Source organism: Mauremys mutica, chromosome 9, assembly GCF_020497125.1.
Source record: "Mauremys mutica isolate MM-2020 ecotype Southern chromosome 9, ASM2049712v1, whole genome shotgun sequence".
Taxonomy (NCBI): domain Eukaryota; kingdom Metazoa; phylum Chordata; order Testudines; family Geoemydidae; genus Mauremys; species Mauremys mutica.
Window position 1 is genome coordinate 50731089 of NC_059080.1, and position 288358 is coordinate 51019446.

General features: G+C 47.0%; 2 protein-coding genes and 1 long non-coding RNA gene across 6 annotated transcripts; all 3 read right to left on the reverse strand.

The window, feature by feature from the left end:
• Positions 1-205: 205 nt before the first annotated feature.
• RYK (receptor like tyrosine kinase) lies at positions 206-125751 on the reverse strand. 3 transcript variants are annotated; one of them, XM_045030133.1, is made up of 15 exons: positions 125458-125750; positions 84025-84146; positions 81557-81656; positions 79717-79851; positions 78245-78301; positions 72816-72960; positions 67239-67339; positions 60659-60784; positions 51953-52039; positions 23438-23507; positions 19596-19728; positions 13597-13706; positions 9738-9897; positions 2832-2968; positions 206-2209 (listed from the first exon to the last, which is right to left on the reverse strand). In XM_045030133.1, exons 1-15 carry the CDS (start codon positions 125717-125719, stop codon positions 2098-2100), a joined length of 1857 nt encoding a protein of 618 aa, XP_044886068.1. In that variant the 5' UTR covers positions 125720-125750; the 3' UTR covers positions 206-2097. The 3 variants fall into 3 exon arrangements, with proteins under 3 accessions (XP_044886068.1, XP_044886067.1, XP_044886069.1); XM_045030132.1 differs by having other exon boundaries at positions 60659-60793; positions 125458-125749; XM_045030134.1 differs by lacking the exons at positions 67239-67339; positions 72816-72960 and having other exon boundaries at positions 125458-125751.
• A 79622-nt stretch (positions 125752-205373) lies between these two features.
• On the reverse strand, positions 205374-206872 carry LOC123377960. The gene is made up of 3 exons (XR_006582397.1): positions 206757-206872; positions 205986-206227; positions 205374-205443 (listed from the first exon to the last, which is right to left on the reverse strand). It is a non-coding gene; the product is annotated as an uncharacterized LOC123377960 (long non-coding RNA).
• Positions 206873-234342: 27470 nt separating this feature from the next.
• AMOTL2 (angiomotin like 2) lies at positions 234343-250859 on the reverse strand. 2 transcript variants are annotated; one of them, XM_045030702.1, is made up of 10 exons: positions 250706-250859; positions 246926-247758; positions 243419-243683; positions 240989-241133; positions 240410-240502; positions 239228-239523; positions 238579-238871; positions 238071-238282; positions 237542-237721; positions 234343-236415 (listed from the first exon to the last, which is right to left on the reverse strand). In XM_045030702.1, exons 2-10 carry the CDS (start codon positions 247672-247674, stop codon positions 236357-236359), a joined length of 2292 nt encoding a protein of 763 aa, XP_044886637.1. In that variant the 5' UTR covers positions 247675-247758; positions 250706-250859; the 3' UTR covers positions 234343-236356. The 2 variants fall into 2 exon arrangements, with proteins under 2 accessions (XP_044886637.1, XP_044886638.1); XM_045030703.1 differs by lacking the exon at positions 250706-250859 and adding an exon at positions 249471-249488.
• Positions 250860-288358: the final 37499 nt, after the last annotated feature.

Below are 288358 nucleotides of genomic sequence, written 5' to 3' on the forward strand. Positions count from 1 at the left end.
TAATTTTACCAAGTGAGTCAGCATAAAACAAATATTGATTTTTAAAAAAAATCTCAGATATTGAAAGCGCCAAAAGTGTCTGGATGGCAAAGTTTTTAAAGCCACCCCCCAGCATTTAAATATATGACTGCAAAATCAGTCGTATGAAATGCGTTCCAACCAATTCAAACCCACACACCTTTTACAGCATCTCTTGGACAGAATGCTCAATGGGTGTGTCAGCATTTATTATTACAGCTCATTACAATGATCAGGAAAAGTTGTTTGGAATGAAACATGACTTGTTTCTCCAATCACAGGTTGAGGACCTCTCCATGTAAGGATAAAGACAGCTTTTCTATTTGAGGGACTTAACATTTTCTAGTTCTGTTTCCCAAATTACAGGGTACGTGCTATAGAAAGTATGAAGGCACAGCTCGGGGAGGAAAGGGGTATACATACAGTGGCATCACAAACTCTTCCCAGATACTGCCTTAATGTGGCTGGGGAGAGACTGGTTTTATTTTCCTGAAAGGGGGCTCAGATTTCTGAAGTTTGAGAAAGGCTGCTCTAATTTTTAATTTGCACATATCATAGCCAAGTCTAATGTCTTGTCCTTGTAAGTCAGATTTCTAAACCTTGGTGTCAATAACCATCAGGTACAGGGCCTGTTCTGACAACAATGGCCACACAGCTGCAGGGAGCTTCAGGGTATGGGGCTCTCATCCTAAAGATTGAGTGAAACTAGTGGGATGCTTGCTGGTTGTGCTTATGTGCCGTATGATCTGAAGTATAGGCTGCTCCATGCTGCCTGAGAGCTCTAATGGAGGCAGCTTGAATCTCATGAAAAAGTGAAAATTCTCCTCTTAGCCTCAAGCTGAATCAATGGAAACCTCCATCCTCCATTTCCCTACAAGCCAGACCTATACTCTGGATGTTACTTACAGCTCACCAACAGGATGGAACATCCCTATCCCCTCCCCCGGTGAGATTGCATAGAAGTCTGGGGCAGATGGGGGTGGGTAAGATAACAATACATGTTGAATCTTTGGGCTTTGCAGTTAAGGGAGGTGCAATCTAATGCCTTCACAGTGGGCTACATAACTACTTAAACTGGTCCTAATAAAGATATATTTCAGAACCTGCAAGCTTGATACACTAGCCAATGTTAGGAATTCAATTTCCACAATCATTATAAAAGAAAAACATTCTTTACTCTGCAAGTGTGTGTCTTTACAAATATATATTTATGTATTTAAGCCCATTTCAGGCCATAAAAACCCTAAAAACAACCAGTACCTTTTCAGCAAGAGAAACTGCAATCTAGAAATCTGAGGTGAAAGGCACCCAAATAAGGGCTATTTTGATGCTTCTCTGAAGGCCTCTACTTAGCATTTTGAACTATCTTAAATCATGTCAACCTTTCATTTGCAAGAACAGGCTCCATTCAGTCCAATCCTTACCACTCTGTATGAGGTAAACTGGAATCTCTTTTACATAATTGCTTATCGTCTTAGAAAGGTGATATTGCATCTTGAAGACCAGCTTTTCCAAGAACCGTTGATGAAGAATGGGTTAAAAAATAAGATGCCACTTATGGACCCAATGTTTTTGTGCCATCGTCTCAAAAGAAAAGCAGTTGATACTAAAAAGCTATTCCAGATACATACAAGATCAAGCACTAGAGCCGGTCAGAAAATTTCAGTTTCTAAATGGGAAAAGTCTCTGCAATGTTGTTTGCATAATTTCTCCCTTTTCCTACCAGCTCTAAAATAACCTTTAAAAAACCAACTTTGTGTCTGTTGTAACAGTGCAAAAGTCCATCCAACTCTTGTGTTCAAGTTCACTATCACTATATTTTAGAAAACCAGGTGGCAAATAAAACTGTCTCAATTTAACTTAGCAAAAGTGATATCTAGAAAATACTCAACATCAAGAGGTCTTACAAAAAAGTCAGGCTACAAAAGCATTCTAAGGCACAGTGTTTTGGAAGAAGTGCTTTCTCCCATTGGCGTTGCTTTATACATGTAGTGCGTGAGTAGGTCCAAGTGATGCATGGCGCTGGACGTGTATGCACTGTCCCTTCCCAAGTAGCATATGAAATCCATGTCTGAAGCTTCAGACATAGGCTCCCAGAGCTGCATGGAATTCCGTTAGACATTGCACTAGCTGCTGGAATTTGGGTCTTTCCTCAGGATCTAGGGCCCAACAACAGGCCATCACAGCAAACCTGAAGACAAAAACAAAGGGGAGACATCAGAAGACGACAGCTAATCATGACACACACAAGTGTCAAGAACTTGAGTAAAGAGATCCAACCACAAGCAAGTTTCTTTTTTCCCTTTGACCATCAATTTTTTTTACCTTATGGCACTGTGCCAAATTGTTTTTTCAGAAGTAGCATATCTGGAGTGACCAGCAAAGGTACTACTACGGGAGGTGCTGATCTGGTTTGGCAAGAGACAGACAAGTCAAAGGCAGTCCAGTAGCAATATTAGGATAATCTGATAGTGGCAATTAAAATGTTTTAAAAACACTTAAAGAATTTCTGTAGGCGGGTACAGAGAAAGGGAATTTTGGGAAGACAGGCTGAGAAAAGGAAGGTAGAGTGGAAAAAAAATACTGGTTCCCTTTACTTATTTCACTTAAAAAATTTCTGAGTATGACCTTTAAAAAAAAAGCAATGCATGATTTACATGAACATTTAACACAACCAGGTCAGGATGACTGAATTGAGACTTCCTCTGTCTATAGAAGTAGCATTCTCTGCTTGCTCTGAATTTAAAAAAGGTTTCCTGAAAAGTAGAGTAAAAACCACTCTTCCTCCCCTCTCATAATAAGTCCACACTTACAGTTCATCAGGGCAGTTGATTGGCTGAGCTATTCTGTATCCATCCTTTAGATATGCAGCCATCTCAAAAGGGTCAATATCCACATACGGAGTCTGCCCCAAAGTCATCAGCTCCCACAGTGTTACTCCAAATGCCCACTAGGAAAAAAAACGTGTTTTATACAGCAGCAAGTTAGCAGTACAGTAGGGCTTGGGGCCTCTGTCAGCTTCAGTTCTCTCACAATATTAGTCATGCACACTAAACAACTATTTAAACTTAATGTGCGTTCCTCATATTTTTGATAAGGAAGATAAAAGAGCTTTATAAATGTGGCAACTCCTGTCCTTTCATGTTAAATGCGGTGCTGCTATAATTTTTCTCCCAAGATAGGAAAGTGACTTTTCTCATTTGCATCACTGAACATTTAAATGGGAATAACAACCTTTGAAACAAGAACTGGATCTAACTTTCAACAGTAACAGATAGCTCTGACAGCGCAAAGCTTTTAAACACACACAAATAAAATCATAAAATGCATATAGAATAATAAAACGCTGTTTTTCTATAAAGTATTTGATCTGAAGATTACACAACCCTTAAAAACACTAAGTTTAAATAACAATGTACTGTACAGTTTACTTTGTAGAGAATGTAACAAACAATTATATTTACACAGGACTTTAGATCGTCACAACACTGTGCAAATCAATCCCCACAACAGGTTTGGTGAGTTAGTTACTAACTTTGTATTTTGTTCAGCGGATGTATCCCAGGGCATGCCAGCCCTGAAGTGCCCCCTTCTGACCATACAGCACTGCAGGCACTTCCTGCCTCAATTTTCTCTAACCAGGTTGTCTCTCTCTCAGGGGTTCACACATCTCAGCCTTCAGTATCTGGGGCTCATGGGGCTGTTTCACTGACATGTAGACTTCTGGGCTGAGCCTGGAGCCTGAGCTCTGGGATCCTCCCACCTCACAGGGTCCTAGTGCCCAGGGCTCCAGCCTTAGCCCAGAAGTCTAAACAGCAATGAAACAGTTCTGCAGCTTGAGCCCCTTGAGCCCAAAAAACTGCCCAGGGATGTAAACACAGGTTTTTAAAAAATACAAAAGGGTTGATAGTCAATGGACACTGGTGAGAGTTTTGAAATAAGCAGCAAACTAAAATTTAGGAAACTGGATAAACAGATAATTCAAGTAAAACTACTTTATATAGTGACAATGTAGTTGTTTCCCATTTTATAACTATATTGTCTCAGAAAATTCACAAAGAAGGAAAAACGCCCCATCTAGCCTGGAAAGAAAACAGTATAAAAACATGGCTCCTGCCGAACTATTTTTTTTTTCCCAACACTTTGGCTGACTGCTGTGGATGGGAAAAAAACCTTGTAGGAACCATTTAAAAAATCAGCTAAGCCATATGAAAGAAAAACAGCTAAAGCAGGTTCAGCATAATGTGTTTGAACCATATTTAAACTGTTAAAGCACTGATTCCTTTTTCTCAGTGCAGACAAAACCTAAATGTGCACAACAGATACCACTATGCATAATGTATTACATGCAGTTGATACCTAACATTTGTTTTTGGAGGAGCAGACAGAAGGGTATAGATCTGTAAAACAGGACTAAGGTAAACATTAAGAGGGAAGTTAGTTAGGGTGGATAAGCCTTTCTTTTCATGTTCCTAAAATGATGAAGGAATGTTAATTTGGGCACATTACAGTATTCTAGTAGTTAGCTATGGTACTATCAATTTATTAACAATATGATCTACTATATGTTAAAAGGTAGCTGTATTTATTCCGTATAATGCAAAACATTTATGTATTGCATGTTAAAGGGGCACATTTAAATCTGTAGGATCTCTAAGAGAGATCCTACTACATTCTGACCCCCTTGCTCTATTGACACATTTTTTTGGACAGACTTCAGCCTAGAAGGCGCCGTTATAATTATTCTTCACACCCCCTGAGAATAAGCCTCTAATTCTGTCAATGCCAGGAAATTCATTAGCTACCGTGTTATTTTTCAGCAGTGATAAAAAGGAGTGTTTGTAGACTGGGGAGTTCCAGGGAAGGGGCTCAACAGAAGAAGTGGAGCTGATAAGTACAGTGTTCAAGTGGCTAGGGGTGAGTATAAACCATGCAGCTTCAATTTTATATATTAGAAACGATACACATCTACACATCCATGACACAAGAGTGGCAAGACATGCACTATTTTATGCTCACCATGGCTCATGGTATCTCCTAACCAAGAGCACTTACTTCACTGGTCCAGGGTAAAATTTCAAGAGTGCTTAAGTGATTTAAGTGCCCAAGTCCCATTGTAAGTTTAGGACACAGATGCTAAAGTCACTAACACTTGAAAATTTTACCTCTAGTCTGATCTTCACAGGACATGTTCACACTAGTGAAGGTTTAATATTGGAGATGAAATGGATACATTGTATTGATTCCACTGAATACAGCAAATCCGGCTAATGCAGGCTATTTCAGATAATAAACTACTCAATTTACAAAACAACAAGACTTTAGAAGAACAGGAAATACCTAAAACTTTTTATGCTAATACAGAAATAACCCTGAGGTAAAGCTGACCCTTTTTCAAAGTCTTGATTACTAACATAGGAACTATGGCAATATGCAAGAGAACGGGAAACTTCAGTGGAATACGAGTTATGTACACACACAGTTGGAAAATTTGAGAAGACTTCTAAAATTGAACATAAGGTTTCAAAAAATGCACAACACCTCACTGCATCAAAATTGTAAAGGTAACATCATTAAATGGAAATTACCCTATGGCAGGAAAACCAGATCACATGGCTGTGTTGTTTATCACTGGCTAGTGCTCAAACTACTGCACAATCTTAACCAAGATTCTCCACAGTCACTCTTACTATTGATTGTTGAAAACAGTTCTTTCCAATATCTCTGGTTGTTGAAAGTCTTAATGAAGGAAAAGGTGTAAGGCATTTATCCTGCAAGCTGATCAGCACACAGCGACCACTGATACCAATAGGAGTGAATGGTACTTAGCATTACACAAGAGCTTCTTTTCACTTCTCAGAACAGGGCATTCAATAAGAAACTCAGGGCAGACTGAAAAGAGCAATCTGATCTCAAACGGGAAAGGCATGGTATGGTCTATATGTCAAGGATTTACAGACTGGACAGTTGTGTTGGGGGATAAGGTCGACAATTTAATAGCTTGCTCTATATAATGAATGTATTGAAGATGCTTAGTGTAAAAAGAATACTAATATATTATACATTAAATGCCCTGTGCATTAAATTTACAAGTAATGTGTCTCAAGGAAGTGGGAATGCAAAATGTAAGGGTTTGTACAGTATATAAATTCTGAACCATTAAGATTACAAACAGCTGTATAACAAGCTGAAGGCCATCAGGGTAATTTGCTCAGGAAACCACTCTTAGTACACAGGAGCAGTACTGAAAAGTATGCCAAATTATTCTGTTGTAGCTCAGTCACACACTTCCATTCTGAGAAGACAACCCAAGAAAAGCAGTGTCACAATTACCACTGGACACTACCATCAGGGTTGGAAGGGACAGTACATCTTAGATTCACAGAAAACACAGAATACATGAAAACGCCAGTTCTTGAAATCGGGTGAACTGTTTAGAAAGTTTCAGGATTTAACCAGCAAGTCCTCTGCTCATCTGTAGGTCTCTAGATAGAAGCCAGGCTATTAAAGGGTAGCAGTGACTAAATGTCAGTAACATTTCATAATTGTTTAGTGGTATATACAGAATGTGTTCCCTCCTCTACTTTAGGGGACAAGTGTCTGCGTCAAACACACTACTACACTTGATACCTTTGCTGGCAATCTCAGAGGTGCCAAACCACAATGGGAAAGGAGTGAACAATCCTGTCGTTCAAGAGGTAATCCCTCTATGTTAGGGCTGCATACCATAGCCATGGCAGTGAGTGGGGGAAGCAGGTAAAGCTGCTGTTCTGGACAGGGCCGGATTAACTTTTTGTGGGCCCCCACTGGGGAATGATTGACAAAGGGGCCAGGGGTAAAAGCACAGTGGGGCAGGAGCTAGGGTTGGTCTCTGGAGCAAGGGAGGGGTCAAGGGTAAACTGCAAGCACAGCAGGGCTGGGGAGGGGGTAACCAGGATCCCCCCAGACCCTGCCCACACAGAGCGGGTACCTACCTGGTTCTAGCCCATTCTCTTTGTCTCTCTCTGCACTGAGCTGCCCCACCTCCCACAGCTGCAGGACAGGTTCTCTTCCAGCCCTCTAGGGTGGGTGTTGGGAGTGGGAGGAGAGGAGGCTAATGTGGTTACTCCTATAACTGGACATTTAGTTTCCAGTCAGCACTGCTAACCGGACACTCAGGTCCTGTTTTCTACTGGAGTTTTCAGTCTAAAACTGGATACCTGGCAACAGGGCTGTCAGAAAAGACTGGGGGGGGGGGGAAGCAAGCAATCATTTTTAAAAATAAGAGGGCTAAGCCTTAAGGGGAGGGGGGGTGGAGGGCAAGTGGTGGGTGGGCTACGGAGTGAGAGGAGCTAGTGGGCCAGGCCATGTCTGCTGTACTGCCCAGGTAGGTTGGAGACTGGAGGGATCAGCTGACAGTATCCAGAGCTGGTGCAAGGATATTTTTCACCCTAGGTGAAACTTCCACCTTGACCGCCCCGGAGCATCGCTTATTATAAATTTTCAAAAATGAATACAGTGGAGTCACATCTTACACGGGGGTTAGGTTCCAAGGTCAGCGCGTAAGAGGAAAATTGCGTATAGTGAAAATTACCATAAACTACAGTATACATAGTATACACTGTATACACTAGAACAGGGGTCCTCAACCTACGGCATGTGTGCCAAAAGTGGCATGTGAGCTGATTTTTTTTTTTTTTTAAATGGCAGGCTGTGGGTCCCAGCCACCGCTGAGCCTGCTGCCGGCCTGGGGTTCTGTTCACTCAGCTGCCAGCCAGGGTCCCAGCTGGCGACTCAACTCAGCCTCCTGCCATTCACACAGGGCCAGCTCCAGGGTTTTTGCTGCCCCAAGCAGCAAAAAGAAAGAAGAGGGAAAAAAAAGAGAAAAAAAAAGCCGCGATCACGATCTGCAGCTCTACTGCCACCGCTTCAGTCTTCGGCAGCAATTTGGCAGCTGGTCCTTTGCTCCGAGAGGGAGTGAGGGACCCGCCGCCGAATTGCTGCCGAAGACCCGGACATGCCGCCCCTCACCGTTGGCCACCCCAAGCAGCTGCTTGCTGGGCTGGTGCCTGGAGCCGGCCCTGTGTTCACCCAGGCTGGCAGGAGGCTGAGCGGGGCCCGTGGCTGAGACCCTGGCTGGCAAGGGGCCGGCAGCCGGAACCCCAGATTGTCAGTGTGCTGAGCAGGGCCGGCAGCCGGGACCCCGGCTGGCAGGAGCTGGCCCACTGCTGGCCCTGCTCAGGCCGCTGCCGGCTAAGTGAACAGAACCCCGGGTTGGCAGCAGGCTCAGCGGCGGCCAGGACCTGCAGCCTGCCATTAAAAAAAAAAAAAAATCAGCTTGCGTGCCGTAGGTTGAGGACCCCTGTACTTCATGGTAATTTTCACTATACACAATTTTCCTCTTACACGGTGACTTTAGAACCTAACCCCCGTGTAGGATGTGACTCCACTGTAATATAAAAAAAATTTTTGGGCACTGCTTTTGGGCACCCCCAAATCTTGGCACCCTGGGCGGTCGCCTAGTGGTTACACTGGCCCTGACAGTATCCCCAGCCCAGGTGACGTGACAGCCAGTGGTGGATTTAGAGTTAGTGGGGCCCACCAGCCCTGTGCTCAGCTTCATTTCTGGGGCTCCTCCTTGGGATCCAGCCAAGAAAAAGAACATTCTCTCTTATCTCTCCCTGCTCCCGTTTTTCATTCTTTTTCTATTCATCCTCCTCCTATAAGTAATAGTAAGTAAATGAAAATAAAGTGGGGTACCTTGATTGTTCTTGTAGTCTAACTTATTTTTCCACAGACCACTTGAAAATCACGGAGGGTCTCGACGGACTACTTAATGATCTTTCCAAATATTGTCAAAAAATGTTCGGGTGCAGGGTCTGGCCAGGAGCTAGGGTGAGGGAGGGGGCTCAGGGTTGGGGCAGGAGGTTGGGGTGTGCAGCGCTTACGTGGGGCAGCTCCGGTTTGGTTCTCAGGATGGGGGTGGGGATGTGGGGGGGGGTGCAGGAGTCAGGGCAGGGGGCTCGGGGTGTGTGAGGGAGGTGCAGGTTTCATGTCAGGGGCTGGAGGGTGTGTGGGGGGGGGATGCAGGAGTCAGGGCTGGGGAGGTGTGAGGGGAGTGCAGCGGTTAGGACAGGGGGCTGGAAGTGTGTGAGGAGGTGCAAGGGGCTGGGTGTGTCTAAGGGGGTGCAGCAGTCAGGGTGGGCAGGGGGCTGGAGGTGTGGGCTGGGGTCATGGGGGTGCTCACGCAGGAGGCTGGAGGGGGTATGCCCCAATTCCAGCCCCTTCCCCAAGGCCTCACCCCTGCCTCTTCTCTTCTCCTCCTCCTCCCTAGAGCTGCGAGCGTGCTGAGGCTCCCTCCTCCTCCCTTCCTCCTGCTGGCAAGCAGCTGATCAGCGGCAGGGAGGGGGGGGAGGGAACGTAGCACGCTGGGGAAAGAGGTGGGGGAGGAGCTGGGGAAAGAGGCGGGGGAGGAGCCAGGCTGCTGCTGGCAACATCAAGCTTCTCTGACCCCACAGGAGAGAGCGGAGGGCGGAGAAGAGCGGGCCGGGGCCCCTTTCGACCGTGGGCCCGGAGCCAGTGTAAATTCGGTATTGGTTCTGGATATACATGTTATGCATAGAGAACTTCAGTCTTCAGCACTGTCAACTCAACTCCTTTTTTCATGAATAAATTGTGTGAAAAAGATGTTTAAAAGGAAGAAATCCATATAACTATATATTGTTTTAGAAAAAACTTACCACATCACTAGCGCTGGAAAATTCATTGTTAACCAAGCTTTCAAGAGCCATCCACCGCACTGGCCTGTTTTCATTATCTCCCAGACAATGATAGTCCATGGGGAATAGGTCTCGGGATAGCGCATTGTCTGTAATCTTGACCTGAAGTGCATCATCAATGCTGATTAAAAGACAATAAGAGCATTTAGTTATGCAAAATATGAACTATTTACAGTTGTGTTACGGCATCTTTTAAAAATATTGTATATATAGGACTTCACAGATGAGCTTGATAATTTGTTACCAACGTTTTAAAGCCTAATATTTTCCCAGATCATGACACTGATATGCTACCATTACCACTAAGTACATATCAGTTAACTTCAGGATAATGCAATTTCAAAATAATTTTTGGCTATGAAAAAGATGAGCAATAGAAAGCCAGAAGTCTCAGACATAAAATAAAACCAATTGTTTTAAAATGGTGAAATGTCCAGTTAAAATATTCAAACAACTTTCTCTGTCCCTGTAACAACCAACTTTCCCAATTCCCTTCTTGTTTCCTTGCAGACCGATTTTACAGGATAGTAATTTAGGATTTCTCATATCTGATGAAACAAAGGTTCCATCTAATGGGTATTCTTCTGTATCAGATGCTTCAGAAAAAGTGCAAGAAAGCCTGAAGCAGGCAGTTATGGAATAACCTACTTACAAAGGCAACATTTTTTCACTTGCAGGGTAATTTATACTCTTCAACATGAGAGTTTGTATCCCTTCCAAACTTTTTTAAAATCCTCTGTAACTGTGGATATTCTGATAATCCACCTACGTGTCTAATCCTTTTGCAAATCCTGCTACACTCGACATCATGTGAAAATGAGAGCCACAAACTAACTATGCTTTGTTTAAATTTCCTTTTATCAATTTTAAATTTGCCTTTCAATTTAATTGAATATCCTCTGGTTCTTATGAGGAAGGGTAAGTAAAAATTCTTGATTTATCTTCTCTACACCATTTATTACTGAGCATATCTCTGTCACATAGCCTCTTATTCATCTCTGCTCTAACATAAGCAGTCCCAATTTTTTCAATCTCTCTTCATATGGGAGATATTCAATGCCTTTAATATCATGTCACATGCCGCTGAACTCCATCTATTTCTGTTTTATCCTTTTTGAGATATAGTGACCAGAATTGAACACAGCGACCTAAATTTTCAGAAGTGACTTGATTTTTGGCACCTCAATTCAAAGAACAAAAAACTAAACTTCTCACAGGTTGGAAACCTACTTTTAGAGAAAAATCAGGAATTAAATCCACTTTAGAACAAAACACTAACAATGGAGTTGCAAACAGGTGACTTCATGTTTTGTTTTATAATTCTATTTTTAATTCTTGTGTCAACCAATTATCTTGGCAATTAAGTGAGGCACTACGAGGATCACCTTTTACGCCTATCTAAAGATATTGCAACATTTGTTACCCTCCAATATAACTGATTATATCAAGGTCAAGATTGTACATATTTGTTAACATTTCAGTCGCTTTATTCTAAAGTTACTTCAGCGCCTCCTCTTTTCACATCTCACACTGATAGTACCTGAGGAGACACCTACTCTTTTCAATATCCTCTGATAGAGATCAATGCAAAGAAATGTTTTTTCTCTACAGTGTTATTTATCTTCCTTAATGACTTGCTTTACTTTATAAAACATAAGAATGGCCATACTAGGTCAGACCAATGGTCCCCAAAGCCCAGTATCCTCTCTTCTGACAGCAGATGGTGCCAGATGCTTCAAAGAGAATGAACAGAATGAAGAACTTTATCAAGTGATCCACCCCAACATCCAGTCCCAGCTTATAGCAGTCAGTTATTTAGGGACATCTAGGGCATGGGGTTGCATCCCTGACCATCTTGGCTAATAGCCATTGATGAACTTATCCTCCATGAATTTAACATTCTTTTTTTAACTCAGTTTTTAACTACTTTTGGCCTTCACAACATCTCCTGACAACAAGTTTCACACGGTGACTGTGCGTTGTGTGAAGTACTTCCTTACATTTGTTTTAAACCTGCTGCCTATTAATTTCATTGGGTGACCCCTGGTTCTTGTGTTATGTGAAGAGGTAAACAGCACTTCTCTATTCACTTTCTCCACACCATTCATGATTTTATAGACCTCTACCATATCTTCTCTTAGTTGTCTCTTTTCCAAGATGAACAATCTGTCTTTTTAATCTCTCCTCACAGGGCTGGCTCTAGGTTTTTTGCTGCCCTCAGCTCAGGTGGGGCTGGGGCTCGCAGGCGGTGCTGGAAGCGGAGAGAGTGATGTCACCTTCTCCCAGTGCCTGCAGGGGCTTTATCCCCTCCCCCGCCTGGCCGTGCAGAGAAGCCCCGATATAAGGGGTGGCACAAGGCAGCACAGCAGCCAGTGCGCAGATGAGGCGGCGCAGCTCCGGCTCCCCGGCAGGACTTGCCCTCTCCTCCCCAGGTAGCGGCTGGGCCCTGGCAGCTCAACATCCCGGGCCTGGGGCTTCCCCTTCCCGCTGCAGCTGGGGGCGTGGCGCCCTCGCCCCGTGTAAGTGGTGCAGCTCTGAGAGTGCAACTGCCCCGAAAAAAAAAAGATGGCTGGAATGCCCCCCTGGAAATGTGACGCCCCAAGCCCATGCTTGCTTTGCTGGTCCTGTCTCCTCATATTGAAACTGTTCCATACCCCTATTAATTTTGGTTGTCCTTCCCTGTATTTTTTCCAACGTTAATAGATCTTTCTGGTAGTCCAGTGTTATTCTTTCAATTTTTTTAAAGGCTTAGATATCTTGAATCTGGAAAAATACTGTATAATAGTGACCACAGGCTACCATCTTCTCCAACTTTTACTCATAAGGGCTCTTGAGATTTCTGCAGATAGATTTCAAACATTTCAAGTCTGGATATGTGTTTGTATAGCTTGTGGATAGAGTATCAAAAATGTGAACCACAAAGCATTGGTTTCATAATCACTTTCACACACATCTTTAATTCTTGGCATGGTGCTTAGTTACCACACTAACATCTTTTTACCCAAGTGATATAATTTCATAATCCACGCCTATACTAGCTCTGCGTCTAAAGCTACTTATTTACAGAAACTGGAATGTCAATAAAAGCAGCAAAGAGTCCTGTGGCATCTTATAGACTAACATCCTACGGATGCATCCGACGAAGTGGGTATTTACCCACGAAAGCTCATGCTCCAATACGTCTGTTAGTCTATAAGGTGCCACAGGACTCTTTGCTGCTTTTACAGATCCAGACTAACACGGCTACCCCTCTGATACTTGGAATTTCAATGAAGACTGAGGAATGACTGCTTTATCAGGAATTTTTGAAGTGGCTCTCTGTGAACCATGTATCGCCATAAAGAAAGTTGGAGTCAGTGCAAACACCATACAGTTAAGACCAAGGCATTAGGTTTTGTGGTCTGTAAGGGGCGAAGCTGTCAGTTATGGATGGACAAAAGTTGCCTCACTTTTTAAACGGCCCTCTCCCCCACCCCGTGTAGACCAGGCCTCAATCTGAACAGTGTACTAGATCTCACCAGGTTCTTTTAAATTTGAAGTGTAAGAAACATTTTGAGACACGATCAGGCAAAAAAAACCAACAACATTAACTAAAACTTATTTTTTTGCATCCCATCTCAAAAACAGTTCATCTGATTCACTTCATATCTGGACACAAACCTATCTGCTGGCCACAGACCACACGTGCAGCATTTGAAACATCTGAGGATATGGTTTGAGGTGGGAAAGATCAGATTTATAATGGAAAGCACATCTCAGCCATAATCATAGACAGGATATGATCTGACTCCATAATAGTCCTTTAAGACACAGTACTTACACACAGTTTCTAGCAGCCAGGTCTTTGTGAATGACCTCCCTTCTGGCTAAATAACTCATTCCACAGGCAATCTGAATAGCCATATGAACAAGATCCTGCTGGGAAATTGCCTGCAACAGCACAGAAAAATTATTATCACCACAAAATCCTACAAATAGAGAGTTCAGTGTATGCCATATTGAGTATTTTTTCTCAATTTTAATATTCTTTCATTTCCATATTTTATCTCCTCATTTATAAAAACTATCTGCAACCACTCATTCTTCAGGACATATCATTGCTCCCTAGTATTTCTTGATACTTATTTCAAATACTTAACCCTTAATTTCTGAAAATGCCTTATTTTTAGCTCTAAATTGGCTTTGAAATATTTCCTAGCTTTCATTTTTCTTGTCACCAGTTTTTCACATAAATCAAGGATGGACTGAGACAAAATCGTATCTGGATCCACCAAAATTTCAGCCACCCTGCTACACACTTCTCTGCATATTACTTACAAAAGCAGCACTCATTTTCAAGGAAAAGACCACAACCAAGTATATAAAAGGAGCAGCAGCCTCAAACTTATAATTCCTATCCACTGCTGAAGACTGCAAGTCTCAACACCTTTGCTCCATATCCCTTTTTAATTTTGTCAGTGTTAATTAATGGGGAGCTTTGTAGTGAGAGTGTTTACGTTTAAAATGTAATATATAATGTGCAAACATTATGTTACTGCATGTCGTCTGCGCTTTGAGACATTTACTACTTCCTGTAGCCTGCTTTGGGACACTGACACTGATTTAGTATTGTATCATTGCCAGGACCCTATGTATTCTGCAGAATTCACCGCTTCCCACAGATGTGTGCTTCAGGTGCTCAGTTTACAACTTCTGCAACAGTTATGCAATTTCTATACAAAGTTCTGTAGTAACATTGAAAATCTGAGGCAGAATAAAATAAATTGAATCTAATATCAAATGACATAAGCAATATTGTACTGGTCATGTTTAATTCAATAAGTCATAGATAATGATGAGAAAACAGAAGTATGCCAACTAAACTGGAGTTTGCTAAATTAACTGTTTTAAAGTATTTGAATGAGCGAAGGAGGAATGGCACTCTCAACGAAGGACTCAGGTTTTATGATGTTAAGTATTTCCCACTTTCTTAATTATACATTAAAAGAAAATATGGTCAGAGCTAGTTAATACAAGCCAGTTGTGAAAACACTGTCTGTTTGGATTAACAGGGCCTTAAAGCAATAGTACATAAACTGTTAAACTGGATTAGTGTTTTTCTGCAGACTTTCTTTGGCACATGGACAGTGAGTCCTATGTGAATATTCAGAACACAAACTCCATCAGATGGGCTAATATCTGGATGCCTGGGAAGGAGACAGTATCAGTCTGTAGATATTTGCAATTTAGAGATCAAGCCACAAAGCAAACGCAGACACAATCATAGTCCCACAGTTGCTCACAGTACAGTACCTCTGCAAATTAACAGGAAGAAAGCCCTTGACTGCTTGCTACTTAGTGTACAAAGCAGGGATGACTTATTGACCTCAGTGAGCCAGATAGCCCATAAAAATAAAGTAAGTGACAAGTCAATCATCTAGAGAAAGTCAGGCAGTGTTGTGAGAGAAAGATTAAGAGGAGCATGATGGAAAATTATCTTAACAAAATACACAGGCATGTGTCTGCTGTGGTTGATAAATCCTTTTTCATTCAGATTTTCCTCTTACAAGTGTTTTGTTCCATTTCATTTCTGTTTTAGACGATTAACATTTACTAGGGCTCTCAATTAATTGTGATAAAATTAATCGCAATTAATCACACTGTTAAACAATAACAGAATACCATTTATTTAAATATTTTGGATGTTTTCTATATTTTAAAATATATTGATTACAGTTACAACACAGAATACAAAGTGTACAGTGCTCACTTTATATTTATTTTTGATTACAAGTATTTGCACTGTAAAAAAAACAATAGTATTTTTCAATTCACCTAATACAAGTACTGTAGCACAATCTCTTTATCATGAAAGTTGAACTTACAAATGTAGAATTATATACAAAGAAAACTGCATTCAAAAATAAAACAATATAAAATTTTAGAGCCTGCAAGTCCACTCACTCCTATTTCTTGTTCAGCCACCCACTCAGACAAACAAGTTTGTTTACATTTGCAGGAGATAATGCTGCCTGCTTCTTGTTTACGTCACCTGAAAGTGAGAACAGGTGTTCTCATGGCATTGTTGTAGCCGACATCTCAAGATATTTACATGCCAGACGTGTTAGAGATTCATATGCTCCTTCATGCTTCAACCACCAGGCCAGTGGACATGCGTCCATGCTGATGACGGGTTCAGCTTGATAACAATCCCAAGTAGTATGGACCAACGCATATTCGTTTTCATTATCTGAGTCAGATGCCACCAGCAGACAGTTGATTTTCTTTTTTGGTGGTTTGGGGTCTGTGGTTTGCACACTGGAGTGTTGCTCTTTTAAGACTCCTGAAAACATGCTCCACACCTCGTCCCTCTCAGATTTTGGACAGAACTTCAGATTCTTAAATCTTGGGTCAAGTGCTGTAGCTATCTTTAAAAATCTCACATTGGTACCTTCTTTACGTTTTGTGAAATCTCCAGTGAAAGTGTTCTTAAAATGAACATGTGCTGGGTTTTCATCTGAGACTGCTATAACATGAAATATATGGCAGAGCAGGAGACATACAATTCTCCCCCAAGGAGTTCATTTATTACATTTGTGACTGCTTTTTTTGTTTTGTTTTTTTTAAAAACAAGCTTCATCAGCATGGAAGCATGTCCGCTGGAATGGTGGCCAAAGCATGAAGGGGCATACAAATGTTTAGCATATCTGGCACGTAAATACCTTGCAATGCCAGCTACAAAAGTGCCATGCAAATGCCTGTTCTCACTTTCTGGTGATACTGTAAATAAGAAGAGGGTAAAATTATCTCCCATAAACGTACACAAACTTGTTTGTCTTAGCGATGGGCTGAAAAAGAAGTAGGACTGAGTGGACTTGTAGGCACTGAAGTTTTATATTGTTTTGTTTCTGAGTGCAGTTATGTAACAACAACAAAAATCTACACTTGTAAGTTGTACTTTCACAACAAAGATTGCACTACAGTTCTTGTATGAGGTGAACTGAAAAATACTATTTCTTTTATCTTTTACACCGCAAATATTTATAACAAAAATATACACTTTGATTTCAATTACAACACAGAATACAATATACGATAACTCCTCACTTAACGTTGTAGTTATGTTCCTGAAAAATGTGACTTTAAGCGAAACGATGTTAAGCAAAGCCAATTTCCCCATAAGAATTAATGTAAATGAGGGGGTTAGGTTCCCGGGAAATTTTTTTCACCAAAAGACTATATATATATATATATATATATATATATATATATACATACATACATACATACACACACACACGCACACACACACAATAAGTTTTAAACAAACAATTTAATACTGGTACATAGTGATGATGATTGTGAAGCTTGGTTAAGGTGGAGGAGTCAGAGGGTGGGATATTTCCCTTACTGCTAAATGATGAACTAGTAATTGGCTGAGCCCTCAAGGGTAAACTCTCTCACTCTGGGAGGCAGCAGGAATGGAGGGAGATATGCGCATTTCCCTTAAGTACACTGCCTTGTTAATTAGATCAGATTGCTGAGACTACAGCTGCTGCAAGCTCCCTCTGTCCTGAGCCCTGCTCTATGGTAAGCGAGGTGCAGGAGCAGGGGGGAGGGGGACACCCTGACATTAGCCCCTCTCTTCCTTCCCTCCCCCACACCCTGGCACAGCAAGCAGGAGTCTCGGGGAGCAGCTCCAAGGCAGAGGGCAGGAGCAACACAGGGCAGTGGGGGGAGGGACACAGTTGAACTGCAGGCAGCAGCTGCACAGGGAACTTAGGGGAGCGGAGAGCTAATAGGGGGCTGCCAGTCCACCCTGGTTCCAAGCCCCCACCAGCTAGCTGCAAGGGGCTGCTCTTCCTGCAAGCAGTAGACAAAGCAGGCGGCTGCCAAACAACATTAGAAGGGAGCATTACACAACTTTAAACGATCATGTTCCCTAACTGATCAGCAACAAAACGACGTTAACTGGGACGACTTTAAGTGAGGATTTACTGTATATGAAAATGTAGAAAAACATCCAAAACATTTAATAAATTTCAATTGGTATTCTATTGTTTCACAGTGTGATTAAAACTGCGATTAATCACGATTAATTTTTTTAAGTTAACTGCGTGAGTTAACTGCAATTAATCGACAGCCTTAACATTTACTATAAATGTCATTAGCACAAATACTATTAAAATGTTCCATCTTGGACGACAGTAAGTTCTCATGTAGAAAAGGTCCCCAACCTCAAATTAACTTGTATACTTCTCATTTGCATTTCTCTTAATACAATCAGTCCTCACTGCCCAGCTCAAAAAAAAAAAAAAAAACATGACACATTTGCTAATAAATCATTATATTCAATTTAGTAACATTAAGCAAGCACTTTTGGTAAACTGTACAGTTTCCACACACTCTCCCCTCCCCCTACTCCTCCTCCCCAACTATATGATACAGGTCAAAAGAAATAGAGATAAAAAGATTAAGTCACTTCCAATTTGCTGAAGTTTCCTTAAGATTTTCTTTTAAAAACATTAACAAAGAACTTCAAAAATTAAGACTATTAATGGAAGCGTTATGATTAACTTATAACAAGTGCATTAAATATCAATAAAATATTAAGTATGCACAGTTAAGTAACCAAAATTAAAGAAATGTCAAAAGTTAAAGTTGTGCGCAACTAACTCCCCGCCTTTATGTGCACGCATTATAATTTAATTCTACGGTCTGTTTTGTTTTCTTAATTTTTTTTTAAAGTTAAGAACAATATACTTCTGTAGCATCTTGCACTGTGCAGTTCTGTGTATGTTAGACACATAGCCTATTACAGATATTAATGTATAATATATGCATGAACAAAAGTGAGATACTGAACTATGTCAGAAATAGTACACAGCTGTGTAATCAAAGATTACAGCAGTGCTCACACATTAGGAAGTGGAGTTCAGGTTGCAGTATATTCTTAACTTTGGCATTTCTGGGTGGAGTGAGAAACTGCAACATTAACATTTTCTTAACAAAGTTTCCTAGAAGTTTTTCTGAGAAAAAGGAGGAAATACCCCATACTTAAGCTATTTGGCTAGACAACCACAATGCATACAGCATGTAAGGAGTGCACTCAGGGAGGTAAAGGTTGCCTATGGAGTCACCTCACAGAGGTGAATGAGGCAAGGCTCCTACAAAGAACTGCTGCTTTCAAGACACACCTTAGGAGATGGGGTCACACTGACAGATTGAGTTACAATACAGTGCTGCCTCACTTCCAAGATGCACATGACCTACGGATACCATGTAGCCAAGAAGATGCATAAGGCAATGGAAGGAAGCTGTTTGGTGTTCAGAATTTTTGAAAACCAGACAGATATTTAACTACCGATTTAGGAACCTAATTTTAGACTCTTATATTTGAAATTCTTGTTCTCGATCTACAAATTTTAACAGCACTTCACTAACACCACAGGTCCGTAGGCAAGTAAACTATCATAACATTTTAAAAGAACCTGTGATGTTCAGCTGTAAAATATTAATCTGAAAACAGACAGAATGCGAAGTGAAACAAATGCTTAATGTAACACTCCCATTTACAGTAAAAATAGGGAGTTGCTGTAATTAATAAGACACTGGAGTCAACAACTGTCTGTGATAAATTCACAGAAAAATTACTTTTTCTTGTGAACCACAAAATATACACTTCCCATGTCTGCTTTTAAGTTTCAGCTATGTAATAGGCTTTCCAATTCATTCAACTCTTGAAAAGTCATCTCTATACTGTCTCCACAGCTGGATCTTAAAGTCTGAACAAAGTTTGACCAACTAAAACACTGAGTTTTTAAATTAGCCATTTCTTACCTGAGGATTGTTGGCCTCTACTAACTTGCACTGGCGCAGGAACAGTTTAAGGTTCCCCCAGTTCATGAAAGGCAGCAGCACCATGGGTTTCTCCCCATCTTCTATACTGACATGGGTGATAGGGAGCAGGTTCCTGAAAGAGAGATCAGATGCTCCTAAATTTTAGAAAGGTGATATCTGATCAAAGTTAGCAAGTCACCTAAACAAAAGAACCCACTATAAATGATAAATAGAAGTACAGTAGAAAAGGCAATAGATTATTTAACAAAATAAAGTAACAAGGTCTCCAAATAACTTGAAGCTACATGTTTAGGAATGTGTCCAAACATCTGAGTAATTTTTCATCAAGAAAAACTTCTGCGTGCTCCAAAACTGATTAAAGATAAAATCCCACTGAAGATTATTCTTTACACAAACTATGAGTGTATCTTCAGTTTGGAAATGTATTCATCTCTTTAAAATGCACCTATACATGTTACAGATTCCATTATATTACAGTAAGCATAGTTTATAGAACTGAGCAAAAATCTGGCATTTCCATTTGGCTGGAAAATGATAGCTTGACATTTGTCCTACACAAGGAAGGAAAGTCAACATTTGAATATTTTCATGGAACAAAAGTCTGAAAAACACTGAGTTGGAAGTGCCAAATCAAAATGTTTCATTCTGAATCAGCTTAATTTTAAACTCATCTGCCTGTGGTGCTGCAGGGATTTATGGGTGCTGAAGCTATTGTGTTATTACAGGCTGGCTGAATCTCCTAAGATGCACCACGCAAAACAGCCAGTTTAATGTTGAACTGACTTAAACAAAGCATTTTGGTTCTGTTCAACAATTTTAATCTTGGTCAAAGCTACCCACATAATATTTTATTTCAGTTTTCCCCAATTTACTATGGAAAAGTCATTAAAAAAATTCTCAACCAGCGCTAGTAATTTCTTTATGTAGTACTTTTGATGCAAATTCCAAAGCCCTCTTTTTAAAATCTGTTTCAGCATCCCAGATCTTCACTACATCAATACTTGTATTTCAGTTATGCCTACGGACTCACACACACACACACACACACAGCCCCTCCCCAGAAAAAGTTTACAATCTAAACAGAAATCAGATTGGGGGAAAGGAGAGAAGAAAGCAAATATACTTTTACACTGATACATTTGAGCATTTTCATGGGAAGCATTATTATTTTATTTCCTTTAATCCAATCTCTCTTTTTAGATGTAAACTAGAACTTTAAATTAAGCATGACTCTGCAAAGAAAAGTGACTTAAAAAGGCAGTGTGGATCTTGTTTGCGTTTCAATGATTTCCATATCAAACTCCTTCAGATTACAAGACTGCTCAATTGCCAATACATGAGACTTGAATGTCAAGCTGGGTTCCTTCCTGCACACTTGCCATTACCAGTTAAAGATTCTGAAGACCAAATGAAGCCCTCAGTGACATCTCAAATCCCAGTGAATGGAGATTGTCTTGGATGAGGTACATAACTCCCTTAAATACAGACCCCACAAAATCATGACAATAATTCATGTACACTACACCCATGCTATTAAGCATTCTTACATCCTAGATGCTTCCTATTTAGCAACACATAGTACTGCTTGGAGGCTTATCTTTTTTTTGCATCCATTCCACTCCTTGTTGATCATTGTCATAACACTATTGGCAGACTTTATCTCTTGATATGCAAGAATACTTAATAGCGTGAAGTATAGGTGGTTACAGAATGTACCCGAGTCCACACCCTATATATGCTACGGTAATAATCTTTGTATTAAGCATGTCTTCTGAGATATCATTTAAAAACTCAATTTTCTGATCAATAATATCATGGGAATATGCATGTAGCAGCATTATATGTGAAGTTATAAACATAAATTGAGATTATGACAAAGGCCACATCTACACTACCAGCAAAATTGGTACTGCTGCGATCGATGCAGTGGTGTTGATTTAACGGGTCTGGTGAAGACATGCTAAATCAATGGGAGAGCATCTCCCACTGACACTGCGCAGTGTAGACACCGGGGTAAATGGATGTAGCTATGTCGACTTTAGTTATGTTATTCACGTAACTTAGATCTATTTACTGTGGTAGTGTAGACCAACCCTAAGGTTTGGTCTACTGTACAGAGTTTGGTCAACGCAAGGCAACTTATGTTGACCTATGAAGTGTCTACACTTAATTTCACTCTCACCGATGGAACTGCCCCAATACATTGACTTAACTCCACCTCCATGAGCAGTGTAGTCAAGGTCGATGTAGTTTGGCATTGTTTACATCGACTGTTACTGGCTTTCAGGAGCTGTCCCACAAATGCACACACTGACAGTACAACTGATACAAGCGCTCCTGGTGAGGATGTGCACCATCAGTACCAGGAGCAAAGTGTAAACAATGCACAAGAAATGTAATTACTGTGGCAGCGGTACGCTGACATAAGTCAGATTGACTTAATTTTGCAGTGTAGACATGGCCAGTAAGTTTTCCGGAGATGTCTGGGAAATGGCCAAACCATTTTCTCAGAGATAAAGGGCAAGCTGATGCCTCAGACAGGTGTAAACAAGGCTGATGGGCCAACTACTCACTAGCGGCCATTCTTTGGCAGGAAAGGGGCAAAAAAAATCATCTACATCTTAGTAAAGAAACAGCATGGAAAGTCCCCTTCCAAACAGACTGCCTGTTCTCCTTGCTCCCAGCTGGAAATACTTCCCAAAGGAAGGACAGGACTATAAGAAGATGCAGACACCCCCAGACACCTCCACCTTCCCCATCGTTCATTGATACACTGCATGAGTATGGACAAAGGAAGCAGCCATTAAACAGAAATGGTCCTTGTCTAAGAAGTTTGTCCAGTGAGACTGCTGAGAGCATGTGGTAAAAAACTTTGCTTTGAATTTAACACAGTCTGTTAAGTTAGGCACTAGCTGCATTTTATCTTTATTTTTCTTATAACCATTTCTGATGTTTTAGGGCTCATTACTTGTATTCATTTAAAATCGCTCTCTCTGTAGTTAATAAACTTGTCTTATCTAACTCAGTGTGTTTGAACTCAAGTGTTTGGGAAACTCTCTTTCAGATAACAAGACGTGTGCATATAATTTCTATTAATAAAATGACAGTCTTTAAATGAGCTTGTACTGTCCAGGAGAGGGCTGGGCAGTACAGGACATACATTTCTGGCAGGAAATTAGGACTGGGGATGTGTTGGGGTCACCCCACAATATAATCAAGGCTAGCAAGAGCCAAACCATGGCTGGTTAGCTGCAGCACACATAGACATAGCTGGGATTGACCTGCATGCTGGAGGTTGTTGGTGAGCAGTACAGACTAGAGGCTGGAGTAGTAAAGCAGTGTAAAGGGCACCCCAGGTTAGAGGGCAGGGGTGATACAGATAGTCCGGAGACTACCCTGGGTATGTCACAGTGGTGTACAGGAATTATTGGCAGGGTTTTGTGATGATTGTGTTACTGGCTATGGTTGGAAGATAACTGGGGTGTGGATGGGATGCAAGTCTGACAGCACATATGCTGCCTTCTTCAGCAAGACAGATTTATATGGTCTCTGGAGCAAGTGCCTGCAGCACTTCACAGGACTGTGAGGTGGTAAAAGGTGCATGCTGAATGCTCTTTATTTTAGTGTTCATTCTTAAAGGGTCTTCTCAGCTTTTTATAACTGCCAAACTTTTGGCTGAAGTATTGTACATTTAAGTTCGGAAGTGATTTGTTTCTGAAATTTTTAGCACTGAAAAGCCACTTAAATATTATTTTCAATACACATAAATATAAATTTAATTTAAAGCCTCTTATGGTGAGAGTGAAAGTAGCAGTACTCACCTGTGATGAAGGCCTCGGAGTTTACAGCTTTCTGTCAGCATCATTGTCACTTGCACTTCTGAGGCTTGATCTAAAAAAAAGACAAGACAAGAAGGAACTGTGACTGTTATTCATTCTGGAAACAAACTAAAGTGTAATTTTTTTACAAAACTGGTTAAATAGGCACACGCGCAAGTGACTAAAACTGATTTTCAACAGGCCAGTTTAAATAAATCAAGTGAACTAACTCAAGATCCTTCTAAAGTGAATACAAAAGTAGTTATCTACATTAAATAGTCTTTAGTTTCAACTTGTAGCCAGCTGTGGATATACGAGATATTTTTCACGCTTCAACTGCACACTAAAGAATACCCGATTTATTACTAGATTTACTAATTTTAACTAAATATAAAGTAAGGTAGGTGAGTTTTGATGGCCATTTTTGTAACACTCCTCCCTTCTTTCACCACCACCCACAAAAAATAACCCACGCACTTACAGCGAGAACTTTACAACAATCACATATTACAGCGAAGAAAAAAACTGACCAATTCAAAATGAAGGTTTATTTTTTTAAGAAGTTTATACATTTCCTCTCAATTTTTTAAATGTTTTTTCAAAAACAAAACAAGGATTACACAAACATATTCAGGAAAATCCCTTATTGAAGCTTTCTTACAACTGCTCCAGAATCCTTTCTATCCTCACATATGCATAGCCAACCTATGGAATTCACTTCCACAAGATACTGAGTCCGAGCTTGATAGGATTCAAAATATCATCTTGTTCACATAGATACCTAATAGTCAGTTACATTAGATATGACAGAAATGTAAAATGCATAAATTCTTGTACCTACGAGGTAAGGCAACTGGTTGGTGTGAGCAAAGAGTTTCCTGTAAGGGCATGTTACTTTATTAATGTCCATTATGAGGGGGCCACATCTTAATCTGCAATGTCTGGTATTGATTACCTTTTGACCAGGATAGCGAACCACATGGTTTAATCTGATATGGCAATTTCATGTTAGTAGCAATCCTATGTTTGATTACTACAAACTCTCACCTGTAGCGCATCCTGCCTGGAAGTGTTAGTTTCCCCCAGTGAGGCAAGAGGGGGTGTTTCTGAGCAGGGAGACAGGTGCTTGAAGCTGTTCTGAGCTGGGATGGAGCAGTGAGAATTGGTTTGGTTAAGCGAAAGAGGGAGTAGAGTCAATTGGTGAATGTGTGTATGTAAAGAGGTGCTGGGGGCGGGTGGGCAAGAGAGGGACGGGAAGGTGCTTGGGACAAGTATCACAGGGATACATGTTGCTGTGTTGGTCCCAGGATATTAGAGAGAAAGTGGGCGAGGTAATATCTTTTCTTGGATCAACTTCTATTGGTGAAAGACAAGCTCTTGAGCTACACACAGCTCTTCTTCAGGGATATACATCATTTTCTCCCTACCTGGCACCCTTTACGGCAGGACAGTCACTGTACAAAATCCCCTAGTGGATTGTTAGCCTCTATTTGTGGTTATGCTGCTGGAAGCAACGACCTCAAGCAGCTTACTGTGCTCAGTATGATTTCTGTTAATCATCAGCCATTACTCCCCACATTAATGCTGGTACACAGGCCACACTGAACTGTTTGAACAGGAGCATTTGGAGCATTGGTAGCAGAGAGGAAATGGAGAGGCGTAAGGTGCTCCGTTCACATTTCCTACAGGGCAGAATTAAGGTTATCTTGTGGGAGAAGCTGCACCTTACCTGCATTTCGCAGAGAAATCTGTGTTGTATTTCTTACAACAGGAGGATTTTGGGGGGATATATGCTGCTGAGACCTTAACTGAGCATTTCCTGGTTTTATAAGGCTTGACGTCTCATGTTATGAAAAGGTATGGTGAATTTTCTGGTAAGCGATTTAAATATGTAGTGAAGGAGACAAAAATTCCTATGTAGTCTTGTGCACCAAATGAGAGAAACCTCAACATTTTATTAAGATGGAGATCTTGTCTACACTACGGAGTTTTGTTGACAAAAGTTAGCTTTTGTCAACAAAATAGTGGGGCTGTACACCCTAAAATGCTCCTTCTGCCGATGTAACTCCTTTGTTATGCCAGCAAACTAAAACCATGTCAACGAGCAACAGAGCTTTTTGGGACGCAGAGCGATGCAGTGTCAGTGGAGACACTGAGCTTACTTATGCCGCCCTAACTGGCCTCCAGGAGGTGTCCCACAATATCCATTATGACCGCTCTGGTCAGCAGTTTGAACTCCACTGCCCTACAGTTACACAGACATGCACCCATGGAATTTAGGCTCAAGAATTTCTGAAATTCCTCTTCCTGTTTGCTCGGCAGGGACTGTTCACACAGCATGTTCCCAGCTGACCATGCTGGCTTTCCTCAACAGACATGGTCCTGCCTGGAGTACACCAGAGCTGTTGGATCTGTGGGGAGAGGAGGCTGTACAGTTGCAGCTTCACTCAAGCCGTGGGAATTTTGATATCTATGCGCTGATTTCTCATGGCATGCAGGGCAAAGGACGCAAAAGGGACACGCAGCAGTGCCATGCTGAGATCAAGGAGCTGAGGCAGGCATACCAGAAGGCAAGGGAGGCCAACCATCGCTCTGGTGTGGCACCAAAGACATGCCACTCCTATGAGAAGCTGCAAGCCATACTCAGTGGCGACCCCACTGCCACTACCGCGAGCCCCGTGGATACTTTGGGGGACTGGAGGCAACAGCCAGCAGTCAACCCCGAAGACCAAGTGGTGGATGAGGAAATAGTTAGAGGGGGGACGTGGGACAGGTGATACGGTCATCTGGTGAGGTGGCAAGCCAGGACCTAATTTTGACTCTGGAGGGGTCTGCCAATCCCAGCACGCTGGCTCTGGTGTGCCTGAAGCAGGAAGGGCAAGCTTTGGTAAGCATGCCTTTTGCTTTGATATGCACAGTGATAGGAGACTGAGGTCTCATTTACTTTGTTATATGACAGAGGAGGGATAAGGGATAGAAATTAACAACAGAGGCTACACAGCTATGCAGTGGGGGACCAGCGGAAAAGTTTATTCCAGGAATCCTCCACAGTGATTGCTAGGAAGCTTTCCTGTAGGTACTCTGCAATCCTCTGCCTAAGGTTCCTTGGCAGAGCTGCCTTGTTTATCCTCCATGCTGTAGGAAACTTTGCCATGCTAACCGGCAATTATTTCTGCAGGAACCAAAGTGGCACACAGGTGAACATAAGGACCCGTCTGAAGCGGCACACATGCAGGAGCTGCATCCTTGTATCCTAGGTTACCCTCAGGAGTGAGATATCGGATTCAATTACCGCAGCCTAAGGAAAAGAGTGCAATAATTTAGAATTCTCTCCCTAAGCACATGTAGTGACCCTCTTCGCAAACCTCCAGACTTTTTGTCCCTTTTTGCCTCTTCCCTCTTCCCCCAACGAACTCACCATATTTGGGGCTCTCACCAAGCTGTGTGCTAGCCAAGGAACAGTGAGAGAGAGGTGTGTGTGACTTTTGTGATTCACAGCTGTGTGTGCACTCACAATACTGTTTCTGTTCATTGTTTCTTTGGTTTCTGCAGATGCGTCCTTGAGGACCAACTCCTACACAGCGGTGGAGCACCTCCATCAGATAAGGAGGTGAACCAGCAGGAGTAAGGACAATATGTTTCACAAAGTGCTGCAGTCAACAGATACAGCAGATAGCAAAACAAGAACGTGGAGGGAGACAGTTAATGACAAATTCAGTCTGGATAGCTTGGAAAGGAGACTGGAGCAGGAGAGGATGATAAAGCTACTGGAGGGCCAGACAGAGATGCTCAAGTCCCTTATAGCGCTGCAGTCTGAGCACCTGTACACAACTCCCCCTGCAGCCAATGCAGAACACCATTCCATGCCCTCCCCAAACTCCCTTAACACATTCCTCGCATGTACCCCTTGCACTCCCTCCCTAGAGACTGGTTTCATGATGAAAGCTGGAGTTACAGCTGTGAAAGCCTTAACTGAGAGACTGTTCCTCACTGGTATGTCCTGTTTGCAAACAAACAAAGCATTTTATCCTTTTAATTAAAAGTATAGTCTTTGAAACAAAGTGAGTGAGTCTGTCATGCACACAGTATTTGCTGCTAAAATTCAAACAGTGGCTATAGGCAGGAACATTAGCTCACTACAATTAAAGCTCAGGAAGAAAGCATTACGAGGGGCATTTAAGGCAGCAAGTAAACATTGCCTGGCCAAATGCATTACAAAGACACATTACTGGGATTCTGTGTTCCCTGTAAGCTGCATGCTTGGGCAGCCGTGTAGGAGAGATGTAAGTGGCACCCAGCTGGTAGCAGAGCAAGTACAGCCAGCAGCATGTGTTCAGGTGCCCTTCCCCTCATGTCACTCCATCCTGCAGCTGCTCCCGGTGCAGAGTGTGAGGGAGGGTGCTGATGGAGTACAGGGCAGAGGGGACAGCCTGGCTCAGGAGGACTAGGAGCTGCTGTGGTCTGAACGAGTGCCTTTCTTAAAGAGACAGTGCACTTTTTCTGAGATTTCCCCAGCAGCTAGCTCAGTCTCTCTCTCTCCACCACTCACAAAACACACTCACTCTCTCCCATCCCATGTACCCCATCTTCACAGAGCTGGGGGGGGGGGGGGGAAGAGAGACAACAGGACTCAGGACAGAGCAGGAGAGCTTTCAGTAAGCATTTGAGAGAGACAGTGTACAGCTTTCCCCACCAGCCAGCACACACACAGTCTCTCTCTCTCTCTCTCTCACAGTCTCTTTCACAATCACCTCCCAACACATACTTGTATTATTGTTGTTACTTGTTGTTACTTCCCGCAATGCACATATATTCTCTGTACTTTTATTCTTTCAAAGTGTTATTTTAGTGTTTTGACTGGTCTATGCATTTCATAATTTTTATTTCTCTTACACTTAAAATTTAATTCTTTGAGTAGTGAGTTCTAAAATGCCTAACCTGGCTGGAGTAATTATCCCTATGGTAACTTTTTAAAAATATATATTATATATAGGTTTTTGTTCCTACTGGTGGCGCACATAGGCACATACCTGTGTATTCTGCACATGGATGGAAAAAATAAGAGGAAACATTGCTCGGGTTCATTGTCAAAATGCTCCTTCAAAGCCTCCCTGATTTGAACAGCCCCCTGCTGAGCCCCTCTAATTGCCCTGGTATCTGGATGCTCAAAATCAGCAACCAGATGATCCACGTTAGCGCTCCACCCCAGGGAAGCTTTTCCCCTTTCACTCCACAAATATTATGCAGAGCACAGCAGGCTGCAAAAAACATCCAAATATTAGCCTCACTGAGGTCTAATCTGCCAAAAAGGCAGCACCAGTGACTTTTTAATCTGTCAAAGGCACATTCAATGGTCATTCAGCACCAGCTGAGGCTGTTGTTGAAGCACTTCTTTCCGCTGTCTAGGTTCCCAGTGTAAGGCTTTGTGAGCCAGGGGAGCAAGGGGTAGGTGAGGTCTCCCAGGATCACTATGGCATTTCCACATCCCCCACTGGAATCTCTGGTCTTGAAAGAGTCTCAGCATGCAACTTTCTATACAGTCCAGTGTTCCTAAAGATTCATGCATCATGACTCTTCCCTGACCAATCCACATTGATGTTAGTGAAACACCCCAGTGATCCACCAGTGCCTGCAAAACCATGGAGAAGTAGCTCTTATGACTGATGGCATCACAAGATGGTCTGGGGGCAAAATTGGGATATGCGTGCCATCTATCGCCCCGCTACAGTTAGGGAATCCCATTGCTGCAAAGCTATCAAGTATTTCCTGCACATTACTCAAAGTCACAGTCCTTCATAGCAGGAGGCGACTAATGGCCCTACACACTTGCATCACCACAACCCCTATGGTGGACTTTCCAACTCCAAACTGATTTGCAACTGATCGGTAGCAGGCTGGAGTTGCCAGCTTCCACACAGCAATCGTCACTCACTTTTCCACTGTGAGGGCAGCCCTCATTCTGGTGTCCTTGCGCTGCATTGCTAGGGCAAGTGGCGCACACAGTTCCAGGAAGGTGGCTTTATGTATCCAAAACTTCTGCAGCCACCGCTCGTCATCTCATACCTGCATCACAATCCAATCCCACCCCTAAGTGCTCATTTCCTGAGCCCAATATTGACAGTCCACTGTGTGTAGCTACTCTGTGAATGCCAGCAGCAATTTTGAATTATTTCTTTCCATTGCCCACAGCAGGGCAGGCACCATAGCTTCACTTTGTTCCATAGCTCATGAAACACTGCAGGACCAGCTCCGTTGTGTTCATAACACTGATCACCAGACTGGTCAGCAGTTCAGGACCCATGCTTTCAGGCAGAGATGGTGGGCATACAGTTTACAGAGGCTGTTCAAAAACAGCACAAAACAAGGTCGGAAGCCCATGGAATGATAGGACAGAACGAACTGTATCATGGGACAGTGAGCATGCCCCCATGATGCACTGCAATCTGTTCCCAGATCTCCCAGTGGCAGAAGGTGGTGAGTTGCACAGTGGGATAGCTACCCACTATGGAATGCTGTCTTTGTTGATGCAAGGGCACAGACTGTGGACACTCTGCTGACACAAGGAGTTGTGTGGACATACACAATTGATGTAATTAAAGCAGCTTAAATCGACTAAACTCTGTAGCATACACATGGCTGGAGTTACACAAGCAATAGAGCCCTCATTTACCAGACTGAGATTGTTAAAATTTGTTCTTATGAATAGCTGAACCTTTCTTTTTGCTCAAACTTTCCAGAAAAAATGCACCCTCCAGGAGACAGTAGGCTTGGAAAATTCCAGGCCAAAACATAAGTTACAAGAAGTTATAAGCTACTGGAAATGAGATCTCAGAATAATGCATAGGCAACTTTAATTACCAGTTTCACTCCCGCTACAGTTGAGCCCAGAACTACTACATTGTGAGAAAAGAGGTTATTTAATTTTATGTTTTATTTTAAAACCTGTACGCTTGGCTTGTATACCTCTCAGAAAGAGGAATTGACCCTGCACTCACGTAACTACTTTTTAGTATTTTAAATTTAGAAGTTACGTTGCAATAATCTAGTGTTCCAGGTCAGAAGGTAGTTTAAATTGGCTGTAAAGTCTACAGAACAAGTTAAGCTTGTTTAGAAAAAATTCCTACAGTGACAATGAATTCATCCATCTCTTCACAGTAATACTGTTGCAGACAGTATATTGCTTTGTCAATGCCCTTCCTCTCTCCATCATGAAATCCAACAATGGCTCACCGAAAAACTACAGTATGTTCCATTGTTTCCTTTCAGCTCAGAAAGAACATTATATTTTAGGGGCAGGGCTCCCAAAGGATGATTGACTCCCATTCAAGTATATACGGAAATCCAAATCTTATCTTGTGAAACAGTTCCAGCATCCGTATTGTGTATTCTTATCAATATTATTTCCTTGTTTTCTATAAGTCAACCTGTTTCTGCAGGAAAACAAAATTATATAAATGCAATGCATTCAGGAAAAAACAATAGGAGCACAAAGCCAAATCCTGTTCTGAGTTACACCAATGATGATGTAGAGGAACCACATGAGAGTCAATGTAATTATTCTGGATTTACACCAGTTGTAGCTCAAAAGAATCTGGCCCACTACTTCCAAAGTTTCTTTGGAAGAATGACTCATGGTGAAAAGGATAAATGAATAGAAATAATGCAATTGCCCTGTTGCAGTTGTTATAATTCATTTTAATAACTATTTTTTCATTAGTTATACTGGCCAAGACATTAAAAAATGGTGATATAATTGGGGTCATAAGTCCATATTTAAGAACCAAAATAAGTAGCCTGATTTTCAAGAATTCCAAGCACCCAGAAGCTCCCACAGCCATCCATCTTTGAATATCCTGACATTCACATAACAAGGAATGATTTTGATAGTGTCTATTTGTGCCCCTGGAAGATCTAGAATTATATATAGTGAAGTTTTACAATTGTCTTGCATCAGTTGTGCTGTACTTTGGATAGAACTCACAATCGCACACACAGAACTCTTCAGCACCTACTTCCTTTGGCAGAGGGTATTACGTCCTCATAACATTTGGCAATATACAGCCCAGCACCTGTAGTGCTAGCATTGTGGGAATCTTTGCACTGAGGCTAAACTATGGTGACTCCTTACAGTGGTCTTAACTTCCTCTACTTGGGCCATAGGGCAATTCTGTGATTGAAACCATATGACAAATCTCCTGTATCAAAACCTCTGTTTATGGGCAGTGCTACTAAGAGGCCACATTCTCCAAGACTATGACACCGAATTCATGACATTTGAGTTTAAGGGCTTGTCTACACTGGCACTTTACAGCGCTGCAACTTTCTCGCTCAGGGGTGTGAAAAAACACCCCCCGAGAGCTGCAAGTTTCAGCACTGTAACATGCCAGTATAGATAGTTCACGAGCGCTGGTAGTTGCACCCCTCGTGGAGATGGGTTTTTTTTTAGAGTGCTGCTGTGGCCCTTAACATTGCCAGTGAAAACCTAAGCCAAACACTCCAGGGTTCCCACAAAGTAACAGAGCCACAAGTCTTGACACCCTGAAGACTTTAAAGAGCTACCCTAATCACCTTTTGAGATGTTAATTTGTAAAAGCTGCTGGCCTCTAAATGCTGATAGATATGTGCCAACATCCAACACTCCACACCATTACAAACTCTAAAGCATTGAGTTGCAGTATGTGGCATGATCACTACTTCTAGGATCAAAGCACCCAACATCCCGTTTCATGAGACTGCTCTGTGTCAATATTCCACAATAGCTCAATGTCTCAACAAGCAAGAATTGAGTAATAGAGATCAAGACCAAGATTTTCAAGCGACCTATAATTCTGGATGTCCAACTTGAGACACCTTAAAGGGGTCTGGTTTACAGAAAGTGCCAAGGAACCTCTTTAAAAAGCCTTTTCAGACAAGATGGACACAAATAACGGAAGATCACTAGTTGCTTTTGAAAATCTTAGCCCAATGTCTCTTGTGTCAAGCTGTTGAGCATCAAAGACTATCATGTGGAGCAGCATAAGAACAACCTGATACTTCCAGCCACAGAACAAGGGTTATCACCTAGCTCTTAATATGTTTGTATTGGTACCTAGCATGATAAACCAGGAGCACATAGCTAGCAGCTCAAATGGGGGGCCCGTGAAGCAGGCCAGCACCAGGTTCAGGTCCCACTAGGGGATGGAGGAACTGACAATCCAATCCCTTAAGGAATCATCCAGTTATAGCATGGGAGAATACCATGTGGCCCTGCACCGGCAGGTGGAAGGCCAATATGGCCACCAAGTGCACCTTGATGGATGAGAGCACCAGGCCCGGGCTCTAAGGTGAAGGAGGTAGTCCAAAATGAGCTGGATCGGGGCAGCCACGGGGTAAACGTCCCACTCAGTCGCCCATCGGGAGAACTGAGACCACTTGCGAAGTAGGCTCAGCGCATGGAGGGTTGCCTGCTTTCCAAGAGGACACGCTGAGCCCCTTCCAAGCACGTCCTCTCCTCCCGGCCTAACCATTGAGCAGCCACGCTAGGTTGGGGTGGAGGAAGTGGCTCTGGTCCTGGGAGAGCAGGTCTGGGCGGGACGGCAATGGCCATGGCGGGGCGACTGCCAGGCCTGTGAAGGTCCTGTACCAATGCTGCCTGGGTCATCCCAGGGCACTTAGTAGGACCCGGGCCCTGCAGACTTTATCTTTTCCAGGACCTTGCCTATCAGTGGGAATCAGGGAGGGGAAGGCGGGGGCGGGGGGGAGAGGCATAGAGAAACCAGCCCAACCAGGACAGGAGGACGGCATCGGAGATAGCACCCCGCCCCAGCCCCCCCGCCGGAGCAGAACTGGGTACAGTGATTGTTCTGCCAGGTCGCAAACAGGTCCACCTGGGGAGTTCCCCGCTCTTGGAAAAAAGTCTGTACACCACCTCTGGGTGAAGAGGAGGAGTCATGCTGAGAGGAGAAGTCCCTGCTCAACCGATCCGCCTGTGAGTTCCAGGTGCCCGGTAGGTGGCAGGCCTGTTGGCAAATGTTGTGGGCTATACAGAAGTCCCACAGCCTGAGGGCTTCCTGGCAAAGGATCAGGCCCTGCCTTGCCTGTTGATGTAAAACATCGAGGCTGTGCTGTCTGTGAGAACCCTGACCACTTGGCCCTCCAGGTGCAAGCGGAAGGCCATGCATGCCTGGACGTTTATGTGGAGGGCCAGGTCCTGCGCAGACCACAGACCTTGGGTCTGAACGTTTCACACACGGGCTCTCCACCCCAGGTCCTATGCATAAGACACCAGTTTCATCGACGGGGGCCTCCCTCTGAATGGTAACCCATGGAGGATGTTCCCCAGGGAGGGCCACCATCATAGGGAGGCGACCATGGGCACAGTGAGGACTTTGTCCATCCTGTCTCTGGCCTGGGAGAACACTGAGGTCAACCAGAGCTGGAGGGGCCTCACCCTGAGTCTGACATGGCAGACCACATATGTGCACACCGACGTGACCGAAGAGCTGGAGGCACGCTCTGGCTGTTGTCACTGGAAACCTTGTGACCATGTCGATGAGCCCTTTCAGGGTCGTGAACCTGTCCTGTGGGAGGGAAGTGGTGGCCGATGTGCCGTCTAGGACCGCCCCAATAAACTCTATGTGTTGTACTGTGACTAACGTGGGCTTGGTGTCATTTACCAACAGGCCCAAAGTGGAGCACGTGGACAGAAGAAGCGCCACGTGATCCCATACCTGTGACCAGGAGTTGCCCTTGAGTAGTCAGTCATCCAGATAGGGGAAGATCTGGATCCTACAGCACCTGAGGTCGGCAGCCACCACCAACATACACTTTGTAAATACCCTGGGGGCAGTGGACAGGCCATAGGAGGACCATAAATTGGTAGTGCTCCTGCCCAACTCTGAAACGGAGGAAGCATCTGTGCCCCTCGAATATATGGATGTGGAAGTACACGGCCTGCAGATCGAGGGCAGCGTAGCAGTCCCCGGGATCTAGGGAGGGAATGATGGAGGCCAGGGAAACCATGCAAAACTTGAGCGTTATTGTGTACTGGTTTAGGTCTCGCAGGTCCAGGAATGGCCTGAGCCCCTCTTTGGCCTTCGGAATAAGGAAATAGCGGGAGTAGTACCCCTTGCGTTCATACTCCACTGGAACCACTTCCACCGCTCCTAGGCCAAGGAGATGCCCTACCTCCTGCTCAATCAGAGCCTCATAAGAGGGGTCCCCCAGGAGGGACGGGGCAGGTGGTTAGGTGGGATGGAGGTAAACTGGAGGGTGTAACCCCAGGAGATGGTGTTGAGGAGCCATTGGTCTGAGGTCAGCTCCGTGAGGAAAGCACACAACTGGTTGGAGAAGGGAAGCTTTATTGTGAGTGGGTCCCTGATGAGAACTGGCAGGGTGCCCACAGGCATCCTATCAAAACTGCCATTTCCCTGCCTGTTTGCCCTTGGAGGACCCCCCAGGCTGGGAAGCAGGCCGAGAATGCCTCTGCAGGCGTTTTATAGTCCCGCAACTTTTTATAAGTGGGCTTGTATTTAGAGTGGGCGGCCTAGGCGGAAGCCTGCTGCAGCTTAATCTTAGGTTTAGCTAGAGCCAGAACATAGAGGCCCAGAGTCTGAAGCATCATATGGAAATCTTTCAGGCCATGCAGTTTTATATCCATTTGTTCTGCAAACAGAGCTTTGCCGTCAAACAGGAGGTCCTGCAAGGAGGTCTGTGCCTCACTGGACAGCCCAGAGAGCAAGAGCCACAATGCCCTTCTCATGGACACCGCGGAGGCCATGTCTGCTGCATCTGATGCTGCCTGCAGGGTTGCCCTGGCAGTGCTGTACCCTCCTCCACCAGTGCTTTGAACTCCTTCCTGTCATGTTCCTGGAGGGAATCCTTGAACTTGGGCAAAGAGCACCACAGGTTGAACTCATACCTGCCCAGGAGAACCTGATGGTTCACCACCCGTAACTGGAAGCTCGAGGACGAATAACTTTTCCTTCCAAATGAGTCCAGCCTCAAATCTTTATTTTTTGGAGTAGGGGTTGGTTGGCACTGCCACTCCGTGGTTGACCAACTCGACCACCAGAGAGTTAGGGGCAGGGTGGGTGTATAGGTATTCATGCCCCGTAGCAGGCACAAAATATTTACGTTCCACTCTCTTAGAGATGGGGGCCAATGAGGCCAGGGTTTGCCACAGGGCATTTGAAATTTTAGCCACCCCTTCGTGGAGAGGCAAGACCACCCTGCCCAGTACAGAGGCAGACAGTATGTTAAACAGAGAGTCCGAGGGCTGCTCCACCTCCTCTGCCTGGAGGTTGAGGCTTGATGCCACCCTTTTTAATAGTTCTTGGTGGGCCTTAGAGTCCTCTCGAGGGACGGAAGGAGGAGGGGCCGCAATTGCCTCATCAGGTGAGAGGGAAGAGGCTGGTGCCGTACTTTGTGTGTCCACTAGCACCAGAGAATCCACCACCTGGTCGGTCTCTGGGCATGGTGCGGAGGATGTACGTCCCACCGACTCCTTCCTCGGAGGTCGGGAGATGGAGGTCGATGGCCTTTCTGACGCACTGGCCACCAAGCAAACCCCCACTGAGGGCTGCATCGGGGGCCACAGTGCCCACTGGTACCATTGCGCCAGCCATGGGACCGGGTGCCACTGCACCTGCTGTGGCACTGAGGGAGCGGGCTGTTTGGCCTGGCTGGCCTGACCCATCGATGGATGGCTATGAAGGGAGGCTGGGCTGATGTATGACCTACCACTGTCCCTGGACCGGGAGGAGCGGTGCCGACCCCAAGACCATGACCTCGATGTGGAGGACCGGTACCGTCGGTAACAGCTGCTCGGCGATCGGCTCCAATGGGCGGATCCGTGATGGTGACTCGCCGGTGATTGACTCCTGGGTCTGCGGGAGCAGTGCCATGGCGGGGTCCTGGAGCGGGATGACGAACGGGAATGGCGTTGACATTCGTGTCACGACCGGCTACAATAGCTCCTCTGAGATGAGGACCTTCGACAGTGTCTGCCTTGGTCCTATCGGTGTTCGCTCCTTGAGGCAGAGCGGTGCCTGGAGTCTCGGTCAGATGGAACCCAGCCAGACAACCTGGTGGGAGTCGACGGCGACCCAGGTGGACTACGCACGGAATGGTGGCTGAGTGACGAACATTATCGGGAAGGTTCCCTCGACCAAGACCGGTACCGAGTCGGGGGTGACTGCTGAAATCCCAGCAGCGGCTTGCCTCTGGAGCAAGGGGCCAACATTGGCAGTGCTCCTGGTACTGGCACTGACATAATGTCCCGGGCCGCCTCCGGCATAGAGGGCATCCGGGGAAGCCTGCTCTGCTCGACTTGAGTAGGAGGCCTAGAGGCCGATGGGGATCGAGGACTGCCCAACACGTGTCTAGTCTCTGCCCTAGATTTACTCCAGTGCCGCAGCGGAGAAGGCCTCTTCTTAGCCTTCTTGGCATGCCCTGTGGACGGGGAGTGGTGCCGACTAGTAGATGGCGGCGGGGGGTCGCCGTGCACCGACATCATGGTGCCCGGTGCCGACTCGGGATCAGGGTCAACGCCAACTCCATGAGGATAGCCTGGAGCCTAATGTCTCTCTCTCTCAGTCCGAGGCTTAAACAACTTGCAAATCTTACAGCGATCACTGAGATGAGTTTCACCCAAACAGCGTAGACAGTCCACATGTGGATCACTCACTGGCATCGGGCACCTACAAGTGTCAAAAATCCGGGGCACACCCCGGCCCAGGTGCACTACCTAAACTAAACTAAACCTAATTGAGTACTAACTACAGGTCACATACACGGAACGAACAAGCGTTCTGGGGACAAGCTATAGCAAAGCTGGAGCAGAGCAGTTCCGAAGCACCTTCAGTGGCAGCAAGAAGGAACTGAGGGTGGGGGGAGCATGCAGCACCCCTTATAACGCACCATGGAGGTACCACTCCAGGGGCCACTAGGGGTGCTCCCCTACAGATATGGCTAGGGGAAAAACTTCCCACACCCGTGCACATGGTGAGCACACACAACTATTGTTAAATACACATGAGCAATCACTCGAAGAACCTTTGACATTTCTTTCTCAGCATGGAGAGCTGACAGAGCTGCTGAAGAGGCTGTGGGAGAACTCTGAGGGAATCACAGAACCATCAATGTGGAATAAGTGGGCAGGCAGAGCCAGCTGCTGCTGCAGAGATTGGGGGGACGGGGGGGGGAGAGACTGCTGTGCTGAGCCATGGGCTGATATGGGGGGTTCTCCCTCCCTCAGGCTTGGTTGCTCAGGCTGCTGTCTGAACTTAGAGACAGCATGCCGACACACTTCTCCCAACACACACACACACACACACACACACACACACACACTTCCCCAACACAGTTTCTGCCTCTCCCTCCCATCCCCCCATCACACACACAATTCCCCTCCCCCACATACATTTGTTGAAAAGCGGCTGACAATCTACTAAGATGCCAATGGAATGATGGAACTGAGAAACCTGCATCATGTGATGCTGGACCTGTGCCATGAGGCAGGACCATCCTTAGGCATATGCAGCATAGGAGGCTGTGTAGGGCACCTGAAAATTTAGGGCACCGCTGGGTCTTAGTGTCCACCCTCCCACCTCTTCCTATCCCTGTTCTGACTCTTCCTGCAGTCTCCCACCACAGCTGGCTGCTGCAGCCTGGTGAGTCTTCCTTCTGAGGGAATTTAATAACTTATAAGTGAAAAAGCCTTCTAGCCTGCCATACCTATTAGCACAACACTGAACCTGTTAAAGAACCATTCAAGTGGTAATGAAGCCATTTAACAGGCATTTGCCAACTCTCAGGTATATACTGTCAGTTTCTAAATTTACTGACAAAAACAGTTGTGCATTACTGTAATATTATTTATTCAGAACATGTTAGTCTATTACAGGACCTTAGTTTAAAATTTGTTTTAAAAATATTTCATTAGTGAGTTGGTGAAGATTATAAAATCACATCTCTAAAATATCCTTGCATAGATTTTTAGATGCACATTCATCTTTAGCCTTAAATGCTTGGATTGTCAGAGTTTTTTAAATAAATCCTTCAAAAGACCACCCTTATCTAAAATACACATTTTAATTACTATAGTAAAAAAAACTTGCTTCCAAAGTCTTCCTGTCCTTTCTGACCATTCCTTTCTCCCTTCAGGTGCTCCACCCCTGCTGAAGGGAGCTGGCCGAAGAGTTTCCCTTTCTTTACTTTTAAAACTAGTTTATCAGATAGTTAGGAGAACCCTCCAGCAAAATCAGTATCCAGTAAAATATAAAATCCTTTGTTATGCCTAAAATCTTTGGAAACATATTTTTAAAGTTGGTGAAATTTCATAAATATGTCTATTGTTATGGAGCTCTCACAAAGTAAATTAGTCTTCCTTTTTCTAAAAGCAATGAACATTGTTATGAACACACTAAACCTCTGACTGATCAATTTAAAATAATGTCTTTGTTTCAGTGAGTTAAATATGTAGTAATCTGGAATGATTACATTATGAAGATTCAAGAGTACATTTAAATATAAAATCAGCTTAGAAATACTGATTAAGAAAATGTAAAACAGAAGAGCTGCATCATGTATTCCATAATATTTAATGTTGTATTAAGCAAGACAGCTCTCTCGCCCTTACTACAAAGTTTTTTTCAAATAAATCTCTGACAAACTTCAGGGCATATAAAAAACCCTGTGACTGACATTTTTTATTCCCAAATTTAGTGCTTTTAATTAGGTACCTTCTGCATGTCCAGTCTTCACCATCTGGCATGCAGTGGAAAACACGCTTCATTTTCTTTAGAAAGAAATTGCAGAAGAGTGGTTTTTCAAATGTCATTTGCTTCATTTGGGTTCAGGGATTTGGATGGAAGGAGGTGAGCAGGGTGAGGGAGGGAAGAGAGGAGGGAGACAGTGGGAAGAGGGCAGGGCCTGCGGCGGAGCAGGAGTGGAGTATGGGTGGGGCCACAGGCAGAAGAGGTGGGCTGGGGAGCTAGCCTACCCAAGTGGCAGTTTCACCCACTGCCCATTACAGCAGGTAAGAGTGGGTCGGCTCCCGCAAACCCAGCACAGGCTGCAGTGTCCTTTGACAGGGGCCGTATTCACAGAGCCGAATGTGCCAGCGCGCACATTCTGCATGAGGGAGAGGGTATGGGGGTCTCTGCGGGGAATTGTGACTCTCCACTGCCATGAGGTGGGCTGGGCATCTCGGTATCCTTTGCTGCCTCGTCCCTTCCTGCCCCCGGGCTGCTGTCAGGCATAGGGGCACCAGTTTAATAATACTGCGTAGGGCCCCATAAATCCTAAGGACGGCCCTGCCATGAGGCATTGCAAACCCTTTCCAAAAGGCCCTGAGGCAAGTTGCACAGTGTGATGACTACCCACAGTGCACTGCTTTGCCTCGATGCAAGAGCTGCTTCTGTGGATGCGCTGTGTCAACACAAGGAATTTAGTGTGGACATGCAACATAGCTTTAATTAAAGTGGCATAATTTTTGTTGACAAAACTCTATAGTGTAGACAAGGCTTAAGACGAATTGAAGTGCATTTTAGTAATGAAACTTAAATTTTTATATTTTCTGAATGACTTAACATCTTAGAGAACATCAAATACATTATATCGGGAATCTGTTTCTTCTGAGAAGTTCAAACATCTAATGCAGGCTGGAAGATGCATTCTTTTCCCTACTTCAAGTGTTTAATGATGTGACAGTTTAGGGAATCTGTCTGAACAATTTATGATCTCACACAGAATTCATGAACTATGTATGTATTTTTACCAAGCTGCAAACTCCATTTTCAATGTGCAGCCCCTTTGCCTTCCCCATTGTTGGCTTGCCTCCATGTTAGACTGAAATTCCAAAGGCTAGTGTCAAAGGAACAACAAGAGGTTCATTGCTTAAAGGGCTCTCCCGTTGAAAAGAAATAGCTGAGACAGTAAGATTAGTTCTTCTGAGTAGGAACTAGTTTCTCAGGGGATTGGTCGCCTTGGCAATGAAGTCAACTGGTAGGGTCTCTGGTCACCTTTCAAGGCTGTCGAGAGAGTCATCTGACAGAGGAAACTGGAAAGTTATGAAAAGGGATCAATCTGGTGTACTCTGCCATTTTTCTCCAGCTGAGGACAAAGGAGAAGCAACTGAACACGTAGCAGCCTGATGAGGCAGGGGACCTTGCATACCTACCTGAACACAGATGGTCCTCTGATGACTTCTAAGGGAAGGGTGAGCTAGTGAGGGGCACTGTGTTTAGGATGTTTGTTGTGTGCTATGTGATCTGTACTATTTTGTGCTTTATCTGTTAAATAAGAAAGCAATGGTGTTAGAATCTTGTGCTAAATGTCTGTGATTTATGCTTTGCACTTAACTCACTCAGGTAACCCAAAAGGTTCACACCTTGGGGTGGAGTTCTGGGAGAGGGGATGTTTACACTATGGGGTAGTCTGATGAGTCAGCACTGATCCCAGGGGCCAGACAGCTGGATAGCAGGTTCCAGCTCCAAAGAAGGGGTGCTAGAAAGTGGATCTGTACTTCAAGAATGTGCTTAGGATGCCCGAAACTGGGGCAAGTGGCTGAGCTCTATTCAGGTTCAAGACTTAAAAACACCTGGGGATCAGCATCTGGTTTCCTTCATAGCAGTCTAGTGAGGACACCAGAGGGGATGTTCAACTGGGACCTGTCAGATGTCATTAACAAATACTGGAGAAACAGGATCCTGGGAGGGTAAGAACACCTTTCAGTTTACTTTTTATAATGTAGCTATGTGTACTTTTAAGACTACAAAGATATTGACTTAAGCTCAAACATTTTTGCATTAAAAAAATCCATTCACTTTTGGAAGTACTACCCTATAAACTCAAATAATTTTAGTGGCACACTGGGAATTAAAGGTTGCAGAGCACCATGTGCACTGAAACCATATAACCTTTAACAAAACTGCACACAAACAAGCTCCTGCCCTCTTGCTACTTCATGTGCCACAAGTCTTTAACTCTTCTCAAGATGTTCTCCCCTCTAACAAGCCCCGCATGAATCTGAGAAGAGCCAAGACACTAGACTGCCTTCAACTGGTTTGTGACAGCTGAAATAGATGTAAATGAACACAGGTAGTACTTGCTGAAGCCAAACAGATAAGTTAAGAAGGAAGTCAGAGTCTGTATGTTTGTGAGTTGTCAGCTATCCAATATGGCCTGTCTGCATCAGGCTGGAAATCTTTCACTTATAGGTCCTCTGGATGTACCCTGGTTTCTCTGAAGGAGCCTGAAACATCTGGCAGAACACATCATGGTTCTTAAGTTCTACTTGGTCAGCAACTATGCTGATGAGACAGACTCTATGTGGAGATGCAGTTAGGTTGGACAATGATCCAGGGCCAATTCCAGCAAATAGGCCGGTCACAAACATCTGCAGCAGATTTGAGAATCCTTGACCAGTATAGAGAGGGCAACTAAGATAACCAATTTCTTTTTGGAGCTTAGCAAGGACTCTTGTTACCAGAAGCACTGGTGGATAAGACTTAAGCCTCCCTTCACAGTGGATGGAGAATGTATGTGCCTCTTGCCAGGGCTGTCCTCTTTTAGTGTTGTGAGTAGAGGACTGGCAGTTTCTTGTTCAGATAGTGGCAAAGATTCAATTCTGCAGGTCTCCACTGGAGGAAGACCTGAACACCACTTCCTGATCAGGGGCCAGTTGTGAAGACTCAGCATCAATTGGCTAAGGCTGCCTGTGAAGAGTGTTCTTCCCAGTACTAGATAAGGGGAACCTAAATTTCTTCTAGGACTCTGCCCATTTCTATATCTGTACGGCTTCTTGCTATAATTGGTACTCAGTTTGCCACCTAACAATCCTGCATCTTTCTCTAATGAACAGCACTTTCAGGGTCGGCTGTATCTGTGAATCTCATTGCTCCAAGGAATGTCTTCAGTTGAGATAAATGTTCCTATTTTTATTCACGAAGGCCACAGATCCATAGCAGTGTCCACTGGGAGAAGAGGAGGGAGAACCATATAAAGTTACCTTCTTTCGCATCTGTAGGTAACCCTTTCCTAATAGTTACGGGTACACTACAGCGTGTAGACAACCGTCTACTGAAGGCAGCATCAGATGACGACTGGATGCTCAGCTTGTAGAATTTGGATATGGTATGAACAGGTGATTGCTTTAGAGATCTGTCTTATAAAAAAGACACATGATCTTTCTGCTCATGAAGTTGGCACAGTTCTGAAGGAAGGAGCTCTCATTTTTGGAAACGGAGTTACTCATACACTTTTGACTTGTACACTTCCTGGGATACAATTTTAGCCATCTGAAAATGAGAGGTTGAGGACTTCTTTCCTTATGACACTAGGTGATAAAGCACAAAGAAAGCATTTGTCTTTTTTAACTGAGCTGTGCAGTGCATACATACCTTGAGAGCTCTGCAGACATCCAAAGTGCCACATTCCCTCTGGAGAGAAACTGAGCCGGGCAGGAGGATGAAAGGGTAATTTCCTGTGCTCTATGGAACCTGTAGTTAATCTCTGGTATTAAGACACGGTTGGTTCTGAGTACCACTTTATCTTTATAGAAGATGCAGTACACTGATGTTCTAGGGCAGAGGTGGGCAAACTATGGCCCGCGGGCCACATCCGGCCTGGGGGACCATCCTGCCCGGCCCTTGAGCTCCCGGCCAGGGAGACTAGTCCCTGACCCCTCCCCTGCTGTCCCCCCTCCCCCACAGCCTCAGCTCGCTGTTCCGCCAGCACTCTGGGAGGCGGTGCTGCAACCTCCTGCTGGGCAGCGTGGCTGCCAGTCCTGCTGCTCTGAGCGGCATGGTAATGGGGCAGGGAGAAGGGGGGTTGGATAAGGGGCAGGAGGTCCCAGAGGGCAGTCAGGGGACAGAGGTTGTGAGGGGGGAGTGGTAAGGGGACGAGGAACGGGGGGTGGGGTTGGATAGGCATGCGAGTCCCAGGGGGCTTGTCGGGGCAGGGGTGTGAATAGGGGTCAGGGGAGTCAGGGGACAGGGAGCAGAAGGGGTTGAATAGGGGGTGGAGTCCAGGGAGGGGGCAGTCAGGGGTGGGGGTTCCTGGGAGGGGGTGGTCAGGGGACAAGTAGCGGGGGGGTGTTAGTTGGGTGGGGGGTTGACGGGGGTAGTCAGGTGGCAGGGGCCAGGCTATTTGGGAAGGCACAGCCTTCCCTACCTGGCCCTCCATACAGTTTGAGAACCCGCAGGTGGCCCTCAGGCCAAAAAGTTTGCCCACCCCCGTTCTAGGGAAAGAGCTCCCAAATCAGCAATCACTTCATCTTGCAGAGAGTTTCTATCAAATAGGCCACTTTAAAGGTTAGAAAGTAATGAAATACTTTCATGAATGGGTCAAAATGGAGAGCCAGTAATGACACTGAAAACCAGAATAAGTTCCCATGGAGGAATTCTGTGCACTTCAAGAGGAAGTAGAAAATATATTGCTCTCAAAAAACGCCGTATATCTGGGTTAAGATTAAATTCACCTCTTACCTGGTGCCCCAAGGATAATAGATAAAGCAGCAATGTAACCTTTGAACCTCCAAATCACCAGGCCTAGCCTACATCCATCTTGAAGAAATTTGAGAATCTCTAACACCAATACAAATGTGAGGGGTGAGACACTTGTCCTGGAACCAGTGAGTAAGTCTCAAATAGGCCCTTGAGTATGCTGAGTAAGTAGATGTAATTCTGGGAGCTAAAAGTGTAGATTACACTACTTCTTTGGGGGGAGAGATAGCTCAGTGGTTTGCGCATTGGCCTGCTAAACCCAGGATTGTGAGTTCAATCCTTGAGGGGGCCATTTAGGGATCTGGGGCAAAAATCTGTCTGAGGATTGGTCCTGCTTTGAGCAGGGGGTTGGACCAAATGATCTCCTGAGGTCCTTTCCAACCCTGATATTCTGGATTACCTCTATTTTAACAGGCTCTCTGTTCAAGAGCACAGCAGCTCGACACAGACCATCTGGAATATAATGCATAACTGGCCCTTATCAGATCCCTTCTAGAGGAAAAGCACATGAAAGATCTGTGTGTCATGTCAAGGCCAAAGAAGCAAGAAATCCTTAGCCAGAACAGTGTTATCAGAAATACCAGGCAAGAAGGAGCACTTATCTTCAGTAGCATTCTGTTGAGAAGAGGAAGACTTACGTGTCTCTTTGGCCACCTTTGCAACAGGGCATCTTTTGCCTTGATTTTATGATCCTATTGGTGAGAGAACTCCACTGAAACCTCATAATTCACACTGGAGGCAAACAGATGCATCCCTGGGAGACCAAGTTCCTTTACCAGGAGATGAAATGCCTCTGGGTCCATTTTCCATTCTGAATGACCTCACTTTTTGCAGCTGAGCCAGTCAGTCATATTCCTGGATTGACCACAGATTCACCTCTGCCAAAGTCATCAGGAGATGAGCTCTTTAGAGTACTGTAGCCCTTGCCTGTTGAGGTATGACTTGGTTTAGGTATTATCTGTTATGATCAGCTTGAGGGGAGTCCAGATAAGGGAGCAGAACCTTGAAACCATATCACTGAGTGCCCTGAGCTCTCTCCAGTTTATATCTGGACCAGATGTGTTGGACAATCCTTGATCCCGTGAGAGTGCCACATCCCTCCATCCTGACATATGTGGTGACAACTTTCCAGACAGATTTGCTTGTTGGGAACCCAGATTTGAATCTGCTTGGACTCATCCATCATCTCAATGCCTCAGAAACCTACTGGGGAGAGAGACCTTCATTGAAGAGTGGATCAGAGCTAGTGGAGGGAAGGATAAGCTTTGTATCAACCTCATATGAGCACAGGCTCACCCAGAATATCTACATAGGAGAAAACTGATCCCAGAAGAGACTGAGGCATATAAATGGGGTAACTTCCCTTGAGAGGTTGACTGTTTTGATGTGATTCCTCAGCTTTTCTTTTCTTCCCTGTAATAAGAAAGCTGTCTGCAGAACCGTGTCTATCTCCACTCTGAGATGGGGAATCTGATGAAGTGGTGGTAACTGATTTGCCAATTTATCACAAAACTATGGCACTGCAGTATCCTTGTCATCTGGGTGTCATCATCTATGATGCTGACTCTGGATGAGATTGTCACCCAGGAAAGGAAAGATAGCCTGTCCTGTCAGAGGTACTATTTACACAAAAGCATTTTTGTAAACATTAGTGATACTGTTGCTAAATCGAAGTGCAAGGACCTGTACTCGTCTTGTACTCCAAAAGCAAAGTGAAGGAAGCATCTGAGAGACTACTGAATGGGGATAGGTATCCTTCAAGTCTCCTGATGTCATGAAGTCTCCTTTGTTGACATTTCTGGGTCACTGCAACGGTGGGCAGAGGGGCATGCTACACAATGAAGGAAGGGCTCCATACTAGGATCTCCTTGCTCTGTCTGCTCTGGATCTCTGTCAGTACTACTCTGCTATTGCAGCAGCTGTGGTCAGTCAGGGTTGCACGAGCAGAGAGTTTCCCTGGGCCTTTGAAGATTTTCTTCATTCTCGGCCAACATCCATGGCATGGTGAGGAAGCAACTGGCTGGGCCTGAAGGATTTTACTGCTCAAGTGTTGCTGCTGCCACCTCCTCCCAATAGCTCTCCTGCTTGAGGGAAGGAAGCTGCAGGAAACCCTGCTCCAGCCTGAGCAGTTGCGAGGGTCCTGGGTCACCACAGAACAGGCACAGATCTCCACCCAGGCACTAAGTCAGCAGGGAGGTGGATGAGCCAGCTTCTGGCTTTCCCTCTCTTACAGTTCTCTACCATGGTGCACTTCATTATGCGTGAGCAGGGGAGCAGAGTCGTAGTAACTAGAGGGAGGAGAGGAATCCCCCCTGCCAATAATGGCAGACCGAAGAGCCTGAAGATATTAAGCCAATTGTAGTTTATTTTATTTGCTTTTCAGCAGGGAAGAGCTGGTCTGCCTGTCTGAAGCTGAAAAGGGACATGAAAAACTACTAAGTTTCTCAGAAGGACAAGATGCATTGAGAAGAGATGAACCTCTGGACCTTGTTATGAATAAGAATATCCCTTTTCTGCGGCAGGTGGAATTTTAAGATTCCAGGACTGTGGCAATGTTAGTGTCATAAACACGTGCAGTATGGACTATCTTTGGGACAATGCTAAAACCACCTCACAGGCCTAACTACAGAGATTTCAACCAACTGTATGAGAGGCATAGGATACAGATCTACCACCCACTTCAGAAACCAGGCTTCTTTTCCCAGCAATTCCACCAGCCTCCTATTATATGTAAAACACCCCACAAAGTCCTCTTCGATTTTTCTCTATTTCAAACACAATAGTCTTCTTCCCTAAAGATTTTAAGAGGACCATTGGAGCAGGCACATGTCTACCTCTGTTTATATGGCATCTAGCACAAAAGGGCCTTGATCTTAACTGAAACCTCTGGGCACTTTCATTATTGATATCATGGCAGAATAGAACTGTTTTATGTGCCCTCTTCTTTACAAAGAAGTAAATTTTTAGGGGACCCTAGACTCTGGACAGAAAAATTTTTCCAACTATTGCAGAGAAAATCCTTTAGACTCTTGTCAATACTCTATCATTATTATTAAAGAGGTGAGGGAAACTGTGATAACTAATATAAGAAATAGCTTCAGTAGTGAAGCCCAGAACAAATGAGGGGGGAAAAAAATCCAAGAAAAGTTTCCATTAAGATGAAATTTTAAGTACCCAGAACCCAAGCCATGGCCTATTGTAATGGATACACTAGGTGTTGTTTCTGTGCTGTTAAACAATCTATGTGCATCCCCAGGACTGATTTCAAGCTGGCAGACATGTCAAGTGACATTTCTGCATCTAAGCTGCAAACCCTAAAACCACTAAAGCAACTGAAGAAACCTCAGTCACATTAAAAAAAGCAGAAAGCAAAGGGGCAGTTAACTAAGGAGACCTGCCCTTACTGGTGAACTGACTTGCCAGTCTTTTCTTCCTTCTGAAGATATACTTACATGATGCTAATCCAACTCCACTCAACAAAAAGGAGGGAACAAAGTGCCAATCACTTCCTATAGAAGACTATGCTCCTTTCCCACCTCAGTCAGCAAAACTTCCCAAGGAACCACGTTGCAAGTGGGAAAGATAACAGGGGCTAAGATGTCTAAGAGAAGAAAACTGACATAATGAATATACAAACTGTCAATAGAGAAGGTGGGTTTAAATTAAGAAGGACAGAACACTTCACTTAGCCTCACAAGTAATCAGGAATGACTGGTAATGGGAGACAATGATGACCCCCATTGTGGTTTTGCAGATGTAATCTTGAGAGAACAGCCTTCCCAACCAAAGCAGCCTGTGCTACTCTGATTGAATATCTTTGAATATTGCTGAATAGATAATGACCTGCCCTAAAGTAATCATGTATAACAATCTTGAAAACGCATATAAAATATAACGTTTGCAGCCTTTTTGCTTGCTTGACAATACTGAGTGAACCTGAAAAAGGGCAGTCAGGCCAAGATAAAACTGTGGGCGAATGATCATCCCTTGAACTAATTCTATGAACTGGGCCATCCACAGATCTGGACTTAGCCTTCATGAAGTGGGATAAATCTTCTTCCAACTGGTATCAGAGAAGCAAAGTGAGGGCTGGAACTCTTTCAGAAGGGCTGCTTGTGAGGAGGAACTGGGTCTGAAAGGGTGAAGCAGAAAGGAGCAGGATCTGGGATAAGGAGAATTGGATTCAGAAGATTCTTTTGTTTGTTGTGGAGACCCACCCCAAACAATTCCTCCCCACCCCCACCCCTTTTTAAAACAAAAAAAAAACAAACAAAAAAACCCAGGAGACCCTATAACTAGCTTAAATTCTATAGCTGGCCTCTGTTATTCCAAGAATAAAACTAGAGAAATTAGAAGTAGTCATAGCATTGGCTACTCATGTCACACAAAAAGCTGCAACCTCTGAGATCATCTCCAATTGCTGAAGAGCCATATCGTCTTTGCACAATGAACAATATTCCCCAAAATTAACTGAAAAGAGAAATGGATGGTGATAAAGGAGGACAGAGCTATGATTTTACAGTCTTTGTAGAGGGAACAATTAACTTGTCACATTCGTGACTCAATAGGTCATTGGTTCTATGGGGACGGATCCAAGCCTACCTTTGGGACAGGAAAGCCCTAGTCAACGTCTGAAAAGGTATTATGTTTAACACTGATCCATCCAGTTCCTCTCCTGGCTCACCACCTCTAGGCCTACTTAATGAAGGGGCAAAGTGGCTAGGGATTGGAACAGCATCCCTCTCAACCAGATCTGCCTTGGGTTTCTCAAAACAAGTTTCATGGGTTCCCCCTCCCCGCCTTTGGTGACAGGGCAAGTGAGATTTCTTATCTAATGGGTGTGTTTTTTTAAATAAATCACTTTTATCCATGCATGCCCTTTTAAAAAAGGTCTATTGCCAGTTTCTACTTTTGCATCAGATCGTATGTTCATTCTGAAATCTGTTTCTCTACCAAGGTATTTCCTCCACTACCACATGCACACACTAGATTGTTATTGTTGGAATACTCATGCCTGAACATAACATAAGCACGTAAGAACGGTCATACTGGGTCAGACCATTGGTCTATCTAGCTCAGTATCTTGTCTTCTAACAGGGGCCTGTGCCAGATGCTTCATGGGGAATTAACAGAACAGGGCAGCAATCAACTGATCCATCCCGTCATCTAGTCCCAGTATCTGGCAGTGAGGCATGGGGACTCCCAGAGCACAGGGTTGCATCCCTAAACAACCACTGACTGATCTATCCTCCATGAACTTATCTAGTTCTTTTTTTAAACCCAGTTACACTTTTGGCCTTCACATCATCCCCTGACAATGAGTTCCACAGCTTTACCATGCCTTGTGTGAAGTACTTCCTTTTACTTTAAACTTGCTGCCTATTAATTTTACTGGGTGACATGGGGTTCTAGTGTTATTTGAAGGGGTAAATATCACTTCTTTATTCACTTTCTTCACACCATTCACGATTTTACAGATCTCTATCATATCCCCCCTAGTCATCACGTTTCCTAGCTAAATGGTCCCTGTCCTTTTAATCTCTCCTCATATGGAAGCTGTTCCATACCTTTTTGCTGCCCTTCTCCGTTCCTTTTCCATTTCTAATATATCTTTTTTTAAGATGCGTCGACCAGAATTGCATGCAGTATTCAAGGTGTGGGCATACCATCGATTTATATAGTGGCATTATGATGTTTACTGTTTTATTAGCTATCTTTTTCCTAATGGTTCCTAACATTGTTAGTTTTGACTCTAGCTGCATATTGATGACTGGTGATGATTTCTTTTTTCAAACAAGTCCTGAAGCATTTGTTTGAAAAAAAACAAAGATTATCGTCTGACCTAATGAAAATCCATTTATGTTCTGCACCTACCAACCTTGTTAATTCCTATTTTATATTCAAAGGGAAGAAATGCACAGACTGGAAAGTTTGGCTACAGAAGTTTTAATTTTTTTAAAAAACAATCATCCTCTATAAATAGTAATATGAAAAATACAGTAACAGGCTATAAGAAAACTGGTTGCTTAAATTTTAAAACCTTGCTGGCCATCAGTCAAAAATTAATCCAGGAAAGATTTTATTTGCTATCTAAGCCAAGATGGAAAAGGAAACCTATTCACTGAAGCTCAAATTTGCAAAACGGAAAATGACAAACTATAAAAACACCAGTTAACTCAATCAAAATGATGTAAGAATGTCATAATTAAAGTAACAACGGCACAAAAGGTCAAACACACAAACCTTTACAATGTAATACTTAATTTGTCTCATTGTGCTGAGTATTTTACCAAAAAGAGCAATGATAACTAAGAGTTGTGAAGGGAAGGTCTGGATGAGGTTTTTTTTGTTTAAGATACTGACATCCTAGAGTACAGTTAGGTTATGTCTACATGGTGAGCAATGGCCACTGCCAGTGTGTGATTTCTAAAGTGCACTAATTGATTTGCTGCTGGTGAACATTAAGAGTTCCTGTAGAGAAGCAAAGACTCACCGGTGCAGCAACTCCTGCTGGTCGTCTTGGGAATTGGCTCTTGTCCAGCCCGGAGCGCCCTCTGCAGGCTGGCGTCTCGCCTGCCTTAGGGCCCCCGTGTCCCTCCTGGACCCCAATGCCCCTTTTCCTTGGGGCTCTGCACCCAGCAGTACCCCCTTAACTCTGGGTCTCCCCTCCCAGGGGAACCCCCAGCCCTCTAAACCCACCTTGCCTCAGTGGCTACTGCCAGTCATCTAGCCCCCACGCACTGGGGCAGATTGCAGTCTGTAATGGCCACTCATCATTGGTAAGAGGTTAAGACCCACTGCCTTTGCCTATTCCCAGGCTGTATCTCTGAAGTCCGAGTACCTCTGTAGGCCTTCAACAAGGCCTGCAGACTGGGATTTTACCAGGTTGGAGCTCCCCAGCTCCCTTGCCCTATTCCCCAGCACTGCTCCAGTTCAGGTACCTTCCTCTCAGGCAGCTATCCCTTCTTCCTCCATGGCCTGAGAGAAACTCCTCTGTCTCCTGGCCCCACAGCCCTTTTATCAGGGCCAGCTGGGCCCTGATTGGCATGGCCCCAGCTGTGGCTGCTTCCCCAATCAGCCTAGCTTGGCTACTTTTAACCCCTGTTCTCCAGGAGTGGGGCAGGCACCCCACTACAGTTCCCTAGTGCAATTTAGTGTCTTGTATTAATGTGTCTTAAAATGCACTAAGGAACTCGTAGTCCGCACCAGAAGGGTCTACATAGACCAACTGGTGTGCAATTCATTGTGTGCTTTAGAAATCATACCTCCATAGTGCAGCTCCATTGCTGCACTGTGGAAACATGGCCTTCACATAACTTTAGTATGCACTTAGATCTTCCTCCGCTTTCATGGTGTGCCCATCCATCAGCATCTAAAGTCTCCTTAAAATACGCTTCTACAAAAACTTATTAACCTTACAACAAAAGGGAAAATGGGTTAAACAAGTTTGCATGGTTTTAAAATGAGACCATCTAATGCTTTGTATATCTGAACCACTGTCTAATTTAGAATGGATGCATTTTGGGCAGCAGCCATCTCTTCTTCCTCTATGTTTAGTATAGACACCTGTATACTCATGTTGCTTAATAAATAAAAAAAATTGAGGATTACGGCATGTGTAATTACCCATTCTTTCTAAAACGGAGTTCATAGAGGGGGCCCAGAAAAGGTTAAAGAGTTCATATTTCAATTATTTTTCTGTAGTATCAACAGCTGAAGAACAAAAACTTTAACTTACATTCCTAACTAGCATAGGACTAAAGCCTTGGAGAACAAGGAGATTAAAGGTGCAGTAACTGGCACCTCTGGTGGAGGGTACATTCAATCTTTCTTGCACAGTAGATTTCTATTCCTGACCTTTTCTGATGGCATCATTACCAAGCTTATGCTTTTATGAAGAAGGCAGCCATTGGGAAGAGAGTGTACATATACCTGTGTACTTTACTTACCATTTTAAAAGCAAATTTGATTCAGTGAACATGCCATAGTCTACTTGAACAACATGAGGGCGAAACACTACAATAAAACTTACCTTTGACTGTTTTGACAAAAACTTGTTTCTCTTTACTGGGGTCTTTTTCCTCTATTAAAATTCCATGGAAAATGCGTCCAAAGGTGCCTATGGAAAGACCACGCAAAATTATTCTATTGTATAGTTAATATATTACGATATTAGAAAAACCTTTTAATATAAACACACTTTGATGAGTTATTATAAATTATGTTCTTGTAGGATGCAGCAGAAAGTTTGAATGCTTTTGCAGTGAGATTTGGAAGGCAAAAATATATTTAAGACAGATTCTGAATACCTCATTAGAACAAAACTGTCAATCCATGCCCACAAACTACCAGACTTAGAACTGTGTAGAAGACAACCCTACATCCCCTATGAGGGGCACTAGGACTTTTGTGTTATGATTCCCCCTCCCCTCCAAAAAAGTCATGAGACCTTTGGGACAAAGTGTAGGGATCAACCAAGACAGAGTGAAACAGTACAGTAGCTGCAGATAGCATTTAAAGCAAGGACCAACATACTCACAGCAGACTGCTTTCTGAAGTTTGCATTGTGAACATTCTCTCCTGTGCTGTTTGCTCCAATACCCCACAACACTCATCCTCCCTTCCTTTGTCTTTTAACTAGCTAATCTCCAATTCCACTTAATGTAACCCCACTGAAAGGATTTAAACAAAATTCACCGAACAGGACTTTTGTCACCATTGCATTGTTCACTCTACTGTGTTATCCCTTTCCCTACCCTTTGTCTGTCTCATCTATTTAGGCCCGGTCTACACTACAAAGTTAGGTGAACATAAGACGCATTAGGTTGATTTAATAACGTATGTGTCTACACTACCAAGTCCCTTCCACCGACCTAAGTGGCCTGTAAAGTACACTTCTGTACTCCACCTCCGCAAGAGGCGTAGCATTTGATTCGTCGTTCACGGATCGACATGGGGATAGTGTAGACATTGAGTTGTATAATTCAAATGAACTGACCTCCAGGTGGTGTCCTACAGTGCTCCGCTGTGACCGCTCTGGAGAGCGCTTTCAACGCCACTGCATGACGGCGAGGTACACGGGAAACAGCCACTCCCCTGTTAAAGCCCCAGGAACTTTTGAATTTTCATTTCCTGTTTGATCAGTTTGGAGAGCTCGCCAGCACAGCTGATCATGGAGACTCAAGGCTGCAAATGTGCTCCAGCATGGAGTACACAGGAGGAGCTGGATCTTACTGCTGTGTGGTGAGAAGAGTCTGTGCAAGCAGAGCTCCGATCCAGCAGAAGAAATGCTGACATCAGTACCAAAATCGCATGGAGCATGAGGGAGAAAGGCTACACCAGGGACATGGAGCAGTGCCACATGAAAATAAAAGAGCTTTGGCAAGCATACCAGAAGACAAGGGAGGTGAACAGTCGTTCTGGTTCTGCACCACAGACATGCCACTTCTATGAGAAGCTGCATGCGATTCTCGGTGGGGACGCCACCATTACCCCAAAATGCTCCGTGGATACCTCCTAGGAGCCCTGGTGACCTCGAGCAACAACAAGGAGAACACTGTTGACAAGGAAGAGGAGGAGGAGGAGAATGTGAGGCAGGTGAGGGGAGGATCCACTCCCTGATAGTCAAGAACTGTTTTTAACCCTGGAGCCCATCCTTTCACAGGACCAATTGTCGGTGGAGGGTGATGCCAGGGAAGGCACCTTTCCAATCACACTGTAGGGGTTACATGCTATTATTTTTCATATTTAATCTGAACAGAAAAGTAGGTGTAGTGATTATCAGTGGCCACTGCAGCTATGCAGAAGGTGCTCTCAGAAAAAGACTGTTTATGTGCATGGGGATGGCCCTGGAATCGTCCATGGAGGTCTCTAGGAAGCTTTCATTGAGGTACTCTGCAAACCTTTGCATTCCTTGCAGCTGAAACCTTGTTCGTCAGTGCATCCCTCACACCAGGACAGAGACTTTCCCAGATTAGAAGGTGGAAAAAGATATCTAGGAAGGACATGTTCAATGAGTTAATGCGTGCCTCTAAGAGTGAGAAGACGGAGCTCAGAGCATGGAGGATTACACTGTCCAACAACCTGCACAAGGATAGGGAGGACAGGAGAGCATGCAGGGAAAAAGAGCGTGCCACACAGGATGAGATGCTGCAAATTATGAAGGAGCAAACATGTTGAGGTGTCTGGTTGAGGTTTAAGAAAGGCAGCTGGATGCTAGAGTCCCTCTGCAGCCTATGCTGAACCTGCTGCCATCATCGCCAAGTTCCACATCCTCCTCTCCCAAATGTCAAAGGGGAGGGTACAAGGACCAGAAGGCGCCCATTCCCACACCTTTGATTGTTACTGCAGTGCAATTGTAAGCAAGCTTTCCTTGTGTCCCCGCACCCCCGTGAGATGAGCCCTTTTGCCCCAGGTTAACTTACTTTTCTTTGCTGTCTCTGTGTGTTCGTAAGCATAATAAAACTTAATGGACTGAGGAGAAAGGGCTCTTTATTCATTCAGCACACTCTGGTTAGTGGGGGTGGAGTTTACAGGGGAGAAAATGCAATGAAGGGGACAGGTTGGTAAGGAACAACACACAAGTGTCACATTACTGAGGGTCATTGAAAACCGGTTTTAGCAAAGCCTCACAGAGATGCAGAGCCCCTTGGTGTGCTCTTCTTATTGCCCTGGTGTCTGGCTGCTCAAAATTGGCTGCCAGGCAATCTATCTCAACCCCCACGCTGCCGGAAACTTTTCTCCCTTTGTTTCACAGATATTATGGAGCACACAGAAGGAACAACAACAATGGGGATATTGCTTTCACTGAGGTCTAACTTAGTAAGCAAACAATGCCAGTGGCCTTTTAAATGCTCAAAGGCACATTCCACCACCATTCTGCGCTTGCTCAGCCTATGGTTGAAGCAGTCCTTACTGCTGTCCAGGCTGCCTGTGTATGGCTTTATGAGCCATGGGTAGGCTGGGTCTCACAGGATCACAATTGGCATTTCAACATCACCAATGGTTATTTTGCAGTCTGGAAAGACCAGAGTTTCTAAAAATGCATGTGTCATGCACCTTTCCCGACCATCACACGTTGATGTCAGTGAAACAGCCCCTGTGATCCACAAGTACTTGCAACATCATTGAGAAGTATCCCGTTCGGTTTATGTACTCTTTGGCAAGGTTGTTTGGTGCCAAGATAGGGATATGAATTCCATCTATAGCCCTACCGCAGTTAGGGAACCCCATCGTGGCAAAAACATCCAGTTTGTCCTGCACATTGCCCAGAGTCACTACCCTTCTTAGCAGAAGTCTATTGATTGCCCTGCAAACTTGGATCACAACAGACCCCATGGTAGATTTACCCTCTCCGAATTGATTCCCCACTGACTGGTAGTCTGGCGTTGCAAGCTTGCACAGAGCTATCGCCACTTACTTCTCAACTGTCAGAGCAGCTCTCATTTTAGTACTGCACTTCAGGGCTGAGAAAAGCTCTTCACACAGTTCCATGAAAGTGGCCCTACACATTCAAAAGTTCTGCAGCCACGGCTCATCATAGAACAATGTGGTTCCACCAGTCAGTGATTGTTTCCTAGGCCCAGAAGCAGCACTCCACCATGTCGCGACTGTCACCAGCAACTGCAAATTGCTCCGCTCTGTGGCTTCCAGCAGGACTCCTTGCGTGGTATATCACTGTTCTGCGTGGCAGCACCTGCTTTGGATGAGTAAATACTGCAGGGCAAGCTATGAGGTGTTTGTAATGCTCACAACAGAGTACAGCTGAGCGGGGTCCATGCTTACCATGCTATGGCATCTGTGCAGGTAACCAAGGTTTACAAACCAAGGTGCAAAAAAGGCTTGGTTTCTTTGCCGCTGATTTCAGGCGCATCATGGGAGGCAAACACCACATTCCCATAACCACCCGCGCAAATGTTTTTGTCCCATAGAGGATTGCGAGCCCAAACCAAAATTCCACTCGGCTACATGCACTATGGGATAGCTACCCACAGTGCAGCGCTCCGTGTATTGATATAAGCCCTGCTAGTGAGGATGCACTCCAACAACACAATGAGCATAGTTGGGACACGCAAGTTTGACTTGCTTAAACTGGAGGCTCGATGTTAACTTACATAAAAATCGACTTAATTTTGTAGTGTAGACATGCCCTTAGATTGTACACTCTTCAGAATAGGAACTGTGATTGTACAGTGGCTAGCACAATGTGCTACTGTAGTAAGATGCAAATTTCTATATCCTAACTACAGGAAAAACAGATTACCTGAACAGACACGTTCTTGTAGTCCATGTAAAAAGCAGTTAGCTCTAAAGAGAGCTAACATGCTGTGATAAATGAGGGGGGGGGGGCGGGAGCAGCTCCCTTTTAAGGACCCCCGGCCAGCCAATTTGCTATAAAATCCCTGTTAGTAGCTGTTCTCTACTTGCTTTACCTGTAAAAGGTTAAAAAAGCCCACAGGTTAAAGGAAGGGAGTGGGCTACTGACCAAAAGAGCCAATGGGAGGGATAGAACTTTTTAAAATTGGGAAAAAACTTTCCCTTTGTCTGTCTGTTCTCTCCAGAGAGGGGAGACAGAGCAGCTATGCTGTAAAAAGCTGTGGGCGAGGTATGAAAGTTACCAGGTCATACCTAGAAACTACTTATTTGGAACTCCAGATATGCAAGTAGATCCGGAAATGTCTAGGAAGACGCAATTTGGTTTATCTCTTATTTCTTTATGGCTTGTGGACCCCTCTGTGCTAATCACAGGTGTTTTGTTTTGCTTGTAACCTTTAAGCTGAAGCTCAAGAGAGCTACCTTAATGCTTAATTTTTGTAATTTTTTTTAATCTAGCAAAAAGCCTAAGTTCCAAATGTATTTCCTTTCTTTTTGTTTTTAATAAAATTTACTTTTTTTAAATAAAGAACAGGATTGGATTTTTGTGCATATGTTGTTTAATTAGCTGGTGGCAACAGCTGATTTCCTTTATTTTCTTTAAAAGCAGCAAAGAGTCCTGTGGAACCTTATAGACTAACAGACGTTTTGGAGCATGAGCTTTCGTGGGTGAATACATGTGACATGCATCCGACGAAGTGGGTATTCACCCACGAAAGCTCATGCTCCAAAACGTCTGTTAGTCTATAAGGTGCCACAGGACTCTTTGCTGCTTTTACAGATCCAGACTAACACGGCTACCCCTCTGATACTTTATTTTCTTTCTCAGATCTTCCCCAGAGGGTGGGGTGAAAGGGCTTGAGGGTACGTCACAGGAAGGAATTCCAAAATGCACCTTCTTGGGGTCTCACAGGGTTTTTTAATGCACTTGAGTGGTGGCAGCATCTACCCATCCAAGGTCAGTGAAAAGCTGTAACCGTGGGAGTTTAATACCAGCCTGGAGTGGCCAATATTAATTTTTAGAATCCTTGCAGGCCCCCACCTTCAGCACTCAAAGTGCCAGAGTGGGGAATCAGCCTTGATACATGCAATCAATCATAAACACACAGCCTGGATTGTTTTAAAAAGCAAAGCAAGCCAGTCTTCCTCCCTCCATTCCAGACTTGAAAAGAGCACTGCTGAAGGTACTTTAGATCTATGCTATAATTCTACAAAGGCTTGAAGAATCCCACAAAAGCAAGGACATTTTATACTATAATATGACTTTAGCATTATTCTTTCCATCTTCAGTACTGTAGCTGGTATCTACCTACCTTGTAATCATGAACTGTTGGGATGAAGGCATTAATACAAGTTCATCTTTCATATACTCCAGTATTTAAGCACAACAGTGATATACTCTGTCTCACTTTACACACAATTTCATGTAGCATTTTTATAATACATTAGAACAGTCACAATATTAATATAAAATCCTTATGAAAATGTATAAAAACTATACAGACAGCATGCTTGTTTCCTGAAGTAACAATTACAATTGCGCCATGCTCTTTAGTCGGTGCTCCTTGAAAACTCCAAATTTGCAGTGCTCCAAAATTGAAGCTTTGGGCCATTAATCTAGCTTACCAGAAACTGGCATGTCTACCTACCATTATCATCTGTCTCATTTAAATTTAGCCAAATTAAAAGCTTTGTTAGAACCAACTTTTGGGGACTCATACCAGTTAGTTTTGCAGGATTCCTCAGAACCTAGTCATGTTGCAGTGCAGTAACCCAGCACTGTGCCAATGTTTGGGTGTCATGACACTATGCCAAAACAATGACAACTGTGCTGCTGGGCACACTCCAATGTTTTAGAACGATGGTACCTCCTCTCCTGACCTTTTCTTGCTATAATATTCCTCTCACCTCACCAACAGGAGATGGGTGGTTCAGCACATTTGAAAGTCATACCACTTATTTAGATGTGTAACGGAGAAAATGAGGCTACATCCATGATCAGGACCTCTCCTTGACTTTGTACATCCCCTGTTCCACTGGAAATAGTGTGCAGAGCACAGGGTCAAGTGGTGAGAGCTTCCGTAATACACTATTGTCCATGGTAATGCCTGTGATACAATACTGAAACAACTGAAAGTGTGTGCTGCAATAAGTTCTGGACAAGATTTTCAGATGTGGGATAACTAACTTCAGATTCCATTGACTTTTAATAGGATTTAAGCACTTCTGAAAAGTTTACTAATACTTCTACTGATGGACCTGTTTGACTGAAAATTTCTTTTTCTTGATCACTTACAGCCAAAGCACTGCTACAATTCTGAATTGAAATGGATGATTCTGGCTTAGAAGCTTGACTTGAAGTGGGGCACTCACTTGAGCCCATATGACACACTTCAAAGCTTATTTCATACTTCAAATAAAGTCAGAAAGCTTCAGGCATGCCAAATATAAATCTGAAGTGTCTCTTACAATCCAGCTACAAGGCAGTATTATTTGTGCATTTCTTGCCTTCAGAAGCACTTGGATCCTTTCCAAGGCAAGACAAGCAACCCTATTTCTCTTTGTCGTGGACATTATGAGCATACCTGGGACAGCATTTGAGGATGCTTACTGTTTCAATTCTTTACATGTCTCTCTACATTAGAGTTAATGGCTGGAAGTAGAAAATTAAAAGATTTCCCCCTACACACAAAGGAAGCAAATTAATGGTTCAAGAGACCTTAAAAACAGCTCTTTTTTGTGGAATCAACTAGTTGAGACAGAAGAACAAAGTTCACTAAGGTTTAAAAAGTTTTGGATAAGTGTAATGTGAACACTCAAGTGGCTTAGTTCACTTCAAGAAAAAGAACAGAGGCAATTAGTTTATAGCTCCTCATAAAGATTCAGCATGAGCTCTCATGAGGTGATTTAATAGCTCAGATCTCTAGCTTTGAGTGCTCTAACTCCAGTCATGTTTTGGAGAAGATACTCAAGAGCATAGATCTACTGTAATTGTACAGATTACTGAGAGAACATGAAAACAGCTATTTTTAAAATCAGTTTCTTGACTTCTACATTACCAGATACAAAACTGAGGTCAACATAAATCTACAAGTGTACTTTCAAAATGAAAAACACTGAGCTAGACAGAAAAGAATCAAGTGATCTCTCTTGTGAACTTTCACATCCACAATCTATTTATTCAGCACCAATTACTCACATTGTGGTAGTCACCTGAGTCTTCATTTAGCATCCTCTAATTTGGCTGAGTTGAAAGGGAGACTGCTAAGACAAATTTTAAAGGCTGACAATTTTTCAGTGAAGCGCTTTCTCTATCAGTGGAAAATGAATTATTTTGCCATCACTTTGAATTGCAGTTAGTCAGCTGACATTTTATGGGAGAGCCTGATCAAATGCTAAGACTTATTTAAATATAATATATTATCAAGACACACACTAATTGAAATGCCACCTTTCACAATAATTTAGTTTGAGGAATTCAGGAGACCAGAAAATAAGAGAAAAGCATTTTTAAAGAAGTAAATTGTTGGACAAATGGTATGCATATTTCAAGTTTCTAATCATTTCCTTACATCTTCAACAAAAATCACACAAGGATCGTGTGTAACATTCTTGGGGAGTGTAGCGGGGTGGACACCCGCTCCTGCCTTGAAGGGCTTAAAACAGCCAGGAACAGGGCTGTGGCAGGGAAAAGCTAAGCTGATTGGGGAAGTAGCCACAGCTGTGGCCATGCCCCAATCAGGCCCAGCTGGCCCCTATAAAAGGCTGTGAGCCAGAGGCCCAGGCAGTCTCCCTCTGCCTGTAGAGAGAGAAGGGCCTGGCTACAGGAAGCTAGAGACAGGGTACTTGAGTGGAGCAAGGCTGGGGAGCTCCAGCCTGGAAAGCCCCAGGCTGCGGCTTAGCAGAAGGCCAAGAGGTACTGGGGTTGCAGAGGGCAGCCCAGGGGTAGGCCAAGACAACAGGTCCAAACCCAACCTTGCCATTGATGAGTAGGCTGATACTGCAGTCTGCCCCAGGGCGTGGGGCTAGATGATGACTGGCAGTAGCCTTATACTGAGGTGAGGTGGGACTAGTGGGTGGGGGTTCCCCTGGGAGGAGGAGACCCAAAGAGAAAGGGGTTACTGCTCGGGGGCAGCACCCCAGCTAATAGGGCACCGGGGTCCTGGGAGGGACACGGGGGCCAGAGGACAGGCAGATCACTGGCCTGCAGAGGGTGCTCTGGAGCTGAATTGAGTTAATTCCCTGAGAGACCAGCAGGAGGCACCACAAGGGTGAGTCCACACCTCCACGGAGAAAATCATGTGAGGACAAAAGAATATATCACTCATGGTACCTAACAAGTGTTTAAGGAAAGTCTTGTAAATACCTTCTTGGAGTACATCTTTTAGAGTTATCCTCTCTCTGGAGATTGCTATGTCCTTCACTTTAGCTTTTGCCTCCATCATAGTGACGCTTTTAAGATCATTCTTCTCTATCCGTAATGTAGGATAACCTGAGGAGCCAGCAGAGCCAAACAAACCAATATAAATACCCTTATAATGAGAATCCAAGCACATCACTTCCCTCAATACCACCTACAGATGGAAAGAACACAAATTAATGCCTAGTTGTAAGTAATCGAGATTAGGTTTCAGCATAAAATACAAGCAGGAAAATATATCGAGAAAGGCAACATGAATATAAATGCCTCTGCAGTGAGCATATGCTCAGTCATTCTATATAACCAACTCATTCAGTTTTTATTTGTTTACCTTGTTATATACTTAAGCCAGTTATTGCCTTAACCAAATGCAAGATTAGCAGGCAACAAATAATCATGCTCAGAACTGTGCAGTACATGGCTATAATGAAGCCAACTTCTTACTATGGATTACAACAGCAATCTGAAAAGCATAGACACATCAGTGCCCTCTTCTGGACATCTGAGACTTCTAAAGAGGTGACTATATTCAGGAAGCTTTTAATATTGTAGTAATGGAGTCCATGGATAAACGTCTAAAGGGACAACTTGAAAGTCTTATTTATCCAAAATTTGTTATAAATTAACACTTAAGATTACTAAAACCAAAGTAGGTCAGAGAGAAAAATGATTTTTTTGTTTACTTTATACATATATTTTCTGTTTAGTCATTTCTACTGTTTCCCCATCAGTATGGGTCTCAGACAACAGGTAAAAGACCCTTAGAAATAGAAAAATGTAGGTTGAACTCCACTTAGCAAGAAGTCTCACCATGGTAATACTGATGCACAGAATTGCCCCTGTAAATCTGGTTTGATGTTTATTGTCATAAAGCACAGAAGTAAAGCTGGTTTCATACAAACAGTAGGTATACTGAGAGTAGGATCCTTTGTAAAACCTAAAGAAACCTGGATTATGTGACATCACCAGTGCAGTGCAATCATTTAATTTACACAGCATCTTTCATCCAAAGATAGCAAAACAAATGTTAAGCCTCAAACTCACCTCGTAGGAGAGTTAACTATTGCATATGTATTCACAAGTAGCACAAACCACATTCCATCCATCAAGGGAGCCTGCTGGAGTACGGCTCTGCCTAACGACGATCGTGTGAGTGTCTTTTTTTTTTTAGGCTCATTAATAGGTTTCCAGGGGCTCAAGATCTTGCCAAAGTAACTAAAGTGTAACTTAATTGAAACCCCACAGGGTTGCTCCTATATTTGATATGACATCACCAGCATAGCGTGTAAGAAGGGAGAAGAGGGCTTGGGAAAAAGGTAGATCTAAAATCACTGTATGCTAATGTCCTTTTCTGACCTCTTGTGGGCATTCATCATAATTTTGAAATAGTTTCTTAATTAAGAGCTTCTTAATTCTATTTGTAAAATCACCTTTTCAGGAGCTTTTTTGTTAGAGGGCAGTGAACTCAGACTTCAGAATTCACTTTGTTAGGGAAGACAAGTGTATGCAATTTCAAGGACTGTTACTGGAGATTATAAATGCACAACTTCCTCCAGTTGGAGGCATCAGGAAAATTTATTTGAGATTAAGTCTATTTCTGAAGGCGAAGGAGGTTCGCTGAAATTTCTCCTGATATACTGTGGTGTAAGTAACATCACAGTGAGAAGAACAGTGGAAAGTTTTTGGTTATATGAGCATTTTTTTAAAAATGAATGTTTTAATATTTTTACTTTAATACATTCACCCTATTCTAGGTAGCAGAATAGTGAAATATGATTAACCTCAACTTAACCCACTGCTAAACAAAACTCAGCCAGTATACACACAACTTTTGCCAAATGCTGAGGCAAACAGCTGAGCATTGTCAAGAAAGAACAAAAAAGTGACTTGATTTACAGTTTTACTCTTTCTAAACTTGCCACTGGAGATACATTTCTATATGCAGCTGGGGTTAACAGGAAGGTGGAGTTAGTTCCTCCTCTCTGGCTTCACTGACAGTTCACACCCTCCTTGTGAATGTGAAAGGCAGCTGCAAAGTCATATTCCTCACCTGCTAGCCCAGCCATGTCACCTCCTCTTTGGATCTCTCAAAACAGGCTCTCTGAAACACAACATCAAGTTCACATTCCTCATAATTAGCTTGGAAAGCCTTCACAGCCCTACCCTACCCTACATCTCTGACTTCATGCCTTAGCACATTATTTCCATCCCTAGAGACCCTTTCCTTCCTTTACACTCTCAATAATCCTGACTCCATGCTTTTTCTCCCACACTGCTGCATGTCTGGAACACACTGCTGATGCCCATTCTAGAGACAGTCAAATCAGTCAAAACTTCTGAGACAAAAAAATGTTTTTGAATAAAATAACTTTTTTTGTGAGACATGTGCACACTGCATGGCAAATTTTGATTTTTTTCAGCAAAAACTGAAATTTAAGCCCAAGTTTTTATGTTTTCAATTTCCACCAAAAACACATTTTCTACAGGATTTTTTTACACCATCTGTTTCCATTCAAACCACCATCCCTCCTCACTCAAGTCTCCATTTAAAACCCAACTCTGATGTCTACCATACAAGCAACAAATTAATTACAAACTAGTACATTACCACCATTCCTGAATTCTGCCTCATCCTCTTGTTTTTGTGTGTGTCTACCTCCTAGATTATGAGCTCATTGGGGGAGAGACTGTCTAATTGTGTGTACTGTAAAGCAGGGGTCCCCAACCCCCGGTCCGCGGCCCGGTACCAGTCCGTGGCCTCTTAGAAACCGGGCCGCGAACCGACCCAGTGCAGCTTCCGCAGGCATGCCTGCGGGAGGTCCAGCTGAGCCGCGGGACGAGCGCTCCCTCCGCAGTCGTGCCTGCGGGAGGTCTGCTGCTCCCGGGGCTCAGCTGGAGCTTCCGCAGGCACGCCTGCGGAAGCTCCACTGGAGCCGGTGGACCTCCCGCAGGCACGACTGCGGAGGGAGCGCTCGTCCCGCGGCTCAGCTGGACCTCCCGCAGGCACGCCTGCGGAGGGTCCAGCAAACGAAACCGGTCCCTGGACCTAAAAAGGTTGGGGACCCCTGCTGTAAAGCATCAAGCACACTGATGGCACTAAAACTTTTGAGAGAGATGTTCTAGTGGACGTAGACTTAAAGAACACAATTTTTGTTTTAAATATAGCATCAAAATATTAACTCAGTGCTTCATAGATTAGATAGAAAAAGTGAGTTAGATCAGCCATTAAAGATGTTTCTGTAAAAAAAAAAAACTATATGCAATTAAGTTGATCATTTAGGAGAAAATATTAGTCATAATTATATGATTGAGTACAAGAAGTGGAGTAGCCAGGTCTAAATTTGGATATTACAAGCCAAAGTGAAGCTATTTCTCATCTATTTATTCAATTTAAATAAAAAAGAAGCCTGCACAAAGCTCTGGACATATTACAACAAAACCCCAGCAACATTAAACTCATTTAAAAGGAACTCTGCTAGCCACTCACCTATGAGAAAAGCACCTTTCCACAGTCTAATCATGCATTTAGCCCTCTTCAAAAACCCTATCAACAGATGTCTCTTACAGCCTGCCCAGGTGGTCTCCAAATGTGGGCTCTGTATGACCAGAGGGGGAGCAAGTTCCAGAACCCTCAAGCCATGCCAGAGAATCCATTGCCAACAGAGTCCCCCTTGGACTGCTATGGCAGTATGGCATGGGGAGAAAGGCAATTCCTCCTTACTGTTGTGGTTTTATACATGAATTTCTTACTCAGGAACTCTCCTACCAGAGGTGAAGTTGATCAGTCAGTCATCTCCACTATAAAGCTCAGTCCAATTCCTTTCCCAGGTTTCTCAAGAGACTTCCAACAAAGGTGACAATAGATAAAAGAGGAAAAGAGATGGGAGAGGTTAAGGAGAAATGGAATGGGCTGATTTTTGGTACCAGAGAAAAATAGGATGGTGGAGACATATAGTCTTTCTAGAAAGTTAATGGTTTAAACACGTAATGAGCATTGATTGTGTGACAGGCTTTTACACTGTCTGCTCCTTTTCCTTTCATGGATGCTTCTCATGCACCCACCTCTGCACAATATCTACTTGCTATTCTCTCATCACAAGCATCCGGTCTCCCACATCTTCCACAGCTCAGTTAACAGAGTCATCTCTGAATCTGTGTTCTCTTTTTTTCATTCTCTTTCCTCAACCTTTCCCAATTTTCATTTAAGTATTATTTTGTTTTTGACTTTTTAAGATGTTTCCTTCCTCTCCCAAAACCTTATCTTGCAAACATTGCAAACAATGGCTAATCTCCCACTGACTTCAGTGGATATAGGATCAGGGTCTTTTTCACCAGTGGTTTCTCTTCCCCTAACCTGTATCTACAGCTCCCTCAGTACTTCCTGGTTTCCTCTCCTAATCCTTTGATGCTTCCCCATATGGTGTAGAGAAAGTGAATAAGGAAGTATTATTTACTCTTTCACATAAACACTAGAACTAGGGGGTCACCCAATGAAACGAAAACAAACAAAAGAAAGGACTTCACACAATGCACAGTTAACCTGTGGAACTCCTTGCACAGGGGATGTTGTGAAGGCCAAAACTATAACAGGGTTCAAAAAAGAATGAGATATGTTCATGTACGATAGGTCCATCAACGGCTATTAGCCAAAATCGTCAGGGATGCAGCTGCATGCTCTGGGTGTCCCGAAGCCTCTGACTGTCAGAAGCTGAGACTCAACAACAGGGTATGGATCACTCGATGATTGCCTGTTCTGTTCATTCCTTCTGAAGCACCTGGCATTGGCCACTGTCAGAAGACAGGATACTAGACTAGATGGACTATTGGTCTGACACAGCATGGCTGTTCTTATCTCTTCCCTCATATGCTTCACAATTCTATTTCCTCATCTTTACCTCCACTATGTTGTTCCAGATAAAGCAGAAGACAATTAAATGCTGAAGCATCACCACACTTGCAGAGCTTTTAAATGGATTTTCTGCTCTGCCTGGAGCAGCAACATGCAGAGAAACAGCACCCAGAAATAAGCATTAGTATTTCATACTGATGTCCAAGCCTGAGCCCTAAATGAAGATGCTTGTCCCTATCTCATCCATTTCCTGCAGATCTTTTTCTCCTACATACTGCTATTTGCTGTTTTCAAGAAATCCTAAAGCACTGAATAAGAAAGCTCCTCGGAAGAATTAGGCAAGACATCAGTGGATACACAGAGGCCTGGTCTACACTACAGAGTTAGACCGAAGTAAGCTGCCTTGCGTGGACCTAGCTATGCAAGTGTCTACACTTAAAATTATTTCCAACGAATATAAGCATCCAAATACAGCAAAGCAGTACTACCACTTTCCCGAGTGACACTGAGCCATAGTCAAGGTACTGAAGTCGATGCAGCACAAGTGTAGACACTGGGTTACTTATTTCGACACTAACAGTCCTTCAGCAGCTGTCCCACAATGCCCATCACTGACCACTCTGGTCATAATTGTGAACTCCACTGCCCAGGGGTCATGGAAACCAAGAGGCCTCCCACCCCTTTAAAGCCCTGAAAATTTCTGAAATGCCTTTTCCTGGCCATCCAGCTCAGCGAGCACACCTAGCAGCTTTCCACTGCCTCTTGTCCAGCTGACCATGCCAGCTACACATTCAGATGCACTCTGTCCTGGAACAGACAGGAAATATTGATCTCCTGGGCTTACTGGGAGAAAAGGCTTTGCAATCATAGGAACATCAACATCTGTAAGTAGATTGCACAGGGGATGCAGGAAAAGGTGTACGAAAGGGATCAGGAGTAGTGCTGCGTGAAAGCGAAGGAAAAGCATGAGGCATATCAGAAGGCTGGGGGGCCAACGGTCTCTTTTACAAAGAGCTGCATGCCATACTTGGTAGACACCTTACTGCTACCCCACAGACCACTGTGGATACCTCTGAGGAGCCCAAGTCACAGGCCCCCAGTGTGAACAGCAAGGGTGAGGAGGATGAGGGGGGCAAGCGATGCCGCAAGCCAGAATCTATTTGAGACTCCACTGCAGTCCAGTCAGTTCTGGGGTCAACTCAAGTTTGTAGCATAGACATGGCCAGAGACAGCTGTAATAGATGAGAGTAGAGAGATTTCTCCCCAAATGCAAAAATATCTAATTGAAGGATAAGCAAAACCACAGATTCATACAGATGTGATGATGCCTTGGACAGAATAGCAACATGTAGTTTGCCTAAACTGGCAAAATGACATAGCAGAGCTTATCATAGGGGGAGGGATAGCTCAGTGGTTTGAGCATTGGCCTGCTAAATCCAGGTTTGTGAGTTCAATCCTTGAATAGTAGTGGACCCAGGACTGACCCGTGCTTGTGACCTCAAAGAAAAATTTTGGCTGGCAAATTGGTATCAGAGGCCCAGGAAGCACAGGCTAAACCCAGATGTTGTTCATGCTCCTCGAATATGAATGTCATCAATAGGGCACTTCTAATCATTGGGACACTAGGCCAGCCCAGAGTCACCTGTTGTACATTTCTGTAATTAGATTAATACTTACTGGTTACTGGTGTGGCATTGTTAGGGGTGTCAGCTCTCAGGTACTGTGTCGTCTGTGTAGAGGGCTGAGATAAACCTTGTGAGCTGCTGCTGTCACTAATGCTGTTTTAACCCAAAAAAATTGACAAAACATCAAACTTGCTTCTGTAACATAAAATTCTTAAGATCCTGTCAGAGAAATTATAGCATATCAAAATTAAATTTAGAAGATTATCCACAGTACTGAGACTAAGGGAAGCAGGGTGATTTCCCATAGTACACGGTTTGATTCTCCACAACCCTATCACTACTTTCTTTTAACATTTAATGCTTTTCACTAATTGATTTGCATACTGATCTATTTTCTATTAAGTTTTCTCAATCCTCGTTGAAATATTAAGATACATGTACAGATAAGACATGACAGACAAAAAGCATTACTTATCTCCAGGAAGTTTCATATACCTTCCTTATTTTGTTGATACTAGTCATCTATTGTGGTTGAATAACGTTCAAGAAATAGACCCACAGCACCAGTCTGAGCCAAGCATACAGCCGACGGGTACAGTTCATGCTTCCATACACACACATGCACCTTGGTTCAGACCTGTAAAGATGGTTACATACCTGTTTGGTAACTTTTGTTCTTCCAGGTGTGTTGCACATATCCATTCCATTTTAGGTGTGTGCACAACAGTGCACCGAAGATGGAACTTTTTCCAAAGCAGTACCTGTATCAGATACTCCGCGTGCTCATGTTGCTAGCTAGGGTATAAAGGGGCAGAGTTGCCCTGATCCCTCAGTTCCTTCAAACTGAAAGTCATTGGAGTCGCAACTGATGTTGAAGAGGGGGAGGAGGCTGAGTCATGGAATGGACATCTCAAAGGAGTTACCAAACAGGTATGTAACAGTTTTTAATTCCTCAAGTGCTTGCACATGTCCATTCCACTTTAGGTGACTCACTAGAAATTCCAGATGGAAGAGGGTAACAGAGTCTACCTAAACAAAGACTGCAATACCACTCTCCTAAATCTACCTTTGTCGAGGCCTTGGAAAGAGCATAATGAGTAGTGAAGATATCAGCCAAGGACCAAATCTCAACCTGGCAAATGTCACTGATGGGAACATGACTGAAGAAAACAGCTGATACTGTTTTGTGCTCTCGCAGAGTGTGCTCAACTCTTTGAAGCAGTGGAATATTAGTAATATAGCACAGACATACAGGAGGAGATCCAAGAAGAAATCTTCTGCAAAGTGACAGGTTGCCCTTTCTTCCTTTCAGAGGAGAAACAACTGGAGACATTCTAAACTCTTTAATACTGTTCAGGTAAAAGGCTAGCGTCCTACCAACATACACAGTCTGAAGATTTTCCTTATCTTTGAGAGTGAGGGTTCAGAAAAAAGATTGGTGTGTATACAGTCTGAGATTAAAATCCAATACCAATTTGGTAAAAAATTTGAGGTCCATTTTTATTAAAATAACTATCTTTACATTCAGGCCACTAACACTCAGAGGATTCGGGGGAAAAGAGATGTTTCCTTCTATAGGAGGATGGAATGCAGAGAGAGCTGCCAGATGAACTCTCAGAACTGACAGACGGTCCTTTCTTTTAGGTGAAGCAGGTAATCCAGTTAAGTGAAGGGGAGCACATGAAGGAGAGAGATCTTTCTGCTGGGACCACATTGAAAATCTCTTCTGTTTCTTGAGGTATGTATTCTGGTGGAAGGTTTTCTGCTATTTAAAAGAACATTTTGAACTCCAAGTGAACAGACTGCTTCCAGAAGTGTTAATCACTGGGCATCCAAGATACCAGCATATGCCAAAATGACCAGGATGCAGAGTCCTGCAAAACTATGATCAAAACTTGAGGGAAGGTTCTAGGATACCAAACTGATTCTTAGATCTGTTGAGCTTTTCAATCTGATGGGGCCAGGCTGGCGCTATCAAAATTGAATGGGCATGATCCTGTCTGAGCTTGCTCAAAACTCTTGGAGCCATTAGGATGTGGGGGGTGGAGAATGTATAGAAATTTCCCCTTCCAGGATAGTAGGAAGGAGTCTGACACAGACTCCAGGCTGTGACCTGGCCTCAAACAGAAACGGTGACACTTCCTGTTCTGCCAGGTGGTGAACAGATCTATTTCTGGCATTCCCCAAATTTGAAAAATAGACTTCGCTATTTCGGGTCTGAGGAACCATTCATGATCTCTGTTAACAATCTGCTGAGATTACTAGACGGTTTTAAGACCTGGGAAGGTGAGATGCTTTGAACATAATCTCCTTCCTGATGCAGAAAGACCAGAGGTTCATTGCCTCTTGGCAAAGGTGGCTTTGACGTGGCACTTCCTTGCTTATTTAGATAGGATATCGCAGCTGTGTTGTCTGAGCACCTGCAACAAACAACCTTTGATGTGGGGAAGGAAAACTTGAGAAGCCAGGCAGATAGCTCAAAGCTCCCAAATATTGATATCGATGGAGAGATCCTGATCGGACAAGAGACTCTGAGCCTGGAAGTCCCCTAAATGAGCTCCCCAACCGAGAGGTTAAGCATCTGTCTCTAGGGTCACGGAACGTAGGGTTGGGGCAAAGACAGTCCCTGACCACTGCATAAACCTCAGGTATTGTCAGTTCCAAGAGCTAGGGGTGTACCACAAACGAAGTCGATGTAGAAGGTACCGGCAATGGAATCTGTCTTGATGGCACTAAAAGTGATGCCAGAGTCAACAGATATATTGCTAGATGATGAATGTGGTATCAAGGAATACCTAACTGGATTAGGCTGAGCTCTAACCTTGGTACCAGACTACTACTTATGAGTCTCCATGGAGGCCTTAGCTCTCAAAGTGGAAGAGAACGTCTTCTAGCTAGAGGAAATGAAAGCATCCAACTCCTTCTGGTGTTTGTGGTACCAGGGAAGGAGAACACCTTCCCTGTGACAAGGGGAACTGCCAAGTCTAGCAGTGCACGCCAAGATGGAGGTGCACTGAGACCAAACCGCTATGTACTGAGCAGCTGGGTTCTTACTGGAGGGGGCAAAGCTGCATCCATTAAGATATGTCGAAGTCAAACTCCCCTCAACTTCAGTCCTGGTCTTAAAACCCATACACATAGGGGACTTATGTCATACATGACCCTGTCCTAAACACTTTAAACTAGAATAAGGGTCACTGACTGGCATGGATTTTTAACAGCAGTAACAGCACTTCACTCCCACAGACCTAGACATGCCCTGCTACTGAGTTTAAAGCCCAGAGAATGTAAGAAACTAAACAGGTTACTAAAACAAGTACCACTAGCCATCAGTATAAACTACTATGTACATAATGGAAATTATTTTCTTAGAGAAAGTTAAGGGAAAGTGTGACTAGTACACGCATGCTTTGACTACCGATCACAGGCAGTAAGAAGGAACTGAGGGGTGGGGCAGCTTCACCCCTTTATATCATGGGCGGAGGTTGCATGTGCTGTCCCCACAAGTTACCTCTATGGAAAAAAGTTCTGTGGCTTCAGTGCACTGACACGCACGCACACGCACACGCACGCACATATGCATGAAAAATGCCAGTATATACAGTACAGACCCATTTACACGCAAATCCGCTTAACATGAGGTAGCGCCATGCCTCCCAGTGCTACCTATTTAACATGCAAGCCTCGTTAACACGCGGTACGGGAACTTGCTATGTACTCACTGACATAGAAATTGACAGGAAGTGCGGAGCAGAAACGTGTTGTATGTCTTTACTACCGACCGGGGGGGTCAGCTACGCTGCGGCAGCGCTTTAAGGATCCTCAAAGTGCTGCCGCGGCAAAGGACTGTCTTTAAAACACTGCTGCAGCAGCGCTTTAACGTTGCTGCCACTCCCCTCTCTCCCCCGGCTCCCCGCCATCAGCGGCCCTGCCGGTAGGGACCCTACCAGCAGGGCCGCTGACGGGGGAGGCAAAAGGAGCAGGGACCTTAAAGCGCTGCAGGGTCCTTTGCCGCGGCAGCGCTGGGCTGCCGACAGGAGTGGGGCGCAGCAACGTTAAAGCGCTGCCGCGGCAAAGGACCCTGCAGCGCTTTAAGGTCCCTGCCCCTTTTGCCCCGCCTCGGCCGTCAATGGCTATTTGAAAGGGACCAGCTATTTAAAAGGGCCTGGACCCTTTAAATCACCAGTGCGGACCAGGCAGCCTGGCTGGGGGACGCAGACCCCCTAACCCCGCCCCTTCTACCCGAGGCCCCACCCCTCCCGGGGGCCCGAGCTGCCCCTGCTTTTCCCACTGCTGTTTGCTCAGCTCACCAGCCTTCTATACCCCCCCTTACTTAGTTTAGCTAACTCCCTACCAAGACTTTAAAAAACAACTAAAGAGAAAGTGGACTTTTACAGACCACCACATTGTTCACTGTTATAACCCTTCCCGAGTCCATGCTTGTCTTATTTAGATTGTAAGATCTTCTACAAAGGAACTTGCGGTTTGTACAGAGCGTAGCACAAAGGATCTGTGATCTCAGCTGGCGTCCCAAGGCCCTAGTATAATACCAGTGACGCAGCAAATGACTGACTACAATTAAGACAATTTCTGAGCATCCAAGTTCTCTCAAAAGTAGGTAAAAGTAACTATTTTCAGTGGACTCAGATATACTAAAGCCTCTTTCTTCAGCCGTGACAGCCTGAGTAGCTCTGAATTTTTGGCTTCCCAAAGCTCCTATCCCATTGCCCCTAGTCAACTGTATTGCACAAAAGGATCTGGGATTTTGAACCATGTCTGCAGCTGCTGCCTCTGACACCGCTTTATGTTTAACCACCACACACTTTCAGCCTGAAAGTGAAATAGTAGGTGCAAAACCATCTTAAAGAGTTCACTTTGAGGCACATTCTCTTCCTTGTCCTTTTCCACCTGTTAAGAAAAAGAGTCATAAGGGGTTCTTATGAGATAAGAAACTTCCTGGCCACAATGAAGAAGTTTAGGTATTCCAATAAGGCCTGAAGGCAGGACAGAGAAAATGATCTGAATATAATCATAAGTATTAAAAGACCCTCCTATCTCAATTACTGGCTGTTTCAAGATAGTGGTGGCAGTGTATGGTCCTTTTCTTTACCAATCTCCTATACCACGTTTCATGCCCCAGAGATTCCCAGATTCTGACTAGCCCTCTAACAAATGGGTGCACTACCATTGCTGTTGAACTAGGCTGCCACTTTACATAGCTGGGCCCAGCTTTTCTGTTTTGACCATTTGGAGAAAAAACAGATAGCTTCAAATTAAACAAGTCTGAAGAGAAGTGCCAAAGCATGATTAGCTTTTGCAAAAAACACAAGCCAGAGAGGAGCTGCCACTGGATTCTGATTGACTGGAGGGCACCCAAACTGCCAGCATTCCAGGTTATTGCCTTTTTACTTATCCAGTGCTATGGACTATTGCTGCTGCACAGATCAGAGGTCAGAAGACAAAATTGTCTAAGTACAGGAAAGGAAGGAAAACATTATGACAAGCAAACAGTGACAATTAGTTTCTCAGTTTTTAAAAGTGATTCTCGGTGTCTCTTTTTACACATAACACATAGACACCTTCACAAATGTCAAACAATTGTATATGAAAAGAAGATTGTATACTTTACCTGTCATCCAACTCTATTCTTTTCATACTATGAAGATGCAAGACAGCTAATATTATTGCCACCAGGAATATAACAGCACAGCAAACCCCTACACTGATATAAAACACACGGGTAGAAGTGGTGGGAGCGGCATTTACAGGATCAACTGAAATGGAAGGGTAAAACATGTCATTGAAATGTACTTTTCTCCAAAAGAGAGAAATTACATTTATCAATTTCAAATGAGTTCATATATGATTGTACAAGGAGTATGTTGGCGTTTCTAATTCAGTCTAATACTAGTACTTGTTTTACATCAGTCTAAAATAACTGGAGCAAAGAAAGGCAGCCCTGATGTGTCTCAATGTTTAGCTTTCCATTAAGCAAAGATTTAAAGACTGTTTTCCCAGTAGGGGTCAGTACAGGACAGAGTAAGCAGACTCAGGAAAAGATCACAACATTCTAACAAGAAAAATGTCCCAGAATCCTACTGTCTTAAGCCAAGGCCAAGACAGGGGGCTTGTCTACACTGACAAATTTTGTCGCCCAAAACTGCCTTCTGGCAACAAAACAGCGATAGCGTACACACAGTAATGGGACTTTTGTCGAAAAAAACGGCCACTTTTGGGGACAAAAAACTTCCACCCCTACGAGAGACTTTTGTCTTTTCCCCTCCCTTTATTGTCGACAAACCACTAGTGTAGACACAACGCCTTCTCCCCTCACCCCACCCCTGATTTTATTTGGCCTCCAGAAAGTTTTCCACAATTCCCATGCTGCTGCTCTGGTCAGCAGTTTGAACTCTGGCTGCCCTGCAGCCAACCCACCCCTCCCCCTTGCAAGCCCCGGGAATTTTAAATCTCATTTCCTGAGCATGGCTGGCTATCGCACCAAACGCACTTCCGCTTGGACTACCGCTGAGCTGTTGGATCTGATCATTATATGGGGAGAGGAGTCTGTTCAGTCGCCGCTGCGATTGACCCATAGGAATCAGGACACATATGGGCAAATTTCTCGAGGCTTGTGTAAAAAGGGCTATGATCGGGACACGCAGCAGGCAGAGCGAAGATAAAGGAGCTGAGGCAGGCGTACCATAAGGGATGGGAGGAGGCAAACCATCGCTTCGGTGGTGCACTTAAGACCTGACACTTCTATAAGGAGCTGAGTGCTATCCTCGGTCATGACCCCATCTCCATCGCTGATAGACCCGTGGATACTTTGGAGACAGCAGAAAGAGGGGGTAACCTGGAGGCTCAAATTCTGAATGAAGAAGTGGAGCTAGAAGAGTATGTGGAGCTCCCAGCGGGGCTGCCTGGTGGGGCAGCCAGCCAGGAACTTTTCTCCACTCCAGAAGTGCTCTATGGGACCAGGAAGCAGATGAGATGCTGGGTAAGTTGCTGTGGCTTGTGTAGGGAATCGAAAAGTGGGAGGCAGGTAGTGTTTTATGCGAGCTGGACATTGCCCAGTGTAGCTAATCTGCATGGCTAAGCAGTGTGTTGATGGACATTAAGACCTGCAGGGAATCCTCCAGAGAGAGGCTCTGAAACATTCCCAAGAGGTACTTGTTAATCTTCTGCAGCAGGTTCCAAGGGATTGCAGCCTTGTTAGTTGCCCCATTATAGGAAACTGTACCATGCCATTTAGCAATCACTGGAACTGGGACTAAAGCAGCACATGGCTGAGCTGCATACAGACCGAGGTGAAAGCTGCAAACGTGTAGTAGTTGTGCCCTGGTTTCCCTGCTTACCCACACCAGTGAGATGTCAGCCAGCAGGTTGGCTGCCTGTAAAAAAGTGTGTGATAATTTTAGAATGAGTTCCCTGCAAAACTGCCCTGCAAGCCATGTCCGTTTTGTCCGTACCCACAACCACCTTCCACCCACTCCCGACACTCACCACGATTGGGGTGCTCACGGAGCTCTGTGCCTGCCTAGAGTCAGTGAGAAAATGATTGCTACTAGTTGCAAAAGGCCCTTGTTACTGAAATGTTTCAATCGTTTGCTGGAATGTAACAATCCCTCTTCTGTGCATTGTCCACAGCAGCCAAGACCTTGGGGAACACATCACGCACACCTGCCAACCAGCTTCAGCAGATAGGAAAAAGCTAAGATGCAGCAAAGACGACATGTTCAGGGAGGTGCTGCAGCGCAATGAGAGAGAGACCAGGGAACGCAAAGAGTGCTGGGAAGCCGAAAGTTAGGACAGAAAAGAGAATGCAGCATTTGCTAGGCAAGCGACAGAGCGGATGATTAAAAGTTATGGAGGATCAGACAGAGATGCTCAAGTCTTTGATACAGCTGCAGACAGAGCAGATCCATGGTTGACCTCCACTGCAGCCATGCACAATTCTTTGCCAACCCCACCCCCCTTCTATGCCCCCACATTCCTTTTACTTCACAGCACTCCTGAGTTTCCCCATCACTCCACCCCCTCTCACAGCTTGGACAATGATAGGTGGAGCTACACACAGTTTAATGGTACAGCGTTTTTATTCTGTGTTCTACAAAAGGGTATAGCAATCAATTCATTCTCAACAGGCTTCTAAAGCATTTTGTTGCATGGATCTTGGGCCCCAAAATCATTCATGAATGCACCAGGGAAGCAACTCCAAAGCAGATGTGTTATTGCCCCTCATTGTCAAAGTGGTTCCTCAAAGCCTCTCTGATGTTAAACTCTGGGCTCCTCTGACAGCCCTAGTCCAAACTGTGCAGCCAAGTGCTCCGCCTCAGTGCTCCACACCTGAGCAAACATTTCACCCTTAGATTCACACAGATTATGCAAAGTGCAGCACACGGCTATGACCATGGGAATATTATCCTCAGTAAGGTCTAGCCTGCCGTTTAAACACCTCCAGCGAGCTTTCAAATGGCCAAAGGCACATTTAACTACCATGCAGCACCTGCTCAGCCTGTTAAAATGCTCCTTGCTGCTGTCCAGGTGCCCTGTGTAAGGTTTCATGAGCCAGGGCTAGAAGGGGTAAGCTGGATCTTCCAGGATTACTATGGGCATTTCTACATCCCCCACTGTGATCCTGTGATCCGGAAAGAAAGTCTCCGCCTGCAGCTTTCTATATAGGCCACTGTTCCTGAAGATGCGTGTGTCATGCACCTTTCCAGACCAGACTGCATTGATGTCCATTAAATGCCCACGGTGAGCCACAAGCACCTGCAACACTACGGAGAAGTATCCCTTCCTATTGATGTATTCTGAGGCAAGATGGTCTCGCGCTAAAATTGAAATGTGTGCGCCATCAATCGCCCCACCACAGTTAGGGACAATCATCCACTATTTCATGCACATTTCCCAGAGTCACGGTCCTCCGCAACAGGATGAGATTTATTGCCCTGCACGCTTGGAGTAATACAGCCCCAACAGTGGACTTCCCCACTCCAAATTGATTTGCAACTGACCAGTAGCAGTGTGGATTCGCCAGCTTCCAGACAGCGATTGCAACACACTTCTCTACCGAAAGGGCAGCTCTCATTCTGGTGTCCCTGTGCCGCAAGTCGGGGGCCACCTCAGCATATAGCTTCAGAAAGGCTGCTTTATGCATCCTAAAGTTCTGTACCCACTGGTCTTCATCCCACACCTGCATGACAATGCGATCCCACCAATCAGTGCTTGTTTCCCTAGCCCAAAAGCGACGGTCTACTGTACGCAGGTGCTCTGTGAATGCCAAGAGCACTGTTGCTGCTGTCCATATCACACTCAGGTGCCTGCAATTCATCCTCTGTCAGTAACTTTGCGAATAACTCTGCTGCCATGCGCGATGTCCTCACAACAGTTAACAGCACACAGGAAAGAAGTGTGGGATCCATCCTCTCTCACTGCAGATGCTGGTGCACACTACAAAGACTGGCACTTGTAAAAATGGTATGAAAGGAAGCCAGAAACCACTGGAGGGCTGGGACACAAAGCGGTGCATGACAGGACATTTTGCATGTCCTAGGATGCGCCGTGCTCCGTTTCTGCCTTCCCACAACACCTAGCGAAAGATGGTGTCGCCAGGCACTGTGGGATACATACCCACAGTGCATTGCTCACACTGTTGACAATGATGCCCCGAATGTGGGCACGATCTGTCGACAGAGGAAGCAAATGTAGACTCATTGTGGCGATTTTGCTTTTGTCGATTTTTTCATGTCAACATTAGTTTCATCGACAAAACCTGCCAGTGTAGACAAGCCCAGGAACCAACAACCCAATTAGTGCCATCATATACTCACCAAGGACACCCTGGTTCCCTCCAGGCTAAATGTAAAGGGGACAGGGGGCCTCCAAACTGCTGGTCTTGGGAGGCTGCTTACTGGAAACTAACAATCCCTTCCCCACAAAAAATGCTATCGCTACCAAAGTACATATGAGGGAACTGGGAGAGCTGCGGTCAAACCAGCCACTTGCTTCTGACGCTCTCCACTCATTCAGCAGATTTTGGTAGAAACTGCACTAGAGAAGGGGAGTTGTAAAGAGGCAGAACTTTGCAGCAAGGAGAAATCCAATTCAGCCATATCTAGCATGGAGAATCACACTCAAGACCTCATATTGGAGGGCAGTATGGGGTTAGTGCCCAGAAGTTATGTGCTACCCCTCCAGAACTGACCTGCAGCTTAAAGGCTCCCTAGCCTGTAGCTCAAGGGTACCTCACGCTCTGCCTTTAACAAGCCTCATGGGTGGGATCCCTGGTGCCTGTCCTACTCCTCATTTAATGCAGCAGCATTTACAGGTGATTAAGCCTGCCTTTTCAACCAACCAACCTCAACTGCACTGATTCCTGGAGGCCAGCACAAATTAGCAGCCACTGGGCTACCTGTCATGCCTGCCCTCTACGGTGCTGAGAAGCTGCCATGTGTGTGCACCAAAAGGAGGCAAGACCTACTCCTATTTTAGGAAGAGAGCCCTACCCACACCCCATGATTTTTAAACACCACCTATATTAGGCAAAAAAAGTGCAAGGGATAATTAAGTAAAGAATTAGCACCACAGGAAATGGAATAAAGCTTCCCATTGAGTTCCAAACGAATTTTTACAGCAGCTTATATTTTGGGTTCCACAACAGGTGCTAGCATGCTGTGGTTGGCATTTCCAACTCGGGACATGGTTAGGAAGATAAAAAGGGTCAAAGCCACTTCACACTGCACATTTGCTTCAGCAAGTTAAATGGCACACGCAACAGATTCTAAATCTAAAGGTCAGAAACAGATTGGTTTTGAGCTATCAAAACCTCTGGAGTCATGTATCAGGCAAAAGTTGTGATTACCCCCCTTCTCATCCCCATTATGTATTGCTGACTGAACAGAAGAATTGAGTTAACAAAACTGTAAAAAGCCTAGCTCTAAAATCTGAACTTGATGGAAGTTACTGTTTTCACAGCATTCCCTTCATAAAGAAGATGCATCAAAAGGTTGCTGTTAAGGTATGCCAAGAGGAATAAGTGCCCTTAATATTACTTACAAATAGCTTTGCTGCTGTTTTTGTCAGATGTTGGAGTTTTTACTTCTTGTTCAAATTCTAAATCAATAAGAGAAAAAATGTGAAGTTCTAGTACACATTTTGTATTTTAATTCCTTTACACTGAATCACCTGGTCCAGTTCTATAAAAAAGTGTTTTCCTAACTTGCAAAACTGAATTAAAACCTGTCGTTAAGGTTAATTTCAGATTTTCATTATAACTATGTTTTCCCATGCTCCCAACTCTCAAAAATTCTCCTTCCCAACTGAATTTGCCATGTTTGGTCTCAGCTGAGTCTCCCAATCCAGTACTTAGCTACAATGGGTGGGAAAAATGACACTATATAACCTTTGTCCACAAATTCTCAAAATCTAAGGACTACTGATACACAAATGGCTATTTTTCAAACTATCCTAAGTAATCAAAACCAATTTTCACCACAAAAGCATTTTTCAGTAAGAACTACTTTCCTGCAAAATATTAGCTTTCAATCTCCTTGCACTAATTATGTTGTACAAGAAGTGGCTTAATTGCTTTTTGCTCACATTTTCTAAAAACTTTCATTTCAAAATTCAGAACCAAATGGAAGTGAAGTCAGTCTGCCCTCAGGGTAGATGGTGACTGACAGACACCACCACCACCACCAAATGCTATCAGGAGACTGAAGAATTATGAGGAGCAAGTGAACCAAAGTAGTGACCATCTTTGCTAAGAGCAGTCTATTGAGAATAAGAGAATAAAGAAAAACATTCTTTACAGTACTCCAAAACTTCTTTCAAAATGGCTGCCGACTCAAGTAAAAAAAGTGTTCAGTTATGAAAAGTGGCCAAAAAACAAAAAGAAAGCATTAATCCTCAGAAAAAAAAATATTCAAATGTAGCTTTGTTCTCCAAGTTTCAGTGTTTTAACTATATGGGGAGTTTGAAATGTCTGCATCATTTTTTTACTGCGATCATAAAGAACAAAAAAGACACTCAGGGTGCCAAGTTTAAGTGACCCATTTTAAGATCATTTTAACGTACTTTATAAGATTTACTTTTAAATTCTCAGAAAAAAGTCTTTCTATATTAAAAATGCTGTAATTTTGGGGAGACTTTTTTCCAGACATAAGTGGCGGTATCCCTGCTTTAAATGCAAAACTCAGTCATAACTATGAAGCTGCAGTCACTATCTCCATAATACAAAGCCAGTTATTCAATTAAAGCCCATCAACTGCCCTGGCCTTCCCAATTATGCGTACATTTAGAACATTTATTTGTTCCCCCATCATCTTACTTCATCCAAATTTCCCTTATTTATCTCTAAGGCAAGAGATCTTCCTCATCCCTCCCTCTACTCTCACGTTCCTGGAAAACGTTTTATTCATCTGAGAGATTCTTATTCCACACCCATCACCGTAATCTCTGTCCCCTCACTCCTTTTTCCTCTACTTTAACACTAAAAGTTGCTGAATCTTGGAAGCTTGATGTCTTACTTTTGTAGCACATTTTCCTTCGTTTGAAATTTAAGACTGTGATATTTTTTGAGGAATTTATTGTTAAGTTGAGCTGCATTAATATTGTAACCTCAGAGTCTAGTCTGCCTGTGCAGGAGAGTTCAACACGAAACACTGCAAATAAAAAACAAGAGTCAGACATTTGTTTACAATACATTTCAACAATTTTTTAAAACAATCTTCAAGTGATGCAGGATTTTGTTGCACTTTTTGTTTTAAATTCAAGCATTTTCTTAGAATTTCACTTTGGTATTCAAACGAGGTAATTTCTGGGAACACTTATGGCATTTTAGGGAGCAGCGGTCAAATACATTTAATCAAACAACTGAAATTGAAGTGTGCAGATCTCAAAAACCCAACAGTATCAGTGGGTAAACAACTGTTACCCATGCACTCTACATTGCAGTTACCAAATATTAATAAATCACATGCAGAGGCTCAGTGTGGTCCTCACTATCTTTGGAACACACACAGAAGTGCTTAATTTCCTCTTATTTTTTAAAACCATCAAGATGGCCTTTTTGACAGCACCCAAAGTGGTCTGAGCAAATTTGTCTGGGAATCTAGCTTAAATTAACATGACTAGGTTTCAAGTATCAGAGGGGTAGTCTGGATCTGTAAAAGCAGCAAAGAGTCCTGTGGCACCTTATAGACTAACAGACGTATTGGAGCATGAGCTTTCGTGGGTGAATACATGCATCCGACGAAGTGGGTATTCACCCACGAAAGCTCATGCTCCAATACATCTGTTAGTCTATAAGGTGCCACAAGACTCTTTGCTGCTATGATTAGGTTTGTTTTCAAGGCTATGTACCAGCATCACTGATATCAGCGCAACTGCAGAAATAATAGGCTTGACTCTAGCGCTTACCAGTACAAAAAGGATAAAAAGATACAAAAAGCAAAACAGCAGCATTTTACATCCATTGCGCACAGGTACAAGTAACTCAAAAGGGTACAAGACAGTGCAGAATTAAGCCCAGTAACTGTTACTTTGCTGCTGCAGCTGCAAATGAATGCATTTGTGAAAATCCCACACAATGCAGTTTTATTTCTAAAACGTTCTAGAGAGGAATGAATATACACCAAATAGTTGTTTTTATTTGATTTTTTACAATGCATCCATGTCCTTAACATGTTAAACTTATTTCTACTACTTTTCTTTAAAAAAGGCAATCATTTAATTACTTATCTATACACTAGAGAAGTGGGATTAAAATCTGCACAACTGTTGGCCAAACTAGAAGAAGAACCTTCTATATATTCTTGGAATGTGGTGCTTCCCTTCTCAGGAAAACGTGTACCCTTTTTCCCCAAAAAGGGGGAGGAGGGGATTTATTCTTGAGCACTTCAATTTATAATTGTCTTCAAACAAGGAGCCATCATCATTCACTCTGAATATTTATGCACAGCTAGACCTGTGAAGAACAATCACTGAGAAAATGTTTGTTTGATAGAAACAAACTGCTAAACTACTAGCTAATAAAAGTTAAAAAAAAAATGTATACAATCAGAAAGGCTTGGAATTCTCATTATTTGATTTTCCTTTGTTTCGCATGTTTCAGAAAGTAGAATTTGTTTATCACATATCTCAGTGCATCTAAATCAAATGAGATACAAGTGTTAAGATTTTCTATATACAGAATTATCTAGATATGTCATAATTGTTGTATCTTATATGTTACACACAACTAAAATTACACAAAATTATACTATATGCATTTCTGGGGAAACTAGGAAATGTTACTGAGTACCAGAAAAACAGTATTCATGGTAGTACTTTGCATGTGCCTTCAAAGCTGAAAGCCTGTTTACTCACCTGATAAAGCACGAGGGACTTCTCCTTGTACAGAAATATTAGTCTGAGGCATATCTATAGCCATAGCATTATCTACCTGAAATCCCAGTTTATATTCAACCTGTAACAATATGTGGGAGAAGGTTAAGCAACTCCAATGATAAAACAATTAATATTAACACCTTTTCAAGCAATTTTTATTTGAGAGATAAAATTAAAATCACTAATCAATTTTTTTGGATTTAAAAGTACCTCAAGTTCATCACCTAACCTGATTTTCACAGGGCATGCTGTTCAGGACTTTGAATATCAGGCTCTGTTAAAGTATTTGAAATTAGACATCCAAAAGCACTCTAAATCACTAGTTACATGTTTGAAAATTTAGGCCAGAGTTGTTGTTTTTTAAATAATCCTTTAAAAATGCTTAAGATAAGGCTAACTCCAGTATATTAAGTTCATTTGCTCAAAAGCAAACACTCAATCTATGGGAATTAAGAAATGAAAAAGGACATTACCACTCACCTAGTAAGTTTGAGTATAAGGTGGCTATACAGGTAAAAACTTGTTCAACTACAGTTAAGGTTCTTTTCCATTTTAAGACCCTGATTCTGCAAATGCTTGCACACAGGAGTAGGATCAAGGCCCATGCCAAATTCCAAAAGTTGTAACTAACTATAAGACAAGTAAAAATTATTTCCCTGCTTTGTTTTAAAGCAAAGGTGGTTGTTTGTTTTTTTTATTAGATAGCTAGCTCTACAGGCAAAATGCCTGAATGCAAAGTAAAATGTAGAAGGGAGAAGTCTTCATTGAGGAGTGTCTGATCCAATACAAATTGGTTTTGATTTGTCCAATCTATAAACCTTTGAAAATTACACTTTGTGCACATACCGCACAATTAGTACTTTTAAGAAGCATTTTTTGTCAAAGTTCTCACTGGACGTGGGCTGGGCTATGCATTTGCAGGGAATTAAACATGGTGTCCCAGGAGCTCAGAAAAAATCCTACTAAAAATTCATGTGTATGCACAATCCTATGACTTGGAGTATGTAAAGCAGCATTTCTCAAACTGGGGTCTGAGGACCCCTGGGGGTCCCCAAGGGTAGGGGGTCCATGGGCCCCGCTGATCAACTCCTCCCCCTCTGGAAGTGCAGTGGGGCTAAGGCAGGCTCCCTGCCTGCCCTGGCTCCCCATCACTCCCAGAAGCGGCCGGCACATCTCTGAAGCCCCTGGGGGAGGGGCGGAGCGAGGAAGAGGTCTCTGCGTGCTGCCCCCACCCTGAGGCTGACTCCGCGGCTCCCACTGGGTGGGAACTGCGGCCAATGGGAGCTGCAGAGACCGTGCCTGCAAGCAGAAGCAGCGCACGAGACCCCTGGCCCCTCTGCTAGAGAGATGCGCCAGTCGCTTTCAGGAGCCGCCTGAGGTAAGCAACAGCCAGCTGGAGTCTACACTCCCTCCCGCACCCACACTCCCTCCCAGAGCCCGCACTCTCTACCGCACCCATACTCCCACCCTGAGCCCACATCCCCTCCCGCACCCTCCTTCACCCCAACCCCTTGCCCCAGCCTGGTGAAAGTGAGTGAGGGTGGGGGAGAGCGAGTGAGCGATGGCGGTGGGGGGGGCTGGATCTGAACAGGGGGGATTGGGAGTTCCCAAAAAAATTCAAATAAAAAGAGGGGTCCTTTGGTTGCTGAAGTTTGAGAACAGCTGCTTTAGATTTTATTTATATAATGTCAAATGTTTGTATTGATTTACTCAAACCCAGCAAAATGACTGTGGTTCAAATTTTACAAAAACATTTACCCTCAGGCAGACTAGACACATAATTTCAGCTGCAAAAACTTCAGCCACAAAGTTGAAGTAATAAGTAAATCAAAATCCTTTAAAATGGAAATGCATAGACAAACTTTACCACAGGTGTTGCTGCACACTCCAATTATAATGGATATACGAAATAAAAGATGACTTCCCTTCCATCTTATTGGGACTTAATAATGATCTCTAAATACCACTCAAATAGATCCCTCTCTTCCCTCAAGCAACGCCTTTTCTAGGAATCCACAGAACATAAGATTCCAAGTTTTAAAAGGCCTTCATTCACAGCTGCCTGTTTCATGTTTAATTCACTGCCAGTATCACAACTGATAGACAGGTAACCTGTAAACGTATTTTGAAGTAAAAAAGATGATGCCTCAAAGAACACTTATTTAAAAATATTCTGAACACTTTAGAAATGTTATGCATCCTTTTCTTCTCAGTCTTTAAATTTCTTCTTGAGCACAATTAGTTGGTTCCCTCTGGCTATATAAATAAAATAAAATACAAAAAATAAAAAATCGACAGCATATCCTTTTATGCACTAGCCTATTCTAATTTGTGCAGAGGAAAGAGCAAACACATGGTCCAACTATTGACACTGACCTTTTGTTAAAAATCTAGGCAAGACATATTCATATATTACGGTATGTAATGCATATTCTGTTTATGCTTACCTTGGATTTAGCATGCCAACTGAAATGAAGACTGTTGGTCTCACTGGGTATTAACAGATTGAAGGACAATGCGTAGTGATTAATAAGATCATTCCTCACATAATATAGCTCTGCATCAAGACCTAGAAACCAGAATATTCAGAAAAAATTTAGATGAGGAAAGCAAAAGCCACTAGTAACTGAAGCACAACTACAGTCTCTCTTTTATTTGAGGTATTCTTGACTCTTTGTACTAGCAGCTTTGTTTATATATGTGGCGCGCGCACACGCACACACACAAAATTCATAAATTCTATTTTTAGATGCATAGTGGAGATATACCATTATTTTTGCCAGTGTTGAGAAGTACTGCAAATTTCTGACAAAATATTAGTTCATAAGAGGAGCTCACATCCTAAGGACAAAAAGATAGACCAGGTCAAGGAAGGGGAAAGAAACGGGATTTTCTCTACAAACTAACAAGAATCACTACAGGCAGTAATGAATGGACCCCTCATCTCATGTACCACATACTGTTTATTCCTGTGCATTAAGGGCACAATTCTGCTCACATTTACAATGACATATGAAGCGCTGGCAGATCAGGTGCCAACTCAGGCCAAGAGCCCTGGTCCTCACTGAATACTGACAAATGCATAGCTGGAAACCAGTCTTGGTCACCTGTGTGTTAGTATTGTTAAATAGATAGAGTTATGAGAATGTGTTTAGATTTTATGAAATGCGTGTAGGATGCTGCTTGTATTAATCTTACTAATATCTGTATCCCACATTACAAGGTAATATTTAAGTGTTTGCTCTCTAATGATAAAAACGTTTGCTAAGACTATAATCCCCCCTCCCCCCCCCAGTCAGGGGAAAAGCATTACCAGGTGTGAAATACTAGTTTACCACAAAAGATGTCATTTTCTCTCCAAAAAAGGTGGCCTGCAGACACCAGACAAACCACTAGAATATCAGTGGACAAAATACTTGGCTGATTGGTTCCCCCGCACCCATGAAGAGGGTACATTCATGAGCCCTCATCCCACCACAGCTTGAACACTGGGGGAAGGGAATACAAATTCCTGACCTGTATTACTATGCTGCCTGGAATTTGGAGAGGGCAATATTTCTAAGCATAAGCAAGGGATCCCCAAGCTGCTTAGCCCTAAACTACATTAAACTTTAGTTAGTTTAATACAGAATTGGCTACAAATTAGAGGATTGGGCCAAAAGAAATATGATGAGGTTCAACAAGGACAAGTGCAGAGTCCTGCACTTAGGACAGAAGAATCCCATGCACTGTTACAGACTAGGGACCGAATGGCTAGGCAGCAGTTCTGCAGAAAAGGACCTAGTGGTTACAGTGGACGAGAAGTTGGATATGAGTCAACAGTGTGCCCTTGTTGTCAAGAAGGCTAATGGCATTTTGGGCTGTATAAGTAGGGGCATTGCCAGCAGATCAAGGGACATGATTATTCCCCTCTATTCAGCATTGGCGAGGCCTCATCTGGAGTACTGTGTCCAGTTTTGGGCCCCACACTACAAGGAGGATGTGGAAAAAATGGAAAGAGTCTAGTGGAGGGCAACAAAAAATGATTAGGGGGCTGGAGCACATGACACATGAGGAGAGGCTGAGGGAACTGGGATTGTTTAGTCTGCAGAAGAGAAAATGAGGGGGGATTTGATAGCTGCTTTCAGCTACCTGAAAGGGGGTTCCAAAGAGGATGGATCTAGACTGTTCTCAGTGGTAGCAGATGACAGAACAAGGAGTAATGATCTCAAGTTGCAGTGGAGGAGTTTAGGTTGGATATCAGGAAAGACCTTTTCACTAGCAGGGTGGTGAAGCACTGGAATGGGTTACCTAGGGAGGTGGTGGAATCTCCTTCCTTAGAGGTTTTTAAGGTCAGGCTTGACAAAGCCCTGGCTGCAATGATTTAGTTGGGAATTGGTCTTGCTTTGAGCAGGGGGTTGGACTAGATGGCCTCCTGAGGTCCCTTCCAACCCTGATATTCTACGATTCTAAAAGCATTGTCTTTAGTGAGCGATCGAAGATACAAGTGACTCGGGGTAAGCGACTGGTCCTTTGGGACTGGGAGTAACCTGAATATTGTTGTGATTTTTCAAATGCAGGCTTGCCTGGGTGGCAAAACAGATGCCCGATGGGACTGTCTATGACTCCACGTTAAGGCTATTATAGTGCTTGAGGAGTTCACACTTGATATTTCATTGGTAAAATCTAATTATAGAACACAACCAGTTTGAGACTTGTGCCCTGGTTTGTAACAGTCTGCCCTGAGGTTAATACCCATGTTCATGAGCCACTCCAGACAGCTTGACAATATAAATTCAGAATTCACTGTAATGCATTTACAGTGTTGTGAATGCAAACAATTTGACCCAGGACATCTCATTTTTTTAAGCACAGTTCAAAACTGTTTAATGAGTGAGGCAAAGGCTCTGTGGAATTAAGCAGAGCTGTGTAAAATTTTAGCCAAAAATGAAGATTTCATAAACTTTTCTCCATTTCACAAAATTGTTTAATTAAAAAACAAATTTCAGAGAAAACAAACATTCCAATTTGACATTTTCAGAAGCTAATGTTTTGATTTGACATATCTTCATTTCAAACTTTCCTTTAATTTTATTTAAAAGAATTAAAAACATTTTAAAAGGACTCAATCAAAAATGTTTTGGGAAAACAAAACATTTCATTTGACCTGAACCAATGAAGTTTTATTTTAAATTTTTAATAGTATCATTTCAACCCAAACCAAATTTTTGGGGTTTTTTGGAATTCCCAGCAAACCAAAAAAACCCATCATTCTTCCAGCTCTAGTATTTAGAGCATATAATTAGACCATAGTATTGCATATGCACAAGAGGAGAGAGTTAAGATTCCACAGGCAACCTTAAGGTTAGCATTTCCTGTTTGATTCACTTCATAAACTTTTTTTTTTTTTTAAGGAAATTTCCTAGTTTTTTCTTTGAAAAAATCCGTAACATTCAAATTATTTGCTAAAGAACATCAAAATGCAGTTTCCCACCCAAGATGCATATTCTGATGCAAGGGATACTGCAGATGCCTGCCTCATGCAATACATACCTCTAAATCAGGGTTTCCCAAACTTGGTTCGCAGCTTGTTCAGGGTAAGCCCCTTACAGGCCGCAAGATGCTTTGTTTACCTGAGCATCCGCAGGTACAGCCGCTCGCAGCTCCCAGTGGCTGCAGTTCGCCGCTCCCAGCCAACAGGAGCTGCAGGGAGCCGTGGCCCAGCTTGGTATGCAAGACAAATCAGACTCCTAAAAGGGGTACAGTAGTCTGGAAAGGTTGAGAATAAGGTGCCCTAAGGAGCTCAGTCTGAGGGTTAGAAGTGTGACAGATGCCAATCTGTAGTTCACCATTCTGTATCAGCAACTCTTCTCAGGCCTGACATAATCATTACACCGCAAATACTAGTGTCATGATATTTATTTAAAAGGTGACAGCGTATTCCTGGGGGAATTCTGCACTAAAACACCCACAAATTTCTGCACCAAAAAAACCCATAAATTTCTGCATATTTTATTTGTCAAAATAATGCAATATAATCACACCAGTTTCACTTATTTTGGTAATTTATTTAAACTACCATACAGGAAAAAAAAATCACAACAACTGTTCAGCATTTCCTAAATACATGAAAGTTAAGTTACAAACACTAGGTAACCAATACCCTGCATTCCAGTTATAATCCTGGATTTTCATTTAAATTACATTACTTTTATTTTGATGTTCTATAAAGTAGAATGTTACTTTAAATTACTCAGACTTTTACACGTGAAAGTCAGGGCCGGATGAACCTTTTGCAGGCCTGGCGCCAAACGTATTTGAGGGCCCCCATAGGGGCAAAGGAGCATGGCGTCGGGAGGTCGGTCCCCATAGCAAGGGACCAGCCAGGGGCAATGGGGCATAGCATGGTGGGGCCAGCCCCACTCCACCCAGCCCAGTGCCCAGTACAAACCGGCAGTTGCCAGATGCACACTGGCCTGCCCAGCCATGTGCTGCCAGCGTGCCCCTTCCCCTCGGGGGTGGGCCCATGCCATGCCACGCCACACAGCCCTCGACTCCCTATGCCCACGTCCCCCAGACCTGCTATGCCCAGCAGACCCTCCCCCCCGACCCTCCACCACAAATGCACAGCAGCCTGCACATCACCACCCCTGCCCAGCACCCCCACACACAGCCACACCACTACTGTCCAATTCACTTCCCCACAGCCCACCACCACAACTACACAGCACCTCACTCAGACCTCCCCACTGCCAAGCATCCCAACACAGACCTCCCCCATCGCCCCCCAAGAGACTCCCCCACTGGCCAGCAGCCCCACACACACCTCCAGAGATCAACTCCCTCACACCCTGCTCCCTGGCCACACTCACCGGCCCTGTTGGAAGGTGACGGCATCTGCCAGGCTGAGCTGGCAGCACGTCCGGGGCCGGTCCAGTGCCAGGGCGGGGAAACACTCTGGCCTCTCGAGAGTGGTGTGATTACCCAGGCCAGAGTCTGCCCCCACCCTGGCCGGACTCCCTCAGGACCCACTTGCCTAGAGATAGCGTGATCATGTGTCCCTGTTTGGGCGGGATAGTTCCCTTTTTAAGCTCTGTCCTGGCCATCCTGACTTTTGTGACAAAAACGGACATTTATCCTGTTTGCTCTTGCCAACTGATCAGTTGGCAAAAGCAAATGAACAAATGCCCAGTTTACCAAAGAAGTCCAGTGCTCCTCCCTAGCAGGGCATGGAAGTGTGTGGTGGGGGGGCGCGACGTGAGGTGTCAGGCAACAGGGCTTGGGGGTCAGCCCCAGCCCAAATGGAGCTGTGGGGGGGGGACAGGAGATAGCCCCAGCCCCTGGCAGCAGCGTGGGGAGCTGGGGCAAGGGAGGGATCAGCCCCTGTCCTGGCAACAGCATGCAGAGCTCAGGGAGTGGGGTATCAGCCCCAGTGCTCAGCTTCATTTTTGGGGCCCCTCCTTGGGACTCTGCCAAGAAAAAGAACATTCTTTTATCTCCCCCCATCCCTGTTTTTCATTCTTTTTTCCTTCATCCTCCTCCTATAAGTAATAGCAAGTAAATGAAAATAAGGTGAGGTACTCTGATTGTTCTTGTAGTCTGACATTTTTCCACAGACCACTTGAAAATTGCTGGGGTCTCAGCAGATCACTTAATGATCTTTCCAAATACTGTTTGTACCATTAGCTAACTATTGTAAAGCACTTTGGATAAGGGCGCTTTATAAAAAAAATGTAAAAAAAGGTAAATAAATGTTGGGGTGTGGGATCTGGCCAGGAGTTGGGGTGAGGGAGGGGGCTCAGGGTTGGGGCAGGAGGTTGAGGTGTGGAGTGGTTACCTGGTGTGGGGAGCTCCCATTTGGTGCAAGGGGTGCAGGTAGCAATGTGGGGAGGTGGTGCAGGAACTCCCATTTGGTGCTGAGGGTGGCGGTGGGGATGTGAGGGGAGTGCAGGTGGGGGTGCTCCCAGCCCCCTGCCCTGAGTGACTCACGGCAGGGGAAGTGTGGGGACCCCGCCTTTGCTCTGCCCCGATTCCACCCCTTCCCCAAGGCCCTGCCCCTGCCTCCTCTCCGCCTCCACCTGGGCATGCTGTGGCCCCGCATCTCCCTCTCCCTCGTGCAGCAGGAGAAGCACTGGGAAGGGAGGGGGAGGGGGACGGGCAGGAACACAGCACGCTCAGGGGAAGAGGTGGGAGCTTAGCTGCCGGTTGGGGGGGGGGGGGGGGGGGGGGGGAGACAGAGCCTGCCCTGCAGCAGGAGCCCCAGGAGCTAGCAGGACCAAGCTTCTGTCCCCGCAGGAGAGAGCAGTGGGTGGAGAAGAGCAGGCCGGGCCAGGGCCCCTTTGGAGCCTGGGCCCAGCGCCATGGCACTGATGAAAGTCAGAGTTTTGCTAATCATTGTCCTGCATTTTTTTTAAATGGATAAGTAAAACAGATCCTTAGCTGTAATCTAACCCTGTCAGGGCTCCCTCCCTACTATGAACTCTGGGGTACAGAGGTGGGGACCTGCATGAAAAATCCCCTAAGCTTATTTCTACCATCTTAGGTTAAAAACTACCCCAAGGCACAAATTCTTCCTTGTCCTTGGACGGTATCGCTGCCACCACCAAGTGAGTTAGACAAAGATTCAGGAAAAGGACCACTTGGAGTTCCTGTTTCCCCAAAATATCCCCAAAGTCCCTTCACCCCCTTTCCTGGGGAGAGTTGAGAATAATATACCAACCAAATAGGTAAACAAAGTGAGCACAGACCAGACCCTTGGGTTTTTAGGACACTAAAAACCAATCAGGTTTTTAAAAACAGAACTTTATTATAAAGAAAAAAAGTAAAAGAAGCACCTCTGTAAAATCAGGATGTAAGGTAATTTTACAGGGTAATAAGATTTAAAACAGAGGATTCCCCACTAGGCAAAACATGATAGTTACCTACCTTTTCGTAACTGTTGTTCTTCGAGATGTGTTGTTCACGTCCATTCCATATTAGGTGTGCGCACAGATGTCAAAAACTTTTCCCCTTAACGGCTCCCGTCGGGTCGGCAGGGGAGCCCCCTAGAGTGGCACCTCCATGCCGGTGCATATATTCCCTTGCCAACCCGACCCCCCCCCTCAACTCCCTCTTGCCAGTGACACCGACAGAGGGGAAGGAGGGTGAGAAGTGTAATGGACGTGAACACCACATCTTGAAGAACAGTTACGAAAAGGTAGGTAACCATCTTTTCTTCGAGTGCTTGTTCACATCCATTCCACATTAGGTGACTCACAGTCATAGGAGGAGGGTAAGAGTCATGGAACAATTGATTGGAAAATAGGCCTGCCGACTGCCGCATCATCTCTGGCCTGCTGACTGACCACGTAGTGGGCTGTGAACGTGTTCACCGAGGACTAGGCGGCTGCTTTACAGATCTCCTGGATCAGGACCTGCACCAGGAAAACTGTTGAAGATGCCTGCGCCCTGGTCGAGTGGGCCGTGATCACTGGGGCGGGAACCTTGGCGAGCTCGTAGCACGCGCAAATGCAGTGCACAATCCTTTACAATATATGCTGCGCTGAGACCGGAAGACCTTTCATTCTGTCAGCTATGGCGACAAACAACTGTGTCGACTTGCGGAAAGGCCTAGTCTACTCCAAATGGAATGTCAGGGCGCTTTGGACATCCAGAGTGTGCAGGCTACGGTGACTCAGGTCCGTGTGTGGTTTAGGAAAGAACACTGGCAAACAAATGTCTTGGCCCATATGAATTGCACGACTACCTTAGGGAGGAATTATGGGTGCGGCTTGAGTTGCACCTTGTCCTTATAAAAGACTGTATAAGGCGGTTCCAAGGTGAGGGCCCTCAATTCAGACACCCTCCTTGCGGACGTAATGGCCACCATGAACACCGCCTTCCAGGAGAGATGGAGGAGAAAGCAAGAGGTGAGGGGCTCAAACGGAGGGCCCATGAGCTTGGCGAGTACCAGATTTAGGTTCCAGGATGGGACCAGTGGAAGCAAATAAGGGAACACCCTCTCAAGTCCCTTGAGGAACCGCACCACCATGGGGTTAAAAAACACCAAACACCCCGATTCCCCCACGTGGAGGCCTGTTCTAGGATCTCCTCCAGCCCTTCATCGGCCCTCAAACCACTTAGCTCAGGGCTCAACGGGCCCTGCAGCACCGGAAAGGTCAAGCAGTGTCAGGGCCTGTCCTGCTGCCTCAGTGCGGCAGGCTTACAGTGCCCCACCAGCGCCAGATCACGGACTGATGCCGGCGCCCAAGCCAGACGATCCAAGGCTGAAGGTTGCAGCGCGGACTCCATGAGCAGCTGCTTTAGGCAACAGTCCCTTTCTTTCTTAGTCCCGGGCTTGAAAGCCGTACAGATCTTGCAGCGCCCAGTCTGATACGATTCCCCGCAACAACGGAGACATGAGTCGTGGGGATCACTAACCAGCATAGGCTTGCGGCACGTGGCACAAGCCTTAAACCCCTGGGCCTGTAGCATGCCCCACAGCCCGGGGCTGGGGCTGGAAGCAACTTCCAGACACCTCTAACAAAGGAGGCTTAACTATCTAACAACTAAGAAGTGCTAACTACTGAAAACTGCTAGCTACTGGTAACTGCTACAACAGTGCTAAGGGATCCCTCGCAAGCGAGAGAGAGTTATTCCAACACCGCCATGGACAGTAAGACAGAACTGAAAGGGGGTCGGGTCAGCAGGGGTATATATGCACCAGCATGGAGGCGCCACTCTAGGGGGCTCCCCTGCCGATCCAACAGGAGCCGCTAAGGGAAAAAGTTTCCAATGTCCATGCACACGGCGCGCGCACACCTAATGTGGAATGGATGTGAAAAAGCACTCGAAGAACAATTCAAAGTTACAAAAAACAGGAATAACCCTCCCTCTTAGCATAGGGAAAATTCACAAGCTAAAACAAAAAGATAAGCTAATGCATTTCCTTGCTATTACTTACAATTTTTTTAATCTTGGACACTTATTTCAGGTAGGGTTTTAGGAGATGGTTTTTCCTACCCTGGTCCCTCTCTGTCCCGGAGAGAACACCAAAGAGAGCACAAACACCCCCCAGATTTTAAAGTATCTTCTTCCCTTATTGGTCCTTTTGGTCAAGTGCCAACCAGGTTATTTGAGCTTCTTAACCCCTTACAGGTAAAGGAGGGATTTTATGCTACCCTTAGCTGTATGTATATGACAAACCCCATTGTGCCTCTCTGGCACAGGAAAAAAAGTGGGAGAGCACAGACCTTCCTAGCTGAGGATTCCATTACTTCTCATTTACAATACGACTCCTTTACACCACTCTAGCAAGGTAAAGCAGCCTTAATTGACTAAAAATGGGAACAATTAACAATGGGAACATTAGCTGCCTGCTTACTTAGGGTATGGCTACACTTGCAGCTGTACAGCGCTGGGAGTTAAACCTGTCTTCGTACAGCTGTGTAGGGAAAGCGCAGCAGTGTGGCCACACTGACAGCTACCAGCGCTGCAGTGTGGACATATTTGCAGCATTTGCAGCACTGTTGGGAGTGGTGCATTATGGGCAGCTATCCCACAGAGCACCTCTTCCCATTCTGGCGCCGTGAGTTGTGGGAAGGGGGCGGAGCATTCTGGTTCCTGTCCCAACGCCCCATGATGTATCGCTTCACATCTCATCAATCCCTGTGTTTCTGTCCACATTTGGCACCATCTTTCCACGGTTTCTGTGCAGCACGCGGTCTGCGGGAAATCGAGCCCGAACTGCTGAGGAGTATGCTGACGAGTCTCGCCAGCACATCACATTTGGCAGTTGAGCTATTCCTTAAGATCCAAAGTGACAGTGAGGAGTCCGACAATGAAAGCGAGTCGCGTAATGCGTACGACACGAAATTGCTTGTGGCATTCACGGACATGCTCAGCACTGTGGAACGCTGCTTTTGGGCTCAGGAAACAAGCACTGAGTGGTGGGATCACATTGTCATGCAAGTCCGGGATGATGAGCAGTGGCTACAGAACTTTCGGATGAGAAAAGCCACTTTCATGGGACTGTGTGAGGAGCTCGCCCCCACCCTGCGGTGCAAGGACATGAGATTGAGAGCTGCCCTGACAGTGGAGAAGCAGGTGGCTATTGCAATCTGAAAGCTGGCAACTCCAGACAGCTACTGATCGGTTGGGAACCAGTTTGGAGTGGGAAAGTCGACCGTTGGAATCGTGTTGATGCAAGTTTGCGGGGCCATTAATCGCATCCTGCTAAGAAGAACCGTGACTCTGGGGAACGTGCAGGACATTGTGGATGGGTTTGCACAAATGGGCTTCCCTAACTGTGGAGGGGCGATAGATGGGACGCATATTCCTATTCTGGCACCACCCCACCTAGCATCCGAGTACGTTAATCGGAAGGGGTATTTCTCTATGGTTCTCCAGGCGCTTGTGGATCACCGTGGACGTTTCGTTGACATTAACGCAGGCTGGCCCAGAAAGGTGCATGATGCACGCATCTTTCGGAACACTGGCCTCTTCAGGAAGATGCAGGCCAGGACTTTTTTCCCCCAGAGCGGAAGATCACACTAGGGGACGTCGAAATACCCATTGTGATCCTTACCTAACGCTTACCCATTAATGCCGTGGCTCATGAAACCGTACACAGGGAGCCTTGACAGCAGCAAGGAACGGTTCAACTACAGGCTGAGCTGGTGCCGAATGACTCTGGAGTGTGCTTTTGGCCGTTTAAAGGGGCACTGGCGATCTCTGTATGGCAAGCTGGACTTGGGGGAAAGCAGCATCCCCGCGGTTATATCCGCGTGCTGTACCCTCCATAATATTTGGGAAGGGAAGGGTGAAAGATTCAGTCAGGCATGGACCTCCGAGGTTCAACGCCTGGAGGCTGAATATGCACAGCCAGAAAGCAGGGCTACTAGAGAGGTCCAGCACAGGGCTGCAAGGATTAGGGATGCCTTGAGGGAGGAATTTGAGGCTGAAAACCAACAGTAATGTTTGCTGCCTTGCACAGGAGTGAAGTGCAGTGGTTACAATATTAGTAGGAATCTATGTTTGCTAAGCTGATTTGCAGTTCCTGTTTCTTTCCTGAACTAAGGTATCTCTAACTTTATGCAATAATAAAGACTCTTTTCAAAGCCAAAAATTCATTTATTGAAAAGAAAATTACTTTATTAAAAGAAACACAACTTTTTTGGAATCTGAAAGGGCAAGGGGGTGGGGTGGGTAACTGTACAATCACAGATTTGCATATGTCCTGTCTGGAGTGCTGTGCAATGACTGCTGCACTTCAGGATGGCTATACTGCATGGTGATAGGGGTTGAGTGCAGAGGGTAAGGGTTGTAGTTCTCAGGGCTGGTTGGTGAACATACAGGTGTTGGAGGCAGTTGGTGGTGGTAAGAACCCGGATCTTGGGGAAGGGGGGTTGGAGCTGACATAGGGGCACAAGGGAAAGAGCTTTGGGAAAAGGGCGGCGGGGGGGCGGTGGCGGTAGTGTTCCGCCTGCATGGCTACAAGCGCCTGGAAAGAGTCCACTTGGCGCTCCAGGATGCTTATCAGCCGCTCCGCGCATTGCTTCCTTTGCGCTGCGTTTTCCTTGCGGATCCTGCTTTCCCTCTCCTTCCACTCCTGCGCTTTTTGATTCTCTGTGAGATTGGTGCATCACTTATTGCAGCATGTCCTTTTGCTTTTTCGTGGCCTCTTCCGGAGGTTTTGTAGTCTCTCAGCCGGTGATAACACGGACAGCTGAGATCTCAAGGTTGCATCTGTAAAGGCAAAATGCAACACTTAACAGAGGCAGCATTGTTTATACCAGACAGAGTATAATTCCCCCGCACTGAAGCAGGGCACATTAACAGTCTTCACAATAGCATAATTTTCCCATCCCAAAGAGAGCGCACATAACCCACGGGAGCCCTGAAATGGTGAGTAAGGGGGACTGATTGTTTCAGGGCTGTACTGGGGTTTCTGTGCGTTGGGGAAAGCAAACAGCTGCAGGGGGCACCAACAGTTTCCACAGGAGTTTATCCTGGAAGATATCTCGCTGCTGCGGGTCACCTGGGAAGCACAGAAGTTCTTCTACTGCAATGCGGATTCCGCCTGGCCCTTATGCAGCTTGCCTGTGTGCAGCAATGGTCTCCCCCACCCCTCGTGGCACAGTGGTGCGGACGTGTTAGCCTGACTGGGACAAGGACCACAGTGGCTCTCCCAATAAACCTGCGCAAGCGCATTGCCCACGCTCTGGATGAGACTTTTAAGAGATTACCGAGGCCGATTACTGCGACATGACAGACCATATCACTGCGCTATTCCGCATCTAGGCATGCATGCATGCAGCCCTAACCCTCCCTCCTCTCCTGAAAAATTTCCATCCTGAAAATAAAAGCCGCTTACCAGCTGCTGCGACTGGCTACCTTCCTTCTGGCTTGAAGAGAGCTCCTGACTGCATGCCTCCAGGGACTCCGGAGTGTCTCCCCCAGTACCCTCATTCTCGCTTTCCTCCTCCTCCCCCCGCTCTGAAGTGTCCATGGTGGTCCTCGGAGTGGAGGTGGGGTCACTCCCAAGTATCGTGTCCAGCTCTTTGTAGAAACAGCAGGTCGTGAGGGCAGCACCAGAGCGGCGGTTTCCCTTGCGGGCTTTGCAGTAGGCACTCCGCAGCTCCTTCACTTTAACCCTGCACTGCAGCACGTCCCGGTCATAGCCTCTTTCCATCATGGCCCTTGATACCTGTCCAAAGGTATCGTAATTCCTACGGCTGGAGCGCAGCTGGGACTGCACAGCTTCCTCCCCCCAAACACTGATGAGGTCCAGCAACTCGCCATTGCTCCATGCTGGGGCTTGTTTGGCGCGTGGAGGCATCGTCACCTGGAAAGGTTCACTGATTGCACTCCACACCTGGCTAAGCAAACAGGAAGGAGATTTTTCAAATTCCCGGGGAATTTAAAGGGCGGGTCTGACGGTTGGTCACCTGAGGCCAAGGCAGTAGAGTTCGAACTGATGAGCAGAGTGGCTAGAAGAGGCATTCTGGGATACTGCCGAATACTTCTGGAGGCCAATAACAGTGCTTTTGGTGGCCACATTGGCAGGGCAGCGCTGCATCAGCAGTGCTATAGTCTTTATTCCTCTTGCAGAAGTGGAGTACAACCAGCGCTGTAGCCAGGGAGATACAGCGCTGTATGTGCCATGCCAGTGTGGATGGTGAGTGAGTTGCAGTGCTGTAAAGCCACCACCAGCGCTGCAACTCTCAAGTGTAGCCAAGCCCTTAGTTGTTACATTTCTGCTCTGCCTCAGGGACAGAGCCTGCTTCACACAACCAAGTCCGGGGTGCAGCAACAGCAAGCGTGAGAAAGAGAGGCTGAGTCTCTCATTCGTTCGCATGCAGGCACGTGCCCAGTCCCCACCCCCTTAACATCTCTCCATCAATGCGCACGTGCATGCCCAGCCTCCCTCCTCCCCGGTGATCTGCTCTCTGCTGCCGGCTGCTCCCAACAGACACACCCAGGCTGACAGGGAAGGGGCGTGTGTTCCCCACAAATTTCTTTGCTCCCCCATTTTTAAGTGGAGGAGCCAAGTAATCTGTGGAAGATATGAATTCTGTACCGCTGTGGGGGCGCAGAATTCCCCCAAGAGTAATAGTGTATTGTTTGAAATCTAACACCACACTGGTCATTAGTGTTACTGTGACATGGTCATAACTCTGTAGGTGAAATTACGGATACCCTCTGATATTATGTCCCAGAGACCGTACACAGACAAAAGGTGACAAAACAGGTTTCTTTGATATCAAGGGGAAAGAAAACGTTAGCAAATGCACAGGGCAGGAAAGATGACTGATCTGCTCCCTCTGGGTCAGTCAGTGTTTAAAGCTCCTGCAGTTTTGTAAAGGGGAAGATTTGATCCCAAGCACCTCTGTGTTCCCACCCTACATTCTACTGTAATAATCTTGGTATAAAATATACTTTGTGAGGTATCATTTGGAAGCTAAGTAGTCAGATTCTTACATGATGTATGTATGTGATATGTATTAAGAGTTATGGATGCATGCTGGGATTAAAGTGTGTTTAAACCAGGCATATCAGGGGGAGTTGGTAAACAGATCTTCCCTAGACAAAGGAATGTGTATTTGCTTCTCTGACCAGCCCAATCATCACGCAGAGACAATGAAGGTCCATTTTTACATATCAGGCAAACGAAGCTATGAAACAAGTAGGGGAGGAGACTGCATAGCATCTACACCCAGCAGGAGAGAGGACTTGGTTTGTATTTTACTTTTCAAGACTACATTGCAAGGGTTTACTGTTCCATAAAGACAAGGGAGCTGAACCTATGATAAGCAACTGAACCAACTGACTGTATACAATATAACTGTATTATAAAGGTGTACAGATTAAGGTCTTTTCTGAAAGTTAATGCACACTGGTGATTAATATAATTGTGAAATATATTTTTTGTACATAGAGTTAATAATATAGATATTTAATGATATTATGCTTTAAAGTCTGTGGCCAAACAGGAAGAAACAGGTTCTATCCCAGACAGGAGAGAAGGCAACTGTCTACCGGTCTCCAATCCAATTAAGCAAGGTGTGATCAAAAGCAATAGAAGCCCAAAAATCAGAAATCAGCAGAGAGGTGGGAAAGCCCACAAGAAGGGAAAAACAGCATGAGGTCATTCTGCCAGTTGAAACAAAGAGCAGGTCTACACTGGAAGAGTTATAGCACCGGCAGTTACAGCACCGCTCAGCAAGAACTGAAGGGAAACTGCTGTTGTGTGTTCACTATCAGCTGCCTGCACAATAGCGTGTTCACACTTGCAGCGGTATTCGGAAGAGTGCACTCTGGGCAGCTATCCCACAGAGCACCTCTTTTTCTTCTGCTGCTAAGACTTGTGGGAAGACAGAGGGGGTCGTGGGGCATCCTGGGTCCTGTCCCAATGGCCAGTGATGCATTGCTTCGCATCCCAGCAATCACTGTGCTTCCATCCGCATTTGGCACCATCTTTCAATGGTTTGTATACTGCGCACCCTGACTCTCCGGGCTGCAGAAATGGATCCCAAACTGTTGACCAGTATGCTGCTCGCTCTCACCAACACATCAAGAGTGGCAATGGAGTTATTCCTTAAACTACAAAAGGCAAGAGGAGTCCGACATTGATCTCGCCACACGTAGTAGCTACGATATGAGATTGCTTGTGGTATTCACGGAGGTGGTGACCACAGTGGAACACCGCTTTTGGGCTCTGGAAATAAGCACAGAGTGGTGGGATTACATCATGATGCACATCTGGGATGACGACCAGAGGCTGCAGAACTTTCAGATGAGGAAAGCCACATTTATAGCACTGTGTGATGAGCTCGCCCCAGCCCTGCGGCACAAGGACACAAGAATCAGAGCTGTCCTGCTGTTGGAGAAGCATGTGGTGATTGCACTGTGGAAGCTGGCTACTCCAGACTGCTACCGATCGGTTGCTAATCAGTTTGGAGTGGGAAAGTCTACCATTGGACTCATATTGACAGAAGTGTGCTGGGCCATCAATTGCATCCTACTCCGAAAGACTGTGACACTGGGCAACGTGTGTGACATTGTGGATGGCTTTGCACAAATGGGCTTCCCTAACTGCAGAGGGGCGATAGATGGGATGCATATTCCAATTCTGGCACCAGACCACCTAGCCACCGAGTCTATTAATCAGAACGGGTATTTCTCAATGGTTCTCCTGGTTCTTGTGGATCACAGTGGGCGTTTCACAGACATTAACGCAGGCTGGTCCGGAAAGGTGCATGACGCACGCGTCTTTCGGAACACTGGCCTGTTCAAGAAGCTGCAAGCAGGGACTTCCTTGCCGGACCATAAGATCACCGTAGGGGAAGCCAAAATGCTCATTGTGCTCCTGGGAGACCCTGCCTACCCACTTAATGCTGTGGCTTATGAAGCCATATACAGGGCAACTAGACAGCAGTAAGAAGCGGTTCAACAACAGGCTGAGCAAGTGCTGAATGCCTGTTGAGTGTGCTTTTGGCCATTTAAAAGCCTGCTGGCGCTGCCTCTATGGGAAGCTGGATCTGGCCGATTACAATATTCCTATGCTTATAGCCATGTGCTGTACGCTACATAATATTTGTGAAGGGAAGGGTGAAAGCTTCACTCAGGGCTGGACCACACATGCTCAGCGCCTGGAGGCTGAGTTCGAACATCCAGAGACCAGGGCTATTAGAGGGGCACAGCGCAAGACCATAAGGATCAAGGATGCCTTGAGGCAGCAATTTGAAGCTGAAAGCCATTAATATTTGTTGATATGCTGAGGAGTGCAGTGCTTGTAATGCAAGAAGGTGATTGGTGCACATGAGGCAATGTGTGGGTTTAATATAATTGTATGTTGTATGGAAGTAAAAAAAGAACTGACAGGGATTTGTAGGGGGATCTTAATGCAAGACAGTCTGTGTTAGCAAAAGTTAGGCTAGCTGTAACCCTAATAACGCTAAATTTGTAAAAGCAAAAATTGCGTAAAGCAAATAAAAAAACTGTATAAAAAGTTGTTTCAACCTTGTGTAAATAATATGTAAATAATATAAAATGTAGACTAGCGTCTAAATAAAAATAAAAAAATAAAATATCAAAATGGCCTATATATAAACAAAATGCAGCTGTTGCTTATTATTGTCTGTAACAAAAGGTATAAATACTTGCTGTAATTGTTTACCTGTGGAGAGACCTGCCTAGGACTAGGGCAACCCTGTGTCCTAGGGCACTCCCTCCCTCTATACAATTGTAAAGAGAAAATAAAGTATCTGACTCTGCTGCACCCAACCAAAAAGTGAGAACTAAGTTTTTCTCCGACAGTTCCTTTGCTGGACTCTTTGCTTTCAATTAATAGAATAAAGATTGCTTTCAAATCAACACAATTCTTTTATTAAAAGACAACAACCAGAGAGAGTCAAACAAAAAAACCCAGCAGCAGTGAGGAGGAGGGGTCCCAGGACGGCTAAAGATTTGCATATGCCCAGGGATCACATCCAACCTTCTCCTTTGGAGTACAATGCAGCGGATGCTGGACTTCAGCAGGGCCAAACTGCAGAGGGATGGGTGTTGAGTGCAGTGGGTAGTGGGAGTTTGCCGTGCTGGACTGTGAGGGGGGGAGGAGTGGAATGCCACAGGTGTAGACTGGAGCCAGGAGGTTGATAAGTCTGTTGGCAGTGTCTGGGGAGCACATGGGAAAGGGTTCTGCGACAGTGGCTGCAGGGGGAGGGTGGGCACAGAGGTGCTTGGTTTGAAGAGCTGGTGTCACCTGGAGTGTGTCTGCTTGGCGCGCCATAACCTTTAAGAGCTGCTTCGTGGCTTCATTCTGGCATGCCGCATTCTCCTTTCGGTCCCCCTTCTCGCTGTCCTGCCACTCCTTCAGTTCCTGTTTCTCAGCAGCGGAGTGCATCATAACATCACGCAGAAAGTCCTCCTTAGTTCTTCTTGGCCGCTTTTTAATTCTGCACAGCCGTTCAGCCGCCGATAAAGAGGGAGGCTGTGCTCCCAAGGTCATCTCGGTGAAGTTTAAACGCAATGTTTTACAGAAGCAGTATTGTTTGCAAAACACAACACTTAATTCAGTGATTTAAAACACAGCCAGTACTCTCACACCTGTCACTAACTGGCTGAGCCCAGGCAAGCACACATGAGCCACAAGACCCTCAAACTGGCGAGTAGCCGCAGGGGCAGGGTAAATCACTATTCCCAGACCCTGCCGTACACTGGGCACATGGCTCTTGGGGAGAGCCAGCACTGTAGAGGGGGCCTGAATCATTCCTGTCCCCACACTTTCCACAGGATGTGATTATTATTGAAGATATCTCGCTGCTGAGGGTGAGCAGGGAATCAAAGGAGGGTCTTCTCCAAGACTGCAACTTCTGCCCTGGCCTCTATGTGGCTTGTCTGTGTGCACCAATGGTTCCTTCCTCCTTCCCCGGCCCTCCCTCATGACGGCACAGTGGCGCGGGAAAGTTACCATTAACAGGGCAAGAAACAAAGCAGCTCTGCCAAAGAGCCTGTGGAAGTGGACTGCTTCCACAAGAGTTTCCACAAGAGTATCTCCACAAGAGTTTCCTGGAGATCTCTGAGAGAGATTCCTGTGAAGTGAGGGAGTCAATCAACAGTCTGTTCCACCGCTCAGACTAGGTATGCAATGGGAGACAAGCCTGCTTTCTGCAACCCTCCTGCCCCCAACAACTCACCTCAGCAATTCCCAAAATGAGATCCACTTACCAGAGGCCTCCTCTCCTGTTTGTGCTTTGCCAAGATCCGACTGCTGTGACTGGCTAGCCTCCTTGGGGGTAGAAAAGAGCTCCTGGCTGCATGCATCTCTGACCTCCGAGTCATCCTCTGCCTCTGGGTTCCTCCTCCCCCTCCACATCCTCATCCAAGATTTCCTCCTCCTGACTCAGTCCACTCTCGACTGTCATGCGAGCCACTGAAGTATCCACAGCGATCTTCGCAGTGGAGGTGGGGTCACCGCTATCACATCCAGCTCTTTGTAGAACTGGCAGTTCATGGGTGCAGCACCGGAGTGGCGGTTTGCCTCCTGCACTTTGCGGTAGGCGTTCCACAACTCCTTCGCTTGGACCCTGCACTGCAATGTGTCCCAGTCATGGCCCCTTCCTGTCATGCGTCATGAAATCCATCCATAGGTATCATAATTCCTATGGCTGGAGCGCAGCTGGGACTGCACTCCTCTCTCCAAATGCTCATGAGGTCCAGCAGCTCGGCACTGCTCCAAGTGGGGGAAATCGCCTGATGTGTGGAACAGGCATGGCCACTTGGAAAGATGCACTGAGACCACTGCACACATCACGGAGCAAAGAGGAAAGGGACATTCAAAATTCCAAAGGAATTTATGGGGTGGGGCTGACGGTTGGTCACCTGAGGGCAGGGTAGTGGAGTTCAAACCGATGACCAGAGAGGTGAGAACAGGCATGGTGGGACACCTCCCAGAGGCCAATAGCAGTGCTGTAATCACAACGGTGTCTACACTGGCACCGCAGTGCTGTAGCCCGAGGGCAGACAGCTGTACAGCTCTCATTGGGATAGTTCTTTTAAAGTGCTCAAATGCACAGTTTCTGCACACTAAGTGGCTTGGCAGCATGTACACCTCAGGAGTTACAGCACAGAAAGTTGCTTTACTGCATGGAAACTTGCCAGTGTAGACAGGACCAAAGTCATTGAACTTTGAAAGATATGAACAAAGACAGAATCCATCTTTGGCATCCATCATTAGAAGACACACAAGGGAACACAGCTCTCCTAAGCTGAGGAATATGCGCTGTTCAACCAAAAGAGGGGGTGGGGGGGGGGAAGAGAGGCACTGAAGTCTCTGGCAACTAAATATAAGTGAAAACCACCTTGGGAAAAGATCTTTTGCCTAGAAAGTCAAAGGAAGCCAGCATCTTGTACTTCTGTGGAAGGTCCTGACTGAGGGAAAGTGAGTTATCGGTGTGAAGAAGAACGATTGGTGAGAGAAATCATCCTGTTAGATTAACTTTTAGACCAGTGATACTGAGATCTCAGTGGTTCAGGAGCCAAATAAGCAATCAACATTACCCAAAACAGCACAGTAGTGTGAATTCATTATTTCATTTACTTCAGTACTATACATTCATATTTAAACAGCATGGCAGGTAAAATATTTAGTTTTTAATATATACATATATTATTCTCCCAGGAAAATGACTGACAAAGTATTACTATTTTATCAGCTGCAATTGGTTAACATAGTAAAAGCACCTGGTTGGTTAATTAAATTAAAATCACACCATGTTTTAATATCATGTGCTGCAAAGAGCTGCAGGAGACGCATTAAAGAGCCACTTTGTGACTCGTGAGCCTCAGTTTGAGTATCTCTGTTACATACTTATATGCATATTTTCAATATTTTTTTTTCTTGTCACCCTTTCTAACTTTATTCCTTTTACTTGGTATCATTTAACCTATGTCATATTGTTAATTTGTTTTTGTGTTTTTACTGTAAACCAACCCAGTGTTTACATGGAAGAGTGTATTTGCATCAGGTAAGTTAATAAGCTGTGATGCACTTTCACATCCTTAGAGGAACAAACAAATCTTATTCTCTCTCTCAACCGTCCAGGAAAGGGCTGAACATTACATAGCATATGGTTCTGGGAAAATTCAGGACTGGAAGGGTGTTGGGATCACTCTGCAAGACATGATCAAAGCTGGTAGAGACCAGGGAGCATGACTGGTGTGTTGAAGGCAAGCTGCTGGGGTCAGAGTTGCTGGACCATTATACAGTTATACAGACACTCAGTGTATGCTTGTTGCTGACCGTGAACATCCCAGACAGGGAGTTACAATAGCAAAGCATGCAAGACACCCAGGGTTACAAGGCAGACGGTGCTTTAACCCCTCACTTGTCTGAAGTGCATCCTGAACCCCATGATAAGAAGGTTTACATTTTAGTTCAAATCTTTACAGTACACTAGAGAACACTCAGGATGAGGTATGCTTGTGGCTGGAAAGTGTCAAACTAGGATTATTTTAAGTTTCTAGAAAGACAGGAGGGATAGAATTTGATACATATTAGTATGAAAGTTACTCCAACAGTACAAGGAAGCATACACGGTAATATTAGTTCGTATCTTTAATTTTTCCCTCTAAAAGACTTGCCTACACAGTTTTAGTTAAACCTGTGCAAAACCAGTAGAAAACCGTATTTGGTGAAATCAACTTTTCTACTGATTTAGTTAAACCAGTGCAAAAACTGAGCATAGACCATTCTTAAGTAGGTGAATGCAGCTCTGTCATTCCAGGCATAACAGATATATGCATCTTATTCCCATACCACATGGAGGTAATGAGATTCCTCTTGATTTTTTTGTTTTGTTTTGTTTTTTTGTTGATTCTCACTAAATCCCTGCTGGCTCATTAGGATACTGCACCCAAGTTGAAACCACAAGGCATGCTGTCACTGCTGTAGAGAAAAACTGGAGACTGGATTAAATTTATGAAATGAACTAAATGAAGCATTGACTAATTCAGATTAGCCCTGATGAGAAATTCTCTTTCAAACCAGATCCCAAAGAAAAACAGCTTAACTAAATCTCTCACTATTATAGGGCACAAGCATATTTTAAATATCACAAAGGTAATCAGTGGGAAGAATCTGATGGACAGTAGTAGGCCCCCACTTAGAGAAGAAAAAATACAGTGTGATGGTACCTCCCATAAGGCTTTATGGAAATATGCTTAGAATGTGTTTTATGCTACATATGCCATGTAACATCTCAAAGGTTATGATATACTGAATCTATTAATTCTATTTGTATGCATGTATTATTTTTTTATTCGAAGTTATGAATATTGGCTGGGTGCTGGCTTGATTTCTAAATAACCTTAAGTAGAGCATTTGGTCAGTTTCTGGAAAAAGGAACGTTGAAGTTAAGTACCTAATCAAAAGGCACTTAGAGGACAATGGATCTTGGAATGCTCCAATCCACATAAGAAGTCTACTTGAGGACGTTCAAGGTAGCATGTGAACAACGGACGCTACCTGTAAAAACTGTGAATTATGCACGGACATGCGACTTGCCCAGGTGATTCCTAAACTCGATCTTGGAGCTGGACTTTGCATAGTAGTGAGGAGGGGGTCTCCACCCACAAGAGAAAGTCTATTTAAACCCCTGGGAGACCCCTCCATTTTGTTTTCAGCTGGCTAAAGAGAGAGCCTCTCCACCCTCCCAGGATACCTGAAAGAAATTGGAAGAAAGGACAGTGACTGCAAGGGGTGTGAGTGATTGCTGGACTCAAGCTAAAAGGAGATTAGTCTGTAAAAGGGAGCATTCTGGAACTGGTGAGGCTCTTATTTGTATTCAGTTTGATTAGACATAGATTTGTGCATTTTATTTTATTGTGCATGGTGATTTACTTTGTTCTGTCTGTTACTACTTGGAACCACTTAAATCCTACTTTCTGTATTTAATAAAATCACTTTTTACTTATTAATTAACTCAGAGTGTGTATTAATACCTAGGGGAGCAAACAACTGTGCATAGCTCTTTATCAGTGTTAGAGGCTGAACAATTTATGAGTTTACCCTGTATAAGCTTTATACAGGGTAAAACGGATTTATTTGGGTTTAGACCCCATTGGAAGTTGGGCATCTGAGTGTTAAAGACAGGAACACTTCTGTTAGCTGCTTTCCGGTAAATCTGCAGCTTTGGGGCAAGTAATTCAGACCCTGGGTCTGTGTTGGAGCAGACAGGAGTGTCTGGCTCAGCAAGACAGGGTGCTGGGGTCCCAAGCTGGCAGGGAAAGCAGAGGTAAAAGTAGTCTTGGCACATCAGGTGGCAGCTCCAAAGAGGGTTTCTGTGATCCAACCCGTCACATACAGATAAGAAAACTAATGAACCTTTCAGCAGCCTGGTGTCTGCTATTCCATTCTAGACATGATGGAAGTAGCAAGCAGAAGGGAGGGAAAAACAAAACAGTGATTAGAAAATTGCTTAAACCAGATTATTACTTTCAAGCCGTACATCAACAGAACACTTTCAAAATGTTCAATGCAGATTGTATGTATGAACTCTCTTTAGGATAGAGCTTAAAGACTTCACTGAAGCAGGATGAGGGAATAACTGGAGAACACTACAAATGAGAACTACATGAGATAAAGTAAAATCTGTCTATTTGATAATGTTTGGTGAAGAAAGATATGGAAGAACAGACAGTCCCTGGTAAACACTATAAGATGTGCTGTTTAGGTATCGCAGCGATGTCAAACATAAGTTCCTTTATTGGCTGATTCACAAGCTTAAAAACAAGTCAACTTTATTCACCTAATGACAGGTTTCAGAGTAGCATCCGAAGAAGTGAGCTGCAGCTCACGAAAGCTCATGCTAAAATAAATTTGTTAGTCTTTAAGGTGCCACAAATACTCCTGTTCTTTTATTCACCTAAGAATTTCTCATTTAGATCCTCTTCCAATCAGTTTTTATGTCCCTCATATTAAAAAAATAATTGAAACAGATTCTCAAAACGTGAAGTAAATTTTTTGAGCCATACCAATCTATTTAATGCAACTGTTTTCTAAACAATGTTGGTTTGAGCAGCATAAGAGTAAAGAAGTTGACTAACTGTGAAATGCTGAATTCCTCTTTGGAACAAAATTAGGAGGAGTTTGTCTGTATCCCTTTTATAGCAGATAAGACTGGTTAAAAGGAGAAAGCTTCCAGCTTGCTAACATGTCCTGCTGATAAGAAAGCAAATAGAAACAATATTGCCCCCACCAGAATTCAGAAGGAACTCAAGGTTCAAAAGAAACCTGTGGCATCAGACAGATTCCATTGCTTGAAGGGCTGTCAACTTGACAATCTTTGTAGGAATACTACTTTTAGAAACAGGGCAGAGCTAAGAAATTGACATTTGTGAAAACCATTTAAACAAAATTCCAAGATATTCTGAGTTGACAGATTCAATAAATTTGTCATCTCTCTGACACCCCTGCCTGGCTGTGCAAAGACTTCAACTTCGAAAAGGAAATCCATTAGCTCTTAGGAATACCCATGCTCTAGATGTGACCATTCAAGTATCAGGATGGTACCAAGAGCTTGCAGGCAGATATGAGCTACACTACCACTCTGCTACATTGTTTTAAGAACTGCTGGCCGACCCAATAAAGTAGCAGATTAGGCCTCCTTATTGCACATGCCGAAAGGAAAGATTACAGACCCTGTGAAGTAGCTGCAGTTCTTCAAGATGTGCATCCCAGTGGGGCTCCACTTCCAGTACCCCCAGATGGATGAGGGAACTTCAGAATAGAGTCTAGTATCATAGAATCTCAGGGTTGGAAGGGACCTCAGGAGGTCATCTAGTCCAACCCCCTGCTCAAAGCAGGACCAAACCCAACCAAATCATCCCAGCCAGGGCTTTGTCAAGCCTGACCTTAAAAACCTCTAAGGAAGGAGATTCCACTACCTCCCTAGGTAACCCATTCCAGTTCTTCACCACCCTACTAGTGAAAAAGTTTTTCCTAATGTCCAACCTAAACCTCCCCCTCTGCAACTTGAGACCATTACTCCTTGTTCTGTCATCTTCTACCACTGAGAACAGTCTAGATCCATCCTCTTTGGAACCCCCTTTCAGGTAGTTGAAAGCAGCTATCAAATCCCCCCTCATTCTTCTCTTCTGCAGGCTAAACAATCTCAGTTCCCTCAGCCTCTCCTCATAAGTCATGTGCTCCAGCCCCCTAATAATTTTTGTTGCCCTCCGCTGGACTCTCTCCAATTTATCCACATGCTTCTTGTAGTGTGGGGCCCAAAACTGGACACAGTACTCCAAATGAGGCCTCACCAGTGCTGAGTAGAGGGGAATGATCACATCCCTTGATCTGCTGGAAATGCCCCTACTTATACAACCCAAAATGCCATTAGCCTTCTTGGCAACAAGGGCACACTGTTGACTCATATTCAGCTTTTCGTCCACCGTAACCCCTAGGTCCTTTTCTGCAGAACTGCTGCCCAGCCATTCGGTCCCTAGTCTGTAACAGTGCATGGGATTCTTCCGTCCTAAGTGCAGGACTCTGCACTTGTCCTTGTTGAACCTCATCATATTTCTTTTGGCCCAATCCTCTAATTTGTCTAGGTCCCTCTGTATCCTATCCCTACCCTCCAGCGTACAGAAGACAGAACTCCACTGCCAACTGCCACATCAGATCTAGAGGCATGTATCAAGGCATTGTGTTTGGCGAATGTATGTACTGTAGTGGCTCTGCAAGATTGCAAGTACCGGAACATCCTTAAAGAGGGCCACAGACGCTGTGACCTTGACCTTGTAAAGTACATCAGAACCCTCGCAGGAAGCAGAATATTGGCAGCATTACAGCAAGCAATAACAGACCCTGAAATCCACCTTGATAGTATTGGGGTAAAAATAGTGGATCCCCTAGATCTGTCTGCAATGAAAGTGAATAGTCTATTCTAAGACAATATTTCTTCACTTTACCTGGGACCGGCTTGCTGCCTTCCTAGACTGTGTTAGAGAGATATCAGGGACCAATGCCAGTCCACAGACCAGTCATTGAGAACTGGGGATTTCCAAAATGGTTTGGTCCTATCTAGATAGAAGGCCAATGCTCTTCTGATGTCTAAGGTGCAGAAAGAAGCTTCCTGTCTTGAGCGATGTTGTTTTGTGGTTTTTGTTTTTGTTTTTTTGGGGTTTTTTTGGGGGGGGGGACAGGATGGGACCACTCGTAAATGGAGAGTCTGGTTCAGATGAAACTTTGACACCTGAGGCAGGAATTTATGGTGTGGACATAGGAAAACTTTGTCCTTCAAGAAAACTATAAGAGAAGGATCTGCGATAAAGGCCCTGATCTCTCCAACTCTTTGAGTCGATGTAATGGTCCTTAAAAAGTCATCTTTATAGACAGATTCAATAAGGAACAGATTGCCATAGATCAGGGGGCCAATCTGTGGCTCCAGAGCCACATGCAGCTCTTCAGAAGTTAATATGCGGCTCCTTGTATAGGCACCGACTCCAAGGCTGAAGCTACAGGCACCAATTTTCCAATGTGCCAGGAGGTGTTCACTGCTCAACCCCTGGCTCAGCCACAGACCCTACTCCCACTCCACCCCTTCCCACCCACCCCGAGCCTGCCATGCCCTCGCTCATACCCCCTTCCCCCCAGAGCCTCCTGCATGCCATGAAACAGCTGATAAGGAGGTCCGGGGAGGCGCTGATTGGCAGGGCTGTTGATGGGAGCAAGTGGTGGGAGCTGCTGGGAGGCTGATGACATATTACTATGGCACTTTGGCAATGTACATTGGTAAATTCTGGCTCCTTCTCAGGCTCAGGTTGGCCACCCCACCATAGATTCATAACAAATGTCTTGTGCGACTTCTGAACTAGATTAAGATTCCAAACCAGAGTGGGGGCTTTTATTTGAGGGAGAGGTTCCCCGGTCCTTTAATGAATCTTATAGTTGTAGGGTGAGAAACACTGAGAACCTTTCCAACAGAGAATGAAATCTGTTATCGCAGCCAAATGAACCTTGATCAAGCTACCTGAGATAAACCCATTTTCTTCAGCTGTAGCAGGTAATCCAGCATAAGTGAAAGTGAGGAAGATTGAGGTGTGAGTCACTGGTGTTACACCAATAGCTCATCTTTTCCATTTCTGAAGATACACACTATGGGTAGATTTTTTTCCTGCTGTTTAATAACACCTGCTATACCTCTACTGAGGTAGACTATCTCTGCCAACCATTGAGAAGCCACGCCCCTTGAGACAGTGAACTTCCAGGTTGGGATGAAGCATTCTCCCCACATCTTGGGAGAGATGAGGGGTGCACGGAAGACTGATAACTGGACAAGGAGACAAACAAGTGAGAGCACCATGCTTTTCTTGGCCACATTGGGACTATTAGGATAGCCCTGGTTTTGTTCTACCTGATCCTGTTCATCACCGTTAGAATTAGAGGCACTGGGGAAAATGAATAATATAGGCCCTTTGTCCAAGATAGGAGGAAGGCATCTCCCAGGAAATGGGTGCCTAGACACCCTCTTGAACAGAAAAGATACTTGTTTGTGGCAGTTGAGAAGAGGTCTACTTCCAGACATCTCCACATTCAAAATATGTCATTTAGGATTCGTGGGTCCAATTTCCATTTATAGTCCTGGGGAAAGTGCCTGATGCTGACATCAGTCATGGTGTTTTGAATACCAGGAAGGTACACTGCCCAAATGCGAATGTGATGGACTATGCACCAATTCCATAACTGTATTGCTTCAGCATGCAGAGAGGTGGATCTTGCACTCCACTGTTTGGTTGATATAAAACATGCAGGCTACACTGTCGGTCATGACCTTGGTACACTGTCCTTTGCCGAGAGGTAGAAAATGGAGACAAGCATTCCTGATTGCCCTTAGTTCAAGTAGGCTGATGAAGAGACTGGTCTCAAGATGATCATCTGCCCTGGATTATATGAACATCAAGATGTACCTCCATCCGAACAGTGATGCATCTGTCACTGTGGTGACCGTTGGCACTGGTCAGAAAAATGGAACACCTGCGCCGATGTTGTGGTGATCTTTCCACCGGCCTAGGGACTCTTTCACCATAATCAGCAGAGACTCTGATTCCTCTGACACAGTTAAGTCTTAAGTATCTGAATTCTTGAAGTACTAAGTGCAGTGTTGGCACCATCACGGTCTTTCTAGAAGTGGACAGAACCAAGGATTTGGAATGCTCCAATGGGGCACGAACAGAGGCGGATGCTTAGATTTGTTACTGAGGGACCTGCCAAGGTTGGTACCAGTGATAGAGATTTGTCTAACAGTACCAGTTTGGGGCTGTTCAGCTTGGAAAAGAGACGACTAAGAGGGTATATGACAGAGGTCTATAATATCATGACAGGTGTGGAGAAAATGAATAAGGAAGGGCTACATACGCCTTCACATAACACGAAAACCAGGGATCCCCCAAAGAAATTAATAGGCAGCAGGTTTAAAACAAATAAAAGGAATTAATACCTCACACAATTCACAGTCAACCTGTGGACTCATTGCCAGGGGATGTTGTGAAGGCCAAAACTATAACGTGGGTTCAAAAAGAATTAGATAAGTTCATGAAAGATAGGTTCATCAATGGCTATTGGCCAAGATCATCAGGGATGCAACCCCATGACCTAGATTTGCCCAATCTCTGATTGCCAGAAGCTGGGAGTGGGTGACAAGGGATGGATCACTTAATGATTGCCCCTTCTGTTCATGCCCTCTGAAACACCTGGCATTGGCCACTGTCAAAAGACAGGATACAGGGCTAAATGGACCATTGGTTTGACCCCAGCATGGCAGTTATATTCTTGCGTTCTTACAAGCCCCAAAATTGAGGAAATTATTCCCCAAAAAGGAATACAGACAATTCGATTTATATGAATTTTTACATCTATCCTAGGAGGGGCTGGTGAATATTAAAGATTCAACAAAACCATTAAAAACAAATCCAAGCCACGAAATGTCCAAACCAAACACACAAGTTACATTTTACGCTTGATTTAAGGATGAGTAGCATACCACAGCATCAAAAAACTGGGAAACTAGCAAGTAAGGCCAACCTCACCCTTCACCTATGGAAACCAGGCATACAAAATATATTGTGTACACAGTGGACCCTGTTCACTCTTTACTCAAATGATGTACCTGCCATATCACATATGGACTTCACATTACATATCTCTTATACTTAATGTGAGAAGGCACTTATTCTGAAATTCAAAGGACTGCTTATTTTTCTGCACAAGTATACTAATGTTACTACTGTTAGTCCTGTGCTCTTTTGCCTGCATTAACTAGTATTACAGTATTGTTTTAGCATCTAAAATACTTTTTAAAAGGAAACTAATTATTTTCCAGGTATGTAGAAGATTTTTAAAAGCACATTTAAAGGCTCTTCCCTTTAATCAGTTAAGCTTTCAGAAGTATATTTTTAATATTTTGCCTCTGGCATGTCTGACAATGATCTGCTTACTAGTTATCTCCTCTCAACAATGTAAAGAGGATCTTTACACAATTCAGTCTCTCCCATTTTCTTCCAAATCCATTGTTGTGAACTCAGCACTGGCATATTTAATGAGAAGTCAAAATACAGAGCTACATCTAACAGATCAGACTGCCGAAATCATGATAGCTTGAACGGTTGGTCAGTTTGCCTCTTTCTCCTCTCCATTTCAAGGACAGGATTCAGCAACACCTTAGCATTTGTAACTTGTGTTAACTACCCATATAAAGCTACATGACAGCCAATTTCTAATTTATTTTGTAGATATGAATTTGAATTATGGAAAAAATTAAACATAATTTGAGGCACTTAAAAAAAATAAAAATCAGTCGCAAAATAAAATGTAAGACGATAATTATGCCCCAAATATTTTAAAGGACACAGTCGGCAAAATACCTCTGAAAATTTTTTTCTGGATATAATCATTTGCAACACTTAAGTGTTAAGAGAAAAAAATAGATTTTTCCATTTACTTTGCATATTTAGCACAATTTGCATATTGTCAATTTCAATGTTTTGTCTACGTAGGCTCTCATCACCACAGCATCTGCTTTCCTCTTCTGTGGGTGTTTCATTTAAAAGAAAATTGTGAATGACTATGCCCACAAAAATTGGTAGGGGAACACTGGAGCAAACGACATACCCTGAAGTTACTTTTAACTCTTCTTTATAAATTGACCAATTTCCCGTTGACCATAATCCTTTAATGCAACGTTATACTGCTTTAACGATGTAAGTTTTTTCGAGGCTGCCACTGGATCATTATGGCCAAGTGATATTTTAGCTATACATTATTACACATTTGCAATTTGCTTAAAATAATTTTCTATTATATAGGGTAGAAAATAAGCCACGAACAACAAAGAGCACGCTTCATCCCCCATTTGTTAGGTCCATCCTCCAGAAGACATCTGTGTTTAATACAATACAACCAGCATCAGGAAAAGAAATTGAAAGTTGTATACTGAATGATCTTACTGTTTCTACATCGGTTGATCAAGTTATAATTTCAAACAGGGATGAAACTGGAAAAAAAAGAGGTGGTACTCTCCCAAGCTCCACCCATAACCCAATCTTTGTGACAGCAACAGGAAATACACAGTGATTTGTGCAGATTTTAACATAACTGCCCTTCTTTTCCTGTGAGCTTTGACAGACAATGAGGTTAACAATTCTTGAGGTTTAATGTGTCATTTGGCTTCAGTGTTAATAGCTAACTGAATGGGAACAGTTCATGTCTCAGATACTTTTTGGAGTTGTATGTAGACACAGAGCTTATGTAAACACACCAATATAACTACCTCAGTTTCCAAAGTGATTTTGTTACTTCAGTAACTCCCTCTATTGTGAGCACGAATTGGTTTAAACGAATTTAGAAAACAATTTAGTCAAATCAGTACAATTTCTATGTGGAGACTAGGCCTCAAGTAGATGCAGCTTCCAGTTTAAGCAAACCACAGCAAACTTCCTCAATCTATCCTCTGAATCTCAAATTACAGAATTTCTTAAATTTACAGATCTTTGTTCAAACATAACTCCAGCAACGGTAATAAACCAATCAAGCAAAGTAGATTGAGGGAATAACAGGAAACAAGCATTAAGCTTTTTCAATAATACTAACAGGCATAACCAAGTTTTAACTTAAATATGGTTTTATTCAATTTTCAATCCATAAACTTACCAAATAAGCACTGCTACAATAGGTGATGTTAACCAACATTACAAAAGTCATTTGGAAACCTGTTTCTACAAGGTGCCACGTTCCTCCTAATATGCTGAGCACTGAACCTCACCTTTAAGTCAAGGGAATGTGAGGATGCTTAGAACTTCAATAATCAGGCCCTAAGTTAGTAAACAACAGTGTATATTATATGTGGAATGAAGAAAAGAAAGGAAACAGATGGTTTTAGGTGAGGCAGGTGGACAGAGCAGCATTTAAAAATAACATGGGAAAATGAGAAGTCCAACACTGAATTCTGTATGCAAGGCAGCAAAACCTAAGTGCAATATCCAGAAAATGTTATAGTGCACAAACGTCAGATGAGCAAATGCAAGAAGGGTTGTGGGAATGTTTCAATTGTTTTAAACAGTATATTAGATATCAACTAAAACAAATGAATTCTAAAAATTAAGCTGTAGTTTTGCTTTGGTAAGGATCCTTAAACAGGTCCATATGCAGAGAGTGCTTAAGGCTGCAGGATCTAGTTTCTCATTACTTGGACCTGACTAATCTAAACCGACCCACACAAACAATAAGGCCTACTTTTTTGCTTTTCATTTTAAGCAAAAGAAACCTCTCCCTTGCCCAGGCAACCCCTAAATCACATTAACAACGTACATATCTTTGTGCCCCACTGTTGGACGTACGCCAGTAAGAATAAATTAAATCAAGAGCAAATAAAAAGGTAAATTTAGGCAGCACCATAGAAACAAGATCATTCTTCAAAGTTTTTAACATAACAAAACATTCTGAAGAAGCTCCAACAAGAAGGGGAGGCAAGGTTTTCATTCCCAATCACAGAGGATGCTGGAGAGCCTTGTGTTCACTACAAAACTGGATCATGTTACTCTACAAGTCTAACAAAACACCTCTTTTCAAGTGCCTCTTGTGTAAATGCAGTCTAGCTTCAACCCCTTAAAAAGTTTTTTAAAAACTATAAAAAACGCTTCAGTTAGCATGAGAAAATGAGACTTTTTTAGTCATTAAAAAAGTCGCTCTGCTCTGCAACATGAATAAAAAAATCTGCTCTAAAAGAAAAATTGACAAACAGGTGAATTTCATTCCCTAAACAAACAACAGGCTTCAAATCATGGCAATTATCAGACGATGCTATTTTTACCTTTAAATTTAAGTAAATTTAAATAGAATGTATCAGTTCAGATGAGGGTCTCATGTTCCTGTTATAGAAACTATTTATATTGCAATAATTAAAGTATGGTTTCAATATTCACTTTCAAAGCAATCTGGTAATACTTCAAAATCAGGAATATAATACAGTTTGCACATTCAGATAATGTACATTCAGCTTTAAAACTTCACCTTACTCATTTCAACACAACATCGATTCTGACCCTACAAGATATTCTTATGAATTCTTGTTCATATATTGTCTTGAGGGGGCAGAGTTAAGGCTGTCTGTGAAATGTGTAAGATGAAATTTTACATCTCAGTGAGAATACCAACTATAAAGATTACAATAGTGACTAACAAATATGCTGCCCTTTGTCAGTGTTTTACCTGGTCAAGAGAATCATGTCACAGTTTCCCTGCTGGCCATACCTCAGCTTCCCTTCAACAGTTGGGTAGGTAGTTTGGGTTGGCACTGTGGCCAAATCTTAAAGTACCTTCTCCAGCATAAACAAATGTTCAAGTGAAAAAAATTCCCTGGACCACAATCTTTTCCCCAGCTCTATGCAATCTCCTCCCTTAGATGCAAAGGACTCCGGGGGGGGGGGGGGCAACACTTCTTATCCTCCATGGAAGACCTAGTTTTGGACAAAGTAAACAATAAGCCAGGCTTCAAGCCCACACTTTCATTTTTACTAGGCAACTTTTTGAACTGCTTTCACCAAATCAGTTCAAGGTCTTCCCTCCTCAGTGGAAATCTCCCACACTGACAATCGCCATCAACTCCAGGGCCCAAACAGTCCTTTACCCAAAATGTAAGGAATCTTACACACACCTTCCTGAAGTTTCTTATTCCCCATCTGCCTATATCAGCAGTTCTCAAACTTCATTGACCATGACCCATTTCTGACAACAAAAATTACTACATGGCCCCGGGACAGGGGACCAAAGCCTGAGCCCCACCGCCCTGGGTGGGGAGACCAAAGCCGAAGCCCAAGGCTTCAGCCCCAGGCAGGGGGCTTGTAACCTCAGCCCCGTCACCCAGGGCTGACGCCCTCAAAAGGCTCCAGCTTTGGCCCCAGGTCCCAGCAAGTCTAAGCCAGCCCTCGCGACCCCATTAGAACAGGGTTGAGACCCACTCTGAGGTCCTGACCCGCAGTTTGAGAACCACTAGCCTATATGCTTCATCCCCAGCTCTTTCCACCAAGCCTCTTCCCTAGCCTTGCCAAAGAGAGGGGTGGGTCTGAAGAATCTCAGCCAAATAGTAACAATTCTCCCAGTCAGATAAGGAAACAGCATCAGATAAGAATGGGAACAGAGTGCCAGGTACTGCTTTACATATCACCAAACTAGAGTTATTAAAACATGCAAGGATGCTGCCACAGATTTGGTGGAATGTGCCCTAATGCCAGTGGTGAAGAGATTCGTAATAAGTTTGGTGTTAAAAGCCTAAGTGTTTCATCCTATATAAGTAATACTGAGAGCCTCTGTAGAAGATCTGCTATACATCTAAAAAGAATGTTTACTGTGGACAATGTGCAAGACATTTAAATTAAGACTATAATCATTAACATCAACATCAGGACAAAGGAATGCAAATGTGCAAGTTGCTGGCTTTATGCTTTTAGCTTCTGGATTAACTGTTGGATAAATTTTCATTTCCTATGGAACACAGCCTCAAAGATCAAATAATATGCTCTGGTAGGAAACCCAGCTTCCTAGCAGCTTGGGAAGGGGATTCTCAGCAGGGAGCTGGTCGTGAATTCTCACTAATAGGCTCCCCTTCATCAACAGTGTCTCTACTAGACAGAGCTCGAAAGTTCCACTCACCACTGGAAATGGGATTTTCCACACTGGCGAGTGTTTGCTGCAGTCACAGAGCAGAGCTCTGCCACTCCACAGGCGGCCCTCTCTGTGGAGGAACAGACTGCAGGGATCCAAAAGGCCTCGTGACCCTCACAGAAATGAAGACTAGTTGTTCACCAGTTTCCAATTGCTTCCCCTGTTTCTTGGCTCTATAATAAATGTGAGTGAACAGCCCCTTCCCCTGCCTACTTGCTAATTCTCCTTCCCTGGGTCTGCAGGGAGAGTGAAGATCTTTCAAGTTAGGAAGGTGCATGGCTGGCTGAGGAGATGGTGAGAAAATAATTCCCATTTAGAAAATGTAAGGAATCTTTTGTCTCACTGTAAGATGCAAGTAAACTCTGCTCCTAAGAACAATTTTCAAATTAAAATATTTTATTTAAGATTAAAATATAAATTTAATAGGATTCCACAAAAAAGAGAAGGGCTAACAATGCCTCGGGCTACTTTGCTGCTTTACTCTACAAGTGGCATGGTTCCTGCCCCTTACTTTCCTGCCTCAGGACCAAGAAATAGATACACCATCTTCTTCAACGCTTAGCCAAAAGGTCAGTCGTAGCGATTGTTCGGCATTTGGTCCGCTTCTGTATGGCTGCAAGGGCTTCACAGGCCAAGAGTCCAACAGCGGAACAGACTAGATGCACCCATGTGTGGTGGTCTGCCTCTGGGCCACCTCCATCCCTTGGTTGGTGTAATTTTATTCCAGATGTTACAAGCCACCCAGAGAATGGCATTCACCGGAACATCTTGCAGCATTCTGGTGACATATCTGAAAAGCATAAGACGCTGTCTGCAGGCAACGGCCCCAGTAGTCTATAGTCCAAAGCACCCATAAACATCTGCGTTACAAATAATGTCTTTTCACTTTATGCTCAAAATATAAGGTTGGCATTTTGCGTGGAAAGCCTCCAGCTTTGCCCAGTCTGAGCGGCGTTGTGTCCATCTTTCACAACTGTACAGCAGTAGAGAGAGAATACAGCTCAAATAGAGCCAGAACTCAGTTGTCATGCCAAGATGATGCTGATTCCATATTCGCTGTAAACGACCCATGGCAGACACTGTGATGTCAATCTGGTGAAGAACCCCCATATGAGAGCTGGAGAAACTGGTGAGTATAGAACCCAAATACACCTCTATCTCGATATAACGTGGTCCTCGGGAGCCAAAACATCTCACCGCCTTATAGGTGAGACCGCGTTATATTAGGTTTGGTCCAGTGCGACGTGCCAGACTGGACCGGCTTCCCTGACGGTGATTTAAAGGGCCCGGTGCTCCAGTGGCTGCAGGGAGCCCCAGGCCCTTTAAATCATCGCTGGAGCTCCAGCAGCGGGGCTGGAGCGGGGATTTAAAGGGCCCGGGGCTCCCCGCAGAGGCCAGAGCCCCGGGCCCTTGAAATCACCGCCCAAGCCCGGCTGCCAGAGCCCTGGCAGGGATTTAAAGGGCCCGGTGCTCCAGCTGCTGTGGGGAGCCCCGGGCCCTTTAAATCACCACCGGAGCTCTGGCAGCTGGGCTCGGGTGGGGATTTAAAGGGCCTGGGCTCCCCACTGTTTTACCGTGTTATATCCAAATTAATGTTATATCGGGTCGCATTCTATTGGGGCAGAGGTGTAGCAAGAGCAGGAGACTGCTTAGACAGTTTCATTATTCAAAGAGATTGGAGTCGTGGGTGCAGGGGCAGCGCTAGCCATTTCGCTGCCCCAAGCACGGCGGCACGCTGCAGGGGGCGCTCTGCTGGTCGCCGGGAGGGTGGCAGGCCACTCCGGTGGACCTCCCGCAGACGTGCCTGCGGAGGGTCCACTGGTCCCGCGGCTCTGGTGGATCTCCCGGCAGAGCGTCCCCCGCGGCATGCCGCCCCAAGCACGCGCTTGGCGTGCTGGGGCCTGGAGTCGCCCCTGCATGGGTGGACCTGATTCTAGGTTTGGCAGCTTTGTCTTTGATCACAAAACATGGAGACCAACCTTGACTGACTCCTCCATTTGGGGGAGTGCCTCGCAAAACCTGTTGTGGCTCCGTACTAGAACAACGTCATCAGCATAGTCAAGATCTGAGTGTGCAAGATCACTGACTTTAATACTTATGAACCTGACAGAATACTGCATTATGAAATCATTGTCCAACAAAAGAGTGCAGAGGCCAAGACACAGTTCTGGCTGACACTAGACTCTGATTTGAAAGGTGCCGACATCCAATTCTCAAGATGTACACGGGCAGTGGTTCCATAATGCAGCTCACTAATAGAGTCCAACACAGTGGTTGGGACCTACGCCCTTTAAGGCCTTCCATAGCGTGACTTGATCAATTGACTCAAACGCTGCCTTAAGATACACCGCAAGTTCAAGAAGCCCCTATATGTAATGTATGTGTATCTCCAACAACAAGCAAAGATCCAAAATGGCGTCTAATCAGGACCTGTTCCTTGTAACGCCTGACTGTTAGAGGCGATGCTTCTGATGTAGCAGGGGCTCCAAACGCACCAGGAGAACATACGCAAACACCTTCCCTGGCACAAACAACAAGGAGATTGACCTGTAGCTCTTACATTCACTGCGCGGTCCCTTACCCTTATAAAGTGAGACCACAATACCATTCTTGGTTTGCAAGGTTCCAGTTCTCCACACCAGGCAAAAAAAGGGCCAGAAGTGATTCCACTACAGGGTCAATAGTGCATTTCAGCAGCTCCAGCAGTATATCATCAGTGCTGGCTGCACATCCATTTATCAATTGCAAATAGCTCACGTCACTTAATCCAATGTTGGTGTGTCAGTACAAGTGCCTTATTGCACATCTTAAACATCGGCACGGTCACCTCACTGTCATAATAGTCCACCGGGAGCCTCACTGATCAACTCCTCCCCCTTCCCCCCAGAGCTTCCTGCACACCGTGAAACAGCTGAACACAGCAGGCAGGAGGTGCTGGGAGGGAGGGTAAGGAGTAGATCAGCAGGGCCCCCAGCGGACGGGAGGTGCTGTGGGGAGGGAGCTGGCTAGTTTTTGACAGCAGTAGCCTCTTCTGTAGGTAAAGAGAATATTTTCTTCATTTCACTTTATTCAACTAGTTCAAAGTTAAGAAACCAATTGGGAGTTGAAAAAGCAAGGAAGTTTGTTTTCTTCTTCCAATCCATGAATAAGAACTAGAACAGGGGTCGGCAACCTTTCAGAAGTGGTGTGCCAAGTCTTCATTTATTCACTCTAATTAATTTAAGGTTTCACGTGCCAGTAATACATTTTAACGTTTTTAGAAGGTCTCTTTCTATAAGTCTATAATATATAACTAAACTATTGTTGTATGTAAAATAAAAAAAGTTTTTAAAATGTTTAAGAAGCTTCATTTAAAATTAAATTAAAATGCAGGGCCCCCCGGACCAGTGGCCAGGACCCGGGCAGTGTGAGTGCCACTGAAAATCAGCTTGTGTGCCGCCTTTGGCATGCGTGCCATAGGTTGCCTACCCCTGAACTAGAAGAGGAGATCAACTAGTTCTAAAATCTTAAAGGACAAGGTCACACACTACAGACAATATTTCCAATAAAAGATATTACCTCACTCACTGCATCTGCGTTAAATAAATCAGTTTTAAATACAAAACATGTTTTGATAAAATATTGATAAACTTTTGTATGTATCCATCACATTTAAGGGAATTTTATTTAACAGAAATAATTTTTAAATGCTGTTTTTATGCAATTAAGCTTTATTTGGATTGAATTCAATTGACACAAACAGCACGTAAAAAACTAATCTAGCAAATAAGAAATGCATCATTCACCTTTTCTAACATAATAAAAATGTAAAAATCAATAACCTGAATAAATGTAAGATTTACAATTGCTCAAATAAATGTGTATGTATATAAACACATACATGCACAATGTAGCCTCTCGATTAGCAAAAATCAGCACCAGTTTAGTGTAAATGCTATATTTAGTTGCAAATCAACAGGTTCTAATGGTTACCAACCAATGAGAACCACATTTTCTTTCAGATTTTTTTTTTTTGCATGTGTACTTTTTAGTTAAAGTTGATTATTTAAATCAATGCACCCTGTGCTCTGGGGATGAATCAGGGTTCACTGAATTCATTGTATTGTAGTGAGGTATTGTCTGCAGGACCCCTGCTTCATTTGTTGCAGAAACTGGAGAGTGTGGAGTGAATGAGGCAAGGGATTGCATGAAGAGAAAGGATGGTCTGGTAGTTAATGCAATTAAATGCGGCCCTGGGAATTTGGATTCTATCCCTGCCTCTGCCACAGAGTTCCTATATGCTGGGCAAGTCACTTGAACCAAACTTTTCGTAGGTGGTCATTAATTGTGTGTTTTTCGTTTTTTTGGGTGCTTGATTTCAGACCTGCATCTGATTTGCAGAAATGCCAAGCACACTCACATCTGCAATTGAAGTCAATGGGAGCTGTGCTTTGAACATATAGTGTTTTATAATGCTAAGTACTCTGAAAAAATCAGATCCTAGGCATCTCAGTTCGGGTACTCCAAATCAGTGGCTTTTTTGCCCTAATCGCTCTATGTCTCGGTTTCCCATGTGTAAAAGAGGAGTGATAATATCCCATCTCCTTGCCTAGCCCATCTCATTTCTCCCTTCATCCAATCTTTCTCTGGAGCATGGTTTTATAATGGGATGGGTCAAGCAAATTTAAGAGGTGGTGCTACTAGCCCCCACCTAGCATATAGTCAGAGAATTTAGATAGACGCAAAGTGACCCTGGACAAGTCACTTCACTTCTATGCCTCACTTTTCCCACTTTTTAAATTGGGAATAATGATACTTGCCTTCCTCTGTAAATAACTTTGAAATCGATGAAAACTCAGTCTGAAAGAGCCATGTATTATATCTGAGACTAGTAACATTTCCCTAAAGTCCTTCAAGTTATCAGGAGAAACATCTATTCATAGCAAGATAGTTTCTAAAAACAATTCAGTAATAAGGCTAATGGTAAAATAAGACAGCGTTCCTTGGTTATAATGGCAGATTCATCAATACAGCAATATTTGGCAAATCTACTTACCCTAGCAAATGAGTTAATTTTCCTAGCTACACTGAATGACAGTTCTAACAGTCAACTGAATAATTTTTTCCACATATAGAAACTAAAAGAAATGTAAGGAGCCTGGAGTGCTTTTTTTTTTTTTAAACTGCTTTATGCACACCACCAGTCATGTAAAAATCTTGTATCGACCAACATTTATAGTTAAAATGACAATTCAGGCACTGCAACACTGAACAGCTAAGTCGTCACTAGTTTTGTTCACATTCTTTACATTCCTTCCAATATTCTTTTGTAGGAAAGATATGACTAAGGCTATGTCTACACTGTACACCTTACAACGGCGTGGCTGTGCTCCTGCAGCTGCACTGTTGTAAGGTAAGCAGTGTAACCACTCTGTCCCAGCGACAAAATAAAACCTCCTCCAACGAGGAGTGGTAGCTTCGTCACCAGGAGCGTGGCTCTCGCTGATGAAGCGCTGTCCACGCTGGCACTTTTCATTGTTAAAACGTCTGTCATTCAGGGGGGGTGTTTTTTCACACTCGGGGGCAACAAAAGTTTTAACAAAAGTGCCAGTGTAGTCAAAGTCTTAGTATGCCAGGTTTAGGTATGTCTATATAATTTTCTCACATCTTAGCTCAAATCTCAGCTGTACATGCCATAATTTCATTTTGGAAGTAAGCAACATCAAAAGAAATAAATACATCACATAGTAACCTTCTTTAAAATCACAAACTGTTTACACAATATCTAACTCCAAACACACAAAATAAGCTTTCTGGAACTGGAGGAAACTCTACCAAAGAGAACTGTCAGCATGTCTCCAGGTTAACTGACTCGCAATTATCCGAACACATGGTGTCACTGAAGCTTTTCAGATCTTTTGGATTCATCAAAGTTACAGAAGCAAAACAGCTAGAGATACTGTCTTCAGCAGCGGTTTTCAAACTGTGGGTCGGGACTCCAACGTGGGTCACGACCCCATTTAAATGGGGTCACTAGGACTGGCTTAGGCTTGCTGAGGCCCAGGCTGAAGACAGAGCCTCACCGCTCAGGGCCAAAGCTCAAGAGCTTCATCCCCAGGTGGCGGGGCTCAGGTTACAGGCCCCATGCTTGGGCTTCAGCTTTGCGCACCACCACCACCACCACCCCCCGCCTGGAATGGTGGGGCTTGGGCTTTGCCCCCCACCCGGGGCAGTGGGACTCGGGTGGGTTCAGGCTTTGGTCCCCACTCCTGGGGTTACATAGTAATTTTTGTTGTCAGAAGAGGGTCGCAGTGCAATGAAGTTTGAGAACCCCTGGCCTTACTTAGCCATACTGGCAAAACATCACTGATAATAGATACACTTCCAATTCTGATTTACCTACTGAGTACACCTGCATGTAGTTTCATTGGGGGTGGGGGAAGAATTGTGTTTAGTCCATGACAGTTTAAGCAGGTTTCTAAGGGCTAGTCTACACTGGCAATGCTAGAGCACCAAAAAACCACCTCCACACAGGGCACAGCTCCCAACACTGGTACACTGTCTACACCGGCATTTTACAGCACTGAAAATTGCTGCGTTCAGGGGGGGTATTTTTTCACACCCCCGAGAGATAAAGTTGCAGCGCTGTAAAATACCAGTGTAGACAAGCCCTAATACACATTTCAAATGCTTGACCAGAGGTGGGCAAACTTTTTGGACAAAGGGGCCACATCTAGATATGGAAATTGTATGGCGGGTCGTGAATACTCACGAAATTGGGGTTGGGGTGCGGGCTCTGGGGTGGGGCCAGAAATGAGGAGTTCAGGGTGCAGGAGGGGGCTCTGGGTTGGGGTACGGGGCAAATGGTGAGGGCTCTGGCTGGGGGTGTGGGCTCTGGGCTGGGGATGAGGCATTGGGGGTGCAGGAGGTTGCTCTGGGCTGGGACAGAGGGGTTCAGAGAGCAGGAGGGGGGGATCAGGGCTGGGGCAGGGGGTGGCGGTTACTTCAAACAGCTCCCAGAAGCAGTGGCATGTCCCCCCTCTGGTTCCTACGTGGAGGTGCAGCCAGTCGGCTCTGCACACTGCCCTGTCCGCAGGGGCTGCCCCTGCAGCTCCCAGTGGCCACGGCTGCCGGCCAATGGGAGCAGTGTGCAGAGCCCCCTGCTGCCCCTTCGTGTAGGAGCCAGAAGGGGGACATGCCGCTGCTTCTGGGAGCCACATGGAGCGGGGCAAATCCCCGATCCTGCTCCCTGTCAGGAGTGGGGCAAGCCCCGGACCCCGCTCCCCAGCAGGAGCTCGAGGGCTGGATTAAAACATCAGGAGAGCCAGATGCGGCCCCCGGGGCTGTGGTTTGCCCACCCCTGCAGTGCTAGACTCACATGTCCATGATTAGTAGGGCTTATAAGCAAGAAAAATTATACAAGGAGGCTGACAAAATATACAAGAGTCATCTGACCCTTTTAATTCTGTATATTTAATAAAGCAGCCATACAGTAATAAGTACAACCAATGTAAAAATGTTAAAACAACAAAAAAAACTGACTGCGGAGCAAGCCGCAGGGGAAAAAATGTTTACATAGCTATTCACCCTCAGGGCTCATCAGCTCCAAAATTAACTATGCACTCCCAGTGCTTAATTAGTTGGAGTCATTTCTATTTTATACCTTCTATGCAAATAATGTTTTAAAGCAGCAGTTCTCAAACTGGGAGTCAGGACCCCTCAGGGAGTTGTGAGGTTATTGTGGGGGGGGAGGTCACAAGCTGTCATCCTCCACCCCAAACCTCGCTTGGCTGCCAGCATTTATAATGGTGTTAAATATATTTAAAAGTGTTTTTAATTTATAAGGGGGGGGTCACACTCAGAGACTTTCTATCTGAAAGGGGTCACCAGTACAAAAGTTTGAGAATCACTTTTTTAAAGCCTGCACTGTAAAAAAAATTTTCCACTAAGCCACAGGCCAGCCACCTCCTAAAAAACCCAAACCATTTTAGCAGCTTATACATTTCTTTTGTTAGGCTCCAACCACAAAAATCAATCAAACCAAGGTCTGAAATGACAAAATTTACGAGGAGCCCTTACTAAAACCAAACCTCTACTTCACATAGAGGAACGGCAAGCACAAAAATGTGGTAAAATAATTTGAGATATGCCCTATCAGAGGAAAGCAAGTTGTATCATGGTGCAGAAATCCTCCTACTTATTTGTGCAGTGATTATGAAACTGCCTGGAAGTTGAGATTCCTTTCACACACTTTCCCAATTACTGTCAGGTCTCTTCAGTGCCCTCTGAATGCCGCTCATCCCACTAATAAAACCTTGGGCCTCAACTCGCTGTTTTTGGTTTTACCCTGCTCCGGCAACATTACACGCTGCACCGCTGAAACTGGGAACCTTCCACCACCACAATGGGCCCTGTGCCCTCCCGACAGACCCTGGGCAGCTAAGCCTACGGCAACCCCCCTCTCCTGACTCCCCACACAGAGGGGCCCGGGAGCCCCCCGCCCTCCCTACACACCCGCGCGCGCACACAGCGGGGCCCCGCCGCCCCCCCACAGCAAGACCCTACCTCTGCGCGCACCTACCCACACACAGCGCGGGGGCCGGGGGAGCCCCCCGACCGCTAACCTCGACACCTGCCTCCTCCTCGACGTCCAGCCACCCCCCCCCACTCGCCCTCCCCGCGACCGGGGCCTCCCGGCCCGGCCCGGCCGCCCCGGCGCACTTACCGATCAGCCGGCGCACCTCCTCTTCGCTCATGTAGACGCTGAGGCCGGGGCCTGCGGGGGAGCCCGCGCCGAGCGGGTCGGAGCTGGGGCCCGCCTGGCTCTCGGCCCCCGCGGCCAACAGCAGCAATAGCAGCGGCAGGAGATGGCGACGCGGGGCCCTCCGCCGAGCCGCGGGGCCGCCGGGCAGTGCACGGCCCCCGCCGCTCCAGGGCCGCCCCGCCACCTCTGCCCCGCGGCCCCTGCCCCGACTGTCCGGCCCCATCGCTCCTCGGGGAGCGGACCCCGCCCGGCCCCTCACACGCCGCAGCCCGCCCCGCCGCTCATGCTCGAGCTCCCGCCGGGCCGCTCGCTCCGCTCCCGCCGCAGGCCCCGCCCCCCGGGCCGGGCTCTGACCGACCGACGCACCGCCCACCAGCTCGCGCAGCCTAGCGCGCGCGCGCCACGCCTCCACTCCCGAGGGCCCGCGCGCAACGCCCACCCGAATCCCGCGCGCAACGCCCACCCGAATCCCGCGCATGCGTCACACCGGGCCGGGCATGCGCATTAGCCACGCCCATCCCTTGCCTCTATTATCACAGGCCACGCCCCTTCTATCACCTCTTGGCCCCGCCCCCTGGACCCTCCTCAAATGACCCCCCCCATTATCCATCAATGTGTCCTACCACATCCCAGCATGGTGTCCCAGTCCATATTCACCCCATTTAGGGTGATCAGATATGTTGATTTTATAGGGAATTTATCTTATAAGGGGGCTACTCCCCCACCCATCCTGATTTTTCACACTTGCTATCTCAGGGGTTCTCAAACTGGAGGTTGGGACCCCTCAGGGGGTCACGAGGTTATTACATGGGGGGTTGTGAGCTGTCAACCTCCACCCCAAACCCTGCTTTGCCTCCAGCATTTATAATGGTGTTAAATATATTATTAATTTATAAGGGAGGGGGGGTTGCACTCAGAGACTTGCTATATGAAAGGGGTCACCAATAAAAAAGTTTGAGAGCCACTGTGCTATCTGGTCACCCTACCCCCATTAGCCCATACTCCCTCCCCTCCCCCTCTTCTCCACACAATTTCCTTCATAATACTCCTTTCTATCTTTCCTCTTGGCATACCCTCTTCCCTTCCTGCTCAATTCCCTTTATCTTTTCCCAGAGCCCCACTCAGGCATAGGCACTATAGGCCCATGGCTAGGGTCCCAGCTCTTGGAGTCATATAGTCATACCAGAATCTCAGCTTTCATGGGATTCATGATGTGACGGAGAGACTGCCAAGACTCATCAAGCCCTCAGATCGCTACCGCTTCCTGCTTCTCCACGTGGGCACCAATGATACTGCCAAGAATGACTTTGAGCGTATCACTGCAGACTACGTGGCTCTGGGAAGAAGGATAAAGGAGTTTGAGGCACAAGTGGTGTTCTCGTCTATCCTCCCTGTGGCAGGAAAAGGCCAGGGTAGAGACCGTCGAATCGTGGAAATCAACGAATGGCTACGCAGATGGTGTCGGAGAGAAGGGTTTGGATTCTTTGACCATGGGATCATAGAATCATAGAACTTAAGATCAGAAGGGACCATTATGATCATCTAGTCTGACCTCCCGCAAGATGCAGGCCACAAAAGCTGACCCACCCACTCCTGAAATAATTCTCTCCCTTGACTCAGCTGTTGAAGTCCCCAAATCCTGATTTAAAGACTTCAAGTAGCAGATAATCCTCCAGCAAGCGACCCCTGCCCCATGCTGCGGAGGAAGGGCCACTGCCAATCTACCCTGGAGGAAAATTCCTTCCCGACCCCAAATATGGCGATCAGCTGAACCCCGAGCATGCGGGCAAGACTCTCCAGCCAGACACTCAGGAAAAAGACTTTCAATATCCCAGCATTGACCCTCGGTACTAATTACCAGTGGCCGCACGTTATTGACCTATTGACCAAATCACGTTATCCTATCAAACCATTCCCTCCATAAATTTATCAAGCTTAATCTTAAAGCCAGAGAGGTCCTTCACTGTTTCCCTCGGTAGGCTGTTCCAGAATTTCACTCCCCTGATGGTTAGAAACCTTCGTCTAATTTTCAAGCCTAAACTTCCCGACTGCCAATTTATATCCATTTGTTCTTGTGTCCACATTAGTACTGAACTGAAATAATTCCTCTCCCTCCCTGGTATTTATCCCTCTGATATATTTAAAGAGAGCAATCATATCTCCTCTCAACCTTCTTTTGGTTAAGGAAAACAAACCGAGCTCCTCAAGTCTCCTTTCATACGACAGGCTTTCCATTCCTCGGATCATTCTAGTGGCCCTTCTTTGTACCCGTTCCAGTTTGAATTCATCCTTCTTAAACATGGGAGACCAAAACTGCACACAGTACTCCAAATGAGGTCTCACCAATGCCTTGTATAACGGGACTAGCACCTCCTTATCTCTACTAGAAATACCTCGCCTAATGCATCCCAAGACCGCATTAGCTTTTTTAACGGCCACATCACATTGCCGACTCATAGTCATCCTGCGATCAACCAGGACTCCGAGGTCCTTCTCCTCTTCCGTTACTTCCAACTGGTGCGTCCCCAGCTTATAACTAAAATTCCTGTTAGTCATCCCTAAATGCATAACCTTACACTTCTCACTATTGAATTTCATCCTATTACTAATACTCCAGTTTACAAGGTCATCCAAATCTCCTTGGAGGATATCCCGATCCTTCTCCGAATTGGCAATACCTCCCAACTTTGTGTCATCCGCAAACTTTATCAGCCCACTCCTACTTTTGGTTCCAAGGTCAGTGATAAATAGATTGAATAAGATCAGACCCAAAACCGAACCTTGAGGAACTCCACTGGTAACCTCCCTCCAACCCGACAGATCACCTTTCAATACGACCTGCTGCAGTCTCCCCTTTAACCAGTTCCTTATCCACCTCTGGATTTTCATTTCGATCCCCATCTTTTCCAATTTAACCAGTAATTCTTCATGCGGTACCGTATCAAACGCCTTACTGAAATCAAGATATATTAGATCCACCGAATTTCCCTGGTCTAAAAAATCTGTTACTTTCTCAAAGAAGGAGATCAGGTTGGTTTGGCACGATCTACCTTTTGTAAAACCATGTTGTAATTTGTCCCAATTGCCATTGACCTCAAGGTTCGTAACTACTCTCTCCTTTAATATTTTTTCCATGACTTTACATACTACAGATGTTAAACTAACAGGCCTGTAGTTACCCGGGTCACTTTTTTTCCCCTTCTTGAAAATAGGAACTATATTAGCTAATCTCCAGTCAAACGGTACAACCCCCGAGTTTAGAGATTCGTTAAAAATTATCGCTAATGGGCTTGCAATTTCACTCGCCAATTCCTTTAATATTCTAGGATGAAGATTATCCGGGCCGCCTGATTTACTACCGTTAAGCTGTTCAAGTTTGGCTTCTACCTCGGATACTGTAATTTCCAACCCCGCACCTTCATTCCCATCAGTCACTCTGCCACTATTCCTAAGCTCTTCATTAGCCTCGTTAAAGACCGAGGCAAAATATTCGTTTAGATATTGTGCCATGCCTAGCTTATCCTTAATCTCCACTCCGTTTACAGTTTTAAGCGGTCCCACTTCTTCTTTCTTGGTTTTCTTCCTATTTATATGGCTAAAAAACCTTTTACTATTGGTTTTAATTCCCTTCACAAGGTCCATCTCTACCCGGCTTTTGGCCTTTCTCACTGCATCCCTACACCCTCTGACCTCAATAAGGTAGGTTTCTTTGCTGATCCGTCCCATCTTCCACTCCTTGTACGCTTTCTGTTTTTTCTTAATCACCCCTCTGAGACGCTTGCTCATCCAGCTCGGTCTAAAACTGCTACCTAAGGACCGTTTTCCCTTTCTCGGGATACAGGCCTCTGACAGCTCCTGCAACTTCAACCTGAAATAATCCCAGGCGTCTTCCGCCTTTAGATCCCTAAATATGTTAGTCCAATCCACTTCCCTAACTAGTCGCCTTAATTTAGTAAAGTTAGCCCTTTTGAAATCGTAAACCTTAGTCTCAGGTGCAATTTTGTTTATCCTTCCATTTATTTTGGATGGTCTTCCAAGAAGAAGGATTGCTAGGCAGAGACGGGCTCCACCTCACGAAGAGAGGGAAGAGCATCTTTGCAAGCAGGCTGGCTAACCTAGTGAGGAGGGCTTTAAACTAGGTTCACCGGGTGAAGGAGACCAAAGCCCCGAGGTAAGTGGGGAAGTGGGATATCGGGAGAAAGCACAAGTAGGTGAGTGCAAGAGGGGAGGGCTCCAGCCCCATACTGGGACACCAGGACGATCAGTGAGTTATCTTACATGCCTATACACAAATGCAAGAAGCCTGGGGAACAAACAGGGAGAACGAGAAGTCCTGGCACAGTCAAGGAATTATGATGTAATTGGAATAACAGAGACTTGGTGGGATAACTCACATGATTGGAGTACTATCATGGATGGATATAAACTGTTCAGGAAGGATAGGCAGGGCAGAAAAGGTGGGGGAGTTGCGTTGTATGTAAGAGAGCAGTATGACTGCTCAGAGCTCCAGTATGAAACTGCAGAAAAACCTGAGAGTCTCTGGATTAAATTTAGAAGTATGAACAACAAGGGTAATGTCGTGGTGGGAGTATGCTACAGACCACCAGACCAGGGGGATGAGGTGGACGAGGCTTTCTTCCAGCAACTAACAGAAGTTGCTAGATCATAGGCCCTGGTTCTCATGGGTGACTTTAATCACCCCGATATCTGCTGGGAGAGCAATACAGCAGTGCACAGACAATCCAGGAAGTTTCTGGAAAGTGTAGGGGACAACTTCCTGGTGCAAGTGCTGGAGGAACCAACTAGGGGAAAAGCTCTTCTTGACCTGCTGCTCACAAACAGGGAAGAAATAGTAGAGGAAGCAATAGTGGATGGGAACCTGGGAGGCAGTGACCACGAGATGGTCGAGTTCAGGATCCTGACACAAGGAAGAAAGGAGAGCAGTAGAACAGAGACCCTGGACTTCAGAAAAGCAGACTTCGACTCCCTCAGGGAAGTGATGGGCAAGGTCCCCTGGGAGAATAACATGACGGGGAAAGGAGTCGCGGAAAGCTGGCTGTATTTTAAAGAATCCTTATTGAGGTTGCAGGAACAAACCATCCCGATGTGTAGGAAGAAAAGTAAATATGGCAGGAGACCAGCTTGGCTTAACAGTGAAATCCTTGCTCGTCTTAAACACAAAAAAACCACTTACAAGAAGTGGAAGATTGGACAAATAACCAGGGAGGAGTATAAAAGTATTGCTCAGGCATGCAGGAGTGAAATTAGGAAGGCCAAATCACACTTGGAGTTGCAGCTAGCCGGAGATGTTAGGAGTAACAAGAAGGGTTTCTTCAGGTATGTTAGCAACAAGAAAAAAGTCAAGGAAAGTGTGGGCCCCTTGCTGAATGAGGGAGGGAACCTAGTGACAGAGGATGTGGAGAAAGCTAGTGTACTCAATGCTTTTTTTGCCTCTGTCTTCACAGACAAGGTCAGCTCCCAGACAGCTGCACTCTGCAGCACGGTATGGGGAGGAGGTGACCAGCTCTCTGTGGAGAAAGAAGTAGTTCGAGACTATTTAGAAAAGCTGGACGAGCACAAGTCCATGGGGCCGGATGTACTGCATCCGAGGGTGCTAAAGGAGTTGGCCAATGAGATTGCAGAGCCATTGGCCATTATCTTTGAAAAATCATGGCGATCGGGGGAGGTCCCGGATGACTGGAAAAAAGCAAATGTAGTGCCCATCTTTAAAAAAGGGAAGAAGGAAGATCCAGGGAACTACAGGCCAGTCAGTCTCACCTCAGTCCCTGGAAAAATCATGGAGCAGGTCCTCAAGGAATCAATTCTGAACCACTTAAAGGAGGGGAAAGTGATCAGGAACAGTCAGCATGGATTCACCAAGGGCAAGTCATGCCTGACTAACCTAATTGCCTTCTATGATGAGATAACCAGCTCTGTGGATGAGGGGAAACCAGTGGATGTGCTATTTCTGGACTTTAGCAAAGCTTTTGATACAGTCTCCCACAGTATTCTTGCCAACAAGTTAAAGAAGTATGGGCTGGATGAATGGACGGTAAGGTGGATAGAAAACTGGCTAGATGGTCGGGCTCAACGGGTAGTGATCAATGGTTCCATGTCTAGTTGGCAGCCGGTATCAAGTGGAGTGCCCCAAGGGTCGGTGCTGGGGCCGGTTTTGTTCAATATCTTCATTAACGATCTGGAGGATGGTGTGGACTGCACCCTTAGCAAGTTTGCAGATGACACTAAACTGGGAGGAGTGGTTGATATGCTGGAGGGTAGGGATGGGATACAGAGGGACCTAGACAAATTAGAGGATTGGGCCAAAAGAAATATGATGAGGTTCAACAAGGACAAGTGCAGAGTCCTGCACTTGGGACGGAAGAATCCCATGCACTGCTACAGACTAGGGACCAAATGGCTGGGCAGCAGTTCTGCAGAAAAGGACCTAGGGGTTACGGTGGACGAAAAGCTGAATATGAGTCAATAGTGTGCCCTTGTTGCCAAGAAGGCTAATGGCATTTTGGGTTGTATAAGTAGGGGCATTTCCAGCAGATCGAGGGATGTGATCATTCTCCTCTATTCAGCACTGGTGAGGCCTCATTTGGAGTACTGTGTCCAGTTTTGGGCCCCACACTACAAGAAGGATGTGGATAAATTGGAGAGAGTCCAGCGGAGGACAACAAAAATGATTAGGGGGCTGGAGCACATGACTTATGAGGAGAGGCTGAGGGAACTGAGATTGTTTAGCCTGCAGAAGAGAAGAATGAGGGGGGATTTGATAGCTGCTTTCAACTACCTGAAAGGGGGTTCCAAAGAGGATGGATCTAGACTGTTCTCAGTGGTAGAAGATGACAGAACAAGGAGTAATGGTCTCAAGTTGCAGAGGGGGAGGTTTAGGTTGGACATTAGGAAAAACTTTTTCACTAGTAGGGTGGTGAAGAACTGGAATGGGTTACCTAGGGAGGTGGTGGAATCTCCTTCCTTAGAGGTTTTTAAGGTCAGGCTTGACAAAGCCCTGGCTGGGATGATTTAGTTGGGTTTGGTCCTGCTTTGAGCAGGGGGTTGGACTAGATGACCTCCTGAGGTCCCTTCCAACCCTGAGATTCTATGATTCTATGTAAAAAAAAAGTTTTTAGGCTTCGTGGGTGGATAAAAAAGCTTGAAAATGGGACCAAAGTGTAACTGATACAGTCATACATATCTGCTTGATTCTGCAAAGAGAGTAGAACAATAACTCAGAGAGAGGAACTGCCCCATGCATAATCCACTTAGGGTGTTAACTCCAGGGCCCACTGTTCTAGGGGTGCCTGGCAGGTAACTCAGTATGGTATGGGAGAGGAAGGATGCAGCAGGCCCAGCTCATCCCACCCATGTGGATTACACTGGCTGCTGGAGTAAGTACTGGGGGGATTCCTTTTCTACCAGCTCTGAAGCGGGGAAGGGACCTCTGCTGTTCCTGAAAGAAGGGGGGCCTTCCCATCATTGTCACTCTATATGCAGATGAGACCACAGGACCAGGCCCATGGGTTCCTACTTGCCTTAAGTCAACTTTGCCTCTTCCTTTCTTTTCCTTGGGCACTGCTGTTGGCACAGTCCTGCTCTACCTATAGCCTCCGTGAAATGGTTGGTACATCCTATTCTTGGGACACTTGTACCAACCTTTCTCTTAAGAGCTTATGTCCCCTGCACATGAGTCCTATATAGATTCTTACAATACATTCACCACCCTTGTTTCTGAGCACCTGCCTATCATACATTAAGCAAGATGACTAACATCTGTCATGGGGTGTTTGTTCTCTCATCCTCACCCCAGGGGAGAAGTGTACACAGTGGAGTCTTTTGGTTGATAGGGTTGTTGGTTTCCTTTCATACATCCCGACCCACAGGGGTCTCAAACCCAGACACACAAGGTTTATGGGAGCAGGCACGTTCCAAGTCTCCATTTAGCAGCCTGCTGGCAATAGCATATCTGAAACCCACAAAGCCCTGCCCCAGTGTGACACTCTGCCCTTGAGGTCTGATTGGTGGAGTCCCAGAGCAACTGATTGGCTTGCTAGCCCTACTAAAGCTGGCAGCAGGAGACTGTCTGAACAACTGGGCTCTACCCTGCTCCAGCCTGTGTGCCTTGTGCTACCTGCTACACACTCTTGCTTTCCCGGCTTGATCGCCTGGCATTCCGACCTGGCGTGACTCCAACATCTGACTCATGGCTCCTAATCTCCAGTTTGTCTCCTGACCCTGACCCCCTGGTACCTGACCCAGTCTCACTCTTGTTCCTGCCTCGTGGGTCTGATCTCCTGCTTCTGCCATGCCGGTATCCCGACCCATTTGACTTTTGACTCCCATCTCATGCCTGCAGACTTTGCCCATGTATTTATGTTAGAGAAAGCAAGGTCAAAGCAGTTGGAAGAGAAGGTGGTGAGCTTTGTGATGGCTCTTAGGCCCTGAGTGACTTCATTCCATAGTCTCAGACCAGCCCCCATGGAAGTTCTGGCTTCAGCACACATGAGCTTTACCCTTATCATACAAAGTTTCAGTCAGCTAAAGGAGAGAAGTTGTCAACCATGGTCTTCAGCCTATGGACTGAATTGACCAATTGTGACGGTGTACTTCCAACCAAAGGAGTCTACACTATGGCTTCAAACTCTTTCAACATGCTTTCTGCTGCCCACCAGCATCGCCTCTGTGTTGCTCAGCTCAGTTTCAACCAGCTCTTCCTCATTCAGGAGCTGATCTCGTCCAAGCACTGGGCCATCATGGTAGTAGCATTATGAATATAGAATATATGAAGATATATCTATCTCATAGAACTGGAAGGGACCCCAAAAGGTCATAAAGTCCCACCCCCTGCCTTCACTAGCAGGACCAAGTATTGATTTTGCCCCAGATCCCCTTCAAGGATTGAACTCACAACCCTGGGTTTAGGAGGCCAATGTGCAAACCATTGAGCTATGGTGAAAGATTAGTAGAGTTTTGTGTCATCTGCATATTGATGGCACTTGCATCCATGTCATCTGACTAGTGGTTGCATGTAGATGTTAAAAAGGGCTGGTGAGAGAATTGATCATTGTGGAACCCCCCAAAGGAGGGCTCTGATGGTGGAGGTTCAGTTTCCCATCACTACCTGCTGGGTGCATCATTGAGGAAGGAAGGATCTGTCACCTCTCTTAGGCACCATAGCAGTAACTCATTATCAACAGTGTGAAATGCTACAGAGAGGTCCAGGAAAATGAGAATGGAGGTCTGCCCTCTCTTCATTGACAGGAGATCATCCACCAGTGCCACTAATGCAGTTTCAGTTCCATATTCTGGCCTGAATCCAGACTGCACACAGGTGTAGAATACTTAGAAGATTTGATTTCTGCCTTCAGGCCATTTCTCTGTTCTTTCTGAGAAACCTCCAGATCCTGTTTTAGTTCCTTCTGGGCTGCTTTAATGGCATCTTAGGCAACTTTGATTTCTTCAGGTGCCTCGGCTATTTGTTATATCTTGGTTCAAAAGGAATAAATTGCAAATTCTGTCCTTAGAAACTTGCTTCTACTGCTGACACCAGCATTGAATCATGTCTGTGTGGTGGTCAGTTTTTGGAAAATGACCTGCTGTGGGGCCCCATTAGATGTCTCGGAGTCAGGTGTAAAGTACACCCTCACGAGGCTCTGGAGTGTTGTGGTACACCAGTCTTTGTCTTGGAATAATCCCAGGGATCAACTCTGATTACCAAATCCAAGACAAACATTATAAGCACTTCAGCTGCTGAGGCTCTGTGGGCCCTAACGCTGGCTAGGTTCCAATACATATTCCCTCACAGTCTTTAACACTACACTCCTCCCTGAGCCCGAGACACCCTGCCTCTGTGACCCCTCCTCCCAAGTGCCACAAAGGCCCACTGACCTCTCACCCTTGCCAGCTGGAGAGAAAGAACAACACGTTCACCATGCTGCCCTCTGCTCATTGATTGGTCACACAGGTCTTGTGTAATTTGTTGTTAGAGAATGTACATGGGTCCTGTTATTCTTAAACCAAGATTGACCCAAGCACACACAGGCAGCTCTGGAAAACCCTGCTTAATCACTCAGGGCAACCACCAGACACTGTCCACCCAACTGCCTTGGAACTTGGCTGCCTTACCACCATCACTCTGGATCCAGAGATTCACCCCTCGCAGATCCACCACGCTGCCCACTGCTGATTTATGCCCACTGAGCCAATTTACCACAGCATTCATTTATCATTAAGTTACATCAATCTACTACATTGCAGTTAAAATAGTAATGCATTTTCTGCTTATTTCTGACCTGCCAAGAAGCATTCCATAGCTTTCTCTCAGTTATGCACCATGGCAAACCAAGAGAGCTTCATACTGATGTGTAATGTGGATACTGACTGACTAGTAAGGATTTATAACAGTACAAGACAGTGTGGCAAATCTTTTCAACCCCTGAACATATCTATGTACAGAATATAGCAAATTCTGCTCTTGTAATTGCTATAGTGAAGAAGGCCTTGCCCACATCCCTCCCCACAACATCATTTATTTAACAGCTTGAGGTATAGGGGAAAACAAAACAGATGAACACTGGAAATGGAATGGAAAATTACATGTAACGCTTCACTTTTGTGGATATGGAGAGGACTGAGCAATGGTGGTTGCTGATGCATTCAGACACAGCACACAGCCAGTCTGCAAAAGAGCCCTCTATACCACAGGTTCACCCACAGGGACAATTGTCTCACCCTTCTAAACAAAGACTTGGGTGTATATCTATATTTTCAGCTCAGACGTGCAAAAAAGGAATTGTGGATTCCAGGAATTTTCTACTGCACCTCTGTGGAGACCTATGGACAGATAGGTTATTTGCAAGTCTAGAACTATCCAGGATGACACTGAGACTCAGTTTCAAGACTTCTGAAAAACTGTCCAAAAAGGCATTTGTAAAGCTAATGCACAAAATGATCATGAATTGCACTGGGTTCCAACTGAACATGAAACTGTGCAATCCCCCATTACCTGCAAGTTAGATAATGCAAAAATCAACATGCCATTACTTATTCTCCTAAACCATAGAATCATTTTACAGTAGCAAAATTGCAACAGACCATTCTTCAGGCTGCTGTAAGTAAAAGGTTTTCACTGCCTCATCATTCTGTTGTGCAAGAGATCACTATAAAATGGATGAAATTATCTCTCTTGAAGTTCTGCCACTTTCTCTAATGGAATACAGGTCCTTTCAACTTCTGCTTCAATTCCTGGAATCTTATAATTTCATCACGGACAGCTTCTGTTGGTCCTGTTGTACTATCTCTTCATAGGGTAGCAAAGAAGAGATTATTGGCCAAGCAAAATATAGCAAAGCCTTGTGTGTGATTTGCTTCACCAAGCTATTTGGATCAGCACCAGTGCAAAACATGCCTCTATGTATCTTCGATAGCACATTGGACACAGATGGAACTAGATTTCAGAGTGATAGCTATGTTAGTCTGTATCAGCAAAACCAAGGAGGAGTCCTTGCGGCACCTTAGAGACTAACAAATTTATTTGGGCATAAGCTTTCGTGGGCTAAAACCCACGTATTTTCCACTGTATGCTTCTGATGAAGTGGGTTTTAGCCCACAAAACCTTATGCCCAAATAAATTTGTTAGTCTCTAAGGTGCCACAAGGACTTCTTGTTGATTTTTTTTAAAGATGGAACTAGGTGGTGAGAACAGTGTGTTATGCTTATAAGAAGCACACAGGATCTTTTTCAGGGGAAAAGGCAATATGCTGCGTTTATTGAAGATACAACAATTAGCATATGCATTCAATCACACACACACACACACACACACACACACTCCTGCCAGTCAATGTTATAGCTACCACTATGGAGTCCAGATCAATCTAGTGGCCAGCTAGGTAGGTAGAAGCCAGGTTCAGTCTGTCGCAACACGATGCTCCGGGAAAGTCTTGGCAGGACGAATCCCAAAGTTTCATGGCAAGGTACGCTGTAATCCAGGGGTGGCCAACCTGCGGCTCTTCAGAGGTTAATATGTGGCTCCTTGCATAGGCACCAACTCTGGGGCTGGAGCTACAGGTGCCAATTTTCCAGTGTGCTACAGGGTGCTCACTGCTCAACCCCTGGTTCTGCCCCAGGCCCTGGCCCCACTCCACTGCTTCCCCCAAGGCACCCACCCCTTCCCAGAGTCTGCCACGCCCTTGCTCCTCCTCCTCCCCACTCCCATCCCGAAGCCTCCTGTACACCACAAAACAGCTGATTGCAGCGGGCGGGAGGCGCAGGGATGGAGAGTTAGGTGCTGATCAGTGGTGCTGCTGGTAGGTGGGAGACACTGGGGGTTGGGGGGAGGAAGCTGACAGGGGACTGCTGACATGTTACTGTGGCAGTTTGGCAATGCACATTGGTAAATTCTGGCTCCTTCTCAGGTTCAGGTTGGCCACTCCTGATGTAATCAATTGTTGTTTGATGAATGCTTGTTTTCTTAAATTGTCCTTCTCATCCTTTATCTCGTTCTTTCATCAAGTCTCTCAGGGAGTTACCTCATGATGGTTTTGATCACAGCTATCTTGTCCCCATTGATAGGTGCCTGTCTCATCTTTAGAGTCGTCAATCTGCCATCCTGACATTTCAATAGGGGCATGTTGCAGCCTCCTGATGCCCTTGCGTCTGTCTCTGGTGCTCCCTAGAACATCTGGTTCAGCGATGGCCTTCACGCTTATCTCTTAACACCCATTCCGCATTCACACACAAAACAGAATTAATGTACACAGAACATTTTGAACAGGAACATCAAATTGCAATGCAGAAGAAAAACAGTCATGGCATTCTTTTACTTATTTTAAAATGCTACGCCTATAACACAGTGGTGACCACCTCAAAGGTCTGTCACTGCCTTGAAATCAGTCCAGACCCAAAGAGATTCTGGCTGATGCATCTCTACCAATAGTCCATTCCTTTCTGCTATTCAAAAAGGGTGACTGGCAGGATATGGTAAAATCATACATTAAATACATGCTACATTATTATCTTATTATTCTTTATCCTTCATTCTAAATTATAAAAAATACAAACATAAATCCTACTACAACAAATGAGTGTGGCAGGTTTTGTACCTTGTCACCCCTTTGATTCAACGTTAACCCCACCTCCTCAGCTCCCTCCTGTAAGTGTTGCAACTGCTTCTGGGCTGGAGCTTCTGCTGGGCATCCTCCTTCCCCAGCCACCAGCTCTGATTGAGCAGTTCTGCAGGCTTTTATGTTTGACTCCCGGTTGGAGCATGCCTAGCAGAGCCTCAGGGGCGTGGCTTCCTCTGCCAGCAGGGAAGGGTTAACTCTCTCAGTCTCAGTGCGGGGCCAGTCCGCCCCATCACAATGGGCCAGTACAATTGGGGCAGTCTTACATGATTGATGGCTTTTGCTCATATCTTTTATTTATCACCAACTTCTCTTGGTGAAAGAGACAGGCTTTCGAGCTAAACAGAGGTACAGAAGAGCTCCGTGTAGCTCTAAAGATTGTCTCTTTCACCAATGGCAGTTGGTCCAATAAAAAGTATTATCTCACCCACCTTATCTCACTAATATCCTGGAACAAGCATGACTACAACACTGCAAACAACAAATGTTCACCAGCAGCACCAGATTCTGGATTATGAATCCTCCCACAGTATGGGGAGGAGGTGAGCAACCCTCAGTAGTGAAAGAACAGGTTAAGGACTATTTAGAAAAGCTGAACATGCACAAGTCCATGGGTCCAGATCTAATGTATCCAAGGCTGCTGAGGGAGTTGGCTTATGTGATTGCAGAGCCATTGGCCATTATCTTTGAAAATTCATGGTGATTGGAGGAGGTCCCAGACAATTAGAAAAAGGCAAATATAGTGCTCATATTTTAAAAAGAGAAGAAAGAAAACCTGGGGAACTACAGACCAGTCAGCCTCACTTCAGTCCCCAGCAAAATCATGGAGTAGGTCCTCAAGGAATCCATTTTGAAGCACTTGGAGGAGAGGAGGTTGATCAGGAACAGTCAACATGGATTCCGCAAAGGCAAGTCATGTCTGACCAACCTGATTTCCTTTTATGATGAGATAACCGGCAATGTGGATATGGGGAAAGCAGTGGATGTGATATATCTTGACTTTAGCAAAGCTTTTGATATACAGTCTCCCACAGTATTCTTGCTAACAAGTTAAAGAAGTATGGATTGGATGATTGGATGAATGGACTATAAGGTGGATAGAAAGCTGGCTAGATTGTCAGGCTCAACGAGTAGTGATCAATGTCTCAATGTCTAGTTGGCAGCTGGTATCAAGCGGAGTGCCCCAGGGGTCAGTCCTGGGACTGGTTTTGTTCAACATCTTTATTAATGATCTGGATAATGGGATGAATTGCACTCTGAGCAATTTAGCAGATGACACTAAGCTGAGGGGAGAGGTAGATATGCTGGAGGGTAGGGATAGGGTCCAGAGTGACCTAGACAAATTGGAGGATAGGGCCAAAAGAAATCTGATGAGGTTCAACAAGAACAAGTGCAGAGTCCTGCACTTAGGACAGAAGAATCCCATGTACTGCTACAGGCTGTGGACCGACTGGCTAAGCAGCAGTTCTGCAGAAAAGGACCTGAGGATTACAGTGAACAAGAAGCTGGATATGAGTCAGCAGTGTGGCCTTGTTGCCAAGAAGGCCAATGGCATATTGGACTGTATTAGTAGGAGCATTGACAGCAAATTGAGGGAAGTGATTATTCCCCTCTATTCAGCACTGGTGAGGCCACACCTGGAGTACTGTGTCCAGTTTTGGTCCTCCCACTACAAAAGGGATGTGAACAAATTGGAGAGAGTCCAGCAGAGGGCAACAAAAATTATTAGGGGGCTGGGGCACATGATTTACAAGGAGAGGCTGAGGGAACTGGGGTTATTTATTCTGCAGAAGAGAAATGTGAGGGGGGATTTGATAGTAGCCTTCAACTACCTGAAGGGGGGTTCCAAAGAGGATGGAGCGAGGCTGTTCTCAGTGGGGGCAGACATAGGCACTGACTGCTCCCTCCAGCGGACCTCCTACAGGCGTGCCACCGAATCCGCGGGACCAGGGACCTCCCGCAGACAAGCCGCCGAAGGCAGCCTTCCTGCCATGCTTGGGGCGGCAAAATACCTAGAGCCGCCCTTGACTGCACACAGTGCACAGCAGTGGAGAATGAGACCCTTAGTGCTAGATATTCAGCAGATGTCACTCAGGTATCTCACAACCATTCTTCAGACATTTCTGGTGTGTCTAACAACAGTTTGCTTTTCTCGCATAGGAGCACAACACAGCTGGAATGCACCTATGAATCTGACCCACTATCTTCATTGGGGATTGGTGAGTCCCTTAATATTGATCATTCAAATGGCACAAATATCAGCAAACAGTGTGGAACTGCTGATATGGCCCAAGGGATCAGATTCTGTTCTATATCTCCAAAGGACAGCACTTCTAGCAGCACATTGCTCCTTAACACCAGGCTGGGACGTAGGTTCAATACAGACTCAAAGGGAAGAGTGTTACTTACTGTATCATGAACACCACATCCTGTATTATCTGAGAGTTCTCTGAAAACTTCCTCTTTTCAGCTTCTGACCCAGCCTACATCTGCTTAAGCTGTGAGAACTGACAAGAGAATGCTTGAAGGTGGTTGGCTATAGGCCTTGAGAGGCAATCTCTATGCTTTAATAAAATTCCAGGGGATTTTTAATTTACACCTGGACAGTCACCAGAAATGGTCAGAAGAGCCTGCAAATTAGAGAGACCCGGTAAAAGATGCTACCTCTCCAAGGCAGTGTCTACACCAGACCCTTTCAGGAAATCTCCTGCTGTTACACTTCTCCTAGTGAAGCTCCTACATGGCAGCAATGATGGCTGACCCTCACAGCAGGTGTAGATGACATTGTAGTACCAGTGCTGAATGCCTGAGCCCTGTCTACCATAGTGCTCCCACCAAGTTCAATGGTGGGGGATTTCCCCCCAAAAGCCTACTGTATATAGCACAAGGAGAAGGAAGGCACATGCTCTATGGGGTAGGATGCTGCACTTGGAAGATGTGCCTTGGGACAGCATGGCATGCCTGGAGCAGCTGGAGAGAGAACTAATTTAGAAGTTGAGTAGGGAAACAGCGTAGTTTGTACAACCAGAGCAACTTTGCTCTGGGTATTCCTGTATTGCAGATGGAGATCCCTGGCATCTCCAAGAAACTAGCTCTAGAACAACTTGATGTTCCCAGCACACATTCATTTGTATGTATGTGGCAATGGAAACTGAAGAAGACCCATTCACGATACAGGAGAAGGGATCAAAAGATCAGTGGAACAGGTTGCAGTAGCAACATAGCGTCCTTCATTTTAATATGAAGGTTCCACCGACTGTACTAAACTAGCTCAACAAGCTGCTTAGGCTGACCTCTGTAAAGTCACACAAACTGAGGATGAGCTCACACATTGCCATGACACCTAATAGAACCTTCAGTGTCATTTGACTCCCAGCAGCAGCTCATGTGAGTCTGTGTGATCTGCTCAGTGCTCCATAAGCTGTGATTTTGGGAGATACAAACTGAGAACTGGAGAGGAACCAGTCACTTTTCACCAGCCAGATGCTTGGATCACCCCACACATGCTGAGACAGAGAATGCAGAAGGTTTGGACGACTGTGACAAACCTTGTCTCAGTCCCAGATCAGAGATCTCCAGGGTTTCCTGCTGAAGGTTCAGATGTTGTAAAGTCTGCCAGGAGCACAGGAGTCTGTACGGGAGACTTCAAGTGAGCTCTGGGAATGTGCCCTATCCATAGTCATGTAAGGGGATGGCTTGGCGATCAAGGGACCTGAGCTAAGGGAGGAGCTTGGTTTCCTAATCCCCATGCTTCAATCCAGTGGGGAGTGGCACGCTTGGATGTCCTCCTTTGGCTGCTATGGGATGTTCCTAGGCCTTCTGCTTCACCTCCACAGCACTTACTACCATGCAGCGCTACCTTTTCTCTTTGCATCTGCAAATGTGGGGCCTGATTCTTCATTGCCCTGCAGATTGTGCAATCACTTACGCCAATACAGAGCGAGTTTAAAATGCTACCAGATCAGCCTGCTAGCAGTTCACACACACTCGAGAGACCCTGGCCCCAAGAAGGCTGCCTGGTGCCACTTTGAACCTGGTTTAGGTCTAGTCTACCCTACAAAGTTTTGCTGGCTAGGTGTGTGTGTGGGGGGGAAGTCACACCCCTTAGAAAACACCTCACCCCTCACCCGCCGGTGTAGAGTGCGTCTGTTGACATAGCTAATGTAATCCGGGGAGGTGCTGTAGCTATGCCGGCAGAATAACCCCTTCTGCTGTCTTATATTGCATCTACACTGTACATGGCTAGCATAGCTATCCCAGCCAGACAAGCCCTCAGCCAGTACATAAGGATTGCCCTGCTGATGGGATAGCCCCAGCTGGTATGGGGCTAGCTCTAGTCCCTAATGTAGAGGGTCCACCAGTGGAAGGCATGTGGACAGAGTGCTCAGCAATCCACAGCTCTCCTTGGGTAGCCAATGCAGCCAGGTGTAAGTAAGAGCAGCTTGGAGGTTGCTCTAAATTATACTGTGAGTTGGAGGATGCAAAGGTGACTTAGAGCTCCCGAAAGCAGAGCTCTGGTGCAGCTGAGGATCTGGCACGCTTTGTCCAAGCGTAAATGACATCACAAGGAGCAAGGCAGGGGAAATAGGTCCATAATGTTCAAAAACAAAACAAAAAACCCTCCACAAAGCCTCTCCAGATGCCATAGTCAATACGTGTTAGGACATTTCAGGTCCCAGGGATGTTATTTTATTTGTATTCGTTGTCCACCAGTGCACAGGTGGGTCACGGAACAGCCACCAGGACCTCCATGCTCTAGTAGGGCTCCAAACGTAGCTTTTCTGACAGGAAAAAATAATGCAATGAATGCACCTGCGCACCCATATTGGACTGAAGTCTGAGCAGGCCAGGTCTGGAGTGGGGCTGGGGAAAGAGTGGAGCTTTTGGCAAGCAGGGGGACTCAAGCTGCAGGATGTACCTCCTCCTTCTCCAGCAGGCAGCTATTTGCTCTACAAACCCAATGCAGTGCATGTGATTTGAGCGTTGTTTAGACTACAGTTTTTCCCACCTCTGGTTTGCAGCTTGCTGTCAGGGGATTCCTTAGCGGAAGGAAGGGATCTAGTGATGGGGCTGATGATACTTCATGGGGTATTTCAGTCCAGACAACGTAGCACCAGTCCAAAAGTAGAGTCACTAGCTATAGCTTAGTGGTTTTTCGAGAGGGGTTAACACACAGCACCAAAAATATTTCTAGCACCACAGTGATAGAGGCATCTGGCTGACACTGCCACAGATCCAAGGGCACCCCGCCTGCAAGATACGTATTTCCACAGAAAGGGGTGATCTACTTCAACATGAGCATCAGGCTGTGTAAAGGCTGGGGGCTGTATAAGCCTCCAGAAGGTGGGATGCTTAGCCAGATCTCTGGAGCGCACCTCCCCTCCACCCCCTGCACATGCCCACAATCTTCTGTCCCCAAGCAATCCCTCTCTCCCAGTAGATGCACCACACATGCCTGCTTGGCAGTCGCAAAACCCACCTGACAAGCACTCCTCTCACTTCCTTCTCTGTGCTGTTTTCTTGCTTCTCTCGTTCAAGCACATGGGAGGGAGGGGCACAGAAAATTGGTCAAAGCCCCAAATCATTTCCACTCTAATCAGAGGAAGGGGGAGAATCCCCGTGGCCCGTATCTTAGTTTTACCTCATCCCTAAGAGGGAATCCAGGGTAGCTGCGAGAACAGACTTCGTGCTTACACATACAGGCAGATACACACCAGCAGCAGTAAACAGGATCTGCAAAGGGCAAAGAACAACTGGGTTTGTGCCCTGTTTTGCTCCTGTAGGCTGTTGAAATACAGCCTGAAAATGATTATGCCCCCAAAATAACAAACCCTAGAAGTATCAGGAATATCAAATTTTGTCTTCCCTTTATGGCTGAGAGGGCTCAATCCAAAGACCCAGAGAAGTGGGTTGAGAGCTTTCTCAGCCTTTAACTAAGGAGCAGAAGCACTGAATCTTTAACAAAAAAACAAATTTTATCCTGTTTCCCAGGGGTTTTAGTTAAATGGGTGTCAACCAAAACTAACTGGGGGGAAAATACAACAGCATTCCTTCTCAGATCATTCGGTTCTACTTCCTTGGGACCTTTGATGCCGTACATTTACTAGATCTCCAGTCATCCATAGAGTCTGCCAGTGAGACACAGGGTAGAGAAGACCTGAATTTCTAAAGTTAAAAACAAGCAGGAAAAAACAAACAAACTGTTTTTCCTCCCTCAGAAACAGAAACCAGCCTCCCTCCCAGGACTTCTGTATTCATTGGGAAGAGGCACAGGAACAGGTCCAATTTATTCCCTTTCCATGTCCACTTTAAGAGGCTGGGCCAAGCACAGCCAAGGCAAGGAAAGAGGATGCCAGGCAGCCTCAGGCCGCCTTCCTGCACTAGTGACAGGAGAGCACAGTTTTAGATTTATTTTTAATTGAACCCTAAAATTTTGGCTGCCGGAGTGAGAGGAGCATGAGACTTTAAAAAAAGCCAGGGGAGTCCCAGCAAAACCACGGCAGTTGGCAAATACTGCAGAATCCTGGCCATGGAGAGAGGGAAACATAACATACCAAAGGGAAAGGGAAATTCTTGTATGCTAGTTATTGTAGATGTAGCATCAAACGCAAAAGCATTCCGAGAACATGAACCTAATAAGCTAACTATAGCTATGAGAACATTAAACAAGCTGAGGTTGGAGTGGAGCAGAGCATCTGAATATTATTATAGCCTGTGGTCTGTAGGATACATACCATTCTTTTGTTTGCCTTATAAGGGGAGTGGCATCTGGTGTAATAATGCTGAACATGAAAGAAATTGCTCAGGTCTGGAGGCTAACCATCACCTCTCTTTCCTTTTCTATGCACTCATGGAATGCTGGCCAGACTGTGATAGGGTCTGGCTATTAATTGGTTCTACATTTCAGAAGCATTTACATGGTCAATGTATGCCAGAATCTTTGACCATTCTGTGACAGAGAGAAGACAGTACGTTTCCAATTACAGGCGGTTACATTTTGCTTTGCATTCAGACAATTAGAGCATAACTCTGCTGTTATAGGGAGATGCCAAAAAGAAACACGTTGGGGACAAAGATGAGAGGTAATAAATTTGCTCAGCTTTCTAACCTTCTTCCAAAATTTCTAAACAACTGGGCAGTGCCTGCGTTACCCCATGGCTCTCTATTTCTTATAGAAATAGTCAATGGGAGTCTTACCATTGACTTCAGTGGACCTTAGATTAGACCCAAACAGCATTAAAATTCACTATAAAATACTGATATGAAAGGAGTAGTTTATTAGCATTGGCTTCTCCAACTGAGTCAGATCCAACTCATTACTATGGCAAAACTAGAGTCTCCACCTCTTTCTCCACCATATGAGAATTTTGCTACACCCTTCATAGACCATTCAACTAGGCACTTTTAATTGAGAAAAAGTGCATTACCGCACGGGCATGGCAGACATGTTCCTATTATATAGGGGGAAATGCAGTCAAGTCCCATTCCTCAGTCACACAGTTCAATTTTAATCATGCTTTCATTGGAGATCCTGTAAGTTTACTGTTTCAATAGCTTTCTCTTGGGCTCTGAACATCCTCAATACCAGTACAGCTATAGACTTAACAGGATGTTTCACTTCATTAAAGTGATTTGTGTCTTGGGTCTTATTCTATTCTCCTTAGGCTAATGTGTCTTCACAGAGTCTGACATTTAAAATAAGACTGTGGTCTGAGAAGTGATTATGGCAAGAGAGCCCCCTCTCGCTCCCCAGAGCAGCTGGCTGTGCATAGTCAGAATTTACTAACAGAATTGGGAGGTTAATTCTCCACTGCTTTCCTCCATGCACACTTATTCTCACCTGTGCCAGATGAGGGGGAAGTGGGTGTGTTGAGGAGTGGGCTCACCACTGACAGGCCTCCTCCTGGCTGGCAGTTGCATAGCAGACTCTCTTTCTCCAGCACCTCCTTTTGAAAACTAGGCTGGCCCCGGAGCAGTCTGCCTCCTCTCGAGGCTCAGCCCTCCTGGTGGGTCACATTTAGCCCTCATCCCCCTTCCAAAGTAAATATAAGTCAGTGTCCCTGCCCAGGCTAACTCCCACACAGACTTTCTTCTCCTTCCCGGGCTCTGCACGTTGTCCTCCTGCTCTTGTGCAGAGCGATGCCTCCCAGAGCTTTCTGGAGGCCCGGCTCCAGACTCAATAGTCCTTCTCCCTGTTATGTCCAGGGGGTTCTACTCCACTTTTTCTGGTGAGTGATAGAGGAACCCAGGGCCCCCACTCCTCTGGGCAGGGGCGGCTCTAGAAATCAGGCTGCCCCAAGCAGCGCGGTGCGCTGCGCCGCCCTTCCCCGGTCCTGCGGCGGGTCCCCTCTTCCCGCGGCTCCGGTTAAGCTCCCGCAGGCATGACTGCGGCAGGTCAACCGGAGCCCGGGACGAGCCGTGGTCCCGCGGCTCCGGTTGACCTGCCGCAGGCATGCCTGCGGGAGCTCAACCGGAGCCGCGGGAAGAGGGGACCCGCCGCAGTCATGCCTGCGGCAGGTCCGCTCGTCCCGGGCTCCGGTGGACCTGCCGCAGTCATGCCTGCGGGAGGTCCAGCCGAGCCGCGGGACGAGCGCCCCCTCCGCAGTCATGCCTGCGGCAGGTCCACTCGTCCCGGGGCTCCGGTGGACCTCCCGCAGGCATGACTGCGGCAGGTCCGCCAGCCCAGCCTCCCGCCCTCCCCGGTGGCAGGGGACGCCCCCTACATTTTGCCGCCCTAGGCACCAGCTTGTTTTGCTGGTGCCTAGAGCCGCCCCTGCCTCTGGGCTCCAGTCCAGGGCCCATGTGGCAGGTAGCTAACCTCTGCTCTCTCAGACCCCTTGGTGCCTCCCTGGGCTTCATACCTTAGCCTTCCTACAGACCCTCCCTGGGCTCACTGTGCACTCACCACTCCCTAGCCACCAGGGAAGGACTGCAGAGCTCTTCCTTCTTTGCCTGCAGTTCCCTTCTCAGCTAGGCTGCCTCATCCTCCCTCCACCTGGGCTTCATATTCACTTGGGCCTGGCAGGTGCAACCAGGTGCAGTAATTGAGCTCTCCAGCTCCAGTTAACCCTTTAATGCCAGTTATACCAGGGTATATACCCCATCACGGTATAAAATACTACTATGCTGCTTTGACAGCAGCTTACAGTCACTGTGCAGGGGTAAATGACCACACAAAGTATGGGGCAGCTGTGATTTGAGGTTTACTACTTTTTACTCCTTTATTATTTTTACAGTTGGTTTTTATTCCTGCTAGCGCTGCAGAAGAAATTCAGCCAGGCTGCACACCCAGCGGTGTAAGCCATACCACCTTTGAGCCACGTGTCACTGTGCTACATGAATGGGAGCGCATTGTAGGGCGGGTAAGGATTCCCAGATGCCTTGCATTGCTCACAGGCTCGCAGCATTCTGGGGGATTTTTGCAGGTGATCAGGGTATACCTCCTAGAGGCCAGAGGAATTGTGGGAGGGGGAGTTAAACTCCACTGACCACCCTGCCATATCCTAGAATCTACACGGTGCCTGCCCCACTTTCAGTCTACACTCTGCCTCCACCACTGAGGGAATGCTATGCTCCAGTCCATTACTGAGGCAGAAAAGCAGACCCTGTTGTATTTAACAGCCTACAGTGTAAGGTGGGGGGGGGAGGGGCTGGTGCTGCTTGAGCATGCACAGACATTTCTGTTTCAGAGTAGCAGCCGTGTTAGTCTGTATCCGCAAAAAGAACAGGAGTACTTGTGGCACCTTAAAGACTAACAAATTTATTTTAGCATGAGCTTTCGTGAGCTGCAGCTCACTTCTTCGGATGCATAGAATGGAACACACAGACAGGGGATATTTATACATACAGAGAACATGAAAAGGTGGAAGTATGCATACCAACAGGCAGAGTCTAATCAATTGAGATGAGCTATCGTCAGCAGGAGGAAAAAAAACTTTTTGAAGTGATAATTAAGATGGCCCATAGAAGGTGTGAGGAGAACTTAACATAGGGAAATAGATTCAATTGGTGTAATGACCCAACCATTCCCAGTCTTTGTTTAGGCCACAGTTAATAGTATCTAGTTTGCATATTAATTCAAGTTCAGCAGTTTCTCCTGCACATCTACCAACGTGATATGGCCATCATGTGCCAGCAATGCCCCTCTGCCATGTACATTGGCCAAACCGGACAGTCTCTACGCAAAAGAATAAATGGACACAAATCTGACATCAGGAATCATAACATTCAAAAACCAGTGGGAGAACACTTCAACCTCTCTAACCACTCAGTGACAGACTTGAAGGTGGCAATTTTGCAACAAAAAACCTTCAAAAACAGACTCCAAAGAGAAACTGCTGAACTTGAATTAATATGCAAACTAGATACTATTAACTGTGGCCTAAACAAAGACTGGGAATGGTTGGGTCATTACACCAATTGAATCTATTTCCCTATGTTAAGTTCTCCTCACACCTTCTATGGGCCATCTTAATTATCACTTCAAAAAGTTTTTTTCCTCCTGCTGACGATAGCTCATCTCAATTGATTAGACTCTGCCTGTTGGTATGCATACTTCCACCTTTTCATGTTCTCTGTATGTATAAATATCCCCTGTCTGTGTGTTCCATTCTATGCATCCGAAGAAGTGAGCTGCAGCTCACGAAAGCTCATGCTAAAATAAATTTGTTAGTCTTTAAGGTGCCACAAGTACTCCTGTTCTTTTTGCAGACATTTCTGTGTGAACTACTCTTTGGTCAGCTTTGTGATGTGGATACTTCCAGGAGCTCCAGGCACAGAGCATTCCTAATGTTGATCAGTATCTTGGGAAAAACAGAACTCCCATGTATTAACCTGATCTATTTGTTAATTTCTAGGCATGTCTAAGAGTACATTTACAGTACGAAATTAATTCAAAGTTATTTTATTCAAATTTCCTAAATCGAGTTCATACATTTGATGTTATGTGTCCCCACTAAAGCGCGTGGATTCGGCGGAGGCTAGCATCGAATGGTGGAGCATTACACGGTGGTAGCTATCCCACAGTTCCCGCAGTCTCTGCCGCCCATTGGAATTGTGGGTTAAGCTCCCAGTGCATGATGGGGCAAAAACATTCTCGCGGGTTTTTCTGGGTGTTTGCCGTCACTCGCTCCTCCCTCAGTGAAAGCTACGGCAGATGCCATGCTGCCAGCAGATGGTGCAGCACGGTGCACTGCCTGTCTCCTGATATGTTGATTCCATTTCGAATGTCCTCTCCTCTTTCTATCTACTCTTTCATCTAACCATTTCCAACCATTTCTCGGGCATCATGATCAGGGCCGCACAGCTTCCGCCGCTTTCTCCAGATTGTCTGTGCTGGTCTCCTGTGGAAGCTACAGAAGGCAACAATTCCCCACTGTTTCTCGGCCATCATGAACAGAGCTGCACAGCTTCTGCTGCTTTTTCCATCTTGTCTGTCCTAGGCTCCCATGGAAGCTACAGAAGGCAACAATTCCCTGCTGTTTCTCGTCCATCATGAACAGAGCCACACAGACAATCTGGAGAAAGTGGCGGAAGCTGTCCTGGGCTCCTATGGAAGCTACAGAAGACAATCATTTACTGCCTTTTATCAGCCATCTTGAACCGAATAGCTCATTTTGCTCCCTTTTTCAAGGATTACCCGTGCAGGCGCCATTGCGGGGCAAACATGGAGCCCGCTCAGATCTCTGCTGCAGTTTTGACCATTGTAAATACCTCGCGCATTATCCAGCAGTATGTTCAGTACCTGCAAAACCGGGCGAGGAAGCGACAACAGTGTGATTACTATACTGATGAGGACATGGACACAGACATTCCTAGATGCACGGCATGTGGCGATTGGGAGATCATGGTGGCATTGGGCCAGGTTCGTGCCACGGAACGCCGATTCTGGGCCCGGAAAACAAGCACAGACAGGTGGGATCGCATAGTGTTGCAGGTCTGGGATGATTCCCAGTGGCTGCAAAACTTTCGTATGCATAGGGCCACTTTCATGGAACTTTGTGACTTGCTGTCCCCTGCCCTGAAGCGCAAAGACACCAGAATGAGAGCAGCCCTCACCATTGAGAAGTGAGTGGCCATAGCCCTGTGGAAGCTTGCAACGCCTGACAGTTACCGGTCAGTCGGGAATCAGTTTGGAGTGGGCAAATCTACTGTAGGGGCTGCTGTGCTGCAAGTAGCCAACACAATCATTGAGCAGCTGCTATCAAGGGTAGTGACTTTGGGAAATGTGCAGACCACTGTGGATGGCTTTAATGCGCTGGGGTTCCCTAACTGCGGTGGGGCGATAGATAGAATGCATACTCCCATCTTGGGCCCGGCACACCGTGGCGGCCAGTACATAAACCACAAGGGGTACTTTTCCATGGTGCTGCAAGCATTGGTGGATCACAAGGGATGTTTCACTGACATCAGTGTGGGATGGCCGGGAAAGGTGCATGTCGCTTACGTCTTCAGGAACTCTGGTCTTTTTGAACAGCTGCAGGAAGGGACTTACTTCCCAGACCAGAAAATTAGTGTTGAGGATGTTGAAATGCCTATAGTTATCCTCGGGGACCCAGCCTACCCCTTAATGTCATGTCTCATGAAGCTGTACACAGGCACCCTAGACAGTAGTAAGGAGCAGTTCAACTATAGGCTGAGCAAGTGCAGAATGATGGTAGAATGTGCTTTTGGACGTTTGAAAGGGCGCTGGCGCAGTTTACTGACTTGGTTAGAGCTCCGCACAACCAATATTCCAATTGTAATTGCTGCTTGTTGTGTGCTCCACAATAGCTGTGAGAGTAAGGGGGAAGACTTTATGGCGGGGTGGGATGTTGAGGCAACTCGGCTGGTGGCCAATTTTGCACAGCCAGACAACGGTCATTAGAAGAGTGCAGCAGGGCGTGCTGCGCATCAGAGAAGCTTTGAAAGCCAGTTTCATGACTCGCCAGGGTACAGTGTGACAGTTGTGTTTGTTTCTCTTGAAGTTACCCGCCCCCTATATATATATGAAAAGGAAATAAAGTCAAAATTGTTTAAAAACTGTTCTTTATTATTTGATGCACAACTCATTGAGAGAAATTAGAACGTAGACTGAGCGTGGGGGTGGGGGTTGGGTTGCAGGGTGGAGGAGGAGGGAAGGACAAGTCCAGAAACCAAATCAAAAGTTTGCATATGCCAGCTTTCTTGTGCTTGGGCCGGGCGATCCTTTGGAGTTGAGTGTGTGGGTGCCCGTAGCCTCCCCCCTCGTGTTCTTGGGCGTCTGGGTGAGGAGACTATGGAACTTGGGGAGGAGGGAATTTGATTATACAAGGGCTGCAGTGGAAGTCTGTGGTCTTGCTGCCTTTCCCACAGTAGATCCACCATACAGCGGAGCATGTCACTTTGCTCCCTCGTGAGCTTGACCATAGCGTCCTGCCTGCTCTCATCGCGCGCCTCCCTCCTCTCTTCATGTTCCTGTAATGTTTTACGGGACTCTGCAATTGTTTGCCTCCATGCATTCAGCTGGGCTCTATCAGTGCAGGAGGACTGCATGAGCTCGGCGAACATGTCATCCCGAGTTCGTTTTCCCCCCCTTCTAATCTGGACCAGCCTCTGGGATGGAGTAGATAGGGGCTGCGTTGAAACATTTGCACCTGCGGGAGGAGAAAAAGGGAGGGTAGTATTTTAAAAAATACATTGCAGAGAACAAAGGGGGCACTTTGGTATGAGTAAGCCATCACACACGGCCAGGCAACAGAATTCATCTTGCAGGCAGCCCCTCGTGGCACGCAGGGTTCTGCTTCTTCTACATTCATTTCAATGCTTTCAAACTGCTAGGCCCCCTTTCCCACAGCAAGCAATGCCTGGTGGGTTTGCCATATAAAATGAGGGGCTGCGGGCTCTCTGGGATGATCACTGCACACAACAACCACTTCCCCCGCCCCCCACCGCATGGCTCCAATCAGGCTCAGAGCAAGGATGAGCCATTTACTCTAAACGCGAACAACCCAGTGCATCTGGGTTCTCCCCACCCCCCCACCCCGTGGCTCCGATCAGGCTCTCACTCACCAGAAGTACCTTCGCCAGGGTCATGGGACAGTAGCCCGTCTTGGGAGTGAGGGGAGGCTATTGGATCCAGCGTTAAGATTACTTCCTGGCTAGGGGGGAAAACAGATGCCCCACTTGCCTCCTGTGCACTGTCCTCCTCCTCGTCCTCCAATGACTCTTCCTCCTCGCTCCGTGCAACTCCCCCCTTGCAGGAGTCCACAGGCAGTGGTGGGGTAGTGGTGGCATCACCCCCCATAATTGCATGCAGCTCACGGTAGAAGCGGAATGTATGGGGCTGTGACCCAGAGTGCCCATTTGCCTCCCTGGCTTTTTGGTATGCTTGCTTGAGCTCCTTGATTTTTGTACAACACTGCTCTGTGTCCCTGGAGTAGCCTCTTTCCGTCATGGCTCTGGAGACTTTAGCGTAGGTATTTGCGTTCCTTTTTTTTGGAATGTAGTTCTGCCATAACAGACTCGTCTCCCCAGCATGCAATGAGATCCAGTACCTCCCGTTCGGACCATGCTGGGGCTCGTCTGAGAATGTGGGACTGCGTGATCTCCTGTGATGGTGGACTCTGCATGGTCGCCTGTGATGGTGGACTGTGCTGATGGTCACCTGTGCTGCTGGTGACCAAACAGGAAATGAAATTCAAAAGTTCCCAGGGCTTTTCCTGCCCACCTGGCTAGTGCATTGGAGTTCAGAGTGTTGACCAGAGCGGTCACAAGGGAGCATCCTAGGATAGCTCCCAGAGGCCAATAACGTCGAATTGCGTCCACAATACCTTTAACCCGGGATTGCGATCTCAATTTAAGTACTACTCCACTTGCTGAGGTGGAAATCAAATTAAAGAGCCCTTTAAATTGAAAAAAAACACCATTTGGTCATGTGGACGGAATCATTTTTTGTTCGAAATAACTCAGCTAATTCTGAAATAACAGGCTAGTGTAGACCAGGCCTAAGTGTTTTTCTGTTGCTGTTGAATTCAGAGCTCTGTGATTTTTTAGTTAGTCCATTAAAAAGAATTCATCAAGTGTTGCATTAATTGGAAAATATTAGGGCTGTCAAGCAATTAAAAAAAGGTAATTGTGATTAATCACACGATTAAAAAAATTAATTGCGCTGTTACACAATAGAATACCATTTATTTCAAATATTTTTGGACGTTTACTTCATTTTCAAATATACTGATTTCAATTACAACACAATACAAAGTGTACAGTACTCACTTTATATTTATTTTTATTACAAATATTTGCACTGTAAAAAACAAAAAAATAGTATTTTTCAATTCACTTCATACAAGTACTGTACTGCAATATCTTTATCATGAAAGTTGAACTTACAAATGTAGAATTATGTGCGAAAAAACTACATTCAAAAATAAAACAATGTAAAACATTAAAGCCTACAAGTCCACTCAGTCCCACTTCTTGGTCAGTCAATCATGCAGCCAAACAAGGTTGGTTACAATTTGCAGGAGATACTGCTGCCTGCTTCGTGTTTACAATGTCACCTGAAAGTGAGAACAGGCGTTCACATGGCACTGTTGTAGCTGGTGTTGCAAGATATTTACGTGCCGGATGTGCTAAAGATTCATATCTTCATGCTTCAACTACCATTCCAGAGGACATGCTTCCATACTGATGATGGGTTCTGCTTGATAACGATCCAAAGCAGTGTGGACTGATGCATGTTCGTTTTCATCATCTGAGTCAGATGCTGTCATAAATAGTTAGTTAAGGGTTAAGTTTCCACCTGTAAAGGGTTAACACATAGTACCTGGTGAACACCTGACCTGAGGACCAATCAGGGAAGAGAATTTAAAATTCCTAGGAGGGAACTTTTTCTCTCTGTTCATGTGTGTGTTGTTCTTAGCCGTTTGGAGTTACAAGGGTCCAGATGTTTAATCAAGTCTTCTGCAAGTTTCCATCCTTCTGAACTAATTTCTTCTAGTCAAGATAGTGAGTATTAGAAAGGTACTTTGTGTCCTCATCTAATAATCCTATGTTTGCAATTCTGTGTGTTTGTTATTGATTATTCTTAATTCTGCCTGTATTGTTTGTACTGAGAAGGAGAGAAGATTCTCTCCAGAAATTAGTAAGGTTATACCCTATGAATGTCCAGCTTGGATTCATAAAGATTGTGTATTTTCTTGTTTTTCTTTTAATAAATTCTTTCTATAAAGATTTGATTAAATCCCTTCTACTGTGGATACAGGGGGAGGGGGCTAAGAAACTCTCTCTCGGTGTTGAGACAAGCTTATCCCCGGCCAGAGAGGGGAGGGAGGAGACGGGGAGGTTTCTCCCTCTGTGAGTTGATCTGTGTTTCCCCAGGGAACATCTTTGGAAAGAGGAGGGGGAAAACAGGGGTGTCCCGGCCCACGTAAATTGACCGGGTGGTGGCAGCAAAAAGGAGACCTACCCTAGGATTTTAGGGTGGGGGGGATACTTGCTGGTCCTCAACTTGAAACCCCCCAGTTTCAAGTGAGGGTGAGACCATGACAGATGCCATCAGCAGAAGTTTGATTTTCTTTTTTGGTGGTTTGGATTCTGTAGTGTCTGCATCAGAGTAGTGTTGTTCTTTTAAGACTTCTAAAAGCTTCGTCCCTCTCAGATTTTGGACGGCACTTCAGATTCTTAAACCTTGGGTCGAGTGCTGGAGCTATTTTTAGAAATCTCATATGGGTACCTTCTTTGCATTTTGTCAAATCTGCTGTGAAAGTGTTCTTAAAACAAACATGTGCTGGGTCATTATCCGAGATTGCTGTAACATGAAATATATGCAGAATGTGGGTAAAACAGAGCAGGAGACATACAGTTCTCTCCCCAAGGAGTACAGTCATAAATTTAATTGACACATTTTTTTAATGAGCATCATAAACATGGAAGCATGTCCTCTGGAACAGTGGCCGAAGCATGGAAGGGGTATACGAATGTTTAGCATATGTTGCATGTAAATACCTTGCAATGCCGGCTACACGGCTGTCCTCACTTTCAGGTGATGTAAATAAGAAGCAGGCAGCAGTATTGTCTGTCAATGTATACAAACTTGTTTGTCTTAGCAATTGGCAGAATAAGATATAGGACTAAGTGGACTTGTAGGCTCTAAAGTTTTACACTGTTTTGTTTTTGAGTGCAGTTTTGTAATAAAAAAAATTAAAAATCTGCATTTGTAAGTTACACTTTCACAATAAAGAGATTGCACTTCGGTATTTGTATGAGGTGAATTGAAAAATACTATTTCTTTTGTTTATCATTTTTCAGCGCATATATTTGTAATAAAAATAATATAAAGTGAGCACTGTGCACTTTTTATTCTGTGTTGTAATTGAAATCAATGTTGAAAAATGTAGAAAAACATCCAAAAATATTTATACATTTCAATTGATAGTCTATTGTTATAAGTGTAATTAATTTTTTTGATCGCAATTAATTTTTTGAGTTAATTGTGTGAATTAACTGTGATTAATTGACAGCCCTAGAAAATATATAACTTTACTGTGCAGCCCCAGCTATTAGAAAGCGGTAATTAAATGTTAGCAGAAGAGGCAACATATAGTCATACAAGAGTCTTAAAAGAGAAGTGAAAGATATTGAGCTGTAGTAGCTGGGAAAATATTGTGCTAGTCTGAACTCCATGACTCCTATAGCTACTTTCATCTAACCATCGCTCCCGTTCTCACCACAGCCCCAGTAAGGCCTCCATTTCCCACATTCTGAGACCCTAACCTGGCTCTCCTGCTTTTAAGAAGATTTTCTAATGAACTCCAGCAGGGGGAGGCATCTGCTGGGGCTCCTTAGGAAGAGGAAATAGAGCTATGAGATCCTCAGATTGAGGCTCATGAGCCTCAAGTGGCTCTTTAATGTGTCTCCTGCAGCTCTTTGCAACACATGCTGTTAAAACATTGTGTGATTTAATTATTAACCAGTCTAAGTTATTAACCAATCATGATGCTTTTATTATGTCATTAGCCAATTAGGTTATCAACTTGCACTAAGTTATTAACTTATTTGCTGTGGGAATAATATATATATATATATAAAGACTAAATATTTCTCCTGTCATACAGTTTAAATATGAATGTATAGTACTGTAGTAAATGAAACAATGAATTCATTGTACTGTAACTCTTTTGGGTAATGTTGATTGCTTATTTGGCTCCTGAAGCACTGAGGTTGGAGTATCACTGAAATAGAGGGAAGAGTTGAGCCAAAACCTTTACTCCAGGGGTAGTCAATTATTTTTTGTCAAGATCGAAATTTCTTGGTCAAGGTACAGACTCCAGAGAAAATACAAAAATAACAATAATGATAATAAGTAAATAAAAAGATTTCGGAGTCCGTTCAAAAGCATCTAGCGGTCCAGATTTGGTCCATGGTCCGCCTATTGACCACCTCTGCTTTACTACCTCAAGCTGCTTGATAACTTTGTCAGCGCTTTTTTTTTTCAAAACTAAAATTGGCTGTTTGACTAAATATAATTTTTGCCCACGTTTCTCTCTCTCTCTCTCCCTCCCCTCCCCCCCTCCCCCCGTGGAAAACACTGAAATCCTTCTATGCCCGCAAAATAAAAGTTCTCTTTATTTAAATTATGGAAAATAAAAGACCTTTTGATCAGCTCTATTACTCCCGCATATACTTCCGTTTAGCAAAGCCAATAACAGAGCCAGGCTCTTTAAACTGGTGTTCTCGTCAGAAGACTGACTGTAAAAAAACAAATTTTGGTTTCCCCACAGCTACTCCCTGTGTCTTCCAAGACTTTATAGATCCATAGAGTGATGGATTTTAAGGCCAGAAGGGATTAGATCAGATAGTCTGACTTCCACTGAATTTCACCCAGTAATTCCTGCATTAATCCATAACTTGTAGGTTGAGCTAGAGCATATTCAAGATAGACTGATTTTAACAGCGAGGGTAATTAACCATAGGACCAACTTACCAAAGGAAGTGGTGGATTCTTCATCACTTGAAGTCTTTAAATCCAGATTGGATCTCTTTCTAAAACATTTTTTCACCACATCCACAAGACATCCCTACATAATTTGTTCCAATGGTTAATTGCTCTTGTGCTTTATTTCTACCCAGAATTTATATTATGTAATGGGGCAAGGCCAGATGGCTACAGTAAAGTAGTGAGGAACAGGTATGTTAGCCCCAGGCTAAGCAAATCCCTAGGACCATGGTAACCAAATGGCAGTTGCTCCAGGTTAATCAAGACACCTGGGGCCAATTAAGATCTTTCTAGAAGGCAGTGGAGATAGCTACATTGATTGGGACACCTGAAGCCAATCAAGGACTGGCTGGAACTAGTTAAAAGCCTCCCAGTTAGTCAGTGAGATTTGTATGTGAGGAGCTGGGAGCAAGAGGTGCAAGGTGCTGAGAGTGAGAGGGTGTGCTGCTGGAGGATTGAGGAGTACAAGCATTATCAGACACCAGGAGGAAGGTCCTGTGGTGAGGATAAAGAAGGTGTTTGGAGGAGGCCATGGGGAAGTAGCCCAGGTTGTTGTGGCTGTCATGCAGCTGTTCCAGGAGGCACTATAGACAGCTGCGATCCACAGGGCTGGAACCCAGAGCAGAGGGTGGGCCTGGGTTCCCCCAAATCTCCCAACTCCTGATCAGACACAGGAGGCGTTGACCCAGACTGTGAGTTCCACCAGAGGGGAAGATCACTGAGGTGAGCAAATCCACCAATAAGCGCAGGACCCACCAAGGTAGAGGAGGAACTTTGTCACAACAGCTTCAGCTTCCAGCCATTGGACTTTGTTAGGTTTTTGTCTGCTATATTAAAGAGCTCTCTGCTAGCAAAAACCTTCTTCTTATTGACTGGAACCAGTCACCTCTTAACCCTTCTCTTGCATAAGCTAAATAGATAGAACTTTGTAAATCTTTCCCTGTAAGGACAGTTTTCCTGTCAGTCATTTTTGTAGTTCTTTTTAGAACCTTTTCCAGGTTTTCAACATCCTTTTTGAAGTGTGGACCCCAGAATTGGATACAGCATCTAGTAACGGTGTCACCAGTGCTGCATACAGAGGTAATACCACTGCTCTACTCCTATATGACATGTCCCTGGAATGTAGCACTAGTCTGTCCAGAGTTGCATTCTGGAAGTAGGGGCACAGGGGGGTGCTGCAACACCCCCTGACATCAAGGGGGTTCCATTATATACAGGGTTTACAGTTTGGTTCAATGGCTCGCAGCACCCCCACTATACAAATTGTTTCAACACCCCTGCATTAGAAGCTAACTTTCTGTGACGAGCCCAATTTTTCATCTCCCTCTAAATTCACTAAAACCAAAGTAATCCTGAAATTCCACAGGGAATTTTTTCTCTCATAAGTTTGGGTGAAATCCATAAAGCGATATTACAGCTAGGAGGGTATTAAAATCACTGTGTTCAGTTTCAAAATTTTCCTAACTCTTTTTGGCATCTAATATTATATGCTAAAAATTCCTCCTGCTGTATAGCTTCAATCCTGGAAATACCTTTTGTACTATATAAGGGTCACTAGCAGTCCTAAATTTATGCCAGAGCTGATCCCTAGCATCTTTAGGCTTGGCAGTTCATAGCCCTGCCACATCTGGGCTTGCTGTATCAGTTATGAATGTAAAATAATTGCTTGGTCCCTGTAGTGGGTTAGCGGTGGTCCCTCCCACTCTGGGTCAGTGGGAAGCCACTCCGCCTAACTACGTCACTGGGCGTCACTCACAGTCAGGAAATTAGCAGAGCACTACACAGATGATGGCTCTGGCCTGCACTCTAGGCCCTCAATCAGAGCAGCACAAGGGGTGGGTGTCCTAGTTTCGGCAGATGGCTGACAACTACAGGCCTGTTGGCCTACAGAGAGGAGACTGCCACTCCAAGGGTGGGGTGGCAGGGGGACCCAGGCCCACCCAACTTCACCAGGTCCCAGCCCAGGGCCCTGACAGAGGTGGAGTGTTCTGCCACTGGGTCAGTGGGGAATCCAGCCACAACACACTGACCAGGTCTCTGATAGCAATGCAACCAGACTGGAGTCACTGGGCCACTTCCTCCCCCCGGGGTGTACCTGGATCTGTGGTGGTCCTCTGTTTCCTCGGGGTAGACAGCCAGTGGCAGTCCCAGGAACTCCTCAGTGCCTGAGTCAGTGTGTGGCTCCAGCAGCTCTGGCCAGTCCTCAGCTTGGTGGGGCTCTGCTACAGTCTACCACAGGCCTGCACAACTCGTAAAGCGGCAAGGGCCACATTCCTCCAAAGAAAACAGCCGAGGGCTGAAACCTCCTGGCCCCACAGAAACACCCCACCCCAGGGCCGTCCAGCCCTGCAGAAACAAACCCTCCTTCCCCAGCGCCGCCCCACCAAAACAGCTGTGGGCCAAAAAGGAAGGTTGGGGGTGGGGAGGTGATACTTTATTTTAAATCAACCTGGGGCTCCCAGCTGAAGAGGTGGCTGGGAGCCCTCAGGGTCAAATTAAAGGGCTCGGGGCTCCGGCGGCTGGGGGAACCCGGCTGGGTCGGCTCTAGGTTTTTTGCTGCCCCAAGCAAAAAAAAAATTTGGCTGCCCCCCGTTCCAGCCCTGGGCTCCCCCCTGTACCCTCCTGCTGCCCCAATCCTGGGCTCTCCCCCCACTGACCCACACCCCCTGCTGCCCCAGTGCTGGGCTTCCCCCTTTCCTCCCCACCAGTGCCCTCCCCCCACCCTGCTGCTGCCCCAGCCCTGGGCTCTCCCCCACCAGTGCCGCCTCCCCCTCCCCCCACACACCACCTGCCTCCCCAGCCCTGGGTCACTGGTAACGCTCCCAGGGCAGGGCATTTAGCAGGAATTTTGGATGTACACAAAACACAGACAGGATTGGTTCCCATATGGTTACAGAGCTGCAGTAAAGTGGAACAATTTTCAGCTTGTGTGATTGGAAGATATCTGGATGCATATTATGAGACTGTCCTCCATAAATAAGGAAAAGTTGAGGTGCCTTTATTATTCTTTTGTTCCACTCTTTCTTTCTATGGGGAATTTGTCAATGCAATATCACTGTCTTCCTTAAACAAACAAAAAGGCAATGGCTGTTGAAAATAGCAATTCCAGTGCTAATAAGCATTTCTTGCTCAATTTTATCCTGCTTTTTCTACAGCAAGTTACAGTGGATCAGTATATTTGATTTGGGAGAAATGAAGTAACAGCTGCCCAAACTGAGCTTGAGCACTCCTGAATTTTGAGGTGTTCAAATCTGGAAGGCAGGTGCTGGGGGGGGGCCTGTGGGCTCCACAGGGGAGCATGGCAGCAATGTGTCTGGAGCTGAATGGAGCCAGACACGCTGGTCTGAGTGGCACAGTAAGGGGGCTGGGGGTTGGAGAAGGGGTAGGGGGGTCCAGGGGGCAGTCAAGGGACAGGGAGCAGGGGTGGTTGGATGGGGCAGAGGTTCAGGGGGGCAGTCAGGGGACAGGCAGCAGTAGGATAGGCATGGGAGTCCCAGGGGTTTATCAGGGGACAGGTAGGGGGTGGGGTCCTGGGGGAAAGCTGGGGGGTCTCGGGAGGGGGCAGTTGGGGACAAGGAGAAGGGAGGCGTAGATAGCGGCTGGGGTCCCAAGGGGCAGTTGGAGCAGGGGTCTTGGGAGGGAGCAATCAGGGGACAAGGAGCAGCAGCATTTAGATGGGGGTGGGGTCCTGGGGGGCAGTTGGGGCAGAGGTCTGGGGAGGGGGCAAACAGCAGCCGCATGCCAGGATTCAAACGGCTCTGGGCTGCCCGCAGCCGCGGGGAGCCCTGAGCCCTTTAAATCCCAGCAGCGGCTGGGAATCTCTGCGGGCAGCCCAGAGCCCATTGACTCCCTGCCGCGGCTGAGATTTAAAGGGCTCTGGGCTCCCCGCGGCTGAGGGCAGCCCAGAGCCTTTTGATTCCCGGCCGCGGCTGAGATTTAAAGGGCTCTGGGCTCCCCGCCGCTGCGGGCAGCCCAGAGCCCTCTGACTCCCAGCCGCGGCTGAGATTCAAAGGGCTCTGGACTCCCCGCGGTTGCTGGCAGCCCAGAGCTCTTTGCTTCCTGGCCGCGGCCGGGATTCAAAGGGCTCTGGGCTGCCCGCAGAGTGCCGTGTGCAGGGGATTTAGAATCCCCTCGCGGGCTGCACAGTGAGGCTCCACGGGCCGCATGTTGTGCAGGCCTGGTCTACCAGCTTGAGAGCGGGCAGGAGGCATCTGTCTCCTCTGGCAGCTGGCAGATAACTGAGCTCCAGCACCCGCCCTTTATTCTTCCTGTCCTGACTTCTGGTAGGAGGGGTGAGCATGGCGTGGCTCCGCCCAGCTGGGTTCAGAGAGTATCCCTCCCCCTCTGACTCAAAGAGAGGCCACTCCACCTCACTAGAATCCCCTGCACCTAATTGCTTGAGCCCTTGCACCTCTTTCATTACAAATTAAGCACTGGTCACTAGTCCCTAGTTTGAAGAGGTTTGGAAGGGACATGGGTTCAGGGAGAGGCAGCATGAGGTCCTGGAGCGGGGGGTGCACAGCTTTGTGCAGTTTCTCTCTCTATGTACCCCAGCTTGGAAGAGCTAGCACAAAAGGAAGGTGAGGGGGTTGGTCAGTCTCCAGGGCTCATTCAGCTCTTGACTGTACTAGAATGTGGAAGTTGTGACTGTAGGTTCTGGACACCTGTTCACTGGATTTGTACTGAGCCAATACGTTTGCATCATCTGGGTCACTAACCAGCCATCAGCCAAAGGAGCAGAACTCCTAGCTCTGTAATGTGGGCAGCTGCCTCCTATGTGGCCTCTCCTGGCCTAGGGCCAGACTACAGTTTCCCCATTCCTCAGTTTCCCCATCTTCCTGGCTGGAGTCTTAGGGTACATCTGTGCTGCAGGAACTGACCCCTCCACCCCAGTGAGTCTCAGGACCTGGATCGACTGGCTCGGTGTCATGGGGCTTACACTGAGGAGCTAAACATAGCCATGTCGACATCCTCATTTTGGCTCTGAGCCTCACCCCCCTACTCCAGGTCTCAGAGCCAGGCTCCAGTCCGAGCGAGGACATTGATAGAGCTCTTTGTGGATACTAAACTTGACCAGTTGACCCGGGCTCTGAGACTCGCTGCCGTGGGCTTTTTTGCAGCGTAGATGTACCCTGAGTCTCAAATCCAAGGACTCTGCTGGAGCCATCTCACTCCAAGCCTCTGCTCTCCCTGAGCATCTCCCACTTCCTTGAAGCCTCCTGCTATGCTGATCTCTCAGAGGTGGGGGTAGGGTGCCCAAATGTCCTGATTTTAAAGGGACATCCCAATTTTTGGGTCTTTTTCTTATATAGGCTCCTATTACCCCCCACTCCATCCCGATTTTTCACATTTGCTGTCTGGTCACCCTAGGTGGGGGAAGGGGCTCAGCCCAAGGCTCTCCAGCCCACGGTGCAAGCCACCCTGTTACAAGCCCATAGACCAGCCTACAATGGTGTCCTTTTAATGACTGTGTTCTGAAGCCATACAATGTGCTGTGGTACGGACTTTTAGCTTAGATTCAAGCAAGAGTTCTGCCCATTAGTAGTGGTGGGGGTTATTTTGAAATTACACTTATTCCTTATTGTTTTCTGCTTTGAAATAAATTTTTGAAATTGAATTGTCTAATGAAAATGGAATGTGTTTGTATTTATATATATTTTTATTTTCAAAATGGAAAAAGTTAGGTCCCAATTTCAAGTGGAATAAAAAAAATTCATGAAATATTTCAATCAGCACAAAAATAAGAATTTTTTTGCAGCTTCCCCCCACCACATTTTCAGCCCACCTGTAACTCTGAATAGCTTTACCAAACCTCCAGTCCCCCAACTCCAAGAATGAGAATGAATATAAAATATTATTCTAAAGCTGGATCTATCCCGCAGGAGGCACTGCAGAGAACAGCATGGGAGTACAGGCTGTGGAGGACATCCCAGCTAATATGCTCTCAACCTTCCCTGGCAGAGTGCCTGGGGGGGGGTGGGTAAGGAATGAAAGAACAGGACAGTGTTTTGCTTTGGTGCCACTAGATGTCAGTGTTCCCCAAGATTCAAGGGAATATCCCTTGAGCAGAGCCTGAAGTTAGCATTGGTTTGCTGGCATTTCACTCTGAAGAATGTCAGTGGATCTGTTCGCTTCATGTGTAAGATATCATACACTTTGCTGTATGATTTGGATAGATGGCAGTTTGGGTAGTGAGTGAGGAAGCAAATGGCATGTAGCCACGTTTAGGGCCTGATCCAATGCCCAGCAAAGGCAAGGGGCTTACATGATGGCTGAATTAGGTATTCGCTACCAATATTTTATTAGTGGTAAATGTGCCATGTACCTTGTCCCGATTTTCTACAGGCAAATACAATTTAAGAATAAAGGAATCTCCTGACAGAGCCATGCTAACGATAGTGTGAACCAGAATATCATTTTGTTCCCACATTTTGAAAGGGAAAAAACAGCCTGCAGAGGAATTATTTCCACAGCAGGTGCCAGGATAAGAAGGTGAGGGCATATGTTGAGAATTGTGCCCTCTGCTTTAGTTTATCAGTGACACTGGCAGGTCCTTCCAAGGCAGTGTATCTGAAAGGGAGTACTGAAGGAGCTTGTTCGATAACTCCTGACTGGAGAAGGATCAAGTAATCCATCGCTGGCAAGCAGTTATGTGGGAGGAGTCACAGGCCTGAGACCTTGAACTCTATGAAGAATTCCACCTGTGGTGCCATTGCTTTTGAGTGATATTCTGTCCTGGGATGTATGTGTGGGGCTTTCACTGACTGCAGCAACTCCACAGTCTACCCGTCTCCTGAGAGCTTCACCTCTATCCCCTTCCTCAATCCATCTGAGAAAACAACCAGCGAGGCAATGGTTAATGTTCACATTACACAGTCTACACTGGAGTGAATGAGAGTCAGTGGAGTTCACGCCTGTCCAAGCCAGTGTTTCAGGCTGTCTGCAGACTCAGGAAGATAGCTCTCCATTGGTTAGGCTACGGTCACATTTGGGAAGTTTTCTTCTTACCCATGAGTTCTAGAAAGTTGCTCTTTGTTTTTAAATGAAAGCAGGATCTGAAAATGCCCTGGGAGCCACAGGAATACCTCAAGCAGACAAGTATTTGATGCACCTGGTGTAGGAATTACAGTCTTGGCAAGCAGAGGACCATGTGTATACCTGGTGTCCCGTTAATTCTGAAGAAGTCTGTTCCAGGACTTTGCATTATGGGATGTGTTTTCCCATGTACCTAGGGATGAATTCTCCACAGAGTGTTAAGTGGCACAACCTCAGCTTTCTCTTGGAAAGCCATCTATTACTCTGAGTGCATCTCTCCCAGGGACACTTATCTGGTTAGCCAGTGCCCACATAGGTCACGAAGATTCAATAAACTGACCCCAGCATTTCCCTTCTGGCTCTAAATGGAAACTCTGGCCAACTGATTCCACTCCTCCCTGTTTTATAATTAACAGGGATGGGGAAACCCCTGATATAACAGAGATTGCTTCAGGTCCGGAATCTTCTAGCATCTCTCGACAGGGCAAAGGGCTCACTGATGTGAGAAACGTTGCATTGGTGTCACTAAAACAACTTAATATTGATCTGGTTAGCCCAATGCACACCCCTAATGTGGATCAGTTAAGCCATGCCTAAATTAGTTTAGCTTTACGCTGACTTAAGTGCTGCCTAGGTCTAATGCTGTGTCTGTGCACAGAGATGGATTTTGCCCATAAAGAGTTATGAATAGCAAATACTGAAAACAAAGGTTTGCCAGCAATCCAGCCATCAAAATCTGTTCACATAAAGTTTCCATTGAGTGATTTCAAATCAATGGACTGGTAGAAAAAAAAATTGAAACCCATTGATACATAGTCTGAGAAAAGAAAAAAGGGCTAAATTGTTTGGAAATACTTGCTGGCTGCAAATATGTAAGTTTATAAATAAGCATCTTCAAAAACCAGACACATGGAGGAGAATTGTCTTCTCTTGAAGGAACTTTGATATATTTGATTTACATGCTGACACAGAGGGCTGGTCTACAGTAGAAAATTAGATCGACCCAGATACACTGCTAAGGGGACACATCCCGAAGTGACATAGCAAAGCTGACCTAAGTCCCATGTAGACAGCACAGTCGACAGAAGAATTCTTCGATCAACCTAGCTATCACTTCTTGGAGTGATGTATTAACTCCAGCAATGGGAGAACCCCTCCTGTCACTGCAGTAGGCACCCATGCTGAACAGTGTAGACAGTCTGAGATCAGTGATTCTCTGACTGTGGGCCATGAACCACCAGTGCTGCCCAGGACACTCGCCTGCGATCTGCAAAGAGCTGGATGCTCACATGGTGCTGATTCTCCTTGTTTCCAGCTGCTAGATCAGGTAAAGAGAAGAGCTGGTCAGGAACGGCTCTGTTTTATCAGAAAATGCCAATTTGTCAAACTTGAACCGTTCCATGAAAACATCTTGGGTTCAGCATCATCATCAATGATCCCTCAATTCGAGGATGATCTCTACCACGGATTTATATATGGGTCCTGAGATGACTCAGGAGTCCGATCCTGGAACCACAGATCCTCCTGCAGTAGGTACAGACATTTCCTGGTGGGCCAGCTGCCTGCTGGGAGAAAGTTCATTTTTTCCCCTTCCTTCTCTCTCTCTTTCTTTCATTTCAGCTTTGAGGGCAAGGCGCTTCTCCTCGAAATGGGCCACTTCCTGTTGGAGGATGGGGTGCCATTGAGATCGGTTGGTGGCTTCCTCCTCCCAGCTTGTGATGTCCACATCAGTTTTCTTGAGATACGCTTTCAGTGTGTCTGTGACACGTTTTCTCTGACCACCACAGGATCTCTGACCATGAGTGAGCTGAGACTAGAGGACTTATTTTGGGAAGCGAGTCTGGCATCTGCACACAATGTCCAGCCTAGCAGAGTTGGTGCATGAAGGTTCAGCAAACATTTGTCGAATCACAGGCAGGGTTCTGATGGAAACTGACTTGGTCTCCTAGCAGGCTGCTGAGCAGCCTGGCTTCCAGGATCTATCATTCTGCAGCATCCCCCACAATGCAGACTCTCCTGGGTCCGGGACCCTCTGCCCTTCCAGATGTCTGGGGCAGCCTTGCCATGCAGATCTGAATGAAACAAATTTCCTGCAAACTGGAAATCCTGAGTTTCGATCATCTCTAATTAAGAGAAACTACAAATACATTAACTACTACCCTGATATTGGTTTTTCACATATGAAATCTCTATAGTAGCCAAAGGGATGTTACTGGAACCCCAGTGGCGGGGAAGGTGGTCTGCACAATCCTGAATGGAACGTGATGACTCTGTTTCTTAAGATGTGGTTCATACTAGTAAAAGTGCGAGACCTTCTGACCTAGTCACCAAACCTTGTTGGAGGTACCCTTGTAGGCATTTATATCTGAAAACAGGATAGTCTAATAGTCTGAAAGTAATAGTTGGTCCAATGATCCTACACATTGTTATAACAAAGCAGCCCTTGTTCTGAGGCTGGGACATAGATAGATGTCCATCCAGTGTCTCTTGACATATGTTTTGATTATAAGCTCCTGGGGACAGAGTGTCTTTTTTGTAATGTGTCTGTACAGCTCCTAGAGCAGTGGGGCCCTGATCTATGATTGGGATCTCATGTCTTTGATTGGGATCCTCCTCTTGGAGGATAGGTCCATCAGTGGCTATTAGCCAAGATGTTCAGGGATGCAACCTCATGCTCTGGGTGTCCCAACATCCCAGAAGCTGGGACTGGACAACAGAGGGATGGATCACTTGATAATTGCCCTGTTCTGTTCATTCCCTCTGAAGCATCTGGTACTAGCCACTGTCAGAAGACAGGATACTGGGTTAGATGGACCATTTGTCTGACCCAGTGTGGCTGTTCTTATGTAGCTGTTATCACAGTACAAATAATACATAATGAAAATAATGAGTAATGGATGTGCTGTGTAAGACCCTATTTTTTAAAAAGGAGAGAACTCCTCAGTTACTGGTTTCTTAGGGTGATCTGATACATTTTGGACTTGCTGCTCCTTTTTCCCATCCTCTCTATTTCTTTTCCTCCTGTGATTTTTCTTCTCCTTCTTCCAGTTTTTATCTCCTTGCTGCTTGGCACTTTTGTTAATTGACTCATGGTTGATTTTTCTTCTGAAATATACGATGGTGCCAGAGAGATTGATGACAGAATTCCGAGCTATAGACGATATGTCCTTGGGGTTTGGAGGGGAGCAGAAGAGGGGAGATATAGTGGAGGAGAGAATTCCAACAATTCGCCCTCACTGGCGAGCAGTGTTTATTAAACACACATGCACACACACTGCAACCATGAGTCCACTTCCAGGCATGGGAGGAAAACACAAATATGTTAATAAACCACTCCTGAGGGTTGTATTGGTTCTCCATCCCAAAACCAGGTGACACCCTAGCCTTCTCCCTGAAAATGCTCTGGGCTGGCATTCTTGGGAGCAGCCTCTTGGAGGAATGCAGCCATTGGCATCGGGACAGGAGCTGACATTCCAGTTCGAAGCTCAAGAATGTGGACAGACTGTTCACTCCAGATGACAGGCACATGAGTTCATTCACCCTCACGGCAGTCAGAATCCAAACAATCTGCAAACCTTCAGAGAGTTGCCTGCTTTAATTCAGGTATTAGTGCTCAGCAAGCATCTGCCAGATGCTTTCCCAGGGGCAGGGGCTCTCAACTACCTCGTAGCATGGAGTACATCTTAACAGAGAGATTGTCTCAGGAACCACCTCTCTTTCTATTGGTGGCTTACTGACCACCTCCCCTTCCTTCCATGGTTACATAACATCTCCATTGCAACCACAGCCAATGCTTTCATGGAACTGTAGTACTGGGGAAAAGTTTAGTGGGTTTTTGTTTCTTTTAATGCAATGTAGCAGCTGGATGTGCAGAGGAGAAGGCGGCAGCACATGATCAGTCAGCTCTCTGTAGCGCAGCAAGAGTTCTGTGGAACAGAGACCACAGTTTGGGAACCACAGCTTTCTAGTTCAATGTGTACCACATAGAGACATGCAACTGGCAAGTCAGGGACAAAGGTCTCATGATGAAGGTTCTACACAGCCAAAGCCTTGCATTGGTTTGGCATTTGAACCCTTGCTTAAACCAAATTCAGAGCCAAATGCAAACCCTCAGCTCATCCCCAATACTTAGCTCATAGATAGTAGCATACCTTTGCAAGGGCACTGTGCCAACATTCAATAATTACCCCATCTCTGTAACACATCCAACAGAAGGCAAGGCAGTTTTTATATTATATATAAATAAACATTTAATACTATTCCAGACAACTTGGATTACCAGATCACACCAATCTGTTGAGACAGGGGCTTGGGAATCAAAATAATTGTGCATTAATGCATTCATAGCTGCTGAATAGCTTTTGGAAACTGACACTAGAGAATTATTCCCCGGCTAACCGTTTGCTGAGACATGATCATATGATTTCATAACCTAAAATAGCAAAACTTCAGCATCAGGCAGTTCTGATGCTACAGCATATTTAGGGCAAAAAGACCCCTGACCGGATTCACCACTCCATTACACCAATTCTATACAAGCGGTAATCCATTAATGTCAATGCTGTTAAACTAGTGTAACAGAGAGGAGAAGCAAGCCCCATGTATTTGAGATTTAAACTCATTTCACACTTAGCATAGGGTTTGGGGCATATTTCAGATTGAACACTATAGCAGTGGGCATCAAAGTCTTGCATGTCATGGGTCACATGTTAATAGAGCAGTGGTTCTCACACTATGGACTATGGACTACTTTCAAATAGTCTAGGTCAGTATTCAAGCACTGACAATTGTTGCTAGTTGAAGCCCAGTCCAGGACTTTCCTAGGGTTTCCAGATATTGTTTTACTGACTCCCCAGGAAACAAGCTCCAGGTCACACCCTGTGCAGTTAATTTGTGGCTATCTTGGTTGGGTGCTACTTTGGTGTGAACTTAAATTGTGATCAAATTTGCAGAAGATGCCAAAGTTGGAGAGAGGGCATATTCAAAGGACAGAACCTACAGGTCAAGTGACCAGGAAAGATTAGAGGAGTGAGTGCAGAAGGCAATGAGAAGAGATTGAGCACTAATCAGTGTAAAGTTCTACACTCCGGGAGAGGAAATGAGAGGAGAGATACACATTGGAGTTTTGTAACCAAACAGCTGCACCCATCACATTCAAGAATATTTATAATCACCCTGTTTTTAGCCAGTTCATGTAGATGGCAAAAGGGGAGGTGTAAAATCAGCATGGGAAAGTCTGGAGGTTTATCTAATTAATAGATTTTAAGGGCAGAGGGACCCCTGTGATCATGTTGTCTGCACAACGTCCTGCGGAACACCAGCCAGAGATTTGAACCCACTATTTCTCACAAAAAGCCATTTTTAGTTGGAAAAATAATTTCTGAGGAAAAAATGTCCCATTCTAATGACAATGTTTGGGAAACACAGCCCTAGAGTGAGTACGCCTTTTCCCCCACAGCTGGGGTCAAAATGCGAGCGGGTACGTTTCCAGTGGGGTCCAGCAGGGATGGGTTCTTGGCCCTACACTATTGAACATTGGTCTCAGTGACCATGATGAAGACATAAAATCATCCCTGATAAAGTTTGCAGATGATGCAAAGATTGGAGGAGTGGTGTATAATGAAGAGGAAAGGTCACTGAGTCAGAGCGATTTGCATTGCTTGGTAAAATGGGTACAAGTGAACAATATGCATTTTAACATGGTTCAGTATGCATACAGAGCTAGGAACAAAGAATGTAGGCCAAACTTACATGTTGGGGGACTCTATCCTGGGAAGCCGTGACTTGGAAAAAGAATTGTAGGTTGTGATGGAGAATCAGCTGAACATGAGCTCCCAGTGTGAGCTCTGGCCAAAAGGGCTAACGCGACCCTGGGATGCATAAACAGGGGAATCTCGAGTAGGAGCAGAGGTTATTTGACCTCTGTAGTTGGCACTGGTGTGACTGCTGCTGGCATCCTGTGCCCAGTTCTGTTGCCCACAGTTCAAGAAGGATGTTGGTAAACTGGAGAGGGTCAGAGAAGAGTCATGAGAATAATTAAAGGATTAGAAATCCTGCCTTGTAGTGATAGACTCCAGGAGCTCAGTCTATTTAGTTTAACCAAGAGAAGGTTAAGGAGTGACTTGATCACAGTCTATAAGCACCCGCACAGGGAACAAATATTTAATACTGGGCTCTTCTGTGTAGCAGAAAAAAGTCTAACACAATCTAATGGCTGGAAGTTGCAGCTAGATAAATTCGGATTGGAAATAAGAAGCAAATTTTTAACATTGAGAATAATTAACCATTAGAACAATTTACCAAGAGTCATGGTGGATTCTCCATCAGTGACCATTTTAAATCAAGACTGGGTGTGTTTCCTATAGATCTGCTCTGGAAATTATTCTGGGGCCGTTTTCCAGCCTGTGCTATGCAGGGGGTCAGACTAGGTGATCCCAATGGCTTCTGACACTCTGCTCCCAGCTCTTGCAAAGGGGCTGGAGGGAACTGTCTTCTCTCTCTGCATCCCCCTTAGCCAATAGGAATAAGCACACGACCTGAATCAGTCTCTGCACTTTACAACCATTATTCAGCTCGATCTTCTCCTCCGGGTCCATCTGCAAATGTTAATCACTTCTGTGCCACTGGCCTCTCGTCACCCCATCGCCAAGTGTGACCTTCCTCAGTAGTGCCCTCTCCCTCCATCTCCAAATGCCCAGGAGACAAGGCAGCCTTTGCCAATCCAGGTGTGGGCAGAGAAGGACCCCCTCATGAACAGCACCCTGCCAACAGCATCTGGCCATTAAACCCAATAGCTCATGTGCCTCTGCTCTTTGCACCTGCCACGATGTCACACCAGGAGTGGGGGGGCCCTCCAGCCGCTTGATCCTAAACCACCAAGATTTTATAGGTTAAAGCAACACCGTTAGCTCCACTAACTGGCAACCAGTGCTCCTTAGCAAGCGGGTAGCTGCACTGTGCCCTGCGCCTGCGGGGTCCCAGACAGCATAAAGAACAGCACAACCATTAGTTGGGCAGGCAAAGCAAGGACAGCTGTGGCAAGGCTGCACCCAAAAGGAAAGGCTTGCTAGGCACAAGCCGTTGTGGCTCTTTCCAGCTCATCTGTTCAGGTTCCTAGACTGGGACCTTTGTTGCTCTGGATTTCAGCTGCTATCACTGCACCCAAGAGCAGCCTAGGAATCAGCAATCAAATGACCACTGTCTTGTTATTTCTTTGCACAGCAGCAGCACTGGCGCCCCGTCATGGACCAGACTCCATTGTGCTAGGTGCTGTACAAACACCAACTAAAAAGACAGAGCTTGCAGTGGTGCAAACATGCATTGCATAATGCAGCCACATGCCTTTACTCCAGGCTGTTCACAGAAACCCAGCCTGCCTCCAAACACAGCCTTTTCTGACTGAGCTGGTGCCCGCGCTCCATCATCCAAATCCCAGGACCTTCATTCCACTCCACCCACTGGGCCAGTGGAGATGGAGACTGTCATAGAGTGGCCTTGCCCCGGGCGCCCTCCTGTGGCAGGCTGGTGACAGAACAGTCATGCATGCCTCAGTTTCCCTCCTTCAGAGGCCTCAGTAATTCCACACATGCTTACTTGCCTCAGTAATCCCCTCCTTGGGGCTGGTTTGTTATAAAAGCAGAGTGCAAAAAGTCGATACAAAAGCCCGAAACATAACCCAGTTATCACCCACAGAGCATGTAGCCCTTCAAATCACAGGACATCTAGGCTCCCAAAGCCCCACATGCCACATTTCTGCCACACCTGGTCTTTTAGTCAGTCCTCTCCTGTCCATCTGCCAGGTCAGCCAGCCCAGATCTTCCCAGCAGGAACCCTCCCAGCCTCTCTGCAGGGAATACATCCCTCTCTCCTCCCAGCCTGCAGCCCTCTCCAGCCCTCTGGCTGGGGGTGCTCAGCCAGCAAACCACTCTTGCTGCTCTCCTGCCTTCATTCTTCCCCCAGGGACCACCTACAGCTTCCTTCCTTTGGGAACCTCCTAGCAGCTCTCACCTGCTGAGCTCTCACTCCTGGGCAGCTCTGACCTGCCCTTCCCTTGGCTGACACAGTCTGTTGTTAGTCTGCCCCCTTTAGGGCCTACGTACCTTCTCCTAAAGCCCAGCTGGGAAGCAGCTGATGAATCATAGGTGCCCTGGCCTCTTCCTTCTTAAAAGGCCAGTGCCATCCTGTGACAGAGACAGAGAGTGAGAACCACCTGCCTGCTAGAGAGCTCCCAGCCCAGGCGGCCCAAGACCTCCTATGCACCTGAAGCAGGAGGATGACAGGAGCGACCTAGTGCTAACACCTATGATAGAGCCGTTGGCAGCAAAGAGCCATTCCCCAAACTGCTCTGCCTTGGGTCTGTCACAAAGGAAGGAAGGCTCTAGAGTGATCCCATCTGCCCCAAACTCCACCCATGCTAAAGGGATTGGCCCCAGGCTCTCTAGAAAAGAACACCACTAGCCTTAGCCAAGTGTGTGAGTTTCAACCCAAAAGGAAAATGTTGAGACCCTTCTGACTGTGTGAGAAGAGGGGTGAGCACTCTAGGTTATAGTGTAATGGCAGGCAGCACCAGGCAGTGCTGTTACACATAGTTTTCCTAGTACTTTTTCTTAGCATTTGTCTAGGCTGATTCCCCACTCTGACCTTGGCTGGGTAGATGCTGCCACCACCCAAATGCAAAACTGCTTGAAACCCAGGAAGGCTCACTTGGGAATTCCTTCCTGTGGGGTACCCTCAAGCCCTTTCACCCCCCTGTCCAGGGAAGAGCTGAGAAAAGAAAACAACAAAATCAGCCATTGTCACAGCTAATAAAAAAACGTGCACAAACCTCTTAAGACACAAAAATCCAAATCCTGTTCTTAAAAAAGCATAAATGTTATTAAAAACAAAAAGAAAGAAAATACATCTGGCTCTTAGGCTTTTACTAGATTTAAAAAATCCCACTTACAAAAATTAAACATCAAGAATAACCTTCTTGAGGTCCAGCTTAAAGTTTACAAGCAAAACAAAAGCTTTTGGGATTATCACAGAGGAGTCCACAAGCCTTACAAAATAAAAGAAATAAGCCTAATCGCGTCTTTCTAGACATTTCTGATCTACTTACATATCTAGGTTTCCAAATAAGCAATTTCTACGTATTTTCTGATGATTTTCATACTTGGCCTTCAGCTTCTTACAGCATAACTGCTGCCCTCTTCCTCGGAGAACAACAACAGACACAAAGGGAAAGTGTTTTTCCCCAATTTTAAAAAGTTCTAGCCTTTCCATTGGCTCTTTTGGTCAGGTGCCCACTCCCTTCCTTTACCTGTGGATTTTTTAACCTTTTACAGGTAAAGCAAGTAGAGAACAGCTACTAACAGGGATTTTATAGCTAACTGGCTGGCTGGGTGTCCATAAAAGGGAGCTCCACCCCCGCCCCCTTCAGTTATCACAGCATGTGAGCAAGTTTTGATAATTGGGAAGACATGTGGCAGTGGTGGTAATTTTTTATAGGGGCAGTTCAGGGGATAGGGAGGTACAGAAGCAGCAGGAGAGTTTTCTGTCTGCCTTGGACTCTGACCAGAGTCAGCTCTCAAGGCAGAATTGCTCCCTGGGATCCAGGCTTTGGTGCTGGGCTCAAATTCCCAGAAGAAGGGACAGCCCTGCATGCTGTTTGATCCCCTCTCTCCCATGACTGGTGTGCATATGCAGATAAAGTAAGTGAAACTTAGAATATACCCATTTCTCCTCTCTGGGACGCTGACCTACAAGGTCCCAGACATTTGCTACCGCTTGGCAGAGGGGAGGCACTGGTGTCAGAAGAGGACCCTGGATTGGAAGGAGAGGCAACAATATTAATGTGAAAGCTGTATGCTAAAGGCTCTCCTGCTACATGGAGTCCTTTGCCTATGGATAGCAATGGAAATCTGGGGAGTTTGATTTCTTTACCAGAAAACATGTTTTCTGTCCCATCAGCCTCCTGATTCAGCATCTGAGACGTCAGCAATGTTGTGCTGACAGCTTTTGTGGAATGGAGTCCAGGTGCTCTCTAGAACCAGGGTGACCCCCTCTCAGCACCCGGCAGGACAGCACAGACATCCCAAAGGCCCTTTGCTGACTCCTGCATTCCCTAAGGTCAGCTTCAGCAGCTCAATCCCAGGTTTCCATTCCTCTCCCCTACCTGCGTGGTTTGGCAACACAAAGGTTAGCACTTATCTCTGATCCACCCAGTTGTCTGTCCCTTGGTTTTATGTCTCTGGTGGGTGGGCAGGGGTCAAGGATCTGTCAACGGTTTGCAATCTGCACTGTCATGCTGCTGGTAACTGCCATGCACAGGAGACAAAGAAGGGCAGCACCACTTACATTCAACCAGCAGCGACAGCTGAAACAGTGAGAAAAATCAAAATAGCAAAACCTTGGGATACGGCCAGTCATCAGCTTACCCAGAAGTGACAACCCCAAGTGCTGGGCCCCCATAAACATGAGACTGGCTAAAGAAAGAATGAGATTTCAAGCCTTTCGAGTTCACATTTTCATGCTTTCCCTCACAGTCATGAAGGATAGAAATTAACTTTTTTTAAATGAAAGCTGAACTTCTGATGGAATCACCTGACTCCAAGAGCTGGAGCTTTAAGAAAAGCACCATTTCTTGCAAGACTCCGAATCAAATCATGAGAGTGGGCAATAGTTCTTGCTCTGGTTGCCTCTGTTCAAGAAACAAGGGCATGGGAGGGCTGGCAGCGGTTACTCTCTTCCCATAGGTTGCAGTGGCCCTTGCATTGTATTAGTAGCATTTCCTAGTCAGCTACAAAGAACTGAGGCTTTGGTGGGAAAATTATGTGCAGTGCAGAATAATAGAGAAGGACGATCCCTGGTGCACCAAGTCTTCATTGATTAAACCATGGCCTGGGGTAGGTGAGGGCCCTGCACCTCCCCCTCTTGCCTAAACACTGCCCTGGGGAGATGAGGGCTCAGCCTGAGGACAGACACTCCCTGAGTCATCCCCATGGGGATCCAAGAGCTTCTTCAGCTAAACAGCCATTAGCCAGTGTTGAGTTTAAATTGGTAAAGGGCAACCCATGTTTTTGGGGACCTGACAGGCTGCTGCCAGGTGCCTGGAGAATCATTGGAGAGCTATGGTGTTTCTGTAGGCGCTAGGGCCATCTGCCCTGCCTCCAGGGGCAGCAAAACCCACTCCATGGAAGCAGCAACCCAGCCAAGGGATGTGGTGTTTCTCCATGAACACGAGGTAGTTCAGAGCTCATACTGCTTTACCCCAGGCTGGCAAACTCATACATTGCCCTCCTAGGTTGTTAAATAAGTGTTCACAATTATTCTGTATTATAATTGTATTGCATAGTGCCTAGTGCAGTGACGTACTGGTCCATAATGAAGGCCTAGGAGCCTTCATTATGGACCAGTACGTCACTGCACTAGGCACTATGCAAACAAATAACCAAAAAGACAGTTCCTGCCCCACAGGGCTGCCAATCTCAGTAATGGGTGCATCAGGCCAACACCAAGCTGAGACACCATTCAAGCAATTCAGCCCAAAGTCAGCACAATATTAGATGTACACTGCACCTTCCTCCCCTCCAAAACCAATTCTTTAAGACCAAGGGAAAATTCCAAGCACACATCTCAGCCCATGGAAGTGGCCCTACAATAACAAACACGTGTGGGTGCCAATGTACAACAGGGAAAAACATCAGTTTCAGGCTTCTAAAGGGATCAAAATAAAGCCAAGCGGGAGAAGAAACAAAGATGGTGAGAGTTATAGGGAATACTTAGACAGATGCACAAAATTATGCGACAAACCAAGTGAGAGAAGATAGAACTCCAGGAGCCAGATCTTCTTGGTGTGCTGAATTGAAGCAACAGGTATGGGTTTAACTAAGAGCTTGTCCACACAGGAAAATTGACCAGAAGAGCTATTGTGAAATAGATCCCCAGGTGGTAACTCTGTTCCAGAATAATTGGGGACCTTTGTGAGCTTATTCTGCAAGAGTTATTCTGGTCAATTTCCCCTTGTAGACAAGCTCCTTCTAACCCCATTCAAAGGTTTCCTGTCTGCCCCCAACCAATGTTTGTTAGGAGAAAGTTGCAGCAGAAGCAGGGGGAAGGCAGCTGCCTGCTATTTTTTCAGATTATTTCACTTTCTTAGAATTTCCTCTCTTGGTTTCTTCTTTTTTTTTTAAAAAAAAATCAACATTTTTTGACAGCTGGAAAAAATAATATGTTTTGGTTGCCATGGCAATGGACTTCCAAACTTTAGATGGGTTGTAAGGAATGCCAAGAGCTCCAGGACAGCCAATAATGTTCAATGGGAAATTAACGTAGTTTCCAGAAAGTAGCATGTACAATCTGGCCATTCCTAACTGTGCATGTGAATAGCTTTGTATATGGACACTGATGCTAGTGTCATACCCATGTTTACTCTGCACAATACGGCATTGACCGCAGAGCATTGGCCACTGTTCTTCTTGTGCATGCCATGGGATCACAAGACTAGGCTCTCATCAGCATGGTATTTCTTCATACTGAATCTTACGCAAAAGAAATAATAAATAAATATTGCACTTTAAGGCTATAAAAATGTGGGTGGGAAGATTTTCCAGCATGTGTCACTTTCCATTAAATCTGATGCACACATTCTGCATCGTCTGTTTGTGGTTTTGTCCCTGACACCCATCTCGGATTTAGGAATTTGTAACTCTTTCTCACCACCCCTAGTTTTTAATGCACCCTGGAGAATTGGAATAGAGGCTAAACGGACACAATTTCAGAGCCACTGCAATGCATTACCTCTGTGGTTTTTGGACCAACAGACTAATGGGATCCAGCTGAATCGCTTCAAAGGCATCAATCCAATGGCTTGTTCCAATGGGTCCTGCCAACATGTACCATGATAGGTGCATTTCCCATTTCATTTTCCACCTACCATTTAATAGTAAACAAAGGGACTGTCCATTGATCTGCGATTCCTGAAACACTTTTGAAATGTGCAGTTGGTGGTGCTGGCATATGTTCCATGTAATTCCTGGAGCTAGTGAGACAACACTAAACTTTCCTCTGGGAAGAATAATTACACTCTAGGGCCCAATCCTACAAATGATGCCATCCTGGCACCCACCAGAGCCCCATGGAAATCACTGGGGTGTGTCTACCTATATACAGCCACCTGGAGAATCAAGTCTAAGTTTAGCTACAAAATCCAGAGAGAGGAATAAAATATAGTCAAATGAAAATAAACATCAACAGTGATACCCAAGGAGTCTCCCTGAAATCAGTGGGACTATTGGAGAAGTAAGGTAGTACTCACCTTGAGTAAAGATGTCGCCATCTGGCCTCTAATGAAAAGAGGGAACAGCAATGTCACCTAATGGTTTAAGACAAGATACCACATGCAAATGAAACAATATTTCTACTGCAACATGTCCTGCAGAACAGACATTTAGTTCCCTTTAGAAAGGTAGCATTGAAACTTTGACACATTATGATGCAACCAAAGAGGAGCTAATTCCCAGGCTGGGCATCTTTGCTTAAGTCAGTTTTCATTTTGAGGGAGATGTTCAAGATCACAAAGAGGAGCTGGGTGCCTCCCTGCCTTTTATGCCTTTGAAAATGTCCTGCTTTGCTTTTGCGATTACTTTGCTTTTAAGGCTCCTCATGCTTCAAATTCTAAAGATCTTGAGGCTTTTTAGGAACTACAAGAATTGAACAGAGGCTTTCCTGCTGTCATTTTTATAAGGGGGAAATTCAGGCCCTGTTGAAATGAATGAGAGTTTTGCCACGTGGACCCAGGATTTCACCCATCAAGCAAACAAATTACTAAATGAACGCATTGATCTGTCTGAACTGGACTGTGCTGAGCAGAAGTTGTCCACACAGTTTTCCTTTAAAAATGACAAATGCTTGCCTGTAATCTCAGCTCCGCCGTCTTTTGGATTTGGCAGGAAGTTGGACTGATGTACATGTTTTCCTCTTAAATGCCTTGTATGTCTGGTCCATGCATGAGTATCTACATATGCACCTCCTTATTCATTCCCCAGTTTTTACACACATATACAAATTTGAAAGGTGGACACTTCTCCTGCACATCTGCAGCATCCATGCTGGTGCATCACAAAACTGCTTTAGGCAACTACCACTATGTTTTTGTTCAACCTTCCTGCCCAAAGAAGTGTCCTTCCTATAAGTGTATAGAATGAGAAAACATCCAAAATATTCATCTGCACAACAAACTAGCACCCACGATCTTGTGCAACTAGATCTTATTTTGGGTAGTTCTTGAGGGTATTTTCTTGAAAAACCAGCCATGCTTTTTCCAGAAACAATCATGCTTGTACAAATCATTCACAACAGAATCCATCAGGCCAACAACTTACATATGGAAAATAGAGAGATAGGAGACTCAGAAACCAACAGACTACCCATATTTGTACACTGCTATGAAGAAAAAAAAACAAAAACAAATGCAGGCAGCTAACCTACACGTAAATGTCTATACAGCTAGGAACAAAGAATGTAGACCATACTTATGGGATGAGGACTCTATCCTAGGAAGCAGTGAATCTGAAAAAGATTTGAGGGTCATAGTGGAACATCAGCTAAACATAAGCACCCAGTGGGAAGCTGTGGCCAAAAGTATTAATATAATCCTGGGATGCAAACACAGGGGAATTTTGAATAGGAGTAGGGAGGTAGTTTTACCTCTGTTTCTGGCACTGGTGCGACCACTTCTGGAATACTGTGTCCAGTTCTAGTGCCCGGTATTCAAGAAAGATGTTGATAAATTGGAGAGAAGAACTATGAGAATGTTTAAAGTATTAAAAAACCTGCCTTATCATTGGCGATCCCTGAGTTCAAGGATGATTGTCTTTCATAAAATGATAGCCAGTTAGCGCTGGTGGATCCACAGGTGGTTAATGAGACTGATCCAGGATTTGCAGATCTTGTCACAGATGGGGCAGACATTTCCCACTGGAAGGGGCGGATCTGGATTTTTCAGTTGGGCTGTGGCACATTTGTCCTCCTTTCCCATTTCTCCATTGGATCTCAAAATACTGAGATCCTTGCCACAAGGTCCCTTTCCATTTTGATTGGTCGAGCGCTTGGGTTTCCCATGAGTTTATGTCAACATTGAACTTCTTCATGTTGGCTTTGAGGATGACTTTGAAGTGCTTTTTTTGCCTGCCTGTCTTCCATTGGCCCTGGCTCAGTTGTGAGAACATGACCTGCTTCGGGACTTGATTTTCTGGCATTCAAAGAACATGACCAGCCCAACAGAGTTGGTGGTGGGTGATTGTAGCTTCAATGCTGGAGGTTTTGGCTTGGGACAGAACACTGATGTTGTTGCGTTGGTCATCCCACTTGTTTTGGAAGATCTCGCAGAGGCACCATTGATGGTATCATTCAAGAATCTTGAGGTGCTACTGTACGTGACCCAGGTTTTGCACCATATAAGAAAGCAGGGACAACAACAGCTGGGTACATGAGATGCTTGGTTTGATTCTTGATGTCACGATCTTCGAAGATACGTTTTCTCAAGCATCTGAAAACTGCACTGGTGCATTAAGGATGGTGTTGAATTTCCTCATCAATGTCAGCTTTCTGTGACAGATAGCTGCTGACAGTAAAGGAAATGCTTGACGTTCTCCAGGGTCTCTTTATTGATCTGCCTTATGGGAGCAGGATCCTGGTTATTAGGAGTCTGTTGCTGCATATTTTCGTTTTCTCAGAGAAAACAGCAAAAAAATTTTGAAGACCTTCTTCTGAGTGATCTTCTTCTTGGATTGGAGCTGACTGAGGTTGAAGAGCTTGCCCTCCCTTCTGTATTGGATGTCAAGTCCAGAAGGAAGCTTGTCAGCATGACTTACAGTGTCTGACACAAGGAGCTCAATCTATTTAGCTCAGCAAAGAGAAAGTTAAGGGGTAATTTGATTACAGTCTATAAATTACTATATGGGGGCTCTCCAATCTAGCAGAGAAAGGTAAAACATGATCCAGTGGCTGGAAGTTGAAGCTAGACAAATTCAGACTGGAAATAAGGCATAAAATTTAAGTGGGGAGAATAATTGGAACAATTTATCAAGAGTCGTGGTGGATCCTCCATCACTGACAATTTTTAAAATCAAGATGGGGTGTTTTTCTAAAAGCTCTGCTCTAGGAATTATTGTGGGGAAGTTCTTTGGCCTGTGTTAGACAGGTCAGACTAGAGGATTATAATGGTCCCTTCTGCCATTGGAATCTTTGACTCTGTGAAAACCTCAACAATGTTTGCAGTCATAATTTTTATTTCCAGCTAAGCAGAGGACCCCTATTAACTGACCCCCAGTTAAAAGCATAGTCCTTATTTAAGGATAAAATGGATACTTTTTTTACCCTCATTGCATCTCTGCAATACCTGTGTCATCTCGGGTAACAGCACTGAAGCTGAAGTAGGATTCCACTGAAGTGGAATTATTCTGGATTGATATCAGTGTAACTGAGATTAGGCTCTGGCCCAGAAAGCTCTGGGAAGCACATGCCTGCTAGCAACAAAAGATACAATGAGCTACTGCTCAGCGATATGCCCAACTAATGCTAGATTGATGGCTCCAAAAGTGTCTGCAGAATTTAACCTTCAGAATTTAAGGGCCCCCAAAGATCATCTGCAGTTTAGAGATTAAAGTCAACTGGCTTGAAAAGATCTGTTTAGTTTGACAAGCCAAAATGAAATATTGCAATTTTCGCAATGGAAATTTCAGCCAATATCAATCTTTCCCAGCAGAAAATTTCATTTTTGAAAAAGCCTACTTTCAGACTGGAAAATGTTTCATCTGGAATTTCTTGACCTGCCCTAGTGCTTGATGACTCAACCCTAGTGTTGTTTTAACATATTTTTAATGGCATGTTCTTTAGGTTAAAAGACTTTTTAAATAATAGAAATAACTGCAAGGACTATTCCCTTTCTCCTGGTCTCAGAATACACAGTCATGTTTATTCAAATCCATCCTGGATGCTCTGTCCCTTTCAGACTGGACAATTCATGCATAGCATGGAGCCATACCACAGACTCCATTATTAAGGCTTTAACCACCTGACCATCATATAAGTCTGAGATTTACTCAGGGCCGTCTCTAACTTTTCTGCTGCCCCAAGTGGCAAAAAAAAAAAGAAGATGACAAGTGGCGGCACTTCGGCAGCAGCTAAATCGTGCCGCTTCTTCGGTGGCAGTTCAGCAGTGGGTCCTCCCTCTCTTACTCTTTGGCAGCAATTCAGCAGCAGCTCAAAGAGGAAGAGAGGGAATGAGCTGTTAGAGAGCTTATTCCTTTACTCTCACATTTCCCTGGTCCTTCTTGCATGAACAGAGAGCAATAGAAGGTTAGGTTGGACATTAGGAAAAAGTTCCTAACTGTCAGGGTGGTTAAACATTGGAATAAACTGCCTAGGGAGGTTGTGGAATCTCCATCTCTGGAGATATTTAAGAGTAGGTTAGATAAATGTCTATCAGGGATGGTCTAGACTGTATTTGGTCCTGCCATGAGGGCAGGGGACTGGACTCGATGACCTCTCGAGGTCCCTTCCAGTCCTAGAGTCTATGAATCTATGAAAAAAAAAACAATACCCGAAGTCCGAAGGTGCAAACAATTCAGTGTTTATTGGGGTGAACTTCCAGAAAGCTTAAATTCAAGTTCCTTTTTCCTTCTTTTCGAATCCCAACTTACTTCCTGTTTGCCCCTAATTTATATAGTAATATTCTTAGCTACACCTTAACCAATCATTCTACTAAAATTTACCTAACCAATCCTAAGATATTGTAACATGATTAGCTATCCAATTATATCCCACCACCTTAATTAGTTTACACTCAGCAAAATTATTATACAGCAGACAGAAACAATCACAGAGCCAGACAGAGACCATGCAAATAAACATACAAAACAATACATAAGTGAGGATTTCACAACTACATCTATACAGACGTAAGGGTTCGCCAGCTGTGTCTATTGATAAGTGAGTTCTTACCAAACAGAAAACTATCAAACTAAATTTCCTTTTACATGTTTTAGGCTCTTCCCTTTCTCTGGAGATGATAGATCAAATCACCTTCCTAACAGATTGCCTTATTTCAATATGACTAAACAGGCCCACAGACTGTCATAGTGAGAGAAGGCCCTTACACAGATAGACAATGATTTTGATTCTTTCCTTTATACCTCTATAACTAGCTAAGTGATAAGAATACACCTAAATTCTTAAAGTATAGGCCAGACAGGCTTGAATCCTGACATGAGCCACTGCCTATATCCTATATCCTAACATGAGCCACTGCCGAATTGCTGCCGAAGACCTGGACGTGCCGCCCCAACACCGGACGAAGCGCCTCCTCTTTGAATTGGCCGCCCCAAGCACCTGCTTCCTATGCTGGTGCCTGGAGCCGGCCCTGGACTAAGGGTATGGCTACACTTGCAGTTGTACAGTGCTGTGAGTTAAACCCGCCTTTGTACAGCTGAGCAGGGAAAGCGCTGCAGTCTGTCCACACTGACAACTGCCAGCACATGGTCGTGGCCACATTTGCAGCTGCATTGGGAGTGGTGCATTATGGGCAGCTATCCCAGCATGCAAGTGGCTGCAACGTGCTTTTCAAATGGGGTGGGATGGGGTGGAGTGTGACAGGGAGCGTGGGGGGAGAGAGAGTGGGTTTTTGGAGTGCTGAGAGTGTGTTACCACGCTGTCTTGTAAGTTCAGACCTCCCTCCTTCCCCCACTCCCTCTCACTCACTGAAAGCAAACAGCAGCTGTTTCTTTTTTTCTTATAGACCAGATAAGCAGCCGCTCACCAAAACGGACCCCAACCCCTCTTCCCCCCGCCCCGCCTCTCTCTTCAAGCAAACATTAGCTGTGGGTACTCCAAACGGAGCCCCCCCGCCCCCCGCCTGCCTCTCACTCATTCAAAGCAAACAGTAGCTGTGTTTGTTTTTTTGATAAGCAGCCCCCAAACGGAGCTTTGAAAGGGCACTTCCTCCTCCGGAGTTCACAACAAAATAAGAGAGGACGCTTCAGTTAAAAGGATTATGGGGAGTTTCTGGAGGTCAATCAGTGCGTAATAACATTACTCCCCATTTACACTGGAGCAGCAGCGTCTCAGCCAATACGCAACAGCTGTTATTCCTCTTGGGGAGGTGGCGAACCAGCAGCGCTGTAGCCGCGGAGACACAGCGCTGTACGTGCCTTGCCAGTGTGGATGGGGAGTGAGGTGCAGCGCTCTGGGAGGCTTTATTGAGCTGTAACTGGCAAGTGTAGCCAAGGCCTTACTTCACCCCTGAGCTTACTCAAGAAGTTGGGTTTTTTGCCTGGAATTTCTCAGGCATTTCTCTGTCCAGAGGACAATTAGTTTTGTAAAGTTTGGTATGAATTATCCAGGTTCCCTTGGAGATAGGAGAGTGTGAAATATGAGGGGCTTTTGCTTTTGGAAAATCTTAGCATTTTATTTTGGAACACCATGTCACAAATATCTTTGGCTGCAGGTTTGTTTTAGTTCCAGGTTTGTTTTAGTCAGCTGTCCTAAATGTGAACTTTGCATATTTTTAGGAAAGATGGGTGGTTAATTTTAAGTTCTCTGCAATGGCCCATTGATAATCTAGTTCATCCTGTCCTGGCAGAATATGTAGACTTAGACAGTTAACCCTCTAGTGATCTACACTCAGGGCCGCCCAGAGGATTCCAGGGGCCCGGGGTCTTCGGCGGCGGGGGGCCCTTCCGTTCCGGGACCCGCCGCCAAAGTGCCCCGAAGACCCACGGCGGGAACCCCCCGCCGCCGAATTACCGCTGAAGTGGGACCCGCCGCTGAAGCGCAGCCCGGTCTTCGGCGGTAATTCGGTGGCGGGGGGGGTCCCCGCCGCGGGCCTTCAGGGCACTTCGGCGGCGGGTCCCGGAACAGAAGGGGCCCCCCGCCGCCGAAGACCGGGCTGCGCTTCGGCAGCGGCGGCGGCGGCGGCGGCGGCGGGTCCCGCTTCCCCCCCGCCCCGGCCCCAGCCTCAGCCTCAGCCTCAGCCTCAGCCTCTTACCCGAGCGCGTCTCCAGCGGGGCCAAAGCTCCGTCCCGCTCAGAGCCGCATGGTGAGGGGGCGGGGCTGGGAGCTCAGCCCGGAGCTCTGAGCGGGGCGGGGCTCAGGCCCCGTTGGAGCTCCCAGCCCCGCCCCCTCATCACGCGGCTCAGATCGGGGCGGGGCTCAGGGGCTCGGCCGGAGACTCGGCACTTGATGCGCTGAGGCTCCAGGAGAGGGGCGGAGGCGGGAGCCTCCGCTCTTCTCTTGGGGGCCCCTGCGGAGCCCGGGGCCCGGGGCAAATTGCCCCCTTTGCCCCCCCCCTCTGGGCGGCCCTGTCTACACTTATCTGATCTTTCTTTCTTTAGAAAAATCGAATTCTAGACATTTTTGTGCAAAGACAGGCTTGAAAATGTAAACTGATCACTGGGGTTCAAAGTGTATCCAAAAATTTTTCATTCAAAGCTCCCATGCACCCCCTCCCAACCTGTTCTTTTTACCTCTCTCTTCCTACACAACAGTGACCAGCCACCAGAATTCCTACCTCAAGTCTGTGCTCCTAGCAGCTGATCTCTTCACCTATACACACCAGAAGGCCATGTTGTGGTGGATTCTCCTCCTCAAGGAACCTTGCTCTGTGGTCCAGTGACTTCCTTAGCAACATGACTCTCCAGAAATTGCCCATATATACATCCCTGCCCCATCCACGCTACACTGATTGACTGCAGATGTCAGAAGGGCACAGTCACCTTATCACACTGTGGCATGTGTGTAGAATGTATTACATTTTACTCTGGAGTCCAAACTCTTAAGAATGGGCTTAACTTTAAGCACATGGAGGAGTCTCACTGAATTCTGTGTAGAGCTGGCCAAAAAATGATCCATTTGAAATGTTGTTTCATCAGAAAATAGCCTATTTCCAAAAGCCATTCCTTTTCAAATTTGTCAGTTTTTTGACAAAAAACAAATGAAAAGAAAACAAATAATTTTTCATATTTTGAAAACTTTGTTTTTTGTCTCTTTTTCTTATTTTTTTCTCCCTGTTTTCCTTTTTACCATGGAAAAGGGAGGCAATAAAAGGAAATGAGTGAGAAAAAGGGGCGATCCCCATAAAAAATTAAGTTTTTTAAAACTGATCTTTTTAAAATGGGCTTTTTGACAGAAAAAAAGGACAAATTTGGAAAGAAACAAAAATGTTCCATGAAAATATCCATTTAGGAAAAAAAATCAGTTTTTGCTTTTCAAAAACAGAAAAGTTGTCAGGTTTTGATTTTTTGTCAAGAAACCAACTATATCCCTGGGAAATTTAAGGAAAAAGAATTTTTTTTGAAATGTCCTACAAAAAACAATTGGCATTTTCCAACCAGCTGGGGTTCTACAAGGCTACTGATGTGCTTTGGAGCCCATTCCAATGCCCATCCAAGCCAATGAGAACTCTTCCAGTGGTCTTTAATATGCCAGGTTTCTAACGTTGTGGTAATATTTATGAAATCCAGATATCCATATTCAGTGGACAGGCATCATAGAATATAAGGGTTGGAAGGGACCTCAGGAGGTCATCTAGTCCAACCCCGTGCTCAAAGCAGGACCAATCCCTAACTAAATCCCCAAATGGCCCCCTCAAGGATTGAACTCTGAGGATTGAAGATCAGAGATGACATTCTTTGAGGAATCCTAACTCTGAATTCCCTTACTTTCAAATGTTTTTTTTAATGACCACGACATGCTAATAATAGTGTTTTCAATTGATTGAGCTGAATTTCAAACCTTAGCTATCTTAACATATTTGCCTGAGAATTTTTCAGTTCACTGTCTTTGCCCCTAGCCCTGTACTATTAACATCAATGGGCGCTTTGCCATTGACTTCAATAAGTGTAAGATCCAGCCCTTGGTAAGGTCTGGGCAGTTCTTTCCTGGCCAGCGTTCCCTTTAACTGACATAGGATCAAAGTTTCACACTGGCCTGTGACTCTGGCCGTTATTACCCAAAAAGTACTATTTTTATTTAAAAGTAGAGTTAATAACAATAGTGACAGTTGAAGTCAGCCCTAATAATCCAATAGTCCCTTCTGACCTTAAAAATCTCTGACCGTTGGAAACCAGAGGTAAAGGTATCTGTAATGCTAGCAAAGCATGAAAAGTAAAAGGAAGGGAAAAGGTGAGAGGCATCAGGCCTACCTGTGTCAGTTCTGGCTCAGAGGATACAAGCCCCAAGTCAGGAAAGCACCTGGGCATGTGCTTAGTTTTGAGCACATGCTTAATGTCCATAAATCCATGGATGTAAGCATGTGTGTAAGTGCTGTCCTGCATAGGGATGCTTTCCTGAATCAGGGCCAGAATACAGAGATCTGTGTTGTTTTACTAAGAAGAAAAACATGAAGTGCTGTATAAAAGGGATACTGGCAAATGGGATCTGTGAGGGATGAAGCATTGTGTGTTCTGAGATAAGTATCCAGGCTTAGTTGTTGCATGTTAAATGCAGAAAGTGGAGTCCAAAGTAAAGATAAACCCTATCCACATGAGCAGTCCCACTGAAACTCACATGAGGAAGGGAAGCATGATTTGGCCCTGAGTTGTAGTCTTGTTTGTCTTTTACTTTGTACATGGTTTCCTCCAGGAATACTTGACCCATGTGTAATCTGTTCTCAGATGGCCGGGGGTGGTTGGCTCTGCACAGCACTGTATTGCGGCAGTCAGCAGTGCAGCTGGATGAGCTGACGGGGTGTGTAAGCATAGCACAGGACGGCCCATGGAAGAGCTGGAATTGTTTAAGACAGTACCTGGTTTTGAGAGGTTTTCATTATTTGTATGTCATTCAAGGTTGATGCCCTGGTCCAGCAGAGTACTTAAGTACATGCTTAACTTGGAGCACACGAGCAGTCCCACGGCTAATCTCAAACTATTCCATGGTTCCAAGATCTCATTAACACACATGCTGTCTGGTGCAAGTCTGCAAGGACTGCTAGCTTCAGATCTGACTCATCTAGGAGATTTGCAGGGCAAGCACCAGGGCTACTGTGCATAGGGTAAAAAATCCACAACTGATTCATACAGTCACCAATTATACAGCCAGGAAGTCACTGGAACCATACACAAGCTTAAAAATAACCATGTGCTTAATTGCTTTGTTGGACTGGGGTCTTAGTAATGATCTGTGCTTTTTAATGTATTGCCAACATCTTCATTTTGCATTTGCTCTAAAAAAAAAGCAGTTTCTGTCTTCAAATGCATCTGTGCGACCTTCATGGATTCCAGTGGGAGCTGGGGGGCATGGATCAGTATTCATGCCACACTCCACATCACTACACGGCCTGGGGAAGCTAATGATCCAAGCAACAGACCAAAGTGACTGATGAATCCTGGTCACGTGCCACCTGTGGCACGTTGCACATACGCTAAGGAGTGGGAGCTGCATGCAGGTTTCCAGGGCTAGAGTTTGACCTTAAAATGCAACTGTGAAACCTTAATTGAAAATGGCTCCGTTCTTGATATGAAGGGAATTTGACAGCCTAATGGCTTGAGAAGCAACCTCACAGATGCTTTTGGGCTACTAGTCTCAAATACACTTATGTTCAATTCATGGAGACTTTATGGACATAAACTGCACAAAGGTTGCCAGAGTTTGAGAGACACATAGAGCCCTCAGATCTCTGCCAGCACTGAGGTCTGCCCAGGCCAGGGCTACCCATTGTGCTGGGGCTTGATCCACTCTGTTGATTCGGCAGCAATGTCCATTCCTGAGCCAGTGGCTCAATGCCACCGCTCACCTAGAAGTGAGTATAGGTAGCTGCTGAAAGACATTCCCTGATATCAGCTACTGTGCTTTTTCAGCTGCGGGGCACTTCACGCTCCTTGTGGGAAAAGGGTTCCATAATTATGTTCCCCTGGTGGGTCTCCCAAGCCCCAAGAAACTTCCCAGCACCTTCAGGAAGGTGTCCAGACCCTAGGGTAGCTGGCCTTTAACACTTGAGAACCACTAGGCATTGGCTATGGTGCACTATCATTGTTAACATTCAGTTAGTATTATTGTCTCCCCCTCCTCATAGAGCCTCTTTCCGGGCTCTCCTGAAAGTGATTCTGGGAGACGCCTGCTGCCAAAATACTTTTCTAGTTGAGACTATAAGACCTGGTCTACACTAGGGGGGAGTGTTGATGTAAGATATGCAACTTCAGCTACGGGAATATCGTAGCGGAAGTCGAAGTATCTTATTCCGACTTACTTATCGACGTCCGCGGCTCTCCCGTCGACTCCACTACCGCCGCTCACTCTGGTGGAGTTCCGGACACGACGGGGAGCGCGTTCGGGGATCGATATATCACGTCTAGATGAGATGCGATATATCAATCCCCGATAAATCGATCGCTACCCGCCAATATGGCGGGTAGTCTGGACGTACCCTAAGAGAGGAAATTCCTCTCTTCCCTTCATCCCCCTGTAACTACTCCCTGAGGTCAGGGCACCTAGCACTCCCATTGTGGCTCAGTACCTTGCATTTCTTGATTTGGGAGAGATCAGAAGTGCTTGGTGTGACTGCTCGCCTCCCTGCCTCATGTAAGTGACAACCGTAGTAGGATAGCTACAAAAAATATACATGGCGAATGTCTTCCGATTCTTAAGTGTTTTAATGGCAGGATGATGCTCATTTTGGGTGTGCACTTGAACTCCAGAAAGCGACAACAGTTATGTATTTGTAGTAGCTAAATACAAATCCAACAGATGAGGAGAAATAGCCAGACTGCGTCACACACTCTTTTTAGAAATTCAGGACTCTGTCATGAATTTATGATCAGCTAGAAACTGAGACGCTATCAAAACTGTGTTCCAGCAACTCCAGGGACGGGTCATGTGTCTGTGAGATTTAATCAGCAGCTGGGTTACTGCCTTCAATTTCTCAGCAGATTACACTGGAATCCAGTGGATACAATTTAAAATAGCCAGGACCCTGAGGATTTTATAAAGACCCTTTACACTGTGCACAGGCTCAGACATAAGCTCTGAGCTGCAAAGCACTTAAGCACATGCTTAACTTTAGGCATGTGAGTAGACCCTTAGGCTTCAATGAAACTACTCACAAACTCAAAATTAAGTACGTGTGTAAGTGCTTTGCTGGATCAGGGCCATAGTTATTTTCTCCATACTGCATCATCCAGCCATCCAAAACATACCCACAGACACTAGACCTCACTGAGGACAAATTAATAAAACATATGATGTTCCAAAAAAAAAGATAAAAGACACTAAGTGAAAAGTACCCATTTCTCCAACTCTCATCTCTCCGAAATGCCTGGCTCAGCAATGGGGCCAGGTTTTCACTCCAAACTTGCCTGGTTTCCTACCAGCTCACCCACCCAGCTCCTCAGGAGCCTGCCTGATGGATTGCCTCTGAGTTGGGGACCCCTGGGTGCCCAGGGTCGCAGTTCCAGGCAGACTGCCCTGGAGCCAGGGCACCAGTGCCCATTGCAGGAATTCTGAAATTGTTAATTTTCTTTCTGAATCAGGACAAAGCCAATTTTTGAAATATCAAAATCTGCTATTCAATGGAATGACCTTTCACCCACATTATCCTCACTGTTAAAAAGCTGCATCATATTTCCCGTCTGAACTTTTCCAACTTCAAATTCCAGCTACTGGGTCTCATTATGTCCTACTCTGCTAGATTAATGAGCCCTCAAAAATCAGATCTCTTCTCCTTGGGCCCATAGTTACAGACCATGGCCTATTCCTCTTGCAGCACCTGCTCACAAGTTCCTCATCTCTCCCAGCCTCTAGGTTCTATTTTTTTCAATATATCTTAGTATGTGTAATCTGTGCAGAAGTATCGTATTTCTCTTTGCAAAGGTGGGATCTTAGCTTTCCATATACATATTTGACAACTTGATGCTGCACAGATGCTATAATTATTTTGTGGATCCTACCATGGTTAGTTCATGTTTGTTCATCCTTTGTTGTAATTGCTACTACTAGTTAGTTAGTAATTTTTCTGGAAACATCCCCATTTTTGTCTCTGCAGCCTGGGGATTTATTACAGGAGGGGCTGTTACATCAGATAAAATTACCTGAAATTCTTGTTCTCTGATGATACAAGTTTGTAACAGACCACCACTTGCCCTAATACCTTTTGTTCTCAGCTGGGGATAGTTAGTTATTGTTAGGCTTGGATGGATTTGACTTTTATTGGTGAGTGTCAGTAAACATAGATTTCACCCTACACACACAAATCAACAAAAACATATGTCCAGCAATAATTATCAAAATTTACTGATAGGCAAAGTAAGAAAAATGAAGCCTCAGCACATATTAGGGGTTGTATATTTTGACATGTGATGTTGACAATTGTGTTTTAATGCTTATAAACCTTTAACTTTTTGAAACTCTGTCTCCTGTCAACAAATAATGACTCCCCCATAATTTTCCACAATTGTGAAAATATAAATTGATAAAAAAAATGCTTAAACCCCATAATTTTGGCACCTGTGAACATTTCAATTGATACAAATCTAAAAATAAACATGATATTATACAAAAATTAAAACTGATTTCTGTTCTTAACTTAGATATTTAAGCATTTCAAGAAGAATAGAGGGGATGCAGTTCTAGGGTGACCATACATCGCGTTTTGGCCGGGCCAGTCCCTTTTTTAAGCCTTGTCCCGGCCGTCCTGCCTTTTTTGGCAAACCTGGGCATTTATCCTGTTTGCTCTTGACAAATGGCCAGTTTTGCAAAAAAAAAGTGAGGTGCAACCTCTAGTGGGGCACAGAGAAATGTGCAGGGGCAACGTCATCAGGGCCGGCTCTAACATTTTTGCCGCCCCAAGCAAAAAAAAGAGCGCCGCCCCACCGTAACACCCCCGCTGCGAGCGCCACGCCGCCAAACCCCACCCCGAGCGTCGCGTCGCGCCGACCAAGTCCCCGCCCCTCCAAGCGCCGCACCACGCTGCCCAAGTCCCTGCCCCCCCTAGCATCGTGCCACCGAACCCCGCCCCCCCCAAGCACCACCCTGCCCAAGCCCCCGGCCCCCCGAGCACCGCACTGTGCTGCCCAAATCCCCACTCCCCCAAGCGCCGCGCCACCCAAGCCCCCGCCCCCCCGAGCGCCATGCTGCCGAAGCCCTCCCCCGCTGAGCCGCCCAAGTCCCCGCCCCCCCAGTGCCGCGCCGCGCCACCCAAGCCTCCGCCTCCCCCCCCGAGTGCCGCACCACTCAAACCTCCCCCGCCCCAGCGCCGCCCAGCCGAACCAAAAAAACCAAACAAAAAACCTCCAGCGCCACCCGGCCGAACCAAAAAAACCCCCAAAACCCGAGCGCCGCCCCGCCCCAAGGTGCCACCCCAAGCACGTGCTTGGTCGGCTGGTGTCTGGAGCCGGCCCTGAACGCCATCCCCATGTAAGGGGAGAGAGGGCTCAGGTGAGCGGCTTGGGCTAGGCCAGACCTGCACAGGTGAGTTAGCGGGCAGCTCAGGCTGACAGTGCATGGGCCAATGGGGGTGAGCAGCACAGGTCAACCTGGCGCAGGGGGACGGGGAGCTGTAGCATGGGATGGGGGGTGAGTGGTGTGGGCCGGGGCCGGGGGGCGCAAGCGGCACAGGCCAACCCCAAATGCGGGAGAGAGGGTGGCCTTTGGCTAGTCCAAGGTAGGGTCCTGTGTTCTCTTTTGGGAAATATGGTAACCCTAGGCAGTTCCTGGTTGTTATTGCCACAGCATGTCTACAGCTGGTGGGTTGGGTTGGACTAATGGCATCAAACTTTAAACTATTCCAAATTTGGCTCTCCAATGAGGTAACCTAGTGCAGCGATACACCTGCAGAGAACCAGATTTCTGCATAAGGAAGATTTTCCTTTTGGGTCTGTTGGGGGAGTTTTCTGGCAGAAAGCTAACCCAGACTATTGTCAGGAAAGGAGTCAGGGATGGTAAGGTGTTACGCTGGTTCACAAGGATGTGCATTACTATCATTTTTTTGGCAGCCACATTTGTTTCTGCAGAATTTAAGTTTCCATTTTAAAAAATCCTAGTCAGGCTTTATCCCTTTTAACTGAGGGAAAAAAAAATCATCTCCCAAGCACGAATGCATGCAGTGTCTTTTCCCTGAGACAGACTGAGAAAATAGCTCTGAGAGCTGTGCAGCCAGTGTACAGTTCACTCTGAAGCCTAATGCTGACAGTTTAAATTGGAACATCACCTACTATTGCTAGTGGCTCATGTGGTCTGAACAAAGTGTGTGTGTGAGGGTCTAAAAGGGGCGCCCCAAGGAATTGTTCCCAGAGTACACCCCAGGGTTCCCAGCCACCCCTGGCCCGGCTGGCTCCCTCATGTGAGCACTCTTCACGGCTCGTGTGTGAGTCCTGCAGGCAGAGGGCACATGAGCTGCTGGAAGTGGGCAAGGCCGAGCAGGCCCCCTCAGGGGAGCACTGGTGCAGGAGCTGGCCCCACAGCAGTGGTAAGGAGGGGCAGCACTGCTCAGGTTTGGCCCCATGGCTCCTCTGTCATGATGGGGTGGCAGCAGGGCCGATACTGAGCAAGTGGCATTGTGACTTGGTGCACAGGGTCACAGCGTCACTCAGGTTGAGCACCATGGACTCTCTGTCATGGGCAGGGGGGAGGGCATGTGGGCCCCAACCTGAGTGGACAGCGTGATAGCCAGTGCTGCTTTTCCTCGCTCCTCCATTGGGATGCCTAACACCGATGACTCGGCACCCCTGCCAGTGGTATGCACCACATTTAACATGCATATGGCTGCGGTCGCCACTGTATCATAATCTGAGAGCAGCAGTTTAAACAGCATCCCTCAGTGCCCGGGCTCAATTGCTACAAAAAATGTTTTGCTGGGTCTGTAAGCCATGGTGACTCCCCCCAATACAACTTCACACTGATTGTTTCACTACTTATCGTATCAGCTACTCCGGATTTGGGGCAGAGCTGGAGAACAGCTCTCACTACATGGCTTTGGTTTTGTCCCTTAGGCTTCAGTGTTTACTTCTGGCTTCTGTGAAATTAATTGGGAACGAAGAATTTTGAGGAAGTGTGAACTGAAAAAAAAAATCTTGTAATGATTTGTGACCCTTACAATTGATTTTTCTTCAATTATAGTTGCAATTAACGTTTCAGATTAAAGTAGCTAATTATAAAAAGAGGTAATTCTTTCTCTCTCTCTCTGAATCCTTTCACAACCCTCGGGGAAATTAAAACTTGATGTTTCTGAAATTAATAGATGAGCAAGGAGCTCAAACTTCAAGGTCTAATTCAGGAAAGTATCCCTATTCAGGACAGTCCTTAAGCACGTGCTTAAAGTTAAGGACATGCTCAAGTGCCATTGTGAAGAGTGATGAGCTTTAGTATGTGAATAAGCGCTTTCCTGAATTAAGGCCTAAATGGAGGAGATAAAAGAGGCGTGGTTCCTTAGAAATAAACATGTGGGGCCTTTTTAAGGCGTAACTGGTGTTTTACACTGGTGATTCCATTAGCTCTGTGGATTCATTCCTGAGTAACACAAGGATAAATCAAATCAGAATCAGTCCCATTCTATTTCAACATTATCAATGTGGACACGAGTACAACATGGATAAGTGACTTTTAGAGGCCACATATAGTCTGGATTGAGTGCCATGCTTAGACACACTCAATGTAGATCTGTAGATGGACACACAAGTACACACTTCATTTGGCTTCTCTCCTCCAGCCCTTCAATTCTACTCAAAGGGTGTTTTACTGAGACAACATCTCTCCATCCTGACCTCATTCACTTGCTTTGGGTTCCATAAGGGATTTTTTGGGCTTGAATTGCACCATGTTAAATTCAGTTTCCCAAACGTCAGCCACTCCCATATTTTTTCTGATGCAATTTCTGTCATTTGTAGCAAGGATGCAAAAGCCTCGAGCAGACAGCTCTGCGGAGATTTGTGTGCTGCAAGAAGGCTTCTTGCCATGTCTCTTCTTTCTTTTCCTCGTTCTTTCTTCCTGGCCTGGCTCTCTCTTCCTTTCCCCTGCAACTCCTTTCTATGCTCCTCACTGCCCCAGTATTTCCCCATTCCTCATCTCTTGCATTATTCATCTCTTTCTCTCTGAGGTTCACATACCTGGAGCATTATGAGCTGAGCTGGGCGATCAATGGGATTATTTTCCCTACAGAATTTTTGGCAGAGAAAAATCTCTAACATTTTCAATTTAAATAGTTTGATTTCCAGTGGGAAATTTCACAACAATTTTCATTTTGCCTTCAAATTATTTAATAATAATTAATTGTGTCGCAGTAACACCTAGGAGTCTCGCTCATGGACCAGGACCCCACTGTGCTAGGGGCTGTACAAACGCAGATCAGAGAGAAAATTCCACTACTTGCATCCGAAGAAGTGGGTATTCACCCACGAAAGCTCATGCTGCAAAACGTCTGTTAGTCTATAAGGTGCCACAGGATTCTTTGCTGCTTCTACAGATCAGAGAGAGACTCCCTGCCACAAAGAGCTTGCAATAAGACAGGAGACAAAAGGTGGCTGCACAGACAGGCATGGAAGTACAGGGGAACAATGAGAAATTACAAAATGTCATTTTATTTTGCTTTTTTTAATTGACTTTAATTTTTGGGGTCCCTTATCCTTTCCCCTTTTTAAATTCCCCCTTTTTATCCTTACTGGATAGAAGTTAGAGGATAGGTAAAAATGTGGGGGTGGGGAACTCAACTTTTCATGTTTTTTGCTGTTGAATCAAAAAGTAAGAAAATGTGTCAAAAAGTAGTTTCTCCCTCCACTTCACATACTTTTAGGGCTTGGCTACACTTACAAATTTGCAGCGCTGCAGCAGGGTGTGAAAACACACCCTCTCCAGCGCTGCAAATTGCGGCGCTGCAAAGCGCCAGTGTGGTCAAAGCCCCAGCGCGGCTCCCAGCGCTGTCCGTTATTCCCCACAGGGAGGTGGAGTACGGACAGCGCTGGGAGAGCTCTCTCCCAGCGCTGGTGCTTTGACTACACTTAGCGCTTCAAAGCGCTGCCGCAGCAGCGCTGCCACGGCAGCGCTTTGAAGTGTAAGTGTAGCCAAAGCCTTAGACTGTTTTCCAGCTTTTGCCAGTTGGAAAGTGTGGAGAATGCCCCACATTTCACACCTTCTCAATGTGTAGCTAAAACAGTGAAAAGGTGTGAAAAAGCATCTTTCCCCTCCACTTTCTAACACTTCCATACTGTTTTCCAACTTGCAAAATCTACTTCCCCCTCTCCCCACTTTCTAGCCCATTTCCAACTTTTGCTAGTTGGAAAAGAGTTATAAAGCAAGTTGGAAGAAACCCACAAGTTTGAAATGATTTTTTTTTAAAACCAAAAACTTTTGAAAACAAAACATTTCAGAAAATCAACACATTTGGTCAAGAACATTTTTTTCCCCATAGAAAAATGCAATTTTGGCCAAATCCTCTCTGTTGGAAAATGTTCAGCTGATTCTCTGAAAGTGTTAGACTCCTACAGCATGAGGAGGTTTGGTACCTTTGGGAAGAGCCAGAGGGTCTCTAAAAACATCTGAGAAATGTCTGTCTGAACTGTCCCTTCAAGATGAGCCTCCACATCTGTGAAAATACCAAAGTCAAACTGGCTCATCTTCCCCCTGGACTTGGTGGGGCCTCAGAAAATGAGCCGGCAATTTATATTGCTTAATGGCTATCAGAGCATTTAAAATATTCCAGCAATTTTCCAGGGGTTAAACAACTAAGGGATGAACCTTGACCCAGCCTCTCCAAACATCTGCTTGAAAAAATAGAAAGAAAAAAGCAGCGAAGCAGTGTTTTCACAACCCAACCCCAGTTTACCAACCTGGCACCAGGTGTCGAGGAGTTTGCTTCCCATTCTCCAGGAGACAGGAAGAGCAGAAGACATTGAGACTGGTACTTATAAAAACATCAGTGCATAGAGAACACATTATGCAAAATATATTAAACCATTTCCGAGAGAGCGAGAGAGTGCGTATTCTATATATCTGGGACTATATAAATAGTAAAACCCAATGGGCCAAACCCATGCCTGATGGAACTCCACTGCAAACAGTGGAATGACACAAGGAATGAATTTGGCCCAATGTTGTCAAGGCTGATTCCCCACTCTGGCACTTTAAGTACAGAAGGTGGGGGGCCGCAAGCAGGGCTGGCTCCAGGTTTTTTGCCGTCCCAAGCAAAACAAAAACAAAAAAAAACAAAAAACGGAGTGCCGCCCCTTGAAAAGTGCCACCCCAAGGAGATGAAATGCCGCCCCTTTAGAAGTGCCACCCCAAGCACATGCTTGGAACGCTGGTGCATAGAGCCGGCCTTGCCCGCAAGGAATCTAAAAATTAATACTGGCCACTCCAGGCTTCTATTAAACTCCCAAGATTACAGCTTTTATCTGACCTTGGATGGGTAGATGCTGCCACCACCCAAGTGCAGAACCCCTTTGAGAACCCAGGAAGGCGCACTTGGGAATTCCTTCCTGTGGGGTTCCCTCAAGCCCTTTCACCTGCCCCCCTCCGGGGAAGAGCTGTGAAAGAAAAAAGAGAGGAAATCAGCTGTTACCACCAGCTAATTAAACAACATGTGTACAAACCTCTTAAGACACAAAAATCCAATTCTGTTCTTAAAAAAGGTAAATTTTATTACTAAAAAAAAAGAAGAAAATACATCTGGGAACTTAGGCTTTTGCTAGATTTAAAAACAACAACAACAACTACAAGGATTAAGCATCAAGAATAGCTTTCTTGAGGTCCGGTTTAAAGGTTACAAGCAAAACAAAAGCACCTGGGGTCAGCACAGAGGAATCCACAAGCCATAAAGAAATAAAAGAGATAAACCTAATAGCTACTTCCTAGACATTTCCTGATCTACTTACATATCTGGGGTTTTAGATGAGTATGATACTGATGATTTTTCATACCTGGCCCAAGCTTCTCACAGCATAACTGCCCCCTGTCTGCCTCTCCCTGGGAGAACAATAACAGACAGACAAAATGGGAGTCTTGTTTCAATTTTAAAAAGTTCTAGCCTTCCCATTGGCTCTTTTGGCCAGATGCCCACTCCCTTCCTTTTACCTATGCATAATAGTGAGACTTTTTAATCCTTTACAGGTAGAGCAATTAGAGAACAGCTACTAAGAGGGCTTTTATAGCTACTGGCTGACTGGGTGTCCATAAAAGGAAGCTAACCCCCTCCCCGCTGCATTTATCACAAATGTATATAAGAACAGCGGGCCAGATTCTCAGCAGGTGTACACCAGTGTAGCTCCCTTGATTTCAACGGAGCTATCCCAATTTACATCAGCTCAGGATCTGGGCCACTGTGTGTTTAGCATAGACTGAACTAAACGTAACCTGGGCTACATTTGCCAGCATTTCAATGGCTATTGCCACATGTGTTTTAAATATATGAGCAATCCAGCTAATGAACTAGCTATCCAGTCGTGGACTGTACCTCTGAGAAATAGTTATGAATATTATTTTTTTTTAGTTTCCTGCAAGTGGGTGGGGGTGGGAAGTACGTTACTTCCTGCACTTCTCCATACTAATTCAGACATGCGCAGCTGGTCAAACATTCAGCAGCAGCTAATCACAAAGCTGAATGAGGGAGAGACGAATACTGACATTAATGCTAAGTTAGTAAGTAGGCAGCACCACTGCAGTTAGTTAGGTAGCAAGGCCAAGCTGCCGGTACTACCTAGTTATGTATCAGACACAGCAGAGCCAGCCTTTGCCATCCCATGCACATGGGGTGGAACCTGTTTCATAGCACTGAAAATGTGGATGAGGAGGCAGAGATAGTCTTCCTATAACTGATCTCTTCACCTCAGCAGTGACTGACTAATGACTCCCAGCTATAAGGAATGTCTGATTCGTCCCAGGGTGACCCACATATCATTGCTCAGACAAGAGGGGACTGACTCATTTTCCATGTGAACTAATTTACTGGAAAAAAATATATGTATGCAGTGGGCAGATGTCATTTGTCTCAAGGCTGGGACTTGTGGGGATGTAGGGAGCTGGGCAAAAGTGACATGTATGCAGGAGCCAGAGCTAGCAAGCACGAGCCAGGACATTCACAAGTAGCATGCCAGATTCCTGCCACAAGCAATTTGTACACATATAGGGTATGTCTACACTACGAAATTAGGTCGATTTAATAGAAGTCGATTTTTTAGAAATCGATTTGATACAGTCGATTGTGTGTGTCCCCACTTAAGACCATTAAGTCGGCGGAATGCGTCCACAGTACTGAGGCTAGCGTCGACTTTTGGAGAGTTGCACTGTGGTAGCTATCCCACAGTTCCCACAGTCTCCGCCGCCCATTGGAATTCTGGGTTGAGCTCCCAATGTCTGATGGGGCAAAAACATTGTTGCAGGTGGTTCTGGGTACATGTTGTCAGGCCTCCCTCCCTCTCTCCCTCCGTGAAAGCAACGGCAAAAAATTGTTTCTCACCTTTTTTTCCTGGGTTACCCGTGCAGACGACATACCACGGCCAGCATGGAGCCCGCTCAGCTCACTGTCACCGTACGTCTCCTGGGTGCTGCTGGCAGACGCGGTACTGCATTGCTACACAGCAGCATCTCCTTGCCTTGCGGACGGCAGATGGTGCAATACGACTGCTAACCATCATCGTTGTCCCGTGGGTGCTCCTGGCCAACCTCGGTTAGGTTGGTCGGGGGCACCTGGGCAGACATGGGAATGACTCCAGGTCATTCTCTTCTTTAAGTTTCGTCTAATGGAGATTCAGTCCTGCCTGGAATATCATGCCAGCTGGAGGCTTCTGCCTCAGGCTGCTCTCCCAGTCAGCAACACCACGCAGTCGCACCTACCCCAGCCTACCCCTTGCTCCCATGGCTCATGAAGCCATACACAGGCACCCTGGACAGTAGTAAGAAGCTGTTCAACTATAGGCTGAGCAAGTGCAGAATGGTGGTAGAATTTGCCTTTGGACGTTTAAAAGCTCACTGGCGCAGTTTACTCACTCAGTTAGACCTCAGTGACACCAATATTCCCATCATTATTACTGCTTCTTGTGTGCTCCACAATATCTGTGAGAGTAAGGGGGAGACGTTTATGGAAGGGTGGGAGGTTGAGGCAAATCGCCTGCCGCTGATTACGCGCAGCCAGACACCAGGGCGATTAGAAGAGCACAGCAAGGTGCGCTGCGCATCAGAGAAGCCTTGAAAACCAGTTTCATGACTGGCCAGGCTACGGTGTGAAAGTTCTGTTTGTTTCTCCTTGATGAAAACTCGCCCCCTTGGTTCACTCTACTTCCCTGTAAACCAACCACCCTCCCCTCCCCCCTTTGATCTCCGCTTGCAGAGGCAATAAAGTCATTGTTGTTTGAAATTCATGCATTCTTTATTAATTCGTCACACAAATGGGGGGATAACTGCCAAGGTAGCCTGGGAGGGGTGGGGGACGAGGGAAGCACAGGGGTGGAGTAGTTGAAGGGGCACCCCCTAGAATGGCATACAGTTCATCATAGAAGTAGCATGTCTGGGGATCTGACCCGGAGTGGCTGTTTGCCTCTCTGGTTCTTTGGTAGGCTTGCCTGAGTTCCTTAAGTTTCACGCGGCACTGCTGCGGGTCCCTGTTATAACCTCTGTCCTTCATGCCCTTGGAGATTTTTTCAAATATTCCAGCATTTCATCTTTTGGAATGGAGTTCGGATAGCATGGATTTGTCTCCCCTTACAGGGATCAGATGCAGTACCTCCCGTTCGGTCCATGCTGGAGCTCTTTTGCAATTCTGGGACTCCATGGTCACCTGTGAGGATGAGCTCTGCATGGCCAAACAGGAAATGAAATTCAAAAGTTCAAGGGGCTTTTCCTGTCTACCTGGCCAGTGCATCTGAGCTGAGAGTGCTGTCCAGAGCTGTCACAATGGAGCACTCTGGGATAGCTCCGGAGGCCAACACCATCGAATCATGTCCACACTATCCCAAATTCGACCCAGCAGGGTCGATTTCAGTGCTAATCCCCTTTTCGGGGAGGAGTTCAGAACTTGATTTTAAGAGCCCTTTAAGTCGACAAAAATGGCTTTGTCGTGTGGATGGGTGCAGGGTTAAATCAATCTAACACTGCTAAATTCGACCTAAACTCGTAGTGTAGACCAGGGCATAGAGTGCAGGCAGAATCCACGATCTATGCAAGCAGAATGAAGAACCTCTGATAGATGCAAGCCACATGCAGGCACCTAGACAGATACAGTTCTCTGACTATAAGCAACCTATAGGATACCTGATCCATCAGATCTGCATGCAGGGACCCTGATACATGCAGGCTGCATGAAGGATCTCGGACACACTCAATCTGCATGCTGCGCTGAAAAGCAGAATATAGATACCACCAGCAGGGACTCGGGCTGCGGATGTGGATTTCTGCAAGGACATTTTTGTGTTGAAATCAAGTGTCAGGAAATATCTTTGCCCAATAAGGGTGTGCGTGTGTGTCTTCCAATGAGTGTGCATTGTTGAGAAATGAAAGAGCGCAAAGGGGAGGGGCCACTTGCCAGAGGAATGGGAAGGGGATAAATGGAAGACCATGAAATTCTCAGCAAATGTATAGACCAGGGATGGCCAAACTTACTGACCATCTAAGTCGCATACAATCATTTTCAGAAGTTCGAGATCTGCAAGACGCACACAATCTGCCCTATGGGGCTGCGCCTGCCAGGGTGCAGGGCTTCTTCCCTGATGCCCACCCCTCCGCAGGCCTAAAGCCCCAAGACCCCTCTCCCTGCAAAGCTAGCCCCACTACCCTGCCACAGAGCAGCCCCAAGCTTCCTACCCCACACCCCGTCTGATAGGTGGAGAATGGGAGGAGATGCTAAGGGCTGTTAGTGGCATGGGAACTCTTTGAATACTGGGGGTGCTGGAAGCCAGCCCCTTTGCTTTACCCATGTCTATCATCCATCCCCCCCCAGCCAGCAGGCTGGCAAACGGGGCGAGCAGGGCTGGCGGGCTGGGATGCGGGGGTCCGGAGCATGGGGAGCCGCAGCAGAGCCCCAGCTAAAACCTGGGGGTGCTGAAGCACTCCCTGCACCCCTAGTTCCTGCGCCTATGAGGGTTGTTATAAAGAGGATGTTAATCGATTGTTCTGCATGTCCACTGGAGGTAGGACAAGCACTAAAAGGCTTAATCTGCAGCAAGAGAGATGTAGATTAGATATTTGGAAAAAGTTCCTAACTATAGGAGTGGTGAAGCTCTGGAATGGGCATCTAAGGGAGGTTGTGGGATCCCCATCACAGGTGGTTTTTAAGAACAGGTTGGACAAACACACGTCAGGGATGGTCTAGGTTTATTTGGTCCTGCCTCAGCGCAGGAGGCTGGACTTGACCGCTCAAGGTCCCTCCCAGCACTACATGTCTATGATTCTATGTTCACACCTGCAGAGCAAACAGAGTCACCCAGCATAGCCTTTCAGTGTCATGGCTCCAGCTCATGGACATCACGTCAGCCTTCCTAGTATGGCTCATACTAAAATGGTTTAAAGATGGCTCATTATCACTTGCTTTGAACATGGCTCACCCAGCCAGCATCGACCAAGCATAACTGTCTTTTAAAAATACTCTGCCGTGGCAGACCGTGTATGAACCAAGGCGGCATCCATACTGGAAATCTTTGTACCCATTTCCCAGCAATTACTACTGGAGGCAAAGCCTAGGCACTTCCGAGCATTATGTAATGACAGTGCACTTGAATCTGCGGCTGTCATGGCATTGTGCTGGAAATGCTAGAGGCCTGGGTTACACCCCTGGGAACATTGGTTTGCCAACCCATTAAAACCCTGATGCAGCAAAGCACTTAAGCAAGTGCTGGGTGGTGATATTGTCCGGAATCAAGGCCATAGTGCTGTGAGAATAGTACATTTGTTCAGAAAGAGTCCATCCCACCTAGAGGTCTGAGTACAATGGGATCCCCACAAGCTTGCTAGCTCGTCAGCACTATAGAATCTGACACCCCCCCACACACACATTAAGGGCTTGTCTGATGAAGTCAATGGAAGTTACACTGTTGATGTCAGTGGGGCCAAGATTTGGCCCTAAATAGTCCCACTGGCAGCCTCCTGGCACAGTGTGATTGCAGTCACGTACCGGGCAGTCTGAGGAATAGAGTGCTGCTGCCTGTTCTCCAAGGTCACCGAGGTGGTGGGAAAGATAGAAAAGAGGGAGAGAAAAAAAAGTTGACTCAGAAACCACATGGAATTTGTTGCCTTTCCAGAATTCTGGGAAGAGAGAAAATAGCCACAGTTATTCCAGGCATGCCAGGATAATAGCAGGCTGTTTATTGTTTATATGTAAAGAATGTCAAGCAGCCAGTCCAAAGCAGGAAAGAGGGATGAGGAATTTGTCAGACTTGTTCAGACACACAAAGGCTTCTGCTTATCCAAGCAAAGTGCAGGGAAAATATCCTAGCTCTGCTCCACCTGCAAACTAGATAAGGGAGTTAACCCTCTCTCTGTGCTGCAAGCACACACCCACTTCAGTTCAGTTCACAAGGATTTTTGGCGTGACAGTGAGCGATGGTATGAAAGGAAGGTTGGCCTAGAGGGTAGAGCATTAGCCTGAAGCTCAGGACACTTGGCTTCACTTCCCTGCTCTTCTACGGATGACTGTGTGTGACTGTGGCCAACTCTATGGGCCTCAGTTCCTGCTCTGTGAAATGGGGCAAGTGGTATTACCCAGCCTCAGCAGGGCGCTGGGAGGATAAACAGGCTCCAAAGATTGTGAGGTGCTCAGATACCATGGTGATGGGGCCCAGAAAGTACCTCAGACAGGCATGCGCAGCTAGATCCCTCAGGTATCTGTGAGAGGCGAGTTAGATTTGCCCTTGCTGGGGCTTCACAGTGCTTGGGGTTTGAGCCACTGTGTGCATTCCTCTGGATGTGTCGTGCAAGGTCACCTCTGCTGCCTTTCCCCAGCACCAGGCCCAGTTTGTCCTCTTTGCTTTTTTATTAGATGGCTTTTAGGTATCCTGCAAGCTTGGGGACGTCTCTCTCGTGCACACACATCAGACATCAGAGTAGGAAGTGCCTCTCTGTCACAGTTTTTCCTCTGTCACATACACACACATTCATGTTTCTATTTGCAGAGACAGCCAGTGGTTGGGTGGGTGGACTGAAGGTTGATGGGTTGGTGAACTCCAGTGACATGCCATTGGAAACAAGGTGCCAAGCTTTTAACTGTGTAATTAGCCACTGGAACAGATTACTGAAAGAAGTGGTGGATTCTCCAACACTTCAAGTTTTTCTATCAAGAGTGGATGTCTCCCTAAAAGATATGCTGTAATGCCTCCAGAAAATTGGTCTTCATGCAGGGAGAGATTCTTTGGCCTGTTTTATGCAAGCAAGTAGCCTAGAGGACCAGAGTGGTTCCTTCTGGCCTTAAAATCTAAGGCCTGGTCTACACTAAGAAGGGGGTTCGAATTAGGGTATGCAAATTCAGCTACGTGAATAGTGTAGCTGAATTCGAAGTACCCTAATTCGAACAACTCACCCGTCCACACGCGGCGGGGTCGAACTCCGCGGCTCCCCCGTCGACTCCGCCAACTCCTTCTGATGAGGTGGAGTACCAGAGTCTACCGCGGCGCTTCCGGAGTTCGAACTATCGCGTCTAGTTCAGACGCGATAGTTCGAACTCCAAAAAGTCGAACTCTCCGCGTCGAACCGGCAGGTAAGTGTAGACGTACCCTAAGAATGAATCCGTGAATCTATGAAATCTAGCTTACTATCTCCAGTCACAGGGGGAAAAGATCATTAGAAATTCAGACTAATATTGGAAAAAATGATTGAAGAGTAACACTGAAAGAAATGGAAGACAGAAGACACCAGGATGGACGTCACACAAAACAAAGAAAAGAAGGCAGAGGGAGACAGCAGGCCAGACTAATCAAAGAAGAAATGTAAAGCTACATTTTTCTGTTTACTTATCTCCTTTCAAACTGACATAAATAATTCTAGTGATAATTGCAGGACGTTGGACTTCTAGAGAAGCTGCTGTTTCATAACTGCCAGACTGCAGCGGCATCTCCAGTGTTGCCGGCTCCTTACAACCAGAGACGTTATCAGGAATTTTACTAGAACTGTTTGGTACATTTTTAAAATAGCTAAATAATGAATAGCAGGAGAGTCATTTATTGGAACACTAAGCAGGGAAATGGCAAGCTGGCCCAGAAAGGGGAAGAGAGGACAAGATAAAAGGAAGATTTTTTCTTCTCCTTAATATGCATCCCATTAATAGTGTACTCCCATCATGAACATTTAGTAACTTAATGGCCTGTTTAAATCTGTCCCACATTCTGTTCATACCATTGTCTCCAAGCTCATTCAGAAGTCCCCTTGGGTGTTCAGACAACCCAATTGCTTAATAGATTGAACATTCCAAACCTTCTATAAGAAATAATATCCATCCAGCTGTACAGAGCAAGGTTGCCTTGCCACCAATGACTTCTTGGGACAGCCTATGATTCCCTCTGCTCTGGTAGTCTTTGGCTCTCAGACACAGCAAGGTAAGCCCCACAGGCCACGCTTATCCCTGGTATAACTCCACTGAAGGCAATGGAGCTTGGCCCTGGGTTATTAAGGGCCAGACTTCCAAAAGAGCTCAGCATGAACACTTCGGAAAATCCAGGCTTTCTTGAGGTGCCTACATGGGACCTGGCCTCTTTTGAACATTTGGTTTTAAGAACTTTTTCATCTCCGCGTCCCTCCATGCATTCAAGAAAATAAAATACATTCAAAACCCTGTGCCCATCTTCAGTTCTTACTTTTCTCTTACCCTCAGGGGCATAAATGCCACTAAGATCTTCTTCTTATGCACAACAAATCTATATTGGGGCCAGTCCTCAGCTTCAGCAGGACTTCTGCCTGAGTAAGGGACAGAGAAAAGACTTCAGTATTGGGCCTTTATTCTTCAGCTTACATTACATCAATGCCTCAAGAGAAGACCACCTGGAGAAAATTGATTGTCTTTAGCAGAGGAAACCAAGGAGACAGCTCGGGTTCTCTCCCAGATGAGTCATGAGTCTTGAGGAGAATGAGGTGGTTAATTAAATGAATTCATGGTCCTGGGGAATGGGGGTGGAGGGGAGAAGGGCTCTCCCAAGGGTAGGTGTTCTTTGTAGAGGGTTTTGGAGTCTTGGGCAGAGTGGAAATTCTCTTTGTGTCTTGAACTGAGATGTGGAGATGCTCTCAGGGGTGGGTTCTTCATGTATCACATTGGGAGGAAGCTGCTTTTCTGGGGAGATTGCAGCATTGCTAACTTGGGAGGAGGGGGTCTGCTCTTGCTTGGGGACTCAGTAACTCCTGTTGGGGAGGGAATGTTCCTGGGTAGGGGGAAAGGATTGGGCCCCTACAGACACCCTCTATCTGGAACTTACATGCCAAAGTCATAGGTGCATTAGAAGTACCTTGGCTACATCCTGCTGTGTCCGGTGGATGGGCAGGGCCAGCCAGCTTCCACTTTCTTGAATGCTTTGCTGCCACTGAGCCTGGCTGAGCAGCTCACCCTAGGGGTGTCTCAGCTGTGTTGGTTCATGTACATTACATCCAATGGGCCAAATTAAGGCAGGTCCGCTGGGGGTTCATCAACGAGAGCTTCTTCTGCGCCAGCGCTCCCACGTAGCAGGCAGCCATGAATTAGCTGCAAGAGCTGGGAGCACAGAGAAGAGAGGGTCACCAACCCAGAGCTTGCCGGGCTGCACCGCTGGAAGCGCCAAAGTCACAAGACTGATCATCACTGAAATCCAGCTCGCCCTGCAGGCATTACATCTCAGGCATAAGGGCTTCCTGCATACTGCTCCAGCAGCCAGGTCTCTCCCCCGCCCCCTTCCTCTCCCATAGGGCTCCACTGGCTCCTGTGGCCACTATTCGGCTCTAAATGTTGTTTGGCGTGTTTGGCCATCTGAGCAACCTGACTGGCTGAGCCATCAAGAATTTCCCAGTGAGCTCACTGCTGATGGTATGAACTGAATGTTGTCAAGTGGATCCAAATAATAACCACCCATCAGGGTGTTACCCAACCAGAGAAAATTGCCTGTCTCAAACACAGAGTAGGGAAAGGGTGTCAGGCTGGCAGCCTCTTGCTCAAGTGAGAGGATTTCTAAAGAGCCTGGCATAATACATGGAGTGCTACTGGGGTGTGTCGGCTGTCTGAGCTGGTAAGAAAGTTAATGACTCACCTGTCAGACGCAGCTCAGCTTCAGAAAATTCCCAGCGAGGTCACTCCCCTTGCCAGGCAGGAAACGCTCGAGACCAATTCAATACATTTATAAATGAAAATAGATAAGCTGGATGAGTAAGTGATGCAATACAAATAAAGTCACGCTCAGCAACCATGGGGCCACGGCAAGGAAAGTATCATTTGTTCCTGCCAGCCCCCCAGACAGCAAGTTGGTTCTGGAGACACTGACCAGACAGCGGCAACTATCAGCGGGAAGTGGGAGAAAGGAGACTGGCTTGCCAGTAAGCTTCCTGCAAAGGCAGCCTAGGGCAGGACTGAATCAGCTGGAAGCTAGCAGACATCACCTTCAGCCCCAGGACTTGTGGGAACCTCCCATCGTTCCTGAGCCCCACATGGAGAATGACATGTACACAGATGAGATGCCTGACAACGTGCTAACAGAAGATTAGATGGACACATCTGCCACCTGCCCTGAGTGAGAGAGACAAGCCTGATATGGGTCATTATATTGGACAGGCACTTGCCATTGTGCACACGGCCAATAGCAGACACTCATAGATTCCAGTCAGGGTCGTCTCCTTCAGAGCCACATGGAGGTGGCAGAGCCACTCCCTAGGCAACTCTAGGCTGTCCTGGGGATCTGTATATGCCCATCTTCTTGAGAAATGGGGACCAGAGTCCTGGATTTCCCTGGGAACTTTTGGCCACAAGGTGTATCCCATGCACTAGCAATGTGTTTTGCCTGTGAGGGAGGGGTCTGACTGTTGCATTGTTCACAAGTGCTCACACGCCACGCACACACAACCCCCGAGTGGTGGTGTACTCTCAGAGGCAGGACCAGCTTCCTGGAGAGTCAAAACCAGTGGCAGAATGTAGTGTCAAGTTGTAAGGAGCATTCACAAAGCAAACTGGCTCATGTTTGATTGCTATGAAATGCTCTTACTCAGGGCCGATGCAAGGAAGTTTCGTGCCCTAGGCGAAACTTCCACCTTGCGCCCTCCCCTGTCCCCGAGCCATGCGGCAGCTCCCTGCCCACCCCCCCACCGTGAGGCACCCCCCCCCACATGGCAGCTCCCCCCCTCTGCCCTGAGGCACCCCCCCTGCAGCAATTCCCCCGCCAGGGAGCCATGTGGCAGCTCCCCACCCCAGCTCACCTCTGCTCCACCCCCTCCCCGAGCCCTGCGGCAGCTCCCCACCCTCCCCTCTGCCCTGAGGCACCTCCCCCGTGGCAGTTCCTCACCCCCACTCCACCCTGAGGCGCCCCCCTGTGGCAGCTCCCCCCCCCGGCCCGGGGACCCGTGCGGCAGCTCCCCACCCCAGCTCACCCCTGCTCCGCCTCCTCCCCAAGCACGCTGTGGCTGCTTCACTTCTCCCGCCTCTCAGGCTTGCGGCGCCTAAGCTGATTGGTGCTGCAAGCCTGGGAGGCGGGAGAAGTGAAGCAGCTACGGCGTGCTCGGGAAGGAGGCAGAGCAGGGGTGAGCTGGGGCAGGGAGTTCCCCTGCGTGCCGCCCCCCCCCCTTACTTGCTGCAGGTGGCCCTCCCCGCGCTCCCCTGCCCCAGCTCCCTCCGCCTAAATGCCAGTGGCAACTGGGGCGGCCGAAGATCCGGCCACCACTGTCGCCGCCGAAGAAACTGCCGCCCCCCAAATCCTAGCACCCTAGGCGACCGCCTAGGTCGCCTAATAGGTTGCACAGGCCCTGCTCTTACTCATAACACAGGGGGAGAAAATGAAGGCCTGGAGCTCAGACCTTGGGATAGACACAGTGAATCTGTCCCCTGGGAGGAAGACGGGCAGAATAGTGGAGAGAGTGACCATGTCATAACTAGAACAGGAGTACTTGTGGCACCTTAGAGACTAACTAATTTGTTTGAGCATAAGCTTTCGTGGGCTACAGCCCACTTCATCGGATGCATAGAATGGAATATATAGTACATTGGCCAAACCGGACAGTCACTATGCAAAAGAATAAATGAATAAATGGACACAAATCTGACATCAGGAATCATAACATTCAAAAACCAGTAGGAGAACACTTCAACCTCTCTGGTCACTCAGTAACACACTTAAAGGTGGCAATTTTGTAACAGAAAAGCTTCAAAAACGGACTCCAACGAGAAACTGCTGAACTTGAATTTATATACAAACTAGATACCATTAATTTTGGCTTGATTAGAGACTGGGAATGGCTGAGTCATTACACAGATTGAATCTATTTCCCCATGTTAAGTATCCTCACACCTCTTGTCAACTGTCTGAAATGGGACATCCTGATTATCACTACAAAAGTTGTTTTTCTCCTGCTGATTATAGCTCATCTTAATTAATTAGCCTCTTAGAGTTGATATGGCTACTTGCACCTTTTCATGTTCTGTATGTATATATATATCTCCTTACTATATGTTCCATTCTATGCATCTGAAGAAGTGAGCTGTAGCCCACGAAAGCTTATGCTCAGATAAATTTGCTAGTCTTTAAGGTGCCACAAGTTCTCCTGTTCTTTTTGTGAATACAAACTAACACGGCTGCTACTCTGAAACATGTCACAACTGCTGCTCAAGATGCTTCGCTCTGGAATATGTCCTCCCACTTAGCATACACTCCCCCCAGCCCCAGGAATAAGACAACAGGCCGGGGGATGGGAGAAGCCCAAAACAATGGCTCTGAGCCCACTGAAAATGGAAATCAGGCAAGAAAAATCCAGATCATCTGTATGTCACACCTGATTCCATCATTCCGAAAGAACTGACACAGATTAACGAGCATGTACACGAGCCATGATTAGTAAGATTTGTCTGTTGTATTAGGTAGTAGGTTATAAGTCATCAGAAGTCAGGGAAAAGAGATAGGCTTGATATGGGATTTAAATAGAAGGGCAGGCAAATAGGTAAAGTGTGGCAATCGGGGCATTCCAGATGATGAGGAAAGCGTGGGAAAAAGACATACCACCGGATATGGAAGATCAGGGAACATTAACGGCATGTCATAGAGCTGCATTTGACTTGCTGCAAAAAATAATCATCATCATCATAATAAAAACACTTTTTTTTTCATTTTCATCTATTTGGTTTTTGCAGAATTTCAGGTTTTCAAAAAAAACCAAACCTAACATTTTTAGTTTTCAACTACTGAGAGCTGAAAAAAATGGTTTTAAAGATTTTTGATGAAAATCCAAAACATTCCTTATGAAAACTGATGTTTTTGGTTTAGCCAAAAAGCCATTTTTCCCCTCAAAAAATAGTTTGAATGAAAAATATTCAGTCAGCTCTAATATTTAATTAATCTAGGACACTGGCTAGAAATGAGAGAGAGATGAGGCTGGAGAAGGGCAGATAGAGAAAAGCAATCCACAGACAGCAAAATGCCCCAAATTCCTGTGCACTCTGACACCTGACCAAGAAGGTGTCCAGGTTGGATCCTATCAATTGCAACACTGCAGAGGAGATGAACCAATAAGGAGAGGTGCTTGGGGTTGGATGGACCATGCAGAAAGGCAGCTTCAGCTCTGTGGAAGAGTTGGAAGTGGGACAAGACATGATCAAGGAATTGTTTTGACGGAAGTGGTTCAAGGGGGTGAAGGAAAACAAGAACCGGATTTGTAGAAATGAGATGGTATAGAAACACCAGAGAAAAGTGAGGAAGGGAGAGAAAGAGAAAACATAAAACTGACAAGAATGAGCTGCAAAGTATTCAAACAGCAAAGCAAAAAGAGAAAGGGAAAGAATAAGGAAATGGAAGAGAGAGAGAGAGAGAGAACACAACTCTGAACACTCTGAGGCCTGATTGTGGTGTAAGTCAGTTCTGCTGATTTTAACTGAGTGATGCCAACTTTCACCATTGGGGATGGGGCTCACTGGTTCCAATGGAGCTAGACCAGTTTACACCAGCTGGGGATCTGGTCCCCAACCTCTGTGCCAACTAACTTCCCCTCTATTTGTAAGCCCCTCTACGCTTTCTGAGATGCTGGTGCAAACCTTGACTCCTGTCTATAATGAGAGGTGCTGTCAGAAAAGAGAGGAAGCTGTCTGTTGAGTCAGTGCTGGGGAATGCAGGCCAAATAAACAGAGAATGCTCTTGACAGCTGAAGAGGAGAAATTGCAACAGAGCTATTAAACTAAACTTTTGAAGGCAAGTGAAATACAACTTCTCAGAGAACGGCCACCAAAATGCCAATGCAATAGCCACTTCAAGAAGAAGTAGAAGGTTCCTCAATATCATTCTTCATATTCTGATAGCCCTAGAGGCCCCAGCTGAGTTCAGGGCCCCATACAAATACATGTGCGACAGCCCCTCTCCTGGAGAGCTTACAGTCTAAACGGACAAACAATTGTCTCCATTTTACAGACGGGGAACAGAGGCCCAGGGGGATTAAGTGAATCACCCAGACCCACACAGTGAGACTGTGGCAGGGACAGGAACCAAACCCCGATCTCCTGAGTCCTTTCCATCACATTTGAAACCCCACTCACTGGTCTTTTCTATCATGATAGACAGTGCTCTTGAATCACAATGTGGGACTCTTGACCCAAATGACACTGAGCACTTGAACCCAGATGGACCCCAATTGAAGGAGAGGGGCATGTGTGGGGGGCCAATCCAAAGGCAAGGGGCTCCAGTGAGACAGACCGAGAGCGAAAGAGACGACCAGTGCAGAAATAAAGCAGAGATGGTTGAGGAAAATTCCATGACCTTGAAACAAATGACGGAATAAGAGATAAAGACCAACTGGTTACTCTCCAAAGATGCCCTCTGAGAAAGGGGACGTTGGCCCTTTCTAGTTCTCTCTCCCTCCCTGCTGCCCTTCAGCCTTGCTGCCGAGGCAGCCTTATCAGTAAAGCATGAAAAGCATTTCTCACCTGAGGAATCTTCCTCCTGGAGAGATTAGCCAGCCTAGTTCCCCTCTGGACAGAGGGAACTGCAGCCATCTCTGGAATGCAAGACTGCCTCTCCCCTCTTGGCACTGGGTGGCTGAAATTCCTGCTGTCTCTCCGATGAATGGACTGGAGCACATTGCACACCATGCTGGTGCCTTCCTGCTGCACATCCTTCATCTGCCTGGCACTGTCTGGTGAAAGGGGTTGGTGCAGCATATCTTGGGTGTTTTAATGACACCATACATGAGGGATGGGAGAGGCCAGTGTGCAGGCCAGTGGATCTTGACACAAGCCGTCTGAGGTCAGTAAATGAGACTCCACCATGGGGTTTCCTGAGACTGTGCCAAGCGAAATGTGTTTGCTGTGAAGTCTGTGTTGGTATCAAACAGGGAGAGTAGAATCCCCCAGTCCCCTGAATCCTAAGGAATATTAATAGCTAATACGAATACTATCCAGACAGTAGGAAACACTGCCCATCACTGTGGTATCTGGACGCCTTTTTCTTAAATATGTACTCTTCTCCTGGGACAGCCACAGCTTAATGCCAGCTGGGATTTGGGGCCTCTAACTTTCCTCCTTATGGGAGATTCATAGAGTTTAAGGGACCATTAGCTCATCCAGTCTGACCTCTTGTCTAGCACAGGTCATCACATTTCACTCAGTTACTCCTGCATTAGCTCTATCACGTCTGCTTGGCTAAAGCATCTCTTCCAGAAAGGCCTCCAGTCTTGATCAGAAGCCACCAAGAGATGGAGAATCCACCACTTCCCTTGGTAGTTTCTTCTACTGGTTACTCACCCTCACTGTTTAAAAATGTGTGCCTTGCTTCTGAATGTGTCTGGCTTTAACTTCTAGCCACTGGGTCTGGGTCTGGATCTGGGTCTGCCTTTTTCTGCTAGAGTACAGAGCCCTTTGCCATCTGGAATTTTCTCTCTGTGAAGGTACTTCATGAGGTGATTTGATTACAGGGTGGATCTTTTTGGTAAGCTGAACAGACTGAGCTCGTTAAGTGTCTCACTGCAAGGCATCTTATCAAGCCCTTGACTCCTTTTGGTGTATTGTCACAGCTTGCCAGGAGCAAGGGGTTATGTCCTGGCTCATCCTGTAACTGTTAATTGAAAGTCAGCCCCAAATGGCTTTTAACTCCACAACAAACAGGCAGTTTGTTCCTTACTTTAACTGAAGGTGCAGTCAGTTTGTCAAGCCCAGGCTGAGGAGTATTGGTCAAGAACAGAGAGCTCCTCCCCTAGTCCAGCTTCTCCAGCCGTCATCCTCAGAAGAAGCAAGTAAGCCTTCTTATCCCACCTGGTGGGTCCTGATTGGCTATTGCCTCCTCCAGGCCTTTTTAGCCACTGAAGGACCAAGTCTTGTTTGTTCGACCAGTGCCAGAGCCAGAGTGGCCTCTCTAGGCTGTTTTCAGAGGACTAAACTTCTTGCCCCTCTTTGCCAGGTAATACTTTTCCTTCGAATGAGTGTGTCAGGGCGGTGATGCTTCCAGCAAGGGGCAGAGAAGGCCAGTTAAACCCTATCATGTGACTTTTCTGTACACCCTATCCAGTCTAGGCTTGAGCCTTGCAATAATGTGGGGAGGATACCCCAAAGGTTCATAGACGGCTGGATTCCAGGGAAATTAAAAGAGAAAAGTGTTCAATGTGCTTAGTAGTGGGTAACTGAGGTAACAATAAAACGAGGAATCCTGGAACCTCTCTGAACATATCCAGAATCAAACCTTTTCATTACATCCATAACATCTGAGAGTCAAGTGTATGATGTTACCATGACCCCAGTACTCTACTCCCAGAGTTCAACTGCGTCAGAGTGGTCCAGAGAGGAGGCCTGGCCAGTCTCCTCATTGACAATGGATGCCAGCTTTCCTCAGTAGATTTCATCAGCCAAAGGGCTGGTGGGTCAAACTCCAGAATCTCACTGAGCAGCATTGGCTGGACTCCTCATTTGTCCTCTCCAGAAATGGGTCTGTATCTACAGATGCTGAAAGATTGTTCTGAAACCAAGTAACTTCTCACAGAGGGGAAATACTTGACTCTCTTACTGATGGCAGATGCATAGATGGTGAGGCCAGATGGGAGTATTATGGTCATCTAGTCCAGGGGTGGGCAACCTATGGCACGCATGCCAAAGGCGGCACAGGAGCTGATTTTCAGTGGCACTCACACTGCCCGGGTCCTGGCTGCTGGTCCGGGGTGGGGGGTGGGGGTTCTGCATTTTAATTTAATTTTAAATGAAGCTCTTAAACATTTTAAAAACCTTATTTACTTTACATACAACAATAGTTTAGTTATATATTAGAGACATAGAAAGAGACCTTCTAAAAACGTTAAAATGTATTACCGGCACACGAAACCTTAAATTAATTACAGTGAATAAATGAAGACTCAGCACAGCACTTCTGAAAGGTTGCCGACCCCTGATCTAGTCTGACCTGCTGCGCGACACGAGCCGTAGATGTCTCTCAGGGATTCCTATCCATCCTCCCCTGCTATGTAAGTGACAGTGTCTAGCCCCAAAGCTTGTGGCTGAGCTACAGCATATCATCCCATCTCTACTGAGCTCTGGATTTATGGCTGCCTGACAGGGGGCATGCTGACACTCCAGCCGGAGAGCAGATTTCACAAGCCAAATCTGCGCAACGCTTTTGGACCCTCGGTGAAATTTTGAAAGCTTGAAAACCTGCACGGAATGAAGGGCTGAAAAACGGGGTGTGAAATTTCACTTCCACTTGTTTGTTAATCTACCCAGCGTTTGGAGCACAGAGTGGCATTCAGATTGATTGGCGTGCCCCTCCTTCACCACTCGGGGGAGCTGTCTCCAACACAGGGTGGAGCCAGACACTGGGGCAAACAACAAATCTTTGTACCATGAAACTGACAAGCAGACGAGACTGAAGTAACTGCAGAAAAGGGGGCAAAGAGCAGCCGTATTCTCTCCTCTAAGCCAGGTCCCAGAGCCTGGCACCCTGCTGGGAAATGGCTTGCAGCAGTGACTGGGCATATGTGAAGGAAGAGTTGCTGCTGGGACCACAAATCAATAAGCTGCTAGTATGTGAGACGAGTGGTATGCCCGGAATGCAACAAAACCCTTCCCAGGCAGTGGCCTGGAGTTTACGAGCGGGGCGGGGAGAAGCAGGCCGGCTGCCGTGCCCACTGCCAGGCATGCATCAGGCTGCATGCATACCGGCTGCCCTCAGCTACCCCTGTGCCGGGCGCAGTGTACTGCTGTTTTATTAATCCAGGGTGGATGGCTTTGGGATTGAGGCCAGATTCTCAGAGGTATTTAGGCACCTAACTGCCATGGATTGGGAGGATCTGGGCTTCAGTTCCTCTTGCCCTTGGGAACACATTGCGCTCCCTCTGAGAGCTGAGCAGCGAACCTTCTCCCCACCCCACTCCTAAAGCTGCCACACCACCTGCTGTGCTGAAGAAAGGCAGAGGGGCTCTGGCTGGCCATCACACTGCACCTGTATACAGACTGAGGTAAAATCCCTGACTAACTCAAGGCACTGGCAAAATTTCCATTGGTTTCATCAGGGTCAGAATTTTATCCCAGAACTCTAAAATCTAGGTGTGTTAAATGCTGTGCGGGAGGGAGGCTGCTATCTTCACAGTAGCCCAGAACAGAGCACTTTACTCGCAGCAGTTAGTGCATTTCAGTGTAGTTGTTTTGGGAACCCTGGGAGAGCATGAAGGTACAGCCAGGACAGGCTGTGGAGTTGCCTAGAGCAGCCTCTCATTTCATTTGATCAATTGCTTTTTTGTTTTTCATAATAAATTCATGTGTTTCAATGCCTAGAATATACTGATGAAGTTTACTGTTCAGGTGTCATGCAGACCCAGTTTGAGACACCCTAACCCAGTTTTATTGAACCATTTCAAAACCCACTTGGCTACTGGAGGACAAGAGCTGAGAAGAAATACAGAGTAATGTGGCTATTACCATCAAAATGGCAGGGAAGTAAGGCAGCCCAAAGGTGAGGACATGGTCTCCACCACACCCACCCAAGTTGCCAGTTTAGGCAATGTTTTCTCAGCCGAGTACGAACAATAATATAATTATTAGTACTCTGGTATCATGCTTTTTGTCCATAGATCTCAAAGCACTTTAGTAAGGCAATACACATCATTATCCCCATTTTACACATGGGGAAACTGAGACACCCAGCAATCAAGTGACGCAGCTGGGAGCAGAAGCCAAGTCTCTTGAGAACCCATCCCACTTCATGGAGTATGAGGAAAACACTTTATCATCATTTATATTACAGTAGCACCTGCCACTGAGGTTAGGGCCCCATTTTGCTAGGCACTGTACAAGCATGTTGTGAGAGTCCCTGCTCTAAAGAGCAAGACAAAGGAAGGGTGGTAGGGGAACAGACCTGCCCATGGTCACCCCACAGATCAGTAGCAAAGCCAAGAGTAGAACACAAGTTCATTGATACTTAGCCCAGCACCCTAACTGCTAGGCCACAATGCCTCTCAAATCCATCTCCTGCTATAGCACATAACCCCCTCCCTTGACTTATCATCATCAGAGATGGGACTGTACCACTATGAATGTGGCCATTGCCCAGCCCCCTTCCCACCTGAGATTGATTGGTGAGCTCCCTCCCTGTAGGCACCCATCCTCACCTCTAGGGCACCCCTTCGTGCCTGGACATAGCATTGCAGGCAACTTCGCTTCTTGCTCCACCATGGCCAATACCTTAACCCTGCAATGGAAAGTCCCAGCTGGCATCCTCTCCAGCTCGACCTCCGGCCAACTCACTCCACACTTCAGGCCCCTGATGGGGTGACAAAAGGCACAACTGAAAGTCCAAATCGAATGTCCCACTCTGCATTGACTGATGTCCTTTGCTTCCTGGCCACTATAGATCTTCACTCAGCTTGGTTCTTCCTCAGCAGGATTCCACTACTGCTTCCCTTCACCACAGACTCCAGCTGCTTGCCTCTGGAGAGCTCCCTGCTCCTTGTAGGCCCTGGCTCAGGGCTCCCACAGGCATTTACTGTGTTCCCTGTGGGTGACTTAGTCCCTGGAAAAATCATGGAGCAGGTCCTCAAGGAATCCATTTTGAAGCACTTGGAGGAGAGGAAGGTAATCAGGAATAGTCAACATGGATTCACATGCCTGATCAAACTGATTGCCTTCTATGATGAGATAATTGGCTCTGTGGATATCGGGAAAGCGGTGGACATGATATAGCTTGACTTTAGCAAAGCTTTTGATATGGTCTCCCACAGTATTCTTGCCAGCAAGTTAAAAAGTATGGATTGGATTAAAGGCCTATAAGGTGGATAGAAAGCTGGCTAGATCATCGGGCTCAACAGGTAGTGATCAACGGCTCCATGTCTAGTTGGGAGCCAGTATCAAGCAGAATGCCCCAGGGGTCTGTCCTGTGGGCAGTTTTGTTCAACATCTTCATTAATGATCTGGATGATGGGATGGATTGCACCCTCAGCAAGTTTGCGGATGACACTAAGCTGGGAGGAGAGGTAGATACTTTGGAGGGTAGCGATAGGGTCCAGACTGATCTAGACAAATTAGAGGATTGTGCCAAAAGAAATCTGATGAGGCTCAATAAGTTCCTGCACTTAGGAAGGAAGAATCTCATGCACTGATACAGGCTGGGTCCGACTGGCTAAGTGGCAGTTCTGCAGAAAAGGACCTGGGAATTACAGTGGACGAGAAGCTGGATATGAGTCAGCAGTGTGCCCTTGTTGCCAAGAAGGCTAATGACTTATTGGGCTGCATTAGTAGGAGCATTGCCAGCAGATCAAGGGAAGTGATTATTCCCCCCTATTTGGCACTAGTGAGGCCACATCTGAAGTATTATGTCCAGTTTTGGGCTTCCCACTACAGAAAGGCTGTGGACGAATTGGAGAGAGTCCAGTGGAGAGCAACAAAAATTATTAGGGGGCTGGGACACATGACTTATGAGGAGAGGTTGAGGGAACTGGGCTTATTTAGTCTGCAGAAGAGAAGAGTGAGGGAGGACTTGATAGCAGCCTTCAACTACCTGAAGGGGGGGGTTTCAAAAAGGATGGAGCTAGGCTGTTCTCAGTGGTAGAAGATGACAGAACAAGGAGTAATGGTCTCAAGTTGCAGAGGGGGAGGTTTAGGTTGGATATTAGGAAAAACTTTTTTACTAGTAGGGTGGTGAAGCACTGGAATGGGTTACCTAGGGAGGTGGTGGAATCTTCTTCCTTAGAGGTTTTTAAGGTCAGGCTTGACAAAGCCCTGGCTGGGATGATTTAGTTGGGTTTGGCCCTGCTTTGAGCAGGGGGTTGGACTAGATGACCTCCTGAGGTCCCTTCCAACCCTGAGATTCTGTGATTCTATGACTCGGCCTGGCTTCCCTAGGCTCTTACCAGAGGAGCCTCCCCCTGTTCCTCACTCCAGTGCCTTGCCCCACATACTCTGGTCCCTGCTCTAGGCAGTGCTCACGCTGCTTCCCCACCACAGCTGGGGGCAGTCTAATTAAGCCCCATTAGACCCAGCTGAAGTCACTAATTAGTAGGGCTGTTGATTAATCACAGTTAACTCACGCGATTAACTCAGAAAAATTAATCATGATTTAAAAAATTAATCTTTTTTAATCATTAATTAAGTAGGTTTTACATTGTTTTATTTTTGAATGCGATTTTTTTTTTACATAATTCTACATGTGTAAGTTCAGCTTTCATGATAAAGAGATTGCACTGGAGTACTTGTATTAGGTGAATTGAAAAATAGTATTTCTTTTGTTTTTTACAGTGCAAATATTTTTAATAAAAATAAATATAAAGCGAGCACTGTACACTTTGTATTCTGTGTTGTAATTGAAATCAATACATTTAAAAATGTAGAAAACATCCAAAAATATTTAAATAAATGGTATTCTGTTATTGTTTAATCACATGATTAATTGCGATGAATTTTTTTTAATCACTTGACAGCCCTACTAATTAGCCCTTACATTGCCAGCTCATCAGTGAGCTGCCAAGTCATGGCTGGGGTTAGGTGGGGTTGATCCTGCTTTTGAGCAGGGGGTTGGACTAGATGACCTCCTGAGGTCCCTTCCATCCCTGACATTCTATGATTCTATGGGCCAGACTGAGCCCAGCATACCTCAAAGGTTGGCCCGCGATGCTCCCCTGCGAGTTTTCTCCCAAGGTGGGTTGTGCGCCTAAACGTTCATGAGAGGAGTCTTAACAGAAGTCCGTGCATGGAAATCCTGTGTTTGGGAAAGGGGAAAGACTTTAATTATTGAATTATCCATGGCGTCCTCTGTTTGGCAGTCATGGACTCAACAAGCAAGTCTGTTGCAGCAGAAAATGCAAGACAAATCAAAATTCCTGTGCTCTGCTTTGGAAACATGTCCTCATGTCCCTGGCTGTGTCTATAGCTTTTCTGTAAATAGAGGAACATTTCTTAGCTGTGTGAAGTCTGTCTGCAGTCACTATATGTGGACGCACAAGGCATGTGCATGTTGCTTTTATTTTTGTGGCTCCTCTTCGGGATTCATTGCCCCAGAAACATTACTGGATTAATGCTTACCACAGCTGGGCAGGAAAGGGTCTTACCATCCTGTAAGGGTATTTGAGATTTTGACAAAATTTCTTGTGCTGAATTGGGACAAAAAGGCAAAATCTCAAAAAATTTCCTGAACTGTGAAAATGAAAAAGTTTCAGTCCAGGGCAATCGAAATGCTGAGTTTCTATAATTTGGAAATGTTTCCTTTTGATTTTGACCTTTTCATATTTTAAAACTCTTTTTTTTGCATAAAATTTAAAAACAAAAGAGTTTGAGCCCAAAATAGCAAAAAATTTTGTTCTGAACAGGACATTGGGACATTGGGATGTGTTTGAGTCGGGAAATTCTTCCAAGCTGACCCTGTCCAGCAAACAGTTTCTGTTTTGATATCGTGTCATCTTTTAGTGGACATTTTTTTTTGTCAAAAAGTTCCTGACCACCTCTAATGCTCACAACTCCCCTCTGGAGCAGGGAATATCATATGGTGCTTCTTGCTACCTGTTAGCTAAACAGAAAGTAAAAACAAGAAACCTTTGCTCTTCATCTGGCAGAGAGAGAAAGGAACAGACCCATGCAGACAAGAAGGCATTTTCCTACTCTTTCTTGGTTTCTGATTGGCTGCTTCATCCTGCATCAACCTGTCCATCCAAATATCTTTTCCAATCAGCTCTGTCCCAGCTGAAGGAAGGCAGATAGCGGCCCCTTTTAAGGTCCTTTGCAGTCTACATAGGACAGGTCTATACCACCTTTAATCAAACTGAATCTGAAGACCATGTGGCAGCCCTACAAATGTCCTGTATAGGGATGTGGGCCACGAAGACAGCTGACAAGGCCTGTGCCCGGGTCGAGTGTGCCCTCACAATGGGCAGCGGGGGGACACCCGCCAGCTCATAACAGGACCGGATGCACGAAGTGATCCAATTAGAAAGCCGCTGTGTGGAAATCGGCTGGCCCCTCATGCGCTTGGCCGAGGCGATGAACAGTTGCGAGGACTTTCTGAACGGCTTGGTCCGCTCGAGGTAGAAAGCCAGGGCCCGCCGCACATCGAGCGTGTGGAGACGGCACTCCTCACTGGTCGCATGAGGCTTGGGGCAGACAACTGGTAGAAAAATGTCCTGACCCATGTGGTAGGCGGAGACCACTTTCGGGAGAAACGTGGGGTGTGAGTGGAGCTGGACCTTGTCCTTATGAAAAACCGTGTACGGCGGCTCGGAGGTCAGGACCCTGAGCTCTGAGACCCACCTGGCTGACGTGATAGCAACCAAGAAGGCCACCTTCCATGAGAGGTGAGACCAGGAGCACGTGGCCAACGGTTCAAACAGGGGCCCCGTAAGATGAGCAAGCACCAGGTTCAGGTCCCACAATGGGACATGGGGCTTAGAATAGAGACGGTCCAAACCCTTAAGGAACCGGCCGTCATAGCATGAGAAAACACCGGGGGATGGAAGGCCGAAATGGCCGCCAGGTGCACCCTGACTGATGAGGGCGCCAGGCCCTGGGCCCTCAGTTGGAGGAGGTAATCAAGGATAAGTTGGATGGGGGCGGCCGCAGGGGAAACAGCCCTGGTCCGCCGCCCACCTAGAAAAATGAAACCACTTTGACAAATAGGAGCGGTGAGTGGAGGGCCGTCTACTTTCGAGGCGGACTCGCTGAATTTGTTCCGAGTATGTCCTTTCCTCGCTACCTAGCCACTGAGCAGCCATGCCGTGAGGTGAAGAGCTGCTAGGTTGGGATGGAGGAGGCGGCCTTGGTCCTGAGAGAGCAGGTCCAGGCAGAGTGGTAACGGCCACGGCAGAGCCACCGCCAGGCCTGAGAGGGTCCCGTACCAATGTTGCATGGGCCATGCTGGGGCTATGAGAAGGACCTGGGCCTTGTCTGTCTTTATCTTTTCCAGGACCCTGCTGATTAGAGGGAATGGGGGAAAGCTGTAGAGAAGCTGGCCCGACCAGGACAGGAGAAAGGGATCGGAGATAGCGCCCCTCCCCAGACCCCTCCTGGAGCAGAGTCAGGGGCATTGCCAGTTCTGCCGGGTTGTGAATAGGTCCACCTGGGGAGTTCCCCACCTCTGGAAGAGCTGGTGGGCCACTTCTGGGTGGAGAGACCACTTGCGTTGAGAGGAAAAATCCCTGCTCAAGCGATCCGCCCTAACATTCTGGGCACCCGGCAGGTGGAAGGCCCAGGTGGATGTTGTGGGCTACACAAAAGTTCCACAGACTGAGGGCTTCGTGGCAGAGGCCAGAGGATCGGGCCCTGCCTTGCCTGTTGATATAGAACATTGAGGCCGTGTTGTCCGTGAGGACCCTGACTACCTTGCCCTCCACGTGCGAGCAGAAGGCCATACACGCCACTCGCACCACCCTGAGTTCCTTGATGTTTATATGAAGAGTCAGGTCTTGCAGAGACCACAGGCCGTGGGTCTGAAAATTCCCCACATGGGCCCCTCAACCCAGGTGTGATGCATCGGACACCAGCTCCACTGATGGGGTCCTGTCCCTGAATGGGACTCCTTGGAGCATATTGCTTGGGACAGACTACCACTGCAGGGAGGTGATCACCGCGTTTGGCACAGTTAGGACCATGTCCATCCGGTCCGTGGCCTGGGAGAACTTCAAGACCAGCCAGAGCTGGAGGGGCCTCATCCTGAGCCTGGCATGGCAGACCACATACGTGCATGTCGACATATGACCCAACAGCCTCAGGCAAGTCCTGGCTGTCGTTGCCGGGAACCTTGCAACTGAGTCGATGAGCCCTTTCAGGGTCTCGAACCTGTCTGGGCTGAGAGAGGCCCTGGCCGACGTTGCATCCAGGAGCGCCCCGATAAACTCTATGCATTGGACCGGGACTAACGTGGACTTGGTGTTGTTTACCAACAGGCCCAGGGCGGTGCACGTGGACAGGAGGAGCATAACGTGATCCCTCATCTGCGACCAGGAGGTGCCCTTGACCAGCCAGTCGTCCAGATAGGGGAATATCTGGACCCCCCGGTGCCTAAGGTAGGCCGCTACCACCCGCATGCATTTTGTAAAGACCCTGGGGACAGTGGACAGACCAAATGAGAGGACCATGAATTGGTAGTGATTCTGTCCCACCACGAAATGGAGGAAGCGCCTGTGCCCCTTGAATATGTGGATGTGGAAGTACATGTCCTGTGGAATGAGAGCAGAATACCAGTCCCTGGGATCCAGGGAGAGAATGATGGAGGCCAAAGAAACCATGTGGAACTTGAGTTTCACCAAGTACTGGTTCAGGCCTCGCAGGTCCATGATGGGCCGTAGCCCACCCTCTGGGTTAAGGAAATACCAGGAGTAATACCCCTTGCCCAGGAACTCCTTGGGCACCACCTCTATCGCTCCCAGTTCCAGGAGCCGCCCGACCTCCTGTTTGAGCAGAGCCTCGTGTGATGGGTCCCCCAAGAGGGACGGGGGTGGGAGGTGGTTGGGCAGGGAGGAGGTAAACTGGAGGATGTAACCTCGGGAGATGGTGTTGAGGACCCATCGGTCCTAGGTGAGCCACGACCATTCTGGGAGGAAAGCACACAATCTATTGGAGAAAGGGAGCTTTATTGGGGGTGGATCCCTGCTGAGAACTGGTGGGATACCCCAAGCGTCCCATCAAAACTGCCTTTTACCCACCTGCTTGCCCTTAGAGGACCCAGGCTTGGGGGCAGGCCGAGACTGCCTTTGCAGGCGTTTTCTATAGTCCTGCTGCTTCCTATGGGCGGTCTCATACTTTGGGAGGACAGCCTGGGTGGGAGCCTGCTGCGGCTTAAACTTGGGTTTTGCTGGAGCAGGGACATAGAGGCCCAGGGTCTGGAGGGTCGTGCAGGAGTCTTTAATGCCGTGCAGCCTTGTGTCTGTTTCCTCTGCAAACAGAGTCTTCCCATCAAAAGGGAGACCCTGCATTGAAGACTGCGCTTCGCTGGACAGCCCAGAGGGCAGGAGCCATGATGCCCATCTCATGGACACTGCCAAGGCTAGGGATCGTGCGGCCGTGTCCTCTGCATCCGAGGCAGCCTGCAGGGATGCCCTAGCGGCTGCTGCCCCTTCCTCCATGAACGCCTTAAACTCCTTCTTATTGCGCTCCCAGAGGGAGTCCTCAAACTTGGGGAGGGATCCCCAGAGATTAAACTCATAGCGACCCAGGAGAGCCTGATGGTTTGCTACTCTCAGCTGGAAGCTTGAAGACGAATAAACTTTTCTCCCAAAAGCATCCAGCCTCCTAGAGTCTTTGTTCTCAGGGTTCAGGGCTGGCTGACCCTGCCATTCCCTATGGTTGACTGACTCGACCACCAAGGAGTTGGGCACCGGGTGGGTATACAAGTATTCGTTTCCCCTAGTGGGTACAAAGTACTTGCGTTCTGCCTTCTTAGAAGTGGGAGCCAACAAGGCTGGTGTTTGCTACAGGGCATTTTAAATTCTTGCCACCCCTTTGTGGAGCGGCAAGGCCTGGTGCCAGGGGGGACAGCACATTGAACAAGGAGTCCGAGGGCTCCTCCATCTCCTCTGCCTGGAGGTGGAGGCTTGCTCCCACCCTTTTTAAGAGGTCTTGATGGGCCCTGTAGTCCTCTTGAGGAACGGAGGAGAGTGGGGCTGCAATCACCTCCGGGTGGGGCGAGGAGGCTGACGGGGTGCTTTGGGTGTTGGCCGGCACCGAAGGATCCACCACTTGGTCGGACTCCGGGCACGGTACCAAGGATACAGGTCCCACCAACTCCTTCCTCGACGATCTAGGGAGGGAGGCTGACGGTGCTTCCAATGCTCCGGCCACTGAGCGAGCACCCACCGGGGGCTGCGCCAGAGGCCACGGTGCCCTCTGGTACCACTGGGCTGGCCATGATGGTCGGTGCCATTGCACTTGCTGTGGCACCGGTGGGGCCGGCTGTTCAGGCTGGCTAGCCTGGCCTGTTGACAGGCGGCTATGAGCGGAGGCCAGGCTGGCGTACGAGCCGCTGCTGCCTCTGAACCGGGAGTAGAAGTGGTGCTGGGATCTACATCGGCCATGGCACCGCAATCTCGATGTGGAGGAATGGCACAGATGGCAGTAGCTGCTCCGCAAACGACCTCGACGGGTGGACCCGTGACGGCGAGATGCCAGTGATCGACGCCCAGGGCTGCAGTGCCTTGGCAGAGACTTGGAGCGGGAGTCCAGGCGGGAATGGCATCAATTGTTGTGCCATGACCGACTGCGGTACCTCCTTCGAGACGAGGACCATTGGCAATGTCCGCCGCAGTCCCATCGATGTTCGCTTCGCGAAGACAAGCAGTGCCGGGAGTCCTGGTCAGACGGCACCCATCCAGACAGTCTGGCCGGCGTTGAGGGCGATCCACATGGACTGAGCCCTGAACAGTCGCTGGGCGGTGAGCGGTGTCGGGAATGTTCCCTCAACCATGACAGGTACCGGCGGCGACTGCAGCGATCCCAGCGGCGGCTTGCCCCTGGAGGGTTGGGCCAACATCGGCGGAGCTCTGGGCACCGGTATGGACATGACGTCCCTGGCCAGCTGGAGGCTTCGGGCTTAGATGGCATCCAGACATCCGGAGAGGCCTGCTCCGCAGGGGCTGGGCTACTCTGCTCAACGTGAATCGGAGGCCTAGGACCCGGTGGGGATCAAGGGCTACCCAACATGGGCCTAGCCTCTGTCCCAGACTTCCCTCGGTGCCACTGCGAAAAGGAGATCTTTCCAGTCCTCTTGGCATGCCCCGTAGAGGGGAAATGGTGCTGACTGGTCGATGGCACCGGAGGGTCTCCGTGTACTGATGCCGCGGTGCCGGGTACCAGTTCGGAGCAGCGTGCCGGGGTTGGGGCCAGCGCTGACTCCATCAGGATGGCCCGGAGCCTAGCGTCCCTTTCTTTTTTGGTCCAGGGCTTGAACGACTTGCAGATCTTTCACCTTTCTCTGATATGGGTTTCTCCCAAACAACACAGCCAGTCCACATGCGGGTCACTCCTTGGCATAGAACGCCTACAAGTGTCTCACGACTTAAATCCTGGGGCGCGGGGCATGCCCCAGCCTGGGCTCCCTAACTAACTAAACTAACTGAAAACTGCTAACTGGCTACAGGTACTAATGAACGAACGAAGAGTTCTGGGGACGAGCTGCAGCAAAGCTGGAGCACAGCAGTTCCGATGCACCTTCACTGGCGGCAAAAAGGAACTGAGGGTGCGGGGAGCGCACAGCTCCCCATATACCGCACCAGGCAGGCACCACTCCAAGGGTCCCAGGGGTGCTCCCCCACTACAGGTACTGCTAGGGGGAAAACTTCTGGCACCGGTGTAGGTAGCAAGCATGCACACCTACTGTGGAATACACATGAGCAATCACTCGAAGAAATATGCGCTAACCCAGGGGTCAGCAACCTTTCAGAAGTGCTGTGCTGAGTCTTCATTTATTTACCCTAATTTAAGGTTTCACGTGCCAGTAATACATGTTAACGTTTTTAGAAGGTCTCTTTCTATAAGTCTATAATATAAAACTAAACTATTGTTGTATGTAAAGTAAATACGTTTTTTTAAATGTTTAAGAAGCTTTAAAATTAAATTAAAATGCAGAGCTCCTTGGACCAGTGGCCAGGACCAGGGCAGTGTGAGTGCCACTGAAAATCAGCTCACATGCTGCCTTTGGAACACGTGCCATAGGTTTCCTACCCCTGTGGTAAAGTGCCTGCTTCTCAGTCCTTTTTAGCCTTGGAGACACTGGCTTGGGCAAAGCAAACCCTTCTAGGTAGCACAGGGTCTGGCTGATCCTTCCCTCAGTCAGTCCCTTGAGCTGGTTTTCCTCCCCTTCTGGGGACAGAGCACAGCCTTCTTTGCTGGAAGGGTTCAGAGCCTTGCTGCACCTAACTTGCTGGCTGCTTCTCTCACTCTCTCCCCTGCTTCCGCGCCAGGGAGGGTTTAAAAAGGTCTCCAGCAGTTGGAGCCAGCTGAACCTAATTAGTTCCCTGGTAACCCCTTTTCCAGCTGAACCTTATTTCCCCATGGCTAGCTCCCCTCAGTGGATTGGGAGAGGCCTTTTAACCCCCTGGGACTAATTACTACCCCTCCCTTTGTAGCCATTTGTCCTGGGTTTGCCACACCTCTTATGCTAACCAATCTGGTCCACCTTGTATGTAGTTGTGACACTCCAAGTACCTGTCCCAGACCTGAAGAAGAGCTCTGTGTGGCTGGAAAGCTTGTCTCTCTCCCCACCAGAAGTTGGTCCAGTACAATATATTCCCTCCCTCACCTCATCTCTGGAAAAGGAGACAGGCACTGCTCTGAAGAGTTTACAGTCTGGGGTGGAAGAGAAAAGAGAGAGGCGTGGTGACTTGCCCAAGGTTACGCCCGATCAGTGGCAGAACTGGCACCCTTCTCCCAGGTCAGCCATGTATCTGTACATGTTGTGCAGCACAGCATTCTGCAGCGTCCCAGAGGGGCTGGGAATGCAAGGGACAGGTGGAGGAGGGCTGGAGGGCAGATGCTATCCAAGGCCTGGTGAAGGAGTCACTGATTCAGAACACAGACTGAATAGAGGCTCCTGCAGTTTGCCCTTCAGTACCTCTGGTGGTCTGGGAGGAGAGACCTGCCCAGCTGCTGCAAGATGGCAGAAAGTACTTTACTGCAGGGGCTAATGGAAGTCCCCAGAGGTGCAGCTAAGGCTGAACATTTTGGGGTATTTGTTCTACGGTCTCCCACTGCTGCTGACTTGTGGCCTGCAGCAGTCCTGCTAAATCCCCCTCCACAGCTCTGCCCGTACACTGCTCTCCTGACCCCAAAAGCCCCACTTTCCCCATGGTTTGCTCTTGGACAACTCTGCCACCCTGCCTTGGGCTGATATCCCATTCCTGGTTCCCCCTGGCTACTGGGGCTACTTACTGGGCTGTGCACTGATCTTTCATTGGTGTCGATAAAGAGCCTCTAGGGAAGAGGCTGAAAGCATCATGCCCATTTCACTTAGGTCCTGCAAACAGCTTCAGCTGGGATTTTTATTGAAGTAAATTGCATGGGCCTAGCTCACCGGGATTACTGCTGAGTAGGAAGAGCCAGCAGTGAGTTTGTTTTTAGTGTTCCTTTCTTCAGCACAATCATCCTGTTGGCTCTTTAGCTGAATTCCTCGGGTTAATCTCGGCACATACCAGGACTGAATGCATTGTTAATGGTTACAGATTAACTAGCGAGGTCAGCGGCTGCAGGACACAAACTGTACTGCTGATGCAGAAAATCTTAATGGACCTTAACATGCCTTTTTGGAACAATAACATTCCCTGCCCAGAATGCTGCTGGATCGCCACGTTGCCAGCATGGCTAGTGAGAAGTTAATACCGCCATGAACACAGTGGGACCATGCTCCCTGGGTGCTGTCGCTGGGTAGGTGAGATTTGTGCCACTGGTGACAACTCTGGGGCTTTCTGGGTATTCCCTGGTCTCTGAAAAGAGGCATAGAAATGAGATGGAGGGGAGGGACAGATGGGCTTTCCCTAAAATACCTCTCCCTGGACACTAGTGACATAAATCCTCTGGCTGAGGAGCAGGTTCCCTCCCCAAGCAGCAGCTGGAGGCATAAACCATCCATGCAAAATGACCCCATATCTGGGGCTTGAGGAGACCATTGACACATTCACAGGAGAACAGGCTGTGCTGGGGCCCAGAACCAGGAACTGCATGTAGCTGGGGAGCGGGGGGTTGGATAAGTAAAGCGGCCTCCAAAGACTTGACAGTGTATTTGTGTATTTCACAGCTACAGGCTTGTTCTTCTCCCAGGAGCCTCGTGAACACCGTAAGTGTCTGCTAACAAAGACCCCAGCTCAGCAAAACTTAAATCTCCTAACTCCCACCCCAACCTCGTTCACCCCTCCAGTAACAAAGCTCCATGCAAAGCGCACACAGTGTAGTTACCCTCACACCCCGGGGGCAGGGCAGTGCCATTCGCCCCACTGCACAGATGGAGGACTGAGGCTGAGACAGACTGAGTGACTTGTTACGGTCGCACAGGGAGGCTGTGACAGTCCAGGGACTTGAAGCCAGGTCTCCAGCCTGAAAGGTTAGTGCCTTAAATAGTGGGACCGCCTTTCCCTTGGCTTAGGATTGCCAACTTTCTACTCGCACAAAACCGAACACCCTTGCCCCACCCCCACTGTATCCCTCCTCCGAGGCCCTGCCCATGCCCCACCTCTTCTCTGAGGCCTCACCCCCCGCTCACTCCAGCTCCCCCTCCCTCTGTCACTCACTCTCCCCATCCTCACTGGGCTGGTTCAGGGGTCTGGGGTGTGGGAGGGGGTGAGGGCTCCAGCTGGGGGTGCAGGTTCCAGGGTGGTGCCAGAAATGAGGGGTTCAGGAAAGGAGTCTGCCTGGCCATGCAAAGGGAAAGCTCCAGATCGCCCGGAACAGAAGCCCACCTGCCACATCCTTGCTTGGAGCATGGTGACCCTGCTGGCAGCACAGGTCTCGGGTGTGGCGTCCGGTGGCACGAGCTGCTGAGGATCACAGAGGAAAGTGCATAATAGGGCCAGGGGGTGGAAGGAGGTCTCTGAATGTTGTTAGTGGAACAAGCTGAGTGGCTGGGCATTGCTAGTAGCTTTTTGTGGTTTATACCCACCCATCCACCCCTCTCGTGAGCCAGTGCTGAAGAGAGCTTGATCCCAGCAAGCATGCAAACTGTGTACCCAGCGAGCCCAGCAATGGTAGGGGCGGAGAAGAGAGGGATGTCAAAACACAGCTCACTCGCTGCCTTCGTCCACATGCAGGCACACGCCCCACGGTGACACTGCAGAACTTATTTATTTACTTTCATGACTTGCCCTGGTTAAATAAAAACTCCAGTGACTGGTTCAAATACCTGAAACACCTAGACAAGGGAGGCAGAGTAGCGCAGTGAGCAGACACCAGTTTGGGAGTCTGGAGGTCCCCATTCCTGGCTCTACCACAGACATGGATGTAGACATGGGGCAAGGCACATGTCTCAGTTTCCTCTCCTGCACTTTGGTGATCTTGTCTACTTAGGTTATCAGCTGTTTGGAGCAGGACTGTCTCCCCCTGCATGCCTATGGGGTTTAGCACAAAGGGGGTGTGGTCTCAGAAGGAACCTCTAGGTACTGTTGTCATGTAAATAATAGCAAACATTTACTACCAAAAGATTGCCCGGTATTTTAAAAACGCTGCCATACCTGGCACTGGTTTTGTATCACAATGACCAGGAGTAGCTGTGGCTCCTCTCACTAACAGGGCTTAGCACTTCATTGTCATTTCACAGATGGGGAAACCGAGGCAAAACTGGATTTCCATACCCCTCTAGCAGCTCGTTATTTACACCTCTGCCAACTGAGTGAGCTCCTGCACGCCTTTCCCTTGGGACAGCAGCCGGGAATCAGGGCCAGAGAGATTGGGTGACTCATGCAGGGAGTCAGTAGCCAAGTGGGGATTACAAGTGTTCAGTGCCTGGCTCTCCCATTTAGTCTCAGTCTGCTGCCCTAGGCAGCATTTGTGAGGGTTAGGCCTTGTCCCACATTCCCTCAACTCTCCAGCTTATGTATGGTTCCCAGCCCCACCTCCTGCTAGTGCCAGGTTTGGAACAAGCTGGTGTGCTGGGCGGTGCAGGGCTGAGCTGCTCCTGGCTCTGTTCCCTATGTTCACAGGAGCCGCCATGCCCTGTTGTCACCAGGGGTGATTCCCTGGCCCTTCGGCAATGCCCTTGAAACCCCCCAGCGTTTCCTTTAAAACTGTTGGCACTGTTTAAAACAAACCTGATGGAATCATCAGGGGGCTTGCCCAGCATGTGGCACAGACTTCCCACGTGTCCTGGAGCAGGTCTCTTAATCCCTCAGTTCTCCACCGCTACCATGGGGATAACACACTGCCCATTTCCTGGGCGTGTTGCGAGGTAGTGCTCTGATGCTGCAGGAACAGGGGTCAGATAAACACCCAAAAGAGATTTAAAATAAACTGCAGGCTCAGGTGCTGTTTTTCTCACCTCCCCTGCTACTGGCTCTTTCAGGGAAGAATAAGGGGACATTTTGAAGCATTGATCTGCAGTGATGGAGCATTGGAACAAACCCCAAGAGCTTCAATCCACCTACAGCCTTAGATCTGTTAGAGCTAAAGCAGCTCGATAGCATGTGTCCTTGTACAAAGAAAATTGGCTGAGCTGCTCCACATAAGAGACAAATGGCTATTTGGCCATATAAGCACTAGAGCACCACTGAGCACTGCTGAGCTGCCCAGGTGGGTGCACCTGCCCTGCTGCTGAACATTCTTGGTGGGTCCAGACATTCTACTCACTTAAGGACCATGGGAAAAGGCAGCACAGCCGATCCAAGAGAGCAGAGAGATCAGGACAGAAAGTTTCAGGAGTCTCCACTAGTTCTGGCTGCCTTTGGTTTTGGGTCACATATTTGAAGGCATCTTGGGTGAAGTTTTCAGAGTGACTTAGGAGAACAGGCTCCAGTGACTTTCAATGAGAGTTGTGCTCCTATGTCTTTAAGGGTCTGTCTACATTGCAATAAAAAACCTGCGGCACAGAATCTCAGACCCTGCCTTGGGTTCACAGGGCTTAGGCTGTGGTGCTGTACAATTGCAGGATAGATTATCAGGCTTGGGCTGAAGGATGGGCTCTGAGACCTTGCATGCGGGGAGGGCTTCAGAGCTAGAGCGCCAGTTCAAGCCAGAATGGCTACACCACAATTTTTAGAGCGGCATACCAAGCCTCGTGAGCCCACGCCAGCTGCCCCAGGCTCTGAGACTCCATGCTGTGGGGTTTTAATCCCAGTACAGATGTACCTTTCAGGTGGTTTGGACTGTTATAGCCCAGGGGTCTTATTAGGGCATCACAGTTGAGGTTTTCAAAGGAGTTAGGTGCCCAAACCGCTTTCAAATCCCAGGAGAGTTGGACACCTCACTCCCTTAAATCCCTCTGCAAATCCCAGTCCAACACGCACACAATTAGTGGGAAATTTTCTCAGTGTAGGTGTGAGGCTTGCGGAGAGGGGAGTATTTCAGCTATAATTCCCCTGCTGAAAGGAGTTTTCCTAGGCCTGGTCTACACTACGGGGTTAGGTCGAATTCAGCTGCATTAGGTCGATTTAAAAATGACCGCGCCCACACAACCAACCCCCTTCCGTTGACCTAAAGGGCTCTTAAAATTGACTTCTCTAGTCCTCCCTGGTGAGGGAGTAGCACTAAAATCGACTTTGATGGGTCAAATTGCAGATGCAAATTGAGAGTATTGGGTTCTGGGAGCTATCCCAGAGTGCTCCATTGTGACTGCTCTGGACAGCATTTTGAACTCCGATGCACTAGCCAGGTACACAGGAAAAGCCCCAGGAACTTTTTAATTTCATTTCCTGTTTGGTCAGCCGGGCGAACTCAGCAGCACAGGTGACCATGCAATCCCCCCCGAATCATAGAATGTTTCTACGCTCCCCCTGTCATCTCTGTCCCTGAGGTTATTGCAGATTAGAAGGCGAAAAAAACGCACTCACGATGACATGTTTTCCGAGCTCATGCAGTCCTCCCGCACTGATAGGGCACAGCTTAATGCATTGAAGCATTCAGTGGCAGAGGCTAGTAAAGAATTAAGTGAGCACGAAGAGTGGAGGCAGGACGTGATGCTGAGGCTAATGGGGGAGCAAACGGACATGATGAAGCATCTGTTGGAGCTGCAGGAAAGCCACAAGAGCACAGACCCCCTGCTGCATCTACTGTATAACTGCCTCCCCTCCTCCCCATGTTCCATAGCCTCCTCACCCAGATGCCCAAGAACGCGGGGGAGGGGGGAAGCTCCGGGCACCCAGCCACCCCACTCCAGAGATGGCCCAAGCAACAGAAGGCTGTCATTCAAACAGTTTGATTTTTAGTGGCTACAATAAGCGATGTGGCCTTCTCCTTCCCAGCATCCGGGCTACCTTGTCTGTTATCTCATTTTTTTTTAATTAATAAAGGAAGAATGCATGGTTTCAAAACAATAGTTACTTTATTTCAAAGAGGGGAGGGTGGTTGGTTTACAGGGAATTAAAATCAACAAAGGGGGTGGGTTTGCATTAAGGAGGAAACACACACAACTGTCACACCGAAGCCTGGCCAGTCATGAAACTGGTTTTCAAAGCCTCTCTGATGCACAGCGCATCTTGTTGTGCTCTTCTAATCGCCCTGGTGTCCAGCACGAAACGACTGTCTGCCGTTGCTTTCACAGAGGGAGGGGCGACTGACATGGGATGATTTAGTTGGGTTTGGTCCTGCTTTGAGCAGGGGGTTGGACTAGATGACCTCCTGAGGTCCCTTCCAACCCTGAGATTCTATGATTCTATGTACCCAAAGCCACCTGCGACAATGTTTTTGCCCCCATCAGGCATTGGGAGCTTAACCCAGAATTCCCATGGGCGGCGGAGACTGCAGGAACTGTGGGATAGCTACCCACAGTGCACCACTCCGTAAGTTGATGCTAGCCTGGGTAGTGAGGACGCACTCTGCTGACTTAATGCACTGAGTGTGGACATACGCAATCAACTGTTTAAAATCAATGTCTAAAAATTGACTTCTATAAAATCAACCTAATTTCATAGTGTAGACATACCCCTACTTTATATTCCTAGCTTGATGCATAAGGAGCTTGTGCTTCTAACACCACTGTGAAAGGCATGTGCCATCCCCATGCACCCCCTTCAAGCCAGATGCAGCACTACAGGTTCACTCTGCCTTGATTTCCCCAGTGGAGAGGTGAATAAGTTCCCCAAGCCTTTTATGTATCAAACAGCATCCTCACCACCCCCGTGGGCTGAGGGGCTAATTTAGTAACGGGAAGTTCACAGAAACATAAGGAAGTCCTTCATCCAAGCTGCTTAACAGGGGTGCAGGCTCCACCATCTGAGTGCATCTGTCCCATGCTCCAGCCCTTTACCTGCAATGCACTCCCAACTTTGGGTCCTTCGCCAGAGCGAGGGCCTTCCTGCTGACTGCAGCTCTTCTCCTGGCTGCACATAGCACCTTGCAGGCTGCGTCTCCTGCAGCTAGCCAGGATTTCCTTCCCAGTCTCTTTCCCCCCCCCTCCCAGGAGTTCCCCTGCTCTGTTTCCTGGAGCACCTCTCCCTAAGAGACTCCTCTTGTTAGGAGCAGCTTCCCTTTCATCCCAGCCCAGGTGCTCAACAGTCAGTGAGCTCCCCACCAGCCACCTGAGAAGTTCATTGCTTGCAGGTGGGCTGGCCACAGGTAAGGGGGCCAGTGCTCCAGGGCCACCAGCCCATGCCGTGAAATGAAACAGACAATTATTGCAAAACAGGCTATATCCCCAAATCAGGGATTTAATGGGCAGCTAGTCAGTTACAAGATCCTTCTCCTCCCAGGTTTTGTCACCATCCCTCTCTTATAGACAGGCCCCATGGTTTTGTTATTTATCATCCCTGGAAAAAAATGGTATTTTTAAATATTTCCCCTTCCCTCCCCCAAAGCTGAGAATGAAACCCAGCCAAGTCCCTGCCTTGCCCCCAAATACAAGCTGCAACAAGGATATCATCCAACTAGTTCGGTGGGAGAACCTCCAACAGCCAATGCAGAGCCCTGGGCATCTTTGCAATGAGACCTCTGGGCAAGCACTCCATACCGGCAAGACAGGCCATTTAGATACACTGTAGAAGAATCCTATGTGCGGAAGCAATCAGGCCCAGATTCATGAAGGCGATTAAACAGGTGCATAACTGTAAGCATGCAAGTAGTCCTATTGACTTCAGTGGGATTACTCATGTTTAAATGCTGTCCTGAATGGGGGCCTTGGAAAGCAGAGGTTTGTGTTAGTCACAAGTCTCTTTTAGTTCCCTGCCTGCTCACACAAATAAAACCAGCAGGTTGAGAGGACACACACACACACACCCCTCTCTCTCACAGTTTATTCTTGTTCTTTCATGCATTGTTGTTTCCCTCTCATCTAAAAATCAACTATATTCAGGTTGTTGGTTTTCTCGTTGACTGTGGAGGTTATTCTTCAGTTGCTTGAACAGACATCAGTTGTCTCTTAAAGAGACATTCTCATGAGTGTCAGTTTACTTGAAACTGACAGTGCCACCTTTCTGTCTACAAAGGCTGTACCTATTACACTTCCAAAAAAAATACATAAAAGATTCTGATAATTGGGAGAAGTTGGTGGGGAAAAACATATCCTTTTTTAATGAGTGCATAGGGATTCAGATCTCTCAACATCCATTTCCCACTAACTCAGAGACACACACAGTACCCCTTTGTCAGTATTTATTTTTTTATTAAAATATTGTTATACCAAGTGGAATGCTACAGCAATCTCGGTATAGGGCAGCATAACAAAAACAGCCAGGTTTACATTTAAATACTTAAAGATAACTTAAAACACACAAACAAAAAAACCTCATTGTCTTTGGCAGAAAAAAGTTCACAGCACAAAAATACTTAAAGAAATACCAATATTAATATAAAATATATTAAGTTGTTTTTTTCTCTTTCATAGTTTTTGTTTTGTTTTGCACTTTGTAAACAATGCACCAGAACCAAAACACATTTTTTACATGTCTGGGGGAGAAAATAAAAAATGCAGTTGTCCAGCAAATGCACAGATATTTATATATGAAGGCCAAGGGAAGAAAGCATTGGAGTTCAGTGGATTGAGAAACTCTCAATTAAAATCAGAATAGGCTACTGTCAAAAGCCAGCTGTCAGTAGACAAGGGGGTGTATGAGACCTGTGAATAAGTGAGTGAATATATCTTGGTGCAGTTCCAGGGATGGGGCAAATCAACTCCTCCACAACAAAATCAGACATGCTTGTTTCACGTTGGGAGTGTTTTTTCATCCCTGGTTTCATTCCCCTCACTTTTTTTTTTTTTTTTTGCGCATAAACACAAGCTCCCTTCAGCTGAAACATACACACAGCTTCTGGTATGTATAAAGGCTCCCATCCTGAGATCCTTACCCTCTCAAGCATTGTGTTTGCACGTGGCTGTGAATGGTGCTACTGGTGCATATACGTCATGAGAGTCAGAGTCCGGTGCTTGGGCAGCCTCACTTAGCGCTTCTGATTTGATGGAGCTATTCTGATTTACATCATCTGAGGATCTGCCCCTTCCCCAGCTGAGAGCCCAGGAGCTCAAACACATACCCAGCCACCCACCACCATTTGGCACGCGGCTGGTATTGAAACAAACAGAAGGGAAATTCCAGTTGGAGGAATCATGGGAAAGTGCCCAAAAGGAAACGGAATCTGATGGACGCCAATGAGGGGTATTTAACTCTGGAGACAAACAGGATATGAAATGGAGAAAGAGAACGAGCACAGGACTAGAGAGCCAAAGGAGAGACAAGCGAGGGAGGGTGAACGGCTAAGGGGCAAGAAGGTTCCACAGAGAGCAGGAAAGGGGTCAGGAGGGACAAAGGCCATGGCAGGGAGGGAGGAATTTGAAATGATAAATACAGGGTTTGCTTTTGTTTACAAAACGGGGTTATTTACAGAGCCTGTCCTGTCCCCTCCCTCACACCCCCAGATGGGCTGCAGCCTGCCAGCACTGCAGCCTCCCCAGGAGAAGTGCCTCTGGGGACCAGCCACTGGGCACCAGCTGGATACTCAAAATCACCCTCACCCAAAGCATTTCCAGTCCTCTCAACAGGAGGGGAAAGGGGGTTGGGAGGCACAGGGAGGGGCAGGAATTGTGGCCATGCCACCACAATGCAAGAGCTACTCCTGGCAGCGTGACCTTGGAGAGCGAGTACCAACAGAGGGTCCAATGAAACAGGCAGGCCAGTCCTTCCAGGATCAGTTTCTAGCAATGCACAGCATGCCGCCCTCCTCCAGGTCACAGATGGAGAGCAGGGGAGAGCTCCGTGCCTCTTCACTTCCTTGTTTCCTGCGACATACCAGCGGCAAAGGGAACTTGAGACGGTCCTTCCCAAGCACAGGCGCCTTGCACAAGGGCTGGCCCAATGGGGCGGATGGAGCAGGTAGCAAATGAGCTCTGCTGTGATGGAAAGCGGGCGAGATAAATGGCAACTGATGGATGCAAACCGCAGCGGCAGCTTCCCTCCCAGCCCTCGCAGTGTGGCTCTGCTGCATGCTCTCCTGCAGTCCTGCCCCCAAACGCCTTTTGTCCAGGAACTCTCCATGCCACAAGCCCAGCCAGGCTCCCGGTAACTGAATGGCTCCTGAATCAGCATTTTCCCCAGCAGATCTCTCCTCTGACCAGGCCAGCGTGCAGGGACAGAGAGGATGGTGGGCACCTGCCCTTCCTCAGATCAGAATTTCTACCATGTCTGACAGGCTGATGGTCCTGGCAGCAGACACGGTCTCTGCAAGGAAACAAACCACCTTTAGATTGTGAACTCTCTCTAGCTGGGACTGGCTCCTGCTTTTATGTCTGTGCAGCACCTAGCACAATGAAGCCCTGATGCGCCCCATGGAAATGCAAACATTTACAACAGGGCCATTAGATTTACTTGAATCCATAATGAATACATATGACAGCTTGGGCCCAGCCCCTAAAACATGACAAGTGATTTTGGGGGCCCACCTTGTTTCAGACAGCACTGAGCACCCCCCCTCTGAGAATCAGGCCCTTTTAAGGTGTCTTCGGCTAGGCTCCCCAAATCACTAGTCACTTGTATAACCCTAGCCCTCTCCCATCAGCCCCTCTGATGGGGCCCACACACACACCCTATGGGGACAACCATCACCAGCGGTTAATGCAAACCAAATGGCATATCAGAGCCAACCCAGCTCCCTGCACTCACTTGAACCCCACTCCCTCGAACTGTCAAGGGGAGAGTGCTTGGCTCCTGGCTTTCCACTGGCTGCAGGGCCTGGGGCAGAGGGTGGAGAGAGGAGCAGGGGGATTCTTCTCGTGTTTGTGGTTTTCTCTACAGATGGTAAAGCCCAGGCAGAACGCTGCACAATTAGCTGGGGGGGGGGGGGCGGAGGAGAGGGAGCCTCTCTGATTCCTCCCTCCTGACTCTTAAAACCATTAGCAGAAAAACCGGATTCTCCCACTGAAGATCAGGGCGGGTGTGCTAGCCTGTGGCGTGCTGATAAGCTGGGCTTTAGTTCAGATCTGCAGGCCCAGATCAAAGCCCAAAGGAATCAGTGAGAGAGAAAACTTTCGAGACACTCTCTTTCCTCTCCCTTCCTTCTTCTCTTTCCTCTGGTTTTTCCCACACTCTTTCCTGGTCCACGCCCCACCTAGCCCTGCAGTATTTCATCCCCACTGTGTATCTCGCACTCAGGATTAGTCACTGGCAGGAGGCTGAGCCCTGGCAGCCAGGGCGGAGTACCCAGCTCCTTGCTCACTCCTCGGCTATGCAGGGCTTGTACGGCACCCCTGGCAGAGGGAAGGGAGGTCTCTGGGTTCACCCTGGGCACAGCCTCGCAGGGATTCCACAAGCATGTATTTCCCAGGGCAGCGGGGCAGGCAGGACTTACCCACGGAGTGCGCCGGGCTGCTGTCGAGCTGGGCGCCAGGCCCCTCATCCAGACTGCCGAGGCCGCTCTCAGGCACGCCATCTGTCTGGGTGCTCCCATCTTTGCTGCCACGTTTGGAGTGGAAGGTGAGAGGGCCGCAAGGAGATGGTCTGGGCGTTTCCTCCACTGGGACTTTGCCTGCTGGAGGGAGAGGAGCAGCCACCTTTAGATTTTAAATACTGAGGTGAACTTGATTGGCTCTGGGCTCTTACTGGCTTTTAGTGAGCCAGGCCTGACCTGACTGGCAGACAATCAGAGAGCTACATTTCTGTGCTGTGTCCCAAGGCTCTCTCTGATGGCCATTGTGATCAGGGTGCATGTCAGGGAGAGCCCCCTCCCAGCAGGAAACACCCCAGCTCAGTGCAGCTGAATACCAAAGGATGGAAGCGTTGGAGGAAACACAGCAAAGGGAGCTTTCAAGCAGGGCTTTAATGCTAATGAAGGGGCAAGTAGCCTGTGACTCCCTCCCCACAGGTGAGACTCCTCTTACCTGGACTCCCTCTGGAAGGGCCCTCGACCAACCGTTCACCGTGGGCGGCCCCCTGCCAATTCTGGGCCCCCGAGGCAGCAAAGATGGACGGCACAGACTTGGCCGGCCGAAGGGAGCCCTGCAGACTCTTGCTGGGATCCTTCCGCGAGCGCTGCTGCAGAATTTTGATGACTGCATCCTTCTCCAATATTTGGGCATGAAGTGCTTTTAACCTGGGGTACACAAGAGCAAGGCACAAAGTGAGAGAGATGCTGGTGATTTTATTCCACAGGGTGAGTGACGCTTCACCAGCTCCTTCATCATGCGGTGTTCCCTTAGCATCACGGCCAAGGAAACTTCGCTCCGTCAGCGCACATGGCAAGGACACCTATTTGCCATGGCTGCTGGTTGACCAACTGGGAAGCCAGTTTCTAAATGCTCAATGATGCGAGTGACATAAAAATCCCAAGACTGATGATAAGGAAGGCCAACAAAAAATATGCCCTGTGAAGCCACTCGCAGGACCTACCTGTTCTCCATCTCCTGGTGCTTGTGATTGGCCAAGAGGAGATCCTCGTCAAAGCTGTTATTGGGGGAGTGACGCGGGGAGTGGTTGATGATAGTCGTGTCTCGCTGCGCAGCAGCGGTGGCGGCTGCGTCCATGGCAAACTGCCTCATGGTGCATTCCTCCAGATACTTCTGCTCCCACTTGGTCATGTCTGCCTCCAGGGCTAGGATCTTTTCTTCCCTCTCTCTCAACTGTTCGGCCAGCATGTGGGCACTCAGCTCTGGGGATCCTCCGGTCGGGGCTCCCACCTGTCTCTGTATTGACACAGGAAAAATGACACACAGCATGAGACTGAATCATGAAGAGAAAGGTCCTTTGAGTGCAATGATCAGAGATGGGCCCAACCTGCACGGATCCAGGTTTCTCCAAAGTGTGGGGATACTTGAATTAGACTCCTCTCTAACCATTACGCTGTGCCCCATCCTCAGGAGTCTGGCACATCTGGGCCTTGCCTGCACTAGCCCTTCCATGCAACCTGTCCCCATTGAAGCACCACAGCTGGCAGTGCTCGTGCCACAAGGGGACTGGTGCCACCAGGGTTTTGAGCAACCGTCTCACTAGCCCCGCTTTGCTGCTGGCCTCAACCCTAGTTCCATGAACTCCTTCTCACCTGCTGAGCCCGCAGCATCTTCAGCTCCTGCTCCAGGCGGGTGCGGAGACGCAGTTCCAGCTGCTCACGCTTTTCACAGGCGGCCTGGAGCTGGCCCAGGGCCTGCTGCAGCCTCTCCACCTTCTCCACGTATGCCCGCTTCCTCCTCAGCTCATCCTCGGTCTTAGCTGCCCGTGTTTGGGCGTTGCTTAGTGCCTGCTCCAGCAGCTCCGCCCGCCGGCGCTGGTCCTCGTTGGCGCTGCGCAGCCGCGAAATCTCTCGTTCCAGCTTCTCTTTCTCCTGCTGGTGCTCGTAGCCTAGAAACGGCACAAGGAGCAAATACATTAGCTAATGGTTGTAGCTGCTTCATCCACTCAGGACGTTCCCAGCTGCAATAATTTCATTCCAGTACATATCGGAGGGACTCCGGCTCAGAGCTATTGCATTAGGATTCTGGCATCAGATATGATGGGCAATTGCCATGAGAAAATCTAAGTATCTGCTCTGAAAATATCTGCCCAGGGAGGAGTCCACCCCGCTGACGCTAACAGGCTCCCAGTCTCTCTCACACCGAGATGTCTGTGCTGTGCTGGAGAGCGGGTACCCACAGGGGGTCCAATGTGCTGTGGGTGGGAACAATGACAGTCTGGGGTTGTGCCCCCTTTCCCCTCCCTTGGATTTTCATGGGCATTTTGCTGCCAGCCATGGACGTGGAATCAAGCCAGGAAGAGACTGTCAGGCCCATCCCAATCTCTGGCAAAAACGTTTTCTCCTTAAAAAAAAAAAAAAATCCAATGTGCAAGAGAAAAAGGGCTCTAGCCTAGGTCTGGGATTCAGAGCGGAGGGAGTGCTGACTGTGTGCTGGAACAGCCAGAACAGCCGCTGGAATGCAAAGAATCCAGGTCACACTGATGGCTGCTATGATTAATGGCTCTGGTTTGAGTGCCAAGAACAGCTTAGCTCTCCCTGGGGAATGGCAAAAGCTTCCAAGAGAGGATCCACCTCCTCTCCTATCTTAAAGGGACCTTACCCTTCCTTCCTAACACACACACCCTGAAAGCATGCCAACCTGCTCTGATCCACCAGGCCACAGAGTGACAGGGCAATGCGCAGCAGGGCTGGCCATGCAGCGAGCCATGCAGACACAACTGCACAGCTCTGCACAGCACCTCCACTGTGACCAAGCATTCCCCCAGGACTTACTTTGTGCAAGCAGTTTCGCCACGGTCCCCTGGCTGCCTTCTGGGTTCTCCTGCTGCTTGCTGGCCAGCTGTTTGTTTGCAGATTCCAACCGTTCTGTTTCAGATTAAACAGACAGAGATAGAATTTTTAGAATTTAATTGACTAGGAACAGCCTGGTTCTTGGAAGACACTGGTGGTATCTTGAAACCTAATCTCCCTGAAATGCTCCTGATGTACCAGGAAACGTGTCAGGAGACAGTTTGCTGGGGATCTGTCACCAGAGATGAGGGTCACAAGACTGGGACCAACAAGGGGGAGTCACAAACTGGTACTGGATGTGGCCTCAACAATGGGATCAGAACAGAACCAGGTCCGACAACATGAGGCCAAGAGTCTGCACAGAACAAGGGCCTACATAGTGGAGATGGACAACTGCTCGAGTGGCTTATGGAGGGAGCACCAACGTGGGGAGGCTCAGCTCAAGGCACAGCATGTATCTAACAACAATTATCTTCTCTCGAAATGAATGACACAGCCCAAAAAGGAGTGCACCTTTCCACTCTCCCTAGCCCCTGTCTAGTGCTGTCTACAGTTTCTTACCTTTCAGATCCCGGTTGAAATCCTGAAGCCGCCGCATCTCCCCATCCTTCTTGTTCCTCATGGTTTTCTCCAATGCTTCTCGTTTGGAAGATGCCTTCATCAGGTTTTCATAGTCCTCGGAGATTCGCTGAATCTCCGTTTCCAGCTGTGGGGGGAAGAAACAACAAGCTGAAGTTAAACATTCTTGGGATGGAGAAAAGACCAGAGGAGAAGATGGCTGGATGGCACCAGTAGATGTTTCAATGTGAAGTGCATTGCAAAAGCAACACCACAAACCAACATGGCTGCAGTGTCTGTCACCAGTAAAGGGCTGGGTTTAAGTCCCACACTAGAAGACTAGTGACATGAGTCTGGTGGTCTCATCCTGCTCCTTACTTGTGCACAACACATGACTCCTGGGCCCTGTTCAGCCAAGGTCTAAGCACTGGAATGAATGGCAGGAGCCTTACAGGTCAGGACTGAGGTGCAAAGAAGAAGCTTGCTCTCTGCCCACCTGTACATGCCTGCCCCACGCCAGTGAGTATTACACACGCCAATAGGAGAACAACATACACTTTCTCGCCACCTCACTCAAACTACAAACAACCCCACACCAGCAGGTGCCACCTACAAACGGCTTTGGAGTCTAGTAGTGCCCTGCACAATGATTTGCATAACTGTACCCACCATGCAGTGCTGCTTTCCCATCTGCCTCCTGAGCAGCCACTCGAAAGGCCCATTTATTATAAGCCCACTGCAACGACACCAGGCCCTTTGGAGACTTTGGGCCTGGGTTTAAGCCCGTTCTTTTTAGAAGGCACCAGTCATCTTCAGTGATAAAACTCCCCCAGCTTCCCACAGAGAAGCACTTGTCTTTTCCTTCCTGGGATGTTCCACCCCTTCCCAGGTAAGGAGATAGCTCTGCTGTCCCTCCACCCCCTGAAGCTGCCCTCTTGGAGCGGCTCCTCTTGCAGGACCAACCCTTCCGTTTTCCATGATGGGATGGCTGCATGAGAGTGGAAGGTGTGCCATAGGGGGCTGAATCACTCTGATAAAGCTTCTTGGTACACAGTCCTTCCTATTCCTGGCTGGCTCTGGCTCCTTAGTGTGCCCTTCCCTTTGGCCATGTGGAAAGGTCAGGCCCTTATGTCTGTAACACTAAAGGGATCAGAGACCCTCCTCATGGATCTGTCTTGCTGCGATGAACCTGATGGGAGATACAAGCTATGCATGCACCTAACTGGATTATGAAACAAGCTGTACTGGAGAAGTACTATCATCTCTCTCCACACTGTCTCCACTCTTCCTCTCGCTGCTGCTCCATCCTGCCTAGCGGATTCCTGGCCTCCTCCCCAGCTCCAGCACATGCCCCTGCCTTTCCACCTCCGCAGGCCTGGCACGTGCCCCTCCCAATGGCCCGTTTGTTCTAAGGGGAGAGGCTTTCCCGGTGGCTGCGGCTGTGCTGGAACAGGCCTCCCCTTGTATGCCTCTGCACAAAGGGCTTTCTGTGGCAGCGCAGCACAGACCCCAAGGGGAGGGACGGCCAGAGAGGGCCCAACTGTTAACAGAGATGGTGAATGGACTCTTTTTTATCCATCCAACAACTGCCTTGGCTGAGGACCTGTTGTGCTGTGTGCTTCTGAGCCACAGCTGTTCAGAGGGATGGCGGGGGGAAGAGATTAAACATATGAAAGGGGATGAAATTTCTCAGCAGCTGTCTGCTCTTTCTCTAGGCAAGAAACAAAACCAAACCCCATCCAGAGAACGAAGCTAGGAACACGAGGAGCTTGGCTGACAACGAGTGAGGTGTAGTGCAAATGCAAGTGAAGAACAGGCAAGCACTGAGCAAGCTTTCTCTACAGCCCTCTCCAGACTCTTCTATCCTGACCTGTGTAATTACCTTGCTGTCCAGTTCCTGGCCTTCTCCTTCAAAATTCTGCCAACGCACCTCAATCCCGACAAAAGTGGGATGACATGTGCACTGTCTCTAAATCCAGCACCCAGAGCTAGACAGGAGGGGGCTGGTGGAGGTTCTAGGGAGAAGCTCTGCAGTGAAGCAGACAGAGTGACTTCAGGGCTAACACTGAGATAAAGCTCCTTGTTCAGCATTCACAGAAAGCAATCCTACAGTTCCCGGACACAAACCGAGTCTGTCCTGGACAGACTGCCTGCCAGGCTGTGTTATCTCAGACGAAAAGCAGCCAATGAAATGAAAACATCCAAGTCTCATTTCAAATGACATGTTGGAATCAAAGTTGAAAGGTGACATGCAAACCTACTGCTCCTGGCAGTCCTGCCCCCTGCCAGGGTCCTGAGCCTGCCTGTACGTTGCCCCAAGGCCCAGATGTTCACAGGTATCCAATGGGAGTTAGTGGCCTGCATATCTTTGAGGAGCTGGGCCCTAGAGCTTTGGCTGGAAAGACTGGTGGGGTGCTGGCTCCACACATTTACCTTCTGAATCCGGCTTGCTTTTTCACTGCAGCTCTCAAGCTCCCGCCGCAGCTTTTCGTTTTCCCTCTGGAGCTTCTCACTCTCCCTCAGCAGCTTCTCATTCTCCCTTAGCACCGTCTCCATCTGGGCCAAGTGGCTGCTGGCTGATGCGGCCTGGGCTGTCATCAGAACCTCCATTCCAGCTGGAGTAAGGGAGCCCAGTGGGCCGTGGCACAGGGCAGCCTGCTGGGGCAGGAAAGCCTGGGGCATATGGGCCTGCATCACCCTGAGAGGTCACAAAAATTCAACAGAGACACTCAATAGCATTGTTCTGCGCCTGCCAGGACACACGGTAAATCAAGGATAAGAGATGGAGTGACGGGCATGGCTGGGATGATGTGCCACTGAGTGGCTTCTGGCAATATCCAATCCCCAGCAGACCTCACACCATTATTTCTCTCTCCTTGAACCCCTGGGGCAGGGATTGTCTTTTTGTTCTGGGTTTGTACAGCACCTAGCGTCATGGTACCAGCACCTGGTACCATAATCAGGGCTCATGCGCACTATGGTAACACAAACAAATCATACGTCTGTCGACAGAGCTTCTGGGAGGAGGTTTTTATCTCACCATTTTAAATATTTACTTGAACCTAAAGGGGGACAATGTTCCCCGGGAATGTCAGAAATCTTTGAGGCCCCCCTCTCTGCCCTGGGATGAGTGGCACCATCTCATTTAGGGCTGTAGCGCATGCAGCCCTGCATCTACGGAACCCTTACAAGATCAGGTTGATAGGGCAATCTTTCCCAACGCACCTTTCAGACAGAGATCAAGGCATGCCTGTTTTTCAAAGTATAGATTCCATGGCAATTATTAGCACCACTTCTCGGCTACAGAATATGATTTCAAAACCACTCAGCATCGGCCTAACTCTGCTCTCACTGAAATCAGTGGGAAAACTGCCATCAACTTCAATGGGAGCAGAACTAGGTCAGTGCTGAATGCTTTTGCAGATCCCACCTACAGTGTATGTGGTAAGATGCGCCCTTGCACTTCATTTGCTTGTCAGAGAGCTTATGTCAAATTTTCAAAAGCACTTAAATCACTGAGGAGCCTAAGTCCTGTTTTCAAAAATGATCTAGGCACTAGGACCAGATTTTAAAGGGATTTAGGCACCTAAAGATGCAGATTAGTGCCCAGTGAGATTTTCAATAGCATCTAGGTGCCTAACTCCCATTGATTTCAAGAACCAGTGGCTTTTAGTGCCTAAGCCACTTTTGAAAATGGGATTTAGTCATCTAGCTCCTTTTTTATTTTTAATTCATGTTTAAAAAGAAACTTTATACCATCCAACACCATCACGCCAGTGCTTAAGAACACAATAAGAATACACTTATCAGAGACAGCCAAGCGGAGTGAAATGTCACCACAGAACTGCCCCGTCTCTTATCAAGCTCCCAGAAGTTAAAGGAAATGCCTATTCCCCTACGCAGCGGTGCCAATTACAAGGGAGGAACATCCCCCCACCCCAAAGCTTTTCCACTGCTCCAAGTTCTATAGGCCACAGAACTGGGGTGTGTGTGTGTGTGTGTGACCACTTTTAATCAGTGAGCTTGTACTAATTGCTATGGCTCCTGCCGGAGCAGTGCAGAGCTTGGTCACAACACCACTGAAATTTGACCTGGCCACCCTTCTGTCCAGCCACACGGGTGGCTGGGCCAAATGATGGAGAACAGGGGAGTCTGCCGAGATCACAACTTTTGGCATTGGCTCATGCACTGTGTGGGTCAGAGGGGAGACTCCCCACCAGCTAAGGGAGATGAGTGGGGACCAGAGCTTGTCCTGCCCACTAAGAAATATCTGCATTGGCATCACTGCCCCAAGGTGGTCCCTTACTAAAAACATACCATGAATAAACATGTCCTGTACTTGGTGGGAAAGGGGTGCTAAGCAGACCAACACTGTTACAGGGACCTCTGCTTTAACGAATCTTTAGGGCAACTGCTAAGAGGGCAAAGATACCATAGCCCCAATGACAGCTTGGCCACCCTATGGGAGCCTGACCGTCAGGTGCTTCCCAGAAGGCGCCATGGCTGCACATGAGCAAGGGCTGGCTGTAAATGTGGGGCTGCATTCCTGGAAGACGATTTGGCAAATACATCTTCCTTTCTGCCTGCACCCCCCTCCCCTCTTTGTTCCCTCCAAAAGAGAGCACTTCCTGTCAGAGATATTATCTCTTCCTGTCAGCATTCACTATGGCTTGCCCAACAGCACATGCTGCTACTCAGCCTCGCCACCTTTCCCAACTGTGCAGCTAGCTGAGAAGACCTGGGGAGAGTGGGCAGCTGGGAAATGGTGGGTGGTGGAGAAGGGAGAGAACACCCAGGGGGAACACTCGGGGTTTAGTTTCTCCTCTGCTACTCTGTATTTCCCTTGTTATAAGCAACCAAACAGCGCTTTCTGATGTGCTCAAATTGCCAGGAAAAGCGGAATGCCCTACAGTGGCTAGGACCCATAACACCAGATGTAGGCTTCCACTGTTAGTGACACAGGCCATAATGCTAACAAGGCTCTGTGTGCAGTTAGAGTATCTGCTGAAGAGAAATAGGCACTTTTCACCCAGCACTAACACTCCACTTACCAACCCTATGCTGCAGCCAAGAGAAGAGGGACCTCAACTGCCAGTGTAACGGAGAGCACAATTCACCCTTAGGATTGCACTGGGTGCAAGCTGGGGGGCAGACTCTGGGCTTTGGCATTTGCACAGTGGATGAGAAGCAAAACCTAGTATCAAGGGGGTGGTACGTGGCTAGGCACAGATTTGTATTTAGCAAGGTTCCCCCTAGGACTGGTCGGTAAGAACTCATCACTTTCACCTTCCTATCAGTGCAGAAAGGCAAGTTCCCAGTGCCCAGGTGCTACTCAGCCCTCAGAGTGTGCATTCCCTCTGGGGACAGCACCGGTAGTTTTCCACATAGCTGGGCCTGCTTCCTTTCTCCCTTCCAAATTTAGCCACTTCCTGATTCAATTCCAACTCCTCAATTAACCAGAAATTCCACTCAGAACACAAGGGGAAAGCGGCTGTGAAGACAACTTCATCTGCAAAACAATGGGTCTAATTTAGCCCTGGCGAAGCCACCCCAGAGACAAATATAGCCCATGAGCTTCAAAAGTCAGACTGCAAGTCCCTTCCCCACCCATTTCTGCCCACAGAATAGGGCAGCACTTCCAAAGTCGTAAGGATTCATGCAGCCAGGGGATGAACATTGTAGGGTCCCTACAGCTCATCTCCTTATTCTGCAACATGCAGGTTTCTCTGCGTATGCAACCAGCCTTGGCATTCCAAACCCATAGAGGCTCCCCAGCCACAGCTTGTCTGTGAGCCAGTCGGTGTTGCATCGACATACCCAATCCCCTTCCCACACGGCTGTTGAAGTCCCAGGAACTGAGTGCACGCCAGGAAGGAAGGGACTGGCAATGCATGCTACGCCGCTGTGAAGTGCGAGGTGCTAGACAAATGTTTTGGTTACCTGACTTCAGGGTGCTGAAATCCTGGCCCTTCCCTGGAGCAATGCCTGGGATCTGCCAGGTAACCAACTGCAGGCTCCTGGGGGGGGATGATGTAGGGGTACTCTGGAGGGGGCCCCCGTGGCTCCACCCCCTCAGTATGCTGCCCTCTTGGGGCTGACAGCTGGAAGTGCCTCGATAGCTGGGGATAACTGTGGGAGGAGCTCATGTGGTTCTGGGCCTTGGCTCCATTCCTCTCCAGCGACATCTGCATGAGGCGTTCGCTCAGTGACCTCACATGCCCATGCTTCAGCTCCTTTAGTGACTCGTCCTGGCGCTTGCTGCTGCTGTCAGGAGCATAGGCCCTTCGTTGGCCAGGCTCAGCAGGGGCGCCTGGACAGGGCACCCCAGCCTGCTGTCCTCGCTGTGAGGCATAATACTGGGAATGCGCTTTGGCCTCCTCGTAGGTGGGGAGCTCCTCGCCCTTGTGCTGAGGCTGGTAGAGCCGATACACGTTGTTCTCCAGGTAAACGTGGTCACAGTGATGCTCCTGGCCCTGGGGCTCCTGCCGTGTGGACTGCTGGACCATCTGGCTCTCTTCTTGGGTGAGACTCTCCAGTGAGGAGCGAGGGCTGCCCATGCTCCCACCTCCGCGCAGCGCCTGCTGCTGAATAGCCAGCAGCGTGCGGTTCTCGGTGAGGTTCCCGTATCTCAACTGCTCCTGGATGAGCCGGTGCAGGACTGTCCCAGAGGAATCTTCTGCCGTCCTCATCCTTGGCTAGTCAATTGGCAAGGGGCTGCCACCAGGAACAGTAGATGCAATACAATCCCAAGGATCTAGCAGCACCCAAGGAGCCTACAAGAGACGAACACAGGAATCAGGAGGCAGCTCTCAGTCAGGGGTTTGCTCATTACATATTTTCAGAAGATTTAGTTTGCCAGGAGTCCCAGTGTGGCACTCTGCCAGGAAAGACTCAATTGACCCTTTAGTCACATACTCATAGCCTAGCAGAGCGGGGGAGGAGGGGGGACTCTGAGCAACATCCCATCCCTTTGCCGCCATTAAGAAGGGCAGAACCAGACCCAGGCTGAACGCTAATTCCATGGGAGGCCACTGAGAACTAGGCCCTTGGCAACCCTGCGGAGGCTGGAAGTGGACCAGTCCTGGCAGGCTCAGTTGCAGGGAACTCAGCTCTCATACAAAAAGCCTCCCTGTCCAGAGCTTCAGTGAGCCCCTGAATCCCCATCTCATCTTACGTGTCCAAAAGGGAGCAGCTCTTGGTGGGGAGTGAGGACTGTCAAGTCTGGGGATCTCTGCTGGCTTCCCAGTGGGGTGAACAGCCTCAGCACCTGAGCTTAGCATGAGTGCATTTGAGAGTCAGGGTGACTGTTCTACATAACTTGATTTACTGCTCTGGAAAGACAGGTCACAGGATCCTAGTAACTTGTGCAGTCAGAACCCCTTTATTTGGTTCACTTAGTGCGTGTCTCTCTCTACATGTGCCAGGCAAGGTAGTCAAGGGAAAAGCTGGGACTGCTGTCTAAGAAATTCATTCAGTTCACTGAACAGAGCCAAACTCATTACTCAAAATAGTAGGCCAATGCAGAACTTTTAGTAAGTGAGACTCCTGTTAGTCTAGCTTTGATTGTGGGGGCAGGGAAGAAGTTCTGTTAAGTGTAACGAAGCCTGTGCTTTGAGCTCAAACCACCATTACAACAAAATATCCTAGATTTGGCGAGCCCAAGTTACACTGGCAGAGAATGTTCCTAGTTCCTGTGTAACCTGCAGGACAACAGCTACAGTCCACAAAGCAAGAGGATTTCAGTTTCCAGTACTTTCCGTCTCCTTAAAGAAGAGACTTGTCATATTTGGGCCAACACATAGAATTTGTAAACGGAAGCTCCTACAAAACCTAAAATCAACCAGAAATATTTTGTGGATACAATCTTGAACAATTCCCATAGGATCTAATTGTTTTAAACAAATAATCACCCCCCCCCCATTTGCACACATTGCAACATTATGATCCTGAATGAGAGTGAAATTGACTCAAAAGTGTAAAGGGCTCATCTATTGTCATTGCCCCAGTGAATCGCAAAATATAATAAAAGCTTCATAGTGAAAAGTCACAAAATAATCCTGATTTTCAAGATTATTTCAGTTTTAATCATCTACATTGTTATGGTGTTTTATGTACGTATGCACACATGCTTTTCATACATCTACTGACATTTTAAATATAAAACCCTTATCTTAATGAATCAGCCATGCCTGGAGACACCAATGTGGGGGTCGACCCTAAAAACATTCTCATAACTTTTTTGCAGTCCCTGGCAATCAGAAACTGCAGCTGTAGCCCAGGTTTGTCTATGGCTAGTAGCTTACTGAAGAGGGATGCTAGCCAGGGAAGTTCTATCACTGTTTTTAAGTTGCATGTCCTCCTCTGCACTCAAACTTTAAAGTGAATTCCTAAGTAGACATTTGATCACCTGTTTCTAGTCTCATGCTAATGCATGTGGGTTGGCAAAGGGAGATTGCTAATCTCATATTGCTTCATACAAACATACCTCAAATATTGGCTCCCAACACAAAAAGTTCTTGACCAGGTTTTCCCTGAAGGTGAAATTAGGAAACTCTAAACAGGCTACCTTTCCCGAGCCTCATTTCAATGCTGACTCAGACCTCTGAGATTTAAAGCTAACCCCAAACTGCCTTTGGTGAATCAAAATAAAAGAACCACACATCCCCTTCAGTTTCACAAGCCCTGGTGCGTTCTCACAAGGAGGAAGTCTGAAATATTGGGTCAGGGAGCATGACTAGATAGCTAGGAAGGTGGAGAGAACATTCCTCACCCCACCCCTACCATATGTGCTCTTCAACCTTTTACTATCAGAGATTATTTTCACTCCTGGATCTCCAGCCCCAACTGCTTTTTAATGTGGTTGCGTGCCTTTATCCCCCTCCCCTATTTTTATACATTTCTTTAATTTTGCAGTCACAAGAAATTCCCTTTAATGGCACTCAGCATAATTTGAATGAGCAGCATCAAATAAGAGAGGATCATTTAAAAAGAAAAGAAAAGACAACTCAAACGCCAGTTGACATATTCTAGCAAGTTCAAAGGCGATCCAGTGAAAGAACAAGGGTTTGCAACCCAGAAGATCTCCCCGGAAAACTCCAACCGGCTGGGAGGTTACAACAGGGTTGACGTTAAACAGCGAGACATTGCTGTGGCAGCTCCCCCCCATGGAAAAAAACCCTTTCTCGCCTTTACAAAACCCACTGAGTATAACTAACGCACCTAGAGCGCGTTCAGCAATTGCCATCTGCAGAGCAGTGCTAGGGCCCTGCCTTGCTGCCGCTTTGTTTTCCAAATCGTTCAGCACTGACATCACCCGGGTTTGGATTGCAATTAACATTCCTTGTAAGTGAGAACGAGCTCATGGCTGCGGAAAGCATTTTCCGAGCAGGACAAAGAGAATTCTTCAGCTAGCTGGGGGCACTAGCACCTGTGACTGCAAACGAGCCCAGCAAAGTCCTGCTCACCCCCACTCTGCTTATAATGGGTCATAACCCCGGCGCTCCCGGGGGCTTGCAGGAATCCCGGGTCACACGCTGCAGGGGAATGGGGGGAGCCAGAGCGATGGAAAGGGGGGACCCCACAGGCTGACGCGCAGGGAGCGCAGCGTTCCCAACCCGAAGCGGCACGAATGAGTGACCATAGCGAGCCAGGGAAGGGGAGTCGGAGATCGCCCCTCTGGCCCCAGACACGGCGGGGATGGGAGCCCGGAGCGGAACTCACCGAAGCAGAGCAGCCCCGCTGCAGAGCCGGGGGAGGAGAGGCTCGCTCCGCGCCCGGCCGGCTCGCTGTGTGTGTGCGTGCAGCTCGCAGAGATCCTGCCCCCGCGGCTGCTGGCAGGCACTGAGCGCCTCGCCGGCCCCCGCCAGCTGTAATGAGAGCCAAGGAGGCCGGGCTGCGCGAGCGGCTGCTATGCCAGGAATGCGAGAGTTTCAGGTTCCCCCGGGATCAAAGCTAACCACAAATAACCTCTCCGCCTCGGCAGCGGCGGCGCGGCGCGGCGCGGCCTGCAGGGGGCGCGGCCGCCTCGCTCTGTCACACACACGAGTGCGACTAGGGCTGCAGCCTGCCTGGCTCACGCTGGTTTAAAGCCCCGCGGATCGGGAGTCTTGCAGCGCCGCTAGGCCGAAGCTGCTGAGTCCGCAGGCAGCCTGGGCCCGAGTTCCCAACCCTTTGGAGCCACCGCGGGCAGGGCCGGCTCCAGAGCCCAGCGGGGCAAGCACCTGCCTGGGGCGGCCCTTTCCCGGGGGGGCGGCAGGCTGGGCCGGCGGACCTGCCGCAGTCACGCCTGCGGGAGGTCCACCGGAGCCCCGGGAGCAGCGGACCTCCCGCAGGCATGACTGCGGACGGTTCGCTGGTCCCGCGGCTCGGCTGGACCTCCCGCAGGCGTGACTGCGGCAGCTCAACCGGAGCCGCCAGACCTGCGAACCGCCCGCAGCTGCGGGAGGTCCAGCCGAGCCACGCGACCAGAGGACCCTCTGCAGTCATGCCCGCGGGAGGTCCGCTGCTCCCGCGGCTCGGGGGCGCCTCCCGGGCATGACTGCTTGGGGCGGCCAAAAACCTAGAGCCACCCCTGACCGCGGGTGACCAGATGTCCTGATTTTATAGGGACAGTTCCGCTATTTGGGGCTTTTTCTTATATAGGCGCCTATTATCCCCCAGCCCGATTTTTCACACTTGCTGTCTGGTCACCCTAGAACCACCAAGGCTGCCCTAGGCAAGGAACCGTCTCAGCCAGGGCTGAGAAGAGTTTTCCCAGGCTTTCTGCAGCTGACCCTTGTACAGCAGGGGGATCTGTAGGATATGAACCAGGGAGGGTTGCCAATAGGGTGACCAGATGTCCCGATTTTTGGGTTTTTTTTTTTATATAAGCTCCTATTACCCACCACCCCCGTCCTGATTTTTCACAGTTGCTGTCTGGTCACCCTAGTTGCCAATTTGTGTTGGATTTATTCCTGGAGGTTTCGTGACATAATCCAGAGATTCCAGGCCAGTCCTGGAGGGTTGGCAACTCTAGAAACACCTCAGACTTGGTGGATTTGGGACTTTTCTCTTGCCTATAAACTGGGTTATTTACTTGCAATAGGGTGTGTGCAGACAGCTGTAGCATCCATGCCCCCCCTATTGTGCTGGTACTGCACAGATACTTAGAGACAGTTCCTGCTCCAAAGAGCTGATAACTTTAAAAGACAGACAAAAAGGTGGGAAGGGAAACAGAAGCACAAAGACTTGTCCGAGGTAACACAGCAGGGTGGTGGAAGGGCTGGGGGCCTGCAGCCTTATGGCTCCCGACCAGCACCCTCTCCATTAGAACTTGCTTCTGCCCAGGTGAAGTAACTGCTTGGCGCAGCCACTAGACGGTAAAAAAAAGAGCCACATTCACCTCACGTGAGTTACACCACTGAGACGTGCCCAACCCAACTGCATGTGTTCCTCAAAGCCCCTCATGACTCAGAAATGTGCCTAGGAAATCAGCAAGGGGGAATTCTGTGAAACATCATCACAATATAAAAAGGGGAGCTTGGAATGAAAACTATTTTGTAACCTTCATTAGAGCAGTCACCTCTGCCATGACTGCTATTCATGGGCGGCATGTGAACTGCTAGTTGGGGAAGGCTAGCCCCGAGCCTTGCCCCTTCCACTGAAGCCCCACCCCTTCCATGCCCCCAAATCCAGAGCCCCCTCCCCAGGCTGGCTAGTCCCCACCAGCCCCAGAGCCCCAGGAGGGAGAGTGCATGGCACTGCCGCAGTCCTGAGAAGGCAGGTGGTGTGGCCTCAGCCCCTGGAACTCAGTGGCACCACCAAAGCGGGGCCACGTTTGGCTGTTTGGGGAGGCACAGCCTCCCCTATCCACAGCCCATGTTGCTATTACTGTGAGTTTGTTACTAACATGATTGTCTTCAGAATTAAAGCCCCAGTCTTCTGGCTGGGGAAGGATGGTCCAGTGGCGAAGGTGCTAGCCTGGGCAGGCCAGGATCTAATTCCCTGTTTTCCCACAGACTCCTGGGGTAAGTCACTTGGCCTCTCTGTGCCTCAGTTCCCCATCTATAAAATGGGGATAATAGCCCTGCCCTGCCTCACAGGGTTGACGGGAGGAAGGATAAATACACCGTATGTGTGATTCACATGGAGATTTCCTGGAAGTGTGAGGTGACTCATAGACTTTAAGGTCAGAAGGAACCATTGTGATCAGCTAGGTCAGGGGTTCTCAACCTTTTTCTTTCTGAGGCCCCCCTCAACATGCAAGAAAAACTCCAGGGCCCAGTGGGGGAGGGTGGAGAGGGGGGCTCTGGACCAGGGAATCCTTGGGCATAGGTGTAGTTTGACTTTTATTTTGGGGGTGGGGGAGGAGGGTCAGCAGGGCTCGGGCACAGCAGGGTCCAAGGAGGGAGTGCCACCTCCACTCCCTGACTTACCTCAGCAGGCCACCCACCTGTCTGGGGCTGTGTGCCGGTGGCTGTTCCCTGAGGGCTCTGCTGACCCCAGAGCTGGGTCCCCGCCTGGGCAGCTCTGACCGGCTGTGTGAGCAGTCAAAGGGGGCTGGGAGCTGAGGAGCAGCCACAACCCTGGGCACCAGCAGCAGATGGGAAAATACTATGGCTGCCCTCCCCCACCCATGGCACCACCAGCCAGAGGAGCAGCTGCCCCGCTCTGCCTGGCTCCAGCTTCCCGCCTAGAACCTAGCCAGAGGGCGGCTCAGGGAAAGGAGGAGGTGGGGGGATGGAGCTGCTCCCAGGATTGCCCCACTCTGGGTAAGGCACTGCAGTTTGGGGGGGGGAACACCATCATGCCCCCTCAACTTTGCCCATGGGCTCAAGGTTTCTGCCCTTGTCAGAGTTTCAATCCTCCACACACACCCCTCCCAGCTTCAGTGGGGAAAGGGGGAGCTTGGGATGTCATCTGCATGCTCCTCCCTGCTTCAGCCCCACTGGGGGATGCCGGGGCTCAGGGAACCAGGTTTCAGTGGCGGGGCTCCACAGACCCCCTGAAAGGGCTCGCAGATCTTCAAGGGCCATGGACCCCCAGTTGAGAACCGCTGATCTATGTGGATGCAAGGAGTTTGCTACTGGAGGTAGTGTGTGGGAGACTGCAGGCAGCAACCTTGTGTGTGAGGACATTGCAGAGAGTTAGCAGCTGGCTGCGTGTGGAGGGAAGTTGTGTGTGTGTGTGTGACAGAAGAGATTGCAGGGAGCGTGCGGCTGGCTGTGCGTGTGCTGTGTGTGACAGAGGAGATTGCAGGGAGCGTGCGGCTGGCTGTGGGGTGCTGTGTGTGACAGAGGAGATTGCAGGGAGCGTGCGGCTGGCTGTGTGTGTGTGTGTGTGTGTGACAGAGGAGATTGCAGGGAGAGTGCTGCTGGCTGTGGGGTGCTGTGTGTGACAGAGGAGATTGCAGGGAGCATGTGGCTGGCTGTGGGGTGCTGTGTGTGACAGAGGAGATTGCAGGGAGCGTGCAGCTGGCTGTGCGTGTGCTGTGTGTGACAGAGGAGATTGCAGGGAGCGTGCGGCTGGCTGTGGGGTGCTGTGTGTGACAGAGGAGATTGCAGGGAGCATGTGGCTGGCTGTGGGGTGCTGTGTGTGACAGAGGAGATTGCAGGGAGCATGCGGCTGGCTGTGCGTGTGCTAGGTGTGACAGAGGAGATTGGAGGGAGCGTGCGGCTGGCTTTGTGTGTGCTGTGTGTGACAGAGGATTTTGCAGGGAGCGTGCGGCTGGCTGTGGGGTGCTGTGTGTGACAGAGGAGATTGCAGGGAGCGTGCGGCTGGCTGTGGGGTGCTGTGTGTGACAGAGGAGATTGCAGGGAGCGTGCGGCTGGCTGTGCGTGTGCTAGGTGTGACAGAGGAGATTGCAGGGAGCGTGCGGCTGGCTGTGGGGTGCTGTGTGTGACAGAGGAGATTGCAGGGAGCATGCGGCTGGCTGTGCGTGTGTGTGACAGAGGAGATTGCAGGGAGCGTGTGGCTGGCCGTGCGTGTGCTGTGTGTGACAGAGGAGATTGCAGGGAGCGTGCGGCTGGCTGTGGGGTGCTGTGTGTGACAGAGGAGATTGCAGGGAGCGTGTGGCTGGCTGTGGGGTGCTGTGTGTGACAGAGGAGATTGCAGGGAGCATGCGGCTGGCTGTGCGTGTGTGTGTGTGTGTGACAGAGGAGATTGCAGGGAGCGTGTGGCTGGCTGTGTGTGTGCTGTGTGTGACAGAGGAGATTGCAGGGAGCGTGCGGCTGGCTGTGGGGTGCTGTGTGTGACAGAGGAGACTGCAGGGAGCGTGCGGCTGGCTGTGCGTGTGCTGTGTGTGACAGAGGAGATTGCAGGGAGCGTGCGGCTGGCTGTGCGTGTGCTGTGTGTGACAGAGGAGATTGCAGGGAGCATGTGGCTGGCTGTGGGGTGCTGTGTGTGACAGAGGAGATTGCAGGGAGCATGCGGCTGGCTGTGCGTGTGCTAGGTGTGACAGAGGAGATTGCAGGGAGCGTGCGGCGGGATGTGGGGGGCTGTGGGTGACAGAGGAGATTGCAGGGAGCGTGCGGCTGGCTGTGTGTGTGCTGTGTGTGACGGAGGAGATTGCAGGGAGCGTGTGGCTGGCTGTGGGGTGCTGTGTGTGACAGAGGAGATTGCAGGGAGCATGCGGCTGGCTGTGCGTGTGTGTGTGTGTGTGACAGAGGAGATTGCAGGGAGCGTGCGGCTGGCTGTGGGGTGCTGTGTGTGACAGAGGAGATTGCAGGGAGCATGCGGCTGATTGTGTGTGTGCAGTGTGTGACAGAGGAGATTGGAGGGAGCGTGCAGCTGGCTGTGTGTGTGCTGTGTGTGACAGAGGAGATTGCAGGGAGCGTGTGGCTGGCTGTGTGTGTGCTGTGTGTGACAGAGGAGATTGCAGGGAGCGTGTGGCTGGCTGTGGGGTGCTGTGTGTGACAGAGGAGATTGCAGGGAGCATGCGGCTGGCTGTGCGTGTGTGTGTGTGTGTGACAGAGGAGATTGCAGGGAGCGTGTGGCTGGCTGTGTGTGTGCTGTGTGTGACAGAGGAGATTGCAGGGAGCGTGCGGCTGGCTGTGGGGTGCTGTGTGTGACAGAGGAGACTGCAGGGAGCGTGCGGCTGGCTGTGCGTGTGCTGTGTGTGACAGAGGAGATTGCAGGGAGCGTGCGGCTGGCTGTGCGTGTGCTGTGTGTGACAGAGGAGATTGCAGGGAGCATGTGGCTGGCTGTGGGGTGCTGTGTGTGACAGAGGAGATTGCAGGGAGCATGCGGCTGGCTGTGCGTGTGCTAGGTGTGACAGAGGAGATTGCAGGGAGCGTGCGGCTGGCTGTGGGGTGCTGTGTGTGACGGAGGAGATTGCAGGGAGCGTGCGGCTGGCTGTGTGTGTGCTGTGTGTGACGGAGGAGATTGCAGGGAGCGTGTGGCTGGCTGTGGGGTGCTGTGTGTGACAGAGGAGATTGCAGGGAGCATGCGGCTGGCTGTGCGTGTGTGTGTGTGTGTGACAGAGGAGATTGCAGGGAGCGTGCGGCTGGCTGTGGGGTGCTGTGTGTGACAGAGGAGATTGCAGGGAGCATGCGGCTGATTGTGTGTGTCCAGTGTGTGACAGAGGAGATTGGAGGGAGCGTGCAGCTGGCTGTGTGTGTGCTGTGTGTGACAGAGGAGATTGCAGGGAGCGTGCGTCTGGCTGTGCGTGTGCTGTGTGTGACAGAGGAGATTTCAGGGAGCGTGCGGCTGGCTGTGCGTGTGCTGTGTGTGACAGAGGAGATTGCAGGGAGAGTGCGGCTGGCTGTGGGGTGCTGTGTGTGACAGAGGAGATTGCAGGGAGCGTGTGGCTGGCTGTGCGTGTGCTGTGTGTGACAGAGGAGATTGCAGGGAGCGTGCGGCTGGCTGTATGTGTGCGGTGTGTGACAGAGGAGATTGCAGGGAGCGTGCGGCTGGCTGTGGGGTGCTGTGTGTGACAGAGGAGATTGCAGGGAGCATGCGGCTGGCTGTGCGTGTGTGTGTGTGTGTGACAGAGGAGATTGCAGGGAGCGTGCGGCTGGCTGTGGGGTGCTGTGTGTGACAGAGGAGATTGCAGGGAGCATGCGGCTGATTGTGTGTGTGCAGTGTGTGACAGAGGAGATTGGAGGGAGCGTGCAGCTGGCTGTGTGTGTGCTGTGTGTGACAGAGGAGATTGCAGGGAGCGTGTGGCTGGCTGTGTGTGTGCTGTGTGTGACAGAGGAGATTGCAGGGAGCGTGTGGCTGGCTGTGGGGTGCTGTGTGTGACAGAGGAGATTGCAGGGAGCATGCGGCTGGCTGTGCGTGTGTGTGTGTGTGTGACAGAGGAGATTGCAGGGAGCGTGTGGCTTGCGTTGTGTGTGCTGTGTGTGACAGAGGAGATTGCAGGGAGCGTGCGGCTGGCTGTGGGGTGCTGTGTGTGACAGAGGAGATTGCAGGGAGCGTGCGGCTGGCTGTGCGTGTGCTGTGTGTGACAGAGGAGATTGCAGGGAGCGTGTGGCTGGCTGTGGGGTGCTGTGTGTGACAGAGGAGATTGCAGGGAGCATGCGGCTGGCTGTGCGTGTGCTAGGTGTGACAGAGGAGATTGCAGGGAGCGTGCGGCTGGCTGTGGGGTGCTGTGTGTGACGGAGGAGATTGCAGGGAGCGTGCGGCTGGCTGTGTGTGTGCTGTGTGTGACGGAGGAGATTGCAGGGAGCGTGTGGCTGGCTGTGGGGTGCTGTGTGTGACAGAGGAGATTGCAGGGAGCATGCGGCTGGCTGTGCGTGTGTGTGTGTGTGTGACAGAGGAGATTGCAGGGAGCGTGCGGCTGGCTGTGGGGTGCTGTGTGTGACAGAGGAGATTGCAGGGAGAGTGCGGCTGGCTGTGGGGTGCTGTGTGTGACAGAGGAGATTGCAGGGAGCGTGTGGCTGGCTGTGCGTGTGCTGTGTGTGACAGAGGAGATTGCAGGGAGCGTGCGGCTGGCTGTATGTGTGCGGTGTGTGACAGAGGAGATTGCAGGGAGCGTGCGGCTGGCTGTGGGGTGCTGTGTGTGACAGAGGAGATTGCAGAGAGAGTGCGGCTGGCTGTGGGGTGCTGTGTGTGATGGAGGAGATTGCAGGGAGCGTGCGGCTGGCTGTATGTGTGCTGTGTGTGACAGAGGAGATTGCAGGGAGCGTGCGGCTGGCTGTGGGGTGCGTGTTGTGAGTTTGTGAGAAGCGTGCAGCTGGCTGTCGGGGCTGGTGTTGAGGGGGTATACAGGCTGCTTGCCAGCTGTCCAGGGGAATAAATCTTCTTGTTTAATCAAAGATAGGAGAGACACTCCATTGTCTTTATACCATACAACTCTGCTAAAAGCTGCCTTACCATCTGCTCCTGCTTCTCCCCCACGCCCAGGGCACTTGGCTTCTCCCTCCCGCCTTGCCCCGTCTGACAGGTGCTGCCCATCTGTCACAAGCAGCGGAGGCACGAACTGCCCGTCCTTTGGGAGCTCTGTGCGGCCCGGCAGCTTGTCTCTCTCACCAATAGAAGCTGGTCCTGTACAAAAATCCCCTCCCCCACTTTGTCTTCCTTTGAGAACCATTCCCGGGGCTGGTTTGGGAATTCTCCCCTCTCCTTCCCATGGGATGACTTCCCCATCAGGGCTATTTTCTGCTCCACCACAAGAAAGGGTCTTAGATCGCAGCGGAACCACCGCATGGCACTTGAAGGGATAAATGGCTATTAGCCAGGATGGGTAAGAATGGTGTCCCTAGCCTCTGTTCGTCAGAGGATGGAGATGGATGGCAGGAGAGAGATCACTTGATCCTTGCCTTTTAGGTTCACTCCCTCAGGGGCACCTGGCATTGGCCACTGTCGGTAGACAGATACTGGGCTAGATGGACCTTTGGTCTGACCCGGTACGGCCTTTCTTATGTTCTTATGTTCTTATGTGGGCAGAGAGAGAGAAAGGAGAATGGAGGAAGGGCAGCAAGCACAGATGGAAGAGAGACAAGAAGCCAGACTAAAGGAGAGATTTTCCTCTTCTCACTTTGGCCCCATAGCTCCCTTCACATAACTTAGGACCCTAAGGTTTCTTCATGTCTGGGGACAGAACCCCTCAGAGAAGGAGCAAGGAGGTTCACACACCTGCACAAGCTTTTATCTTTCTGTATAGTCCCTTTGGAACGTGCATGTAAAGCCCATGCACAGTGAGGCTGCAATCATGTCAGTGGGACAGCTGTCCGGCACAGCTCTGGCTAATGTTTGTAGGGCTAAGTGTCTACAAACTATTAGCTGTGGAATAGTTTCCAAAGGGCAGAGCCAGGCCAGGTAAACTGCTCAAATCCTCTGAGATGATACTAGCCACATGGCCGAAGTGGAGTTTCCTTATACATCTGCCCTTGTACAGTCCAATCTGAGGCTTGGTCTACACTAGATTAACGTAAAATTTTGCACCCTGAGGGCTGTAGTTAGATTGCCCTAACCCGCAGCATAGCTGCGTCTAGGTTGCTGGAAGAATTCTTCTGTCGACCTAGCTACCTTCTCTCAGAGAGATTCATTAGCTGCACTAATGGAAAACCCCCTTCCATTGATGTAGGTGGTGGCCACACTCTGGTGCAGTGCCAGAGCTGTCAACTGTAGCGTAGCAGCGCCCTGATTTCCTCCAGAGAAGAGAAACCACAAAGAGAACTGAAATCCCCTCTTGAGTAGGAGTCAAATCCATAGTGGATGTAAATCAGTGTAGCTGAAACTGACTCAGATGGTTTGACACTAGCTGAGGATCTGGCCTTGAACCAAGCTGGATGCACTGTACTCCAACTCAGTTCATCATGTTTGCCGTCCCCAGATGCTGCTGCAAGCCACTTTATAAACTGTTTTCTAGCTTCAGTCCTTTCTGCAATGGGACCAGCTGGGTGGCATGATAGAGCAGAGGCCAGAAGGCAGAAGGAGGGGGAAGGAGTGCATCCTTTGACCTGTGCTCTGTAGACTGGGTTTCCATTTCTCTCCTTCTGTTTGGCCTCGGGCTCTGTGCCATTATGGGCAATACTGCAAGAGCCGCAGGTGTGCTGAGGACAATGTGCAATATTGATTGTATAGAAGGCCACATGTTCTCTTAACAGAGCCCAGCTTCAGCACAATAACCTCTCAGCTTGGTAATTGGACCCTTTCTCCTTTGAGCTTTCCATTGTTTCCTAAGGAAATGAGACAGCTGAATAGTTGTAATCTTGTCAGGGGTTGTTTGGAATAGGTTGACAACATTAGTCAAGGGTATGGCTACACGTGCAAATGTAGAGTCCTTTGCATTAAACCAGCCTTCGTAGAGCGCAGTAGGGAAAGCGCTGCAGTCTGTCCACACTGACAGCTGCAAGCGCACTGGCATGGTCACATTTGCAGCACTTGCAGCGGCATTGGGAGCGGTGCATTGTGGGCAGCTATCCCACAGAGCACCTCTTCCCATTCTGGCGCTGTGGCTTGTGGGAAGGGGACTGGGGAGGCAGGGCATTCTGGGTCCTGTCCCAATGCCCTGTGATGCATCGGTTCACATCCCAGCAATCCCTCTGCTTCCATCCACAATTGGTGCCATCTTTTGACATTTTTTGTACTGTGCGCTCTGTCTTCCCTTTCACCAGCACATCACATTTGGCAGTCGAGTTATTCCTTAAGATCCAAAGTGACAGCGAGGACTCCAATGATGATATCAACTTGAGTAATGCATATGACACAAGATTGCTTGTGGCATTCACGGACACGCTCACCACTGTGGAACAGCGCTTTTGGGCTCGGGAAACAAACACTGAATGATGGGATCACATCCTCATGCAAGTCTGGGATGACGAGCAGTGGCTGCAGAACTTTCGCATGAGAAAAGCCATTTTCATGGGACTGTGTGAGGAGCTCGCCCCCAACCTGCGGCGCAAAGACACGAGATTGAGAGCTGCCCTGACGGTGGAAAAGCGGGTTGCTATTGCAATCTCGAAGCTGGCAATTCCAGACAGCTACCAATCGGTTGCTAACCAGTTTGGAGTGGGGAAGTCGACTGCTGGAATCATGTTGATGCAAGTTTGCAGGGCCATTAATCACATCCTGCTCAGAAGAACTGTGACTCTGGGTAACATGCATGACATTGTGGCCAGCTTTGCACAAATGGGTTTCCCTAACTGCGGAGGGGCGATAGATGGGACGCATATTCCAATTCTGGCATCAGCCCACCTAGCCTCCGAGTATGTTAATTGGAAGGGCTATTTCTCTATGGTTCTCCAGGTGCTTGTGGATCACCGTGGGCGTTTCATTGACATTAACACAGGCTGGCCCGGAAAGGTGCATGACGCATGCATCTTTCAGGGCACTGGCCTGTTCAGGAAGCTGCAAGCTGGGACTTTTTTCCCAGACCAGAAGATCACCGTAGGGGAAGTCGAAATGCTCATTGTGATCCTTGGAGACCCTGCCTACCCTTTAATGCTGTAGCTCATGAAACCCTATACAGGGAGCCTTGACAGCCGCAAGTAGCAGTTCAACAACAGGCTGAGCCGGTGCAGAATGACTGTGGAGTGTGCTTTTGGCCATTTAAAGGGCCTCTGGCGCTCTCCGTATGGGAAGCTGGACCTGGCCAATAATAACATCCCCAAGGTTATATCCGTGTGCTGTACCCTCCATAACATTTGTGAAGGGAAGGGTGAAATATTCACTCAGGCATGGAACTTGGAGGTTCAACACCTGAAGTCTGAATTTGAACAGCCAGAGAGCAGGGCTATTAGAGAGGCCCAACACGGGGCTGCAAGAATTAGGGATGCCTTGAAGCAGCAATCTGAGGCTGAAAGCCACCAGTAATCTCTGGTGCCCTGCATGGGAGTGAAGTGCAGTGGTTCCAATGTGAGTAGTAATCTGTGTTTGCTACGTATGATACACTGACTTGCAGTGCCTGTTGCTTTTCTGGGCTAAGGTATCTTTTACTTTATGCAATAATAAAGAATGTTTTCAAAGCAAAATATCCATTTATTGAAAAGAAAATGCATTTACTGAAAAGAAACACAACTGCTTGGGAAACAGAAAGGGCAAGGGGGTGGGGTGGGGAATAGTACAATCACAGATTTGTGTATGTCCTGTTATCATACTCAGCCTTCCTGTCTGGAGTCCTGTGCAATGAGCCTTCCTGTCTGGAGTCCTGTCTGGAGTCCTGTGCACTTCAGGATGGCTATACTGCATGGTGATGGGAGTTGAGTACAGTGGGTAAGGGTCGTAATTCTCAGGGCTGGGTGGTGAAGCTACAGGTTTTGGAGGCAGCTGGTGGTGATAAGAACCCGGATGCTCAGGAAAGTGGGTTGGAGATGACATGGGGGCACAAGGGAAAGAGTTTTGGGACAAGGGCTGCAGTGGGGGCGGGTGCAGTAGTGCTCCGCCTGCATTGCTACAAGCACCTGGATCGAGTCCGCTTGGCACTCCATGATACTTATCAGCCGCTCCGTGCTTTGGTGCTGGCGATCCGCATTCTGCTGGTGGACCCTCCTTTCACTCTCCCGCCACTCCTGCACTTTTTTGATTTTCATTAAGGGACTGCTGCGTGACTTCATGGAGCATGTCCTCTCTGCTTCTACGTGGTCTCTTCCTGATTCTTTGCAGCCTCTCGGCCGGTGATAACACAGATGGCTGAGCTCTCAAGGTTGCATCTGTAAAGGCAAAATGCAACACTTAACAGAGGCAGCATTGTTCACACCAGACGGAGCAATGATTCCCCCGTACTTTAGGAGGGCAAGCACAGTCTACTCAATAGCATAATTTGCCCGTCCCAAAGCAAGCACACATAACCCACAGGAGCCCCAAAATGGTGAGTATGCACAGGGTCAAGGGGGACTGATTCTTTCATGGCTGTACTGTCCTCTGTGTTTCTGTGCCTTGGGGAGAGCCAACAGCTGCAGGGGGCCCTATACTGAACACTATCCCTACATTTTCCGCAGGAGTTCATCCTGGAAGATATCTTGCTGCTGAGGGTGACCTGAGAAGCAAGGGAGGGTCTTCTACTACAATGTGGCTTCCGCCCTGGCCCATATGCAGCTTGCCTGTGTGCAGCAATGGTCCCCCCACCCCCCACAGCACAGTGGTGCGGACATGTTAGCCTGACTGGGACAAGGACCACAGTGGCTCTCTCATGAAACCCGCGCAAGCGCATTGCCCACGTTCTGGATGAGACCTTTGAAGAGATCACCGAGGCCGATTACCATGATGTGAGAGAGCACATCAACGCCATATTCCGCATCTAGGCATGCATGCAGCCCTAACCCTCCTCGCCCCAAGAGCCTGCACCAAATAACTTCCTTCCCAAAATAAAAGCCGCTTACCGGGAACCTCCTCTGGTGTTTGTCCTTCCCCAAGCATCGGCTGCCGCGACTGGCTACCTTCCTCCTGGCTTGAGAACAGCTCCTGGCTGCATGCATCTAGGGATGCCGGGGTGTCTTCCTCCTCCTCAGCACCCTCGCTCCCGCTTTGTTCCTCCTCCTCCTCCTGCTTTGTTGGACTGGGCTCTGAAGTGTCCGTGGTGGTACTCGGAGTGGAGGTGGGGTTGCCCCCCAAGTATCACATCCAGCTCTTTGTAAAAATGGCAGGTCACGGGGGCAGCACTGGAGTGGCTGTTTGCCTCACGGGTTTTGCAGTAGGCATTCCTCAGCTCCTTCACTTTAACCCTGCACTGCAGAGCGTCCCGGTCATGGCCCCTTTCCATCATGGCCCTTGATATCTGCCCATAGGTATTGTAATTCCTATGGCTGGAGCGCAGCTGGGACTGGACAGCTTCCTCCCCCCAAACACTGATGAGGTCCAGCACCTCGCCATTGCTCCATACTGGGGATCGCCTGGCGCGCGGAGGCATGGTCACCTGGAAAGATTCACTGAGAGCACTCCATGCCTGGCTGAGCAAACAGGAAGGGGATTTTCAAAATTTCCAGGGAATTTAAAGGGCGGGTCTGACAGTTGGTCACCTGAGGGCAGGGCAGTAGAGTTCAAACTGATGACCAGAGTGGCTAGGACAGGTATTGTGGGACACTTCTGGAGGCCGATCAGAGTGCATTAACAGACCGGGGCGTCCACACTGGTGCTGCGGCGCTCTAGCAGGGGCGCATCAAACGTTATTCCACTTGCCAAGGTGGAATACCAGGAGCGCTCTAGCCATGGAGTCAGAGTGCTCTACATGCCTTGCCAGTGTGGATGCGTTGTGAGTTAGAGCGCCCGGGGCTGCTTTAATGTGCTCTGACTCACAAGTGTAGCCAGGCCCATGATCCAAGTTGCTGGGATCTTAACAGAGTTTCACTGCCTGCCTGCTTTTCTCAACAGGGGTCCACCAGAAACTGACCTCTGTGAGGAGACTCTAGAAGGTAAATCCACCAGGTGGGTGCTTGATGCTGTGTAGTGGAAACACCTCCTGCTGCCCTGCTCCTTGTGAAATCATTCACACTAGGGCAAAGAGGTGTAAAATGCCCCCAAATTGTCCGGTATCACAGAGCACTTTGCACTGGGGTCAGTGATGATACAAGATACTGCGCAATTGTGGGTCAGACCCAGGGAGTCCTGCAGAAAGCAATGCAGGCTCCAGTATAAAAGTTGAGGGAATGGGTCTCCTCAAATTAGCTATGACACACATTCAGGTAGCCCTGGACAGCAACAGATATAAAGGGACAACAGATTCCCAGCTAAAATGCCAATGGACTGGCAAGATCAAATGCCCTAGGAAGTAGATTGATTAGATTTTCAGGTCTGTGCAATGGCCTTGGGCAGCTCAATGGTGCAGTGTCTGTCAGTTTCTGAGCAGTGATCTTGTTATTTGCAATTCAGTCCCAGACTTCTCCGGATTTCCAGAGGCTGTGTGTGTGTTTCTGGCCAGCTCATCGTCAAAGCAGCCAAGAAGTCCCTCTCTGCAACATGAGTGGATCCTTCATGTCTTTGTTTGTCAGTTGTTTCAGTATGATCGGATCTGAGGGCAGCACCACAGGGATAGTGAGCACTTAGGAAGCTGGAACCAGAATCCAAAGTGACCTGGAGATGTTATGGGAGCAGGAGCTGCTGGTAACAAGGAGAGATTTGGGACTAGTAATAAAGATGCATTTCCTCATGCTGGGGTTGAATAAATTCCTACTCCCACCGGGAGGAAATAAACAGCTCAGATACAAATGAATCCTTAGCAGTTCCCCACAGCACACTTCATCCACAGATCTCCAAGCCCTTCCCAAAGAGATCATTGTTCTCATTTTACAGATGGGCACAATGAGGCACAGTGCTATTAAATGGCTGGCTAAGGATCACACAACATCATCAGAAATAACATGCAGGCATCCTGACTTTCATTTCCATGTCCTGGCCACTGGGCAAGGGAGATGCATTTTGGGAGACATAGTCAGATAGCCAGCCCAACAACATTCAAGAAGCGAGTTTATTTTTCTGGTTTCCCTGCTGTCCTGTGCATGGCCTATTCACGCAACCAAGCTAAGCTGTATTTGCTTCAAGGGAGGTCTGAAATTGGGACTAGGACGTTGGGAGGGGTGATGGCCAGGAGAGGACTTCTAGCCAAGCAGTCTGTTCTCTGGAGGAGTTTGAGGAGCACTAGACTAACAGGCTGGACACTGGTCAGCTGCTCCTATTCGGAACCTGTAGGCGATATGGATCAATGTAGAAAGCTTGCTGAAACTTGTGCAGCTGGCAGATCGTCCCTCCCCTGCATTATTCTATGCAGAAATGAAGATTGCCTCTGGCAGCAATGTTGAGCTTTTCATGAGGCCCCAATATTAGGAAGGGCAGCTAGGACTGACTGCAGATGTGCTGCTAGTCGGTTGTGTCCAAGAAAGAAAAAGAAAAGTGTCGAACATAGTTCCAGAAGGTGGTGGCAAGGTGTGGCTGGGGAATCCCGTGCCATCAGTGCACACTTCTGGCTGCCTCCACAGCACTGAGGTATCAATATGCTCAGTAATGGCTAGGGTGACCATCTTTCCCTGTGCTGAATACGGGACACCTGGTAAAATAACTCGTGTTCAAGCGAGTTCAACGGCAATCAATCAGAACTATGCAGTACAAACGTTCAAATTAACATCAAGTTGACTGAGCTCCCAGTAAAAAGAAATACTGCGTAGTTGGATTCTTTTAATTTACCTTATCTTTAAGTCTTTAGGGTTCACATGAGGAGAGGTGACACACCCACACTCCCATACGCCTCTGTCACATGGAGGGGGTGACCGACTGACCTGACCCTCCCTGCCCCGTCCTCTCTGCCCTCTATGCCTGGCTGGGCCCCTGAGACGCCTCTTCTGGTACCTGGCACTGCATCTCCCCGAGGCAACACATGGGGGAGGGGGCACGTATGGTCACATGCCCCCCTCCCCAGATTTCTGACAGGGTTCACAACAGAATGTGGCCAGCAGCAGCCTTTCGGCGTTGTGCAGGAGGGAAGGGAGGGGAGCTGCCTCCAACCGCAGAGGAGGCGGGGGGTCGGAGGGGGGGGGCTGGCCTGTATCTTTGCAGAGCTCATCTCTCCTCCCCCCTCCCACCACCGCCCCGCTCCCCTGTGGCTGGAAGCAGCTTGTCCCTTCCTGCTTGCACAGTGTTGAAAGAAAGCTAACACCTCCAGACTGCTGCTGACCACCGATGTAACCCAGCTGCCTCCTGTCCCCTGGCTACAGTGTGGGCAGGAAGGGGTTATGCCCAAAAGGATACATTGTGCACCAGGACCCAGGGAACCTGACTGCAGGGGCTGCAGCCCCCACACTCCCTGGGGGCAGGACTCAGGGTGGAGGAGGGGTGTGAAGAGTGGGGGGTGTGACGGGGCTGCCCGTGGGAGCCAGCTGAAGTCACTCAATCAGGGTGAACTGCAAACCAAACGGGGCAGACAAACCCCAAACGCTGGTGGTTATTCCAATATTTAGATTTACCAACCAGCACAAAACAGCTTCTACAGCACCTCACTGGTCACTTAGAAGTCCAAACCACGCAGTTCCCTTAAAGTGCCCAGCCTCAGGCCTCCGTCCAGACACACCTGTCAGATATGATGATGATTCCTAAGAATCTTACTTCATCATATAAAAGAAAAGGTTCTTCCAATCCCAAAGGATCAGCCACATACCCAGGTCCAATTATAACTTAGATCTTACCCAAAATACACGCTATAGCCAATTCTTATTAACTAAGCTAAAATTTATTAAAAAAGAAAAGAGAGAGAGTGTTGGTTAAAAGATTAATCTACAGACAGACTTGAATTCAATTCTTGAGATTCAGATACACAGTAGAGATGAACTTGTAGTTGCCAAAAGTCCTTTTAGAAATAGTCCAGAGGTTATAGTCCAAGTTCCATATTCAGGGTGGCTCCAGTCAATGACTGGTGATCTCAATCCTTATGGCTTAAGGTTTCCCCCTCTTGAAACCCAAAGCAGATCTGAGATGAAGAAGGATCGTGTCCCAGGCTTCTTATACATTTCCAGCAGCCTTTCGGCCTGAGAAAACAATAGGCTCAACTCCTTCTCCCAAACATCCTGGCAATTAGCACAGAGTAATTTACCCATTAAACAGTTCAGATACAGGTTAGCACAACCTTCAAAGAGACACAGAGACAATAATACTATTTTACTCAAGTATCATTATAAATGTTAATATTCCTTTTTTTTGATCTTTGAATTAAAACTATAGCAATAGACAAGACTTGTTTGCTGTCATCACAAGACCTGAGCAAACATCTCCCCTACTACCTCTAACAATGCAGACTTGCATTTCAAAGCTCTAGTCATTTACATATCTTCCTAACCAGTCCTTAAGGTTCACCCATGGGTCAGGTCAGTCTGTGAGTTAATTAACTCTTTCTGTTCCTGTCATCTTTTGATGAGATATTATATCACAGTCATAACGTCACACCCCCAACGCAAAATTGATGCAGGAAGGGATGACACAAACATCACTGACTGCATCCCAAAAGCTCCCCATCCTGGGTTTTGTTTTATTACAGCTTGTATTGGGTTAGAAGCCATGTCACTGTATAACAGAAATGGTTTACCCAACTTATGTTCAATAACATGATTGAATCTTTTTATGAACTTAAGGTAAAACTTGGTTAGAACAATAGTGGATTGGATCTGCTCTTGCAGCAGGGTTCCTGTATGTTTCATGTGATCTTGCCAAGAGCTAAAGAAACTAGCTATTTTATTTATACAAGCTTTGGCAAATGCCTGGAACCCAATTAACATTAAACCAATGTAGATATTAATGTTGTTCATTGTACAGGAATCTTGGCATTTAGCCATGCAAGCAATATGGTAGTGTGCCTCAGTTTTCCTTTTAACACAGCACATTAGGTCTGGAATGTCTTTTCTCCTATGAAAAGTTCCAAAACTGTTTATAGGCACTAACAGTGAAACATTAGTATAACCAGGCCTTTTAACATAAAGTGGGTTCTTATGCATTACTTTTAACATGTTTAAGGGATTTACCATAAGATTAGGCACATTGTACATTTTTACATTTCTTGGTAATAGCAACACATTAGTTACAAACATTACCATCAGCAATAACAACAAATTTATTGCAGGTGTCCATCTACCATCATGTTTGCTATGCCACACCTTTGGCTCAATACCATTGGGGTTTGGGCCTTTTAGGGTTACCCTGTGGCTTTTCTTTGCAAAATTAATTTTTTTCTTTTCTCCTTGTCCTGAAGGATTAAACCCTGATTTCTTTTGTTTAACAGAATTCACTGGCTGATGGGGTGGGCTCTGTTTGCTAACAGCTATTAGCAAGTCTTTCTTCTCCCTGCCAGCCAAGTAATTTGCATTAACACAGACACTAGCTTTTAGATTTTTAGCTGCTACCCATTCCAAGGCTGGACTTTGTTTTACAGAGATATCACACAATTCCAAATAGTTTGAGGGTGAGAGTTCACTTGCTTTCCCCTGCATCCTCAAGCATTCAGCCATAAAACTGTTCTGCTTTGAAACACCAGTAACCAAATTTCTTTTTAAATCCTGAAGCACAGACTGGTTACTTACAGAATTAGCATGGAGACAGTCCTGTCCCAACACCATGGTCTTTTCAACAGGCTGGCCACACACAGCCACCTGGTTATATGGCTGCTTAACTTTTTTAACAGCTTCTACTCCATCTGAGACCTTCTCTAAGCTACCCACACTGGATCTCTCAAAAGGAAAGTCAGTGGATCCATTCACAACAGAAAATTTCTGGCTGTTAGGAAATGAAACTTTTTTGATTAAATTACTTTCACACCCTTCAGTCGCAGTAAACTGCTTGCACAGATTACCAGGAGGATTTCTCTCCTTAGCAGCTTCTCTAAGCAACAATTTACCTTTCACAGAAATTCTGCTCTTACCCTCTTCACCCAGGGCTTGCTCTAAATGAACACTTTTCTGAGCCACAACAGACTCTTTCTGGGTTTTACTTACATCCATGATCACCTTTGGCCCATCAGGCAGATTTCTACACAATTCCCTTTCAGGCCAACTTATAGACTTTCTGGATAACAGGTTAGAAGCATTCTCCTTCCCTTGGCCATGAACAAGTTCAGGAATCTTTTCCTTTTTGCTACAAGTTGTTAAACTGTTAGTAGGTAACACAATTAAATCACCTTTCTGCTCCCCTTGTGCCCTGGCTAGGGTATCACCCTGACCAGACAGAGCTGCTACACCCTTTTCCAACCACACATTAGCAACTGGCAAACTACAAGCACCAGAATTGTCTGGTCTCTGGGATTTTGCTAAGACACTAACTGGATGCAACCTAGTTACAGTGCCATTCTCCCCAGCAGACACAAAGTTAGGACCATTCCCTTCCTGGGCTTTAGCTGTATTTACAATCAACTTCGAGACAACTGAATCACCTTCAACCATCACAGGCTGAAAGGCACCTTCTGTCTGCTCCACAGACACAGAAGAGCTGGAGACATATTCTCCTCCACCAGACACACAGCTTGGGATCTCATTTCCCTTGTTCCAGCACACAGGGCTGTTCACAGACAACTGCTTGGAGATTGGGGTAACTTCCTCCATAGGCAAGTCAATACCCCTGACAGACACAGGCACATTCCCTTCACTGTCACATTTCTCCACACAGGACACAGGTAAGGGATATGGACACTTATTTTCCACTATCCCTCCCTTCCCAAACTGCTGACTGGACAAAGCCATCAGCTCACAAGGCTGCCTAGGCTCCTCCAAACTTTCCCTACCAGGCACATTGCCACTCCCAACAGATAAACTGCTGCTCTTTTCACTACACTGAGCTACTTCCAGCAAATCACAGTTACCCATTTTAGGTTCACTTTTACAAGCTGTACTAGCCACCAATCCATCACCCATCACAGATCTACCCTTTCCTTCCTCAGTTAGGGCTTTCACCTGACCTTCTACTTTAATCTGCTTCTGAGAAATATTCTCCTCACCAATGAGATTTTTCTGCTCCTGATCTAATTCCAGATTCACTTCTGAGACATTAGACAGACATTCAGAAACTTCATTCACAGACAAACAGCTATTTCCCACCAGGTTAGAATCCCCCTCTGCATCGCCATAGCAAAACTGGTTAAACACAGAAAACTGCCCAGAGTAATACCACATATCAACATAGTTATAAACTGGACTTATAAGAGGATACAGTTTCTGCTGTTCTTCCATTGCTTTTTTGACTTGGAGCCGAAGTCTGGCAGTTTCTTGTTGCATCTTCTGGGTCTCCTGTTCCAGCTCCTGTTGCCTCTGTCGAGCTTTTTCCTCAGCAGCCAGCAGTTCCAGACGCCCCTTACGAGCTTTTCTTTCAGCAGCTTCTTTCTCTCTTTCAGCAGCTTCTTTCTCTCTTTCAGCAGCTTCTCTTTCGAATTCAGCTATTTTTTGCCTTTCCAGCAATCGAAGATCTGCTAGTTTCTGTTCATGCTCCAGTTGCAGTTTATTTGCTGCCTTATTTATTCTAATTGTTTCTGCATTTTCTGTAGCATCAGGTAAGGGCCGTGCTCCTGCCTCCTGATCACTGGCCGTTAATAGATCTCTCATTTCTTGATTTGTAGCTTTCTTTCTAAAGCTTATCCCCTTTCCTGAACACAAATCTTCCAGGGCTTTTTTGTCAAGACCCTCATATGCTTTTTGCTCATCCATTGCAACTGCTCCTTAACCAACCAAACTCTCAATACCAAAATTCCAATTTGGATAGCGTGGGGTTCTGACCCAAAGCTTAATTGACCTGGTTCTGTGGATCCTAGCACGACTACGCCACTGTGACGGGGCTGCCCGTGGGAGCCAGCTGAAGTCACTCAATCAGGGTGAACTGCAAACCAAACGGGGCAGACAAACCCCAAACGCTGGTGGTTATTCCAATATTTAGATTTACCAACCAGCACAAAACAGCTTCTACAGCACCTCACTGGTCACTTAGAAGTCCAAACCACGCAGTTCCCTTAAAGTGCCCAGCCTCAGGCCTCCGTCCAGACACACCTGTCAGATATGATGATGATTCCTAAGAATCTTACTTCATCATATAAAAGAAAAGGTTCTTCCAATCCCAAAGGATCAGCCACATACCCAGGTCCAATTATAACTTAGATCTTACCCAAAATACACGCTATAGCCAATTCTTATTAACTAAGCTAAAATTTATTAAAAAAGAAAAGAGAGAGAGTGTTGGTTAAAAGATTAATCTACAGACAGACTTGAATTCAATTCTTGAGATTCAGATACACAGTAGAGATGAACTTGTAGTTGCCAAAAGTCCTTTTAGAAATAGTCCAGAGGTTATAGTCCAAGTTCCATATTCAGGGTGGCTCCAGTCAATGACTGGTGATCTCAATCCTTATGGCTTAAGGTTTCCCCCTCTTGAAACCCAAAGCAGATCTGAGATGAAGAAGGATCGTGTCCCAGGCTTCTTATACATTTCCAGCAGCCTTTCGGCCTGAGAAAACAATAGGCTCAACTCCTTCTCCCAAACATCCTGGCAATTAGCACAGAGTAATTTACCCATTAAACAGTTCAGATACAGGTTAGCACAACCTTCAAAGAGACACAGAGACAATAATACTATTTTACTCAAGTATCATTATAAATGTTAATATTCCTTTTTTTTTGATCTTTGAATTAAAACTATAGCAATAGACAAGACTTGTTTGCTGTCATCACAAGACCTGAGCAAACATCTCCCCTACTACCTCTAACAATGCAGACTTGCATTTCAAAGCTCTAGTCATTTACATATCTTCCTAACCAGTCCTTAAGGTTCACCCATGGGTCAGGTCAGTCTGTGAGTTAATTAACTCTTTCTGTTCCTGTCATCTTTTGATGAGATATTATATCACAGTCATAACGTCACAGGGGGGTGTGGATGTTGTGGAGCCAGCAGGGTCGGGGCATGAACAGGCTGGAAATTGCTTCCTCCTCCCGCACTGCAGAGCTTAGCTGAGGGGCGGAGAGGCTGCCCATGCCACCAGTGTGGGGGGCTTCAGCCCACACAGGGCTTGGCTTCTCCCGGCCAGCGCCCCGGGCCAGAGGGTCTTGGGCTTTCCAGGGGCAGTGGGGGAAGGAAGGAGCCTGCCGGCCAGGCGGTTGGTGAACTGAGCACTCTGACCAGGGGCTGGTTCTCCGCACAGCGCTGGGAGTGGGACGCACCCCGCTGAGGGGGATATGGAGGAGCAGCAGGTTTGGAGGGATGAAGATGCAAAGCAGGGAGAGGACAGCGAGAGAGGGAGCACGTACCGGGCCAATGGATGGGCAGCAGAGATGGCTCGTAACCGGCCGCTGCCTGGCACCTATCTGTACTCACCAGCTACCGCAGCTCTCAGTGCACAGCCAGTGCTGGCTGGAAATGGAGCAGGGCCCTGCTGGCGGAGAGCTGGCACCAGCAGGGGGAGTAGCCGGCCCCACCACCAGCCTTGCACACCCACTCCCATCATCGGCCATTGGACCCTCCCACTCACTGCTGGTGGGCAGGCGGCTGGTGATCAGGGATCCAGCCAGCAGCAGGTCCCGCTAGTACTGGTGGGAGGTGGGGTGTGTGGGGCGGGGTGTGGGGGACAGAAAATACAGGAGAATTTGTCCATTTTTAAGAAAAAGTTGGGACACCTGCAGGCTGGCTTAAATACGGGACTGTCCCTTTTAAAACAGGACATCTGGTCACCCTAATAATGGAAGGTCCAAAACCAGAGAGGCCTTGCCCAGTTTGCAAGCAGCCAGGCCACAGGTTAGGGCACAGATGAGAGCAAAGTTAATTTTTCAAGGCTCTGGCCAAAAGGTAAGAGGAGCAGTGGAGTGAGTCCTCTGCAGCCGACGTGACCAGGGACGACAGGAACGTCGCCCCGCTCCCAGTGCCATGCAGGGATACGTGGAGCAGGGCTTGTACCATGCAGAATGGGGGGGAATTAGATTTTCATGGGGCTGGAAGTGGAGATGGAAGGGGTTTATCTTGGTGGATCAGAGCAAATATTACATAACAAGGCCATAATTAAAGCCAGGCAGAGAGGTGCAGGGTGATTTGTAACTACATAATTACACAACCTGCTCAGGTCATTCATGAGGGGGTTAGGGGGCAGGGGCTGCTATGCTCCAGTCTCTCCTTACACAGAATAGTCCATTGAGCCGTATGTGACAGAGCTTCCTGAGCCAGTGTGGCGCGCCAAGTCCTGCACCCCACCTGTCTCTGCTTCTTCGGAGCGCCTGGACTTGCGTGCTGGCTTTCTACTCTCTCACACCCAAGAACTCTCCTGGCCCAATGGGGCTCAAAGACAGGCCCCAGTTCAGGGTCTCCCAAATGCTGACCCATTTGCAAATCCGAGATGTGTCTGAAATGGAAACCTTACCCCTCCAGGGCTGATTCTGATCCCCCCACCCCACATACTCCAACACACCCTGGCTGGAGTGCTTCAGGCCTCTGGGACCTTGAGGGAAGGATGGGACATGGTCAGACAGCAGCCAGCAACCTTGGGGCCCTGTTGAGAAGAGCATGCAGGACTCTGAGAGAAGAAACGTGGTATCATTTGGCTCTACCGAGAGGGCTGCTACTCCTCCTTTCTGGTAAGAGCTGGTAGATCAGAGAAGGGGCCATTGCTTTGCCAGGTCTGCAGTTCAGAGGGAAATCTACACTTGGCTTTGTTGCCAGAAATGTACCACCACTGCCCCACTGATGGTATCAATGGTGGGAGTGCTAGTGTAGACAGGGCCTGCTGGGGTTCTAATCACAGTGTCGTCCAACCCTGCTCAGAGCCAGACTTGCTTCAACAATGTCATCAGCTGTCTACACTAGGACGCACCTGTAGCTTCTATGTGTACTATCAACAGCAGGCAATGTGGGCCAATGTTCAGGGGGCTGGACTGAGACTCACGAGAGCTGGGTTCTGCTCCTAGCTCTGCCACTGACCTGCTGGGTATCTTTGGGCGTCACATCCCCTCTCCGTGCCTCAGTTTCCCTGACCCCACTCTCTCTATGTAGGCGTACACCCCCTAGCATGGTGGGCCCTGATCTCAGCCTCTGGGTCCTGCTGTAATGCAGCTTATAACAATAATTGGAGAGGGAGAATGAAGTGTAGACAAGGCAGGAGAAGAGAGGCAGCCCTTTGTCTGCATGGGGTCCCCCCCAGCAGCTGCTTCCGTGTTCTGTTTACATTGACATGGTAATGCCTGGAATGCAGCTATTTCCTTTTCCCCTCCCCATACAATGCAAAGAGGGACAAGAGGCAGCAATTTGCTCACCTCAGGTCAAAGATTAGCCCCCTCCCCTCACCTCCAAGCAGCCCCTGCATAGCGCCCCCCTCCCCAGCATTATCTCAGCAGGGAAATGGAGAGTCACACCCCCGCCCCCAGCCCCAGGGTTCCAGGAAATCCCTGCCCTAGCTCAGCTGGGGACCTTGAGAAGCAAAGGATGGCACCTCAGCGGGCATACTGTAAGAGAAACTGTCCTAGCCCTTCTGAGGGGCCCACTTCTGCCCGTGCGTGTAGGCCCATGGTGGTGGGGTGCTGACTATGGAGCAAGTATCTTGCTGAACATGATCGAAGGGTTCAACCACTTCCCTGGCTAGAAAGTTGCTAATTTTTAATTATTTGTTTGTACTGCAGTAGCACCCAGGAGCCCTGGTCATGGGCCAGGACCCCATTGTGCCAGGTGCTGTACAAACAAACTCAGAACAAAATGATGGTCCCATCCCCACCCTAAAGAGGTTACAGTCTGACATGGTTTCCTGGCCAGTGCAGAGGGGACTATTGGAAAGCAGGTTTAGGATCAGTTCCAGGGGTCATAGGCACAGCTGCCATGGAAATTTACTGACCCAGCTGAAGTTTCTGGAAGAATGGTATTTTGGAAGAGAAAGATATCAGTCTGCTAATTGATTCTCACCGCAGTCAGGAAAGTAGGATGGTGCCTGGAGAAATCTGGAAAGTCATTGTATCCAACCAAATATGCGAGTGGTACAGAGAGCCATTGAAGAAACATCACCTAGTGCGAGAGAAATCTCCTTTCAGTCTCTCCCAAGTCTGTTGGAAGCTGGTTCAGACCAAGAGCCAGCTGGAACCACAGCCCAAATCTCAATGGCTACAATCCGGACCATCTTGTCAGATGAATAAACATTAATAAACTGCCCTTCTTCCAACACCCTGCTCTGAAAGCCACCTTGAGGCCTGAGCAGGCCTAGCACTCCCCAGGACTGTTTACCTCAGGGTAAGTCATCACTGCACAGTTAACCTGGGATCTTACCTGAGTGTCAGCTCGAACTCCCCACCCATCCACACAGAAATGCCGTGGACCTGGAGGTGCTATAAGCCCAGGGCTAACTGGCCAGGCTGGGGATGAGCAGGGGGGTTAGAGCCCAGGCTGGAGTGAGGATGCAGGCAAAGTCACCTGAGTGCTGGCAGTCCTCCCGTGTTCTTCCCACAGTTCCTCCCCAAAGGACAGCCGAGTTCTCCCACAGTTGGCACAACTGACTGGGAAAGAATCCCAGAACCTCTCACACAAAGGACCATGGGATCTGTCCCAGACCCACACAGGCAAGTGTAGAATCAATGAAAATACATTAAAATGAGTAGGGTGTTGCTGTGGGGATGCTCGTACCTGAGCTGGGCCTACCCGAGTGCAAATCACCAGTGTTATCTGTGCAGTAAAGACATACCTTAACTAGAGTGGAGGTGAATAAGAAGGGATACAATAAAGGTTTACAAAATAATGATTGCTAAAGAGAAGGTAAATCAGGTACTCCCATTCACCCCTCCCCCCCCATCATACAAAAACAAGGGGACAGTCAAGGAAAATTAAAGGCTACAAATTGAAAACTGGTACAAGGAAATTCCTTTTTTCCCCCTTTAAACACACGTAATTAGCATGGGGAACTCAGCACAAGAGGTCACTACGGTCAAGAGTTTAGAAGGATTAGACAATAATGTGGATAATGAGAACATCTATAGTTACAACAGAGAGGACAATAATTTGTATGAAGGGATATAATAAAATTTAGTAAAAATTATTAATACTTTGCTGTTATATGGTGCTTTGCCTCAGTAGATCTCAAAGCACTTCACAAAGGACATCAATATTGTTATCCTCATTATACAGATGGGGAAACTGAGGCATATAGAAGTGAAGTGAAGTGACTAGTCCAAGCTCACCTGGCAGACCAACTCATCCTGCATCAAGATATAAGTCAACCACTAACTGTCAGCAGATTATTCACAATAATTGTTCATCCACTGTCCTGTGAAGCATTTGACTCTGCCCACAGTTGGAGCCAGGATACTCTACTCAACAAATGCCTGATCTGATCATCAGGGCTGTTCCTTATATTCCTAAAAGTGGCTTCTGAACTGTGCACCAAGGGACCGTGTGGCTTTTAGCCAGGCCATGACTGTCCTGGTGGTTGGTTCCAGCTGTCTGAAGTACCGGTAGTTTCACCAGAATGGCCCTTGTATACATGGTCTTTCCTAGAGAGTTCCATTTGCACCTCTCTGGATAGACAGCAATTCTGCTCATTGGCTGCAGCTGTCTAAGTGCAGCTGTATGTGTGCAAAGTCTTTTGCCTGGATGTGCAATCCTGCAGAATATATTGTTTATTATTTGATTGGTCGGTGGTAGCACCTGGGAGCCCCAGTCGTGTGCCAGGACCCTTCTATGTCAGGTGCTGTACAAACACAGAACAGTGCTCTAAGCCTACATCCTTGGAAGAGGGTCTAAACACCGGCTTTCATATCTAATTCCCGGTTTGGGAGCATCAGCTGTTTTGTTTAGTCAGCCACCAAATGCATGTGGCTTGCAGCTAAAATGAAGGGGTGCCAACATTTGCCCCCACGGAATCAGATTCCTGTTCACTAGACTATATTTCTAAGGCCAGAATCAGCATCCGAGCATTTTCAACCTTGAAAATGAATCTCCACCATCAAGAACCTCCTTTATAGTGCTACCCGCATACTGCCCGGACAAAGATGCCAAGCAACTGCTCAGGCTACATCCCAGAGCATTTCAAACCATAAAGCTCAGTGTGGGTGGGGAAGAGCATACTTGGCCCTCAGCCCTTGTGCTGTTCTCCAGGGCACTGATAAATGAATCTGAAATAAGCCCCTTCTTGTCTTCTACTGGCTCCCCCCAGACACACATGTGCACAAGGGCCCCTCAGACATGTAGCTGCTGCCGTCTGCATTGGCTCTGAGACAGCAGATGGTCAGAAGGGCTACAGAGAGAGGGAGAGAGGAGGGCAGGTGCAGGGAAAATTGCTAATTAGATACGGAACATTAAACTTCCATTCTAGAAAGCTGGAATTCAGCACCGAACCCCCCCTCCCCCAATCTAGGCCTGGGAGTTTGGCTGGTGACTTCTCAATAAGCCACATTCTCTGCTAGAGGCTGCGGCTCCCCACACCGAGCTTTGTCTGAGGGAAGAAAGAGTTTTTACCACTCGAGAAACTTCTTCACTTGTGGGGCACTTTGGCCCTGATCCAAAGACCTATGGCGTCTTTCCATTGACTTTGGATCAGGTCCTTTAAGAGAGACAAATGATTCAGTTATGAAATGTCATGTTGGAGTGACAAATGCAGGCCAGTAAAGCGAGCGGCAGCCCCTGAAAATGCCAAGGACTCTGAAAATCCAAGGCAGAACATTTTGTTGGAATAAATCATTTCTGATTAATTCATTAATAATGAGCCCCTCCAACTGCTCCCCCAAATAATGCCGGTGCTATTTCTGCAGAATAATGGGATTGTGTGATTAGTAACCAATCCCTGGGAACCAGGGAAAGAGGCAGGACAGGGTGCTTCTTGTTTGAAAGCACCGTGACCACCCTATAAAAGGAACAATAATAATGCTGTGCAGCAGCAGCACTGACTCCAAAGCCAGAGCACTCAGTCAGTGCTGGCACAAGACACCAGCTCGCTGTGTGCTCTCTCCATTGCCCTCTCAAAGGCTGCTCTGCACTGTCTTCCTCTCGTTCCTGCTCATCTTAGGCCTTGTCTGCACCAGCGCTCCCCAGCCACTCCACTTCAGATGAAGCAACTTGCAAGAAAAGAAGCTCCAGCCTTCATGTGAATTTCAGCCCTGCTGGAGGCAGAGGGTGGGAGCCCGCTGCCTTCTCCACTGCCGTGCCTCCTTCCGGGGAAAGGCAGCCATTCACATTTGCTGCAAGAGACAGGTAGCGCTTTTCTCCCTCCCCTTGAGAGCCATGAGGAATTTCTGGAGAAGGGACGGGAGAGGGGAGAGAAAACAAACAACCCAGCTCCTGGTGGTGGCTTGGCTCCCTCCTGGGGGCAATGGGTCAGACCATTTGCTGAAAGCCCAGGAGTCCTCCTTCATGGTGGCACCTGGGAAGGTGAAACCAACCCCAAGAGGCCAAGGCCAGGGTACTGTTCCATTCTGTGAGCTGGAGTAGTGGTCAAAGCCCCTCTGCACCAGTTGCATGGGGCACTGGGACCAATGGAACTATTTAAACATGAATCCATGGCCCCTTTTCTGGCCCACCAGTTGCGGCCTGTGCAGGGCCTGCACGGAGACCCTTGCCAGGATACACAGGCAAAGTGCAAAGTGCAGCACGGCCTGCAGATCCTTGTGCCTTCCCTATCATTAGTCTCACACAGGGATGCATCATGCACTGGGTTGAACTTGGGAATTCACTCTACAGCTCTCCTTAAAGTCATCTGTGTCTCTGCACCCTGCCTTCCCCCACTGTGCCAGGCAGAGGGGTGCAAAACAGTAGAAAAACCCACAGTGGGACAAGTGAGTCTGTAGGGTGCACCCTGTGCTGCCCTCTGCAAAAAAATCCATGCAGCACAAAAAGGAGGTGTGGACAGGAGGCAGGGAAGTGAAGCCACCCTTCCATACTTAGCACTGTGCTTCCTACCTCAGGGTATGTCTACACTACCCGCTGGATCGGCAGGTGGTGATCGATCTATCGGGGATTGATTTATCATGTCTAGTGTAGATGCGATAAAAATCGATCCCCGATCACTCTGCAGTCAACTCCAGAACTCCACCACGGCAAGAGGTGGAAGTGGAGTCGACGGGGCAGCAGCAGCGGTCAACTCGCCGCTGTCCTCACAGCCAGGTAAATCGACCTAAGATACGCCGACTTCAGCTACGATATTCGCATAGCTGAAGTTGCATATCTTAGGTCAGTCCCCCCTCCCCCAGTGTAGACCTAGCCTCAGAGCTGCAGGAGAAGGGGTGGAAAGGGAATGCAGCTGGCAGAGACGTTAACTCCACTGGGTGGTGTGCGATCCCCTTTCAGTCAGGTCTCAGAGTGTAGTCCATCAGCCTGACAGCATTGTGGAGGAGATGCATGAAAATTTTAAAAAGAAAATGAAAAGGAAGTAAATCACCTGGTTTAAGCAGCTGCAGTTCCACTGAAGTTCATGGAGTCACAACTCTGATTTTGCAGAGGTTTCTGTAGCTCTCTGGGTCTCAAATGACCCTATTCACCTGTCCAAAAAATAAAATAAAAAATCCCAGAGCATTCAGGGAGTGACAAATTGACAGCATGGATTTTAAAACATGAAAACATTCCAACTGAGCAAGGCTGATCCAATCCTTCCTTGTGAGATCTGTGATGTCTGAAAAATGAGAAGTTGTTTAAATAAGGCGAGAAGGGATCCTTAGTATCATGCACAACACAGGCCAGAGGTCAACTAGTGATTCCTGCATGTAGCCTATATTTTGTGACTGAGCTAGAGCGTATGGTTTTAATCAAACATCTAAGAATAAAATTGTGAAGGGAACAAGGTCCCTAGTACATGTTCCTTGAAAAGAAGTCAAATACTTCAGCTGGTATAACTCAACGTAGCGGCATTGAAGTCAGCAGAGCAATGCTCAGTTATGCCAGCTCAGGGTCTGTGCTTTTGTTATTAGGCAATTATTGTTTTCTGACGCTGTAGGAAAACAGACAATTACACACCCTAAAGTGTCTGTCGCTCCTCTGGCATGATTGTCTTTCCAAACTGACATACATGCACCAGCCGCCCCTCTAACAAAGGAAACACTGTTGGATTAACTTGTGAACTTAAGCCTTTTGTCCCTTCTGCCTCACACTGAGACTTCAAATGTCCTTTTGATTCTCATCTGTATTAATCTGTGAAATTCTGGCAGAAGCAGCACAAACAAGTCACCTTGTTTTTCCAGCCCAAAGTGATCAGCTGGCGAGAGAGTCAGCAGCTTGAGTTTATGAGAGCCCTGCAGTGCCGCAGTAGCTTCTTTTTCTCTGTGCTTGTCACAAAGACACCCTTCTTCCCTTTGCAAGAAACCACCTGAGCCTGGCGGTGGGTTTCCCAGAACACCCTGGCCTGCATTCTTCCTTGCTGCCATGTTGTGGGTTGCTTTAGAAAGGTTTTGTCCAGCAGCTGAAAATGGTTCACAAAACCTTGATTTTTTTTCCCTGAGTGGAATTAGCCCGTCTCTATCTCTGGTACTTTTGTGGTCCCTGTTACCACATATCTGAGCCCCTCAAAACACCCCTGTGAGGAAGGGAAATACTAATATTCCCATTTTATAGATAGGGAATCGAGGCACAGAGACATCAAGGACTAGAGTTTTTAAAGCTATTTAGATGTCTAAATCCCATTAGGAGTTAGGTGCCAAAATATCCTTTAAAAATCAAGCCTTAAGTGATTGCCTAACTGAGAGAGACAGTTCGTAGCAAATCATGGAACTGAACCCTGGTCTTCTAAGACCTAGGTTAATAACCTCATGGCTGCCTGCACCCTCCTTCCTAGTCTCACTTTGCTCTTTATGCCATGGTAAGAATGTGAGGAAACCCACAGGGGTACAGCTGGGTTCCAAATAACCAGGTTTACTAACTACATACATATATACCAAAGCCTTCAATACACTACAAGAACGCAGATCTCTATACAGCAGACCCCGCTCTCAGCCACTTAGCTGCTCTGCCTCTCCCAGCCGATCCACCAGTCTTATCTATGCTGCTGTCATTCTGTTTTCCTTCTCCTGCAATGGTACCGCTGTTCTGCTTTCAGCAGCTGGTGATAAAAACCTTTGGAAAATGTGCTAAAGAAAAATCTCCCCTTCTCCTATTGCCTTTTTTTTCCCTCCAAAAACCAGGGATAACTTCAAAATTCCCATTTTCCTGTATAGCAAATTAAACCATTGGAAACACTTTCTTGTATTATGAATTGTGTTAGAAATAAGGGAACACGTAGAGGCACTGACTGATTGTGTTAGGCAATGGATGTACACATAGTAAGAGAAAGTCACTGCCCCAAAGAGCTTACAATAGACAAGACAGACAAAAGGTGGGAGGAGAAACTGAGGCACAGGGATTTGATTTGCCCAATGGCATGTGGAAGAGCTGGGAATAGCACCCATCTCTCCTGAGTTCCAGTCCACTGCTTTATCCATCTCTTTAACCTTCAATCAACTTCTTATAATTGTGACCTTACTCAGTGTGTGGAGACTACTGAGAACAAGGCGGCAACTCCACTTGATCACCATATGGTTAGTATAGTTCTAGCATATTAATATAGGCCTTGATTCAGCAGGGTACAAAGCACATGCCTAACTTTAAACACAGTATGTCAATGGGCTTTCTCGCATGCTTAAAATTAGGCAGGTGCTTAAATACCACAGTGAATCATGGCCACACTACTCATAGAATCATAGAATGTTAGGGTTGGAAGGGACCTCAGGAGATCATCCTATTGCATGTTTTGGTTTATTTTATTTAATTCAGAAACTTTAATTAGTTTCTGAAATATCCAAGATGGGAAAAGCATGGGAAATAGATATGGCTCTGGCAAAAAAGGATGGGAAAAGAGGAAATTATGAGAGAGGCAGGTGGTATTCTCATTAGTCAGGAGGTGGCTGTACCTATATCATCATAAAAAAAATAATTGAATGTATATGGTGTCCTGCAGAACTGGAATTAACATGGTTCAATTTCAGAATTTTCCACCCTCTCCCCCCAAAATGGGACCAATTTTTCACAAGCATTTCCATGAAAAAATCATCCCATTTTCAACCAGCTCTATAGCTTCTCAAAACTCACTTTTTTTTTAAAGGAAAAAAAAATAAGAATTTTTTTGTGGGGAAATGTTCATGATTCCTCCCGCCCCTCGTTTTTTAGTCAGCTCGAGTGTCTTGGTGGAGTTGGAAGGATTATTTTATTCAGACCCCAAAAGGGGAAGCCAAATAGCATAGAAACCACACAGATACAGTGATGCAAATCAAGTAATTGCACTTGAAGTGTCTTTCCTTTTGCAGCTTGTTGCTACCAAGAGATGCAATAAGCTGTGAATTCTTTAATGGATATTTCCCTTTTACAGGGAGATCTAAAGCAGGGCTAAGGGATTCCAAAGCAGACTGGTTTCAGAGATTCAAAAATTAATTCTGGGGGACACATCCACAGTTTCACCACCTTTGGATACTCCCACCAAAGGCAAAACAAGGTATCTCAGCCACACTATCTATTAAGTTCCATTTATAAAGGGTTAATAAATATTAGCTGTTTTAACAAATGACAAATCAATTTTTATAGATTGTTGTAGAGTTTAACAGATGATAACCATGTCTTATAAGTACCTATAAAACCTTCCACTGATGAGGACCAACTAAAGACCAAGTCTTACTCTTTCCCATATAGAGAGTGCTAATTTATACTATCTGAGGGGATCTCTGACCTCTGGGAAACTGTCACAGTGTTTGGGAAGAGGGGCAGAGGGATTAAGGTAACCAGATCTCAGACCATTTAGGATTTTTGGGGTCAAAACGGAGCCAGTGCAGATCACACAGCACAGGCAACATGAGCTCCCTGAATGACATACTGGTTCATAATCCAGACAAGTCTCTCACCTGACCGGTATCAAAATGTTTGCATCTTTTGGAATGTTTGAATTGTGCGGGACACCCCCAGGGGATGATGGGGAGGAAATCTCCATAATGCTCTCCTCTCAGAGGTGTGTCCTGATTCTTTCATCATGGGGGCATTGTGAGCCAATAATACAGGAGGATGCGGGTCTGTCCCAATCCCCAGATCCTTGGGATCCCTCTGAATCTGGGAGGGAGATCCATGAGAGGCCAGGGCCATGGGTGCAGAGGCCCTCTCATAGCAGGGCTGTCAGGCCTTTAACAACCAAAAGGGGAAGTTCCGCCACAGGAAGGTCCAGTGGAAAGGCAATACAGACATGGGTGGCACTGGGTTATCAGACTGCACTGCCTACTGCTGTATCATCTCTCCGCCCTGATCACCACAGGGCTGGTGGGGGAATTGTGACTCCCTCACCCCCTTCCTCCATGCTGATCCCCAGGACTGTGGAGTGGCTTTGGGGGGGATGCTGGCACTCTCATGTTTCCCAAAGGCCGTGTTCCATTTACCTCAGTTTTTCAAGAATACTTGTACCCTGGCATAAAATCACAGCTGTGAAACTTCAGGCAGATTGGCTTTGTTTTGGGTAAGTATGACAGGGTGTGACTCACCACTGCGGCGCCGCCTACTGGCTATCTTGGGAATTAGCTCTGCAGCCTCTACTGGTGGTGTCTCACCCACCATCACCTCTGCTCCTGGACCCATGTCACTCCCTCTGGTGCAGCCTCCCTAGGGCTGCTTTTAACCCCTTTTTTGCCAGTGAGGGGCAACCGCCCCATCACAGTAAGCTAAAAGGGGCAGGGGTTTAAAATCCAGGCTTAGACTAGCTTCAACCTCCCCAATGGCGTTACTCCATAATAAATATCTTCCCTGGTTACCAACAATCCTGTTAATGAAACCAAGTCACTAACACCGTGTTGAACCAGAAAACACCACATGATAATGAGCTCACCAGGGCTCTTCACAGTGCATTTCCCTAGCAAGTTCATGCTGTCATTCAATTTCCTCTCTAGCTTTGTCCTGGTGTATCAGAAACATAGTCAAAAGCAGAAGAATACCAAAGCATGTCAAATGACTGTCCGAAGGGAGCATGCAGACTCAACTTCCATCTCAGCCCCAGGGGGGGGATGCCTGCTGGCCAGTATTGGGATCCCTTGATGAATCAGGGTACGTCTACACTATGGGACTATTCCGAATTTGCATAAACCGGTTTTGTAAAACAGATTTTATAAAATCGAGTGCGCGCGGCCACACTAAACACATTAATTCGGTGGTGTGCGTCCGCGGTCCGAGGCTAGCGTCGGATTCTGGAGCGTTGCACTGTGGGTAGCTATTCCCTAGCTATCCCATAGTTCCCGCAGCCTCCCCCGCCCCTTGGAACTTCCGGGTTGAGATCCCAGTGCCTGATGGGGCAAAAATCATTGTCGCGGGTGGTTCTGGGTAAATGTCGTTAGTCACTCCTTCCTCTGGGAAAGCAACGGCAGACAAGCATTTCGCGCCTTTTTCCCCGGGATTGCCCTGGCAGATGCCATAGCATGGCAATCATGGAGCTTGTTTTGCCTTTTGTGACTCTCACCGTATGTGTACTAGATGCCGCTCACAGAGGCGATTCAGCAGCGCTACACAGAAGCATGCTTTTGCTTTTGCATGACAGCAGAGATGGTTACCAGTCATACTGCACCATCCAAACCCTTCCATAAATTGGAACTGGTGAGGATGATTATGGCTACCAGTCCTTTTGTACCATTTGCTGCTGTCATAAGTGCCCCTGGCTGCTCTTAGCCAGGGGCGCAAAAGCCAAAATTGGGAATGACGCCCTGAGTCAATCCCTCCTTTTTGATATCTAAAAATAGAATCAGTCCTGCCTAGAATATAGGCAAGTGTACTAGATAACCACTGTATCATAGAACCAGAGAGCACAGCTGCTCTGTGTCAGATCCTGCAGAAACTATGATCTGTATGCTATTCACAGGGGGTGCTCCTGTAACAACCCCACCTGTTGATTCCGTTCTTCCCCCAGCCTTTCTGGGCTACCGTAGCATTGTCCCCCCACTTGTGTGATGAAGTAATAAAGAATGCAGGAATAAAAAGACATGGTGACTTGTTAGTGAGAAATGAGTGGAAGGCAGCCTCCAGCTGCTATGATAGTCCAGACAGGACATTAAGCAGTGTGTAGGAGAGAAGCCCAGCATCCCTCTGCTAGTCCAGGGGCAACTGAATCTGTTCTTTACACATGAAGGGTGGGGGCTGATGGAGCTCAGCCCCCTGTTGCTATGATGACGATGGTTACCAGCCATACTGCACCATCCACCATCCACCAGAAAAAATTAGGGCCAGGCGCCCACGGATGCTAATCAGCATGGTTACTGCCCCATGTGCCAATAGGCTGATGACGAGGACGGTTACCAGTCCTTTTGTACCATCAGCCACCCATGGCGGGGGGGAGTGAGGATGTTGGTGTTGACGGCTGCAGCATCGTGTCTATCTGCAGCATTCAGTAAAGATAGGGTGACATGTAAAAGAGTCAGAGGATTGTTTTCCCTTTCGCTTCTGGGGGTGGGTGGGGGGGGTGAGATTGCCAAGCTATGCCCTGACCCACCGCGGACACTGTGTTTGACCCTAGAAGCATTTGGAGCTCAGCCAAGAATGCAAATACTTTTCGGAGGCTGCAGGAACTGTGGGATAGCTTCAGTCCTCCAGTCCATGAGCGTCCATTTGATTCTTTGGCTTTCCGTTACGCTTGTCACGCTGCAGTGCGCTGAGTCCCTGCTATGGCGTCTGTCTGGAGATTTTTAAAAAAGGCTTCTGAATTTCATCTTCTGTAACGGAGCACTGATAGAACGGATTTGCCTGCCCTTACAGCGATCACATCCGCATGGTCCGTGCTGGAGCTCTTTCTTTATTTTGATTTCGGACTGCATCGCCACCCGTGCTGATCGGAGCTCCACGCTGGGCAAACAGGAAATATTCAAAAGTTCGCGGGGCTTTTCCTGTCTACCTGACCACTGCATCCGAGTTCAGATTGCGGTCCAGAGCGGTCACTGCTGCACTGTGGGATAGCTTCCGGAGGCCAATACCGTCGATCAGCGTCCACACTAACCCTAATCTGATATGTTAATACCGATACTAGCGTTACTCCTCTCGTTAGGGAGGAGTACAGAAACCGGTTTAAAGAGCCATTAAAATCGATATATGGTGCCTCCTAGTGTGGACGGTTGTGGCGTTAAATCGGTTTTACGCTCCTAAAACCGGTTTAAACGCCTAGTGTAGACCAGGCTCCAGTGTGGAGAAACCCAGGAATGAATGCGTGAATGGTGAGACCAACTACAGCTGTGGATGACCTGCCTCTGTCTGGTTTTGGCCTCCATTTTAGGAGCAGCATAGACTGTCAGAACACGGTTGCTGAATTGATTCTCACCCTGAAAGCAGGTACCCCCCTAAATCTTGGCTGAGGTCCACTGGTGGAGGACACAAGAGTCGCTGTTTCTCCACAGGTGCACAGTGCGACAGGGAAAGAATGAGAGTTTTGTGTTGGCTATCTCTGGGAGCAGAGAGCAGGTCAGACCAGACAGGGAAACTAATGACTAATTTTCCCTGAGGCTGCAGGGAATAGACAACACCACCACCAGGCACATTCCTTTGAAGTGAGGAGGAGAGGGGAACAGAAGAAGAGAGCAAGTGTGTGTGCTTGTGTCTGTTTCTCTGTGTCTGAAAATCCTAGAATCCTAGGCATCAGAGGGAAAAAAAGACTGCTCAAGTTGTCTAGTCTACGCCTTGGGGACTACTGGAAGATGTTTCCTTGTAGTACTTTTTCTGCAGCTTTGTACTGTGTTAAGTGTCCCAGTGATAAGGCCTGTATTACTCAATCCACACTCAAATATATTTTATTCTCAGGATGTTTTCCCTGCTATTCTTTGGCCTGGTCTTCAGCTGGGATAAACCAGCATAGCTCCATAGAACTGGCCCTTGCTTTTGTAATTCTTTAGGCTGGAATTGTCAACGGATCCTCAGGGAGTTAGGCACCCAGTTAACTGGGATTTGAGCACCTAACTGTCCTTTGAAAATCTCTGCCTTAATTGCTTGTGCTCTGAGATTTTTAAATAAAAGGCACCATAGAACTACAAAGTATTCTTCCTATATTTCCTTCTCCCCCCCCCCCTAAATAATTCTCCTTCCTCCTTGGTCTTTTCACTCATCCATTATTTATGTCTTATGATACCCCCTCGCCCCATCCCAGTATCCCTTTGCCAAGTTACACCCATTTAACACTTTTAATCTTTTCACCTAAGTCAACTGCAAATTCCTTCTCTCACAATAGCAACATAAGATGAGTTCTCAGGTCCCTGAGAACAACAGGGCTACAATGCACCTCCACTGACATAGCCGTTAGATGAGACATAGGCCAAGAGAGACAAGATCTTAATTGTTCCTGGGTGAAAACTTCCTCTGTCTGCGAACTTTTCTGCTTTTAAACAATGTGACCACCACGGAATGAAGACTTTGTGGGATAGCTTACATTTCTCAGATACAATATACTGGTGTTATTCATGTCTCAGGAGAATGGAGCACTGCCCCAGAACTCCCGGGCAAAATCAAAGCATGGCTGGGATTCAGAGATTGGCAACAAACAGGGCTTTCCAGTCTCTGTTTGGGGGTGCACAGCTCCCAAGAAATTACGGCCCTAGATGCTTTTTAGCATTAAATTTGGGTGAGTTAATTGGGCTTTTATAAAAAATCCCATGGCCAGATTCCCAGCTGGTGTCAATTGTTCCAGCACCACTGAAGCCAGTCAGTGAGGCTGTATGGATTTACCTCAACTGAGAATCTTTACTGGCCACGGCTCTGTGGGAAAATCCATACTACAATGCTAATAACACTGGGCCCAATCACCCCTTTGTGCGGGACACCCCCCAGGGGGGTGATGGGGAGGCAATCTCCATGATGCTCTCCTCTCAGAGGTGTGCCCTGATGCTTCCATCCTGGGGCATGGTGAGCCGATAATACAAGAGGATGCAGGTTTGTCCCACCCCCCAGATCCTTGGGATCCCTCTGAATCTGAGAAGGAGATCCATGAGAGGCCAATGTCATGGGTGCAGAGGCCCTCTCACAGGCTGTTTGCCCCCTCAGGGCTGTCAGGCCTTCAACAGCCAAAAGGAGATTCCCACCCAGCAGGCCCAGGGGAAAAACTGATAC

Excerpts from the sequence above, each read along its gene's own strand:
- RYK (XM_045030132.1), bottom strand. The coding sequence starts at position 125,719 with ATGGGGCCGGACAGTCGGGGCAGGGGCCGCGGGGCAGAGGTGGCGGGG. Across the intron at positions 72,961-78,244 it reads AAACAGCAGCAAAGCTATTT|TTGATCCTGTAAATGCCGCT; the intron begins GTAAGTAATATT and ends CTTCCATTTCAG. Across the intron at positions 9,898-13,596 it reads CTGGCTGCTAGAAACTGTGT|CATTGATGATGCACTTCAGG; the intron begins GTAAGTACTGTG and ends TCTTTTAATCAG.
- AMOTL2 (XM_045030702.1), bottom strand. The coding sequence starts at position 247,674 with ATGAGGACGGCAGAAGATTCCTCTGGGACAGTCCTGCACCGGCTCATC. Across the intron at positions 238,872-239,227 it reads AGATGCTGCGGGCTCAGCAG|AGACAGGTGGGAGCCCCGAC; the intron begins GTGAGAAGGAGT and ends GTGTCAATACAG. Across the intron at positions 238,283-238,578 it reads CACCAGGAGATGGAGAACAG|GTTAAAAGCACTTCATGCCC; the intron begins GTAGGTCCTGCG and ends TGTGTACCCCAG.